We start from the raw sequence: 288358 nt of genomic DNA, 5'->3' as shown, positions 1-288358 counted from the left end.
TTCTACCCCAACCTCAAGTTCAGCTGGGCCACCTCCAACATATCCCTCACCTTCCTGGACCTCTCTGTCTCCATCTCAGGCAAACAGCTAGAAACTGATGTCCATATCAAGCCTGTCAACTCCCACAGCTACCTAGAATACACCTCCTCCCGCCCACTCTCCAGCAAAAATTCCATCCCCTATTCCCAATTCCTCCGCCTCCGCCGCATCTGCTCCCAGGATGAGGCATTCCACTCCCGCACATCCCAGATGTTCTTCAAGGACCAGAACTCACCTGTCCCCTCCTCCCACCTCAAGCCGCATCTCCATTTCCTACCTACTAATGTCATCCCACCTCCTTGACCTGTCCGTCCTCCCCGGACTGACCTATCCCCTCCCTACCTCCCCACTTATAATCTCCTCTCCACCTATCTTCTCCTCCATCCATCTTCGCTCTGCATCCCCCTCTTTCCCTATTTATTTCAGAACCCTCTCCTCATCCCCCTCTCTGATGAAGGGTCTAGGCCCGAAACGTCAGCTTTTGTGCACCTAAGATGCGGCTTGGCCTATTACGTTCATCCAGCTTCACACTTTGTTATCTCGGATTCTCCAGCATCTGCAGTTCCCATTATCTCTGGGGACAAGCTGGGCTGGCTTTGGGATGCCTTAGGGGGAGGGAAGACTTTGAAGCTTGTGAAATCCAATTGATACCATTGGGCTACAGGGCTCCCAAGTGAAATATGAGGTGCTGCTCCTGCAACCTTTGGGTGGCATCGTTGTGGCACTGCAGGAGGCCCAGGATGGACATTATCTCTGATTCTAGCATCTGCAGTTCCTATTATCTCTGACGCCATATTCTGCATTCTGTTCAATTAACCGGATATACTTATGTAAGGTATGGTTTGTCTGGTTAGCATGCAATACAATAATTTTCACAGTATCTCAGTATATGTGATGATAATAAACCAAATCAAATTAAAAAGACATTTGTTTTATTATTAAGCATCTTCCCAAAAGAACACTCATATGCCACTAACGTGAAATCCAAGCTCTAAAATTGCTGATTTAATAAATACATATAATTCCACATCTTTTGTCACTTCATATCCTCGGAAAGAATTTTAAGCAAAAGGTAAAGTGGTATAATTACAACCCAGTTGAGTGTAAGCCTAAAAAGGCTTTATGAACTCTATTAGTACTTGGAGCACAGAAAGTTGATAAATTCAAGGTCAGCTGGCAGTTACAACAAAGCTGTAAAAATTGGGAAAAATAATCTATCTATACTGTCACAGCCACAGGATAGTCATCAATTATTTTACTACCAGGGCATTCAGGTGCTGAAGGGTGATCTTGCGACCATCAACCCAGCAGCCTTGTGTACTTACATTGCATGATTGATGCATTGTTCCAAAGAACTGGCAGATGATTACTGGAACACTATTGGAACATGAATAGGCCAACCAGCTCAACAAGAATATCTGCCATTCAGTTTGAACATCATTGATTTGAAACTAATTTCTTTTAACCACCTTTGCACCATATCCCTCTCTACCTTTCTCTCAGTGAAAATAGAAACACGGATACAAAATTAGCTGGAGTTTGGGAAACAATGTAATGGTTAATTGATATTATTCAGGACAGTTTTATGCATTAATGGGATCTGAACATCACTGGCTAGGTCAGCGTTCATTGTTTATCCCCAGTTGCAGAGAGAGAGTTAAGAGTCAATCATGTTGCTGTAGATCTGCAGGACAAACCAGATAAGGATGGCAGAAATTATTGAACCCAATGAGCTTTTCACGACAAAGAAACAATAGTACATGACTATCATTTGGTCAGTTTTTTTTTAAAGAGGGAACCAGTGTGGTAGATCAGATTAGATTAGATCAGATTCCCTCTAGCCTGGAAACAGGCCCTTCAGCCCAACAAGTCCACACTGCCCCTTGAAGCATCCCACCCAGACCCATCCCCCTATAACCCACACACCCCTGAACACTACGGGCAATTTAGCATGGCCGATCCACCTAGCCTGCACATCTTTGGACTGTGGGAGGAAACCGGAGCACCTGGAGGAAACCCACACAGACACAGGGAGAATGTGCAAACTCCACACAGACAGTCACCCGAGGCTGGAATCGAACCTGTGTCCCCGGCGCTGCGAGGCTGCAGTGCGAACCACTGAGCCACTGTGCCGCCGTAAATCACACTGGGACTTGAACCATGCTCTCAGACTATTAACCTGTGGCTCTGGAATACAAGTCCAATGACATAATCACTACCCCAAGTTCACCCCCGGAAGAAAGTTGGTTGTGGATTTCCTTCAGCGATTGCTATTGGGAATTTTGGTTTTTCTGATCTCTTTGAATGATCGAGATCTTGGTGTGCAGGGAGCAATTTCAACCTTTGCAGTCAAACTGGGTGAATGGCACATCAAGAGGAGAACAGTGCAGCACATCAGAAGGACTTTGACAAGTCAGTGGAGTGGGAAGATAAATGGCAAATGAAGAAATGTGTGGTGGTGCACTTTGGTACAAAGAACATGGAAAGAGGCTATTGTAAAGGGTGTGCAAGAGCACAGAATGGGGTGTTTATGTACATAAGCCATATGCTGTCATGTAGCATGCAGTACTGTAGGCATCATTAACTGGGGCAAAAACTATAAAAGCAGGAATGCTATGATGAATATAAATAGCACACTAATTATACCTCAGCTAGACCATTCTGTACTGAGTGCTACACTATAGGAATGATGTGAAAGCATCATATAGGGTCTAGAATCATAGAATCCCTAGTGTGCAAAGAGGTTACTCAGCCCATTGAGTCTGCACCAACCCTCCAAAGAGCATCCCACTTGGACATGCAGCCCTGTACTATCCCTGCAACCCTGCATTTCCCATGACTAATCCTCCTAACCCACATATCCCTAAACACTACAGACCAATTTCCTATGACCAGTCCACGTAACCTGCACATCTGTGGAACTTAACAAGAATGTTTCCAAATGTGCAACTCTTGAGTTAAGAGAGGCAATTGGAGAATTTGGATTATTCCTTTGTATAGGTTAAGGCTAAGAGAGGTATGAATGGGGAGAAACTGTGCCCATTCATAAAAGGATTGAAAGGGCACAGATTTAAAATGTTTTGCCAAAGAAGATTCAGGTTGAGAAAAATGTCATCATACAGTGTGTAGACAGGGTATGGAATGCAGTCCCTGGAAATATGTCAGAGGCAGATTGAACTGAGGCATTCATTAGGGCAGTGGATAATCATTTGAACTAAAAAAAGTGTGCAGAGTTACAGGGAAAAGGCAGAAGATTGGCACTAAGTCAATATGGTCAAAGGGCTGGTGCCACTAACAAGGGCTGAATGAGCTCCCACAGCTTTGTAACCATTCTGGCATTCTGTGAATGTATTTGTTCTACATCAGTGGCCATCCTAAACACCGTCTTTATTTCTACTGTATTTTTTCACTGGCATTCTTCACTTTCTCTTAATACGTAATTATGGCTGCCTGACATTTCTCGATTTAGGTACTGTATATTAAAAACAAAAGACTTTCATTGATTTAACACTTTACACAGCCACCAACATCTTAAAGTACCTTACAGCCAGTGGAGTACTCAGTAATCACTGTTGTAACATACAAAATATATGTTTCATATTCTGCCAAATATATGGAAAACATCATGCTCTCGAAAAACCTCCACAAACAATAATCCAGCAAAGACTAGATAATTTGTTTTCTCTTTGAGATTTTTGGTGATGGATAAATATTACACAGGACACTGGGAACAGCTCCCCTGCTTTTATTCTAGACAGTGCCATATCTGCATCTATGCAGACAGTCTTGGTCTCAGCCTAAAGTTTATACCAAAAGAAGGACCTCCAACAGTGCAGGACTCCCTCAGTGCTGCATTAGAGTGTCAGCTTGAGTTATTTCCTCAAGCAATGTGGATTGGAGATTGTGAATGTAATATCTTACAGTTTGGGGAATAGCTAATGTAATTCTAGTATTTACAAAGGGAGGTAGAGAGAAAACAGGGAATTATAGACCACTTGAGTCTGAGGTCAATAGTAGGGAAGATGTTACAGTCCATTATCAGGAATTTTATAGCAGGGCACTGAGAAAACAATGGCAGAATCAGTTAAAATCAGTGTGGATTTATGAAAAGGAAACAGTGCTTGACAAATCTACTGGAATTCTTAATGGATGTAGCCATGAGAGTTGATCATGGGAAGCAATGGATGTTGCATATTTGGAATTGCAGAAGGTTTTTGACAAAGTTTCACTTAAGAGGCTATAGAACATAGAACATAGAAAGGTACAGCACAGTACAGGCCCTTCGGCCCACGATGTTGTGCCGTGGAATAATCCTAATCCAAAAATAAAATAACCTAACCTACATTCCCCTCAATTCACTGCTGTCCATGTGCATGTCCAGCAATCGCTTAAATGTCACCAATGACTCTGCTTCCACGACTTCCACAGGCTACTGTGTAAAATTAAAACTTGTTGCTTTGGTGGTAGCATTGCATTGAGATGGATAGAAAATTGTTTGGCAGACAGAAAACAAAAAGTAAGAACAAATGGGCCTTTTTCTGAATGGCAATGTCTGGTGAGGTATTGCAGGAATTAATACTAGGATGTCATCTATTCATAATACATGTTAATGGTTTAGATAAGTGGACTAAATGTATTGATTAAAATTGATTTAAATCTAATTGATTTGTTAAATGGAGATCCTGTCTAATTCTTGAGGTAAGAGCCCATGGGACCCAAGGCAAGATGGCAAACTGGATCCAAAATAAGTTTGCAAAACGGAGGCGAATGTAGAGAGTGGAGAATTGTCTTTGTGATTGGATTCTGGATGCTTGTCTTCATTAGCAGGGTATCAAATATAGAAGCATTGAAGTTCTCTTAGAACTTTATAAAACATTGGTTAAGCCACAGCTACGCTCGGTTTGCAATAAACAACTGCAACTCCCAGTTGCAAACAATTTCAACTCCCCCTCCCATTCTTCAGATGACATGTCCATACTGGGCCTCTTGCAGTGCCAAAATGATGCCACTCAAAGGTTACGGGAACAGCAACTCATATCCTGCCTGGGAACACTGCAGCCCCAATGGTATCAATGTGGATTTCACAAGCTTCAAAACCTCCCCTCCCCCCACTGCATCCCAAAACCATCCAGCTCATCCCCGCCTCCCTAACCTGTTCTTCCTCTCACCTATCCCCTCCTCCCTACTCCGACCTCAGGCTGCACCCCCATCTCCTACCTACGAACCTCAACCCACCCCCTTGACCTCTCTGCCTTCCCTGGACTGACCTATCCCTTCCCTACCTCCCCACCTACACTCATCTTTACTGGCTCCATCCCTGCCTCTTTAACTTGTCTGTCTCTTCTCCACATATCTTCTCCTTTATCCATCTTAGACCTACCTCCCCCTCTCTCCCTATTTATTTCAGAACCCCCTTCCCCGCCCCCATTTCTGATGAAGTCTCTAAACCTGAAACGTCAGCTCTCCTGCTCCTAAGATGCTGCTTGGCCTGTTGTGTTCATCCAGCTTTACACCTTGTTATCTCGGATGCAATACTGTGCACAGTTCTGGTTGCCACACTATCAGAAGGACATGATTGTGCTGGAGAGAGTGCAGAGGAAAGTCACCAGGATGTTGCATGGCTTAGAAATTCACAGCTATGAGGAGAGGCTGAATAAGTGGGATTTGTTAGCCTTGAAGCAGCGACATGGGATCTGACTGAGGTAAACAAAGTTATGAGAGACGTAGATAGATTGTGAGAATCTCTCTCCCATGACAGATGTGTCAATGACCAGAGGGCATAAGCTTAAGGTGGGGATTAAGTGGTTTAGAGGGGATCTGAGAAAAGGATTTTTCACCCATTGGGAAGTAGGAATATGGAATGTGCTGCCTGAGAGTGTGGAGGAGGTAGGTGCTCTCGCAACACTTGAGAAGCATCCGGATGAGCCCTTAAAATGCCAGAGCATTGTGGGCAGATAAGTGGGATCAGTGTAGTTTGGTGTTTGTTAGTCTGCAATAATATGGTGGTCGAAGGGTCTATTTCCATGCTGTCTGTCTCAATGACAAATATCTCAAAGGTTGAAGATGGCACAAACTTGGGTGGAAGGGTGGCCTGTGATATTGTACCATGATTTGGATAGGCAGATGCAATTTATGGTAGATAAATGTGTGGTTATTCAGTTTGGTGCCAAAAATAGTCAGGCAGATGATTAACTGAATGGATGTAAATTGAGAGAGGGAAACATTCAATGAGACTTGGGTTTCTTCATGCACCAGTTGCTAAAAGTAAGCATGCAGGTACAACAGGCAGTAAAGTAAACCACTTTAACGCACCACCCTGCTCCCTGGCCAACATCTCTGTCTCCAGCTTGCTGTCATGTTCCAGTGAAGCCCAACTCAAGCTGGAGGAACAACACCTCATTTTTCACATGGGGACCCTATTGCCCTCCAGACTCAATATTGAGTTCAATAATTTTAGGGCCTAAACTCTCCCATGTCCCAGTCCCCCACTCCACACGCCAGGCCTTGTTACCACATAGCCTGCCATTACACACCCCCTGTTGTCAGTTACTAACAGTCCCCAATGACAACTATTCACCCTCCCAGCCTGATCATTAGCAATTCCTTTGTCTTTTCAACTGTCTTTCTCTCTCTTTGGGCTCTATCCTACTGTTTATTCCCTTCCCCACTTGCCTCCCTATTTTCTGCATATAAATTGACATTTTCCCAGCCACCATCAGTTCTGAGGAAGGGTCACCAGACCCAAAACAATAACTCTGTTTTCTCCTCCACAGATGCTGCCAGGCCTGCTGAGCTTTTCCAGCAACTTTGTTTTTGGAAGCAAACTGTATGTTGGCCTTCACAGTGAGAGGATTCGAGTCCAGGAGCAAGGATGTTTTCCTGCAATTATACAGGAAGTTGGTGATGCCACACCGGGAATATGATGTGTGGTTTTAGTCTCCATATCTGAGGAAAGATATTCTTGTTACAGAGGCAATGCAGTGAAGATCAACCAAATTGTTTCCTGGGATAGCAGGACTGACGAATGAGCAGAGATTAAGTCAATGAGAATTACATTCACTGCCTACTGAGCCTGCACATTTACTTTCAGTGACTGGTGCACAAGGACACCCAGGTCTCATTGAACATTCTCGTCTCTCAATTTAAAGCCATTCAATTAATAATCTGCCTTGCTGTTTTTGGTCCCATATTATCATAAATATGATAGCCTCATATTTATCCACAATAAATTAAACCATGCATTTGCCCACTTCGAACTCCCGGCCCCAGCGCGGACTCGGACTCTCCGTTTGAGCTTGGACCTAGTGAGGCATCCCGAGTGGCCTTTCGGCTTGGCGTTGTGGTCCCCTGACACAGTTCAGCTTGGCCTCGGCAACACATGGCTGTCTCTTGGCCCAGCATGGTGACCTTTTGGCAGCCTGTGGCTATGTTTCAGCCTGGTGTGGCCTCAGTGTGGATATCTGGACCCAAGGTGGTCCCAGATCAGTCTCCAGGCCTTGACAGCCTCGTGTTGAAGCCTGGATTGGTCTGGAGTGAAGGCCCAGTGTGGACTGGAGGTTTGGTGCCAGTGTAGACTCGGTTCGAAGGACTGTGGTTCTGAACTTTTCTTTTCTATTTTTTAACTAATTCCTATAACCGGTAATTCTGGACTTCTAATTTCTTTATTTTCTATTTTTTTGTCCTAAGAACTCATACAGAAGAGCTTATACCCAGTTACTTTGAACCTAAGATGGTGCCTTTAGTGGCAACTTGTTAATTTTTTACTGGACCCATTTGAGTACATGTGACAATAAAGCTAATTCAGCTCAATAATTCAATTCACTCTGCCCCTCTAAATCATGCTACAACATCTCTGTACCCTCTTTACAGATCTTGCTCCCACCCAGCATTGTGGCATCTTCAAGAATTAGAGGAGTGAAGAGAATCTCATAGAAACCTACAAATTTCTGACAGAATCAGACAAGTTAGATGCAAGTAGAATGTTCCTGATGGTGGAGGGGTGCAGAACCAGGGGTCATATTTAAGGATAAGGGGTAAATCTTTGGGCTGAGATGCAGAAATTATTTTCACCCAGAGAGTGGTGAGCCTACAGAAAGCAGTAGAGGAACAAGTGTGATATATTTTCAAGGAGAAGATAGATGTAGAAAATGGGGAGGGGGCAGGATTACTGTGTTGAATTTGATGATCAGCCTTAATCATATTCACTGACAGAACAGATTTGAGGGGTTAGAAGGCCTACTCCTGCTCACGTCTTCTATGTTTCTATGACTCTGTTTGCGAAAATGTGTGAGGAAGCCACTCTGCTCAAGGGTAATTATGATGGTCAATAAACATTGGCCTTGGCTGTGGCACTCACTCCCATGAAATAATGAATTAAGCCCTCAGATAGAATAAGACTCTATAAGCTAATTTAGAAGTGAGTGTCCTGCCATCGGAGTCACAGCACAGGGAGAATGATCTCCCTCACTAGTCTTAATCATGCTGTCGGAGTTGCAGGCAAACTATTCAATTTTCCTCCATTCGATCTGGACTTTTGACGTGGCTTTTCACCTCAGCAATGATGTTAGGTAGTTTTCAGGTGAGGGGTTTGGGTACAGATTGAGACAAGTGGCCTCACAACTGAGTGTCCCAGCAACTCTCACAGCCCAAGACTGAAAAATAAAGTAACACTCTAGAAGTGTCTCCACCTAACAGACTCAAGAACCTGCCTTTTCATCACCTGTTCAAAGGCAATTTGAGATGGGCAAAGAACACCAGTGACATCCCATAAAAGAATACAAAAAAAATACTCCCAACAGTAGGCCAAAAGCTAATTTAACTCAACAATAGCTTTACAAGAAACAGACAGAATGGATTCAAAAGAGTGGATTTTGGATGGAAAATTTCCTCAACTTCTTTGGAAATATTGCAAACATAGCAGACAGGAGAATTGCGTAGTATCAGAGAGGTCTACAGCACAGCAAAAGGCCCTTCAGCCCATCAAGTCTACACCAGTCAAAAACAACTAGTTCACAATTTTAGTCTCTTTTGGTACACTTCATTGGAATCTTAAAGAGGTATTTTCCATGCAGGATGTTTAATAACAGTGCAAACATCAGAGTTGAGGACACTGAATGAAATGTGAAAATAAAATGCTTGAATAAAAATAAGAGTTTAAGGATTTAAATTCAACAACAATGTGGTTCCAGCTGAGGATCCATTTCACTAAGAGCCCAGGTCAGAGGATCGACCAGACAATTTTGCAGTCTCTAACCATCTTAAACTCCTTTTAATTTCCCTGCTGGAAGAATGAATTTATTCTGATATTGTGCAACACTACAAGGAGATTAAAGTTCTGACAGAGGTTTGACATCTGAAATGTAACTTCTATGTTCTTTTGACAGATGATTGATAGTCTTTTAACGCATTTGCAACATTTTTTGATTATCTGATTGGAACTTAATATTTACAGTGGTCTTTCTGAGATATTCTTACATCTGCCAACTGAGAGTCAATTTCAAAATTTTCATTCACATTATATTGATCTAAATTTCCATTCATCAGAATAAGTCACATCTTTAGCCTGTCATACACTAACTTCTGGATGTGAGCTTGCTCGCTGAGCTGGAAGGTTAGTTTTCAGATGTTTCATCACCATTCTAGGTAACATCATCAGTGAGCCTCCGACAAAGCGCTGGTGTTATGTCCCGCTTTCTATTTATCTGGTTAGGTTTCTTTGGGTTGGGATATCATTTCCTGCGTTGGTGATGTCGTTGATGACATCACCAACTCAGGGAATAACATCACCAACCCAAGGAAACCTAACCAGATAAATAGAAAGCGGGACATAACACCAGCGCTTCGTTGGAAGCTCACAGTTGATGTTACCTAGAATGGTGACGAAACATCTGGGAACAAACCTTCCAGCTCAGTGAACCAGCTTACATCTGGAACAAAAGAAAGACCTACTCTTCTGTGGACCGGGAGGAGGAGAGCACTGTTGGAGGTGGAAGGAAGACACCGGGTTGGCTGTGCACCCTTGCAACTGGTGGATCTTAATGCTGGCTTCGGCCTAACGCTGGTTCAGGGGAGCGGCCAACCTGCAACGATGGCTGTGGCTAGTGCTCATGCCCCAGGTCAGGGGGTCCAGAACACCATCCGTGTCTCTGTGAAGAAGGTGGGTGAAGGTGCACCTGTGGACCGCACCTTCTTCGTGAAGAGGGTCCTGTTGGACTGTTGTGGGTTCGCTGCTGCGGACATTTACTGCCTGCAGGATTTCCCCGGAGGAGGTTTTTACGATGTAACCTTCAGGAGTGCCAAGCTTTGCGAGCGCTTCCTGGAGGTTTTCAAGGAGAAAGGAGGTGAGGGCCCCCTCTCTGTATTGAGCGCTGTCCCGCTGTTCGTGATGCCAGCGCAGAGGAGCCGTATGGTGACTGTACACATGTACAACCCGCATGTGCCAGCAGTTGATGTCCTGACCTTCCTTGGAAGGTACGTGAAGGTGGAAGGGGACCTAACTGACATCATGGACCCCTCCGGGATCTGGACCAGTAAGAGGCAGGTCAAGGTGACGCAGAGGATGGGCACAGACGGGAACATTGTACACCCACCATCCAGCTTCGCGATCGGCGGGAGCAAGGGCTACCTGACCTATGCAGGGCAACCTAAAGTCTGCCATGCCTGTGGTAGGTCAGGTCATATGGCGGCCGACTGCAAAGCCACCATCTGCAGGAACTGCAGGGAGGAGGGACACCTTGCAAAGGAATGCCCACAAGAAAAAAGCTGTAAACTTTGCGGGGAAGCGGGCCACTTCTATAGGGCATGCCTGCGGCAGGGGACCACCTACACCCAGGTCGCCGGCAGGGGCAATGCGGGGCCAGCGCCCCCGGAGGAGAGGAAGGCACCAAGGCCCTACAAGGACCCCACTAATGTGCAGGAGGGCCAGGTCGTGCAGGAGGGCCCAGCCCCGCAGGATGGGCCCAAGGCCAGCAAAGCGCCCCTCCAGGCTCTGCTCCCCTCCCCCGGCGCCGACAACCCAGAGTTGATGGAGGAGGTGACAGGGGAGTGGACGACGGTACGGAAAGCGAGGAGGAAGGTGCGTCGGCGGGCCCAGGAACCGCAACCATCAGGCGGAAAGAGGCAGCTACAGAGCGGCTATAAGAGCTCCTCTGACAAGGGAGATTCGGAGGGGTCCCGCCCAAAGCAGAAGCTAAAGATCTCAAGGGAGAAGGAAAGCAGCACCCCGCTTCCAGGTGACGGGGGGCATCCTGAGGCTCCCTCCGGCACCCAGCCATGGGCCGCTGGGGCCCAGAGGGCCCCCCACAACTTCCAGGTGGGAAGGAGGAAGCAGAGCGTCCCCAGCCTGACCCAGAGCTGGACTCTCCTGCCTCCGTACTCCCAACGGGGGGATGCCGCCCGGAAGGCAGCATGGATGGTTTCCTGAGCCTGGAGAGCGTCCAGCAGTTAGCCCGGGCAATGGACATGAAGGGACAGATGGAGGGGCTGGACCTTGGACTTGGGGAGGGTACTGCAGTCACTGCCCACAATGGGGGTACGAGTTGCGAGCATTAATGTGCGCAGTGTCAAGTCCACCGCAAGATATATGTCCACGTTGGCCTACCTGACCAGCGTCAAGGCGGACCTCCTGTTTCTGCAGGAGTGCAGGATACCGCACCTCAGCAGGTACGGGAAATGGTCCGGCGCCTGGACCTGTGGGCCTTCGCTCTGGTCGGGGGGTAACAACTGTCCCTCCTCGGGCCTGATAATCTTCCGGTCCAGGGTCCGCTCCGTGGAGCAGGACGAGACGTGCTCGCGTTTCTTCTTTCAGAAGGTGCACAAAGAGAGTTCTGTGCTTAGCCGGCTGAAGGAGGAAGACGGCTCGGTGACGTCGTCTCGGCCCGACATTTTGAGGATCAGCAGATCCTTCTATGCCGGACTGTACGACACGAAGCCCACGGACAGCACGGCCTCCGAGTCATTCCTGTCGTCTATCACAGAGGTCTTGGACGACGGCACGAGGGAGTGGCTGGACCGGCCGATATCCCTGGACGAGCTGACCAGAGCCCTCAAGTCCTTAGAAAGGAATAGGACTCCCAGGAGCGACGGCTTACCGGCCGAGCTGTATTCCGCTCTGTGGGACCTGGTCAGCCAGGACCTGCTGGAGGTGTACGATAGTGCGCTTCGGGCAGGGGAAATGTGCAAGTCCATGAGGAAGGGCATCATCGCCCTCATTTACAGAAGGAAGGGGGAGAGGGAAGAAATTAAGAATTGGCGTCCCATTTCACTATTGAACGTGGACTACAAAATCCTGGCCAAGGTCATAGCCAACCGGGTCAGGTCTGTCCTGGAGTCGGTGATTCACCCTGACCAAACCTGTGCTGTGCCGGGCAGGAAGATCGCTGAGAGCCTCGCGCTCATCAGGGATACGCTCACCTACGTGCAGGACAGGCAGGTGGACACCTGCCTCGTCAGTCTGGACCAGGAGAAGGCCTTCGACAGGGTCTCTCGTGCTTACATGAGGGACGTCCTCTCCAAATTGGGGTTCGGGGAGGGCATCCGCAATTGGATCCAGCTGCTCTACACCAACATCGTTAGCGCAGTCTCGATCAACGGGTGGGAATCGGACAGTTTTCCCGTCAGATCTGGAGTCAGGCAGGGCTGCCCGCTCTCTCCTGCCTTGTTCATGTGCTGTGTGGAGCCCTTCACCGCATCCATCAGGAAGGACGTGAGCCTGAAGGGCGTGACTATCCCAGGCAGCAGAGGCCTTCAGGTCAAGACCTCCCTGTACATGGCCGACGTCACTGTCTTCTGCGCCGATCGTCGGTCGGTGAGTAGGCTGTTGGACATCTGCGGCCAGTTTGAACTGGCCTCGGGTGCCAAAGTCAATAGGGGTAAGAGCGAGGTCATGTTCTTCGGGAACTGGGATGACCGCTCCTTCATCCCCTTCACCGTCAGGACAGACTACCTGAAGGTGCTGGGTGTTTGGTTCGGTGGAGCTGGGGCGTGCACTAAGACTTGGGAGGAGCGTATCGCCAAACTGAAGCAGAAGCTGGGCAGGTGGACGCTCCGGTCCCTCTCCATCGCGGGTAAGAACCTGGTTGTCAGGTGCGAGGGGCTTTCGGTACTGTTGCATGTGGCGCAGGCCTGGCCTATTCCCTGGACCTGCGCCGCTGCGGTCACCTGGGCCATTTTCCACTTCATTTGGGGGTCGAGGGTGGACCGGGTCCACAGGGATACCATGTACAAAGACCTGGAAAACGGGGGAAAGGGCGTACCGAACGCCACCCTCGCCCTGACGGCTACCTTTGTGTGCGGCTGCATCAAGCTGTGTGTAGATCCTCACTACGCAAACACCACGTGTCACTACTTACTGAGGTTCTACCTGTCCCCAGTTTTGCGAAGGATGGGCCTGGCCTCGTTGCCACAGAACGCTCCGAGTAGTTGGACCGTTCCGTACCAACTGTCCTTCGTTGAGAAATTTTTGAAGGGAAACACCTTTGACCACAAGGCCATCAGGCAGTGGTCACCACTTCGGGAAAAGGAGAGGGTGGATCCCGTCGTGTGGTTCCCCACGCAGACTGCCAAAGTTGTTTGGCAGAATGCCTCACCGCCAGAACTTTCAAACAAGCACAAGGGCATTGCTTGGCTGGCAGTGTGAGGGGCTCTGCCAGTGAGATCCTTTATGCATGCCCGGAATCTCTGCGCCACCGCACGCTGCCCTCGAGGTGGCTGCAGGGGGGATGAGACTGTCGATCACCTCCTTCTGGAGTTTGCCTATGCGCAGGAGGTCTGGAGGGGGATGCAGTGGTATTTGTCGAGGTTCGTCCTGAGCAGCTCTGTGACACGGGACTCCGTGCTCTACGGGCTGTTTCCCGGGACACACACCAAGACCAACATCAACTGCACCTGGAGGACCATCAATGTGGTGAAAGACGCTCTTTGGTCTGCCAGCAACTTGCTGGTCTGCCAGCTGAAAGAACTGACCCCGACCGTGTGTTGCAGACTGGCGCATTCCAAGGTCCAGGACTACGTGCTGAGGGACGCGCTAAAGCTTGGGGCAGCTGCCGCCGAAGCACGGTGGGGAAAGACCACGGTATGAAACCCCTCATCCAGAATGGGAAAAAGGGCCCTATCTGGTAACTGGGCCCAGCTGGCGCCTTCCCCAACTGGTCAGGGGGCCAACTGGGACCGTGCCGGGTGACGACTGCCGGGGTATTTGCTTTGTTTTTTTCTTCTTTCTTTGTTTTTTTTCCTTTAGTTGGTGTACGTACCCCCTGGGTGACCCGGAGCGGCTTGCATGACTGGGTAGGTGTATAAATATATTTTATTTTTTGTACATCTTATGAATACAGTATATTTTTTTCAAATAAAAAAAAGTGACGAAACGTCTGAAAACTAACCTTCTAGCTCAGCGAGCAAACTCACATCCAGAATCTCAACCTCAGCTACAAATCTTCTCAAAACTCGCTATCCACTAACTTATTTGTTGTCCTTTAAGCACACCCCACTGCTGCAGGAATGAGAAGCTGAAAATGCCTTTTTATCATTTTATATCCCTGACTCAGACCATCTCAACTGTCCTCATGTCTAAGGATTAAAATTCAAAATTACTAACGCGCTAGTCATAGTTTTTGTTTATTCGTTCATCTGAGTGTCCCTGGGTGATGCACCCTCTTCTAGGATCACTATTGTCCATCTGTGCAGGTACACCACGGTGCTTTGTAGGGAGGGAGTTTCAGAACTTTGGCCCAGTGATAGTGAGAGAACAAGAGATATAGTTTCACATCAAGATATTTGGAGGAAAACTTGCAGATGGCAGTGTATATATGTATATGCTACCCCTGTTCTTTGAGGAGGGCCCAGATGAAGGGGTATGTTAAGCCTCAATAACAGCTCTGGGAGCTCTGTTGGGTCAGGGGCAGAGCAGATATCCATGGGCCAGGGATATTCCAGGGATCCATACAATTTCTATCCCTACCCCTAGTTTCAATAGTTGTGGTAACAAAGTCAGGTAGCTTGACCTCACAGAACATGGATTCCCTGACTGGGGCTGTTAATCTGGTCCAATCAGGGACCCCTAGTTGACAGTTAAAAAGGAGGAGTGCTAGACATTTTGCCATTCTAAGAGCTGTCCCTGAGGGAGCTGGAGCAGTGTCAATGGCCCTCCATGTGTAAACAACAGGAAACTTGGTGATAGGATACTGGCCTCTGTGAAGTTATTTCAGTTTCTAGGTGGTGATTTACAAGCCAGTGGTTCAGAAAAGGTTAATGATAAATTTCATCAGATCCACACACATACTGATAATGTCACAGATAGTCACAGCCATAGTGGCAACAGGTTTTCTAGTGATTTCATAAGGAGCAAATATATTCTGCACAGCTCCTAATAGTCCTCAGTTACCATGCCGGACCAGTTTTAAAAGTTGTATTTACTGTTCTAATGCAATAAGCTGTCTTGTGAACTAAGGCATGAGCCTTTTATGTTTAAACTCACCAGTGATCCATCTCCTACCACTGAAAATTGGGCAGATCCTCAACACAGCAGAGACCAATGAGAATCGGCCGCAGCAAGTACCTTATACAACCCTTACCCTCTGTCAGAGATAGCAAAAACTGCCAATGCTGGAGTCAGAGATAACATGGTGTGGAGCTGAAGGAACACAGCAGGCCAGGCAGCATCAGAAGAGCAGGAAAGTTGATGTTTTGAGTTGGGACACTTCTTCAGAAAATTCTTCAGGTGATCTCGGTAATACCACATGGTAGTGCATTTTCTGAAGCGATGTCCTGATCCAAAACATCAACTTTCTTGATCCTCTGATACTGCCTGGCCTGCTGTGTTCCTCTAGCTCCACACTGTGTTATCTCTTATCCTCTGTCACATTCTTGAAGAGATGGCAAATGCTATCAGGTGCTAGCAGTGGCCATCAGGGTAACACCAGGTGGTGGTGCAGATTCAAATTTTATGAAGTGAACCCCCCACCACCTCTCACTATGAGGAAAAATTTACAGAGAAGGCCAGAAGCAAGAATTTTTTTGAAGAAAAGCAATTTTACAACAATAAATGCACTGCTGCATTTAAGATGATGTGACAGTTAACAGCTGAAATATGGCTATTCACAGAGATAACTGCAGTGTGGGAGCATCAATAGGGCTAGCTCAGCACTCCAGAGATAAAATATCAGCAAGAAGTGGGAAAAGGTGCAAGGATAGGAGCATGGGCTCAGGGAAAAGAGTGGAGGAACATCTCACTTGGGAAAAGGCAGAGGACTTCGCAAAGGACACCCTGAAGGGAACATGTAAAGACTCTAATCAAAGGGGTGAGAGAAAGGTCTCAGAGTTAGTTAGATTGACTGTTTTAAATTAGGGATAACTTTATGAAAATGACTCAAAGACCAGAAGGAGAAAGCAAAAGAGTGTAAAAGTGTCTCCTCTACACCAAGCTTCACCATCCTTGAGAACCGCATTCACAAGGCAAAGCTGCAGGGAGCAGTGAAAGGACAAGTTACAAAGCAGATAACACTGAACCTATTTTGGGCCAATGTACATCCTATGAATTTTAAACTTGATGCAAGCTTGGAAATTATCATCCTATTCCTATTACCATGTCTGAAGAAGCAGACATTATTGCCTACAGGAATGAGATTACATGTTGTAGGTGATTTGACTATCAAGAGCATTAAAATGTTGCAAGGTGCAATGCAATACATCACTTAGAAGAGAGTTCAACCTGTAAGTTATTTCCAAGCAAAATTTTCACTTTTGATCTTGCATGCATGTTTTGACCTCAACTTCATCAGAAAAGCTGAAGGAGACCAATGATCACCAAGAGAACAACTGGCCCAGGAGCAAACTGTGTTGAACTAACCATCCAAGGGATAACCAGGAGAAGAATTCAAACAAATTCAATTCAAACAGAAAAAAAATTCCAATGAGATTAGATAGAGGTCTCATTTTGTCAATGTAGAGCAATTCACAGGCTTCACAGAATTAGTGGAAATGTTCAGTCTCTTGTCTTCTACAATTGAGCGGTCAATGCCAGTGATAGAGACAAAGCTGAATGAGCAGCAATCGATAACACAACAACAGAGTCTGAAAATCAGGTCAGAGGGCAACTGAAGACATTCAATCTGATCAACAAATTGAGAGCAATGAGTTGCATATGGTTCCAAATCCACCAGATCAGTGCCTAAAGTTACAAGACAGGTTCAAGACAAAGAAATTGTCTTCCAGGATGCTACAAAAAAATAGAAAACTTCTTCCACTCAGAAAACTCCAGAATCCAGGAAACTGCATGAAATAAAATTGTGATCAGAGATAACAGGAACTGCAGATGCTGGAGAATCCAAGATAACAAAGTATGGGGCTGGATGAACACAACAGGCCAAGCAGCATCTTAGGAGCATTGGCGTGCCGTCTTCATCCAGCCCCACACTTTGTTATCTTACATGAAATAAAGTAACTATTTCAACAGAGCAGCTGCCATCCATGATGGGCATTCATGAGTTTAAATCTTCATTGAGATGACTTTATGGGGCACCAGCTGAGTTGGCACTAAAGAGTTTGACTTCAAAGGAAACTGAGTAATTGAAGGTCCTCAGGATATTGAAAAGGATCAACAGCAAGGTTTATAAAGAACTATATCCTCTGGAAAGAATATTTGAGACTTTGATGATCTCCAGTAGAGAGATGATGTACGGACCTCATCCAAGATCACTGGTTCTCAAGCAAATGGTGTACTGTTTTTACAATTCTGAAAAGAGTGAGGTCTGGGAAAATTGTGAAATGCACAGAAATGATATAAAGACTTTGGAGGTGGAATGATGGGGAACAAATGAAGGCAATACAGTTACATGCATGATTGTATAATGGGTTAGCAATAAGAAGAATTCTTGGGAAAAGAAGTTGTATTAGGTTATCATTTTATTAATTAGTATTAATGTTGCATTAACTCCATCCAATCTGATGATTTTACACAAAGTCTTTGGATGGAGACAAGAATTCTATAATAGAGCTCAAATTGAGCAGATGTATTCTGTACAGCTCCCACATGTCCTTAGTAGTAGCACCTTACTGATAATGCAAGTTGTACTTACTGCTATCATGCAATTAAAAAATCTTAGTAACTACGATAAGTGCACCTTCTGTTGGATCATCGGTGGTCTACTTCTACAAATGATAATTAGACAAGTAGAGGGTAGGTGATGACCCAGTGGTACTACTGCGAGACTATTTATCCAGAAACCCAGAAACCCAGTCGATGTTCTGAGGACCCGGACTTGAATCCCACCATGGCAGATGATCGAATTTGAATTTTAAAAAAAAGTCTGGAATTAAGAATCTACTAATCACCATGGAATCATTGTCATTTGTCAGAAAAACCCAGTCCGTTACACTAATGCCCTTCAAGGAAGGCAATCTGCCACCCTCACCTGGCCTGGACTACAAGTGATTGTGGTTGACACTCAACTGCCCTCTGAAATGGCCTACCAAGCCATTCAGTTGTACCAATCACGACAAAGTCTCAAAGAAATGAAACAAGATGGATCACCTGGCATCGACCTAGGCACCGGAAAAGACAACGGCAGAAACAGCCCTGTCGACCCTGCAAAGCCCTCCTCACTAACATGTGGGGGTTTGTGCCAAAATTGGGAGAGCTGTCTCACAGACTAGTCAAGCAACAGTCTGACATAGTCATACTCACAGAATCATACCTTACAGACAATGTCCCAGACACCACCATCACCGTAGATAACAGCATCTGCTCCTAAGATGCTGCTTGGCCTACTGTGCTCATCCAGCTCCACAGCTTGTTATCTTGAATTCTCCAGCATCTGCAGTTCCTATTATCTCTCACCACCCTCACCATCCCTGGATATGCCTTGTCTCACTGGCAGCAAAGGGGGGTGGCACAGTGGTATACAGTCGGGACGGTATTTCTCTGGGAGTCCTTAACATTGAATCCATACCTCATGAAGCTCATGGCTTCAGGTTAAACATGGGCAAGGAAACCTCCTGCTGATTACCACATACTGTCCTCCCTGAGCTGATGAATCAATACTCCTCCATGTTGAACAACACTTGGAGGAAGCATTGAAGATGGCAAGGGCACAAAATGTACTCTGGATGGGGGATTTCATTGTCTACCACCAAGAGTGGCTCAAGAGTCATTGAGCTGGTCTAGCCCTGAAGGACACGACTGCTAGACTGCGTCAGCAGCAGGTGGTGAGGGAACCAACAAGAGGGAGAAACAGGAACAAAAAAAAGTTGCTGGGAAAGCTCAGCAGGTCTGGCAGCATCTGTGAAGAAAAGATCGAAGCGAACATTTTCAATTCAGTGACCCTTCCTCACAACTGATGGTTGCTGGGAAAACATCAATTTATGTGCAGAAAATAGGGAGGGGTAGGGTTGGAATTAAATGATAGGATAGAGCCGAAAGAGAGAGAAAAGCCGTTGGACAGATAAAGGAGTTGATAATGATCAGGCTGGGAGGGTGAAATGTTGTTAATTGGGACTGAGTGAAAACAACAGGCGGTGTTTAATGGCAGGCTAAGTGATAACAACTTTGTTCCAGCAAGTTTGTTCTTGTTCCTGATTGGCAGCATGTGCAGTTCTTATGGTTTTTATTAGAGGGAAAAACATATTTGACCTCATCTTCACCAATCTGCCAGCTGCAGTTGCAGCTGTCCGTGACAGTATTGGTAAGAGTGACCACCATACTGTCCTTGTGGAGACGAAGTCTGGCCTTCACATTGAGAATAATCTCCATCGTGTGTGTGGCACTATCACCGTGCTAAATGGGACAGACTTTGCACAGATCTAGTAACCCAAGACTGGGCATTCCTGAGGTGCTGTGGGCCATCAACAGCAGATAAATCATATTCCAGCACAATCTGCAACCTCATGGCCTGGCATATCTCCCACTCAAACCAATATCATCAGGCCAGGGGATCAACCCTGGTTCAATGGAGAGTGCAGGAGGCCATGTCAGGAGCAACACCAGGTAAGATGAGGTGTCAACTGGTGAAGTCACCAAACAGGACTACTTGGATTCCATGCAGCGAAAGGAGCAAGTGATAGACAGAGTAAGTGATCTCACAACAAAGCGGATCAGATTTAAGGTCTGCAGACCTATCACATCCAGTCATGAATGGTGGTGCTCAATGAAATAGCTCATTGGAGGAAGAGGATCCACAAATATCCCCATCCTCAGTGATAGAAGAGCCCAGCACATCAGTGCAAAAGATAAGGCCGAAGCACTCGCAGCAATCTTCAGCCAGAAGTGCTGAGTGGATGATCCATCTCGGCCTCCTCCAGTGGTCCCCAGCATTATAGATACCAGCCTTCAGTCAATTCGATCCACTCCAAACAATTGGAGACACTGGATACTGCAAAGGCTACAGGCCCTGACAACATTCGGCTTGTGCTCCAGAGCTTGCTACTCGCCTAGTCAAGCTGTTGCAGTACAGCTATAATACTGGTATCTACCCAACAATGTGGAAAATTGCCGAGGTATGTCCTGTACAGAAAAGCAAGGAAAATCCAACCCAGCTGATTACCTCCCCAGCAGTCTACTCTCAATCATCAGTAAAGTGATAGAAGGTGTCAGTAACAGTGCTATCAAGCAGCACCTGCTCAGTGACGCCCAGTTTGGGTTCCACCAGGGCCACGCAGGAACTCAGGAACAAACCTCATTATGGCCTTGGTTTAAACATGGACAAAAGAGCTGAATTCCAGAGGTGAGGTGAGAGTGACAGCCCTTGATATCAAGATTGTATTCGACTGAGTGTAGCATCAAGGAGCCCTAGCAAAATTGGAATCAATGGGCATCAGGGGGCAAACTCTCTGATGGTTGGAGTCATACCTGACACAGAAGAAGATGGTCATGGTTGTTGAAAGTCACTCATCTTATCTCCAGGACATCTCTTCGAGTTTCTCAGGGTAGTTCCTAGGCCCAACCATCTTCAGCTGCTTCATCAATGACCTTCCCTCCATCATAAGGTCAGAAGTGGGGATGTTTGCCGACGATTGCACAATTTTCAGCACCATCTGTGACTCCTTAGATACTGAAGCAGTCTATGTTCATAAGCAACAAGATCTGGGCAATATCTAGGCTTGGACTGGCAAGTGCCAAGTGACATTTATGCCACACAAATGCCAGGCTGTGACCATCACCAGTAAGAAAGCATCTAAGCACCACCCCTTGACACTCAATGGTGTTACCATCACTGAATCCCCACTATCAACATCCTGGGGGTTATCATTGACCAGAAACTCAACTGGACTCATTACAAAATCACGGTGGCTACAAGAGCAGGCCAGAAGCTTGGAATACTGTGGTGAGTAACTCACCTCCTGGCTCCTCAAAGCCTGTCTACCATCTACAAGGCACAAGTCAGGAGTGTGATGGAGTACACCCCACTTGGCTGGATGAGTGCAGTCCCAACAACGCTCAAGAAACTTCATAGATCCCAATCATGTGGATACAGACCCTTCAGCCCAGCAAGTCCACACCAACCCTTAGAACATCCAACTCAGACCCATCACCTTAACCTAAACATTCCTGAACACTACAGGCAATTTAACATGGCCAATCCACTCAGCCTACGCATCTTTGGATTGTGGGAGGAAACCAGAGCACCCAGAGGAAAGGAGGCCAGTCAAAGTCAACACAGACAGTCACCCGAGGGTGGGATCAAACCCAGGTCCCTGGCGCTGTGAGACAGTAATGCTAACCACTGAGCCACCATGCCGCCCCAAACTTGACACCATCCAGGACAAAGCAACCAATTGATTGGCACTACATCCACAAGAATTCACTCCCTCCACCACCGACACTCAGTAACGGCAATACGGACTGTCTACAAGATGCACTACAGAAATTCAACAAAGTTCCTCAGGCAGCACCTTCCAAACTCACCACCACCACCTTCAAGTTCTCCTTCAAGCCACTCATCATTCTGACTTGGAAATATACTGCCGCTCCTTCACCATCGCTGGGACAAAATCCTGGATTTCCCTCCATAACAGAATTGAGAATCAACCAACAGCAGGAGAGCTGCAGTGGTTCAAGAAGGCAGCTCACCACCACCTTCTCAAGGGCATCTAGGGCTGGCAAGAAATGCTGGCCAGCCATCAATGTCCACATCCCATAAATGTATAGAAAAAAAAGTCCTAGACATTGCATCAGCAAAGAAGGATAGAAGGCACACAGTGAAGTATCTCAGACAGCCCTGACTTAGGGAAGTGGCAGATACCATGACATGCCAGCAATTGCAACTGTGAAAATACCACAGAGGACAGAAGTCAAAAGTTCAGATGTTACTGTTAAAGAAGCCTTGCTGAGTTGACATGATGCAGCATGTAGATAGTGAATGCTGCAGATATGGTGAACTGATGATGAAAATGGAAATGTTTAAGCTGGTGGCTGGGGTACTTGACATTACAAGCCTAAAAGGTCCATATATTCCTGTGGGCCATTGTCAATAATGTTTCTCACAACAGCATTGACTACAAAGGTTGAGAAATCAGTTTGTGCTGCATACTATTTTCACAATGTTTGCACTCCTCCAAAAATCAACCCACAGGATACAATTAAGTGCAATGCTCACGCAAGCATTGTATTTTTACTTGAAGCATAGGCCCAGATCACCTAGTCTCCCTATAATTAGAGACCAGATGTCAAGCTGAGTTGCTTTGTCTTCAATGGTTTTGAGCCTCTTGAGTGCTGTTGGAGCTGCCATCATTCAGGCAAGTGGTATCGATTCCATCCATGTCCTGACTTAGTTGGAGGAAAGGCTTTGGTGAGTCAGAAGTTGAGTAACTCACCAACAAGTTCCCAGTCTCTATCCTGTGTAACATCTAAAGTATTTAAGTGTCTAGTCCTATTATACTTCTGTAAAGGAGGGAGAGTCAAGAGGTGTTGGCGAATCAAGGGAAGGGGTCAATGTGAGAGATTGGTGAGGTTAGTTGTGTAATAACCTCACAGTTAGACTGGGGTTTTTCTATCTAATCTTTACTGGGTGACTATTCAGGTAAACTGACACTGTCTGACATCTCCAGCTGTAGGGCACAGCAGACCACTAACCCATAGGGCTCCAGGCGCAGTGCAATTCCATGTCAAAAGCTCAAATTTGTCTGATAATTCCTGAGGGGTCATTGCATCAGGAATCCCAAAGGGTTTTGTCACACATCTTCAGCTTGACATCTGGTCTCTAGTTATAGGGAGACTAGGTGATCTGGGCCTATGCTTCAAGTAAAAATACAATGCTTGCGTGAGCATTGCACTTATTTGTATCCTGTGGGATGATTTTTGGAGGAGTGCAAACATTGTGAAAATAGTATGCAGCACAAATTGATTTCTCAACCTTTGTAGTCAATGCTGTTGTGAGAAACATTATTGACAATGGCCCACAGGAATATATGGACCTTTTAGGCTTGTAATGTCAACATTATGGTGAAATTGACCTTAAATCTGTCTGTGCAGAGTCAGAGGTTGCAGCTCCTGTTTGATCATTCAGCCCAGGAATAGTGCTAACCGTGCTCACCGTTCTGAGGGAGGACTGAATGTCAGCAGTTGCTTAGTGACGTGTATGAGCAGAATGACCACCACAACTGACTAGTTGGAAATAAAACAAGACAAGCGAGGCCTGGATGTGAGGCTGGCAACATTGTTTGGTTTATGAGGACAAGGTTTGGTTATAAGGATGTTAGGCATGAGTGCAAAAGCTGTTACAGAAAGATTGACGGGAATCAGGGGTGCATTGAGATGTATGGCTTGTCAGTAAGGTAGTGGGCATATGTTACATAAACATGTATTCACTGACCTTATCCACCCATGTCAGGTCACTAGATATCTTGTAGCCCGGCTGCCAGATTCTCAGGTCTAGAGTCTGGGGAATTTGTATCGCTTTCCAGTTGCTTCAAGTCACTTAGGAGCTTTTTGGAGCCATGATTTCTCTCCTTGACAACTGAACATCTGTCACAGGGGAAACGTCAGAAGTAATTATCGAATCTGTTACAGCTCGGCGCTGAATAAATGTTAAGGGTAATCAAGAAATCAAACAAAGTCGCCACAGTTTTGTGAAGGGTAAATCACCTTTAATCAATTTATTGAAGCTCCTTTGGGAAGTACACAGCAGAATTTCACCAAGGCTGCTTAGACAACATGTTCCAAACCCATAGGCATTTCTTTTAAGGACAAAGGCCTCAGATACAGGGGGAATCTACCAACTGCAAGTTGCCCTCCATGCCACTCACCGTCTTGACTTGGAAATATATCCTTGTGGCTGGGTCAAAATCCTGGAACTCTCTCCCTAAGGCCAACGTGGATCTACCTACAGCACATAGCCTGCAGCAGTTCAAGAAGGCAGCTCACCGTCACTTTCACAAGGGCATCGAGGGGCAGGCAACAGATGTTGGCCCAGCCATTGGCATCCACACCGAACAAGTGTACTATAATTCAATCTTCTGAAAGCATTTGGAAACATGCCATAAGACAGGTTGTTGTGAAAATAAAAGCTCATGGTAAAGGGGCTAACATTTTGGCATAGATAAGCATCAGCTAAAAATCTGGAAGCAGGCATGAATGAATGCTGTTCTTGCTGGCAAGATATAACAAGTGATATGCTGTAGGATCTATACTCGTGCCTGAACATTTTACAATTTATATATATGTCTTGGAAGAAAGGACGGAAGATGTGGTTGCTCAACTTTCTAGTGATGTAAAAGTAGATACGAGGTTAGTTGGGAACAGGAATAAGGAGGCTAGACAGGGATATATATTTGTCAGTTAAGTGAACGGGCAAAGATCTACCAAATAGAGTATAAAGAGGGAAATTGTGAAATTGTCCATTTTGGAAGGATGATCAAATACATAAATGGTGAGGTGTTTCTGCTCTCTGACAGATGGCAGTCAGTAGTGGAGGTTCTCAAAAAAGACAAGAGTCTTATATGCAGGAACAATATGTAATTAGGAAAATTAATAGAACGTTATGCTTTATTGAAAGAGGTATTGAACACAAATGTAAGGAAGTTATGTTTCAGCTGTCCAGGGCATTGGTGAGACCACAACTGAAGTATTTAGTACAACATTAATCATCTTATTTAAAGAAGGATTTGAATGCATTGGAAGTAGTGCACAGAAGATTTACCGGACTATTATTTAGAAGGGCTTGCTGTCTTCTGAAGAAGGGTTGAACAGGAGTCAAATGACCAGCTCCTTTGTTTTGGTGACATTGAGGGAGAGATTGTTGACTTTACACCGGGCCGCTAAGCACTTAATCTCCTTTCAGTGCTTGGTATCATCGTTGTTTCAGATTCAACGTACAATGCTGATGACATCAGCAAACTTGTCAATGGAGTTGGGGTGGAATTTGGCCATACAGTTGTGAGTAAATAAGGAGTTTAGTAGACCTCCCAGTCGTGAACCATTTCAATTCACCCTCCCATTCCTTAGACGCCAAGTCCATCCTGGGCATCCTGCAATGCCATAATGGTGCCACCCAAAGGTTGCAGGAACGGCAACTCATATTCCGCTTGGGAACCTTGCAGCCCAATGGTATCAATGTGGATTTCACCAGCTTCAAAGTCTCCCCTCCCACCACTGCATCCCAAAACCAGTCCAGCTCGTCCCCGCCTGCCTAACCTGTTCTTCTTCTCACCTATCCCTTCCTCCCACCTCAAGCCGCACCTCCATTTCCTACCTACTAACCTCATCCCGCCCCGTTGACCTGTCTGTCCTCCCCGGGCTGACCTATCCCCTCCCTACCACCCCACCCATACTCTCCTCTCCACCTATCTTCTCCTCTATCCATCTTCAGCCCACCTCCCCCTCTCTCCAAAATGCAAAGGACCAAGCCAATCTGGGAAGCTGGCATTGATGAGAGCTATGAGCTTGAAGCACTTCACAACTATGGAGGTCACAGCCACCGGGTGGAAGTCATCAAGACCCACTGCCTGACTTTCCTTTGCCACAGGGATGATGGTGGACATTTTTGAAGCAGGTGGGAACTTCAGATCATAGTAAAGAGAGGTTAAACATATCTGTGAATGCTCCTTCCTGCTTGTCTGCACAGGATCTGAGTGCAGAGATGGTGTCTCCATCTGGGCCAGTCATTTTCCATGGGTTCACTTTGAAGAAGGCTGATTTGATGTCTGCAGTGGTAACCATACATATGGGTGCATCTGTGGCTATTGGGATAGGTGACGCTGTTTCATGGACCTTCTGTTCAAAGTGAGCATGGAATGCATTGAGCACATCAGGTTCTGATGTCCTGTTGCCCATAGTTCTATTCGACTTCATTTGGTAGCCATAGGGCTAGGTCTCAAGCTTAGAAAGATGCCTTTTAGCATCTTTGATGGCCTTACGAAAGTCATACCTGGATTTTCTGTTTAGGGCAACGTTGCCAAACTTGTACGCCTCAGACTGGACTTCAGTAGGGATTGAATCTCTCCAGGTCATGCATCGTTTCCAGTTGGGAAACATTTCGATTAATTACTTCGGCACACAGTCTTCTACACACTAACTAACGAAGTCTGTAATGGTAGTCGCAAACGCATTTAGGTTAGCTGCTGTGTTCTTAAATTTTGACCAGTTCACCGACTCCAAGCAGTCCCTTAGAAGCCCTTCCTTTGCATCAGACCAACACTGCACTGCTTTCTGCCCGGGTCCTCACACTTCAGTTTCTGTTTGTAATCGTGGAGGAGAAGCACAGCGTTGCGATCTGATTTAACAAAATGTGGATGGGAAATGGAGCAGTAGGCATCTTTTGATGGCTGTATGGCAATGGTCAAGGAGGTTTGGACCTGTGGTGGGACAGGAGAAGTGTTGATGATATTTGGATAGTGCATTCTTGAGGCTGGCCTGGTTGATGTCACAGGCTATGATGAAAAAGGCCACGGGGTATTCCATCCAAAGGCTGTGTGTAGAGCTGTACACTACAACAAATGCACTCTTCCCTTCTGCATGGAGTGGTATGTGGACTGCTGTCAGGATAGTGGAGGTGAACTTGCATGGCAGTTAGTAGGGACAGCGCTTTATTGTGGGATATTCCAGGGCTAGGGAGAAGTAACCTGCTAGGGTCTCCATGTCTGAGCACTAAAAGATGTTGATTGGGAGGTAGACTCCACCATCTCTTGCCTTGCCCAAGGACACCAAGTGGACTATTTGGTGAACTGAGAAACACACGGGTTATAAGACACAGGTAGATGTAGCAGGTGTGAGCCATGTCAGAGCACACAGCAGTCTCTCAGTTCCCTTTAGAAGGTGAATCTAGCTTTAAGTTCATTCATTTTGATTCTCAATGGCTTTGACATTTGACAGGGTATGCTGGGGATGGGGAGTTGGGGGCGTGGTGCTTGAACCCTTGAAGTTTCAGTCTCACCTGGAGTCCAGCTGGTCTCACCTGTTTTCTAAATAGGTAGCTGCTCCAAGCCAATCTGCTGCTATGAGAGGTAAGTGTGTGCTCCCAATGGGACTCTGGGAACTGAGCACCCTGGGGGGGGGGGGTGGTTTGGTTGGGCCTCCTTGAGGTCAGGTCATGGTCAGGACAGTCTTGCTCCCTCGTTGGTCAGACCTCAGTTCCTAGTTTTCATGAGATAAGGGAGGTCAGGTCTGCTGGAGGCTCGGAAGTCTCTGGATGTGCGATTCCAGCATCGGCAAGGGAAGTAGGTGTGTCTGATTGGGTTCTGGGCACTAGTCTTGTTGGCAAGCACTCTTGTTGGGGGGTGGGGGGGGGGGGCGTGGTCTTGCAGTCAGTCTGGTCAGGCCCTCTCAATGTTGGGTCACTGTGAGATCAGGTCTTGTTCCTGTGCTGGGTTCTGGGTTTCCATGAGGAGGTTGGGCTTGCAGGAAGATCGTAAGTCTTTAATTCCCCTAGGCTTGCGCGTCCAAAGTCAGTAGTCGAACCTTGTCAGTCCTCAAATCTTTAAAGTTGAAAGAGGGTTTAAAAGAACATTGATCGTAATTCTGGTAGATTAAAAAATTGCAGTTTCGAAGAGCAGAATGAATGTAAGATTTGAAAGAATAAGATCAGCTGTAGACAGCTCATAAAATGCCACAGCAACAGATTGAAAACTTCAATTCTTTGATAGGCAAAGAGTTGAGAGGTTATCATAGCTAGGCAGATATTTGGAGTGAAAAACAAAGTTGCTGGAAAAGCTCAGCAGGTCTGGCAGCACCTGTGAAGGAAAAAATAGTTACTATTTCAGTTCCGATGACCCTCCCTCAGAAATGATTTCTCTTTTTGGGTCTGCTTCCGAGAGTAGGGTCACCGGACCCAAAACATTAATTTTTTTTCATTCACAGATGCTGCCAGACCTGCTGAGCTTTTCCAGCAACTTTATTTTTTGTTCCTGATTTACAGCATCTGCAGTTCTTTCGGTTTTTATTCGATATTTGAAGTAATTAGGTCAGCCCTGCTCTAATTACATGGCAGAGCAGACTCAAACAGCCGAGAACCGTCCTCCTGCTCCTGAACCATATGTATATTTGCCACATCCTTAATGCTGAAGCCCTCTCTCGCTGCTTTCGCGCCTCATGGCCCCTGTTAAAAATCGCAGCTATAGTACTGCACAGCAACCTAGCAACTTCTCTTTGTGAGGAGCAGACCATCTTCTAGAACAGAAGGCTGGCTGTACCGTATGTTATTAATCACATTACTCAGCACAGTGGCAAACAATAGCACAGAGGGACCAAAGGCCCTGTGCTATAATGGTACTGATAGGGGTAATAGTATCAAATTTGCATGTTGGCCTCTTCCACCCAACTGGTGTAAGTTGGTCACTGGTTGAAGGCCTCACTCAGAAAAGGGTACACCACTTTTTGCTCCATCAGTTTTTGGATGAGAGGCCCCCTCTCACTGGGAAGACAAGATCTCACAGTGCCCTTACGTGTCTCCCAGAAATATTGTAAGACTTCTGAGGGTGGAGACAGTGGAGCTGGTGCTGGTGGTAATCGCATGCAACAGGTTATTTTCCTGCCATTCAGCGTACAGCATTTATAAAAACATAAATGACATAACTAGAAGAATCAACACAGCCACTTGAAGGTACGGCTATTAAAGGCCCTGTGTGGAAAATATCGCTTTAAAGTCTGAATAAATTATATCACAAATGATTAAAATTTTTAGACAATTGTTTTGATCAGCACAGGCTTGATTGGCATTGACAGCATGTGCTTCCTGCTATAGGGGAATATGTTTAAAGGGCCATGATTAGGTCAGTGTGTGACAAATAAAGGATGCAATTTATTCTGATCAATATAATGTAAAAAAAAAGTACAATCTGTTGACAGGATATTGACACTCAAATTGAAAATGCAGTAATATTGCAGAAAGACCACTGTAAATATTAAGTCCAATCAGATGAATTCAAAAACATTGAAAATCTACAGAAAGGCTACCAGCATCTGTCGAAAGAACATATATGTTACATTTCAGATGCCAAACCTCTATCAGAGCTTTAATCTCCTTGTAGCATTGTACAATATCAGAGTAAATGTATTCTTCCAGCAGGGAAATTAAAAAGAGTTTAAGATGGTCAGGGGCTGGTGAGATTGTCCGGTCAGTCCTCTGGCTTGGGGTCTTGTTGAATTGGGTCCTCAGCCGGAACCAGATAGTCACTGAATTTATCCTTAAATTGCTACTTTTATTTAACCATTTAATTTTGTCATTTTTATTCAGTATACTGAACTGTGATGGCTTGTCCTTTGCCATTCAATTGAATTTAGCATAATTTATGGTATCAGTATACTGTTGTGGGCTATATATAAATAGTAAAGTGTTCTCTAAGGTAGAAAGGTAAGCAATTAGGTATAATCTGCTCTTCTTAATTATACGTGCTTACATGCTAATTTTATTTTTCTTTCCAAAGAGAACCTGTGCAAGGATATTATTTCACACTTCTAGAGCAGGCCATGAGATCACTAGGTGTGGAGCTGGTTGAACACAGCAGACCAAGCAGCATCAGAGGAGCACGAAAGTTGACATTTTGGGTCTGGACTCTTCTTCAGGTCATATTTGAAGCCAGGTCTCCAGGCTCAGAGGCAGAGACACTGCCACAGCGCCACAATAACCCCTTACTGCCAGGCTAATAGCTTAGGGATTAATGGTGCTCCTGTAATTGAATAAGGAATGTTAGTGAGTGACGACATCTGCAGCTGAGAATATGTTGTTAAATCAGGGAAGGTTCAATGGCATTGTAACAAACAATAAAACCGTTTCAACCTCAGTAGTCATCGAGGCTTATAGATGTAGGTACAATTACCACAGTTAAAAGACATTTGGATAGGTACATGAATAGGAATGGTTTAGAGAGATATGAGCCAAACACAGGCAAGTGAAGCCGGTTTGGGAAATTTAATCGACATGGAAGAGTTGAACCAAAGGGTCAGTTTTTGTGCTGTGTGACTCAACAGCTCTGTGATTCTATGATTTCTTTCTCACAGATGAAATATGTTAATGTGGAATTCCAATGTGAACAAAAGATAAACATTGGGCTGATTATTGCATTTTTGTGGAAGCATTGGTTTTGTTAGGTTTCAAGGAGGTTTCTTCCATCGCGTGTTCCAGTGAGTTTTCTTGTCACATCTTATCAAACCCACCCCATTAATGATCTAACCTGCCAATATGATGCCCATTTCATCTGATTCTACCCCAATTCTCCCACTTGCCGTACGCAGAACAACTCAGCACTCTCAGGATATCCCAGAACTGACCGGCATCCCTGGCATCAGTGCCATCTTCTTTTGTTGTTGTACACTCAGACAAGCGCTGTCAGTCTGGAGCTGCCCTGCATGTTTTTTTGACATTTTCCCTGAACATGGCAGAGAAGGGAAAACTGGTACCTTGCTTTGTGGGCAGATTCTGGTGGATGGGATGATGACATTAAAGGATGTCCTCTCCCCCAGATGAGCAGTGGAGGTCACAACACAAGGCGGTGCCAGCCTGGTCTGTGTTTGCCAGCTGGCTCACTGCAGCCTCAGCCATCTGGAGGAATTCAAACTAAGTCCCACATAGTCCCGCTCTCAAAAATCACACAATAACAAATGGGGGTGAAACATAGGTATAATCTGATAGCCTTCTAACTTCCACGTAAATCAGTAACCTACAGATTAGATTAGTAACTTGGCAAATTTTTCATGGAGGTGTTTCATGTGCATGCACATGCAGGAACACACAAACACACACACACATTCACATACACATATTCACACATATGCAAATGAAACTATTTTGAGATTCCAATGCAAGTGTGCAATTTGTAGTAGAACATAAAAACCAAAAGAACTGTGGATGCTGTAAATCAGGAACAAAAACAAATTGCTGGAAAAGCTCAGCACGTCTGGCAGCATCTACGAAGGAAAAAACAGAGTTAACAGTTCAAGTCCTTCCTCAGAAGAGTGTAATTTATAAATGTAATTTGCTGGATTGTGCAAAGATACCTTGTTACTTTATAGTATTTTTCTCTCATTAACAATGCAATGATTTCTTATGAAGCCAATTTCAGTATAAAAAGCCAGCACAGCCATAAGAGATAATGGGAACTGCAGATGCTGGAGAATCCGAGATGACAAAGTGTGGAGCTGGATGAACACAGCTCCTAAGTTGCTGCCTGGCCTGCTGTGTTCATCCAGCTCCACACTTTGTTAGCACAGTCATAAGGTTTGGTTCTTGGCAATTGTGTGTAATGGTAATCTAATGAGAATTCTTACGAAGAATGTGACCCTTATCTCTCTCAGAGAACAATGACCCTGTAAAATATAAGGCCGCCCTTCCAGTGTGATACCATCTTAGGAAGCAAGTCTGACATTAACAAGAAGTGATCTCAGTAAGATGAATGTTGCCAGAAACTGGTCCCACGCCATTCCATCAGAAGCTGCTCCCACACCAATTAGACTCTCCAAATAAAAGTGCTTTCTTTTGCTTTCATGGGATGTGAAGTTAGGCCATCATGTAGTGGCCATTTCTAATTGCCCTGGTAATGTGCTGGTGAACTGGCTTTCCTGAATTGCATTTAGAGCATGGAGCGCCCATCATATTGTTAGGGACGGAGCTCTAGAATTTTAACACAGTAGTACTAAATGAATGGCAGTATCATTCCCATCAGGAAAGTGATTAACTTGGAGATGGTCCACATTAAATTGTACAACTAGTTGGAGGATAAAATCCTCTCCCACTGAAACATCTTTATTTCTGTTTTTAAAAAGGTGGATAATCTCCTCCGTTTGTTATTATTTAAAATGTATTAAGATTGTAGTGTACAACTTCATTACAAATGGAAAGAGAAGGAACTATTTCCTTGCATTCTGAGGGAATTTTTCTGTCTTCTCCACCTCCTTCACTTGCCCTTTTTGAGGAGCTTAAACTGCCCGCGGTCATTTCACCGACGGCCACTAGGTGGTGCAGACAAACTGAGATCCGTGCATGCATGTTACTTTCCTCGTCCATGCAAAGAGCTGAACAGCTTCTACGCAAATATGAATCGTGTCAAATCATGCAATATGTGCTGTCAGATAACATTTGAATGAAAATCATTCCAGTGAGGAGAGCTTGACATTGGAAAAGATCTTCAAGTCGCCGGGTTATAGAACATAGAACACAACAGCTCAGTCCAGGCCCCTTCGGCCCTCGATGTTGCGCCGACCTGAGAAACCAAACTGAAGCCCATCTAACCTACACTACCCCATTATTACCAATTGGAGGATAAACATCCATCAAAACCCCACTGAAATTTTCTGAAGAAGGGTCTAGTCCCGGAACGTCAGCCTTCCTGCTCCTCTGATGCCTGCTGTGTTCATCCAGCTCTACATCTTGCTATCTCAGATTCTCCAGCATCTGCAGTTCCTACTATCCCTCTCCACTGCTACTGAAATCCTGATGTGTCCTCATTGTTGGAATTGCCTTGGTAGTTTGAACTTCTCATGGGCAATTCCCCTACTCCACATGGCCGTCCGACAATCCTTAAAGCTCAAGGTAGAATCAGACAGTTCTGAGTAACCTGACAATAACCTATAAAATGTTAAACAGAAAACTCCTCAGCTACCCATCCTGGCTATATCACAATCAAGCACCGCCACTCACCTCGAATACTCACAGACCCCTCCCATACACCTCCCTCAACCCCTTAATGATTTCCCCAGAGCCCCTCAGTTTTTTCACTCTCCCAACCTCCCCAGTCACCCAGCATACCATGTCACCAACCTCAATTATCCAATTCACCTGAAACCCTACCCACTTGGCTCTCTACCCACCTGCCACCTTGTCCATCTGGCACTTTGCCTATCTACTACCTTACCCATTTGCTATCCTACTCACCTGATACCCTACACATTCCCCACTCTACCTGTTTGCCATTCTACTCAGCTGCCAACCTATCCACTTGCCACCATACCTACTTACCCACTGACACATTCACACGCTCACCAACACACTCACCCACTCAGTGATACATTCACTCACATACCCGCTCACTGACTCTCTGAGAAACTTTGAGATGTTTCAACATTGACCAGAACAGGGTTACTGGTACTGTAGGAAAGGGGGGGTTATCTTCTTCGTTGAGCCTCCTTCCTACTCTTTCCATCAACTCCTCCACTGAGACTGTTTTTCTGGCATTTTTCATATTTGTGGGTGTGTGAGGAGTTTTCTGTCTCTGCAGTATTGGGGTTCCAACACTCAAGAGAAGATTTGGACAAATACTATCAGGATTACTTAGTTGCCTCATTCTAATTGAAAATACCAGATACACCTACCGAACCTTGACTTTCCATCCCTTCGAAACCAAAGTTCCATTTTTATCTGCTGCTTTGTCCAGTTTGATTTTTACTGACTTTGAGTCACTCGTTATCTTCAATCTACTGTTTGGATTGTGCATTCAGACATGTAGAGTTTCACCTCTTAAATCTCCTTTCTATAAGCTTTTTTACCACCCCCTAAAGACTTTCCTATTGACCTCTTTAAGCAAGATCTTAGTGCTCAGTCCTAAGAACTCTATTTTGGCTCAGTGTTAACTTTTGTACCATGACAGGCAAAGAACCTTAACATATTTACCTATATTTAGAGCACTATGTAGATGTAAATTGTTGCCAACATTTGGAAAGGTCTGCTTTTAGTACTGCCACCTAATTGGTAGGTTAATTCTAAAACTGAACAGCGTCAAGACTAGTTTATGTCAACCTGGGCTGGTTGTGAACAAATTCTCTTTAACCAATGACTGTTAAGAGATCTGATTTGCTTACTTACAATGGTGTGGCTTAAATCCTCTCTTTCACTCCAGCTTTGCTCTCATATTGCTTTGTTCCAGGAGAATGCAAGATCATACACAACTCTCGATGCATTCCAGCAAACACGATTTTTAAAACTCAAATCATCCCTTTGGACAGTCTCCTTGATTTAGATTAGATTCCCTACAGTGTGGAAACAGGCCCTTCAACCCAACAAGTCCACACCACCCCTTGAAGCATCCCACCCAGGCCCATCCCCCTATAACCCACACACCCCTGAACACTACTGGCAATTTAGCATGGCCGATCCACCTAGCCTGCACATCTTTGGACTGCTGGAGGAAACCCATGCAGACAGGGAGAGAATGTGCAAACTCCACACAGACAGTCACCTGAGGGTGGAATCGAACCCGGGTCCCTAATGCTGTGAGGCTGCAGTGCTAACCACTGAGCTACCGTGCCACCCTGAACCAGTATGTCTTCATATTTAGTCCTTTCCATTTTGGATTATAAAAGAAGCAAAAAGGTATGTACTGTACAGAAGCCAATAAATTTAAAACCATTTTTCAACCAATATATGTGTACAGCAAGCAGAGTAAAATGTTGCCTTGCATGGATAATTAATCAGTGCACACTCAGCATCAACTCTCATCACATATGGAGGCTGACTCCTTCTCTTGAAATAATTCTCTAATTCTTTTCTATAATTCTAGTCACGTTACTAGAAAAATTAGCAGATTTAACAATTCATGTATCAGCTGCATTATATGATGAGATTCAAACTGAAGTATTTCTAAGGTCGAGATTTCTCTTAAGAACAGCCAAACACAGCAACTTCAATAATTTAATCATAAAAAAGTGAAAAGCTTTATTTCAAACCATGATTCAATGGATAATGAATTTATTACCAAGATCGATGGAATGCTTATCAGGTAACATTGTTTTTATTCCAGACTTTCCGCCTAAATTCTCCTCTTGGCTTAATCTCAGCTAGGTTTCTCTTCAGAGATGGGAAGAATTGCAGATGCTGCAGTCAAAGTTAATACTGTGTGGAGCTGGAGGAACTCAGCAGGTCAGGCAGCATCAGAGGAGCAGAAAGGTTGATTTTTCAAGTCGGGACTCTTCATCAGTGTATTGACCTTGGCTTGTCTTCATTCCTACAGCATCTTAGCTGACATCATAAACTTGCATGCTCTCATGTTGGAGTGAGGGATAGAAAGGACTTCACACTTCAAGATTTCATTAAAACTCTTTACAATCCATGGGTTACTTTTTATAACTCTCATGAATATAGGAGCAAAAACAATAATCAATTTCCACATAATGACAACTCATACATTAACCAGAAAACAAAGAGTTAGAATTAATTGGTCTTTTTTTCCAAATGACAACCAGCAACTAGTGGGAAACTACAGAGATCATTGCTAGGACCACAGCTCGTCACTATATGTGATAATGATGTGGGTGAGGGAAGTAAATGTAATATCTACAAGTTTGCAGATGGCACAAAGGTGTGAGGAGGATACAGTTTTGCTGAGTGACAATTTGGACAAGCTGAGTGAGAAGGCAACTACATGGCAAGTGATATGTAACATACTAAATGTAAGGTTGTCCACTTTTGGAACAAACCAAGAAGGCAGAAAGTTATCTGAATGACTATAAATTGAGAGAGGGGAATGTGCAATGAGATGTGGGAATCACTGAAGGAAGGCATGCAGGCACTTAAGAATGCAAATGGTATGGTGGCCTTCATTTGCGAGAGGATTTGAGTGTGGGGACAGTTTAGTCTCCCTCTCTGACATCCAGACTGACATAAGAGGAGAGGTTGAACTAGTTAGGATGGTAATCAATAGGATTCAGAAGAAAGTGGTGGAGGATCTCATTGAAACCTATAAAATTCAGACAGAACTACACAGGTGAGATGCAGGAAGGATTTTTCTGATGGTGGGGCAGTCCAGTACTAGGAGGCATATTTTAATGATAAGAGGTAAACATTTTAGGACTGAGATGAGGAGATGATGAGAGAGCGGTATGTTTATGGCATTTGCTATCACAAAAAGTAGATGAGACCAAAATATTGTATGACTTCAATAAAGAGTTGTATATCGCACTTGAGATTAAAGGGATAAAAGGAGAGGGGGAAAAGAAGGAATAGGCTGACCATAATGAATGGAGGTGCTGTCTTGAAGGGCCAAATGGCCTACTGATACCCCTATGTTTAACCTACAAAGGGATTTGTAACCACATTGGTTTGATGGCAATGGTTTAGTTAAGAAAGTTAGCAAGGTGATCATTAAAAATCTGTATTTTTCTTCCAAAAAAATTCAGCACATTCTATCACAGCCAAAAAGAAAGTGTTTAAAGTATATTCACTTTTCAAATGTAGGAAATCTGGCAGCCAACAAATGCCCAGTAAGATCCCACAAATAGCAATGTGACAATGACCAAAAAAATTGTTTCTGTAAGATGGATGAAATCATAAATCTTGGACAGGATGTTGTGCTTCTCACCTGCCTTTCTTTAAATACTGCCATTGAGTCAATTTTTACATCCAATCTATGGGATACCAATCATGGCCCAGTGTCTCACCTGCACGAAAGCACATCCTAATGTTTTGCGTTCCCTCAATATTATATCAAAGATTTAGCCTGGTTTAAGTTCTCAGATCTCTAGAATAGGACATGCATTGACAAATTTCTGATTCTAATGCGAGAGGTCTATCTGCCCAGCCATGTAGCCACATCTCCACATTGACACAATAGGGATAAAATATGAAGTATAAATTTTCACCTTGCACGATCTGATTTCAGTACCCGAGACTTTCATAAATTGAATTGGTTTCAAAAAGGAAAAACGCTGACTAAAAATTGGCCTCAGTAATCAAGTTGCCACAGATTAAGCCAAATACCTTAAAACCATTAATAAGCATTCTGAATTGAAACTAACTTGTTTCTGTCAAAGGAGATTGAAACTTGTAGACCCAACCTATATTTCTTGTTTGATTTACACTTTTCTGAGAAGTTCACATGCTGGAGATGAAAAAAACATGGGCAATTATCCAGCCTGAAAACAAGGAATGCAGACATTAGAGTACCCAACCAAGTGATTTTTTTTCACAGAGAACAGTTTTTGGAAAAGGCAAAGGAGATGGATTTGTAATGGAATGAACTGAGTACCTTGTTGTATGTGTATCTTGTACAAAGAGAATTCACCTTGAAGGACTCCACGTGCTGTGTGTATACAATGTTGCAATTCTTCCTGGCCTTCGTCTGTTCTGGCTGTGTATGCTATATTAACACACAAATCAGTTAGTTTACTGTAACTGTGATAATGGGAACTGCAGATGCTGGAGAATCCAAGATAATAAAGTGTGAAGCTGGATGAACACAGCAGGCCAAGCAGCATCTCAGGAGCACAAAAGCTGACGTTTCGGGCGTAGACCTCTCTGATGAAGGGTCTAGGCCCGAAACGTCAGCTTTTGTGCTCCTGAGATGTTGCTTGGCCTGCTGTGTTCATCCAGCCTCACACACTTTCTTATCTTAGTTTACTGTAACGTCTGTTTCATAGCTTATGAAGTGTTTTACTGTGTTTAGTAAGAGAAATACAGTATTAAACAAGTTCTGATAAGCAGTTGATTATTAGGTCAATATCATTAACATTTTACGTAGAGGGTACTGTGTGTATGGAACCAGCTCCCAGAGGGGATGGTGGAGGCAGATACAATTGCTCCCTCAATTTCTCAAAAAACAAAAGCACACGGTGATAACGTAATCAGGAGAAGGACATTCTAACACTGAGAACTCAAAATGTGTTTCCAGTAACTATGACTATATTTTGATCCGGAACATATGTAACCAACTGTGGTGTCAGGTTAGAACCTGGCACCTTGAGAACACACTGAGGAATTTAAACCACGGATTTGTTCATCTTTCTTTCTGCACTGGGTACTATCCCCTTTTTCACTTTTTAAGAACATAAGAACTGGGAGCAAGAGGAGGGAATTCAGCCCCTCAAGCCTGCTCTGCCATTTAATGTGATCATGGCCGATCTCAAGTCAGCCTCAACTCCACTTTCACAGAACAAAGAACAAAGAAACCTACAGCACAGGAACAGGCCCTTTGGCCCTCCAAGCCTGCGCCGATCAAGATCCTCCGTCTAACCTGTCATCTATTTTCTAACGGTCCGTGCCCATTTGCTCCCTGCCCATCCATGTACCTGTCCAAATATATCTTAAAAGACGCTAACGTGTCTGTGTCTACCACCTCCGCTGGCAACGTGTTCCAGGCACCCACCACCCTCTGTGTAAAGAACTTTCCACGCATATCTCCCTTAAACTTTCCTCCTCTTACTTTGAACTCATGACCCCTAGTAATTGAGTCCCCCACTCTGGGAAAAAGCATTTTGCTATCCACCCCATCTATACCCCTCATGATTTTGTAGACCTCAATCAGGTCCCCCCTCAATCTCCATCTTTCTAATGAAAATAATGCTAATCTACTCAACCTCTCTTCATAGCTAGCACCCTCCATACCAGGCAACATTCTGGTGAACCTTCTCTGCACCATCTCCAAATCATCCACATCCTTTTGGTCATGTGGTGACCAGAACTGCACACAGTACTCCAAATGTGGCCGAACCAAAGTCCTATACAACTGCAACATGACCTGCCAACTCTTGTACTCAATACCCCGCCCAATGAAGGAAAGCATGCCATATGCCTTTTTGATCACCCTATTGACCTGCGTTGCCACCTTTCTTATCCACTCTCTATCACCCTTCAACCCATCGTACGTTAAACATCAATTTCCTTCTTAAACTTACTGAGTGCCCCGCCATCCACTGAACTCTGGGGCAGTGAATTCCACAGATTCACGACCCTTTGGGAGAAATAATTTCTCCTCATCTCAGTTTTAAATCTATCACGACTTGTTGTAAAACTATGCTTACATTCTAGATTGCTCCATGTGCGGAAACATCCTCTCTATGCCGACTTTGTCAATTCCCTTCAGCAACGTATAGACTTCAATTAGATTTCCTCCTATTCTTCAGAGAGTATAGGCCTAAATTGCTCAATATCTCTTCTCAAGAAATATTTCCAGAATCAATCTGCTGAACCTCTTGTGAACTGCCTCCAATGCAACTATATGCCCCTCTATAGTTGCAGCAACGCTTCCCTACTTTTATACTCTATTCATAGAGTTATACAGCACAGAAACAGACCCTTCAGTCCAACTCATCCATGTCAACCAGATATCCTTCACTGATCTCGTCCCATTTTCCAGCATTTGGGCCATATCCCTCTAAACACTTCCGAATCATGAACCCATCCGGATACCTTACAAATGCTGTGATTGTACCCGTCTCCACCATCCCCTCTGGCAGCACGTTCTGTACACGCACCACCTTCTGCATGAAAACATTACCCACCCAGGTCCCTTTTAAACCTCTCCCCTCTCACCTTAAACCTATGCCTTCTAGTTTTGGACTCCTCCAACCTGAGAAAAGGACCATGTCTGTTCAAATTCCTTTCCACTAAATGTCAAAATTATATTTACCATCCTTATTACTTTATATTTGTGTTTGGGTGTGTGTTTGACAGCACACCTTGAAAAATAATAACATTCCTTCGTGTTTTGTTGAAGAAAAATTGCAATTATTTTCTTATTTCTTTCTGCCAAACTGGATTCTAAATAAAGTGGGGTGTAGCTACATGCTAAAAAAAAGTCAGTCTTTATTTTAAACATCTAAAAATTTTGAAAAGAGGGAAATGATTCACAACTCAGCACGTAGTCACAGCAACATAGCTGAGCAAAAGCACAAGTATCCCACCCACTTGCCTCTTCAAACATCACCTGCTCTTCCTGTGGCAGGAATCTGCCCTTTCAGAAATGACTACTGAGTCATCACAGAGTCCATGACATCAAGGTGAACAACATTATCCTCGATCCCAATTGAATACCTAAGAGAAAGCATAACATACAGTCATAATGCATTGTAGACATCACGGTTTATACTTTATACAATTTTTCCATCTCAACTTTTATTAGGTATATCAAAATAATCCCTTAATTCATATTGCAAAAAGCCTAATACCTGAAACAGGCACAGAAATCTATGATAAGCATGTTAAAAGGAAGGTTTACAAAGTGTATGTCATTTAAATTTTTTTTGTTGTTCTTGACAATTCTGTTATCTAAGTTAACTTTACACACCACTTCATCATGATGAAACAGACAGATGGAAGGCAAAATACCAATTGGGCTTTGATTGTAATTCCATGATTCCAAGTCTCTGTAGCATGACTCACTGAAACTTATCTCTTCACAAGTACACATTCAAGCATTCCAGTCTGCTCTTTTCAAAAGAAACTGATTTCATTTCCATGAATCAAAATCAGAAGATCATGTACTCTGCTACGAATTTATGGAAAGGCACTTGCTCCCTTGTTTGGTACACTGAGTATTTACTGCAACGAGCCCTTGAAATCCTTCAACCACCTGTAATCACAAATATGCAGGTTACAGACTGTAGAAGAAACATGCATTTATTAGTACTCTGTCACAGCACTTGCCTCTGAAATATACAACAAGTGCTTACTGCTGTCACTGTACTCACCTCCTCTGGATGTATCTCACTTGTACTGCCACATCATTCCTCCTGGTTACTCCTTTCTGTCAACAGGCTCTCACAATATGTGGCAACAATGAAACTTTTTTCTTATTTTCTTGTTTTCTGTAAAACTTAGAAGGTTAAGAAGTGTTGAAGTCTTCAAGATATTGACAGGAAAAGACAGGGAAGATAAGGATAAAATTATATCCACTGGTTGAGCATTCTAGAATTGGGGGACATTGTATGATAATTAGAGCCAAACCATTCAGGAGAGATGTTAGGAAGCACTTCTATATACATAGGGGATGGATGCCTGGGTCTCTCTTCCACAAGTGCCAGTGGAATGCTTGGTCAGTTGTTAATTATAAATCTAAGATAGATACATTTTTTAAGCAAAAATATTAAGGGGTGTGGGCCAAAGGCAGTCATACGAAGCTGGACTGCAGGTCAGCCATGATCTCATTGAATGGCCTATCCCTGTTTCTACGTTCCTATTAGTTGGGTTTTTGTCAGTCCAAGTAAAGGTCGCAATTATAGCCTTTCTTATTTGCCTTAAGACAGCACTTGTAGTACTAACAATTGAAGTACTTGCTAAATTATTTCAGATGGTGTTAAGAGTTAATCACATAATGTACAATTGGAATAGTACATGGGATGTACTGGGACCTAGTTGTTCTGATGTTCAACCATAACACATAGTATTGGTAAAGTTTAAGTATAAGTGATAGATTCAGTCCCTGACAGACATTAATGAGTCTTTTGAGATTTTAGAACAATCCAATAGCTTTAATAAATTGAAAATGATGTGTTTCCATTGTTCTTGAATTGCCAGTCTGTTGTATTATGTCTCACAGTCAGTACATCAGTCTACCTTTAAAATACACGCTCACAATATCATCGTGCTATTATAGCGTGTGACCTGAGTGTATGAAGATCTCAGATTGTATCTTATTTCAGTCACTTGGAGTTTGATATGCTAATAGAAGCATACTAGTTTGCAAATCAATAGTTTAATATGAGCCCAGACACTAAGGGCCCACGAATGGAATGTTAGTCGGAATTTGTGATCTGTAATAAACCTTTGGTGGATGAACCATGTTCCTTACATTACGAGAAATGATATAAGCATTGCTACATCAGGTAAAATATCGTGTTGGAGGCAAAACCCATACTACAGTCCCAAACTGTAATCATTGCAAGGCAAGAGCCAAATTTAACCCTTCATACCTGAAACTTATCCACTGACTGTGGCTCTGGAACTACCTCCCAATGCCTCTCCATCCCTCTACTTCTTTCTCTTCCTTTAAGGCATTCCTTCAACCTATCTCTTCCTGTCTTAAAATAAAAGCAAAGTTCTTTGGAGGCTGGACATCTGAAATTATAATACAGAAAATGCTGGAGAAACTCAACCGGCCTGGCAGCCTATGTGGAGAGAGAAACAGAGTTAATGCTTTGAGTCCATTATGACTCTTTTGCAAAGAAAAACTCAAAACATTCACTCTGTTTCTCTCTCATTAAATGCTGTCAGACCTAATCAGCTTCTCTGGCACTTTCTGTTAGTATTTCTTCCTTATCTTAAAGTATCCTCATATTTTATTAGTGTGCCTGGTGAACATTAGCACTTTTAAGGCATATTATTATTGTCACTTTTTTTTGCATTTTACTATGTCAAAGGAGCAGCATTAGAGCCAGTTGTTATTGTTAGACTCATAGCAGGCGAAAGACACTTTAATGTGCATGACAATGAGACATCTATATCAATATTGGATTTTGAATGTTGTATCAGCTTTAAATGTTGCTCTGGAGCCAAATCAACACTCCTCAGCAACCAAAAGAATATTTAATGTGGGTTTTGTGCCAGCATTGCTATTACATTTGAGGTAAAACTGACAATTTTATTCAGTAATGGTATGTACTCAACATTGAAATTAGAATGAGGCCAAAAGAGTAAAGTATAATAGGACATTCCATTAACCTGTGGATTTCCCAACAATGTGCCGTACCTTAACTAAAAACAATTATTCACCAGAGCGCTGCACAAAATGTTACTGATTAATTAAGGTCACTGGATTAATATAAATTGAATATAACTTGTAAATGCATTAAAGTTAATGAAAGATAGGAAGAAAATTGCATTTTAAAACAGGACCTCTTATGGGTACTGAGGCAGCTATTCACCTCTCTTGTCCATACTAGATAAGGGGCTTTTTAATATTAAGTGAATGTGGATGGCCACACAAAGTCTCAGGAGAAAAAGCTCATTATTGTGTAACAAGAAAAGTTTAGTATGTAATAGCAAGCTAGCGTAGTCTATCTCTTACCAAGCTAACCTCGCTCACCAGTTTGTTAAAAGTAGAGATCAGACTACAGTCTAAAACCCACCAGAACTGATTGGAGTTGAACTACTTTCTCCTGGAGATATTCACTTATATACAAGTTGGTGGATTTATACGAAGGCTTTAGTGTCATATAGGTTTACAGCATGGTAAAAGGTATTCAGCCCATCACATCCAGACTGGTCATCAAGCTTTAATCTATTCTAATCCTACTTTTGGCACCTGTCCTGTCACCTGGGATAACATATAAATGCACAAATATGAGTGGTCTGTCAACGGTAAGGTGAATAATGGAGAGGTATTAAAGGGATGTGGGGACCAGACTGATACAAGCAGAGGGATGGTACAGGTAGTGAGGATACACGTACAATACAAGAATGGTACAGACACATGGATAGTACAGGTAGCAAGACAGGCACATGATAAAGTAGTCGATGATGAAACAGATACAAAGATGTTGCATATATGGAGATAATACACGTAGTGAGGATACAGATAGGTTGGTGATTGAGGCACAGTAATTATACGGAAAAGGGGGTGACGCTGATACGAGGCTGATCCATATAGTGAGATGGTATAGGAAACGTTGCGGGGGGGGGGGTACAGATATAAAAAGTACGGCTCTGCGCAATAAACACCAACACATTCTGGTTAGGTCAGCGAAACCCTTTCCGTGGGACGGTTCGTATCGAAAGAACTTCGTAATTGCAACGATTAGACCAAGACTGGGGATAGCTTCGTGAGATCAATATAATTTAACAAGAAAATCACAACAGATCGCAACGCGATCCAATGAGTAATAAAATATATCCTTTATCCTTTTGAGGGGAAAAAAGTTTTTGAACACCGAGAGAATTATTCCATACCCGCAAGCTGCAACATTTGTTTGACGTACAAAGAGCAAGACGTTTTTGAAACAGTGTCGGAATTTCTTCCGAATCAAGCAACAGCCTTTATAAATTGGAGATAGAGATTAGTCAGTCGGTCATAGATAGACGCCGCATCGCTTTATTTGCCAACGGGCAGTTAGGAATTGAGACAAATTCACGGGTTCTTTCACTTCCGAACAGACCTCCAGCTCTTAAGCCTCAAACTTCTGTTCATCTGTCCGATTGTGGCTCGGTGTCAGGACGCTGGCTTATACCCCTCTCCTTTCCCACCGCTACACAGCAGCTCAGGATGTGTTACTGCCATTGAGATGTGTGGGGATACAGGTGTGGAAGTAGAAGTGGTCGTATCTTTTTTTCCCAAAGGCACGTCTACAATCAGGTCAAAGCGCTGCACTGAACTGAGATCGGAGTAGCTGCTCCTCGCTCTAGTGTGGGTCTGAGCCGCGTCTTTTATACTCCAAATGTCGGCTTTCTACTGGAGAAAGATTGTTCTCAGAAACAATACCGCTATCTTTTGTTTTGGGGGTGGGGTGACGTCAATGGCATCGCCCGATGATTTAATGTCCAAAATGATCCTAACTTATGTTCTGAAGAAGTCGTATTAGGCTTGAAATCTTAAATATGTTCTTCTCTGATTAGATGCTAAGGTTCTCCAGCGCCTTATATAGGTAGATAGATAGATAGATAGATAGATAGATAGATAGATAGATAGATAGATAGATAGATAGATAGATAGATAGAATTATTGTGGGTATCTCCTGGTTATTTTGCCACAGATTCAAATTTCCTTTCTGATCGTTGCTAACAAGCGGCGCTTCAAACTATTAGCTCCGTTTTGAGAAGGGCTGCTGATAAGCCTTGCCTTATATTTTGTTTCTGATCGCCTACAAAATTTCAAACATCCCCAGACTAAAACAAATTTCACCCAAACATGAAAACAAAACAAAGCGCTGCGGTGGCTGGAAATCTGAAGCAAACAGAAGCAGAAAATGATGGAGAAGTGTAGCTGCTCTGGGGAGAGAGAAAGGTTTGGAGTTTGGAAGCGGGGTGTGTGTTTATGTTTAGATCTGATTGTCAAATTGATTTAATTGGAATCCTTTGCCAGGGGGTGGAATCCAGACCAGGTTTTGCGCTGTATCAGAGCCTAACACCCCCGTACCAATGGGATGTCTGGGGCATGTTTATTTAAAGTAGTGAGCGTACAAATGACTGCCCGTTTCCAACAAGTCGTTAATACATTCGCTGGAGTTGATGATGCCCCAGAGTTGCTGTGTCGTGTGTGTCGGAGCCACCCAAGCACCATGAAGACCCCGAGGGAGAGCTTGCCGCCCCACTGCCCCAAGAAATCGCCGCCATTCCCCCGGATCTCTTCCTATCTGATCGACAGCATCTTGGGACGGAGCAGTCCACCCATCAAACGTGAGGGCGTCCCTTCCTGTGCTGCACGGACGGGCAAGGATCCCGAAGGAGAGGCTGCCTCTCTTCAACTGAAGATGGGGAGTAAATCTTCTGAAGGGGTGGAAATTGAAGGTAAGGTGGCAGCTCCTTATCGTTTGATTTAGAACAAAGTTTGATGCTGTCCATTGTAAAATAAAACATTTTGTTCTGTTTAAGCTTTTAATGGCTCAGTAGCAACTCTACCTAAAATCACAGTTAACGGTGTGACTTCCTCAGAACTGAAAAATTCTTCATTTTAAGTGTGTATCTCTGTCCACAGATGCTACCTGACCGGCTGATTTTCTCCAGCATTCTCTGTTCGTTTTAGATTTCCAACACCTTCAACTATGACAATAAAGGATCTTCTATTCTAATCTAAAATCACATTTTTAAAATCATTTCTGGATTTCTTTTTAATTAGGAACCAAAACACGTCACTCAATTGGTAAACGACGGGGAAACTGGCAAATAAAATAAACAGCGGTTAGACAGAATCAGCAACAGAAATTGTTGGAGAAGCTCAGCAGGTCTGACAGCACCTGTGGGGAGAAAGGGTCGGAGGAAGACTCACTGGACTCGAAACATTAACTCCGCTTTCTCTCTCTACAGTTTCTCCGGCAATTTCTGGTTTTTTCACAGCATCAGCAGTTCTTTATTTTTAAAAAAAAATTCAGACAGAAGTCTGTTTCTAATCGGGTCAGGTTATGTTTGAGTTATAGATGTTTAACTTGTCCCTTAGTGTTTTACGCGTGTGCGTTTTTGTACAGGACAATCCGAAGTGGGGAGGGTTTGCGGATTGGAATGGTATCAGCTGTGTCGTTCCAAACGGGAGGAAGCCAGCAGCGGCGAGCCTGAGAAATGGTTCAATGAACTCGCTTCAAGCGAAAGCGATGCGACCTCCGGTTTGATGAGTGGACCAGACCAAGCGAAACCTCCGCGGACAGACGGAGAGGACAACGCGGGGAGTTCTGGAGACAGAGAGGCATCGGCGGACAACCAAATCCGGGAACAGAGAGGACGGGAAGATCAACCGAGTGACGACACGGGGCAGAAAGACAGTACCAGAGAGAACCGGGCCCTTCAGTATTATTCTTGTACCGGGGACCAGGAGCACGGCTCGTTCAAGCGCAAACAGCGCCGCTACAGAACCACTTTCACCAACTTTCAGCTGGAGGAACTGGAGAGGGCTTTTAGGAAAACACACTACCCCGATGTCTTCACAAGGTAAGGCTGTCACTGCAAACTGTAGCCCTCTATCACCAGGACTGTGAGCGTCTCTTCTGGAGCTCCTGAAGTGAGTAACGTTCAGGCTTTGTAAGGATCTCAACTCCATCTCAATAGACCCTTTTTAAAAAAAATAAAAGAGGGAAGAGTGGTCATTTAGAAAGAACAGTTGTCAGTGTGAAAGGTTCCACAATAAACCGTGCCTTTAGCAATCCGAAATGCACAGCAAAGAAACTAGGGCAGTGATGCCACTGCGGCGAGAAATGATATTTCTGATTCTTTCAGGAATTTAGGGATAAAAACAAAACAAACAGCACCATTCTAAAACGCCTCGTTGAAACGCTTTAAAAATGTTAAAGCAGATAATCCCGCTTCCTCTGGAGTCGCATTGCCCGAAATCGCATTCTCGTTTTGCAGAGATACTCCCAAAGTTCGAGTTACCTTACAGCTGGAATTCGTTCTGTAAATTATGACGAATGCTATTACTGACATTCTTCGTTCTTTCAAATGTATTTAACAAAATCTATTTCCGGTAACGAAATGTTGTAGAAATGGCAGACCTATTTTTTTTTCTGTGTCGTTATATTGAGACAACGGCAGCAGAAAAACATGTCCAGTTCAACTCAGCTTTTTGTTTTTGGTCAATAATGGTTTGTGTTTGTTCACAAGGGAGGACTTGGCCATGCGACTGGATTTAACCGAAGCCAGGGTGCAGGTATGTGTGTGTTTCTCGGCAGGGGTCTCCATCGGCAGCCCCAGAGAGTGGAAGAGGGCAGAAGGCGAGGTTTAATAAGGTCTAATAACGACCAGATTGCACTCTGCGCTCTGAACTTCTAAATCAAAGCGACCCACATGAAAGCGTTTGAGGGAGAGAATCTCTTTTAGATTAAACGAACAGAATTTCGATTTAGTCATTGGTTTATGCATTGCCAAAGTGATGGATTAAACGTTCTCCTTATCATTGGTTGTTGCAGATCAAAGTTGAGTCGCCCAGATTCCGCATATTCGGCACTGAAAAGTTTCTGTTCTCTAGGGGCCGGTGAAATTACAAAGAGCCTTGGGAGTGTCAATGAATAGAAACCATATGGCGGACACCAGCGGGACTGGGTGGCCCTGTGTGCGTTAATCTAAAAAATAACAAAAAACCACTCTATCCCTAACAATGTGCCATTTTCAAGCGCGGTACTCATAATTCAATCTGAAACGGTTAAGCGGGATGTCCGCTCCAAATCAACAACTCGGAGTCTGCGAGTTTTGTATAGTAAAGGAAATGTATGTATATCCCAATGTCAAATTCCCGAGCTTGAACACCATTTTCTGTCCAAATCATTGATTCTAGCAGAATCTGAAATAGGAAGCGAGCGTCTCCTCGCCCCGATTGTACAAGGATAAAGCGCTCATTTGCATTTTGTTTAATTCGTGTCTGATCCAAGTGTTGTGTCTGGGGTATTAATTGGGGCGTTCCGTTTAGACACTTTCTGATTGCTGTCGAAAAGGAGACCGGATCCACTCAGAGAATTTTGTCCTCAGTGCCTGGGATACGACTCCACCAAACTACAGGGGTTTCTGAATATACTTTACCTGATGGGCTGTAGTTCTTAACTACAATCACGTCATGATTCCCCAGACTTCGTTAGGACTTCTCTGTCGCTATTTTATACATAGAAGCGGCGCCAAAGGTAGAGCAGCTTAAATATCTGACCTTGAGGTGCTGTGTGTGTTACACCGTTAAAATAGGACGAATTCAAAAAGTGTGAGCGACGAGTGAAACTTAAAAGGCCATGGCCGTTTAACACATTTATTTCTGTCCACCCTGGGGTTGGAAATCCGAAATTGGAAGTTGCAAATGTACCCGATTCTTTAACTACATTGGGATACATGATTTTATATATTTGTATGTGATTTTAAGTTTCACATGCACAGAACTCTCTTTAGATACATGCGATGATACTAAGAGCCTTTAAGGCAGTTTCAAAGCAACACGTTTAATCTACAGAACGACACATCTCAGTCTGGACTATTCGGTTTAGTTATCGTGAGATACAACTTTTGGCCAACGTCACCTTAATTTATTTTTTTCTTCATTCATTCGTGGGACGTGTGCGTCGTTGGCTGGGCCAGCATTTATTGCAAAAACAGAAATTGCAGGAGAAACTGAGCAGGTGGAGAGAAAGCAGAGTTAACGCTTCGACTCCACCGACCCTTCTTTACAACTACCAGCATGTATTGTCCGCCCCTAGCTGCCCATAAGAAGGTGGTTATAAACTCACTTCTTGAACTGCTGCCGTTCGTATCATAATATCTAAAATCGAATTTGTTTTAAATTGAAGCAAGGCGTATACAACTACTCCCGCTGTGATTTTTTTTATAAAAAATAAATCTACCTTCCCCATTGTTTAGCAACATGCATTATCCCAATATCTATGAACATTTATTCTACCAGCGAGTATTCCAGCGCTGTTTATAATCGTTGCTGCTCAGTTTAGGTAGGCTAGTCAGTTTTTGTATCCAATCGTGGCATGTGGGTGTATCTGGGCTGGGCAAGCAGTTATTGCCCGCCCCTAGGTACCCTTGAAAAAGTGGAGGTGAGCTGCCTTCTTGAACCGCTGTAGTCCCTGTGCTGTAGGTGCCCTTAGGGAGGGAATTCCAGGATTTTGACCCAGTGAAGGCATGGTGATATATTTCCAAATTAGGATAGTGAATGGCATGGAGGGGAACTTGCGGGGGTGCGGAGGAGGGGGTGGTGTTCCCATGTATCTACTGCCCTTGCCCTTCTAGATGCAAGTGGAAGCGTGTTTGAAAGGTGTTGTCCAAGGATTTTGGGCGAATTTCAGCCGCGCAACTTACATACCGCCCGAGTCAGTTGTGGGCGGATTACAAAGCTCTCAAACTGGTCTATTGTCTCTTTTCCTCCGCAGGTTTGGTTTCAAAACCGTCGGGCCAAGTGGAGGAAGCGGGAGAAGGCCGGAAACCTGAGCCACCCTCACGCTCTGTCCTTGGCCAGTCCCCTGGGGCTGTACTTGGATGTACCAGTGGGCCATTCCTCTGGCGTGGAGCCCAGCTGGAGGTCAGCGGCCATCCCCGCGTTCAGTGCTCCAGCAACTGCCAACTCCTATAACCCTGCAGCCCAGCTCGGTATCAGCACTTTCATCGGGACCACTTTCTTCAGACACCCGTTGCTCAGCCCACACTTCGGGAGGTAAGCCTTCACAGATCCTTTCACGCATTGAAGAGAAATCTGAACATGAACCCCCCCTAATAAAAGCTAAGTACTGCGGATGCTGGAAATCTGAGACCAACACAGAGAATGCTGGAGAAACCCAGCTGGTCCGTGGAGGGAGAGACTGTTAATCTCTTCGTCCCACATGACTCTGCTTTGGAACGTCTTCCCTATCGGATATAGAAGCGAATGCTTTTGATAAGGAAAATTAATAACCGTAGAAAGTACTCAACAGGTTTGGGCGGCATCGGTGGGGAGAGAAACAGCGTTTAACGGTTCAATTCGATAACTATTCCCCACAGATGTTGCCAGAGCCGCTGAGAATTTAAAATCCAAGCATTTTTTCCTTCTGCATTAATGCAACATAATTTTGTTTTCAATCCCAACCTACCTGCTCAGCAATTGTCCTGTTTTATAGGTGCCTTAATTCTACACATCACTTGCTTATTTTTAGTTAAGTCGGGAAGGAAATCTGAGTTCCACGTGACTCCAAGCCCAAAGCAGCGTGGGGGTGATTTGAACTGCCGTCTGAACAGAACTAGCAAGCCGGGCAGTTCAAGGACAGTTAGGAATGGGCTACAAATTCTAATATTGCCACACCCCACGAAAGACTAACGATTGTCAGTTCCTGGGCGGAATAGATTTTATACAATTGGGTGTGAGAATATTTCCATTTCTTTTCTTGGCCAAGCTTATCCTGATATCCAAGTTGAAGTTTTGCTGATGTTGGTGGCGGGGTCACGATATAATGTCTCAAAACTGTAGAAATATCGGGCATTCATATTGGTGCTGTTAAGCAATTCAATTTCAGATCGAATCACAAGGTAATGCAACTATTGAAACACATTCATAGGAAAATGACCAAAAATAACTTGTCATTTCGAGTCAGTCATGATCGGCATCTTTCTGTTCGAGAGGCGCAAATACTTAGAAAGTTGAAGGGGCATCACTCCATATTAGGCATGGGCCTAGGTGAGAATGTACAGTCCCCGTAAACTATCACTGTCGGAATTAAACCCGTGTAATTGGTGTCATACTGTACCGCGTGCTAGCTAGCTTGTCATAGTCAAACCCATATAATGTACAGTATTGATTGAAAAATTCTCAATTTTATCAATAGCTTCATTCCCCTTATTCCTACCGGAAGATAATTTAGGGAAACTAGAAAAGGCTGAAAGTTGCTGGAGATTCGTTGAAATTACTCTTTTCAGCAACAAAAAGGGTCGAAGTTGAGCGTGGAGCCTGAGAACAGAAAGACTTCGCGTTTAGAGTCCTATATGACTTCTTCAGAATTGAATAGACTTGAAATGTTAATGCTGTTCCTCTCTCGACAGATGCTGCCAGACCTGCTGAGATTTTCCAGAAAACCTTTTGTTCTTATTTCAGATTTCCAGCCTCCGCAATATTTCGCTTCTATAAAAACGGAAAATGGAGAAACTCAGCAGATCTGGCAGCATCTGTAGAGAGAGAAAGCAGAGTGCATGTTGCAAGCCACTTCTTCTCCAGTATCCGCAGTGCATTCCCTTTATCTAAGAATAGCACATGGTCGGCGTCTGGAAGATCAACTCTTCGTTGTTTACGACCGCTCAACAGCGCTCACTAACACCCACCCAACGCCACAACACAAACGCATTCCCAGAAGGTAATCCTTTTTTGAAATGATCCTAATGTTTTGCATCCTGCGCTGCTGTCTGAGCCATCTTTGCAAATATTCTGTCTCTCCTCTGGCAAACAAGACAGATTCTGCCCATGTGCATTTCATTTTCACATACTTCATATAAATCTTCCAGTGCTACCTTCTGGACATTTCTGAGTGATTCGGCTTTTAATGAGATCTATCATGCAATATTCAATTCTTTTTAAAGCCTGTCCTGCTATTAATTTTTTTTATATAAATGCTGTCTGGCTAGCGACGTCTTCATCCCGTTAATGAGTAAAAAATAATCGTCCATCGATTGTGTGTGTCTCTCCAACTTTGATGCGGACGTGCCGGTGCTGGACTCGGGTGGACAAAATCAGAAGTCACATGACACTAGCTAATAGTGCGACAGGTTCACTCCACCTGATGAAGGAGCTGTGCTTGAAAGCTTGTGATTTCAAATAAATCTCTCCGACTATTACCTGGTGTGGTGTGATTTCTGACTACGTTTTGTAATGTGCATACGAGCTGTAAGGTGATACACTTGGCTGTATTCAGACCAGCGATGACCTTTTTTCCGGCCCCGATAACTTTTATGAAGCCCACTTGAAGTGGAAGGTGATCACAATCGGACACGTAAGGATACGGTTCTGCTGGTGGACGGTGGTATGAGGCGTTTTGAGTTCTAAAAGGGTGAGTGAGGAAGGAAAAAGCGCTGGTAGTATTCAGCAGGTCGGAGAATCTGTGGAGAAATGGGCAGAAATTGCTGGCAAAGCTCAGCAGATCTGGCAGCATCAGCGCAAAGAAATCAGAGTAAATGCTTCGCTGTTAACTCTGATTTCGCCCCACATATGCTGCCAGACCTGCTGAGCTTTGCCAGCAATTTCTGTTTGTGTTTCTGATTTCGTGCATTCGGTTTTTATGTGTGGATAAAGTTAATGTTTCGGATTCCCCACACAGACACCTAGGCCTGAACTGTTCGTCATTCAGTTGCTCGCACTGATGTTGCCTGACTCGTTCTGTTTCCTCCAGTGTTTACATTTCACTTTCAGCACTAATTTGCAGTCTTATTTTTTCTAAATCGTTAACGAAATTGGATCTCTGGGAAAGGTTTGAATTAAAACCAGGAATAAAAACAGAAACTGTTGGAAAAGCTCAGCACGTCTGGCAGCATCTGTGGAGAGGAATCAGAGTTTAACGTTTCGAGTCAGAACTAAAGAAAGGTCAAGTCGACGGGAAACGTTAAATACTAATGTCTGACCACAGAGCTGCCAGACCTGCTGCGCTTTTCCAGCAATTTCTGATTTGCAGCATCCTCAGTTCTTTCGTTTTTTAAAAAAATAGAATTAAAGCCTCTTCGTTACTCCCTGGGGTATTCAACACGCTGCTTGGTCTTGTGTGTACGTGCGGTTTTTTTTGCCATTGATTTTGCAGGTTTTTTACGATGAACCCGCTGATGGCAGCCTCGCTGGTTGTAAAGCCTTCGATTCCCAACCTGGACTCCGGTGTGTTTCCAGCCCAGCCGCAGTCGGCTGCCTTAGACAGGAAATCCTCCAGCATCGCCAGTCTGAGACTCAGAGCGAAAGAACACGCTGCGCCGAGTCCCCCAGTCGCCCTGCTCCCGAACCTAGCAAGTGTGGGGAAAGAGGTGTGTTGAGAGACATTGCAGCCAACTCCTCACCATCTCCCACCTCCCCTCCAAATCCCCATCCAGTCAGCCACCATGAAAGGGCCTGGCGGTCACCGAGCACATACTGTAGCCCGCTCAGCAGCAGATCAGAGGCAGCTGAAGAGAAAACTACGTTTGGAACCCAAGTGAAGCGTGATTTTGGGGGCGAAATTCTGGTTCCCGGAGAGCTGGCGCCCATGAAATGGATGAAATTTTCGTCGGCGGGGCAAACGATTAAACAAAAGAAAGTCACTCCCCCTTTTGTGACGAACCTGCCTTGTGCTGTCAACATTTTATTGTAACCAAACAAAACCAAAGCCAAACAAGTGTTTTGTGCTACGCCACCGCTTTCTTCCTAAAAAAAATGCTACAATTCTGATTAGTAGCGCCCATACGCTGAAAGACTTCTGCATTTAATGACCCGTAACAGTGTAGATAGATGTACTTAGACCGTGATTCATAAATGACCTATGTAATTTATAAAATGGCTTTCAGATGTAACAGAATATATAGTATTTTAACGTTAAGTAATGCGTCTCGTGGTATCTCCCGTCTTATTCTATGAGATTTATACAATTGCAAAGTGTATTTAATGATACTGTCAGGTGATTATCTGCTGTTCTCCGCACTGGAACCACCTCATCTGCTCCGCATTCAGGGAAATGTTGGAGTTCCGTAACAGAAGAACGCACTGATTTGCAAGATTTTCCTCACAGACTGCTGCGCTTAGATGTCAAGAAGTTAGAAGTACGCCGTTCGGCCCCTCGAATCCTGTTCCGCTTCTGACAGGGTTGGACTGCGTCTTAACAATGAACAAAACAAAAAAAGTAACACTTCATTAAATAACACAATTGATACCCCAATGACTAGCGCACTGTTCTTGGGAACGAGTTAACCCTCGTCATTAACCTTCAGACCAATTTGTAAAGCCCTAACAAATCTAAAGGTAGATCAAGGGGACAATTCGTGGAGCCATTGAGATATACAGCCCTTCGAGCCATCGAGTCTGCGCCAGTCAAAAATAACTATTCAAATCCAATTTTCCAGCCCTTGGGCCAATCGACCTTATGCCTTGGCATCGCAAGTACATATCTATAATTCACTTGAAAAAACCTTTTAAAGTCCCTCCTCCTGGCCTGCTTATTATTTTGGAAATGGCTGCGGATTTTCTTTTTCAGAAGTGCCGAATTGGACAGATTGTTAAAGATGGAAATGTTATTAATAGTGCCCGCATCTTCTTAAAGACAAGGGGTGATGAATCGTTAATTAGACCCATTGGAATGTGCGGAGAGCCTGACTCCGAGTTTGAGTCCTGTCTTTCATCTAAAAAGAGTACTATTGGCAGCTCAAACAATTATTTATAAAAAGACCCAAAGGAAAATGCTAATGAATGTATTTATCGAAATGATTGAGCGATAAATTGCTCTTTAATGTCGATCCCGCAAGTTTATTTCATGCTAAATTTTAACAGAGCTGGGACTTTTTATGTTTCCTTTCTTCCCAATTGTGCGGGTTCCTTCAGACAGCACGTTACAACTAATCGAGTGCTGTCTCTGAAGAGAAAGCTTAGAAAGTGAGCTGGACGTTCGAGGAGGATTTAATCAGCAGCTGATAAAACACTGAGTTTTCTCCATCACAAATTGAGTGAAAGCAGGGCTCTGCCTCACGTATACACACTCACAGGCTGCCAGACACACACACTCACTCACAGACTATCAGACAGACACACATACACATATGCCACTATTTGTCAAAAAAAAAGCATCCCGAACCATTTCTGTTCCTTTAAGAGTGGAGAGTCAATGGTTGGACATGAGAAAGGCAGCGATGTATAATTGGTGGGATTTTACTAAGTGTTGTTATCGTCCTGTAAACCTTCACTGTTCGATGCTGATGTAATGGAACTAGGGGAAATAGTTTGAGAATTAAGGTGAGATTCATTCAGGAGAGATATTAGTAAGAATTTTTACACAAAGAAATTGTTAGATTCTTGGAACTCTCACAAATGGCAGTGGATGTTGGCTCAGTAGCTCATTTTAAATTTGAGATAGATCTTTTTATTAAGCAAAGGTGGAAAGGAATATGGGCTAGAGGCAGATATTTGAGTTCAGCACAGATCTGCCATGATCTCATTGAATGGTGGAACAGGTTTCAGGAACTGAATTGCCTCCTCCTGTTCAGATGATCCTAATCCTGTTCAGTTCAGCCTCAGTACTTTATACTCATGAAGGTTTTAGGATCAAGCCCCATTCTGGAACCTTGAGTATAGCACACAGGCTGACACTCCCATGCTTCACTATCTAGGGAAGAGTTTTCTTGCTCAGATATTAAACAATACTTTCACTGTTCCAAAATATCCCCAGGCACTAGTTCAAAGAACTGTTGTGCTGGGTGTTCTGTCCAATATCAACCACTATCACTCAGATTTGTTACTTATGATCATATTGCTATGTTTGGAAGCTTACTCAACATAGATTGTCCTCAATATTTCCTACAGTAATTACACTTCAAAAGTTAAGGTCTCAAAACATCCTAAGGTGCTGATGGTTGCTATATAAATGCAACTTCTATGCATAATTTTCTTGCAAATGAGCTGAACTACTGTTATCTCTGACTTGGAAGCTAAAAGATACCCAGCAATGACATCTTTCGAGGAGGTTGTAAAGGGTAATGATTCCTGTTGAATATTTCACAGGAATGGTATTGTTAATCAAATTTTCTTCACATATTGCAAGCTCCAGAATGATAACATGACAGCTGTTGTATAATTACATGCTTACATCATAATAGTAATTAAAAAAAACTTGAAAACTTTTTTTTCTGTTCTTACTTTGATTTTTAGTACATTTCAAAAATTACAAGCTCACCCAATGTCTCTTAGAGATAGTGATTGGCCGGTTTGAGTATATTGTAGCATGTGTCATTATTACAAAACAGTATATAATTAATCAAAATGAAAAAAAATACAATTTAATGATAAATGGTGGCAGAGATTGCAGCACAGAGGATTCATAAATTGTGTTCTTGTGTATTAGTAGTTCATCCCACCTGTTTGTTCCAAAGACATCTCCTTTCTTTCCCCCACACTTTAATCATTTCTAATTTCCATGTTTTAATGCTACAGCATTTAAGAGATGCAATACAGAAACTTGTCAAGGCTTCCCGAACAACATTTCCCCAAATCTGTGACCACTACTACTGAGAAAGACATGGGAAAACAATAACTTTCAAGTTCCCCTACAAAGCACACACTATCCTGATTCAGGACTATATTGACGATTACCTCATTGTCACTGTGTCAAAATCCTGGATTTTCCTCTCGATAACAGTATTTGGAGACCAGCTTCATCACATGGATTTCTTCAGCAAAAGTAGACCACTCTCCACCACCTTCTTCAATTTAGTTTGGGATAGGTAGCAAGTGTCACTATCCCAAGAATGAATAAAAATTGAAATTTCATGTCGATTGCTGTCTCTGCCTGCATGCCCCGATAGTCACTTGCAGTAATACATTTGTTATTCCAATAATACTTCAACAAAAACTTCTCTTACTTGGCTCTTCTACGTTGCTAATAACAAAGAATGTGCCATTTCAAATTGCAACATGTCTTAGTCCAACATAGGAACTGGCTTGCAGTTTTTACATTTGATTTACATTTTTATCTTAGCCGTGCGATCTGAGTCTCATCTAAAATTTAATTGTTCTCTATTTTGCGAACTGGAAGCATATGATTACAGGTCACTGATAAAGCCAATGAAAACAATCGTAAACAGTAATGATAGCATGATTCACTGCATTTTAAAAAGCCTTTTGTGAGATTTAAATTTAACTCTCATGTTGGCCACATCTGTGTAACTTAATTCTAACATATGTTATGTGGATTATATTCATTTTATGTGCACTCTGCAGATTATAACAGCAAGAGAGTTGCTAAACAAAATTGAGAATATTTTAAATGACCTAAATAAGATTGAACCTGATATCAACAAGAAATCATCAACATATTAAATCATTGTTTCTTACATTTATTCATTTGAGGTGACACTGATAGTGTACAATTGATTGTCAGCGATTCTAGAGTGAAGCTTAAGCTTGGCCAACTTTCTACAATTTGCATAACGAACAACACAGGTTGAAGTGGCTGAAAACAAAAAAAGGCTGAGGAATCAATAGTACAAATCCAAGGATTCCAAAAAGGTATAGAGAAACATCCTGCATACAATCATGAGGGAGGTAATACATACAGGAGAGTTCCTATTATGTGAGATCAGAGCAATTGTGGTCCATGTTTTGGAGAAATTATGGTCTAATGGTCTTAAATGAAACTAGGTAACTGTAAACCCAATCATCACATCAGTAACTGGGAGAATAATGGAGCTGATGAGCAAGAACACAGCTGAGAAAAGTTGGAAGGAAAACAACCTCATTAGTAGCAATTAGCTCGGTTTTAGAAGCAGTTCCTACCTGACCAATCTCTCTAATTTTCTAGAGAAATAGATTGGGAGGTGTATTTCTGATAATTCTTCATTATTTCACTCCAGAATTTTGTTTAAGACTCCTTTATCACTTATCTGTCATGGGAGTTTATTTTTTTGATTGTTAGGCAAGAAGATAAAAGCTTTGGGGAGGAAATGGGAATGTAGAATTCAGGACCCAAACAGGTCAGCCATGACCTTTTTAAATGATGGAGCTGGTATGAAGGTCCCAACTTTCACTTCTAATTTGTACATTATGTCCCACACAAAAGTAGAGTTAATGGGAATCAATGAGCAAATTTTCCACACATTGGAGTCATACCCAGCTCAAAGGAAAATGGTTGTGGTTGCTGGAGGTCAATAAACTCATTGGGAAGTCATGTTGAAGTTGTACAAGACATTGGAGAGGCCTGTTTTGGAGCACAGTGACCAGTTCTGGTCACCCTGTTGTAGGAAGAATGCTATCAAGCTGGAGAAGGCTCAGAAAAAATTTACCAAGATGTTGCTCAGAATGGAAGTTTTGAGTTATCGGGAGCAGCTGGAGAGACTGGGACCTTTTTCACAAGTTTGGAGGAGGTTGAGGCATCATCTTATCGAAGTTCATAAAATCATGAGGGGTATAGGTAAGGTGAATGGCAGGAGTTTTTCTCCTATGATGGAAGGTTTCAAGAGTAGGGGGTATTTTTTTCTTGAGCTGAGGGGAGAGGGATTTAACTAGGACCTGAGCTACAACATATTTACACAGAGAGTGGTTCGTGTGTGGAATGAACTTCCAAAGGAATTGCTGGATGCAAGTACAGTTACAATGTTTGAAAGATATTTGGATGAGTACATGAATAAGAAATGTTTAGAGGGGTGTGAATCAAGACCAAGCAGCTAGGGTCAGTTTAGTTTGGGATTATGGTTGGTTTGGATTGGTTGGACCGAAGGGTTTGTTTGTCTGTTGTATGAGTCTGTAACTCGCTCCTAATGCAGAAACTGTGGCAGGACTTCCTCAGGGTGATGCCATAGGTCCAATCATCTACAGCAGTGGCACCACACAGGTACCAGGCAATGACCATCATGAAAAAGAGAGAATCTAACTACCTTTCTTGATGCTCAGCGACAGTGCCATTACTGAGTCTCCCATTAACCAGAATATAACCTGATGAGGCCTATAGTGGTGCTGATGAAAGGCTATGACCTAAAATATTAGCCCTTTTCTCTATTAACAAATGTTTCAAGGCCTGATGAGTTTTTTGAGCTGTTTTGCCCTTATTTAACCCAAATTAGTTATATTTCAAATAAATTACCCTCACTAATTTGAGATTGGTCACATTGGGATATGAATTTGATACTTTTTTGAAATAGGGATGATATTAGGAAAATTTACTTTATAACAAAACCATGCACCACTCACAGTTTTCTGACCTCCATTACAACAACTTCTTGGTGTCTCATCAGAATGGGTTCAATCAAAATGGTTATCCTTGTCACCGCCTAAGTTTTGAGACTGAAAGAGTTGAAGTGACGAAACAAATTTTGTTTTCATATTTGGAATCAATTCAGTAAAACACATTTCTGTTTTCAATGTGTTGTTATCACTTTCCTCTTTGTGCTGTTATGTAGTCCTCCCTTTACATTAAACAATCAGAGGTTGGTGGAATACAGTTCTACCTGTATGCTTGCCTTCACAACAAACTCAAAATCTCATATACAGAATCTGGGGGGGGTCTCCCTGCAAAAGAAACATAACACACTGGACAATGTTAGTCAGCTCAGGGTTTCATTCCCAGTGGGCATTTTTTTGTGATATTAGGCGTTTTGTTATCTACTGGAATTTTAGTAAATGCCAAAATTAGATTCACAGACAAAAGGACGATCTATAAAGTAGAGAAGGGGTGGAGTGAGTGGGAGCATAGGTGCAAGCAGAAGTGAAGTGATTCGGGAAAGGTTAAAATTGCAAATAAAGAACAGGACAAAGGCAGATTTGATGTAGAAGGCAAATACTGAAATATGTCATTATTTTTTCATTAACTGTTAAATAGATATCTTGAGATGTGCCAGTTACCAAAGGTACATTTTAAAAGAAAGAAAAATGATACAGACAGGAAGTCTACCCTGTAGCTGCCAGACAATGCAACACATGGGAACATATCAGTAGTTGGGTTTTAAAATGCAGTGATTGCTTTGCTCAATCAGGCAAACTCAGTTTATAATTTACCTTTCAATTTCAAGGAAGCGAAACTGAAATACAAATTACAAAATGTTTATTGTATCACATCTATCAGAAACAGAAGACATGAGGCAGTGTGTATATCATCTTGATGAAATAAGCAATGCTTTATTACCGTTTTCACAAAACCAGTCCATCAGACTCTCAGTTAAATAATAAAGGCAAAATACTGCAGATGCCAGAAATCTGAAACAAACACAGAGAGAGCTGGAGAAACTCAGATGGTTTGGCAGCATTTGCAGAGAGAAATAAAGTTAATGTTTTGTGTCCAATATGGTTTATTTGGAAAAAAGATAATGGGAATGCCAAGATACAACTATCAACAACAACAATGTGCATTGATACAGTGCCTTTAATGTGGAAAAAATTTCCAAAACCCTTCACCAATGCAGTGATTAAGGAAATTAGGATAACTGAGAAAGGAACTTGGATGCAAACATAATTTTTTTCAGAGACTGCAACAATGACAAAAGCATTGATTTTCTCAGCTTTTACAACCTTTTCTTAAAACTCCCTCTTTCAAAGGTGTCCTCATTTCTACATCTTCAAACATAACTTTAGCCACCTTCCCTAACCTCCTTACCACTGATTCTTGTTTGCTTTGAGCTCTGTAAAGCACCAACTGATGCCTTACCTCAATAAAAGCGTTGTTTAGCCATGTGTTGTCTCCCTTCCCTGCTGATGACTTTTCACTGACAAGATTGGTATTGTTTCATAGTTTGCTTGTGGTGTTTTTTAATAATGCCTCTGAAGGAAATGAGTGAATCATCATTAACCATGCAAAGTGTGATTTCTTTCTTCCAGAAGAAAGCTTTTATTTGTAAACTGGAAATATGTGGATTAAATATTGCCTTTGTCCAGTTGGGAGCAAGCTTGTTAAATGCTGCCTTGTTGGAGGGTTCTCCAGAATCACTCCTGGGATGGTGGGATGTTCCTCTGAGGAGAGATATCCATTTAGCGCCTTGTGGAATCACTTCTTATTTACACATTGGCCAGGATTATTGAGATGTGGAGGTGCCTGGGGTGGACAATATCAGCAGTCACAAGACACCAGGTTATATTCCTACACACACAACAACAACAATAAGAACCTCGGTTCTGAGGACAGGTCATGGGACCTGAAACGTTAACTCTGATTTTTTCCTCACAGATGCTACCAGGCTTTTCCAGCAACTTGTTTTTGTTCCTGATTTACAGCATCAGCAGTTCTTTTAGTTTTTATTAGGTTATAGACCAACATGGTTTATGTGAAATCACAAGCTTTTGGAGTGCTGTTCCTTCAGCAGGTGAAGGATTATTATCTCCAGACCTGCAGTCCTGAAAAGAGCAAGAAATTTGACATCAGTGCCTGCATGAAGACAGTGACACTGAATTTCTTCAGATAAGGATCGAACCAGGTTGAAGCAAGACGCATGCTGTGTGATTTTTAAAAAATTATTCAGGGGACGCAGCAGTTGTTGGCTAGGCCAACAATCATTACCGGTCCCTAGTTGCCCATGAAAAGATAATGGTGATATGACTTCTTGAACCGCTGCCATCTGTTTGATGCGCCTACACTCACAATGCCATTAGGGAGGGGGTAACAAGATTTTGACCCAGTGGTAATGCAGGAATGGTGCTATATACTTCCAGCTCAGAATGGTGAGTAGTTTGGCAGGGTGGAGGCCTGCATCTCCCATGCTAAATTTAGCATGGACAACACATCTAACCTGCACATCTTTGGACGACGAGAGGTAACCCAAACTGGAATGAAGAGAATATGTAAACTCCAAATAGTCACCCGAGGCTGGAATCGAACCCAGGTCCCTGACACTGTGAGGCAGTATTGCTAGCTACTGAGGTACCGGGACACAGCACATATGCCCATAACTTCCCAACTCTCTGTCACTGAACATCACTGCATCCTTTTGACCTAAATGCTGAAATAACACAACCACAAAATAAACACACTGAACCAACTCAGTCCAACAAACCATTCAATTAAGCACCCTTGTGAATTGGTTCAGTACTGGATGCTTTTACTGTTGCTGTGAGCACCTACATACACTTAATCCAGTAGGTAATATCCTTCTTCTACATCTCAGCAGACTCTCAATGGCAAGGATGGCTTTCAACTTCGGCTTGTGGGTTCTGAAGTGATAAAACAGTCCCGTGCTGGATCCACATACCCCAGCACCAATGGGGGGAGCTAGGTGTTTGAAAATGGATACGCAGCAGATATTTGCCATTACCAAGAAATTAGTTGTTTATTATAAACAGATTTTCATAATGAATAGGAGAACAAAAGTTAATTGCTAATTTATGTCTACACAATTTAAATTTTACCTTTATGATTTTCTAAAACCTGATACGGGATAGGGCCATCGCTGGCATTTGTTACCCAATCTCTAGTTGTCCTTAAATAGATTAGCTCCCGAGGCAACTTCAGAGGGCAGTTCAGAGTTAAGGACATTGTTGTGGGTCTGGAGTGACATGTAGACCAGCCCAGGCAAGGATGGCAAATTTCCTTCCCTAAAAGATATTCATGAACTGGATGGGCCTCACATCAAATGACAATGGTCACATCGTCACCATTAGACTAGTTTTCAATTCTAGAATGTATTGAATTCAGATTCCACCAGCTGTAAAGATTGGATTTGAACCCACATCCACAAAACCTAAGCCTGCATTTCTAGATGACTCGTTCAATGATATGCCATGTAGAAACAGGCCCAAGCTGCAGAAATTCACCAAAGCTCCTTCGACAACACCTTCCAAACCCACAACCACCTGGATGACAAGAGCAGTAGCTACAGTTGAGCACCAGCGCCTGCAAGTTCCTCTCCCGGCCACTCAATATCGTGACTTGGAAATATATCACTGTTATTTCAGTGATATTGAATTAAAACTGTAAAAGCAGAGTGGATGTCCCTGCAGCATATCGACAGCAGTAGTCCAAGAAGGCATCTAAGGACAAGCAATAAAGTACTGCCCCAGAATATGATGCTCACATCCAACGGGTGAATTTAAAAAAGTCACACAAGGAGAAGCAGACAAGTCCAAAATATGAGGGGAGGAGAAAATATAGCCAGAGATATAGCCTGCACCACAAGTCTCAATCACAAACTGGAGAATTGCATTTCATGATCCCATTAGTTCTTCAAAGATTTCACAATATTATCCATATGTCAATGATCAGTCTTTAATCAACATTGACTGTTTGGCCTGGGTCTTTCTTTTTATTTGGTTTTAGAATTACTTCTTTCAGCATCTCTTTTGATGGAGAATTAGAGCGAGTAATGCTACGACGAAAGGAGGCAGTGAGAGATGCCAATTCAGCTGGCTCCTGGACATTTTCCAGCTCCTGTGTTAGGGTTTCCTACACTAGATCTGTGTGGAGCTGCTTTGGACCAACGAGAGTGTTGTTACTATGCTGAATTCTACTGATCCTACATTGCATGGTGCCATTTGTCTTGATTCAATTTTCCAAAAAAGCAACAATGACTCATATGCATCAATTAGCTTCACTTGATTTTCAACTTGCAAAGAACTCCTTGCATATTCTCTATTTTAAAAGGTGCATTGAATTTTCTTATTTCAGTTCATAGTCCAAAATCAAAAAGATATGGTTTCGTACACCTTATCCTCAATGGCTGCCAAGAATGTGATGGAATGATCTCACTTGGCTGAATGAGGACATCTCCAACAATTTTTAGAAGAATTCTACACCATCCAAGACAAAGCAACCTCCTTTACTTGCACTTCATGCATTATCTTCAACATTCTCCCCCTCCACCAACAACACACAGTTGCAACAGTGTGCGCTATCGAATATACCATAGTAGCCCATCAAAGCTCCTTCAACAGCAATTTTTAAACATTAACTGAAACCGTTTAGAATGACAAGGGCAGAAGATGCATAGGAACACCATCATGTGCAAATTCACCTCACAGCCATCCACCTTAACTGATATGAGAAGAACATATAAATATAAGAAATAGGAGCAGGAGGATGTCATTTGGGTCCTCAGGTTTGCACTGCTTTTGAAAAACATCAAACTAGTCTGCCCCAGGCATCAACTCATCTTTTATGCTGACTCAGCACAGATATCAATAGCTTGATGATTAAAAATCTACCTACCTCTTTTTTTTTAAATACTTTCCACGATTTATCATCTGCAGCTCTCTGGGTTAGCAAATCCCAGAGATTCACAATCCTGGGAGACGAAATTCCTTTTGCATCTCAGCTTTAATGATTATCCCCTTATTTCGTAGTTTTGTCCCCAGTTCAAGATTCATCACGAGTGGAAACATCCTCCCAGCAGAGATAATGGGAACTGCAGATGCTGGAGCTTTGGTGCTCCTGAGATGCTGCTTGGCCTGCTGTCTTCATCCAGCTACACACTTTGTTATTTTACGTCCTCCCGGCAACCACCCTGGGGTCAACCTTCTCAGAATTGCATATGTTACAATAAGATGACCCCTCATTCATGCAAGATGGTGCCGACAGCGCTCTACTCCTGTGAGCTCCTACAGCAGGCCTAATTCCAGCATTTCTTATGAACATTCTACAGTCTTAATCATAAACTCTAAATCTGTCAATGCAGCCTGTATGCCTCTAAGTCTTTTTGATCTGTACATCCTTTGGTTGCTGTGATCTGTCTGTATCGCTTGTAAACAAAGCTATTCACCTTATTTCAGTACACATACAATAATTCAATCAATCAAACAATCAATCATTCTTCTAAACTTTAATGAATAAAGGCCTAATCCATTTAATCACTTTTGACAATTCACCCATTCATCCACAGAGCAGCCTAGCGAATCTCCATTGAACAGCCTCCAGTGCCAGCATATCCCTATTTTTAAAACTGAAATGAGCGAAACTGCACAAGATGTAATAAAGACTTCATTGTTGTTAAATTCCAATCTCCTAGAAATAAAGGCCGAAATTCCATTGGCCTTCTTAATTACTTGCTGCGCCAGCATGCTAATTTTTTGCACTTCATGCACAAGAATGCCCAGATCCCTCTGCACTGCACCTTTTTAGTGTATCTGTCCATTTCATAGTCTGCCTTTTGATTCTTCCTGCCAAACTGCATGACTCATACTTCAATAATTTAAACACCATCTGCCAATTTTTGCCCATTCATTCAAGCCATTTATAAACAATTCCAGATTCCTTATGTCCTCATCACAACATGCCCTCCCAACTATTTTTGTATCTTCAGTAAATTTTAGATACAATACATTTCTCCCCACGACCATCAACCCCTCCCCATGCACCCCCCTCACCCCCCTCCACCCCCCGGTGTCATTGATCTAAGTTGTAAATAATTAAAGCTGTAGGACTGATCCTTGTGATACTCCAATAGTATTCTTTTTCTATCCTGAAGAGACACATTCATCCTGATTCCCTGTTTTCTGTATCTTAAACAATCCTCAATCCATGATATTGCATTATCCTAATATTATGACCTCTCTCATGCAATAACATTTTATGTGGAATCTTATCAAATGTCTTCTGAAAATTCCTTAATTTATTTTTACCTCCATATTCAGCCCCTTACTCAATTTTCTCCCCGTCCATTAGCTTATCAGTCATCTGTTGCTGGTTCCTAAAATAAACCTCAATACATTGGAATTAAATTAGTTTTTGCTATTTTTATCTGCTTCAGTTTTTCACTGGATACTCTCCTTGGTCACCTTTGTTAATCACAGGTAGCTCATCCTTTTCAATGAGTCTTTTTGTTCAGAATAAACTTTTGCTGAGCATTGTAAAATATCTAATTAAATGTCTGCCATTGCTCATCCACTAACTTTTTATTTAGTTTATTTTCCTAGATTGCTTTAGATAACTCTATCTTCAGACGTCTGTATTTACCATTATTTAAGTTGATGATGTTTGTTTGAGACCAGAGTTACTCACCCTCAAACTGAATTTGAAATTCTATCATGCGTGATTGCTACTCACTGGAGGATCCTCAAAGCATTAGATCTGTTATCAATCTGACCACATCACACTTCAGCAGATGTAAAACAGCCTGTTCCTGGGTAGGTTCCGCAATGTTTTGCTCTAAATAGCGAACCCCAATGCATCTAGAAATTCTGTTTTCAAGTCACCCTTGCTATCTCATTTGTCTAGTCAATATAGAAATTAAAATTGAAGTTCCACACTTGCATTAATTCCTGAATTATACTTTGTCCTACAGTGATGTAACTTGTCATCCTGATGTTTTTCCCCTTGCTATTCCTTAATTCGCCCTCAACTGTTTCGAGGTCTTGATCTATTACGCCTACATCATTACTCACCACTGCACTGATCCCTTCATTTTTAAACATAGCTATCTTAATTCCTTTCCTTTTTGCCTAGTCTTCCAGAATGTTGAATACATTGAATGTTGAGATCCAGTCTTTCTCACCCTGCAACCACATTCCCATAATAACTATCAAGTCATATTCATTTATTTCAATTTGTATCGTCAACTTATCTATCTTGTTATAAATACAATATGCATTCAGCTAAATAACCTTAAGTTTTGACTTTTTATCATAATTATTCTGTTCTTTGTAAGTTCTGCTGCACACCTCTACATATATTTTCTACCACATCCTGTCACATGTTTATTATCATTCACCTCTCACTTTCCCTGGGCAATGACTCTCTGACTCTCTCGTTTCTTTCTATTTTTTAAAAACTTACCTTCAATTGAATCACCACTATTAATTTATAATCCTCTCTGCAAATGTGGCTAAGCAATTTGCCAGGACAGTGGCATGACTCAAGTGAAGCCAATCCAAACAGAACAGCTCTCTCTTTCTTGAATACTGGTGTGACTAGCCCATGAATGAGACCTCATTTCTTCCACACTCATCTTTGAGCCCATGCATTTACCACTATAATCATATTTACATTTCGCCAATTTGCATGCAGCTCAGATATTAATTCAAAGGCTATTACCTTTGTGGTTCTGCTTTATAATTTAGCTCTGAGTTCATAATTTAGCTCATAATCCATCAGCAAAACCTTTTCCTTAATCCTAATTACATTGTTGCACCTATGTGGACCATGAAAACCAGATTTTTTTTTTACTCATCCCATGTTTCTCACCACTGTTGAAGAGACGTCCTGCCTTCAGCAATCTGTCTTGTCTGCACAGTACAGTAACTATCCTACACCTATACTATCCCCTAATAGAACAATATTCCTCTTTTCACAACCCACTTGAATAGCACTTTGGACCACAGTGCTATGGTCAGTTCATTCATTTTACCTGCAGTTTGTGCCTTCACCCACACTGTGAACAAGGACCTCATTATCTATTGGATAAGGGCAGCAGCTGAGGCTCCTTCAAAGTAAATTTTGGATCCTCAAACTATCTCACTCATAGTCATACCCTCCTGTCCCTGGCCACAGACTAAATTTAATACAATTAATCTAGGGGGTGTGATTGCCTCTTGAAACACAACGCCCAGGTTCCTGACCCTCTCCCTGGTATATCGCAATGCCCACAGCTCAGATTCCAACTCATCAACTCTGAGCCAAATTTCCTCAGATGTTGTTAATTATGGATCCCACTGGATTCCATGAGCACCACATACTACAGACGCAGTACATCACCTGCTCATCAATTTCTAATATATTCAATAAATTAATTTGGATGTTGAAAATGTTAAAGCTAATTTTCTTGACTACACTCTTTAACTGTAAATAAAGTCTCCTGATTTAAATAATTGGCCAATCAAAAGGCACGGAAAAAATATCCATTACATACCTGTTTTCTTGTGTTGTCACACTTAGGGACTCACAGGAAGAAGAAATGTGAAGGGGATCTCTACCATCAGTTTTTGTCTCACACTGTCACTACCATTTACATAAGGTCACCCCTCTACTTCTCTCTTCGTGATATTGCTGCCCCATTCTTTTAAGTTGATTGAGAAACTGCTGATTCTACTTTTTCTCTCCTCTTTATGAAGACACTATCTCCACTCTCACACTGATTCAGAAGTACAAGATGCTTCTTTCTCTTAGTTAATCCTTTTCACAGCAAAGGTGACTCATTGCATAGTCCTCCTAGTCTGCTTCACAGCAATGTTGTTTCACTGCACACGCCTCACAGTTCACTTCATAGCAAAGCTGACTTACAGTTGTAGAGTCATGGAGTCATATGGCATGTAAACAGACCCTTCAGTCCAACTTATCCACACAGACCAGACATCCCAATCTGACATAGTTCCACTTTCCAGCAATCGGCCAATATCCCTTTAAATCCTTCTTATTCATGTTCTCATCCAGAAGCCTCTTACATGTTGTAATTGTACCAGCCTCCACCACTTCCTCTGACCATTCATTCCGCACACACATCACCCTCTGCATCAAAAAGTTATCCCTCAGGCCCTTTATAAAGCTTTCACTCTCTCATCTTAAACCCATGCCCTCTAGTTTTGTACTCCTCCATCCTAAGAAAAAGACCTTAACTATTCACCCTATCCATGCCCCTCATGATTTTATAAACCTCCACAAGGTCATCCCTCAGCATGTGATGCCTCATGGAAACAAATCCTCTGCCTAGTCAGCCTCTCCCTATAACTCAGGGCAAAAATGTTGTGAAGCTTGAAAGGGTTCAAAAAAGATTTACAAGGATCTTGCCATGGTTGAAGGGTTTGAGCTATGGGGAGAGACTGAATAAGCTGCAGCTATTTTCCCTGGAGTGTTGGAGGCTGAGGGGTGACCTTAGAGCAGTTTATAAATTATGAGGGGCGTGGGTAGGGTAAACATTCAAGGTCTTTTCCCCAAGATAGCAGAGTCCGAAACTAGAAAGCATAGGTTTAAAGTGAGAGGGGGAAGCTTTAAAAGGGACCCGAGGAACAACGTTTTCATGTAGTGGCTGGTGCGTGTATGCAATGAGCTGCCAGAGGAAGTTTTGGGGGCTAGTACAATTGCAACATTTAAACATCATCTGGATGGGTATATGAATAGGAAGGGTTTAGAAGGGATTGCGTCAAATGATGCCAAATGAGACTAGATTAATTTAGAATATAAGGCCAGCATGGGCGAGCTGGGCCAAAGGATCTGTTTCCATGCTGTACATCTCTATGACTCAACATACTGCAAGCTCTTCCCACACTTTGAATACTATTGCCTTTCCTTCACTGTACCTGCGTCAAAATCCTGGAACTCCCTTCAGGAAAGCTATGTGGATGGAACTATATCCTACGGGCTGCTACTGTTTGAGAAAGCAGTTCTCCAAGAATTATCTTCAGGCCGATTACAGATGGTCAATAAAAATTATGCTGTGGCTAGCAATGGCTACATCCCATGGAAGAATAAATAAAAAGCTGCCCTCTTTACTTGGCCTGGTCTACAACTGAGCCCAGAACCATAGCAATGTGGTTGTCCCTTAACTCCCGTATAGTCTGGCAAGCCATTCAGTTCAAGGACAGTTAGGCTGGACAAGGAATGCTGACTTCGCCAGTGATGCACACTTCCCATGAAAGGATGACAAGAAAGTAAGGACTCAGAAGTATGAAACACAATGGAAACATTTATTAACAGGCACACAAAAATGGGAACGAGGAAATCCAAATGAAAACAGTAAACTTTGAAGGTCCCTGCTACATACTGAACAATCCTTCGACCAGAAGGGCTTCAGTCTACCAAAAGAAGTTTAAATTGAATGGGGCTAATTATCAGCTCTAAAGAGAGGTGCGGGTAGCGATAGAAGAAATGTTGATGATGAATAGGTGCTCGATGATCAGGTAATATGAGTTCATAAGGCGACAGAAAGTAAAATGCAAGTGAGTGATTTGAATATTGGTGTTGTTCAGTTCTGTGAAAGCTTAATTTTAATGCTATTATTTTCACACATTTTTGCCTGGCACCTTATGTGCGTGGGTCCATATTATTCCAATGCTTCATTTACCCAATTCAAATCGTAACTGCTAGCTCTGCAGGTGGAGCATTTAAAATAATTATCCTCCCTATAAATGCTTTATCCCATGATAACAGCGCTGATTTCTTTGGGGTCCACCTAATCCAGCTGCAGGGCACACTAACATGTTGTAAATACATAAATAGAGATGGAATCGGGAGAAGGCAATGATCATAGTGGCAATTTAGACTGTGTTCATGAATATTGCATAAGAGATTATTTTACAGCAAAAAGCATTTTTAATCAATTCATTGTGCAACACATCAAGGTTTTATTTATGGAGATTTAAATTACAATTGTTATTTCTCTTTTTTCAATTGATTACACAATTAAGTTAATGGCTCTGATTTTCCTCTTCTCGGTGCTAGCTTCAATTCTGGCGGCTGGGTCCAGCGCTTGACTTCCGACAGAGAACAAATAAAGCGCGTTTTTGTCCCCCAATCCCAATCTCATTCCAGGCAGATAAAAATCCCTTCATCTTGCTCCTGTCCATATCATAACCATTTCAAATTTGCATGCAAAATACAAAAGGGTAAAGCAATAATGTATTTGTAAGAATTATATCTTATTTGATTTTCTGGAAAAGTACTTTTGTTGAAATCTTGCGACTTCTTATTTTATTTTTAGTCAAATGATCGTGAACCTTTGAAATTCTCCATATTATACGGCTATGGGAACTTAGTCTTTTTCCGGTTTAGTTTTACTCAGATGGTTGTGAACCTTTGGAGTTCAGTGCTATGGAAGTTTGATGTTTAAGTACATTGAAGATAGAGATTGATAGATTTCTGATTACCAAAGATTTTCAGGTTTACGGTGATAGGGTAGGTAACCGGCATTGCAATCAGCAATGGTCCAGTTGAATGTCAGGGCAAGCTTGATGGGCTGAATGGTCTTCTGCTGTTCCTATGTTCCTATCCAGTTCACAGGTCGCATTCTCACTCAAATCCTGAAATTTGAACAAAACATTCAAGGCCCGTCTCTAGAGAATGAATGAGCATTGTGCTGTTGGATGTATATGGACAGACAAGATTAAGATCAGTCTCTTCCTGTAAAAGGTCCCTAAGTAGCGATGAAAGACCTTAGGCGTCTTACTAATTTCCATCGTTCGACAAACGGCTGATTGTTGGAGCTTGCTACATGCAAATTGTCTGCAGTATTTCGAACATCACAATGACAGCTACACTTCAGACCAGTATCAAAGTTTTTTTTCCCCTATCTGATTACTCTATATCTTAGCCTAGGTATTTTTGTTATAGTTAATAGCAAGGTTCTATTGATGAACAGACCAGGGAGAGAATCCAAGCGTCCTGATGTTTCTCCCAATTTGAGGTCCTTTATCCACATCCTGCTCTTCATCTGTAGCACCCCCCGCCCCCCGTCAAATCCTTCAGATGCCTGGAATTAGAAACTAGTGATGTTGAATCATTTTGTACCAGTTTAACAAAGCATATTGGTTTTTTTATTTGTAATCTAAAGTGCAGATTTCAGTATGATACACTTTACATTTACGGCTGTGTCAGATGGTTATACACAACTTCGTTGTTCATTCTGTGCATTCAGCTCTGCTTTTTTTGAAGCTGGTGTATTTGGCATTGAAAAGGCAATATCCAAAAGATGGCCGAGTGGTATTATCATTAAACTTTTTATCTAGAGATGATTGTAATGTAGAGGGTCACCATCTGAAGAAAACACATTGGACCTGAAACATTAGCTCTGGTTTCTGTCCACAGATGCTGCCAGACCTACTGTGTTTTTCCAACAATTTTTATTTTCATTTCTTATGTCCTGGGTTCAACTCCCACCTGGAATTAAGAGTCACATCATAGAATCCTGAGTATGGAAGTGTGGAAGTTGGAGTCCATACCAACCTCTGAACAACAGCCCACCCAAGCCCATTCCCCTACTTTACCCCCACAACCTTGCATTTCCCATGACTAATCCACCTACCCTGCACATCCCAGGGCACTATGAGCAATCTAGTATGCCCAATCCACCTCACCTGCACATCTTTGGACTGTTGGAGGAAACTGGAACACCTAGAGAAAACCAACGGGGAGAATATACAAACTCCACATAGACTAATGATGACCATCAAACCATTGTCAACTGCTGGAAAAACTTACCTGCTTCACTAATGCCCTTAATGGTATTGACTCCAGACCTACAGCACAATGCGGGATCAATTTTTGCCTTTTTACTAAAGAAGTGGAATTGGAAAGAGATGAGTAGACTCCAAAGCGGGAAACGGATGGTGTTTGGACCTAAACTCAGGAGTTACATTTAACAAATGACAACCTCCATTTATCTCTGATAGTGTACACTCCAGCTGGCCTCAGTGACAATCAGTGTTGAAAACAGATTGACTTTCAGCTCTAGATTTTCCTCCTAGAATCATCATAGAATCCCTACAGTGTGGAAGCAGGGTAGTCAGCCCATCAAGTCCATCCCAAATCTCCAAAGGCCATCCCACCCCAACCTTATCCTAACCTTATCCCTGTAACTTTGCATTTCCTATATCTATTCCACGTAACCTGCACATCCCTAGACAATACAGGCAATTTCTCATGGCCAATCTACACAACCTGCACATCTTGGGACTGTGGGGGGAAACCAGAACAGCCAGAGGGAACCCACACAGACACAAGGAGAATGTGCAAATTCCACACAGACAGTTACCTGTGGGTGGAAATTGAACCTGGGTTCCACCTAAGCACTGAGCCACCATTCCACTCCAAAGTCGTCTCCTCGGCTAGTGTGTGGAAAGGGAGGGCAGTGGAAGGGAGGGTGTGTCTTTGTCCACAATAAGCAGCGTGTGTCTATGCGGCTAGTTCACTTCTAAAAAGTTCACTCCTAGTCTCAAGATTTAACACTCTCTCACACTTTTCTCACTCACACTCTTATTCACACATTTACAAACACACAGAAACGGTCTCTACAAAACAAACAACTGTGGATGCTGGATGTCTGAGACAAAAACTGTTTCATCAGTAGTCACCAGACTTGAAAAAAAACTTTGCTTTCTCTCTCCCCACAGACGCTGCTAGATCTGCTGAATTCAATCATTTCTGTTTTGCCCCGTTGTCTCTTGTCACACCATCAAAAGGGAGTAGATCAGTTCAGGGATGGCCTGGCACAGGCCAGGGTCAGGGCAACACACTGCCAAGGCTGGAGGTTGAGAAGGGCCTTATAGTCTAGAGTTGAGGCAATAAGTGCTTTACTTTACCTTATACTTCAGTAGCTTCTACCCAGGTCTACAGGAAGGAAGCACTAGCACAGCCGGCTTCTGATGAGTTTCAATATGAACGAAGCAAGAAAGATAAAAGGGACTGAGAAATTTGGCATAACATAATTAGCCAATGATTTTGCACACTGAACATCCAGAAAATGATGAGCCAAACACTTTAGCTTTATGCCATCATCATTTCAACTGACAGACAGATTTCAGCATTAATGTTAAGGCAGAAGGATATAGATGCTTTGGACAAGGTACACAAAAAGGTTTACCAATATGTTGCCTAGTATGGGGGATTTTAGCTATGAGTAAGGGTTGGATAGACTGGGTTTGTTTTCACTGGAATACAGGAGGTTGAAGAGTGACCTGATAGCAGTTTGTAATATTGTGAATGGCTTGGATAGAGTGGAAAGTCTGAGGCATTTTCCCAGGGTGGAGGAGCCAATTACTAGAAGACACAAGTTGAAGGTGTGGTGGTGGGGGGAGGAAGAATTTAAAAGAGATGTGCAAGGCAAGTTTTTCACACAAAGGGTGGTGATTGCCTGGAACACACTGCCAGAGGAGGAGGTGGAAGCAGATACAATAGCAGCTTTCAAGAAGCATTTGGATGAATACATGAATAAGAAAGGAATAGAGAGATACAGATCCTGTAAGTAGGGACAGTTTTAGTATGGAAGGGCAAAATGTATCAGTGCAGCCTTGGCATGCTGAATGGCCTGTTCCTGTACTGTATTGTTCTTTGTTACATGTTCTTTTGTGATATACCAGTCAATGGTTACATCAGCATTTCACGAGAGTTTAGAAGAATGAGGGGTGGGAGGGGGTCTCTTAGAAGCCTATCAGGTTTTAACAGGATTAGACAGAGTCAATGTAGGAAGGATGCTCTTGATGGTCAGAGCATTGAGTATAGGAGGTGGGTCCTGTGGATGTTGTACAGGACATTAGTGAGGCAACTTGCGTACAGTTCAGGTCACCTATAGAGGATTATAAAATCATGAAGGGTATAGATAAGGTGAATAGTATATGTCTTTTCCCTAGGGTAGGGGAGTTCAGAAGTGGAGGGCATAGAACTAAGGTAAGAGAGCCAAGGTTTAAAAGGACCTGACGGGTAACACAAAGGGTGATTCATATATAGAATAAACTGCCAGAGGAAATGACAGATGCAGATACAATTACAGTAGTTAAAAGATGTTTGGACCCAGACATGAATAGGAAAATGTTTGAGGGATATGGGCCAAATACAGGCAAATGGGACTAGTTTTAGCTTGGGAAACCTGGTCAGTATGGACAAGTTGGACCGAAGCATATGTTTCTGTACTCTATGACTTGATACTTGGGGAATCCACTATCCGGGGTCATAGTCTAAGGACAAGGGGTCAGCCTTTTAGACAGAGAAAAGGAGGAATTTCTTTACCCAGAGTGTGGTGAGCCTGCAGCTTTCTCTGCTGCAGGAAAACCATTGAGGCCAAAGCATTGAAGACTTTCAAGAAATATGTAGTTATTGTTCTTAGGCTAAAGGATCAATGGATATGGAGAGAAAGTGGGAACATGGTACTAAGTTGGGTCATCAACCATGATTATATTGAATGGCAGAGCAGTCTCAAAGTGTTGAATGGACTACTCCTGCTCCTATCTTCTAAATTTCGTCCACAAAAGATTGAAATAAAGGACTTTTCACTACTACTCACGGAATCGTAATACTGCAGAAGTTTTAAAGTTCTCAAATACTAAGCGTGGGCTGGGGTTAAATATCCACTGTTCACAGATATTAACAGAAAAATACTGAATTTTTTCACACATTCAACTAATATTTCACAAATTGTTTGAAATAATTTAGATCACCAGAGCAGCACTACACACAATTACTTAATTAGCATTTTCTCTGTTGATGTTATAGTTCTTTTAATTCATGTCCTTTTTTTCAAGATAATTGGTGAATAATTAAGGGCTGTAGGGCAAAAGCAAAAGAGATGAAGAAGATAGAAAATTTGCTCCATTTCTCAAAGGTCCAAGCACCAATTTTTAGGGCTGAGTGAGATGCCTCTGATCAATTCACACATTGTTGAATAGAATTCAACAACTAAAAGAAAATGGAACACTTCTTTGGCAAGGAAGGATCTGATTGTAGTTTCATTCCATTTGTATCTCCATTAACAAATATAGTTCCCCTTGAGAGACTGATAGTTCTGTTGGAGAAACTCAACAGGTCTGACAACATCTGTGGAGACAGAAACAGTTCAGTTTTGAGCCTGGTATGACTCTTCTTCACAACTGTTCTACGTTTCTGGATTTCCCTCTTTTTGGAGATAGTGCTTAATGAATGCCTGGATGCACCTTTAAGATAAACTGTCATATGACTGCAACTTTAGTAGTCACATGTAAATATTCTGCTGGACGATTGGAGCCTGTATAACGCATGCTGTTCTGGAGCTTTAACATCAAGAATAGTAATAAACAATGCTTAAGACTAAGGCAGCATGTCGGTTCAGTGGTTAATACTGATGCCTCACAGCGATATGGACTCAGGTTCAATATCGCCCCTTGGGCAACTGCCTGTGTGGATTTTGCAAATTCTCCCCATGTCTGTGTGGGTTTCCTCCCACAGTCCAAAAGTGTGCAGGTTAGGTTGCTTGGCCATGGGAAATGCAGGGCCGCTGAGATCGGGTGGGATGCTCTTTAGGGGTTTGGCTTTCACAATGTAGGGATTCTGTGACTCCCACCGAGAAGCCTGGGCTGAGCTGATAGGAAGACTCAAATAATCTACTTGAGAACAGTATTGAAGGGAATCAGACAGTTTGAAAAGTTCGGAAGAAAAAGTCTCATTTTAAGCTAATTCTTTGAAAATCTGCGCTTGTTTGGAATTTTGTAAATCTTTTAAATAATTTCCAAATATATTTATTTAGATTCTTTGTATTAAATATTTAACGATAAGATATTGAATTGTGTTCATTTGTAGGGGAATAAGTTATGTAATGTTAAATGAATTCAAACCTTTCTTTCTCCACCAGTAAGATTGCACAGTAAATAGCTCATTTCTAGGTACTGAGTACTTACACTACGATAGTCAACCACTTAAACAATAAGCTTATGCCGATGTTTAAACTAAACATGAACATCTTCTCACCTGATTTCATTCCAACATATCTCCCTCATGCTTTTATCAAACTTCTCCTGAAATGCACTGATGTAGCTGAAATTACATTGTTAACACTGAATATGTAGAGAGAATTTCATTGTCCTGATACTAAATTATGATCATATAGATAAGTTAATGTCCTGGTCCCTTATATTGAGTTTATCATTGCTTGAGAACTAAAATAACAGCATTTGTAATTATTTAGATCATTTATGTAAAGACAACCTATTTTTAGTTTTAGTACCCGGTGCGGCTTCCTCTACATTGGGGAAACCAAGCGGAGGCTTGGGGACCGCTTTGCAGAACACCTCCGCTCAGTTCGCAAAAAACAACTGCACCTCCCAGTCGCAAACCATTTCCACTCCCCCTCCCATTCTCTTGATGACATGTCCATCATGGGCCTCCTGCACTGCCACAATGATGCCACCCGAAGGTTGCAGGAACAGCAACTCATATTCCGCCTGGGAACCCTGCAGCCATATGGTATCAATGTGGATTTCACCAGTTTCAAAATCTCCCCTTCCCCTACTGCATCCCTCAACCAGCCCAGTTCGTCCCCTCCCCCCACTGCACCACACAACCAGCCCAGCTCTTCCCCTCCACCCACTGCATCCCAAAACCAGTCCAACCTGTCTCTGCCTCCCTAACCGGTTCTTCCTCTCACCCATCCCTTCCTCCCACCCCAAGCCGCACCCCCCGCTACCTACTAACCTCATCCCACCTCCTTGACCTGTCCGTCTTCCCTGGACTGACCTATCCCCTCCCTACCTCCCCACCTACACTCTCTCCACCTATCTTCTTTACTCTCCATCTTCGGTCCGCCTCCCCCTCTCTCCCTATTTATTCCAGTTCCCTCCCCCCATCCCCCTCTCTGATGAAGGGTCTAGGCCCGAAACGTCAGCTTTTGTGCTCCTGAGATGCTGCTTGGCCTGCTGTGTTCATCCAGCCTCACATTTTATTATCTTGGAATCTCCAGCATCTGCAGTCTCCATTATCTCTGATACTATTTTTAGTTTTCTTTATTTTAGATTGTTGACCCAAATTGGAAAAGACCTGTTTTAAATAAAGGACTGTAGAAGGAGTTGATGATCTTTTAAAAGCAAATTACGAGAATGCATTGTGACACTTCACTGAATCTTGTGGATAGATGCTAATGAATTGTTTCCCCAATACATTTCCTTTTACCAACAACATCTAAGTTTATTTATTTGTTTGCGTCTGTCTACCTGTGCATATGGACTTATAGTAAGGTGATGGAGTTTTATCTAAGTTACACGTTATTAAGTAAAGTAAAGTTGTGTTATTAAATTAGACTATGTTTTCCTGTGGTTAGAACTGATTTCTTTGTAATAAATAGTAACTTCACATTAAGTATGAAACCTCTTGTCATCAAAGCTCCATCTTCTATTAACCTGCTCAGTATGGAAATGTGACTTTGGAACTCACTGGTCCGTGTTTTCTGTTAGCCTGAGTCCATTTGACATGGGGTAAACCGGGGACTTTTTTTATTCACTTGTGGGATGTGGGCATTGGTAGCTGGGTCAGCATTTATTGCATGCCTTTGGGAGATGGTGGTGAGCTGCCTTCTTAAACCTCTGCAATCCATGTTCTGAAGTTATTTGATGAAATCTTTAACTTTCATGATGATCCTAGGAGTAGTGGGGATCAAATATCAGTGCACATTTTCAAGTAGCTTATGACGATCATTATATAAAAGTTGTGTCAGTGTCCACCAGTTTAGAGTAATCGATTCCAGTTCCCCAAACTTGCATTAACTGCTTCCTTCCCATAATGACAAGGCCACAGCCTTAAAATCCCATTTTATGTCTCTTGCACCATGGCACTGACTGAACAGAATTCGCAAAACACATGAGACTGGAATTTCTGAACAATCAGGCTTGCCAGAATTATGCCAGGAGCAGCATAGCTTTGAAATCAGCAAATTGGGGGATCAGACAGAAATGGAGTTGGGGTTGATGTGGAGGTGATAATGAGACGCATAAAGTGGTGGCCAGCCATTTGGCTAAGCTGAGGTATAGCCCATCTTTTTGAAAAGTGCAACAACACTTCGACACTGGTGACTCCAAATGCAGCTATGAATTCTTCTATTCTTAAAAGAAATTTTGAATGATAGGTTGACTGTATTCTAAGCAGACTGCAGTCAGTCTGAAGCCAGCAGAGAAAAGTGGCAGTTGTAGACATACCCATAGTAGCTGACAGTTACATAGGTAAACAACTGTATCTCAGGGGCCAGTTTCATGTTGTGCGTTAGATACAGTCAACCATGATCTAATTAAATAGTGGTATGGCTTAGGGAACTGAGTGACCCATTCCTATCTCTGTGTTAATAGGTGAAATGTTGTTGGTATTTTCACATGGCATGGAGAAAAGTACCATTTGTAATTACTTTGTACTGAGCACACACCTGCTAAGTACTGATAAAAACAAATTGTTGTGAATGCTGCAAGTCTGAAATTAAAACAGAAAGAACTGTAGCAACTCAGCATCTTTGGAAGAGAATTAGAGTTAATAGTTTGAGTCCAGTGATGCTTCAGAATGGAGTACCAAGTATTGTTCATTTACCTGTTTACTGTTAAATTAATCAGTCAAATGGTTCACAGGCAAAATTGCATTGAACATACAAATGAGAAACAAGAATAGACCATTTGGCCAATTGATGATATCAAAGTGTGGAGCTGGATGAACAGGCCAAGCAGCATCTCAGGAGCACAAAAGTTGATGTTTCGGGCCTAGACCCTTCATCAGAGAGGCCAGTTGAACCTGTTTTGCTATTCAGTGAGCTCTGAATCTTAATATATTTAATAAGAACATAAGACCTTAAAATTAGGAACGGTAGTCAGCTGTTAAGCCCCTCTACCATTCACTAGTATCTTGACTGGTCTGACATTCCTCACATTAACTTTCCTACCCTTTCTCTGTAATCCTAGATTCCCCTATTGACAATGAGTCTATGTAACTCAGCCTTAAATATGCACAAGGACTCTGTCCCCAAAGCTCTCCATGGTAAGGAGTTCCAAAGACTTTCTTCCATGTGGTGGAGGCTCATAGATGGTGGAGTTTTGGCAACAGGAGCTTTCCTGTGGGAACAAGTGGTGACGTTCAAAGAGACATTTGGCACAGAAAGACAAAAACAGAAGTATTTTTTATCATAGAAAACAATCTATTCTAACAAATATGTGATGCACATTTTCCTGGAGGTTGATAATAATTTAACCTTTTCCGTTCCCTGCCTGTATTCGCTCCAAACCTCCAACGGATGCACCCCTAAATGGATATACATGTCCATTCCCACCAACACCAACTGATTAGTTCTCAAAAAAGTGAGTAATAATTTTTATCTTGGGCCATTTCTTTCAGAGTGCTGCTGCCAATTCTCTGAGATAATTTACAGATGAATAGCCCTTTCTCCTGGAGGGGGAGGGGTTTGGTAAAGAATGGACAACCTGCTCCATCATTGCAAAGAGTTGTCAAACAGAGATAAGTTGTTCTTCTCTTCCCATCATTTTCACTTTTAAAAAGTAATCACGTACCGGAGAGATAATAACTATTGATACTGCCAAGAGTATGGTTGTTAAGGTCTTATCGCACTTTCAACAAAGGGATTCGACACGATATACCTTTGAAGTAAAGCACTTCAGTTTTGAAACTCACTAACAGCATAACACTAGATAACACAGCTATTGACTTTTTAGTTTATGTGGCATTGATTCCATGCAACAATTCCCTTGCATCTCTTGAAAACATATGAGGGATGATTGCTTTCTGCCCCTGCAGCTATGGCAATTGCTCATCATGCAGAATAAACTTGACTTGAATTGGGGAATTCAAGACTTTATTGCTGAGCCTTAGTTTGTCAACCAAGGTCATTAGCATATCCTGGAACCCATCTCCTCTTACCCAATCAGGCACAGAGCTGGTGCTGGGCATGAAATGAGGGGAGGAAAGTTGGTGTGCAGCTGAAGGTTGTCGAGACATTCTGGTGACTGGGCTTGATGGGATAGCAACCACAAATTTTCCACACCTTTGCAATGAAATCCTGGACTCTGTCTCTCCTCAAGGCTGTGAATGTTGGACGAAATTGAAACTTTCCAAGCTGAGATTTTTAAAAAGTAAAAGACTGCAGCAAGTTGAAGAAAAGGCACCTGGAGAGTGTTGAGGAGCATGTCAAACCTAACTTAACTGAAAGCTAAGCCAGGTTTGAGGGCATGAATGGACTGCTTTTATTCCTGTCCTGTTAAGCAAAGACAAAACTGATATTCCAGCTGTGCTGTTCCTCATTGAGTTACTCCCTGACCCTTCTCAGGGTCTAATCAAAACAAAGTCTCAGTTCTGGCTGTGTCCAGTGCCCAGCCAGTTCCCATTATATTTCCCATTAACTAAAGCCATTTCCAGCAATCTTCCAGAAAAAAAATCGGCAATGACAATGTTGATTGACCAGTTTACTTCCCTTTATCAGCAGATCAAGGCTATAAGTAACATTAATAGTCAAAGACTCATACAGGTATACGCAGCATGGAAACAGTCCTTTCAGTTCAACTGGTCCACGCTGACCAGATATCTGAAATAAAATGAGTCCAAATGCCAGCATTTGGCCCATATCCCTCTAAACCCTTCTTATTCATGTACCCATTCAGATGCCTGTTAAATGTTGTAAGTGCACCAGCCTCCACCAAATCCCCTAGCTGCTCAATCCATACTCGCACCATCCTCAGAATGAAAAAGTTGCCCGTTAAGCCCCTTTTATATCTTTCCCCTCTTACCTCAAATCTATGCCCTCTAGTTTTCGACTCCACCATGCCAGGTAAAGGCCTTGCCTATTCACCCTATTCATACCCCTCATGATTTTATAAACCACGATAAGGTCACCCCTTAGCCTCCGATTTTGCAGGGAAAAAAGCCCCAACCTCTTCAGCCTCCCCCTATAGCTCAAACCCTCCAACGCTGAAAACATTCTTGTAATTTTTTTCTGAACTCTTCTAGTTTCACAAAACCGTTCCTGTAGGAGGGAGACCAGAACTGCATGCAGTATTCCAAAAGTGGCCGAACCAATGTCCTGTACAGCCACAACATGACATCCCAACTCCTAAACTCAATGCACTAACCAATAAAGGGAAGCATACCAAATGCCTTGATAATAAAATGTGAGGCTGGATGAACACAGCAGGCCAAGCAGCATCTCAGGAGCACAAAAGCTGACGTTTCGGGCCTGGACCCTTCATCAGAGAGGGGGATGGGGAGAGGGAACTGGAATAAATAGGGAGAGAGGGGGAGGCAGACCGAAGATGGAGAGTAAAGAAGATAGGCGGACAGAGTATAGGTGGGGAGGTAGGGAGGGGATAGGTCAGTCCAGGGAAGACGGACAGGCCATGGAGGTGGGATGAGGTTAGTAGGTAGATGGGGGTGCGGCTTGGGGTGGGAGGAAGGGATGGGTGAGAGGAAGAACCGGTTAGGGAGGCAGAGACAGGTTGGACTGGTATTGGGATGCAGTGGGTGGGGGGGAAGAGCTGGGCTGGTTTTGTGGTGCAGTGGGGGGAGGGGACGAACTGGGCTGGTTTAGGGATGCAGTAGGGGAAGGGGAGATTTTGAAACTGGTGAAGTCCACATTGATACCATTAGGCTGCAGGGTTCCCAGGCGGAATATGAGTTGCTGTTCCTGCAACCTTCGGGTGGCATCATTGTGGCAGTGCAGGAGGCCCATGATGGACATGTCATCTAGAGAATGGGAGGGGGAGTGGAAATGGTTTGCGACTGGGAGGTGCAGTTGTTTGTTGCGAACTGAGCGGAGGTGTTCTGCAAAGCGGTCTCCAAGACTCCGCTTGGTTTCCCCAATGTAGAGGAAGCCACACCGGGTACAGTGGATGCAGTATACCACATTGGCAGATGTGCAGGTGAACCTCTGCTTAATGTGGAATGTCATCTTGTGGCCTGGGATAGGGGTGAGGGAGGAGGTGAGGGGGCAAGTGTAGCATTTCCTGCGGTTGCAGGGGAAGGTGCCGGGTGTGGTGGGGTTGGAGGGCAGTGTGGAGCGAACAAGGGAGTCACGGAGAGAGTGGTCTCTCCGGAAAGCAGACAGGGGTGGGGATGGAAAAATGTCTTGGGTGGTGGGGTCGGATTGTAAATGGCGAAAGTGTCGGAGGACGATGCGTTGTATCCGGAGGTTGGTAGGGTGGTGTGTGAGAACGAGGGGGATCCTCTTAGGGCAGTTGTGGCGGGGGCGGGGTGTGAGGGATGTGTTGTGGGAAATACGGGAGACGCGGTCAAGGGCGTTTTCGATCACTCTGGGGGGAAAGTTGCAGTCCTTGAAGAACTTGGACATCTGGGATGTGCGGGGGTGGAATGTCTTATCGTGGGAGCAGAAGCGGCGGAGGCGGAGGAATTGGGAATAGGGGATGGAATTTTTGCAGGAGGGTGGTTGGGAGGAGATGTATTCTAGGTAGCTGTGTGAGTCGGTGGGCTTGAAATGGACATCAGTTACAAGCTGGTTGCCTGAGATGGAGACTGAGAGGTGACTGATGTCCATTTCAAGCCCACTGACTCCCACAGCTACCTAGAATATACCTTCTCCCACCCACCCTCCTGCAAAAATTCCATTCCCTATTCCCAATTCCTCCGCCTCCGCCGCATCTGCTCCCACGATAAGACATTCCACTCCCGCACATCCCAGATGTCCAAGTTCTTCAAGGACCGCAAATTTCCCCCCACAGTGATCGAGAACGCCCTTGACCGCGTCTCCCGTATTTCCCGCAACACATCCCTCACACCCCGCCCCCGCCACAACTGCCCTAAGAGGAACCCCCTCGTTCTCACACACCACCCTACCAACCTCCGGATACAACGCATCATCCTCCGACACTTTCGCCATTTACAATCCGACCCCACCACCCAAGACATTTTTCCATCCCCACCCCTGTCTGCTTTCCGGAGAGACCACTCTCTCCGTGACTCCCTTGTTCGCTCCACACTGCCCTCCAACCCCACCACACCCGGCACCTTCCCCTGCAACCGCAGGAAATGCTACACTTGCCCCCACACCTCCTCCCTCACCCCTATCCCAGGCCCCAAGATGACATTCCACATTAAGCAGAGGTTCACCTGCACATCTGCCAATGTGGTATACTGCATCCACTGTACCCGGTGTGGCTTCCTCTACATTGGGGAAACCAAGCGGAGTCTTGGAGACCGCTTTGCAGAACACCTCCGCTCAGTTCGCAACAAACAACTGCACCTCCCAGTCGCAAACCATTTCCACTCCCCCTCCCATTCTCTAGATGACATGTCCATCATGGGCCTCCTGCACTGCCACAATGATGCCACCCGAAGGTTGCAGGAACAGCAACTCATATTCCGCCTGGGAACCCTGCAGCCTAATGGTATCAATGTGGACTTCACCAGTTTCAAAATCTCCCCTTCCCCTACTGCATCCCTAAACCAGCCCAGTTCGTCCCCTCCCCCAACTGCACCACACAACCAGCCCAGCTCTTCCCCCCCACCCACTGCATCCCAATACCAGTCCAACCTGTCTCTGCCTCCCTAACCGGTTCTTCCTCTCACCCATCCCTTCCTCCCACCCCAAGCCGCACCCCCATCTACCTACTAACCTCATCCCACCTCCTTGGCCTGTCCATCTTCCCTGGACTGACCTATCCCCTCCCTACCTCCCCACCTATACTCTGTCCGCCTATCTTCTTTACTCTCCATCTTCGGTCCGCCTCCCCCTCTCTCCCTATTTATTCCAGTTCCCTCTCCCCATCCCCCTCTCTGATGAAGGGTCCAGGCCTGAAACGTCAGCTTTTGTGCTCCTGAGATGCTGCTTGGCCTGCTGTGTTCATCCAGCCCCACATTTTATTATCTTGGAATTCTCCAGCATCTGCAGTTCCCATTATCTCTCATACCAAATGCCTTCTTCACTATCCTATCTATCTGCGACTCCACTTTCAAGGAACTATGAATGGGCACTCCAAGGTCTCTTTCTTTAGCAACACTCCCCAAGTCTTTTACCATTAGGTGTCTAAGTCCTCCACGATTTGTCTTTCCAAAGTTACATTGTTAGTACGACATTGTCATTCCTTCACTATCACTGGATCAAAATTTTGCAATACCATTGTGTGTGTATTTACACCACATGGACTGCAGCGGTTCAACAAGACAACTCACCATCACTTTCTCCGAGCACTGAGGGGGTGGATGATGAATCCTGGTCCAGCTAGCGATGTTCACATCCTGTGAAAGAATGAATGAATAAGCAGGCCTGTGAAATCAATACATGGGAAGGCATCAAAAGTTTGCTACTCTCAGGAAAGGAAAAGCTTTACACTTCTACACTGCCGTTCATGTGCACCAGAAAGCTCTCAGTGTTTTTAAGCCAATAAAGTATGCCTTGAAGTGTAGTCGCTTGTCATTATCTGGAAAGCACAGTAGTCAGTTTACCCAAAATCTAGCATCATAAACAACATTGGGATAATGACAGGTCAGTTGTTTCAGTGATTTTGGTTGAAGGTTTGATAATGGTTAGGTCAAGGAGCAGTACTCTACTCTTTACAATAATATAAGAAATAAAAGCAAGAGAAGGCTATTTGGTCTCTCCAGTCCAAATGCTCCATGGTTGATCTGCTTGTGGCCTTAGGTCTATTTTCTTTCCCACTCTCCTTGTGCTCCTGACATCCTTGTAGATCAAAATTTGTCCAACTCAGCCTTGAATATATTTAATTATCTTGTTGTTGCATAATGTGTATGGTTCTGAATGAATTAGCATAGAGGACCGCATGAAGCTCCACCCAGTATTCTGATTTCATAAGGACATGCATGGGGAATACAGCTCTGCATCTTGAAGGAGACAGACTTAGCACTTGAGTCTCCCAACAGTCTTAGAAAAAGTACCAATCAAACAAATGTCATTTATATCTGATTTAGCATGCAATAAACTATATCTTGATTGAGATCAGTGCTTTTTCTCATTAGACAACCTACTGCTTTCCTCTACCTGTATCAATGATGACCAATCATCACATCAGAATGACATTTTACCGAGATCCCTTGGTACGACAGCATTCTGCAGCATCTCTCCATTCACATTACGTTCTGTTCGCTTGTTCTTCACACATGAATAGACAATGTCACATTTTCACAACGTAAAATGCATCTGCCAAATTTTTGCTCAATACTTAACTTATCTTTGTTCCTTTGCAAAACCTGCATTGTAAGGACATTAGAAACAGGAGCAGGAGTAGGCCTAGTGGGCAATGCTTTCTTTCAGTGTCTTCTGTCAACCTCGTTCTAAAAGGCAAGTAAATCAGGAGAACGTTGAATATTTTAAGAGAACAATTTCAAATTATGCCCTCATTCTTGGAGTACCAAGGTTTGTGCATCAGCATATTACACCAGTGAGGTGTAACATTAGTAGACTGAAATCTTCTCATTTCGCCTTTTGTTTTAGTCATCCCTTGCTCATTTCTGCAATGTTTCCAATCTGCTGGCTTTTAACTAATCTTCGCAGCATGTTACACCTTAGTTTAAAATTTCATACTAACTTTAATTTTGTTTGCTAGCCATGGAAGCCATTTTTCTCTCTCAGAGCACTTCTCTTCCATGGAATATATCTTGACAGTTATGTAAAACCTGCCTTCTCTACCAACTTCGCTTTGAAGCTTTTTTCCAATCAATTGTACCCAACTCCAGCTTTATACCTGATCAATTACCTTTAAGTTTAAGACATTAATTCTTGACCCAAATTCCTCACCCTTAAACTCAACATTAGATTCTGTTATATCATGATTATTCCTGCTTAGGAGATGAAGTCATTAATTAATCCTGTTTCTCTATGCAGTATAAGTCTGAAATAGTCTTTTTGCTGCTTGGTTTTAGATTTTGTATACTGAGAAATTGCACTGAATTCACTCCATGAGCCCACTTTCAAAGTTATCTTCATCAATTTCCCTTATACAATCTATGTGAAGATTAAAATCACCCATAATTATTACACAATTTTCGGAATCAGCCCATATTATTTCTTGATATAAGCTCTGTCCCACAGGGTAGCCAATTTTAGTGGCCCAGAAGCCAATCCCACCAATGACTTCTTTCCTTTGCCACTTCTTGTCCACGCTGAAACATTTTGTACATTTTAATTAGTTCTCATTGCTTTACAGATCTTATCTTTTATTAACAGAGCTACCCATCTTCCGTGCCTTTCCTAAGTGTCAAATATCCCTGAATATTCATTCTACGTTCTTGGTCATGTTGCAAGCATGGCTATCCTGTTATACCTGTTTATTTCTATTTGAACAATCAACATATCCACCTTATTACTACTGCACATTTAATTGGATAAAGAGCCTTTCATTGTGCGTTTTCAACATTTTCTCAACTCTCAGTCTTCTTGGTCTTCCGTTTGTATATTCTTTTGTTATTTGTCACAATCTGATTAACATTCTCTTATTTGTTACCCTGCTCCATTGCCTTGTCTTTTTTAAGCGCATTTCTAAATTCCTCCTCCCCTTCCCACTATCAGAAATCTCCCACCCTCCCACTATGTTATTTTTAGCCTTGCCTCCTGCCATAGTTATATGATTCCACAGGCCACTGGTCTCAGTGCAGATCAAATGGAAGTTGTCCCAGTGGCTTCCTCTTTTCTCAGTGCTGGTGGCACAGTGGCTCAATGGTTAGCGCTGAGGCCTACAGCACAAGGGACCTGGGTTTGATTCCAGCCTCGGGCAACTGCAAGTGTGGAGTATGGATATTCTGTGTGGATTTCCTCTGGTTGCCCCAGTTTCCTCCCACAGTCCAAAGATGAGTAGGTTCGGTGGATTGGCCATGCTAAATTGCACAATATGTCCAGGGATATGCAGGCTAGGTGGATTAGTCATGGGAAATGCAGGGTTGTGGGCATAGGTCTGGTTGGGATGCTGTTTGGCGAGTTGGTGCAATCTTGATGGGATGAATAGCCTGCTTCTGCACTGTAGGGATTCTCTTGTGCCGGAACACCAGGAATTGAAACCCCATCTCTCCCACTCCAACCTTTCTGTCCCACATTAAGCCTCATGACTTTATTTATCCTAGGCCATTTTGTTCATGATTTTTCTTGGGATGTGGGTATCACAAGTGCATCATCTGTTGCCTATTCCAAACTGCCTTTGAACTGAATGGCCTCCTCCACAAGTACAGAGGGAAGTTAAAAGTTAACCACATTGTCCTGAATTAGGAGTCACATGGAGGCCAAATCAGGTAAGGATAGCAGGTTTCATTCCCTCAAGGATATTAGTCATCTATTGGTTTTTTACAGCAGTTGATGTCAGTTTCATTGCCAGCAATCCTGAGACTAACTTTCAATTCCAGATTTTTAAAACTGATTTCAAGTTCCACCAGCTGCTATGGGGGGTTTGAACTAGTATCCCCAAATCACTAGGGTGACTTTCGGGATTAATAGCACTGTGATATTACCATTACACTACTGTTCAATCTACCCAATTCTGAGAATAATACTTTTGTGAGTTTTTTTTAATCAAAAAAAGAAATGAAACTCTAACTGTTCAAACACCTTTACCAAAACTTCCTTCCTAATCCTGCTTACATTGTTGGACAATAACAACTAGATATGAGAGATAATGGGAACTGCAGATGCTGGGGAATCCAAGATAACAAAGTGTGAAGCTGGGTGAACACAGCAGGCCAAACAGCATCTCAGGAGCACAAAAGCTGATGTTTCGGGTCTACCCCTTCCCAGCAACAAAACCAGAGGTTCCTGGAAAAGCTCAGCAGATCTGGCAGCATCTGTGAAGAAAAAAAATCAGTTAACATTTCGGGTCTTGTGACCCTTCCTTAGACCTTTCCTGAGGAAGGGTCACCAGACCTGAAATCTTAACTCTTACATTTTCTTCATGGATGGTGCCAGACCTGCCGAGCTTTCCCAGCAACTTCTGGTTTTGTTCCTGATTTACAGCATCCGCAGCTCTTTAGGTTTTAACATCCCTTACCAGTCCAAGTTCCTCTTCATCCTCGAGGAGATGTGCTTAATCTTGGAACTAGGTAAGCAATACACAAACAGTATTTGTCCCTGTAAGTATGCAGTCCCTTTTACAACTGCATACTTTTAACTTCCTTGTTGAATGGGCCTTTGCTCCATTGAGCCATGATCAGATAGATCAACTTCCCAGTAGCCCATGTATTTTCCATTGGGTAAGAATCTGAAATATATTGGTCAACTGCAAGGACTGAGAATCCTGTAATGCTACTACATGGATCCCGTAACTGCCTCACTCACTGTCACATTCTCAAATCTGAGGTACCTAACTTTCCGGTTGTGACTGCTTTGTGGTACAAAGTATCATGTGACCTCCCAGTTCCCAGATGTTTGCAGTGTCTGATGCTGAGCCTCCACTTCATGAAACCTGGCCAGGGTTTCTTGAGTTGCAAACACTTACTGTTAATGTAGTTACCATGGATCACACAGGTGTCCAGCAGTGCCTGCTTACTACAGCTGGAACACATCAATGTTGTTTTCATTGGACTTTTCATCAACTGGGATTAAAATTGAGAAACATTACACAATTAATATCTGTAGTTATATTGAGCAGGTTAATTGGCTAAAATATAAGCTTTATACAGTACTTTCATCTCCCCAATGCTACACCAGTTTACAGAAAACTGGAAATGGTAAAACTCAATAACAATCAATTACCTGCGAACCTAATTAATGTCTCTGCACTTCAGCTCTGAGGTTTCTGTGTGTGCCAGTCCCTTTTTTGTTCAAGTTCCCAACTTCAGCACTTCCTGACACTATACGCTTTTACAGTGGCCTCCGTGCTTCCTTGAAATAGTGGCAGTGGATCTTTTGCATCCACATCAGCTGAGAAACAATGTCTCCACCAGTGCAGGACTCACTCAGGGCACTACAATGATGTGTCAGCCTTGATTTGGTGTTCAGTTTTGTACCGGGGGAGCTGAATTCCATGACGTCCTGTTTCAACAGAGAAGACTGATGTCTAAAAAACAACGACATGGTTTAGATTGCAAATGTATTAAACATGACTAAGTATTAATACCTGTTCCTACACTACATATGAACATTTGTATACCCAACAACATCTGCTTAAAATTACAAGCCTACAAATTGGGAACGGAAGTAGGCCAATCCGTCCCTTGGGCCTGCTCCACCATTCAATAAGTTTACTCCCCATTTCCGTGTGCCTCTGATAAAATTTCATCCCCTTGATCATCAAGAATCCATCCACCTCTGCTCTAAAAATATTCAAAGGCTGTTTCCACTGACTTTTAAGACAGTTTAAAGGACCAATGAGCCGTTTTGAGAAAAAAATTCCTTATATCTGTCTTAAAGGGGCTATGCCTTATTTTTGTCCCATTACCCCCAATTCTTGAATCACCTACAGATTAAGACTATTTATTCATAAACTACCATAAGGTAATGTTGCTACAGTATTAAATTATTGAAGGCCAAACGAGTCCAATTAAAGAGTTTAATCAGAATTTCATGAAACACTGCTTCGGACATTTCATGTATTTGAACTAAATTAGTTTTCAAAGTGTATAGCCTTGAAGCACTCTAAAAAAAATCGCTTCATTGATCGAATAAATAAAAAAAAGATAGAAAATGTAATCAGAAGAGAATGAAGCCAGGTGTCTGTGAGGGTTTTAGACACAGCAAGACAACCTAAAACGAGAAAATTTGCAGGCGCCGAGATGTTTTAAAGCAGAATTTACTTTTTATTCGAAGTAAGCAGTTTGAACCTGGCTCTTTTCAGAGCAGATTAGAGATCAACCCTCTTTTCTTTGGGAAACTTGTTAAACAAAAGGAACAGTTATTGGAAATAGACAGATCGCCATAAAAGGAACCCTATTGCGCTTTTATTTTGTACACTGGACCAAAGCCAAATTCATCTGCACCTGCTAGGTCAGTACAAGACATTTTTAATTCAAGGAACGAATATAAAGCAACAGCATCCAAATACATTGAGATACATGAATGGAAACAAATTGCCGACGGAATGATAACGTGAAGAAACTCAATTAAATCACTGCAAATCAGATTGCAAGTTTGAGTTGATTACAGCTTCGAACTTCCACATTAATATAAATTATACTTGTCTCACAATTGGATTTTATTTTCTCTTGAATTTAATTCTCTGTGTAATTCTATTGGTGTCATGGAGATGTGCGAATTAATTTGAATGCTGATGTTAGCTGGGGATCTTTATGCAGGGCTACGTGACCCAATCAGAAATAAACAAGGGAGTAAAATGGCCATATTAAACACTAAAAGGTTTGGCAGAGAGGGTGCTGTTCTGTTGGATATTTCATTTCTTGACTGAGCAGCTATTACCTCCAACTAAATTTTGGAGATTTTGGCAATTGATCCTGTGGCAGATTTTGTTCCCAATCCATCGCTAAAAGGTGCCAAGAAGTAACTGAGCATGCCACAGGAAAGGTGGAAGAAAGCAATCATCATCGTGAGATGTTTATCCCCTACTAGATCATTAAAAGAGAAGAAGGGGAGACAATGGCCTCCTTACCTGGTCTGGCCTATGTGTGACTCCAGACCCCCAACAATGTGGTTGACTCTCAACTGTCGTCTGGGCAATTAGGAACTGTCAATAAATTCTGGCCTGGCTAGCAACACCCACATTCTGTGAATTAATATATTTTTAAAATCTGGTATCAATTCCAGGGAGAAGTTATCCACCTTCTTGCCTGAGCCATGGACAATATTCCAAGAAAGTGCACAAAGAAATTAAAATAGACATGTAGAAGGGAGTAAGTAATTTTTCAGTAAGAGGATGAATAATATGTATATGTAAGCATAAAAAAGCTCTGTCCTCAGTGCCTGATTGGAATTTGCATTTCTTTATAAACAGGTTACAAATCCAACAGTTCAAGATTATGCCTGAATTTCTGGGCCTCCTCATCATGGTGGGTCAGCCTAATTTGGCCCCTTCCCTCACTCCAGCAATCTTGGCTAACCTTTGATAAATCTGTTGCATGCTGAAATCATTCCATTTTAATAAACAGTCTCAAAAAGAATGAAAACTGGAACTTGGCCTATGCAGATGAATGTGAATTTAAAACTATGCTATGAAGGGCAGGAACCGGTACCCAATAATGAAAGGATAAAAATGTCTGTATTTCATTTACGTATTTTCGTTGAATTGTCCATCGGTAGCAGAATCACTACATTCATCAGTTAGGCAATCAAGGGCTATTGGGAAAAGGCAAGATTTCCTTACTGATGAAATCAGTGGAAGTGTGGATTATTAGATCAGCCATGATCTATTGAATGACTGAATGGGCTGAATGGCCTATTTCTGCTCCTACATTTTATGGCCTTATGAGCCTCCAAAACAATTTTCTGACCACAGAGTATCCTCTCTCAATAAAGTTGCAAGAAGCCCTGGTAATGATTATTGCACATGGGAAAGACAACAGATTATATAATGCTCCGCCATCACTACTGTAACAGCGGTATGCATCCATGTAAAATACATGGATCATTGACTTTTTAAAATAACAGATAAATGAGTGTATACTCAGGCTTTCAGGCACTAAAACCTAATTTTTAAAAAAAATTCTTGTATTCGGTGATGGGAGCACTAGTCTAACTGTTAACCACGATGTTACTGCTTAACAGAATTCATGTAGGATGTTCTCTGCACCTGGTATTAATCCAAGAGGTGGAGACAATTGCAATCCTAGGTTATTTCACATCAACTACTGCTCAGATTGATTAACAACAAAGTAAGTCAGAAAAGTAGAGACGTTGGAAAAATGAGTATGGCGCAATTTATGCATTATAATGCATAAAACTAGAATAACTATTCAAAGTAATTCATTGTTCACACACTATCTGGTAAAGTCCTGGAACAATTAAGTACCCAGTGCTAAATTTATAACTTTCCCTGCATTAATTCCATGTGCTACCAATTCTATTCTGCTCCAGCAAACCAAGCAGGAAAATTGATGCTGAATATGGGAGCATGTTAGCAAAATGGTAATGTTACTAGATGAGTAATCCAAAAGTATGCCAGAGCTCCCTTCTCACTCCAAATGTTTGGAAATTTAACTCAGCTAATTTAATCAACCTGGAATTAGAACGTGAGTAGCAATTATTGCCTTGAGGGAAAGGGATCTGTTAACCTTACCGAGCCATACCTATGCCATGACTCTAAACTCATGTCATTGTGCTGATTTTGAATTTCCCTCTGAAGTAAGCAACAGTAGCAGGAGCTGACCCTAAACCCCATCAAGCCTACATCATCATACAATACAATCTGGCCAATATTCGGCTACAACTCGCCTTTCCAATCTGTTTCCTTAATCCCTGATTCCATGTGAGACCAAAAACCCAGTATCAAACTTAGACAGAGGACTCACACCCCTCCAGGATATTGCGTCCAAAGATTCATAACACTTTGAATGAAGAACCTTCTCTTCACCTCTGTCCTAAATGACCAGCCTCTTACCTTATCACTGTGTCTTCATGTTTTAGATTCATGTCAGAACAAATATCCATGCAATGCCTACCCAGTCAAGCCCCATCAGAATTCTATCTTTTTCAATTATATTGCCACTCATTCTTCTTCACTTGATATTATAAGCCCAATTCACTCAGCTGCTCATTATTGCGCAGCTTTATCATCCTCTTGAGCAATCCAGGTAGCTTTCATTTCCAAAGCAAGTATATCCTTCCTCAAATATGGAGACCAAAATTGTGCACAGTATTCCAGGTATTGTCTCACAATTACCCTGTACAACTGTAGAAAGACTTCTTTAGTCTTGTGCTCCATTCCCCTTGTAATAAAAGTCAACATGCCATTTAGGTTCCTAGTCATTTGTTGCTCTTGCATGCTAATTTTCTGTGTCCCTTGTGCAAGTACGATTAAGACCCTCCAACCATCAACATTTACAAATTCCATACCCCTTCTACTTCTACCTCACACTTCCGTTCACTCTACACATTCTCCCACCTCAATGCCAATTTGTCTGACTACATCCCTTTTTGCAGCTTCTTTATGTCCTCCTCAGAACATCCATTCCCATCTGGCTTTTACAATGATTTTAGACACATTATTCTCTTTGCCTAAGTCATGAATATAGACTGTAAATTGTAAGGTCCAGCACCAATCTTCATGGCAAATCACTAGTTGCAATCTGTCAATTTGAAAGTATTCAGTTTATCCCTACTCTTTGCATCCTGCCCACTATCTAATTCTTTATCCATACTAAGACATTAACCCCTACTCCACGTGTCCTTACTTTGGATATTAACTCCTTTATATGGTGCATTATCATTTGGACTTTCGGAATCCAAGTATTACTGCAATTACTGTTCTATCCAACTAATTATGATTTTCCTTTCACAAAATTATGTTCACCTTGATCATGTTATGATTTTTAAGTGATTCTTTTTTACTACTTCCTTAACAATAGATTCTGCCACATTCCACATGATAAGTGAATTGGCCTGCAGTTTCCTATTTTCTCTTGACTTACTTTCTTGAATAGTGGTGCAAAGTTGCTTAAAAGTTAAGGATAATTGAAATGCACAGTAAATATTGATCTTACCAGTAATTCCCTCATCCACTGAAGACAATACAATATTTATGTACTTGCTTAATGTAGATGAATTTGCCAAATTATCAAAACTTATAACGTTCATGAGAGACATGAAGGCATTATAAAAAACTATTGAAAAAACTTGTTCCAATGGTTCCTAGGATGAGAAACTTCAAGTATGAAGATTATTTGGAAAAGCTGGGGGCATTCTCCTTAAAGCAGAAATGGTTAAGAAGAGATTTGGTGAAGGTATTCCATGAGGAGTCTGCACAGAATTGAATGAAAATAAACAGTTCTCTTTGGTGGAAAGATCAAGAACCAGAGAATACCAACATAATTGGTGATTTGCAAAAGAAATAAAGGTGACATGAAGCAATGTTTTCTCATGGAACGAATGGCTAGGATTTGACCAAAGAATGTGGTACATGCAGAATCAATTTTGGCTTTCTGAAGAGAATTTGATCATTATCTGAAGAGAAAATTCTGTGCCACTGTGGGGCAACAGGAGGAGAGTTCTATTTGAATTGTTCGTGGAGAGAACCAATGCAGACACAGTTGACCAAATGAAATCCTTCCCTAATGTAGATTACTATCTCAATGGAGTCAAGTTAGGTAAAGGGGAAGCACAACGAGGTCTAGTTGTTCTTGTACATCAGTCAATGAAAGCAAGCATGCAGGTACAGCAGGTAGTGAACAAAGCTAATAGCATGCTGGCCTTCATCACAAGAGGAATTGAGTATAGGAGCAAAGAGGTCCTTCTGCAGATGTACAGGGCCCTGGTGAGACCGCACCTGGAGTAGTGTGTGCAGTTTTGGTCTCCAAATTTGAGGAAGGACATTCTTGCTTTTGAGGGAGTGCAGCATATGCTCACAAGGTCAATTCCTGGAATGGCGGGACTATCATATGTTGAAAGATTGGAGCGACTGGGCTTGTATACACTGGAGTTTAGAAGGATGAGAGGAGATCTGATTGAGACGGATAAGATTATTAAGGGATTGGACACTGTGGAGGCAGGAAGCATGTTTCCGCTGATGGGTGAGTCCAGGACCAGAGGACACAGTTTAAAAATAAGGAGTAGGCCATTTAGAGCAGAGTTGAGGAAAAATTTCTTCACCCAGAGAGTGGTGGATATATGGAATGCTCTGCCCCAGAAGACAGTGGAGGCCAATTCTCTGGATGCTTTCAAGAAGAGATAGACAGAGCTCTTAAAGATAGTGGAATCAAGGGTTATGGGGATAAGGCAGGAACAGGATACTGATTGTGGATGATCAGCCATGATCGTAATGAATGGTGGTGCTGGGTCAAAGGGCCGAATGGCCTACTCTAGCAGCTATTGTCTATTGTCTATTGTCTATCATTCCATAATTCAAATCTGAATTGTGATGTTGTAGCTCAAGCATCTGATGGAATTGGCCTCTGTGCCCTAGACTAGGACCAGGAGGCCAGGAGCCAAGATGCAATAAGATAAAGCTGTCAATTCTGTCTTGATAACGTGATTAAATCAGGAGATGAACAGAATAATTAATTCCAAACTGGATGTTCTTCATTTCTATAATTCAAGGAAGTTAACAATTTTAAGTATCCTTGTCAAGTCAATAATTTGTATAGAAAAGACTTTGCTTCAGAAGTATCAGCTGGGTCTCTTTTCCTGTTGGTTTTACAGCTAACAATGTCAATGGTGATGGAGAATAGCTTGACTGGGATGGCCCCCACAAACAGACAGCCCAAAGGCACGCACTCCCTACCTCAGTTCAGCCACTCAGGTAAGAAATTGGAAAGTCACCACAGCACTGTTTGACAACGAGAGAGAAATGGAGGGCGGGAGATAAAAGGAAGAAACCACTCTGCTTGGATTTTAAGGTGGACGTCAATTTGAAAGCAAGGGCAATGAATTCTCAGCAGCTATAAACAAGATCAGTTGGAAAATCCAAGCCAGCAGAAAATACTGAAACACGTGTGGTGCCAATCATACCCCAGGTGATACTTTAAGTTACAAAGATAATAGAACATATATCAAGTGATTACACAGATTTGACTTCAAGATAAATCAGGGCAATTTTTCACAGATAAAGTGAGAAACAATATAGGGATTTTAGCATCCCTTTGTGAGAAAAACAGCCATCAAATGTTTTAGGACCGAAATTGCTGGAAAAGCTCAGCAAGTCTGGCAGCATCTGTGAAGGGAAAAACAGAGTTAAAGCTTTGGGTCTAGTGACCCTTCCTCAGAACGCTTTTCCTTCGCAGACGCTGCTGGGCCTGCTTAGCTTTTCCAGCAATTGCTGTTTTGTTTCCTGATTTACAACATCCGCGTTTCTTTCATTTTTTAACAAATGATATAGCTTTTGTTTAGTCAGGTGGTGACCATGTAGCCTCGATAAACTGAACACATAAACTAGTCATGATTCTCTTGATTATGGGTCACAGTTAATCTGGGAGACAGACAGCATAATTTTTTGAGCATGAATTCTCTTCATTTCCATAATTCAAGGAAATTAATAGTTTCAAGCATCTTTGCTAAAGTCAATATTTTTACTGAGGGCAACAATATCTCAAAAAACATTGCCTGAACACGATTATTCAGAGACCACTCGCTTGGAGTATGGATTTTATGGGGCAAAACAGCTAATGGCATTTTTGCAAAAAGGTGCCATTCATATATCAAGAGTAGGAACACTTTGTTTGAATGACACAAAATTACTCTTTTAGTTTGACCTCTTCTCAGTTTGTATTCGCAATGATGTAGAGCAACAACTGATATTGAGATTAATATAGCCCTATTCTTTCAATACATAAGTTACCATTTCACTTTCAAATGTCATTAAAAAGGCTCCAGCTGTTTTCCCTGCAAATATTTTGAACTTCATTAACCTAACAAAAATCAGTTAAACAAGACAGTGATTGTGTGGTGAAGAAAATTAGATATGATTAAGTTGCACAAGCCTTAAAAATAACTGTAAATTCAAATATTTAGCATCCCAGTTGTCATATTTTTGTAACAAATGCCCTATTTAGGTCCACTTTGCTTGGCTCTTCCACCCTACTCTATTATCATGCTTCATTTCTGTCCTGATAGTTCTATTTGTCCGCACTGCGGGATATGACTTTGAGACAGGTGATTCTGAGGCCAGAAAGGAATTAGCTATCAGCAAATTGCCCCTTACACCACTTACTGAATACTAACAACATCCTCGGCATTTACAATATGGGCAATCAACAAAGATAAAATTGTAATTTATTTATTTGTTTAGTCCTGTATTCAGAACTTGGACACATTCCTGACTGCACATAGGTGACAAATTGACAGGGCCATCAGAAAATGTCTCATTCATTGGTGTTCTCTAGCTAATGCGTTGTGTGTTAAGATGTAGTTGATGTCAATTTGCTCAGTCATAACATCTTTAATGGCTCGTCTTTTCCCAGTTCGTTGAACACTAATTTTGATAATAGGTGTATTATCATCAGAGATGTTCTGGCTAAAAGATAGGAGGAAAATCTATCCTACTTGCACTTCACTGCCCTCTGCACACCCCCCTCCCCATCTACTGTCAAAATTTTATTAATGTGTAAATAAATATTAAAGTTATTACAATCTGTTTTGAAAAAAATGAAAAGAATCTATTGCTACAGAGGGAATAAAAGCAAAATAAACACGTAATTAGGAGCATGGAAAAATAAAAGGAGAAGTAGGGTATTTTAGACTTATTTTCAATTAGACGGAAACAAAGAAACAGGATAGACCATTCAGCCCATTGAACCTGCTCCGCCATTCAATACAATTATAGCTGATCACCCACTTAAAAGGCATTTTCCCCACATTTTTCCTGTATCCCTTCATGACATGGGTGTTTAGAAATCTGCCAATCTCTGCTCGAAACATAATCAATTAGTGAGCTTCCTGGGATGGAGAATTCCAAAAACTCACAAGTCACTGAATAAAAACAAATCTCCTTGTCACAGTTCATATGTGACTTTGCCCTTATTTTGATGTTTTGACTCATAGTTCTGGACTCCCCACTCAGAGGATACATTTTACTGGCAGTTATTGGGTTGTGTGTGGGTTCTGTTCTGGAGTCCAATTGCAAGATGATTTGTTCACAAGTCAAAACACAATTCAGGGCAATGTAAAGCAGCCGATCATAAGTACAGGAAATGATCATATGTCAGGTCTTTAAAATTACACTGTAAATGGGTCACATCTATAAGTTGGGCATTGTATCTCAGGGACCCGCATGCTTTCACCCATCCCATCCATCCCTTTTAGTATTTTGTAAGTTTCAACAAGATCACCTCTCATTCTATGAAACTCTAGAGAATATCGGCCCCATTCCAGAGAATTGCCCAATCTCTCTCTATGGCACAACCGCGCCATTTTGGACTCTTTGCACTCTCTCGACGGCAATACTATCTTTCCCAAGGTAAAGGGGAAGGTACCCCAGGTGTGGTCTTTCTAAGGTTCTATACAATTGAAGCAAGGTGTCACTTCCCCTGTACTCATACTGTCTTGCAATAAAACCTACCATGAGTTTCCTTACTAGCCTACTGTACTTACAGGTTAGCCGTCACTGATGCATTGACAAAAGACTGAATTAGTTCAGTTGGCTGAATGACTGATTTGGAATGCCAACAGTATGGGTTCAATTCCTGACTGGCTGAGGTTGCCACAAAGGTTTTTACTGCCACAAAGGCTTTACACTCAGGTTAAAGTCACCACCAGCTGCCTCTCTCTTTCTCTAAATGAGAGAGTCGGACTATGGTGACTTTATCTATTGACAAGAGGGTGATGGCAGTTCTGTACTTTAGCACTCTCTTCTACGTTATAGCTCTTGATGCCCTTACCTAAAGCTAAACTATCTTTCTATCACAGTCTTGAATGTTTCAACCATTCCTCAGTTTCTTCAGTCTTCAGACCCACTGTGGTTCTGTAGTAGTGTGAGAGTTCCAGGATTTTGACGCCTAAAAAAATGAAATGATGGTGACAAATTTCCAAGTTAGGATCACATATAAAATGAAGAGAGACATGGACCTGATGGCTCCCCCTTGTGTCTTGCCCTCCTCAAGTGATGGGTATCGTGGTTTTGCAAGCTATTGTCGAAGAAGCCCTTTCAAAATACTGCAGTGGATCTTATCATTCTGACTGACAAATACTGATCTCATGGATGCCTGTCCAACCAGTGCTCCATATACTGAATGAAAGCTCTCTGGTGATTTTGTGGTTCACTTGCATGATATTTCAATTAAAGAGTTAGTCTTGGACTTAAGGATCCATAATGGAGAGGAAGCAAGGAGATAATTGTGGGGAAAAAAACATTTCTAACATGAAATGATCCCTTTCAAGCACATAGGTTTGTGCAATACACTCTCAGAATATCAATAACCTTGCTGCATATTTACAATCTCCCTTTACTTTTGATCAATCAATATGGTTTTTTCAGTTGGGTAGCTGGTTGTAGATAGATACTAGAACCAAAGTAAGTATAATGCAAACATACCCAACACCATCTTGAGGTCATAAATTTCATGGTATGTGAACAATATTCACTGGTGCGTAAACATCCAGTATAAGGATGCATTGCGGAAAGACGATTTGGATGAAGTAAAATGGACAAATAGTTCAAAATGCATAGAATTTGCAGCCTAGGAAACAGGTCTAATTGGCCTTTGCCAACTTTAAGCGTCACACCAACCTCCTCCCTAACTGATGTCAATCTAGTTTATAAGGATCACCTGCTGTTCCTTACCCTGTCTCATGATTAGCTTGTTTTTCTCTAAATGCCTTTTGCTGGTCACTTCAGTTGTTTCTTGTGGTCTTGTCCCACATTTTCACCAATCTCAGATTAATGAGATAACACAGTGTGGAACTGGAGAAACACAGCAGGCCAGGCAGCATCAGAGGAGCTCTGATGTTGCCTAGTCTGCTGTGTCCTTCCAGCTCCACAATGTATCATCTGAGACTCCAGCATCAGCAGTTCTTACTATCTCAGTGTTGTTCTGAATTTCCCATTGGATTTATCAGCCTGAGTATTGGATTCCTTCACAACTAGAAACAGGTCTGGGTCTAAATAGGTCTTCATTCATACATCTCGTGTCCTAACCAGGTCTACTATTCTTTAATGAAGAATAGGAAAGGAAGACTTGCACTCAGTTGCACCTTTCACAACTACATAACATTGCAAGATACTTTATAGCAAATGAAGTAATGCTTTGGGATATTTGCCACCTACATGAAAGGAAAAAAAGGAATCTTTGGCTTGACACCTCATCTGAAATATAGTTATCAGTTCAGCACTCCTCAGAACTGCAAATAAATAATTTCATAGACCACATGCATTCTGAGGTCCCACATATCCTGGAATTTGTTTTGTCGATAACATAGCATGATTAAATATTATATAAAATAAGGAAGACTTATAAATAAAGGCTGAATTGTATCTGCACATTTTGCTCCAGTTATTCCCCACCCTACCCCCAGGTACATCTAAAGGGTTCTAAATGAGTGAGCATGAGAAAGACAGGTAGGGTTGGTGTGAGGAATGTGAAATTATCAACTTTGGAAGAAACTATGAAAAAGGAAAATATTTTTTCAGAGATAAGAGACAAGTATTGTTAGTGGGCAGAGGGGTTAGTGTGTCCTTGAAGGAAATCACAGAACATTAACATGCATGTACAGCATGCAATTTTGGAAGGGAAAAGTTGCACCAGCCTTTAGTGAATTGGGTTTGGAGTTGAAGAGTATGGATATCTTGCTGCAATTATATGGGAATTTCGTGAAACCTTGGATTATTGTGTACTGTGGGCCTGAACTGAAATTACAGGAGGTTGAATTAGATGTCCAACAAGGGTTCACTGAATTATTTTGTGGGAAGAGAGGGTTGTTGTATAAGCACAAATTGAGTGAAGGGGTCTATACTTTCAGGAGATTAGATGAATGAAAGTGATCTCACTGAGGCATTTAAAATAAACTGGCCTTAAACCTGTTCCGTTATTTAATACTGTCATGTCTGACCTCATCTTGGCTTTAACTCCAATTGTTGGCCCACTCTTCATAACCCTTCAACACATTATTAATTAAAAATGTGCCAATCTTCTCCTATCACTATTCATTCAGTGTTTCTCGATCCATCATACTCTGGGGTAATGAACTCCACAGATTCACAACCCTTTGAAAGAGGCAACTCTTCCTCATCTCTATTGTAGAACTGCTGCATCTTAGCCTGAAATTGTTACGTCTTGCTCTAGATTGCCAAACAAAGATGAACATCCGCTCTGTGTCCACTTTGTCAATCCCCTTCAGCATCTCAATTGCATCTCCTCTCATCCTCCCAAATTCCAGAGAATATAGGCCTAAACTGTTCAATCTCTCCTCATAAGGACATGATTTTCATCACTGGAATTAATCTAATGAGCCTTCTCTGAATTACCTCTAATGCAGTTACATCCTTCCTCATGTAAAGGAACCAAAACTATACACAGTACTCCAGAAGAAGTCTCACCAATGTCTTGCACAGTTACAACACCTTTATACTTTTAATAAGGCATGAAACATTTAAAACTGTGGAGAAATCTCTTCACTCAGAAAGAAGTCCATTTTCAGAATTCTCTACCCCAGAGAATTGGAGATGCTCGGTCATTATGGTAATCAAAAGAGGACATTAATAGATAGGTGCAAATATTAAGTTTATAAGATTGTTTGTTTTAGAAAGGTTTCTTTTATTTAGGGTAAAATGAAGGAATATGACCTAACGTGAGTTATGAACCATAATAAGGTTTCCAACCTCTTACCAGACTCAAAACATTAACCTGTTTGTCAGTACGGATGTTGTCAGGTTTGCTGGTTTTCTCCAGCACGCTCTGTTCATATTTAATAAGCTTGGGTGGCTTAGTTGTTAAAGCTAGGGTGGGGCATGCAGTTGTTTACCTGGATCATGACTCTTTCAATTCCACCCACTTCCTACAGACAAAGAGGGTGGCTGTGGGTACCCGCATGGGCCCAAGCTACGCCTGCCTCTTTGTAGGTTATGTGGAACAATCCCTCTTCTGTACCTACACTGACCCTAAACCCCACCTCTTCCTCCGTTACATTGATGATTGCATTGGCGCTGCCTTGTGTGTCACGAGGAGCTCAAACAGTTCATCCACTTCACCAACACCTTCCACCCCAACCTTAAGTTCACCTGTACCGTCTCTACTACCTCTCTCACCTTTCTGGACCTCTCTGTCTCCATCTCATTCAACCACCTAGGAACCAATATCCATTTCAAGCCCACTGACTCCCACAGCTACCTAGAATACACCTCCTCCCACCCACCTTCCTGCTAAAATGCCATCCCCTATTCCCAACTCCTCCGCCTCCGCCGCATCTGCTCACAGGATGAGGCATTGCACTCCCGTACATCTCAGATGTCCTCGGTTTACAAGGACTGCAACTTCCCCCCGACAGTGGTCGAGAACTCCCTTGACCATATCTCCCGCAACTCATCCCTCACATCTCGTCCCGGCAATAACTACCAAAACAGAATCCCCCTCATCCTCACATACAACCCCACCAACCTTCGGATCCAACGCATCATCCTCCGACACTTCCGCCGTTTGCAATCCGACTCCACCACTAAAGACATTTTTCCATCCCCACCCTTGCCTGCTTTCCGGAGGGACAATTCTCTCCGTGACTCCCTTGTCTGCTCCACACTCCACTCCAGCCCCACCACACCTGGCACTTACCCCTGCAACCGCAGGAAGTGCTACACCTGCCCCCACACCTCCTCCCTCACCCCCATCCCAGGCCCCAAGAAGACTTTCCACATCAAGCAGATGTTCACCTGCACATCTGCTAATGTGTAATACTGCATCCGCTACATTGGGAAAACCAAGCGGAGGCTTGGGTACTGCTTTGCAGAACACCTATGTTCAGTTTGCTATAAACAACTGCACCTCCCAGTTGTGAATCATTTCAACTCCGCCTCCCATTCCTCAGGCAACATGTCCATCCTGGGTCTCCTGCAGTGTCAAAACAATGCCACCCAAAGGTTGCAGGAATAGTAACTCATATTCTGCTTGGGAACCCTGCAGCCCAATGGTATCAATGTGGATTTCACAGGCTTCAAAATCTCCCCTTCCCCCACTGCATCCCAAAACCAACCCAGCTCGTCCCAGCCTCCCTAACCTGTTCTTCCTCTTACCTATCCCCTCCTCCCACCTCAAGCTGCACCCCCATTTCTACCTACTAACCTCACCCCGCCCCCTTGACCTGTTGTTCCTCCCCGGACTGGCCTATCTCCTCCCTACCTCCCCACCTACACTCAACTTTACTGGTTCCATCCCCGTCTCATTGACTTGTCTGTCTCCTCTACAACGATCTTCCCCTCTATCCATATTCTATCCACTTCCCCCCGACTCCCTGTTTATTTCAGAATGCCCTTCCCACCCCATTTCTGATGAAGAGTGAAGGCCTGAAATGCCAGCTTTCCTGCTCCTCTGATTCAGCTCTACACCTTGTTATCTCAGGTTCTCCAGCATTTTCAGTTCCTATTATCTCTCATAAAAACATTTAATGGTGTTGGGGTCCAGAGGATAACAATTTCACATTTCTACCAGGGTACACAAGAAACAGGAGTAAGCCATTCAGCCCACAACCTGTACACCATTCAATGAGATTATTGCTGATCTATGGCCTCACTCCAGACATAATCCCATTTAATGCCATATCCCTTAATGTCTTTACTTAACAAAACTGCTGAACCTGACCCATGTGAATAATGTTGCTATGGAGATAAAGTTTGGAAAGGGGAACATCCATTGAAAGATATAAACCCCTGTAACTATTCAACTAATGTGATCAGAGATAATGGGAACTGCAGATGCTGGAGGATCCAAGATAACAAAGTGTGGAACTGGATGAACACAGCAGGCCAAGCAACATCTCAGGAGCACAAAAGCTGACATTTTGGGCCCAGACCCTTCATCAGAAAAGGGGACTTGGAAGAGGATTCAGAAATAAATAGGGAGAGATGGGGAGGTGGACCGAAGAGGGATAGTTGGAGAGGAGAGTATGGGTGGGGAGGTGGAGAGGTAGGGAGGGGATAGATCAGTCTGGGGAGGACGGACAGGTCAAGGGGTCGGGGTGAGGTTAGTAGGTAGGAAATGGAGATGCGGCTTGAGGTGGGAGGAGGGGATAGGTGAGAGGAAGAACAGGTTAGGGAGGCTGGGACGAGCTGGGTTGGTTTTGGGATACAGTGGGGGAAGGGGAGATTTTCAAGCTTGTGAAGTCCACATTGGTACCATTGGGCTGCAGGGTTCCCAAGCGGAATATGAGTTGCTGTTCCTGCAACCTACTGGTGGCATCATTGTGGCACTGCAGGAGGCCCATAATGGACATGTCGTCTAAAGAATGGGAGGGGGAGTTGAAATGGTTCATGACTGGGAGGTGCAGTTGTTTATTGCGAACCGAGCGGAGGTGTTCTGCAAAGTGATCCCCAAGCCTGCGCTTGGTTTCCCCGATGTAGAGGAAGCCACACCGTGTACAGCGGATGCAGCATACCACATTGGCAGATGTGCAGGTGAACATCTGCTTGATGTGGAAAGTCATCTTGGGGCCTGGGATAGGGGTGAGGGAGCAGATGTAGGGGCATGTGTCGCACTTTCTGTGGTTGCAGGGGAAAGTGCCGGGTGTGGGGGGGTTTGGAAGGTAGTGTGGAGAGGACAAGGGAGTCGCGGAGAGAGTGGTCTCTCCAGAAGGCAGACAAGGGTGAGGTTGGAAAGATGTCTTTAGTGGTGGGGTCGGTTCGTAGATGGTGGAAGTGTCAGAAGATGATGCGTTGTATCAGGAGGTTGGTAGGGTGTTATGCGAGGACGAGGAGGATTCTCTTTTGGCGGTTATTGCGGGGGTGGGGTGTGAGGGATGAGGTGCGGAAATGCGGGAGACTTGGCCGGGGGCATTCTCGACCACTGCCGGGGGAAGTTGTGGTCCTTGAAGAATGAGGACATCTGGGATGTACGGGAGTGGAATGCTTCATCCTGGGAGGAGATGCGGTGGAGGCGAAGGAATTGGGAATAGGGGATGGAATTTTTGCAGGATGGTGGGTGGGAGGAGGTGTATTCCAGGTAGCTGTGGGAGTCGGTAGGCTTGGAACGGAACTTGAAAGAAAAACTGCACCTCCCAGTCGTGAACCATTTCAACTCCCCCTCCCATTCCTTAGACGACATGCCCATTCTGGGCGTCCTGCAGTGCCATAATGATGCCACCCGAAGGTTGCAGGAACAGCAACTCATATTCCGCTTGGGAACCCTGCAGCCCGATGGTATCAATGTGGGTTTCAAAAGCTTCAAAACCTCCCTTCCCCACCACTGTATCCCAAAACCAGCCCAGCTCGTCCCAGCCTCCCTAACCTTCTTCCTCGCACCTATCCCCTCCTCCCACCTCAAGCTGCAACTCCACTTCCTACCTACTACCCTCATCCTGCCCCCTTGACCTGTCCGTCCTCTCTGGACTGATCTATCCCCTCCCTACCTCCCCACTTATACTCTCCTCTCCACCTATCTTCTCCTCTATCCATCTTCGGTCCGCCTTCCCCTCTTTCACTATTTATTTCCACATCCTCTCCCCATCCCCTTTTTCTGACGAAGGGTCTAGGTCCGAAACATCAGCTTTTGTGCTCCTAAGATGCTGCTTGGCCTGCTGTGTTCAACCAGCTCCACACTTTGTTAACAATTCAACTAAGTCTGGATTCATCTTCACTATTTTCCTATTTTATTGCCTTCTTCTCTGGGAATTGGTCTGACTCTGATCATTTTACCTCCTTCCAGATTTGCCTGGACTCTTTCTGAATCTTTTGACTTGATTTCATCCTATTTATATCTCATCATTCTTACTGGTTTGTCACACAGCTCAGGAGTTTTACTGCCTTCTGTAAAGTTTATGAGCCCCCCAGAGTTCCAGGCCTTTTTGCTTCTTCTTGCTCATTTAATTCAATCAAGCATTCCTTAGCCAGTCCAATTTTTATATGTTTTGCTACTGCCTGTAGAGTTTCTGAGTTTTTTTTACTATCTGCCTTTCCGACTGCTAGGTAATGGCTTTCTTGAGCCTCCCAAGCCTCTCTGGGCTGTTGGTTTTCTGTTTGAGGTGAACATTTGACTATCAGTGAAACCGTTATCCACTAAGCTATCCATCCATGGCATTGACAAGCTTGTGATTTTTTAAAATGTTTTCATTGATTTTATTGTCACGTGTACCAAAATAGTGAAAAGCTTTGTCTATGAGTCGTACAGGCAGATCACAACAAGCAAAGGATGTACAGGTCAGAAAGTCTTAGAGGCATTCAATTTACATTGCAGGGTACATTATTTGAGGTTAGAGTCCATTCAAAAGTTTGATAATGGCTGGAAAGAAGCTGTTCCCAAACCTGCTCAGGCGTGTGTTCAGGCTTCTGTATCTTCTGCCAGACGGAAGAGGTTGTAGGAGGTCATTACCAGAGTATGATGGGTCTTTTATGATGTTGGCCACCCTTCCGTGGCAGCGAGCCATGTAAATAGAGTCCATGGATGGAAGGTTGGTTTCCATGATGGTCTGGGCTGTGCATACCACCTTCTGAAGTTACTTACAGTCCTGGGCAGACCAGTTGCCATACCAGGCTATAATGCAGCTGGACAGACACTTTCAATGGTCCACCTAGATGGCCTCATTGTTGCCAGAGTTGTAACAGGTTCAGTGTTAAAGTAAATCTTCACCAGTGGTACCACTTTAATCTTTACCATGAACCTTTTGATCGACAAGCTGGAATTTACTTTGCTCCCAGATGAAAAATCTTTTATTTGCCCCACTAACAAGGTTTGCAAGAATGCAATATTGTAAGGAATGGTGATTTTTCACTCTGGCTGTTTAAAGCAGTTTGTGTCACTATTTCTACGAATACAAACAGCTATCCTGGTCGACCATCATGTCTGACTGGACACTCACTACTGTTAATGTTATTAACACTGGTCTTACAGTTTGACTTTTCTGGGAAATGCTGAAACCAACAATTTTCCCTGAATTGCCCAAACATCCCACTCTTAGGTTAGTTTCCTTCCTACCTTCTGTCCTGATTTCTTCTGTTAACAATCAGAGATAGTTCGGTCTTCTTTGTCTAGACCCCCAACTATTTTCTCTCCAGTTCTTTTCCATGTGATTTCCCTTGCTCCAGGCTGTAGCAGCTTCATGGAGTTTATGGATCTGTGCGATAACTCACTCATTTTGCCGCTCGCTTGGATCCTGATATCCTCAGCTCAACATGACTCCAAATCAGAAAGGGTATGGTTTTGAACTCACATGTTTATTATCTCACAAAGATTCTCATAGTTTTCCTCGGTCTTAAGAGTTTGTACCTACTTGTCAAAAACGACTGCTTACGGTGTATTTATCCTCTGCCTAGACAGGCTGATTCTTAAGCTTGTGGCATTATTGTGCCTATGTCTTTGGAGTTCTGAACAAAATTCACACTGGACTTGAAATGTTACCTCTACTTGTTTCTCCACAGCAGCTGCTACCAGACCTATTGAGTTTCTCCAGCATGTTCTGTTTTTATTTTGTCTGGTGCTAACTGGGACACACTTTAAACAGTTTTAAAGCTGTCTCATAGTCAGGAAATGGGAGTTGCAGTTTAAAGCTTTTAGCATTCTTGCGAGTATAATCCGAGTCACATCAGTTTAGCTATTGCTCTGTTTCCTCAGAAGAGATTAATTTGCCAAACAACTTTGATTTCTCAGTGGATGGAGTTGCTTTTTCACTGGCCTGGATTCTGAGATTAAGATAGCAGGAGAACAGAAGAGCTTTCAGTATCCTTGCTGTTTTCAATCTATGTTGCTTTCTCTCTTTTGATGCGAAAAGACTGCTTTGATATATAGTTCCTTTTCAGATTCTGGTGTCAGCATCATTGTTGCATTCCATCTTGGGGATAGTTGTAGGCAAACCTTCATCTCTCAATATGTGAGCTTACCATGAAAGTTTGTGAGTGAAACAGGAGAGCTGAAGAACTTGGCACCTTGCCAAGTTTCGATGTTTCTTGATTAACTCTAAGGCAGCTGGTATCACATATTCCATGTGGGTCCCCGGGATTGTCAGGTAATCACAGCAGCCATTTTATGTCTGTTGTGTCCTCCTTTGAGTCTTCCTGTAGGCCATGAAACATCTCAGGTACTAAAGTCAATGATGAAAGTTGAACATTGATCGAAAATTTTAACTATGATTGCAACATTTTATTGATTGACAAAGCAAGCTGAAGGGGCCAAATTCGCATGAAGACAATTTTCAAAATGCAATACATTATACATATAATGGACTAAACAGTAACACTTCTCTACTGATCTTGTTCAGACACAACTTGCTGTACATATTTATTTCAATCATCTTGTCTATTGCTGCACAGTGCATTGGAGAGTTCATTTGGTGCTTTAACAAATGGAATGTCGCTTACCACAATGACATTTAGCAGAAAAATTCTTGACAGTAAATTCATGGCTGCACAAAGTACTAACAAGCTCTGTTTTATGCTTGTACATATTCAAAACAAAGCAAGGATGCCACATATGAAAAGGATGGAGAAATTAGTGTGAATGACCAAGATATAAAGTAAGATTTTCATGAACTGACTCAACAGCGGAGTTTAGGAACCAACACGTCATAGTTTTGTAAATGAATCATCGCATGACAAGTGTCTGCACTTAGAACCTTGATGGAGAATTTAAATTTCTTTTAAACCAATTCACTCTAAAATGGTAGCACTTGTAAGAAAATGAAGACTGCTTCAAGAATCTTCCCGAATATATGTATTATTGTATGTTTGTACATTTCAACATCAAGTGTCATAAATGTCCATACAGAGCTTGAAATGAAAATACTAAGAACGACATACTGCCTATCATACAATTGAACAATATTATGTATGAATTTCAGTACTGGTAAGATGCAATGACCAAACATCTCAAAGATTGGCTGATTGAATCACACAAAGGTGTGTTGCTTTGGTTGTTCATAATAAGCAAAGCATTATAACCAGCCCAAAGTTACAAGTAAAATTTAACTATTAGGTGTGATATTGTGATTGACCAACACTTTTCTGAACAATCTTGAGTGTGCTAATAGTTACTGTAACAATTAACTGTGGAGAATCAGTTGAGGTCATAAAGTGACTCCTGTACACTTGCAAAATACATTCAAATTCAGGACCATGTTCACTGTAAGTAAATGGAATATGTTCAAGCCTTGCATCTTTTTTTGAATCACCCAGTTATTTTTGGAGTCTATAGTTGGCCATGGCTTTCTTAAAGACAGTGCCTTAAGCAAAAAGCCAACAAATAAAAGCCAAAAGAACTGCGGATGCTGTAAATCAGGAACAAAAACAAAGTTACTGAAAAAGCTTAGCAGGTCTGGTAGCATCAATGAAGGAAAAAACAGTTAATGTTTTGGTTCCTCAGCTTCTGAGCTGGGCCCGAAATGTTAACTCTGTTCTTTCCCTTCACAGATGCTGCTAGACCTGCTGTGCCGAACAAATAAATACCCTTTGCTCCTGTAGTTAACTTATTGTAATCATTTGAAGTTTGTCATTCTTGTGTTTGCCCTGATGAGTGCAAGGCCAAAAGCTACCCCATTTCCGAAGAAGGGTCTAGACACGAAACGTCAGCTTTCCAGCTCCTCTGATGCTGCTTGACCTGCTGTGTTCATCCAGCTCTACACCTTGTTATCTCAAATTCTCCAGCATCAGCAGTTCTTAATATCTTTGCAACACATCTCTCTTTTCAATGAAACTAATTATAATTCATAGAATCATAAGAGTATTTTGGGCTGATCATACCCACGCTGGCTAGCATGCCATTTTAAAATAGCCGTTTTCCCCATCACACTGAACATTGTTTGGATTTGAATTAATTATCTAATGCCCTCTTGAATGCCTCAGTTGAATCTGCCTCCACTATATTGCCAGGTAATACAAATCGTACCCTCAATATTCACTGTGAAAAAGTTTTTTTTTCTCACATTTGCTGCTTTTGCAAATCATTTTAAAACTATACTATTTATCAACATGATGTGTAAATTGTTGAGGGTATCCTATCCTTCAGCACGAATATCACATCATGCTGCTACTCAGTAAGCAGAAATGTACTGGATTCAGAGAGATAATTATGACTGATGCCATAAGTTTTATAGGTAGGATTGTATTGTGGCTGCTTCCCATACTTAGAACAAAGACATAGACCTGATGTCAGTGTGATAAGACTGAGCTACACAGTAGCAGCAGCAACGTTTTTAATTTTCACTTGAATAAAGAAAAGTACAAGAAAGGAGGTTGAAAAGCTTTGGGTTTTCATTACAGTGTCACAAAGCAAGACAGTTCGTGTGTGCTAGTATCCTTCTTATTGAAAGAAAACTGGAAAGTAAAAAGAAGTAAGATTTTGCAGGTGCTTTACTGAAGGCATTAAGCCCTCTGTCAAAGGTCAAAACATTCATTGAAATACCATGTTGGCAGGAACAGGAACAGTGATGCTTGTGAATTCAATACTAGGAACCCTGCTTCTCTATGTAATTGACCAGCAGTCACAACAACCCAATGATTATCATGGATGAACAGTGTTTAAGAAAGAGGAGAGTGAGGAGCAATTAAAATAAATGACTGACTCTACAGCACCCAGATTCTGACAAAAATTGTAATTAATGCTGGCATTCTCGCTTTTTTTTATGTAGTGGTGTTAAACAGACAATAACAGCAATTACTTCAACTTCTGATTATTCACAACAATTAATGCTTGCTCCTTAGCACAACGTTTTTATTAGATCCTTTAACAAAACAAAATGTCAGTACCAGGGGCTGAAGCATAATTTTAAAAATAACATTTCCTCTTCAGGATCTGAAGCTACTCACAGATGGAAGTTTCTCAAGTATATTTAACCTAATGGGGTAGATGTCCCATGCAATAGGGGTCCTTGCTTTCCTCAGCTGGGGCTGTAGCAGGATGCAGCAATTGTCAGTCAAGCCTCTGGGCTAGGAAATGGACAAAGACCAGGCTGAGAGCACCTCCATGGTTACAATTACAGGTTGTAAGATGGATTGTGGAGATTTCAAATACTGTGCAGAGTTTAATTGCTTTTAATGGGTTGTCATCATGCTTAGCATTTGCTGCTCATCCCTAAATGCCCTTATGAAGGTGATGATAAACTGCTGTGGGATTTTGACTCAAAATAGTGAATGAACAGCAATATTACCACAAGTCGAAATGTTGTGTGGCTTTTAGGAGAACTTGCAGGCAGCATTACCTCTTACTAACTGTGCAGAACTCTTAGGCTCAAGTGGGACAGTGACTTCCAGAATTGGAAGTCAATTAGGCCATCAACGTACTGATGCCAATCATCATGCTTGGAACATTGGCACGATAGCACACACATGCAACCACACAGCTTTGGGAAGCACTGCTTGTAGACAGTGGCCTTCCCATGCATCTACTGCCCTTGTCCTTTTAGTTGATAAAGCTTGTGCACATATCTGTTGAAGAAGGCTTCATCTTGATCATCACCAGTGATTCCAAGTGATTTTTCTGCTGCAGAAATGTATCGAATCGCAACAATTCTGAGTTACAAACAGAAGCAGACCTGTGATTTGGACTGCATTGTTGTTACGTTTTGGGCAGACAGAAACATTGCTAAGCCTCCCCTCAGCTGCTTAACGACATTGAGTAAACATGAAATTCACTCACAAAGTGTTGGAGAAATTCACAAAGTCCAGAAACATCTGTAGAGATATAAACTGTCAAGATTTCGAGTCAAAAGACTCTTCTTTAGAACTAAGATAACACAGTGTGGAACTGAAGGAACACGGCAGGCCAGGCAGCATCAGAGAAGCAGGGAAGCTGACATTTCAGGTCAGGACCCCAAAACATCAGTCTTCCTGTTCCTCTGATGCTGCCTGGCCCGCTGTGTTCCTCCAGCTCCACACTGTGTTGTCTCTGACTCCAGCATCGGCAGCTCTTACTATCTCTTTGGGACTAAAGTGTCTTTTGTCTCAAAGCATTAACTCTGTTTCTGTCTACACAGATGCTGCCAGACCAGTGTAGTGTCTCCAGCATTTTCTAGTTTTTTTCAACTTTTCAATATAATTTACAATTATTTATTGCCAGTATCTGTGTGCAAAAATGAATAAGGTGGAATCTTACAAAAGAATGCCAGTCAATTTATAAAGATTAATTGATCTGTAATTCTCCTATTTGGAACAGGTTCTGGGTTCCCATGCCATATTCACTTGCCTTAGACATAAATTAAGGGCAAGATCTGGTGTTTTTTTTTAAAAGCCAACTGTAATACATCCATTTCTGAAGAAGGGTCTCGACCCGAAACATCAACTTTCCTGCTCCTCTGATGCTGCTTGGCCTGCTGTGTTTATCCAGCTCCACACTGTTATCTGTATCACATCCTGGTTCTAGCAGGTTCATGTGTAAGAATAGAGAGGAAAATGAAGCAGCCAACATTGGCCTTTCACCTTGATGTAAAACTTATGCAGACTGGTGAAATGCAGTAAGCTCAGAAATTGCTGGTGAAACTCAGCAGGTCTGGTAGCATCTGTGGAAAGAGAAACAGAGTTAATGTTTCAAGTTCAGTGTGACCCTTCTTCAGAACTGCAGAACTTCTGGAATGCAATGTAAATTTCCTCCCTTTTTGTCTACCAGAATGCTGTATGAATTGGATTTGGGTGATATGAACCTGCTCACAGTGAAAGCTAATGGTACAATGCCATCCCTAACTGTATAGATAGAATAATAGCCATACAGCACCAAAACAGACCCTTCAGTCCAACTTGTCCATGACAACCAATTTCCCCAAACTAAACTAGTCCTACTTGCCTGTGTTTGGCAAATACCCTCTTAGCCTTTCCTATTCATCTACCTGGCCAAATGTTCTTTAAATGCCGTAACTCTACCTACATCCACAACTTCCTCTGGCAGTTCATTCCACAGATGAAACAACTCCTTATGGAAAAATTGCCCTTCAGGTCCCTTTTAAATTATTCTCCTCTCATCTTAAAAATATGCCCCCTATTTTTTAACTCACCCACCAAATGGGAAAGCCCGTTGTTATTCACCATATCTACGTACATATAAGGTCACCCCTCAACCTCCTAAGCTGCAGTCAAAAAAGCCCCAGCCTATCTGGCCGCCCCTCACAACTCAAACACTCCAGCCCCAGCAACATCCTGGTAAAATTTTTCTGAACCCTCTCCGAGTTACTAATATCCTACCTGTAACCAGAACCACACACAGTATTCCAAAATTTGTTATCACCAACATCCTGTACAACCTCAACATGATATGCAACTCCTATATTCTGAGAAACAAAGGCAAGTGTGCTAAACAAGTAGCCGAATTACGATGCAAAAAAAATCACCTTATGACACTAAATTCAAATTTACTCATCACTTGACGTAGAAAATATTTTGTTTCTCAAAATTGGCATCCTTACTTTGATCGTGGTGACTTCTTTTTTCAAACTGACTGCTCGTCTCTTCCATTAGTCTACTATCAACTTGCATGAGATAGCAAACTATAAGTTGTGACACAAGATGGAAAGGGTCAATGAATAGGATAGAATTCAATTCATTCAAACTAACATAACAGTTAGATTTTCAACATTACCAGTTGTTGATTACTGTTGACTTCAATTCATAATGGTGGGCCATCCTCAGGAGTAGCAACTATTTGTCTACATTTGCTTCACTGGAGAAACAGTTCTAAAGGAAATATTTAAATGGCTCATTTCATGATTTTCAATGTACCACTTCATCCAAATTATTAACTTTTCTCAAGTTCCCTGCGTATACAGCCCGGGCTTCATCCCAGGTTTCTGTATATCATTGAGTCATAGTGATGTGCAGCATGGAAGCAGGCCCTTTGATCCAACTCGTCCATGCTGACCCAAAATCATAAATTAATCTTGTCCTATCTGCCAGAATTTGAGTCAAATTCTTCTTTGCCCTTCCTATTCATATACCCATCCAGATGCCTTTTAAGTGTTGTAAATGTACTAGCTTCCACCATCTCCTCTTGCAGCCCATTCTATACATGCACCACCCTCTGCATGAAAAAGTTGCCCCTTTGGTCCCTTTCAAAATGTTTTCCCTCTCACCTTAAACCCATGCCCCCTAGTGTTGGACTTGCCAACCCTAGGGAAAAGACTTTGGCTACTCACTCTCTCCTCCTGCCCACATGGAGATAGCTTCTAAATCATTTCTCTCACACATAATTAACTCTCCAACCCCTTTCACTGCCATCTTATCAGGAACATGCCTTTCTTGATATTGTAACTGTTATCCTAGCTACCCTAGTTTTCATCTCACACTACATTTACTCTGTCACTCTGTTGTCTTTTGTTCACATTACATTTTGCTTCATTAGCACTACAGTCCTATATTGCCATCCCATCCCTATCACGAGATGTAAAAAATCATAAATTTGTTTTATTCCATGAATTAGTTGTTGCTTTATAATGTTCAAAATTACAGCCTCACAGAAAATGTTTAGAAGGGGAGTGCAGAACAAAATAACTTAAAAGGTCTTAAGGCAATGCTATGGTCAAATGTTTCAAAACATTTGTTGGGTAGCTAGCAGGATGTGATAGACTCTTCTCAGTACTATCTTTGTGAAATCATGTTCTCTGTAACAAATTCATATTTCATTGCACACAACAACTGCCAAAAGTAGTCCATCCCTGGCAATTCTGCATTGTTTGGGAAAACCTCACTATACAGATTGAGCCTTGTAGAGATTGAATAATTTCCAAACTATTTTTTACGTCTGAGTTTGTGTAGCTATGTAGCTGTGCAGCTGTCACATAGCCAACAGATCAATTAGATCCTCATTAAGATCTGAAGTAACAGAGGAACTGACAGATGAAAATTGGTTTGTAATAATTGTGGCCCAGCACTGATCCCTGCGACAACCACTTGTTTTTTTTGCCATAATTAAAATGCCACTTTATGTCAACTTTCTGTCTTCTATTTTTTAGCCAATCCTCCCTCTAAGCTCATGTATACTACACCAACAACTAGGCTCTTATTCTATTCAATAACCTTTTGTGCAGGACCTTACAGCCATTGACCCATAGAGACATATAGCATAGGAGCAGGCCCTTCAGCCCACCATGTTATTGCAGACAAACAAATACCAAACTACACTAATCCCATTTACCTGCCCTTAGTCCAGAGCCTACTTTGCCCTGGCATTTTAAGTGCTCATCCAGATGGTTCCTAAATGTTGTAAGAGTACCTGCCTCCACCACCCTCTCAGGCAGCTCCTTCCAAATTCCTACTACCCTCTGGCCATTTTTTTTCCCTCAGATCTCCTGTAAACCATTTACTCCTTACCTTAAATTTGCACCCTCTGGTCTTAGACACTTCTGTCCCGGAGAAAAGATTCCTACTATTTATCCTATTTATGCCTCATTATTTTATACACCTCGGTCAGACCCACTTCAGCCTCCTCTGCTCCAAGAAAAACAAACCCAGCCTATCCAGTCTCTCCACATAACTGAGACTTTCCACCCCAGGCAAAGTCTTAGTCATTCTCCTCTGCACCCTCTCTAGGGCAGCCACATCCTTCCAATATAGTGACGATCAAAACTGCACACAATATGCCTGCTTAGGCAAAACCAATGGTTTATGAAATTGTAAAAGACTTCTTTGATCCTATATGCTATGACTGGCAAATAAATGCAAGCACTCTACATGCCTTCTTCAAATTTCTGTCTGCCTGTCCTGACATCTTCAGCTATGTATAGACTTATACAGCAAGGTGCCTTTGTTCCTCAGTACTGTCTAGGGGCCTGCCATTAATTGTGTATATCCTTCCCTTATTAAACTTCCCAAAATGCATCACCTCACATTTATCAGGATTAAATTCCATCTGCTATTGCTCTGTCCAATTTACCAACGGATCAAACTGTAGCCTGAGACCATCCTCCTCACTATCAACAACTTCACCAATTTTCATGTCATCTCCAAACTTACTGATTATACCCCCATATTCACATCCAAGTAGTTAATGCACATAACTAACAGCAAAGATCCCAGAACTGATCCCGGTGGTACACCGCTGGTCACAGGTCTCCAAAAACAAAAACAACCCTCCACCATCTACATTTACCTCCTTTATGCAAGCCAATTTTGGATCCTGTTTGCCAACTTGTCTTAGATTCCATCGGATCCTACCTCATCGACCAACCTTCCATGTGGGACCCTGTCCAAGGCCTTACTGAAATCTATTAAACCTAATCAACTCTATAACAACTGCACCACCCCTATCAATATACTTAGTCACTATTTCAAAAATTCAATTAAATTAGTCAGAGAGGGTCTCTGTCTAAAAAACACATGCTAACTATCCCTAATCAATCCCTGCCTTTCCAAGTGTTGATTAATCTAGCCCGGCAAAATTGTTTTCCAATAATTTCCCTCCTATTGACATCAGACTAATTGGTCTGTAATTACCAGGCCTTTCCCTGCTGTCCTTCTTGAACAAAGGTAACACATTAGCTATCCACCAGTCATCTGGCACTTCACTTGTGGTCACCAAAGTATTAATTATCTCTGCCAGAGCCCCAGTAATCTTCTCCCTTGCCTCCCATAGCAGCCTGGGATACATCTCATCGGGCACTGGGGATTTATGCACCGTTATGCACGCTAAAAGTCTAATACATCCACCTTACTGATCTTAACAGGTTCCAGGCATCACCATCCCTGGTTACAATGTCTTTCTCCTCTGTGAATACAGATGAGAAATATTCATTTAAGATTTCACCCACCTCCACTGCCTCCATGCATAGATTACCCTTTTGGTCTCTAATTACTCTCACCCTTTCTCTGGTAATATTCTTCCTTGTAATATACTGACAAAGAGCATTAGGGGTATTCTTGATCCTACCTGCCAAAGATATTTCATAGCCCTCTTAATTTCTTTATTAAACAGCATCCTAGACTCTATACTTTTGAAGGGATCCTCCTGTTTTTAATACACTGTGCCTGACCTATGCTTCCTTATTTTCTTTCATCAAACTTCAATATTTTTTGACATCTAGTGCTCTCTGACCTTGCTGCCCTTACACTTCACGCTTACAGCCCCTGAACTCTGCATTACTTTTGAAAGACGGCCACTTTCCAAATGTAGACTTACCTGAAAGCAACTGTTCCCACCTATATTTGCCAGATCCTATCCTAATGATATTAAAATTAACTTTCCCCCAATTTAGACACTTAATTTCTGCACCATCCTTATCCCTATCCATAATGACTGTGAAACCTAAGAGTTATGGTCACTATCCCCAAATTGACCCAGTGACACTTAAACCACTTGGACCTTCATTCCCTACAATTGGTGCTAGCATTGCTCCATCTTTGGAGAACTATCTGCATATTGGCACAAGAAGCTCTCCTGGACACAGCTTAAAATTTCCTCCCTGTCTGATCTTTTCCCACTAAGGCAATCCCAGTTAATGTTAGCAAAGTTAGAATCCCTCCCAACTATAATCCTGATTCTATCACACTTTTCTGTGATTTTCTTAGATAGTTACTCTTGCATTTCCCTCTGACTGTTGAGAGGCTTATTGTATAATCCCAGAAAGGTAACTACCCATTGGTCATCCTGCTATAGGAAGGATATTTTTAAATTGGAAAGGCTGCAGAAAAAATTTACAAGGATGTTACTGAGGCTGGAGGGTTTGAGCTAGAAGGAGAGGTTGGATGGGGTTTTTTTTCCCCTGGAACTTAGGAGGTTAAGGGGTGACCTTATAGAGTGTTATAAAATCATGATGGGCATAGATAAGGTGAATAGGGTAGGGGAGTTCAAAACTAGAGAGCATAATTTTAAGGTGACAGGAGAAAGGCTAAAAAGGGATCTGAGGGGCAATGTTTTCACACAGAGAGTGGTTTGTATGTGGACTGAACTGCCAGAGGAAGTGGTTGATGCATTTGGAGTTCAAATATTTAAAAGACATTTAGACAAGTTGATGGAAAGGAAAGGTTCAGATGGATATGGGCCAAATGTAGGCAAGTGGGATTAGTTTAGTTTGGGAAAACTGGTTAACATGGATGCATTGGAGTGAAGCATCTGTTTTCATGCTATATGTCTCAATGACCAGTTGGCCTCATTTGTGGATTCTTCTAGGGCATCCTGCCTCATTACTCTCCTACATATCCCCTTATTGTATGTGAAACTTCTACACCCAGGATTATTGAGCTTCCATCAAACCATAAGATATCGAAGCAAAATTAGACCAATCAACCCACCACACCTTTGCCACCATTCAATCATGGTTGATATGCTTCTCAGCCTCATTCTCCTGCCTCTTCCCTGCAACCCTTGATCCCCTTCCTCATCAAGAACCTACCTATCTCTGTCTTAAAGACACTCAATGAGTTGATCTGAACTGCTTTCTGCAGTAGTACATTCTCAGGCACACGACTTTCTGGGTAAATTGATTTCTCCTCATCTCTGTCCTAAAAGATTTACCCCTTATCATAGAACATAGAAAATTACAGCACAGTACAGGCCCTTCAGTCCATGATGTTTTACTATCCCGTGGTTCTCGCCCACCATTGGGAACATCCTTCCTACATGTAACCAGTTTAGTCCTGTTAGATGTTTATAGGTTTTTATGAGATACTATCTCATTCTTTTAGACTCCAGTGAATACAATCCGAATTGACCCTATCTCTCCTCATTTGCAGCCCGGAATCAATTTAATTAACATTTACTGCACTCCCTCTATAACAAAATGGGTTGTTTTCTTTACTGCCTACTGCACCCATGCACATAATTTCAGTGAATGGTGTACAAGTACACTTGGGTCTAGCTGAGCATTCCCCTCTCTCAATTTACAGCCGTACAAATAATAATCGACCTTCCTTTTTGTTTTGCTACCAAAGTGGACAACCTCATATTTATCCACAATAAACTGCACCTGCCATGCATTTTCCCACTTACTCAGCCCATCCACTCACAACATCTCTGCATCCACACAGCTCACCAAGCCACCCAGCTTTGTGTCATCTGCAAATTTTATTTCATTTAGAGATATTACATTTAGTGCCGTTAGCTGAATCATTAACATACATTGTGAATAGCTGGGATCTTTGTACTGACCCCTGTTGTATCCCACTAATCACTGCCTGCCACTCTGAAGATTATCTATTTATTCCTATTCTTTGCTTCCTGTCTGCTAACCAATTTTCTATCCAATATAATACAATACCCCTATCCCATGATGAATATTAAGCACTTGTTCAGCTTAAACTAGACTATGGCATCCAAATCAGGACACCACCCTTCAGGAAGGATGTGAACTCTTTAGAGAGATTACAGAAGAGATTTTTGAGAAATGTTCCAGAGGTGAGTTTAATTTAGATAAATATGAGGTGCTGCATTTTGGAAAGGCAAATCAGGGCAAGACTTCGGCATTTGATGGTAAGGTCCTGAGGAGTGTTACTGATCAAAGAGATCTTGGAGTGCAGTTCATTGTTCCTTGAAAGTGGAGTTGCAGGTAGGTAGGATAGTGTAGAAGATGTTTGGTATGCTTGCATCAGTGCATTGAGTAAAGGAGTTGGGAGGTTGTGCTGCGGCTGTATAGGACATTGGTCAGGCCACTATTAGAATACTGTGTGTAATTCTGGTCTACCTGTTATAGGAAGGATGTTGTGAAACTAGAAAGGGTTCTGAAAATATTTGCAAGGATGTTTCCAGGGCTTGAGCTATCGGGAGAGGCTGAATAGGCTGGGGCTATTTTCCATCAAGCATTGGAGGCTGAAGAGTGATCTTATGGAGATTTATAAAATCATGAGGGGCATGGATAGGGTAAATAGACAACGTCTTTTCCCTGGGATGACGGGGCCCAAAGCCAGAGGGCATAGGTTGAAGGTGAGAGGAGATAGATTGCAGAGGGACCCAAGGGGCAACTTTTTCATGCAGTGGATGGTGCTTGTATGGAATAAGCTGCCAGAGGAGATAGCGTAGTCAGGTACAATTATAACGTTTAAAGGGCATCTGGATGGATATACGAATAGGAATAGTTTAGAGGTTTATGGCCCAAATGCTGGTAAATGGGACTAGATTTGTATAGGGTATCTGGTTGGAATGGACGAGTAGGACCAAAGAGTCTGTTTCCATGCTGTATATCTCTATGACTCAGTGACAAGGATACATCAGGGAAGCAGATGTTGTTCTCCATGGGAAGGGAGCACGTCGAGACGAGATTTGATATAGGTGTTCAAAATTGTGAGAGGTCTTGAGAAAATTAATAAAGAGAAATTGTTCCCATTGGCAAAAGGGTTGAGAGCTGGGTGACATCAATGTAAGGTGATTGGTAAAAGAGAGGAAATGAGGAATAATGATCTTACACAGCACGAGATTAGGGTCTGAATCCTGGTGAAGGCAGATTCATTTGGGGTTCTTCTCAGACAGAAAAGAATAAGAGAAAAGGAGAAGATGCTAAGCTTTTGGAAATGGCTGGGGTATGGGACTAGCCCAGTTGCTCTTGCAAAATACCAACACTCAAATGTGGGCTGAATTACCTCATTCTGTGCTGAAACCATCTGTCCATCAGTGAACAATGCTTGACAAAAAAGGGAGGGTTGCTGTTATTGGTGAATAGTGTTTATAGTTCAGAATGCAACAGTAAATTTCTAGGTCCAGTCTAAGAATGAACGCACAACACAAAAAAATCTCTTCTTACATATATTTAAATTGTCGGAGCAATTTACATAAATCACTCTCAAGTGTCATGAGCCATTAAGCAGTGTATGTTACACAGTGACATTATCATTAAGAAATAGCAAAATATCCATTGACTAGAAATTATTGCCCATACAGTTTGACAATTGCTTTCTAGCATCCTCAGCTCCAAAGGTCACTGACTCAGCTGTAAAAGAGAATAACATCCCACATCATTTCATATTGAAAGGGAAACTTCAATTTAAATATTTGAGTGATTTTCTACCAAACATTCTGCCCAAGAAATTCCAATGGTAACCGTGGCTCTTTCAAAGAGCCAGCACAGGGAAGATAGGTTGAATGGTTTTTGTCTATCACATACATATATACAGATGTCTCCCCAAACAAGCTCTTTATGTAATTGTTCTGGAGGTCTGCTTTATGGTTATATCTCCAACATTCAATCTAATCAAGAAATAAATTTCATTTTTATGATGCATGAGTAGATTTTGTTAGTGTTTAATATTTCTATAGTTATGAAGATGCTTAATATTAAATATTGCTTGAAGGAATGAAAGGTTTATAGTAGTGGATTTGTTTGTGGAAATAGCTGGCGTGGTTTCTTTAAAAGATGGGGCAGTACAATGTATAAGTGGTTAGCACTGCTCCCTTACGGTCTAAGGGACCTGGGTTCGGTTCTGTTCAAAAGTCCTGCGGATATTAGAGAGTTTTCTTTCACTAGGCTTCTTACAGATCACATGACTAATGGCTTGGTTTGCTGTAAACCCTACTCGGGCTATTTAAATAGAGATGGCTTGGAAGAACAAAGAACATTGAACAGTACAACACAGTACAGGCCCTTCGGTTCACGATGTTGTGCTGACCTATTGTCCTACCAAGATCAAACTACCCTGCATACCCTACATTTTACTATCCTCCATGTGCCTATCAAAGAGTTGCTTAAAAATCTGTAAAGTATCTGACTCCCACTATCACTACCGGCGGTGCATTCCACACGCCCACCACGTTCTGTGTAAAGAACCTACCTCTGACATCTCCCCTACACCTTCCTCATTCCCACCATCTTAGTCATGCGACAGACTGAGTGGTTGTTTTATCTTGTTCAGTTAGTGGGAAGCCTGCTGAGAGCAAGCTGAATTGGAGGAAATCCTACTTATAGCAAGCCGGGTTATAAGAAAGCTTGCAAAGAATGACGTGCCCAGCTGATCTCTTATGTTGAACAGAAATCCCTTATGTTGAACAGAGTATACCTTCCTCTAATCACCTTAAAATTATGCCTCCTCATAATAGTCATTTCCACTCTGGAAAATTGTCTCTGGCTATCGACTCAACTTCTCACCATCTTGTACAACTCTATCAATGCACCTCTCATTCTTCTTCACTCCAATGAAAAGACCATTAGCTCCCTCAACCTTTCCTCCTAAGACCTGCCCTCCAGTTCAGGCAGCTTCTTGGTAATTCTCCTCAGCACCCTCTCTAAAGCTTCCACATCTTTCCTAGAATGAGGAGACCAGAACTGAACACAATATTCCAAGTGTGGTCTAACCAGGGTTTTGTAGAGCTGCAGCATAACCTCACTGCTCTTAAACTCAACTCCCCTGTCAGAGAAGCCAAAAATTTGATTTGATTTATTATTGTCATATATACTGAAATACAGTGAAAAGTATTGCTTTGTGTGCCAACCAGGCAAATCATACATTACATAAGTACATCAGGGTAATAAAATAGAATGCAGAATATAGTGTTCCAGCAACAGACAAGGTGCAGTGAAAGATCAATTCTAATACATGAGAGGTCCATTCAAAAGTCTGATAACAGCAGGGGAGAAGCTGTCCTTGAATTTGATGGTATGTATTTTCAAACTTTAGTACCTTCTGCCTGATGAAAGAGTATGGAAGAGAGTATAGTTGGGGTGGGAGGGGGTCTTTGATTATGTTGGCTGTTTTCCTGAGGCATCAGGAAGTAGAGATGGAACTAATGGATTAATGGAACTAATGGATAGAAGGCTGGTTTGCGCATTGGACTGGGCTGTGTTCACAACTTTGTTTTTTCAGCAGTCTTGGTCAGAGTGGTCATTATACCAAGTTGTGACACATCCAGATAGGATACTTTCTATGGCACACCCATAAAAATTGGTAAGAGTCATTGAGGATATGTCAATTTCCTTAGTCTTCTGAGGAAATAGAGATGTTGGTGTGCTCTTTCTGACAGTAGCATTGACATGGATGAACCAGGACAGATTGTTGATGACATTTACTCCTGGGAATTTGAAGCTCTTAGCCACATCCACATCAGCACCATTGATATAGACAGGGCATGTCCTCTGCTCCGCTTCCTGAAATCAATGTCCAGCTCCTTCATTTTGCTGATATTGAGGTGTTGCTGTCTTTACTACATGGCACTAAGCTCACTATCTCTTTCCTGTACTCTACCATGTCATTGTTTGGCATCTGACCAACTACAGTGGCATCATCTGCATGTTACGAGATTGAGTTGGATCTGAATTGGTCATGCAGGCGTGTTTGTTTAAGAAGTATCGTAAGGGGTTGAGTATGCAGCCTTGCGGGGCACTGGTGTTGAGTATTATCATGGAGGAGGTATTGACTTGACCATGTGATTGGGAGATAGAAATCATACAATCATAGTTTACAGAAGACACCCTTTGGCCCATCAATTCTATACCGCCAAAAATATACTAAATCTACACTAGTCACAATTTCCAACACTGGGCCATAGCCTTCAAATGCTCATCGAAATACCTTCAAAAGACTGTGAGGTTACCTACCTCAGCTCCCCTCTTGGGCAGTGCAGTCCAGACATACACTACCCTCTGCGTGAAAATCTTTTCCCTCAAGTCCCCTCCAGTCCCCTCCAAACCCTTGTCTTTCATTTCAAAATTATATCCCTTGTCACTGATCTTTGAGCTAAGGGGAACACCTGCTTTCTATCCACTCTGTACATGCCCCTCATAAATTTTTTCTTTATTTTTATTCATTCATGGGATGTGGACATCACTGGCTTGGCTAGCATTTATTGCTCGTCCTTAATTGCCCAGGGAACAGTTCAGAGTCAACCACATTTCTGGTGTCACAGACCAGGCAAGGTTGATAGATTTCTTCCCTAAAGAACGTAAGTGAACCAGATGGGTCTCTCCAACAATTGACAATTAATTCATTGCCATCATTAGATTCTTAATTTCACATTTTTATTGAGTTCACATTCCACTATCTGCTGCGGTGGGATGTGGTCGGGGGAGGGGAGATTTTGAAGCTTGTGAAGTCCACATTAATACCCTTGGGCTGCAAGAACCCTGCAGCCCAAGGGCATCAACATGGACTTCACAAGCTTCAAAATCTTCCCTCCCCTGAATGCATCCCAAAACCAGCCCAGCTAGTCCCTGCCTCCCTTACCATTTCTCCCCCCTCAAGCCCCAACCCCATCTCCTTCCCACTAACCTCATCCCGCCTCCTTGGCCTGCCCGTTCTCCCTGGACCGACCTATCCCCTCTATAACTCCCCACCTACATTCACCTCCACTGGCTCTAACCACGCCTTTGACCTGTCTGTCTCCTTTCACCCTATCTTCTCCTTTATCCATCTTCTATCTGCCTCCCCCTGTCTCCCTATTTATTTCAGAATCCCCTTCCCCTCCCCCATTTCTGAAAAAGGGTCTCGACCTGAAACGTCAACCTTCCTGCTCCCCTGATGCTGCTTGGCTTGCTCTGTTCATCGAGCTTCACACCATGTTGTCTCAGATTCTCCAGCATCACCAATTCCCTCTATCACCCTAGAACATTACCTGGGTTTCTGGATAAAAAGCTTAGTGACAATAATACCAAGCCATTGCCTCCCCAATCTTAGACACCTCTATCAGGTTCCCACCAAATTTTTGTGCTTCAAAGAAAACAACCTGGGCTTATCCAGCCTCCCTTCATAGCTAAGATGATCCATTCCAGGCAACGTTCTGGTGAATCTCCTCTGCACCGTCTCCAGTGCAATCATATCTTTCCTTTAGTGTGATGACTAGAACGGCACACAGTACTCCAGCTATGGCCTCACCAAAATCCTACAGCTCCAGCATAATGTCCCTGCTCTTGTAATCTACCTCTCAAATGATAAAGGCAAGTGTCCCATACGTCTTCTTTTATACTCTATTTATTGACCTGTTGCTTTCAGGAATCTTTGAACTAGAAAGCCAAGTTCCTTCTGATTCTCTGAGCTTCCTAGTGCCCTGCCATTCAGTAAGTATATTGGTAGGGTAATGGTAATGGTACTGCACTTCTAATCCAGAAACCCAGGTGAATGACACAGGTCTGAGCATCACTAGGGCAGATTGTGAGACTGGAATTTCATTAAAAAATCTGGAATTTATAAAAAAAATCTAGTCCAGTGGCAACCATGTGACAATTGTTGTAAAAACCCACCTGGTTCAGCAATGGCCTTTAAGGAAGGAAATCTGCTATCCTTACCTGGCCTGGCCGACATGTGACTCCAGACCCACAGCTATGTGGCTGACTCTTAACTGCCCTCTGGGCAATAAAGGATGGGGAATAATTTGTTGGCCTAGCCAGTGATGCCCACATCTCCTGAATGAAAAAAAAATCAATAAAATCTAGAAAGTTGTATATTTTACATTTTTCTCTTCAACAATGTCCCTTTGACCAAAGTATTTTTTGTGTCAGAAAGCCAACTTCTACAGAGAAATCTGACTTCTTTTTTCCCTGAAGAGTCATTTTAATCCCACTGTTGTGTGTGTGTGTTTTTGGTATATTTAAAAGAATAAACATTTATAATTCAATGCTAGTGAGTGATTTTTTTTTAAAAATCGCATCTTTATTGAATTGGTTTTGTTTGATAATGAACCAATATATGTTTTACTTAAGAAACCCAGTTGATACACTGTTGTTTAACATCTGATATAGATATTTAAATGGTCATTTTAGTAAATGGAGAACATTTTGTTCATAGAATCCCTACAGTGTGGAAGCAGACCATTTGGCGCATACTGACCCATCCAAAGAGTATCTCACTCAGTCCCACCCCATCCCCACATTTTCCCATGGCTAATCCACCAAACATGCATGACTTTTGGCTGTGGGAGGGAACTTACACAGAAACAGGAAGAGCATGCAAACTTCACACAGACCGTCACCCAAGGGTGGAATTAAACCTGTGTCCCTGGCGTATGTGAGGCAGAAGTGCTAACCACTGAGCCACAGTGCTGTCCATATGATGCTGTGACCCATGGAATAGTGAGGTGAAAGTGACAGTGCATTCCTCTAGCCTCAGTCCGAACACCATTCAGAAGCAGCCAAGTAATAAAGCATTACCATCGACTCCAACAATAGGTATTCCTTGTTTGTATTTCAAAATGGCTTTAAAACAGTTGCAATTTGTTCTGATCATGGAAAAAGGTTAGAGGTGCCTTTTTTTGACTCCACCATTGCAGTAAGCTAAACACCTGTTCCTGTTAGTTTGGGGAGGTAGAGGTGGTTATATTCCTGTGATTAAACTGTTTGTGACAGTAGGGTAAAGGCAGAATACTCAAAATCTTCATCAGCAAATGGCTTTAATGGTCACAGTTTAAGCAGTGAGTTGATGTCACAATTGTACTTTTTATTGTGCAAGTCCTGTCTGGCCAGTGAAAATTACAAGTGCCTGCTGCATGATGACATTTATCCACACTATTACATTAATTTCAATTATATGCACTACAATGTCACTTCTCTTTGAAAAGGGCTTGATTTTAATTATCTTTGAGCAGAGAGCTGTGATTTTGTGAAATGCACTTGAGCAAGATTATGAAAAGAGTTTTATTCCAAAAGTGAACAGTTTAAAGACCAATTAGTGAATAAGTGGGCTGGCTTAATGCTAACATGAATGTACTAGTTTCCATTTGAAAGGTTCTTAATTACCCCCAGATTCCCTTGTTGCAAAGTAAAATTGCTTGTTATCTTTGCAACAAATTAATATGCAGTCTCCCACTTTTCGTAAATGGAAGTTTTTTCTTCTATAAAAAAGCTTTTCACACTGCACTGTTGCATAAAAACTGAAGTGCAGCTGTCCAAGCTTATAGCAATCTGTAAAAAACAAATCAACATTGGAATTGATCTGGATATATCCATATTCTACATCCATAGTTTTCAATTACTTGTGGAAATGATTGTGGTAAATATCGGCAACCACAGCAAAATGAAGCCATCACACCTATCATAAACAAGCTATCCCTTTGTGAGTGATTCTGTGAACTTAAGTAGCCTCAATCCACTGCTCTTTCCTCATACTCTGGTAAATATGCAATACAAATGCATCATCCAAAGAGAAGCATATACATGCTGTCCTTTTTTGCCTTTCAGTTTGATAGCTATGAATGCTGCAGAGATAAACTGTAACTGAAGATAATTAGCAGCCTGGTCATTCTTTTAAAATTTTGGCTCCACTGTGGAAGAAATCAGTTCAAATCTTTCTTTTTACTAAATATTTTTGCACCTTGAAGCATAGCGGATATTTGCCAGTCAGAAAGCAATATTTTTGAATTCTATGTCATAAACCTATTCTTTTGATTGTTATGAAGGTTACAAGCCAACAATAGTACTTGTGCTCCAGAACTTGCCTCTCTCCTTGCCAAGCTGTTCCCGTACAGTTACAACACTGGCATCTACCCAACAATGTGCAAAATTGCCCAAGTTTGTACTGTCCACAAAAAGCAGGACAAATCCAACCTTGGCAATTATTGCCCCATCAGTGAAGTGATGAAAGGTATCATCAATACTGCTATCAAGCAGCTCCTGCCCAGTGATAACCTGCTCAGTGACACCCAGTTTGGGTTCCATCGGGTTCACTCAGCTCCTGACCTCATCACAGCCTTGGTTCAACAGGCACAAAAGAGCTGAATCCCAGAGGTTGACTGAAAATGACAGCCCTTGACATCAAGGCAGCATTTGACCGAGTGTGGCATCAAAGAGAACGAGCAAATCTGGAATAAATGGGTATCAGGGGACAAATTCTGATGGTTGGACTCATACCTGACACATAGGAAGATGGTTGCGGTTGTTGGAAATCGGGCATCTCAGCTCCAGCACATCTCTGCAGAAGCTCCTCAAGCGTTGTGTCCTTAGCCTAACCAGTAGATCATAGAATCTCTACAGTGTGGAAACAAGTCCTTTGGCCCATCAAGTCCACACCGACACTCAGAGCAAGCCACCCAGACCCATGCCCCTGCCCTTTCCCTGTAACCCACTAATTGACACATCCCTGAGCACTACAGGCAACTTAGCATGGCCAACCCACCTAGCCTGCATGTCTTTGGGCTGTGGGAGGAAACCGGAGCACCCAGCAGAAGCCCACGCAGACACGGGGAGAATGTGCAAATTCCACACAGACAGTCACCCGAGGCTGGGATCAAACCCGGGTCCCTGGCACTTCGAGGCAGAAGAGCTAACCACTGAGCCACCATGCCACCCATCGTCAACTGCTTCACCAATTTTTTTTTCACTATATCTCTCTCTCGATGCTGTAAATCTCAAGTCAGCAAGCACCTTAACAAAGGGCTCACCAAATATGTTCCCACTGTGAAGTCAGTCCGAAGCTTTGTTATTGAGTCATAGAATCCCTTCAGTGTCAAAGCAGTCTACACCAACACTTCCAAGAGCATCCCTTCTAGACTCACACCACCACCCTATTCCCATAACCCTGCTTTTCCAATGGCTATTTTACCTAGCCTGCATATCCCTGGACACTATGTGCAATTTAACATGGCCAAACCTGCACATCTTTAGTCTGTGGAAGGAACACCCGGAGGAAACCTGCACAGACACAGAGAGAATGTGCAAACTCCACACTGGCAGTCGCCTGAGGGTGGAATCAAACCCAGGTCCCTGTCACTATGAGGCAGCCGTGCTAACCACTGAGCCACCGTGCTGCCCTCCAGTGGGAACAGCAAGGTGGGTGAAACTCTACATTTCTGATGGGGGATTCCAATCACAGGTCCACTAGACATGCAGGGCAGTCTTTAAAGTGCACAGGTCTCTTGTAGTGCTGGGTGCTCAGGGGAATTCAAACCAAGAGCCCATTTTTATGGTAATAGTTGCCCTATTTTGGTGATTCAAACGTCCAGCATCAGACAGAGCCTTTTTGACTGCTCCTGTGAAAGGTTAAGTATGTAATTTCAGAGTGGGGATTAGAAGCCAGGTACAGAGGGTGCCAAGGTATAAAGTAGGAAGGGAGCCAGGAATGTTACAGATTGTTGAGAGTATTTTGGAGTGGATGGGGGATATCAGATCCAGGAAGATATGGCAGTAGCAGGTTCCATGAGGACATGCAGGATTATGTCAGATCCCAGTGGCTGTCAGGTCCCAGGGAGGCATGGTGTGTTGGGTCTGGTAACAGCAGGGGTACTCTTGGGGCCCGTGGTGGGTTTTTTTTTCCTATTCATTTTGTGCGATGTGGGCATCGCTGGCTGGCCAGCATTTCTTGCCCCAGCCCTCATTGCCCTTGAGAAGGTGGTGGCAAGCTGCCTTCTCGAACCGTTACATTCCTCCTGCTGTGGGTTGACCCACAATGCTAGGGGAGGGGATTCCAGGATTTTGACCCAGCGACAGTGAAGGAACGGTGATATATTTCCAAGTCAGGATTGTGAGTGATTTGTGGGGAACTTGGAAGTGGTGGTGTTCCCATATATCAGCTGCACCTGTCCTTCTAGATGGAAGTGATTGTGGGTTTGGAAGGTGCTGCCTGAGGATCTTTGGTGAATGTCTGCAGTGCAAGTCGTAGATAGTGCATACTTCTGCTACTGAGCGTCAGTGGTGAAGAGAGTGAATGCTTGTAGATGCAGTGCCAATCAAGCGGCTGCTTTGTCCTGGATGGTGTCAAACTTCTTGAGCATTGTTGGGGATGCACTCATCCAGACAAGTGGGGAGTATTCCATCACATAGAGATAACAGGAATGGCAGATGCAGGAGAATCTGAGATAACAAGGTATGGAGCTGGATGAACACAGCAGGCCAAGCAGCATCTTAGGAACGGGAAAGCTGACGTTTCGGGCCTAGACCCTGATGAAGGATATTAATGACTGAGAAGAATAAAAAACAGTTCTGTAGCCAAATTCACAGACCAAACAGAAACAGGAGCAAAGATGCATTGTGACAGGCATACAAACAGCTTGCAGAGGGACACTGATAGGTTAAGTAAGTAAGCATAAAGTTGGCAAATGGAGTATAATGTGGGAAAATGTGAAGTTATTCAATTTGGAAGCGAGAACAAAAGAACAGAGTATTGTTTAAATGGAGGGAAACTGCAGAGAGCTGCAAACCAAAGGGACTTGGGGGTACTTGTGCATAAAACACAGAAAGTGAGCACACAAGATGCAGCAAGTAATCAGGAAAGCTAATGGGATGTTGGCCCTTATTTCAAAAGCGGTTGGAGTATAAGAGTAGGGAAGTTGTGTTGCAACTGTACAAGGAGCTGGTGAGACCACATGCGGAGTAGTGAGCAGTTTAGGTCCACTTATTTGAAGAAAGATATTGTTTCGTTGGAGGCAGTTCAGAGAAGGCTCACTAGGATGATTCCAGGTATGGAGCAATTGTCTTATGAACACAGGCTAAACAGGTTTAAACTCTACTCACTGGAGTTTAGAAGAATGAGACATTCTTGATGAGACACTAGGATAATCGTGGAATTCTCCAGCATCTGCAGTTCCCATTATCTCTAGTATGGAGAGGCTGTCTTATAAGCAATGGCTCGACAGGTTGGGACTGTACTCACTGAAGTTTAGAAGAATGACAGGTGATCTCGTTGAAACATGTATGATTCTTAAGCGGCTTGACAGGGTAAATGCTGAGAGGATGTTTCCCCTTGGAGTCTACAGCCAGAGGGCAGTCTCAGAATAAAGGAGCACCAATTTAAGACTGAGATAAGAAGGAATTACTTCTCTCAGAGGGTTGAGAATCTTTGAAGCTCCTTACCACAGAGAGCTGCGCGGTAGAGTCTTTGTGAATATTTAAGTCTGAGACAGATTCTTCAACAGTAGGGGAATCAAGCGTGTGGGGAAATGCAGGAAAATGGAGATGAGGAATGTGAGATCAGCCATGATCCTACTGAGAGGCTCGAGGAGCTACACAGCATACTCCTGTTCCTATTTTTTATGGTTTTATGCTTAATCAAATGATCTGTTGTGCAAACTCCCAACAGCAAATAAGTGAAAGCAAATGACAACTTTGACATTACAATTTTGCACCATTTCAAAATAATGCCATGGAAATTTTCCAGTCTTGGGACATAATTTTTTTTTAAAACATAAGTAGAAATTCCCTTTATTGATGTACTTTGGCTTGTTTTGCTCCATCTCTAATTTATTCCCAAAAGATTAGCATTGTTTTTGAGCTAATTCTAGGCTCTCTGGAGCTTTGAAAAACTTAACAGTTTCCTTTATTATTTTTTCCCGTTTCTGCATTATTTGCGCAACAGTTCTATTATTTGGATTTGTTTCTGCCCAAATGGCTTTCCAGCCTAATCAATGCTCATTCTCAATCACATTGGCTCACAATGGAATTATAAAGTCCTAACAAATTATTACAGAACTGTGGATATAGAACAGAAAGGGGCCATTTGGCCTGTCCTGCTATTGATCCCAGTTCCATGCCGCTTCCCCATTGTTTTGTGATTTTATTTATGTATGTTTCAGCACTTCAGGAACTTATCAGACTCTCTCCTGAATATACTTCTACTCAGCACATAACAGTGACAAATTGCTCATATTCCTTTGAAAACTTGTCCCAGATAAAATTGAACCTCAGTTTTATTGTGCACCTGATAGAGACAGGTGAGCAAAGCACAGCACATATACTGTACAGTACTGCAGTATTAGTCTGAGTCATTTTTTCACGAGGACTGAAATGAGACTTGAACGCCGAGCCTTGTAACTAAAAGTTGGGACACTCTAAATTTATTAACCTTTTTTTTTAAAAAGGACAGCATATTTGTAACCCTACGATTGTCCTTCATAAGGAAATTTCCAATACAGCACATATCTCAGCAGTGATGACAAATAGCAGCTTTCTCTTACATTAGATACGTCTAAATTAATTCGGGGGACACTATGTGCAGCTGCCAGCTATTAAACTGTTACTTATCATCTGTGAAATAATTCTTTTGGATTTTATCACTCTTTGTCCAGTAAAAGTAGCACTCTTTGCTGGCAGCTAAATCAAGTTGTTATTAAATTTAGATTAGGGCTATTCTGAAGTTGAACAGTTCTTGTACGCGGTTCACAGGGACTTGGATTTCAAAGGTCAATTCTTGCAGAAAGAACTTTAATAAGTGAAGAAAGTGTTGAAAAGCTTGGCAAATAAGAAATTATTTGCTTTTGTTGCTAGGTGCTGGAGAATGCATAAAGCCTAAAGTTGCCCAAGTTTGTTCAAGTCTCTTGTAGTCTCTTCAGACCTCTCTCTGCAAGCAATGTTCAGACAATCATTAGCAGACAGGCAACGCAATATTCCCCTAATAACTTTTCCCAAGAACGCGGTGTGACTGAAACCCATCGTTTTTGACTTTATTGGGCTTTTTGTTCACCCTGGCACATTGACCCTGTCTGGGCTGCATTACCCTGTCAAAATCTATTTTTAATCATAACATTTAGACCAATTAAAGGTGCTTCTGAAGTGTCTTTCCTTTTTGGAGAGATGATGTTCCAACAGCAAGAAACCTGTTCAATAAAAAAACTGGTTGGATAATACACAGGTTGGATATTGTAATTAATGAGTGTCTGCTGATAGTCATCTGATAAATTGTAAGAGCAAATGCTCACCTCCAATTCTTTTTAAATAGTATGCAGAACATAAAGCTGATTTTCAAAAATCAAAATAAATTCTAGCTTAATTATTTGAACAGGGATTTTTTTCTGCTTTCCCAATTTTGTTTTCATTTTTTGAGAGTTTGTCAGTTTTTTAACACTGTTTATTCTGAAGATTTGGCTGCGATAGCTCATGTTCCTGTTTGTCAACAATAGCAGCCGTAATTCATATTCCAGAAGTTACAATTGCGGAGTGCAAGAAAGACTAGAGTGCAAATACTTGGCCGGAGTTTGCACTCAAATTGCCCCATGGTCAAAAGGGGCACAGCTTCCTTGCTGGTCTTGGAGAGAATGGCGGAACAGAATGGCTTTCTTCTGACATACTTAAACATGTCAGCTGCTGAGATAGCACTGAGGACATCACTGCATGTATGTGCACAGGAGATGGACCGTTACTGCTAGTTAAGCAGGTCATAAAAAGATTGAGGCTGATGTGGTGATAGAATTGGAAAACAAACCCAATTAAAAAAAAAGACATATTTATTCTTCTGAATAACAAACCTTCGCCAAATTTGGATCTTAAAAGGTAGGTCAGAAATCTAATTTGAAGGTTGTACTGGATCAGTCAATTTGTTTGTTTGTCAGTTCAGCTGCAAAGTAACTGATCCATCCAGGAAGGCTTGTAAGCATAAAATGTAATGTTTCAGATATACAAAGAAATTAAAAGAAATACTTGCATTTTTATAGTACCTGTCACATCACAGGGTATCCCAAAATGCTTTAAAACCAACAGTAGTACAGCCACTGTTGTGGGAAACATAACAGTTGAATCACAGAGTTATACAAACATAATGGGACAGCAGCAGGCTATCTGGCCCATTGTGCTCGCATCAGCCCATTAAATGAGCATCATGACTAGTCCTGATCTCTTGCTTTATCCCCAGAGCCTCACACATTACAGTTATTCAAATGATCATCCAAAAATCCCTTGAATGCCTCATTTGGACATGGCTCCACCACTCTTCACATTTCATACCCTAACTTTTAGAATAAACTATGATAAACTCTGGTCTCCCTGTTATAGGAAAGACGTTGTTAAACTTGAAAGGATTCAGAGAAAATTTACAAGGATGTTGCTGGAGTTGGAGGGTTTGATCTATAGCAAGAAACTGAAGAGGCTGAAACTATCCATCTGGATAGATACATGAATAGCATGGCGGACAGTGAAATTTAGATTCAGTAAAAATCTAGAATTAAGAATCTACTATTTATTTTTATTTATCAATGGGATGAGGGCATCATACCAGGCAGTATTTTTTGCCCAGAGTGCAGTTTAGAGTCAACCACATTGCTGTGGGTCTGGAGTCACATGTTAGTCCAGACCAGGTAAGGATGGCAGTTTCCTTGCCTACAGGGCATTAATGAAACCGATGCGTTTTCCCAACAATCAACAATAGATTCACAGTCATCATTTGACTCTTAATTCCAGATATTTATTGAATTCAAATTTCACCATCTGCCATGGCAAGATTTGAACCCAGGACCCAGGAATGTAATCAGCATGTCTGACTTAACAGTCCAGCGATAATACCACTAGGACATTGCCTTCCCTGCAATGATGACACAGTGACTAATGGCTTTTTTTTTCAACTGTTGAGGAAAACCCATCCATTCATTAATCCCCTTTAGGGAAGAAAACTGACATCTTTACCTAGTCTGGCCCACACGTGACACCAGATCCAATGTGATTAACTGTTAACTGCCCTCTGGGCAATTAGGGTTGGGCAATAAATGCTGGCCTGGCCAGTGATGCCCCCATCCTATGAATGGATTACTATGACACAGCTACACCAGAAAAATACCTGAAAAATATATGAAAAGAATAAACAAACATAATTTAAGAAGCTGAAATGCATAGTGTTACATCACCATTCTTATTCAAGCCATGTGTCTATATATTATATGGGACATTACAACATTACAACTATGTATAGTATAAACAATTTCTTGATACTAGGAACTAAGCTTCATATATATATAAATATAAATTCAGGCTTTTTCGCCAAATACGAGCAAAACGTTTCCATTCTGCACATCTTTTGGTTAATAGAGACTATCGCTATTCAATGTGCTGACCTTCGGTTCAAAGCAATATTATTAGTTGTCGCTGTTGCTAACGGCAACTTATGTGGTGAACATAATTGCAGCAATTTGTAAAACACCATGGTGACCTGGATTACAGCTAGATAAATACTTATTTCTTTCACCGTATCATCAATTTCAGAAATAGCTGAAGTCAAAGGCTGCTGGACAAATGAACAAACAATCTATATTTGTTTCGTCTGAACAGAATGTAAAATTGATACTGACAATCAGAAAAAGCAACCTCTTCTGCAATGTTTAAGTTGATCTATTGCAATTAGAAGCATCTGCAACAAATCCTCATATTTCATCTCAGAGATCAAACATCCAGACTTCAAGTCTTAGTCAGTCAGCAGTTTCTTTAACCCTATGAATACTCAGGAATTTTGCTGCTTCTGGGGGCTGCACTTGAAGAAATAGAATCTGACAGCACAGAAGGGAAACCATTCACCCCACTGAACACGTGAGCAAAAGAGTTTTTGTCTTGGTCCCCTCATCCCTTTATTAATTTTTATTGTCAATCACAGAATGAGGGCATTGCTGAGTAGGGCAGCATTTATTGCCCATTCACAATTGTCCAGAGGGCAGTTAAGAGTCAACCACATTGTTGTGGGTCTGGAGTCATATGTAGGCCAGCCCAGGTCAGGATGGTAAATTTTCTTCCTCAAGAATGATCGGTGAACGAGATTTTGTTTTAAATTCGAAATTGACATGGTTTCCAGCTTTTAAATCCAGATTTTTACTGAGTTTAAGTTCCACCCAATGCCACAATGAGATTTGAACTCCTACCCACAGAACATTAGATTGAGTTTCCTGGATTACTCGACCAATGACAATGTCACTGTGCCATCGCCTTCCTCATTTTGTATATTTAAAGTTGACTTTGTCTCTTTTGTGGACATTTTATAGATTGTCAAATTCCAGATCAAAATATTAGTCTAGTTTATCTTGTGTAAAATCATACAATCAAATTCTTTTTTAGAAAAATTGAAGACCAATTTATGAGTCAGCCCAGAACTGAAAGCAGCAAGAGTAAAAGACTGTGCATTGAGAACTCTTCTTTAGTCCTTTATTTTTATGTAGTCAATCTCGAATGGACATCAGGAAATGGGAAGTACAGTGCAATCATTATACTGATGACCTGAAGATTGTAACATGAGAATCTGAAATGAGGGAGTCAGTATTCAGACCCCATTTCACACTCTCCAACTTCCAACATTTGCTAGTCTCAAATAATTTTCCTTTGGAAAATAGGGTGGAGCAAACTAACTGATCACGAATCCATCACTAAATTCACTTTTGGCAAACTGAGCCGCATTGAAAGTTGGCTTTGCTAGAAGCTGGAGTCAGGGATGAACAGTAAGCACTAGTCTTTCACCATTTAAATCTTCATTGGTGGACAAAACACACTATTTCACAGCAATTTCATTTTCAACACAACAGCGACAACAACCCACCTTTTGCTATGGTTCATCGGTATGCAGAGATTAGGTCAGTTTATTTAAAAAATAAATAGAAGTAGTCTGAAAAGAAACCATTCATTTTTAAGTCAATTGTTTTGTCTTACATTGCTAGAGCATATATATATTATACTCTGCTTTAAGTAAATGGATTCTTGCCTTGTCAACACTAGTATTTGAAGCCTGATGTTTGTCATCATCCTTCTTGTGAAGAACATTCTGAGTGTCTGAATGTTAATCACAGTCATACTGTGAGCTCTTTTTTCAGTCAGCACCTCATTAACTGCTTTACATCATATGTTCTCCCCAAAGAATACTCAGCTCTTAACCCATTAAAATAATAGCCTGCCGTACGGAAAGTAGCACTGTCAAGTAATAACTTACAGCTGTTTGTGTAATTCCAAAAAAAGTGACATTCTTCCTCTTCTAGATAGTACATGCTGCCATTTGTTAAAACGTTTTAATTTCGACATTGTGAAATGTAAGATTGCATGTTTACACATAAGGTGTCAGTAATGAAGTCTTTACATTACTGGGCTTGTAAATAATAGCACATCAACTAACACCCCATTTTGAGAATTTGAGTTAAGTTTTAAAATTTAACAAAATATAAAAATTAGCAACAATAATCAAGCAACAGGGGTGGTGTGGTGGCTAGCACTGCAGCCTCACAGCGCCAGGGATCTGGGTTCGATTCCACCCTCAGGCGACTGTCTGTGTGGAGTTTGCACATTCTCCCCGTGTCTGCGTGGGCTCCCTCCAGGTGCTCTGGTTTCCTCCCACTGTCCAAAGATGTGTAGGCTAGGTGGACTGGCCATGCTAAATTGCCCATAATGTCCAGGGATATTTGCATTTGACATGAAAAATGTAAGGGAAGGGGAATGGGTCTGGGTGGGATGTTCTTCACAGGAGTGGTGTGGACTTGTTGGGCTGAACAGCCTGTGTCCACACTGCAGGGATTCTATGATTCTAAACTAAAAGCGACCATCAATTATTATAAAAACTTAACTTCTTGATCATGTACTTTAGGCAAAGAAATATGCTATTCCAGCTGGACCTTTATGTGTCAACAGTCTCCAACAATGTGATAATATTTGTAATGGCTCACCAAGCCACTCCCTTTATAATTTTTGTTGACACACTAAACTCTGAGTTGCTTTTAATGGATGATGACACAGAGAGAGAATGGACTGAATGGTTTCCTTCTGTGTTACAACCATTTAACAATTCAAATTTTCAGCTGAAACAATTGAACCAAAGGACATTGATTAAAAATTGGGAGTTGACCTTTTAGAATGGGGAGGATTGTGCAAATTTATGACTTTCTGTAAAATAAAATAAAACTATCTATAAATTTACCCAAAGCGTCCAGGGATGAGCAGGCCAAGTTGGTTAGCCATGGGAATTAAAAGGTTACAGGGATCAGGTGGTTCTGGGCGAGGTGCTGTTCAGAGGGTCAACGTGGACTTGTTGGGTCGAATAGCCTGTTTCCACACTGTAATGATTCTATGAAATGAAAACGAAGAGTGCAGATGCTGGAGATCTGAAACAAAGAAAAACAGAAATTGCTGGAGAAACTCAGCAGGTCCGGCAGGATCTGTGAAGAAAAAAAAATCAGAGTTAACATTTTAGTTCCGAAACATTAATTAATATTTCCTTCACAGATGCTGCCAGGCCTGCTGAGCTTTTCCAGCAACTTTGTTTTTGTTAGCATTTTGAGTCCAGTGGCCCTTCTTCAGAATACAGAAGAAATAATGGAAATTATAGGATCCCTACGGTATGGAAACAGGCCATTCAGCCCAATAAGTCCACACCAATCACAGACCATCCCACCCAGACCCGTTCCCCTACACTGCATTTTTTCCATGTCTAACCCACCTAACCTAAACATCCCTGGACACTATGCAGCAATTTAGCATGGCCAATCCACCTACCCTGCACATCTTTGGGCTGTGGTAGGAAACCGGAGCACCTGGGGTAAACCCACGCAGCACGAAACATGCAAACTCCACACAGACAGTTGTCTGAGGGTGGAATTTAACCCGGGTCCCTGGCATTGTGAGGCAGCAATGCTAATCACTGAACCACTGTTCCGCCATTGAACTCATGTGAAACATTAACTGCTTTCCAGAACATAGATCATAGAATTGCACAGCAAAAGAACGGGCCTTCAGCCAATGAACACAACACCAAATGAAACTAGTCCCTTCTACCTACCCTTGGTCCTTATCCCTCCATTCCTTGCATATTCATGTACTTATCTAAAAGTCTTTTAAATGCCCCTATCACATCTGCCTTCACCATCACCCCAGGTAATGTGTTCCAGACTCCTACCACTCTCGGTGTAAAAAATGTGCCCCTCACGTCTCCTTTGAACTTTCCCCCTCTACCCTTAAATGCATGCCCCCTAGTCTTGGATATTTAAATCTGGGAAAAAGATTCTGACCATCAACCCTATCTACGCATTTCCCTCTGCTTCTGCTGCTCCAGAGAAAATAACCTGAGCTTTTCTCTCCACAGATGCTGCCAGACCTATTGATTTTCAGCAATTTCTATTTGTGTTTGTGATTTTGATTGCCTGGATGATTGATTTTCTTGTCACATGTACTGAAATACAGTGAAAAGCTTTGTTAATGAGTGGTACAGGCAGATCACAGCAAGCAAAGGATGTACAGATCAAAAAGACTGAGAGTCATATAGATTACATTGCAGGTTACATTATTTGAGGTTAGAACCCATACAACAGTCGGATAACAGCTGGGAAGAAGCTGTTCCTGAACCTGCTGGTGCGTGTGTTCAGGCTTCTGTATCTTCTGCCTGATGGAAGAGATTGTAGGAGATCATTACCAGGGTGTGTTGGGTCTTTGATGATGTTGGCTGCCTTTCTGCAGCAGTGAGCCGTGTAAATGGAATCCATGGATGGAAGGTTGGCTTCCGTGATTACCTGGGCTATGCATTCTACCTTGAAGCAGTGGAAATGAAGTCACTAAATATTTTTAAAGCAAGCATAGATTGAGTCCCTTATCTAACAAGAATTGAAGGTTATCAGGAGTAGGTGAGATTATGGAATTTGAAACACAGAGCAACAGGCTCAAGGGGACGAATGGCCTCCTCCTGATTTGCACATTTGTCGGTTTCTTCTTCCACTAGATCATTAACACTTGTCGAGTAATAGGAAAATATTTTCACCATACATTTCTTGCCCAAAATCTTAAATCTGTGTCCCCTTGTCCTTGTATCATCAGCTAAGGCAAATAGCTTTTCTGTATATACTCCATCTTAGCATATGTCTATCAAATTTCCTTTCAACCCCTTTTATTCAAAGTAGAACAACATATAGCTTTCCAACTTAACTTTGTAATTAAAAAAAAAACACAGCCTAGAGCAGTTTAATTCAGATAATGTGAGGTGTTGCATTTTGGCAAGGCAAATCAGGGCACGTCTGGGGAGTGTTGATAAACAAGGAGACCTTGGGGGACAGGTTCATAATTTCTCGTAAGAGAATTCATGGATAGATAGGGTAACGAAGGAGGTTTTTGGTATGCTTGCCTTTATTGCTAAGTGCACTGAGTAATGGAGTTGGGATATCATATTGTGGCTGCACAGGGCATTGGTTAGGCTACCTTTAGAATACTGCGTTCAAGTCTGCTTTCCCATAGCAGGGAAACATGTTAAACTTGAAAAAGCGCGGAAAAGATTGACAAGGATGTTGTTGAGGTTGGAGGGTTGAGCTATATGAAGAGGCTAAACAGGCTGGGGCCAGTGTTAGAGGTCGAGGCATGACATTATAGAGTTTTATAAAATCATAAGGGCCATGGATAGGGTGAATAGACCAGGTCTTCTTCCCAGTGGAAGGAAGACCACACTAGACGGTATAGGTTCAAGGTGAAAGGGAGAAGATATTAAAGGGACCTGAGGGAGACATCTTCACACAGAGGGTGGTGTGTGTACGGAATGGGCTGCCAGAGGAAGTGGTGGAGGCTGGTACAATTACAACATTTAAAAGGCATCTGGATGGGGACATGAGTAAGAAGAGTTTAGAATAGAAGATCCTTTATTGTCATATGTACTCCATTGTAGAAGTAAAGTGAAAAAAATTATAATGTCTGCCTCTTATGTTACAAGTACCTAGGTACAAATCTTGCATACAAAACCGGAATTAAAAAGTAGTTGCTCTATTTTACAAAGTTTAAAAAATAAATTGGAAATAAAACAGCATTGCCTGCACATTTCTCCAGGACTTATTCACTTCATGCTGCTGCGGGGTTTACTGCCCACCCAATGCTCTGGGGGATGCGCAGCCCACGCAGTTCTCCGCTGGACTCGCAGCCCACGCGGTGCTCCGGGGGACGCGCGGACCACGCGGTGCTCCGGGGGACGCGCGGGCCACGCGGTGCTCCGGGGGACGCGCGGGCCACGCGGTGCTCCGGGGGACTTGTAGCCCATGCAGTGCTCCGGGGTCGCGCAGCCCATGCAGTGCTCCACAGAACTCGCGGCCCACCCGGTGCTCCGGGGGACGCGCAGCCCACGCAGTGCTCCGCGGGACTCGCAGCCCACGCAGTGCTCCAGGGTCGCGCAGCCTACGCAATGCTCCGCGGGACTCACAGCCCACGCAGTGCTCCGCGGGACACGCAGGCCACGCAGTGCTCCGTGGTTGCGCAGCCCACGCAGTGCTCCGCGCGACTCACAACCCACGCAGTGCTCCGCGGGACTCTCAGCCAATGCAGTGCTCTGTGGGACTCTCAGCCAATGCAGTGCTCTGTGGGACTCTCAGCCCACAAAGTGCTCCACAGGACTCGCAGACCATGCTGCTCCCAGGGATTCACAGCCCACACAATGTTCTGGGACCCACTGCCCGCTGCTCCGGAGGACTTGCTGCCCAAACAGTGCCCCAGGGCTCACTGCGACTGCTCCAGGATTGGCCTTTGGGGCTAAAGGGGAGTGAGAAAGAAAAAGGAAAAAACAAGAGAGAAAAGGAAAAACAAGACAAAGAACTGGCAGAGCAGAGGAGTTCTGACAGGACGATCTGACTCTGCCGCCATCCTGCCATATACATTTAGAGGGATATGGGCCAAATGCTGGCAAATGGCACCACATTAATTTAGGACAACCGGTCAGCATGGACATGTTAGACTGAAGGGTCTGTTCCGGTACTCTACATCTCAATGACCCCATGATACCATTATGTAAGCTCTGTTTTGAAGACTGTCAAGGATTTTGGCATCTTTCTTAACTATTGACTGTTCAGACAATGCTGACAACTCAAGAATAATAATTAAAGAGAAACACCATGACCAGATGAATGAGTTCAAATTATTCATACAATCATGACCAATCTTTGTGTACAATAAAAGTCATTACTTTCCTGATCCCAATAACAGACCATGTTGGTTTCAATTCAAATATGATTAGCTTAGCAGTAAGAAATGTCAAAAAACTGAGTACAGTAAACCTGTGTGAATAAAGCTGATATGGTTAATTAATCAAATAATTGTTTTGACAAGTAACTGGCACAGGCACAATATAAAATTACATACACATCTAATCAGCTTGTTCTTCTAAAACCAATGTTAGGTCTTAATAACAGGATACCTAAAGTGTACATGTAATTGTTGCTTATGAGTCTGACAACTGACGCATATAAAACTGCCCAGGGAATTGTGAATACTAACAAGCTGTATGTCATTCTGTATGACCTGAATACATTACTCTGAACACTGTTAATATCTTCATCAGTCAATTCTAGTTAGAAAGGTATCCACAAACTTGAAGCGTGTTTAGTTCTGTTTGCCGTAGGATTAACTCAGTATTTTTAGTTTGGTTTGCTGAAGGTTTGTATCCTGGATTTTGTGATGATTCTTATCCTATCATAGAGTTATAGAGTCATACAGCATTGAAACAGACCCTTCAGTCCAACCAGTCCATGCTGAACATAATCCCAAATTAAACTAGTGCCATCTGCCTGCTGCTGGCCCATATCCCTCCAAACCTTTCCGATTCACATATCCATCCAAATGTATTTTAAACATTGTGATTGCACCCATATCCACCAACTCATCAGGAAATTCATTCCACATGCGACCCACCCTCTGTGTAAAATTGTTTTATTTTTTATCAGGTCGCCTCTCAACCTCCTACACCCAAATTGTCCCAGCCTATCCTTTAATTAGTATTACTGCACGGCTGTACAAAAAACAACTTTGCTGCTAATATAAATTCAACCCACTCACAAATTTAGCAAGAAAGAAAGCAGCTGAGCATTTATATAGTTAATTAATACTGTATCGCAATTTGCAGTTACAACAAACAAAATGACAAGCCCGTCTGTTAATCACGATTGAGCTCCTGGGTAAACATAGAAAGGACATATATTTGCATAGTGCCTTTCACAGCCTCAAAATCCTAAAATGCTGAACAGTCAATGAAGCACTTGTGAAGTGTTATTATTGTCATGTATGAATAGCAATAGCCAATTGCCGAACAGCAAGTACCCACAAACAGCATCTGTGGTCATTTGTGCCTTTTAATAATGCCAACTGAGGATTAAACATTGGCCAGGACATCGGACGCACAGGTGAGGAGTGATTGAGACAGGAGAAGATTCCAAGATTGAAATCCCTCTCTTTTCTGATAGTTCTTTAAAGGCGAGGCTTGCAAGTTGCAGCACAATATAGGTCAGTCATAATCTTTTCAGCTCACACATACCTCCTTGTGGTCAGAGCAAGGATTAACACCAACATCGGTATCATTGAATCTCTACAATGTGGAAACAGGGCAATTGGCCCAACAAGTCTACAATGTCCCTCTGAAGAGCATCCCACCCAGACCCACCCCTCTATCTTTCTGCTGTAACCCTGCAGTTCCTATGGCTCATCTATGCACCCCCAGACACTACAGACAATTTAGCATGGTCAATCCATCTAACCTGGACATCTTTGAACTGTGGGAGGAAACTGGAGCACCTGGAAGAAACCCACACTGACACGGGGAGAATGTGCAAACTCCACACAGACAACCACAGACAGGTGGAGTCGAACCTGGGTCCCTGGCAATGTGAGGCAGCGGTGCTAACCACTGAGTCACTGTGCCAATAATCTTTAATGTCCTGTGCTGCATTCTCCCTGAGCAGAAAGAGTGATGGGGAATATTTGGAAACAAAATAATACTCAGGAAAATCCAGGCCCAGCTACTTGTATAAAATGTCCTCTTGCAAAAGAGAAAAACCAATAGCATTGTTCATAATTGACTGCATTATTTATGAATGGACCAAACACAATTCATAAATAAACTCAAACACAAAGGTCATAAACTTCAGCAGAGGCATGCAGCTCTTTACAGAGTTACATTAACTGGGGAAGTGAGATGGTTTCCAATATTGTAGGCGGACTGTGATGTCAAACATGCCATCCAACCTGCACCACTCAATCTCCGATAGTGGGTACAAATCCAGGAATGCACATTCAAAACAGACTTAAATCTCCTTGCCATGTTTATGCTCTAGTTAGCCTCCTCCCATCTTGCTTCAAACTCTCTCTGTAATTCATTCTTTCATTAGCTTGTCTTCTTTACAGCACTTACAGAGAATCATAGAATCCCTGCAGTATGGAAGTTCCCCATTCAGTCCATTGGGTCCACAACAACCCTCTGAAAAATATCTCGCCCAGATGTACCCCCTATCCTAACCCTGTAACCTTGTTTATCCCATGGCTCATCCACCTAGCCTGCATATTCCTGGACACTATGGGTCATTTAGCATGGCCAATCCACTTAGCCTATAAGACTCGGTTGGTACATCACCCCCCCACCCCCGACATGATTCATAGTGAGTTGGGAAGAGATGATGGTACAGTGGCAATGTTATAGGAATCTGGAAACATGAAATCAAATCTTTACGTCTTCCGTCAGAGGGTGCCTAATCTGTGGACGTCATTGCCGCAGAGAGCTGTACAGGACACTTTGTTGAGTGTATTTAAGACATAGATAGGTTCTTGCTTAGGAAGGGGATCAAGGCCTGCAGGGAGAGGGCAGGAGAATGGGGTTGAGAAACTTATCAGCCATGATTGAATAGCAAAGCAGACTCAATGGGCTTAATTCTGTTTCTATGCCCTGCGGTCCTACCAATAATGTACAGGTATATGGGGATGGTGTCGGTAAAAGGCATTGAACTGTTTGATCAGCATTACCGTGTTGATGAACTCAATAGCCTACTTCTGTTGCTCCATAAACTCTTCTTGATCAACTGAATTCTCCCCTCCCTCAAATCAACATCTATTTGTCTTGTATTGGAATCAAGAGGAGGGATGGTGGGGTTCTTTATATGACCTTTTTAAGAAAGTGCTGGACATGGGAACATAGCAATTATACAATTTATCAACTCACAGGATAAAAAAATCGAACAGACTGAGGATTTCTAAAGTATAAATTACCTCAGTGTGTCTTTTACAAAAATTCTGAAACACAATTAAAATAGAATTAACAGAGATAAATATTGTCTACACTCTGTGATACTGCAACTTAAAAGTCCTTATCAATTTGTGATGATGCTTCGAGCATCTACAAAAGAAAGGAAATGTAGCAAAGATTTACTGTTTTAGAAAAAAGCTAAGTTAAAAAGTCTATTAATATTGATAATTATGTCCGAGGGGTTTTACTTTTTTCTACATAGTGGAAATAATGCAGTCCTTAAGCACATAGGATACACTGGATCAATGAAGTTAAACAAAGATGGGAGATATGTCATTTCATAATAGTACTAATGGTGAATGAGTCATGGCTTTGAATTTCATAAGGACTGATCAAAAATCAATGTTACCAAGTGACACCTAAAGGCTGTGTTTCCATTACAAAAAAAAGTTGGGTTAACCAGGCTCAAAGGAATAATGGATTTATTCAAGCTAATGTCATCTCTAGACTACAAATCTAAACATAAACCATCAAAGTACACAGGAAATTTGCGTGCAATAAAGCAAAAAAAACACGATCCATATCCGAGCACTTTGAGCGTCCATCATGCTACTGTGCAAATATACATATGAATTCATGTGTTCAAGACAAATTACAGCAATTTGAAGGACAAGTTTGCTGTATATTGAGCCTATCAGCAGATTACGGTTAAAAAAAGATATGATTACCTTTCCCACAATGACGAAAGTACAATTTGACAATCTCATCTGAAATGATTCCTACGTTATCAGCTGGTATTTCAGATTAAAAATGGGAAAGATAATGCTTAATGTGCTGTCATAACTGAGATAAAGCTAAGAAATAATTAACAAATGGCATTGAATGCTGAATGTCTTCTCTAATCAATGAATGTGTCAACAAAACTAATGTTTTCCCTTAAGTAATTATAATATAGACACAGAACTCCAACTTAAAAAATAACACTAACTTGGTCAAAAAGTAGAAGGCTGGCATAATTACTTACCACTTGGCTTCAGTTTACTGCAGCTGAGAGAGCAAAAAAAGTGTTTTTTACATATCTACTATTTCTTAAAATTAACTTCAACAGCTGCTCTGCTCCCACATCTTTGAATTTTCTGTAATTGAGGGAAATTAGGATTCACAGTAAAGCAGAGCTGGGAAAGGTTTTCAGAGTTTAAAACAAAAACACATTCGTTTCACTTTTTTTTCTCTGAAGTATTTCATTGCAGGTAAAAGTGAAGTCAAACCAGGTCATTATAAACTTGATGCTTTGTAACATCACATTATTCTTTTCTCCTGAACACTTTCCAAACAGAATAAAAATCAACAGAGATCCTAATGCTAAATAATCGCGGCAGGTCCTGTTACCTGCTCTATCACTGTCTATGTTGCAACTCCAACAAAAATTGTGTTTTTAGACTTTGTTAAACATTAGGATTACTTTGGTGTGCAGGCCTGCATTCATATTCAAATAAGGACTAATTTTGTTTTGACTTTGAGTAAAGATTGTTTAGGTAAATATGGTTATCCTTCTTTTCAAATCCTTCTATGGTCTTGTCCTTTCTTACCTCTTAAAGTCTTTTCTAGTCATATAGCCTTCCAAAATCTTTGCATTCCTTTGATTTTGATCACTTATGCACCCAATGTTTTAATTTTTGCACCACAGGTGTCCCTGCCTTCTCTTATCTAGGCCCTAGTTGTGGAATTCACTCCTATCACTTCCTGCATCTCCAATATAATTGCCTTAAAATTCTCCTTTAAACCAATTACATTTAACAAAGTTTTGTTAACTGTCCAAATGGCCCAAGATCACATTTTGAGATTTCACTCACGTGAATCAACTTGAGACACCATGCTGCCGAAATGAAAGTTGTTGTAGTCAATGCTAAATAAACAGACAATTGTTCTCACTCAGGGTCAAATAGCAGTACATTGCGATAGGTTGGAACTTTTCGTGTGCTGCAACATTGCCGTTGTCACATTAAACTGTCTTAGGAATCTGTACCTGAGGCTGTTTGAGACATATACCTTGGTGATGAAATATAAAATCGATGGTCATTGAAAGGAAACTTTAAGATGGGGTTGCAGCATTAGTTCACCAGCAAAGAGAAGGGAGACATACATTTCCTGAAGCGCAGAAGATTAACATGCGGTCTATTTGAAGTGTTTCCAGATGATTAAAGGTTTTAGTAGTTTCTCTCTACAACAGATTAGGGTGTAAAGGGGTGACGTGAAGAGGTAATTCTTTCAACAAAAGATAGCAAGTATTTGGAATGTCCTTTCCCCAAAAAACTGTTCAGGTTGATTGGTGTGTGTGCACATGTAAAAGAAGCAGAGAGTGAGTGCACGTGTGAGAAAAAGCAAGAGGTTGAGATTAAGAGGGAGGGGGGCATGGCATTAGTAGAGATTTTCAAGGTTGGCGCTGCTGATCAATATAAGTAAGATTGAGGGTTATTGAACCAAAGTAGGTAAATGGGATTAGGCTATAGATAAGCCATGATTATTATTGTCCTTCATTACCTCTGAAGCCTTAAAATCCATCTTATTTAACTTATCTCATCTGGGTCAGTGGTATATTTTAGTTTATAAAAGTCCTCAGAGTTTTATTATGTTTAAAACTCATTATAAATATGTTGTTGCCATTTGATGGTCTCAGCAGTGAAGTCTACTCAAGAACAATTGAATTATTCACATAGAGCAGTTTTCCATGTGGATTGCCATGGGATAGTTGCATTTCAAGTTTTAAAATGAACCTCTTAACAAAGCTGGGCGGTTACAGCAATTGACTGGAAACTGATTATGATTTGTCCATGCAAATTATAAAACAAAACTTTTCACTGTCCATAGGTACAGGTGACAATAGTAAATCAAAATCAATAAAAATCTTATTGACTGCGTGTTTTTCAATCCATGGTAATGGTCGTGCCCATAACTCTGGGCCAGAAGTCCTATGTTGACATTCTACCTAACTACTGATGTGATACAACATGCCCGAAAAGCCTAACTAAACATAATTTTTGAGTTCTATATTTGCATTTGGAAAGTCATTTATATTTACCTTCTACACATTCCACACTGTTGGAACGCACACCCCAGCAGTCTTAGCTGACTTTGAACCTAGGATCCAATATCTATAGGTCCTAGAATCATTGTATTGCCTGAGCTACCCAGCTAGTCACATTCCCCAGCCATTTGCCCATAACCGTCTTATTTCATCACCTTCATATATATTTCCAGCCCATCAAGTCTGCACTGATCCAAAGAGCACCTCTCCCCCGACCCACTCCCAGACCTTAATTGAAAGGCAAGTGAGTGGCAGTGTTCCAGATGTGATTCTATTAGTCATTAGGCTTTAAGCAAGATGTACTTTATTCCTACAACACAATTAAAATACAAAAGAACTGTTATAACTTTAACTCTATTGAAACATTAAATAAAATATTATTTAACTTTTAATCATCGCTGTTCCAACATTGCAGCATCTCATAAATACACCCCTGGCAAACGCACATTCAGCAAAACAGGTTTTTCTCACATGCCATTCCAATTCAGGAGAAAGGAACACCAAAACAAACAAACAAACAAACAATCTAGCAGCAGAGAGAGAACTCAAGCTTTTTTTACTGCAGCTGAGACAGCAAGCTGTATCTGTCAGCTTCAACAGCTCATTCCAAACCCCAAAAAAGAGCAAAGTTAAAATCCTGGATCTGTGTGCGTTTGACTCCACCAGCTCATGCTTCTTTTGTCCAGCAAAATAAACATCGAGGGAGCTCAAAGCTGTTGCCAACTGCTTCCAAAGCAGACATTCTATCACATTCAAATTTACACCCAAAACCCTTTTAAGTCCTTTGCTGAACAAAAATTGATTTATCTCCTCCTTAAAAATATTCAATAACCTCACCTCCACCCCACTTTGAGTCAGAGTTGCAATGTCCAATAAGGGTCAGAGAAACATTCCCCTTATCTCTGTCCTAACAAGGCAATCCCTAATTTTACAATTGTCCTCCCCCAGTTCTGGACTCACTGAGAACAGTAAACATCTTTGCCACATCCACCTTGTCAATAAAGCTCAGGATCTTATACACTTCATAAAGTCACCCCTCCTTCTTCAGTAAAAGCAAATAAAAGCCAAAAACACTGTGGGTGTTGGAAATCTGAAAGGAAAACAATAAGCTCCTGGAGAAACCCAGCAGTTCTGGTAGTACCGGTGCGATAACAAACTCATGCCTAATGGGACTCTTCTCCAGTGAAAACAAGCCTAGTCAGTCCATTCTTCCCTTGTACGACACCCCGTTCATTTCATGCAAATTTGTAAACCTGATAATCATAGAATTATTCCAGTGCAGGAGTTGTCCATTCTGCCCATCAAGCCTGTACTGGATCAAGTGCCAATATCCTGGCCTTTTCCCCATCTGCTGGTACACCATTACTATCCAAATAATCAACCAACGCTCTCTTGGATGTCTAAATCGAATCTGCCTCCACTCTATTTCCCTGCATTGCATTCTATCTCCTAACTACTTGCTGTGTGAAGAAGGTTTTGTCTTCACATCACTCCTGCTTTGTCGTTCTCCATCACATTCACATGCTTCCGAGTGCACCAAAACAACACACTGTGAATATTGTGGTCTCACTAATGCTCTGTATAACTGAAACATAACATCCTTAACGTTATGGGCAATTTGCGTCATTATAAAGACTAGGATTCCATCAACCGCTTTAACCACTTGCTTTATCTTGCATATTATGCACTTGATCTTGAAGTTGTTCTCCATTAATCTGCTTTTTAAATCCTTCCTTCAAAAGAACTCCAATGAACCGATTACACATCACTTCCCCTTCACAAAACTAACTCTTCTTGATAACCTTGATTTTTCATCCACCCCCCCGCAAGGGACAAGTCCTCTTAATGATCGATTCTAACACTTTCGTTACAACTGATTGCAAGCTAAATAACCTTAACAGTCACAGTCATGATTTCCAATAGTAACAGCTTGAAGTACTCAGGCTCGTCATAATTTAAGGTTGAAAACACTCTCAATTCTGAAATGAAAACAAAGTGGTAGAAAAATTCAGGAGGTCTGGAAACATCTGTGGAGAGAGAAACAGTTAACATTTAGAGTCTGAAAGGACTCTGCACTAAAGAGATCAAAACACCATAAGATATAGGGGCAAAATTAGACCATTTGGCCCAGAGTCAGCTCCACCATTCAATCATGGCTGAGATATGTTTCTCAATCCCATCCTCCTGCCTTCTCCTTATAACTCTTGATCCCTTCAGTAATCCAGAACCTGTTTATCTTAGTCTTTAATACACTCAATGACTTAGCCTCCATCGCCTTCTGTGGCAATGAGTTCCACAGATTCACCACCCTCTAGCTGAAGAAATTCCTCCTCACCTCTGTTCTCAAGGGTTGTCCCTTCACTCTGAGGCTGTGCCCTCCGGTCTCAGTCTCTCGTACTATCGGAAACATATTTTCTACATCCACACACTATCCAGGCCTCTCAATATTCTGTAACATTCAATGAGATCCCACCACCTCCCCCCCCACCACCCCGCCCCTCATCCTTCTAAACTCCATCACAGACAGACTCAGAGTCCTCAACCATTCATCAAATGACAAGACTTTCATCTCCAGGATCACTGTTGTGAACCTCCTTTGCAACGCCATCACCCCCGCCTCCCCCGCCCAATCTCCAAAGGACAGCATAACCTTCCTTAGATGTGGAACCAAAAACTACTCACAATATTCCAAATGCAATTTGGCCAGAGCCTTAGACCGGCCTTTGCATATCAGTGTTCTTGTATCCTAGCCCTCTCAAAATAAATCTGTTTCTCTCTCCACGGATGCTGCCTGGATATTAAGTTTCTGCAGCACTTTGTTTTTATTTGAGGCCTCCTTTCTTATCCTGGATGCCTGCATAACAGCCTGGCAACACTTACATCTTAGACTGAAGCTTCAAGACACACAAAATTTTTCAACATTTATCCAGATTGACTACAGCAGTACAGTACTATAAGAATGCTGCATAACTGAAGGTGCAATCTTTGGGAAAATATGTTAAGCTGAGGCCAACTCCATCCTCTCCAGTGGGCTTAGAAGGTGGCATGATGCAAAGGCAAGGTGAGGTCTCCTGGTATTGTAGATGCATGGGATCCATCAGTCAAATCAGCAGACAGAGCATTTGGCAACCTAGCTCAACTTTATAGGATATCCATGCACAACTTGGCTCCCCACAATACCAAATGATAATGCTGATGGTTCAAAAACAGGCCAGAGAGGTCTATGAATGGAGGTATAGAGAGATTTCTTTAAAAATAAGCACTTAAATTGTTCAACATCAACTGTTAATTTCAATTACCACAATCAGTAAAAGTAAACATCAGAGATATATAGTACAGAAACAGACCCTTCAGTGCAACTCGACCATGTTGACCAAATATCTGTAATAAATCTAGACCCATTTGCCAGCATTTGGCCCATCTCCCTCTAAACCCCTCCTATTCATCCAGGTGTTTTTTAGATGTTGTAATTGTACCAGCCTCCACCACTTCCTCTGGCTGCTCATTCCATACACACACCACCATCCGCATGAAAAAATTGCCCCTTAGGCCCCTTTTAAATCTTCCCCCTCTCACCTCAGACCTATGCCCTCTAACTTTGGACACACCTACCCCAGGGAAAAGACCTTGTCTATTTATCCTATCCATGCCCCTCATGATGTTATTAACCTCTAAGGTCACCCCTCAGCCTGTGACTCTCCAGCAAAATTAGCTGCAGTCTATTCAGCCTCTCCCTGTAGCATAAACTCTCCAACCCTGGCAACATCCTTGAAAATCTTTTCTGAACCTTTCAAATTTCACAACATCCTTCCAAAAGCAGGGAGATCAGAATTGCATGCACTATTTCAATTGTGGCCTAATCAATGTCCTGTACGGCTGCAACATGACCACACAAATCCTACACCCAATGCACTGACCAATAAAGGTCAGCATATCAAACACCTTCTTCACTGGATGTGAGTTTGCTCTCTGAGCTGGAAGGTTAAGTTTTCAGACGTTTCGTCACCGTTCTAGGTAACATCAACAGTGAGCCTCCGACGAAGCGCTGGTGTTATGTCCCGCTTTCTATTTATCTGGTTACTTTGTTTTCGTTTCAGAACTGAGAGTGTTTTCAACCTAAACAGATAAATAGGCTCACTGATGATGTTACCTAGAATGGTGACGAAACGTCTGAAGACTAACCTTCCAGCTCAGCGAGCAAACTCACATCCAGAACCTCAACCTGAGCTACAAATCTTCTCAAAACTCGCTACCTTCTTCACTACCCTGTATACTCAGGACTCCACTTTCAAGGAACTATGTACCTGAGGTCTCTTAGTTCAGCTACACTGCCCAGGACCTTACCATTAAGCATATAAGTCTTGTCTTGATTTGCCTTTCCAAAATGCAGCATGTAAATTTAACTCCAATCGCCACTCTTTGGTCCATTGGTCTTTCTGACCAAGATCCTGTTGCACTCTTGAAGTAACCTTCACTGTTCACAATACCTCCAATTTTGGTGTCATCTGCAAACTTACTGACCATATCTCCTGAGTTCACATCTAAATCATTTACATAAAATGACGAAAAGCAGTGGACCCAGCACCCATTCTTGTAGCACACCACTAGTCACAGGCCTCCAGTCTGAAAAGCAACTCCCTACCTCCCCTCTCTGTCTTCTACCTTTGGCCCAGTTCTGTGCCTTCATATTTTCTTTATGCATTAATAGGATGAGGGCATCGATGGCTAAGTAGTATTTATTGCCCATCCCTAATTGCCCAGAGGGTGCTTAAGAGTCAACCACATTCCTGTAGGTCTGGAGTCACAGGTAAGGATGGCAGTTTCCTTCCCTCAGGGACATTAGTGAACCACAATAGACAATGGATTCATGGTCATCATTAGACTCTTCATTCCATTTATTTTTATCAAATTCAAATTCCACCATCTGCAATTGTAGGATTCAAACCCAGTTCCCCAAAACATTAGAGACGACAAGGTGTAAAGCTGGATGAACACAGCAGGCCAAGCAGCATCTGAGGAGCAGGAAAGCTGACGTTTCGGGCCTAGAGGTTCTAGGCCCGAAACGTCAGCTTTCCCGGTCGTCTGATGCTGCTTGGTCTGCTGTGTTCATCCAGCTTTACACCTTGTTGTCTCAGATTCGCCAACATCTGCAGTTCCTACTAGATCCCCAAAACGTCTCTGGAGCAATAGTCCAGGGATAATACCACTAGGCTATTGCCTCCCTCCAAATAGTTAGCTCTCCCTCTATTCTGTGTGATCTAATGTTGCTAGTCTACTGAGAAGCCTTGTCGACCGCTTTACTGAGGTCCACATAGTTTACATCCACTGCTCTGTCCTTATCAATCCTCTTTGATACTTCTTCAAAAAACTCAATCAACTTTGTGACAATCTCCATGCACAAAGCCATGCTGACTATCCATAACCAGTTCTTGCCTTTCCAAATACATGTAAATCTTGTCCCTCAAGATTCCCTCCAACAATTTGCCCATCACCAATGTCAGGCTCACCTGTCTATAGTTCCCTGGCTTGGTCTTATCACGTTTCTTAAATAGTGGCACCATATTAACCGACCTCCAATCTTCTGGCACCTCACCCGTGACTGACGGTGATACAAATGTCTCAGCAATCACTTCCCTACCTTCCACAGAGTTCTAGGGACTTTTGTTATCTCATTTCTGAAGGTTTCCTATTTTTAGCCATCCCCTACAAACATTTGCCCCAATTAACTTTTGAAAGTTCTTGCTTAATACCATCACAATTGGCCTTCCTCCAATTTAGAATTTTAACTTTTAGATCCAGTCTATCCTTTTCCATCATTATTTTCAAACAAATTGAATTATGGTCACTGGCCCCAAAGTGCTCTCCCACTGACCCTGTCTTATTTCTCGGGTAGGTCAAGTTTTGCACCTTCTCTAGTAGGTAATCCACATTCTGAATCAGAAAATTTTCTTGTACATGCTTAAATTCCTCTGCATCAAAGCCCTTAATGCTATTGCAGGCCCAGTCTATGCCTGGGAAGTTAAAATACCCTACCATAAGCATCCTATTATTCTTACAGATAACCAAAATCTCCTCACAAATTGGTTTCTCAATTTCCCACTGGCCATTTAGGGGTCCAGAGTACAATCCCAATACCATGGTCATACATACCTTTCTTACTTCTCAGTTCGACGCAAATAACTTGCCTGGACGTATCCTAAATACAGCTGTAATGTTATCCCTAATCAAAAAAGCCACACGCTCACCCTCTTTCAATCCATCCTACAGCATCTATATCCTGAAACATTAAGCTGCCAGTCTTGTCCATGACTTAGTCAGGTCTCTGTAATTGCTGTTATCCCAGCCCCATATTCCTAACCATGCCCTGAGTTTATCTACCTTACCAGGAGACTCCTACACAACCTGCCTCCCTCTCCTGCCTTTCCCACAGGTCACCCGTCTACCTGACTTATCTTCAGTTTACCTCTCACTCTTCAGCTGCGATCCATCACACTCCCTAGATAGTGTAAATTTTTCATTTCCTGTAACTACTGTTGACACCAATACTGTAATTTATGTCTACCATGTTTTATAAAATGTAAATTAGCTTACAAAATTTCAAGGAAGAATTCTTGTTTCAGTTTATCAATCTCTAATTCCTCACAAATTACTCAGCAAAATTTGAAAGTTTTTTTTTGGAAAGCAGGGACCATTCACTTTAAACTTTTTCATTGCCTGTTTGTAAATAAACAATTCAGGTCACTAAAATCTGTTTCAGTATTTTGCTAGAAAATGTTTTTCAAATAAATGCCAGCATATGCACTACTTATGTAGAATACTAACTTATTTTAACATAGAGAACTGTGTATCAGGGGCGACCTGATAGAAGTTTACAAGATTGTAAAGTGAACAGAGTGGAAAGTATGAGATTTTTTCCCCCCTCTGTGTGGAGGGGTCAATTGCTACAGGACACAAGTTCGACGTGGAGGAGTGGTAGAGTTTAAAGATGATGTGCAAAGCAAGTTTTACACACAAAGGGTGTTGAGTGCCTAGAACGCGCTGCCAGTGGAGTTGGTGAAAGCAGACACAGCAGCAGCTTTGAAGAAACACCTGGATGAATCCATCAATAGGAAGGGTAGAGAGGGATACGGATCCTGCAATTGAAGACAGTTTTAGCGTGGAAGAGCAAAATGTGTCAGCACAGTCTTGGAGGGCTAAATGTCCCTTTGCTGTACTGTTCTTTGCTGTTCTGGGAAACAATAATTTGCACATTTAACATAGCAAAACATTTCAAGACACTTCGCAAGTGTGTTACCAGTGAAAAGGTGACACTAAGCCACTGAAAGACACAAAGGAGATGGCCCAACACTTATTGAAAAGCAGTAGGATTGAAGGTGCAACTTAAAAGGAGGGAAGAGAGAAACAAACAGAAGGACCTAGTTTGACAGCTCAGAGTTAAGGCTGATTAATACTTAAGACTGCACTGATGGAGCAGTTAAAACTGGGGAATGAAGTTGCTAAACACTAGGGCTCACAAATATCTAAACTCTTAGGCTTATATTAGTTCCAGTTATGGTTCAGGATGCATCACAGTTACCACTTGCAAATTATTGTTTTACAAATAAAATCAATTTTTATCATTCAAACTAATCTCAGATCTCAAGCATCACACCATCCAAGTGTGACAGCATCTGTAGAGAGACAGGGAGACAGTGCTCTGCACAGATGCTGCCTGAGCCAAGTTTCTCCAGTACTTTCAAATCTCCAACATTCACAGCGTTTTGTCATTACATACCATCACCCAGACATAACACTTTATCAGAACATTTTTCATCAATTTCAAATCAGATTCGATAAACTGCTTAAGGTCATCTTTATCATTACACGTGCATTTTCTTGGCTTTAATTCAAACACTAATATACCTTAAATTTCTTTGAAATAATGAATAACAAACAACGGCCTTTAATGACGTAAATAATTTTAATATACTCCAATAGAAAACAGCAACCTGCAGAATTTAAAAGATTCTGCTATGCAAAAAATAATTCCAAAACCTGCATTTTTTAAAGACTATGATCACTGTACAATTCTGAACAGACATAGCAGCAGATATAGTAAAATGGAATGACCTACTGTTATACAGCACTACAGAAATCAGTCATTGCCACTATTTTCACATCTTCGTATATTCAACAGGGTGACAAAAATTACACTGAAATATCAAGTGGCAAACTTATGTACAGCCCTGCAAGATGGAACTTTCATGCCAATATAATTTATACCACAAGACATGACTTTTACAACAACAATTATGCAGTATTCAAGTAGTTAATTGGTGGTGCTGAGCCTAAGTACTGCCTAAAGAAACATGCTGAAGATTTTCAACTTGCACTCAAGACAGAAGATTACCAAATTTCAAAAAGGAACATTTCAGACTGAACAATGTGATTAGTTAACAAAGTGGATTCCTTATCAACCGCTTGAGCATTACAGATTGTAGTTCCCACTGAGAATTGGAATTCTTGCTTCTGACCTGATGAGTGCAAGATACAAAGCTTTGCTAAAATGTTTCTCATTTCCAGCAGTATTCAAGTAGTACTGGTTTGGCTTTTAAAACGCAATCCCAAACGTCAGAACACCCATTATTCCTGCTACTGGACAAAGTAACTTTGATATGCACTATTGTGCTTGAGGCTGGGAGCAGGACTTTCATATCTAATGCTCCCTGAAGACACCAGCCTCATGAATATATCTCATGGGTTAACATCAGCCATAGTATGGCAACTACCGACATAACTGTCAGATCTTCTGATACAGCCGAGCGCGGAAATAATTCTACTCTGATATGCGAACTATTATTTTCAAATTGTTAGATTACTCTCTCACACAGAGATTTTACACACAATTCATGTCCCAAGATTCGCCTTCAGAACTGTTCAAAGAAAACATTAAATTAGCCAACTCTTCAAAACAAGCAAAAAATAAATCCATCATAAGGAATAATTAATTTCCAATACATCTAGATGAGAAATTACAGCACAGAACAAATCCAAGTGCAAAACAAAGGGGTTTTGTTTTATCTTTCTCATCTAAAACATTTCAACACATTGCCAAGTCATTTTTTTTTACATACAAAAGGCATCCATTACAACTGAACCAGAAGTAACAAGGCCACAAGGTTTCAACAGAGTAACTAGGAAAAAGGCCACCAACGTCTGCTCTTTAGAGCACAGTAATTATCTTTTTCTTTAAAATTGAAATCTGATGTGATCTATTAATGCTTCTCCATCATTTTTCCTTCACACATGAAGGTGTGCAAAAATAATTGATTTCCTTGTGCTTAATATTAGATGCAAAACACTAGTTTTGACACTTTTCCTTCACGTTGTTAAGAACGCAATAACCTACAGAAACAGAAAGCACTGGAGAAACTCTGGTCATTAGACTCAAAATGTATTTCCTCTCCACAATGGTGCAAGACATGTTGAGTTTCTCCAGCACCTTTTGTTTCAGACCTCCAGGTTGCACAGGTCTTCATTTTATATTAACCTACTTTACAATTCCTTCCTATATATTACTGCATGAAATCTACTGACCTACCACATTTACAGTAAATATTGCACACAGCATATTATTAATCTAGTTCCCCTTTTACCGTACAGCATACATAGCATTGTTGCGGCAAAGAAAAGGAAATCTGGGGTCCAGGGAGACATGAGAGTTTGGGTTGGATCTGGGGAAAGGGGTTAGACTAGGTCATTGGACTCAAAAGGTTAACTGTTTTCCCTCCATAGATGCTGCCAGATAGCAATGTTAGAGGAAAGGGAGTGATCTTCATGGTAAATTAAAGACTTTCTCATTTTAAAAAAATGTTGACATTGTCTTGGAAAGTGGGACCCATCTCACTTTGGTCTCCATTCTCAGCATGTATGGTTACATTCCACACAGGTCGTGGTGGCTCACTGGAGGTATAACTTCCAACTGATCTGCTCTCACTGCAGAGCTCAAGTAATACTGGGAAGCAGGCTATGAGGAACTTTCAGCCCAAATCCCGTCAACGATGAAGAGTGAATACCACTGCTGTGAAACAGACATCAGGCTGATAGGAAGGCCTGAATCTTCAACAGAGCCTCTTCAGATTATCCCCAGTGACAATATCACAAGTGGTCTGTTTGATGGGCAACTTGGCTTTGAAAGTCTTGTGTAAAAAGGAAATTAGACTTTGTAAAACAAAATTTTGTTCCAACTATTATATTTTTCCCCTCTATAAGCATGAGGTGAGAGGGGTATTTTCAATAATTTAAATATTCCTGTTAGACTTTTCTTTTCCCTTAAGTCTACTCTGAAAAAATATCATTGCACTTGTAAGGAATTCCTATGCCATAGCCTTGGCAAACACCAAGACCCATTTGTGGATAAATGCATCATTCAACAAAAATGTTAAAAGCTGACTGAGCTAATCATGCATAAGAGATAACGAGGGTTACAGCTGGACGAACACAGCAGGCCAAGCAGCATCAGAGGAGCAGGAAGGCTGACGTTTCGGGCCTCGACCCTTCTCCTACTATCTCTGAGCTAATCATGCAATTTGGTAATGGCAGGTAATTACTTCACTGGTGGCAACAATTATTGAACATTGCCAAACTATACAAAAATTTCACATAATAATTATTTTGCAAGTAAAGAATCAAAACATGAATTATCTTAATACACATGTATATTTCACAGGCAATATTTCAAATACCACAGTGATGCACAAATAATCAAATATATATCCGCTAAAATAGTGCTATGGGAGTATATATAGTTTCAAAAGCACATTATTGTTGCCAGGTCATTCAGATATGTTACCGGCTACATTAGTTTTCTGTACATATCAGTGTTCAGCAGCTTCAATAAAATTACTGAGATGTCTTAAAAACACAAAATAAGGTTTCAGATGTTAAGTTGTAAACGGAAATCATCCCTCGTTATCTCAAGCTTTCAGTTCCAGTCTTGCGGCTGGCTAGTGTTATAATGCATTATTTTTTAAATTTAACAAAACAATGCTATTTTACATTTGGTCACATTAAAATGTCCACATCTGCTTCATGGTCTTCTTCTGCCACTTTCACAGAGAGCACTTCCTCATTTAGAAATAAACCACTCAGTCTTTCTTTCCTTGCTTGTCGCTGCTCTTTCAACTGACGCTTCCGCATGGCTTTCTGTTGCAGTTTACGCTGCTTGGATCGCTTCTGTTGAACAATTGGGAAGGATTGGATTGAGAAAAGGTAGGAATATACGAGTTGTCTGACCACATTCATCCTTTTTTTTAATAAAACAGGTAGTCAGCTATTTAAGCCACAGAGTTAAGGTACTAAAAAGCAGAGTATCTCATTGATCAACTTGCTCCTGTGCGCGGCAGGTAAAACTCGATAGTCCAAAGTGATGGACAAAGCTCAGAAAACATGCTGTTCTTAACCACTTCTTCCATGTCGCACCACACAACTCTCACTTTCGGAGAATACAAGCCCCATGTATTCTTCTTCTAAAATAAACGGATAAACAAATCTGATTTCTCCATCTGAAGGAGATCATGATATGCTCCTGCTACTCAGAAGTGCAGTGCTTTGATTTTCGTGATATTGGCCCAAGTTTGAGTTTGATGCCAAAGGAAGAAGGGTGTTGATTCAGATTTTTCTGATGAAACAAATTTTGCAGCAGCTTTCCTGATGAATCTTCACTGCATTACTTGTGCAATCAGGGAGAAAGAACCTGTGGGAACATTTGCATGTTTTTCCCAACTTGCTCACGGTCACCATTTTAACCCAGTGACAAAAGTCCAGTTTTTAAACAATTATCTATTTAGCAATATTGCAAAACAAATATTTTTTTAAACAAAGACTTGTAACTGCTTACAATTTTTCCCAACGTATGGATATGCAAGAAAGGCAGTGAAATGTTAAATTTATTCAGCCAGAATTTAGTGTCAGAAACTGCACAGTTCTGGACAACGCACTCATCTTTACACCGACACAAAAAGACAAACTGGATTACGTACAGCACCGATGAAAATCAAAAGCACAGGTGACCCACGAGCAACATTTAAGCGTGTAAAAATGACAGTCTGGAATTAATGAACACCATACCTTTGAGTCTCTTATTCTCTCAGCTGCACTTGTGGACAGGTTACTGTCGCTGTGCGCCCGGCTCATGTTGGCACTTGAAGCAGATGCAGAGTTAGAACCACTGGATCCAGTGCTGCTGGCTGAGCTCACCATGCTGCCAGTGCTACTACTGGCTCCACTCAAACCGCTGACCCCACAGCCAGTATAACTACCTCTTCTCCAGCTTTCACGTACAGAGCGCTGGCGGGCACCATGTTCTTTGATGTAATTTCTTACCTGAACAGGATACGATCCATTAATTGAAGCAGGTCATTTACTATCGTGGTCACAAACAGAATTTACACTTATTTTAACCATCTACTGCAGCTTCTAAAACAAAACAATAGCTTCTATTTTGAACATCGCCAAACTACCCACATTTCAAAGGTTTCACATAATAACTGTTGTGCGAGCAAAGAATCGAGACACAAATTCTTTTGATGTAAATGTATATTTTACAGACAGCACTTTAAAGACCACAGTATAAACAAAGAAATACATTTCCACTAAAATGGTACATTTCATCTTAGTATTATAGGAATGGAACATAGAAAAGTACAGCACAGGAGCGGACTTTTTGGCCCATGATTACATGCCAAACATGACGCCAAATTAAACTAATCCTTTCTGCCTTGCCCTCCACTCCTCGTATAATCATGTGCTTATCTAAAAGTCCCTTAAACACACCTAAAGTATCTGCCTCCACCACCTCTCTAGCAGCCCATTCCAGACTCCTACCATACTCTGTGTTAAACAAAACTTTCCCCCTCTCATCTTAAACACAAAGCACATTGTTATTGCCAGGTCAGTCAGATACATTTTGACTACACAAAAGTCAGTGTTTACATTTAAGGTGTCTAAGCTTTCAACTTAACTTTTCTAGCTGATTTGCAGCTTCACTTTCCAAGCAGGGTTTTCCGTCACTGTTAGCTCAGCAAAACATCAATTGAATGGATAATAAAATGTGAGGCTGGATGAACACAGCAGGCCAAGCAGCATCTCAGGAGCACAAAAGCTGACGTTTCGGGCCTAGACCCTTCATCAGAGAGGGGGATGGAGGGAGGGAACTGGAATAAATAGGGAGAGAGGGGGAGGCGGACCGAAGATGGAGAGTAAAGAAGATAGGTGGAGAGGGTGTAGGTGGGGAGGTAGGGAGGGGATAGGTCAGTCCAGGGAAGACGGACAGGTCAAGGAGGTGGGATGAGGTTAGTAGGTAGCTGGGGGTGCGGCTTGGGGTGGGAGGAAGGGATGGGTGAGAGGAAGAACCGGTTAGGGAGGCAGAGACAGGTTGGACTGGTTTTGGGATGCAGTGGGTGGGGGGGAAGAGCTGGGCTGGTTGTGTGGTGCAGTGGGGGGAGGGGATGAACTGGGCTGGTTTAGGGATGCAGTGGGGGAAGGGGAGATTTTGAAACTGGTGAAGTCCACATTGATACCATATGGCTGCAGGGTTCCCAGGCGGAATATGAGTTGTTGTTCCTGCAACCTTCGGGTGGCATCATTGTGGCAGTGCAGGAGGCCCATGATGGACATGTCATCAAGAGAATGGGAGGGGGAGTGGAAATGGTTTGCGACTGGGAGGTGCAGTTGTTTGTTGCGAACTGAGCGGAGGTGTTCTGCAAAGCGGTCCCCAAGCCTCCGCTTGGTTTCCCCAATGTAGAGGAAGCCACACCGGGTACAGTGGATGCAGTATACCACATTGGCAGATGTGCAGGTGAACCTCTGCTTAATATGGAAAGTCATCTTGGGGCCTGGGATGGGGGTGAGGGAGGAGGTGTGGGGACAAGTGTAGCATTTCCTGCGGTTGCAGGGGAAGGTGCCGGGTGTGGTGGGGTTGGAGGGCAGTGTGGAGCGAACAAGGGAGTCACGGAGAGAGTGGTCTCTCCGGAAAGCAGACAGGGGAGGGGATGGAAAAATGTCTTGGGTGGTGGGGTCGGATTGTAAATGGCGGAAGTGTCGGAGGATAATGCGTTGTATCCGGAGGTTGGTGGGGTGGTGTGTGAGAACGAGGGGGATCCTCTTGCACATCTCACCTGCACATCTGCCAATGTGGTATACTGCATCCACTGTACCCGGTGCGGCTTCCTCTACATTGGGGAAACCAAGCGGAGGCTTGGGGACCGCTTTGCAGAACACCTCCGCTCAGTTCGCAACAAACAACTGCACCTCCCAGTCGCAAACCATTTCCACTCCCCCTCCCATTCTCTTGATGACATGTCCATCATGGGCCTCCTGCACTGCCACAATGATGCCACCCGAAGGTTGCAGGAACAGCAACTCATGTTCCGCCTGGGAACCCTGCAGCCATATGGTATCAATGTGGACTTCACCAGTTTCAAAATCTCCCCTTCCCCCACTGCATCCCTAAACCAGCCCAGTTCATCCCCTCCCCCCACTGCACCACACAACCAGCCCAGCTCTTCCCCCCCACCCACTGCATCCCAAAACCAGTCCAACCTGTCTCTGCCTCCCTAACCGGTTCTTCCTCTCACCCATCCCTTCCTCCCACCCCAAGCCGCACCCCCAGCTACCTACTAACCTCATCCCACCTCCTTGACCTGTCCGTCTTCCCTGGACTGACCTATCCCCTCCCTACCTCCCCACCTACACCCTCTCCACCTATCTTCTTTACTCTCCATCTTCGGTCCGCCTCCCCCTCTCTCCCTATTTATTCCAGTTCCCTCCCCCCATCCCCCTCTCTGATGAAGGGTCTAGGCCCGAAACGTCAGCTTTTGTGCTCCTGAGATGCTGCTTGGCCTGCTGTGTTCATCCAGCCTCACATTTTATTATCTTGGAATCTCCAGCATCTGCAGTTCCCATTATCTCTGATACTATCAATTGAATGGAAGTGCTTTTTGTCTGCATCACATGTTAAACCAAAACAGATGCATGGGAACACCACCACCTGCAAATTCCCCTCCATGCTGCGCACCACCCCAACTTGGAGCTACATAACCATTCCTTCATTTTCACGAGGTTAAAATGTTGAAACTCCCTTCCTAACAACGTTGTATTTACCTGCACTCCAAAGCCTGCAGTGGTTCAAGTGACTCACTATCACCTTATTCAGGGCAGTTAGGGATGGGCAATAAATGCGAGCCCAGACAGAGATAGCAATGCCAAAAATTTCTAAATTAATTTCTTTTCAAATCACGGTAGAAATCCTATAGCTTTCAGCTTAAAAATACCTACAAAACAAAATATTTTCAATAAATTACAGTGAAATACTATAACATATATCAACTTGACTGGTTGAGATTCAGCACCAGAACAAATAACATTGAGTGCCTTCCTGCAGGTCCACACAAGTTACAAACTGCTCTACAAACTCCCAATAGACACCCCAAAACACAGGCCCTGTCCTTCCACGCCACTGCCACCTCCATTCCACCAACTTAAGGTGCTCCACCAATAAGGGAATACAAGTTTTGTTCTTGCAACTTTGATACAGATAGAGTTTTGAACCATCAGGTGGCACAGGCAGAGCGTAATCACCTACCCAAATGCTCTGGAGAAAGAGAACAAAAACTACTTAAATTCTCAAACAAGCATCAACCAGAGTGCACGTGCATTTGCAGCAACAAGTGAACATACCAGGGTATTCTTCTAAAAGCACTAGACAATTAGAAGGTGCAACGCCACCAGACTCTTGTCCAGCAGCCTGCAATTTTAGAACAGATAAGTTCATTCTAGGATAGTGTTTTGTAATGAGTGCTTTCTAATGTAATTCTGATCAACTGGTGTGTCCATATGTTGCTAAATTATAGTTAATATTTTCTAAAATGTTTATATTATACATAACATCTAATTCAGCAGAATGCATCCATAATCATTGTTATACAACCTTCAGGGTGGTATAACGTGGACAAGTTGGACCCTGGTCTTTTGTCATAGCAACTCCTAATGTGCCTAATGTAACAATGGATGTGGGAACAGTGTAAGGGTTGCTGAGCAATGGTATTGTTCCACTTTGTGCAGCACCCTGTTTAAGACAATCATAAATATTCTGTTTTTACTTCAGTTTCAGATGAAACTGGTCCAGTTAAATCAGTGCTATCGCAATGTTTAACTTGTGCAATGCTACTGTTAAATGTTTTTGAGGTATGCTAGAAAATACTACAATTGTCGGTAGAATGGCAGACTTTACATATTTGTAAGCAGAAAACTACAAGAATTTGAACTGGAGCTGCTGTAATTAGAAACTTAATTCTACGGACAAACACAGCACCTGCAAAACTTTACAAAAAGGGATAGTTCAAAAACAAATCTGGGGTGGCATGGTGGCTTCGTGGTTAGCACTGCTGCCTCACAGCACCAGGGACCTGGGTCTGATGTCATCCTCGGGTGACTGTGTATGGAGGTTGCACATTCTCCTCGTGTCTGCATGGATTTCCTCCAGATGCTCTGGCTTCCTCCCACAGTCCATAAATGCGCAGGTAAGGTGAATTTGCCATGCTAAACTGCCCGTGGTTTTTAGGGATGTGTAGATTAGACGGGTTATAGGGATGGGTTTGGGTGGGATGCTGAGTGTCGGTGTGGGCTTGTTGGGCCAAAGGGTCTGTTTCCACACTGTAGGGATTCTACTCTATATTCTGTAACAATTAAAATTATTTATAATACAAATTAATGATCTGGTTGAGGCAAGTGATCAAGTTTGCAGATGACGAAAATAGATGGAAAGTGGTGGGGCTGATACAGTATCTGCAAAGGAATACAGGTGGGGGAAAGCTTGACAGATGGATAATAATGTGGGAAAATGTAAGGTTATGTAATGTAACAGAAATAACAGAAAAGGTGAATACGATTTAAACAGGGAAAGGCTGCAGCACAGAGTGATTTAGGAGCCTTGTGCATGAATCATAAAAAATTAGTATACAAGTTCAGCAGGCAATAGAAAAGCAAATGGAAAGACCCCAAAATGCATCTTTATTTCAAAGGCAAAGAATCGTAAAAATAGGGAAGGTTTGTTAAAACAATATAAGGTACCAGGTGACATTTTCAAACACTCCTCCAAAGGTTTACATAAAACTTAGATTACTGCAACTGCTCCACCATTAATACAACTGTTTAACATGTCAACTGGGTAAAAAATTGGCTTTATGGCAGGAGACAGACGATGGCAGTGGAGGGTTATTTTTTGGATTGGAGCCTTGTGACCAGCGGGGATCATTACTGGGTCTATTTTGTTTGTCATTTATGTAAACGATTTGGATGAGAATTTAGAAAGTTGGGTTAGTACGTTTGCAGAGGACACCAAAATTTATAGTATCGTGGACAGTGAAGAAGGTTATCTAAGATATTGATCAATTGGGTCAATGTGCTGAGGAGCAGCAGGTGGAGTTTGATTCAGATAAGTGAGAAGCATTTTGGTGATAAAAGTAAAGACAGGAGTTATACAATTATTGGTAGGGCCTTGGGTGGTGTTGTAGAACAGAGAGACCTAAGGGGTCTGGTGTATAATTTATAGGAAGAATATTACTAAACCGGAGAGAGTTCAGAAAAGATTTACCAGAATATTGCCAGGAACGGAGGGTTTAAATTATAAGGACAACTTGTTGTAGGCTGGGACATTTTGCCTTCAGAGCACAGGAGGGTGAGGGGTGATGTTAATGACATTTATAAAATCATGAGGAGCATAGAAAAGGTGAAGGACAAGGGTCTTTACTCTAGGGTGGGTGAGTTTAAAACTAGGGGGCATATTTTGAAGAAGAGAGGAGAAAGATTTAAAAAAGGCATGGGGGCAACATTTTTTACAGACTGTGGATTGTGTGGCATGCCAGAGAAAGTGGTGGATACAGGTACAGTTATAATATTTAAAAGACATTTGGATAAGTTCATGAATCGGAAGTTTGGAGGGATACAGGCCAAGTGCAGGCAGGTGGGATTAGCCCAGTTTGGGAACATGATCAATGTGAACCGGTTAGACCAAAAGGTCTGTTTCCACACTGTATGACTCTATGATTCTAATTAAATCTAATTGCAAACTGTGATGTACAATTAACATTCACTTGCTGATAGAAAGTTTAATTGTAAATTGCAAGTACAAGGAGAATACTGACCACAACCCCATGAAACTTAAACTTGTATTACAGAATCGAATAAAAGAGCCAGACAAATAAATGAAATAAAAGTAGGCTGTTACCTTTACAGAGACAATAAAAAAAACAGCATTCACAAGTGCATTAGTCCTGACAGGGATATACACTTATGGCTTTCACTAAATACACTTAAATTTGATCTTCATAGTTACCTGTTTTAGCTTTTCATCTGTTAGACAGTTCAGCTCAATTATAAATTCACTGTCTGTAGGGGAAATCTGAGCATTTGGATCAATAATTTTGATAATGTCCAGCTGTTCTCGCAGTCCCATTTCTGTACTGACTTTACGACTCAGGTATTCAATGTATTCAACCTAAAATGAGCAGAAACGATAAGCAGGTAAACATTTACAATCACTCGCAATTAAGATAAATTGTTCAATACATGTTCTATTTGCATTCAGTCATGTAGTGACAAATTTCATTTTTATGATTTACTTTCTCTTCTTTGTAGTCATGTTTTTGAATTTAAAATCTGTTCTGGGATCTGTCTGATTTCTGAATACAACATTTATCATTGCTTGAGCAATGCCCCAGTTAATGAAAATAGGCAAGAAACTGAAGCTGATAAACAGCAAGTAACGTTCACAATCAATGTTTAGATCCAGAACAGGTGCAATGTTTCATTTGTGTAACATTCCTATTAAAGCGTTTTAAGGCATTCTATACAATATTGCACTGGTCAGTAGAATGGCAAAATGTGCATATTTGTAAGCAGCATATTGCAAAATTTGAACTTGAACTTGAACTGGAGCAGTAAGAAGCCAAATTCTACTCATAAACAAACAGCACACACAAATCCCTACAAAAAGTGCAAGTTAAAAAGCAGATTGAAAATAGCTACTATATATTAATGACTTAGATGAGCGAAGTGAATGCACTATCACAGAAAACGGCAATTGGTGAGGATGACGCAAGAGTGCAGGAGGATATAGACAGCTTAAGCAAATGGGTAAAACCTTGGCAAATGGAATATAGTGGGAAAATGTAAAGTATGCCCCTTGGCAGGAAGAATACAGGAGCTGGATATTATTTAAAAGGAGAAAGTCATTAGAAAGCTGAAGTGAGGAGGGATCTGGGGGTCCACGTTCATGCATTATGAAAAGCTAGCATACAAGCTCAGCAAGCAAGAAGCAAATGGAATGTTGCCTTTACGCTTCTTTCAAATAAATGGAGTATAAAAACTGAGAAAACGTGCTGAAAAAAATATAACTCACTAGTCGCACCACACCTGTGAACAATTTTGGTCCCTTTACCTAAGGACAGAAATACTGGCCTTGAAGGCAGTGCACAGTTCACTGGGTTGATCCAAGTATGGAGGGACTGTCTTATGAGGAAAGATGGAGTAAGTTAGGTCTATACCCATTGGAGTTTAGGAGAATGAAAGCTGACCTTATTGAAATATATAAGATGTTTGGTGGGCTTGACAAGATAGATGCAGAAAGCATTTCCACCTAGTGGGAGAGTGTGGGACCTTGGGCATAAGTTCAGAGTCAGGAATTATGAGACATGAGATGAATTTCTTCTTTCAGAGGGTAGTGAAGCTGTGGAATTCTTTAGCACAGAAGGTACGGAAATAGGGTTGCTAAGTGTATCCAAGGCTGGGATGGATGGAATTCTGAATATTAAGGAAACTAAGGGTGATGGGAATAAGATAGGAAAGTGCAGTTGAGGGTAATCAGATCAGCCATGAAATCATCAAACATGGAGCAAAGTCGATGAACTGGATGGCCTATTTCTGCTCCCACAATAAACTATCTGACAAGTACTTCATTAATATTAATATTTCAGGCCACAGTCTTTTCCAATTGTATTGTTGGGTCACATGGTGGTGGATAAAGGAACAAGAAAGGAAAAATCAAATAACTTAGGTGTGCAGACCCATTGGCCTGTCAATGATACCAGCTTCTTAGTCATTTGACTCATTTATACAACACGGAAGAACTGTTGATCTCTGCTAAGCTTTCATATACAACAAGATATATTATTTCTATAGTCTCTTTCATGACCCCAGGGTTTTGCATGAAGTACTTTAGAAGACTAGTGACTGTTATAATGTAGGAACACAGCAAACAATTTGTAAACAGGAATAAACTGATGATCAAATAATTTGAGATTTAAATTTGGGATGAAACGCTGGCCGCTGTACACTGGGGAAGTTTGCTTGCTCTTGAAAATCATGCAACTGACTTAATTAGTTCAGCTTTCTTTAGACACCAGGCCTTTTCTTAGGCCTCAGTAATAGTTTTGATTTGAAAAGTCACAATTCGCAACACTTTTGGAAACTGCACCACTAAGTGAACAAAAATTACAATATTTGCATGAGAAAGGTGTTTGAATTCTATTTGTATTAATTTTAAAAGTAGTGCTTCAAGAAAATCAGACTACATTACTGCACTTGTGATATTCAGACAGAAAACAAAATATTAAATAGAAATCTTCTGTTGTTATAAGTTTATATATTTCTGAGCCAGTATCTTTTATAAAGTGGAGTTGGCTGTCCTCATCCAATGAAGTATAGCCAGGTCAATTTAGCAGAGAACCATGTAATCTCCACATTAAACAGTAAACTTTGAAATTAAGATCAACCACCCCTCCCTCAGAAATACCTGCTCATCATTAGACATTGCACTCCAAGGAAGCTCATCTAAACTTCTGTGTTGTTTGCTTCTTCGCTTTAGAACAGGGCAAGAACTTGGAATGCTAGGAACCACATCAGACAAGACATCACTTCCACTTGCAAAATCACTGCCAGGCAGCTTTGAAAGGAACCAAAAAAACCTCAAGATCAAATTAATATGAAATAGTTATAGAAAAAGATACACCAAAACCTAGAGTCAAGATTTGTCACTTTTATGTTTATGATTCAGAATAGTGTTAGCATTTAAGCTGAATATACAATCTCAGAAGTGCAAACTCTACTTAAGACAAAACTATCGATTGTGCATACAGTGAAAAGAACTTTTGGAACCTTTCAATTTTCCAAGTCAGTGAGGCAAGGCTAAGGTGGAAAAGTTTCTGGCAATGTACAGGAACATGCTCAATAAATAATTTCATAGTCACAGGACACTGACAATTTGCTTCAACACACATTTACTTTTTAAAGAGACTACATAACAACAACCCCACGCTCCCCATCCATCTTCTGAAGGTACTGATTCCTCAATGGGCTATTGCTGCTTTGCTGACAACCTTTGACAGTAAAGTCAGCAAGCTATTCCACCAAGGGAGATTTGCAGCACTAAATGAGATGTGCACCTTCCAGCAGGAATTTTAAACAGAAGTCAGTAGCTGGAAATCTGAATGAAGTTCTCTTGCTAATCCTGGATGTCCAGGCAGCAAACATGATCTGAGATGGGCTTCCAAGCACTGTTCCAAATCAAAGACCACAGCAGGATCGCAGATTGCCAGCAGTTCATTTAATAGGTAATTTTAAGTGGAGAGAGAACGAAAGCAAAAATATCCACAAAAACACGTGTTTGCTTTTTGTACATGACTGACGTTGGCAGTAAGCATCTGCCAATCCACACAACATAATAACCTGAAATTCTTGTTCTAATAAGCAACTGTCTATTGTTGGAAAGTCAGAGATGAGCTGTTGAAGCTTTTCATCTTGCACTCACAAGGACAGATGCAAGAATAACAAATTTCAAGAGAAGCAACAATTTATATCACCAGATCTGGGATTATATCTTCGACCTTGTTGATCTAGGCTGCTCAGGCAATAAAACTCATTGTGAATGTGGACAGTTTAGTTAAGAATTCAATATTCTTATTTGTTTAATCTTTTATGGAAAAAAATACATTAATCACACATTCCTAAGCCCAAATTTGCTCGAGGAAAATTGGCAGTAATTGGCTTATTCTGGATATGGAACATGAAGACATGATCTTATAGAGGTTTATAAAATCATGAGGGGCATGGATGTGGTGAATTGCCAAGGTTTCTTTCTTAGGGTAGGGGAGCACAAAACTGCAGGGCATATGTTTCAGGTGAAGGTGAAAGATACGTAATGGTCAACTTTTTTCAAGCAGAGTATGCTGCATGTATGGAACAGGCTGCCAGAGGAAGTGGTGGAGGCTGGTACAATTGCAACATTTAGAAGGCATCTGGATGGGGATATGAATAAGAAAGGTTTAAGAGGGATATGGGCCAAATGCTGGCAAATGAGACTAGGTCAGATTGGGGTACCTGGTCGGCGAGGTGGAGTTGGACCGAAGGGTCTGTTTCCGTGCTGCTTGCTGCTCAACACACAACCAAATTTTTCCTTTTCACTGATATTCTTTATTTTCAAATTCTTATCCAAATCCATCTTAAAGGATAGAAAAAGTACCTACCATAATGAATGATCAGAACATGTCTCAAAGTGTTTCGCTGCAAAGAGCTGCAAACTTGAGCACAGCAAGATTTCACAAACAAGAAGTCAGCACCCAGATAATCTGCTTTTGTTGGCTACCGAGTGATAAACATTGGTCAAAATATTGGGAGAACTCCTGCTTTGCGGAGTTTTTGCATCCAACAGACAGAGTCAGTCATTTTAGAAACAGTGGACCAAATAACGCAGCACCGATTCATTACTGTGCTGAAAAATACCATGTGAGCATGAAACCAGTCTGCTGCTTTTTCACGGTGATGAGTTTATTACATATGGTTCGTTTATATCTTAACTGCTGAGTTACCAACAAATTCAAGAATGCTTTCACCATCTACTCCCTCTAAACTAAAAAGAAAGAAATCTAACAGCCCTCCATGCTCTGTAAAATTTTCTTTCTTCATAACTTCAAATTCTTGAGATCACTTTAGCAAATTTGTACTTAATCTCTTTTAAATTTGAGATATATTCGGATATCATGATGCTTTGCCTGAATCAGTGCTCAAAACAGAATTAATAGAACCTCTCAATATAACCTTGAAGAGGAAATAGTTCTGGCTAACTCCTTCAGAAAGCACTGATGCAAAGAGCCTAAAGGCTACTTTCTAAGCTGTATGAATTTTCTATCCTACAACTGCAGGAAAGAAAAATCGTTCTGGCTCACCTGCCATTCAAACTCACTGTCTGACCAATCCCAATAGGTACTGATTGAAGAAGATACGTCACTACAGACACTACCCTCTGGAAAGAGGTCAAAGGATGCATTCTGAGTGAATTCTTGATCATCCAGCAGGGAATAGCAGTCTTCCTGATCACCACATGAAACAGACGAGAAGAGTTCCTCACTGCATTCAGAGCTTGCTACGCTTGTCCCACAGGAAGTCAAATTCCACCTAAGTTTGAGCAGAAAAATGTTTCAACTTCTCGAACTACTGGTGAAAAGTAACAGTCGCATTACTCAATTCTAAGATAAAGGTACCTTAAATCTATATGTTAAATTATTTAGATCGGTGCTGGTTAAGTCAGGAGCTCAAACAAATAGCTCTGAACTCTGTTGGCAATTTATTTCTCCTTAGAGAGGAGTCATAGAAATGAATGCATAAGCTTGTTTTCCCACTGGAAGATGAAAAAAAATTAGAAATTCCTTGTCACTGTTACTCAACAAACTACTCTCCTCCCTCACTGATTCATGCCAATCCGGAAATTGCTGGTTGCTACATTCAAGGATACAGTAACTAAGACTGTCTGAAGCTAAAGCAAAGGTCAAAATGCAGAATTTCCACAGTTGTATGGTTGTGTATTTACCCATTGCACACATCTGATGAGAATTACAGATGCAAACAGCAGCACAGTTGCCAGGCAAAGGAGCATTCAGCAAAACAACATGGCATTCATTAACAACAAAAAAAAATTCCTGGAAAAACTCAGCAAGTCTGCCTGTACCTGCAAAGAGAAAGCAGAGATAAAGTTTCAGGTCGAGTGACCCTTTTTCAGAACTGACACTCACTATACTATAAAAAACACTTTCCATCACCTGATCATACTGTGGCCAAATAGGCCACATCATGATAGTTGGCACAGTAAGTAGTACAGATGACAATAAAGCTGCATAGGGAAAGCAATACATTAGGTGTGTGGGCAAAAACTGGCAGAAGATATGCAGGTGATAAATGACTAACAGAGCTTCCAAGAATTGTAACCTTCATGGAAAACAGATGGAATTAGAACTCAGGATTTCCTGTCAAACTGCATCCCACTCCCTTCTAAACCTTCACATAAAAAGGGTCCATTTGTTGGGAATGCTATCCGTTCCCCCGATCTTGTAACCCTGTTGCCTCCCGCTTCCCAAACCACTCCATAAACACAAAAGGGTGGGGTTAGTCTGTGGGACTGCTGGGTTCGGGAAATGCTGCCAATGTCTCAGGCTGTTTAAAGCTTGGGTCTGGGTTCGGACATCGCCTTCAGGTCTGTAGTTTTCTGCTGTGCCTCCTTTCTGCATGGACTCTCATCCCAGTGCCTGCTAGAAGCCATTATGGCAGTGCCTGCCAGCATAGGGCCCATGTGTAGAGTCCTAGGTGCTGATAGTGATGTGTAGAGGGGATGACTCTGGGAGTTGCTGGGGTCGTCCTGCCAGCCCCAGAGATGGGGTAATTCTTGCAGACGTTTTCTACCTCCTAATACAAATACTGCAATAGTCCACCTGCCATCCTAGAGGTGCAGAATGCAGTCCCCTGAATTCCTACAGTCCTGAAGAAGGGAAATACCCGAAGCATTGGCTAGTCCTTTCCTCCAGATGCTGCCTGGCCTGCTGTGTTCTTCCAGCCTCTTGTTTCTCTACCTGGATTCCAGCATCTGCAGTTTTTTTTTGTTTCTAAGCAGACCCTCGTGGATAACTGGTATGTGCAGCTGCTGCCCGTGACTTTGGTGTGGAAATGGAAGTCACCATTATGGAGAAGATTCACCTAACCCTGAAAGAAACAGCTCCAACCAGGTGCGTGGAGTGACTCAGAATCAAACCGGAGTTCATTCCAAGCACACAGCCCAGAGAGCAGTCGCTTCTTAATAGCTCTTAGTATAATTAACAATGACTATCAAACAGTCATTGGTCCAAGCAGTGATTTCCAATAGCTCTAGTCCTGACAGCAAGGCATACCAACTTCCCTAGTCCAAGCAGCAATTATCTTCAAACAGATCAAGCCAAGCAGCAACAGATTTCAGTAGCTCCAGACCAAGCAGCAGCAGCAAACGTCTACCTCCTTCCCCATCTCGGCAAGGTGCCACCTGAACTCCAAGGTCTCCCGGGTCAGAGATAGGGGCAATATTACAACACTATAAGATATAAGAGCCCTACTGAATTCATCTCCTAGACATTTAGCCTGTTCAGAGATGTCAATAAACACCCATAGAGGACGTGGGACTCCTGGTTCAGAGGAAAGGATACTACCACTACGCTACAAGAGACTCTGCTCAAATACAAGTTCTGATGTGCAATCAATCAACTCTGGAGCTTTTCTGGTTGATCTAAGGCCTCTTTTGTTGCAGTGGCAATATCCCTACCCCTAGACCGAGGGATCGGGGTTCAAGTGCCACCTGCTCCAGAGGTGTGTAATACTATCACTGAACAGGTTGTTTAGAAAAATAGCTTCTGGTTGATCTAAGAGCTCTTGTGGCCCAGGGTCAATGCCCCAACCATTGAGCCAGGAGGCCTGTGTTCAAGTCCTACTTACTTCAGAGATGCGTCCTAATAGTTTTGAATCAACCTGTTCAGAAACATGCGGCCTTTACCTCCAAACCGAGTCCTTTGTTCACACCACATCTGCTTCAGAAGTATATAACAACATCTGCAAACCGACTGATTAGAAAATTAATTACAATCGACCTTCGAGGGCTCTTGTGGTGAAGTGGTACCATCCCTATCTTGGGACCAGAAGGTCAGCAGTCAAAGTCTCACCTGCCTCAGATGTGTGTCATTCTATAATCCAACCTGTTCAGATACCTTCTGATTGATCTCCATTTAAAGGGACATTTTGAACACTGTATTTGTGTTTGTTATTTAGTTTGCATTCTAATCTATGAGCCTTGTGCAATACCCAACTTCAAAAAAAATTTTTTATTTGAAGAAGCGATGTGTTGAATTGCACAAATACATTTCAATACAGTCTTACCCACACACAGCTGCGAACAGACAAGGGAAGAACAAAGTGTAAACTGCTGATATTTTAAATTCTTTCCTGGGCAAAATCATCATCTGTTGCCCTTTCCTTAACTGCTCATGAGGAGGAGGTACAGATGACACAAAGATAGGTAGAGGTACAAATACTGTTGAGGAAATAGGAGGCTGCAGAAGGACCTGAACAGGCTACGAGAATGGGCAGAGAAGTGGTAGATGGAATACAATGGAGGCAAGTGTGAGGTTACGCACTTTGGTAGGAAGAATATCACTTTGGCAGCTGGTGAATTTGAACTTAATTAATACAATCTGGAACTGAAAGCTAGTTTGAGCCATCATAAAATCATCTGCCACCTTTACTTATTCTGGCCGACATGTGACTCTGGAGCCACAGTACTGTAATAAATTCCTAATTTCCTTTTTAAGCAGCCAAGCAAGCCATAAAGTCTAATGGTGATTAGGGATGGACCAAAGAATGCATTTTTTCTTAGTGTCATCTACACTCAGGAACGAATAAAAGAAGGGTGATAGTGAGAGCATTAGCACATATAAAAGCAGTTTGACTTAGTAGGAAAAGGCAAGGGAAAAACTCATCTAATTTAAAATATTGTCACAAACATGTACTGAAGGGCCAATAGTAAGAAAATAAACTTGGGGGCAACCAGAGAAATGTATTCCATGTAATTCGTCAAATTACAATGTCTGATAGAACATTCTTCGTCAAACTCAAGTTCTGCAAATCTGCTTCTCGTATAAATATTAAACAGAAAGCACTTGCCTGTTCTGTAGGATAGAAAATGCACATAAACAAGGTTACACGATCATCTAATCTTAAAACACACATTACGGACAAATGGTGCAATAAGACTTGTCGTGAGTGAAGGTAATACTGGACACTTGGCTTGATGTTACCTACCTGTTGGTATGGAGTCTACGCAATGGATCAGTTCTGTGGCATGATGAAAGCTGACAGCCAAAATCACTAATGTCAAGGCTGGCAACGTCACTTGTGTGCCCCCTTTGTGGTAACAAAGGGAATGGTTCATCTGGTGCTAGGAACTTGCCATACAAATCATCTGACATTTTTATTGAGGTAGAGACCTGTCAAGAACAGATAAAGATTTCATACTGTGTGGATGTGAATACATTAAACCTGCAGCCTTCAGGCAATGGCATCATCTCCACTAAAAAATCATACAGAAGGCTGCTCGTTCCATCACGTCAGTACTAACTTCCAAACGAGATACTCAGCCAACCTTACTCTCCAGCCCGCCCTCTGTAGCCACATATGAGATCCATCCCCCTGCACATTTCCCCCTTACTATGATTATATGCCACGTACTTATTTCATAGGAGCCTTGTGACCTGTAATTTCTTACCACCAAGAACTTGGTTACACTTGTAGGACAAGTTACTGAATTGATGAATATTGATTGTAAACCCAGAGATTTGAACCAAAACTCCAGGTACATAACACAGTAGAGTGCTGTTACCATCAAAGAAACCAGTTTTAAGTGAAAACATCACATGGACATTAAAAACCCCATGGTACTGTTTCAATATGAAGCAGCAGACCTCTACCCATCGTCTAGTGTACTCAATCAACATCCCCAAAACTGATTTCTTAGTCACCGACACAATACTCCTCCTGAGGACGTGCAGTCTCCAAATTGGTTGCCATCATTCCTACAACACAGTGAAGTGTCTGTGAAAATGAAGGATGACTGGGCTTGAAACAGTAGCTATGTTTCTCTGTACAGCTGCTGCCCAGACCTGCAGCATTTCTCCATCAACTTCTGTTTTTGTTCCCAATTCAGCCCAACAGTTGAAAATTCCACTAAAGATAAGTGGAGATATTATACAGTACAGGTGCTTCACCTCTCACTGTCGGTACATGAGCAAAGGAGATACAAAGCAGTACGTGAGGGAAGGAATTTATTTTATCAACATTTGATTTCTTTTTAAAAAGTACAAACATTAAAAACTATTTTCTGCACTCAGACTTTCCTGAAGCCAAAATGCTTTTCAAAGTAGTTAGACAGATTAGAAGATGTAACCAAATTTAAAACAACGTAGAGTTTAAAATGAAGTTATGCGCTTACAAACAAAGTGAAAAGCATAGCAGGGTGGATGCTGAATATCTGAAATTAAAACAGAAAATGCTGGAAATGCACATCAGGGTAGGCAGGAACAGAAATAAAGTTAATGTTTCATATCTGTGACATTTCATCAGATCAATGTTGCTCTGAAATTCTCTCTCATCAGAGATACTGCCTAACTTTCTGGGCTTTAACATTCCCCCCTAGCATTTTTGTTTCACTATTTGTTTACAAGTGTAAATTTGTAAATTGTAAGCATGCCAAATATATCAAGGCTGAAAGAACAAGTAAACAGGAATCTAGCTCCCACATGATACAGGAGCAGAATCAGGCCATTCAGCCCATCACATCTGTTCTCCCATTCAATCACTGCTGACATTTTTCTCAGCCTCATTTTCCTACCTTCTCCCCATAACCCTTGATCGACACACTAATCAAGAACCAATCTGTCTTAATGTCTTAAATGACTTGGCCTGGACAGCTTTCTGCAGCAATGAGTTCCAGATTCACCACATCCTGGCTTAAAAAAAATTCTCATCACAGTTGTTCCTACCTAGAAGGCTGTGCCCCAGGTCCTAGTCTCTCAAGTAGTGGAAACATCATCTCATCCACTCTATCCAGACATCTTAGTATCTGCAAGCTTCAATCTTCAGCCTTCTAACCTCCGAGCACAGACCTAGAGTCCTCAAATGCCAAGACCTTGGTTCCCTGAATCATGCTTGCAAACTTTCTCTACATCCCCTCCAAGACCAGCACATCCTTCCCTCAGTACAGCATCCAAAACTGCTAGTCTCACCAAAGCCTTCTATGTCCCTGCTGCTGTAATACAACCTTCATTCTCTGCCTAGTCTGTGCCAAAATCCTTCAGTAATCAGCAGTTGTCAGAAACGTGGTCTTCATCTAACACATTTCTGTGGCCCTTATTCTGTTGAATCATGTGGCCACATTGCACCTTTGACATGGAACAGCAAGTCATCAGCAGCCGATGCACACTGTCTCCAAGTCCTCGTATTACAATAAAATTATGCATGGCTGCATTAAACATTTTCTGCTGACAGTCCAGCTCAGAAAAGATGAGTGAATCAGAAGCTATACAAATGCTGCCTTAATATTTAAGCATTTTCTAGTCTTATTTGAGATTTCCAGTGAGCTCAGTATTCTGTTTTTCTCCAATGCAGTCATTTCTCTCTTTCTCTGGAGAATGTGATCCTTCCCTAAAAGTTACATTTACATCAAATTGTGAAACTCTTGGAATGAATTGCAATTGCTGTAGCATCATTTAGTTGTAAAATTGTACAAATGGCTACTTCGATAAAAAAAGACATCTCTGCCGACAGATACCGAAGAATGGGCTAGATTGGGTTCAACATAATGCAACAGAAGTAGTCAAGATATTATACTCTTCCACTCAGTCCTACGTTGATAGTGAGACTTCGATGTTGTGTCCACTTGTGCATTTTCCACAGGCCACTGTGTTGACATGAGGAAACAATTTTGTTAAACTCATGAGTTATTACAGATCACAAGTGTAAAGTCACCATACGGCTGCTCCCTCGTTAGAGGGAGACACAACTAGTGGTGATTTAACCTGAGTCCTCAGGAGAGTGGAGAGGTTCAGGAATTTAACTAACATTGTTGGCATTACTCTGCAGTGCAAACCAGCCTTCCGGCCAATTGAGCTTACCAACTCCCAATATAGCAGATCAAGATGAAGGGAAATAGAGAACGGGTTGCAAGTTGAAGATTAGCCAAGGTCTTGTAGAAAGGCTGAGCAGGTTCAAAGGGTCATTTGACCTAGTGCTTGTTATTTATTTTTCAAAGCGAAGGAGACAAGCAAACCATGTTAGTGACAATACATTCTCTAAAGCCAGCAGAAAATAGGATTTAGGTTTGAACAGAAAAAAAAAATTCTTTTTAAAGGCAACAGCTTTGAAAGACAGCTGGGGAGAGGAATGCACAGAGCTGGCAGAATCAAGGCTGGAATTTAGCAAGCACTATGACTGGAAGGACCAGTTATAAAGTGGTACAGGTTCAGGGCAGTGCCTGGCAGTCGAGAATGAAGGTTGTCTCAGTCTTTGAACTGCCAAAAGAAATGAGACTACCTTGATGAATCAGCTACAATAAGCTTAAGTATGGCCTAAGGGAATGGAGTACATGGTATATTAAAATGAAGGAGCCTATTCAGTCCACCCTACCTAGCTAGTGTGACAGTTTAGCTTGGAAAAGCATGGAGAATTTCACTGGAAGCCCATGGGGAATTTCACTGGAAGCCCCTTTTAAATCACTTGCAGCACTGCAGTTAAATTAAAGAAGTCAAAGACTTTCGTGAGGGAGACTTACAGGATGCTCAGTGACTAGCCGGCTCAGAGGCAACAATGAACTTTGATTTCACCTACACCACCAAACACAGTAAAGCAGTTCAATTGTGGGTCACTTTGTATAAAACAATACCACCCGCTAACACTTGGCCTTAACTAACATATTACCAGCAGCTGATCAATGGCTCTTCGGAACCCATTTCAGCTCTTGTCAATCTCCTTGTGCATACATTTCACGTCAGCCAGGGTTTTGACATTCACCCCTCTCTATTGAGCAAATCAATGACACAAAGAATCAAGCACAAAATAATGAGACTTGTACTTTTATAGCATCTTTTATGACCTCAAGCCATTATAGAGCTCCCTGCAACTAATGAGGTACTTCTAAAGTGTAATAGGGCAAAAACAATTGCACACAGAAAGATCCCACAGACAGTAGACTTGTTTTAGCTGCAGCTAGGGACTACATACTAGAGATTTAGGAAACTCAAACTCCTCTTTGTTTGAGTTTGTGCTCTGGGTTGTTTTACAGTCAGCTGACAGTAGAAATGCCCCACTCGCACCTTATTCCCCTCTTCCCTCCCTAACACCCAGCCACTCTCTTTCCCTGAACCCCATTCCCACTCCGTCTCTCCAGCATTCCCTCACCCATCCTGGACTCTGCACTTTGTGCCCAGTGCATCACCCCGTTCCCATCCCCATTTCTCTCACACACCCCTCCCCTTCCCTACCTGTGTCTCACTCAATCATAAGTGCCTCACCTTCTTTCTCTCTGCGCTTTCTCACCCCTACTTACCTCCAACCTCTCCCCCTTATCCCCTTTCTCCATTCCACCCTCTCTCTACATTCACCCACTCTCCCCTTCCACCCTTCTCTTCCTCAACTCCTTCTTTAAACCTTCTTTTCCGTCCTCTCGCCTCCCTCCTTCTCCATTGCACCCTCTCCCACACCCGTCTGCTGTCCACCCAACAACCCTCTCTTGCCCTCTCTCGCTCCCCGACTCCCAGTCCCCCTACCCACTTTCACTCCCCACTCCGTCTCCCCAAACTGTCCTCCAACCCCATCTCTCCCAAACGTGCTCACTCCTGCCCCTCCCCGCATCACCTACCCCGATATCCATCCAACCTCCTCACTCCTCCCCACCCAGATCATTCACACCCACGTCTCTCATTCACCACCTCCTTCGCCCCCTGACAGCCCACATTCCTTCATCTCACCTCTGTTCCCCTCTAACTTCCTCCCCTCGCCCTCCCTCTCAGCCCTTCCCCTCACTTTAAACCGCCTGCAAACCCCACCATCTCTAACCCGAGGCCTAAACTTCTTCCTTCCCCTCCCCTCCATCCTTCCACTTTGTCCCCTTGTGTGTTATGGGGGATGGGTCCAAGGGGTGGTGTGGACTTGTTGGGCCAAAGGGCTTGTTTCCACACTAATCTTTCCTCAGCCATGATCCACTCGCCCTTTCTCTTCCCATCCCCAATTCCTCCTCTTACTATTTGCACCTCCCCATTCCATCCCTCTAATCTCCCTCCCCTCCTCCTGCTCACCGATAGAGCAGTCACCTGAGGCTTCTCCCTCACCACCTCTCCACAACATCAAACCCTCCCTCCTCCCCTCCCTCACACCCTCTACCCCACCCATCCAGCCCCTCACTGACTCCCTTCCCTTTCACTCACTCAGCCCCTCCCTCTATCCCTCCTCCCTACCTATACCCCTTCTCCCCTCCCCCACCATCACTTGCCACCCTCCCCCCAACCCCCATCACTAAACCCCTTCCTCACTCCCTTCCCTCACCCCATCCCCCTTCCACACCCCCTTCCACCCTCACCCCCTCCCCCTTCCTCACCCACTTCCCTCATCCCCTCCGCCCTTTCTCACCACCTTCCTCAACCCCTTCCCTCAAACCCCTCACTCATTCATTGCCATCCGGCTCATTCCCTTCCCTCACCCCACATTCCATCACTCACTCACTCCCTGCCCCACATCCCCGCTTCCATCACGCATTCCATTCCCCACTCAGCCAACCCAGTCACACACCCCGGTCGCTCCAACCCCTCTCTGTCCCTCCCTACCCCACTCCCCTCTTTCATTGTCCCACCCACCCCTCCTTCACCACCCCCTCCACTCCCTTCAACTACCCTCACCCTCCTTCACAACCCCTCCCACCCCTTCAACCCCCTTCCCAAACTCCCCGCAAAACCCCTCCCTCACTTCCCACAAGCCCCCTCCCTCTCTCACCCCATCCCACCCTCATTCCCAGCAAGCCCTCCCTCTCTCCCACATCCCCCTCCCTCTCTCACCCCATCTCCCCCCATTCCCCACAACTCCTCCCTCTCTCACCCCATCCCCCTCATTCCCCGCAACCCCTCCCCGTCTCACCCCACCCCCCATCATTCCCCGCAACCCCTCCCTCTCTCCCACCCTCTCTCCCCCACAACACCTCCCTCTCTCACCCCATCCCCCCTCATTTCCCGCAACCCCTCCCTCTCTCCCCCACAACACCTCCCTCTCTCACCCCATCCCCCCTCACCCCACCCCGTCTCTCACCCCATCCCGCCCTCATTCCCCGCAAACCCTCCCTCTCTCACCCCATCCCCCCATCATTCCCCACAACCCCTCCCTCTCTCCAACACCCCTTCCCCATCTCGGCCACAACACCTCCCTCTCTCATTCCCCGCAACCCCTTCCTCTCTCCCACACCACCCTCCCTCTCTCATTCCCCGCAACCCCTTCCTCTCTCCCACACACCTCCCTCTCACCCCATCCCGCCCTCATTCCCCGCAACCCCTCCCTCTCTCCCACACCCGCCTCCCTCTCTCACCCCATCCCGCCCTCATTCCCCGCAACCCCTCCCTCTCTCCCACACCCCCCTCCCTCTCTCACCCCATCCCGCCCTCATTCCCCGCAACCCCTCCCTCTCTCCCACACCCCCCTCCCTCTCTCACCCCATCCCGCCGTCATTCCCCGCAAACCCTCCCTCTCTCCCACACCCCCCTCCCTCTCTCACCCCATCCCGCCGTCATTCCCCGCAAACCCTCCCTCTCTCCCACACCCCCCTCCCTCTCTCACCCCATCCCGCCCTCATTCCCCGCAACCCCTCCCTCTCTCCCACACCCCCCTCCCTCTCTCACCCCATCCCGCCCTCATTCCCCGCAACCCCTCCCTCTCTCCAAAACCCCTTCCCCCTCTCGGCCACAACACCTCCCTCTCTCATTCCCCACAACCCCTTCCTCTCTCCCACACCACCCTCCCTCTCTAATTCCCCGCAACCCCTTCCTCTCTCCTACACCACCCTCCCTCTCTCGCCCACAACACCTCCCTCTCTCGCAAGATCCCCCCCTCATTCCCCGCAACCCACTCCCTCTCTCGCAAGATCCCCCCCTCATTCCCCGCAACCCACTCCCTCTCTCGCCCCCACACTCCCCGCCCTCTCTCGCCCCCACACTCCCCCGCCCTCTCTTGCCCCCACACTCCCCCGCCCTCTCTCGCCCCCACACTCCCCCGCCCTCTCTCGCCCCCACACTCCCCCGCCCTCTCTCGCCCCCACACTCCCCCACCACCGATCCGTCTCTCCCCTCCAACACTCCCCCACAACAGCTACCCCCCCGACACTCCCCTCCATCTCTCCCCCCCGACGCTCCCCTCCATCTCTCCCCCCCCGACGCTCCCCTCCATCTCTCCCCGCCCCGACGCTCCCCTCCATCTCTCCCCCCCCCGACGCACCCCTCCATCTCTCCCCCCCCCGACGCTCCCCTCCATCTCTCCCCCCCCCGACGCTCCCCTCCATCTCTCCCCCCCCGACGCTCCCCTCCATCTCTCCCCCCCCCGACGCTCCCCTCCATCTCTCCCCCCCCCGACGCTCCCCTCCATCTCTCCCCCCCCCGACGCACCCCTCCATCTCTCCCCCCCGCGACGCTCCCCTCCATCTCTCCCCCCCCGACGCTCCCCTCCATCTCTCCCCCCCCCGACGCTCCCCTCCATCTCTCCCCCCCCCGACGCTCCCCTCCATCTCTCCCCCCCCGACGCTCCCCTCCATCTCTCCCCCCCCGACGCTCCCCTCCATCTCTCCCCCCCCCGACGCTCCCCTCCATCTCTCCCCCCCCCGACGCTCCCCTCCATCTCTCCCCCCCCCGACGCTCCCCTCCATCTCTCCCCCACCGACGCTCCCCTCCATCTCTCCCCCACCGACGCTCCCCTCCATCTCCCTCCTCTACCCCTCCTCCCCCACCCCACACTCCCCTCCCCTCTGCTCCCCCCGACACTCCCCTCCCTGTCGCCCCCGCACCCCCACATTCCCCACACCCCCACTCTCTCCCACACAAACCCCCCCTCATTCCCCGCAATTCCTTCATTCCCCCGCACACCCCCGACTCCCCACAACCCCCTCATTCCCAGCACCCCCCTCTCTCCCCGCATCCCCCCTCAGAACCCCACACACCCACCTCATTGCCCGCAACCCCTCTCATTCCGCGCAAACCCCCCTCTCTCCCCGCATCCCACCTCTCTCCCCACATCCCCCCTCATTCCCCGCACCAACCCGCTCTTCCCTGTATCCCCCCCCCTCAATCCCCGCCTCTGCCCCACACACCCCCCATCATTCCCCGCACGCCCCCGGTCTCTCCCCTCATTCCCCGCACGACCCTTCTCCCCCCCTCATTCCCCGCACGACCCCTCTCCCCCCCTCATTCCCCGCACGCCCCCGGTCTCTCCCCTCATTCCCCGCACGACCCCTCTCCCCCCCTCATTCCCCGCACGACCCCTCTCCCCCCCTCATTCCCCGCACGCCCCCTCTCCCCCGGCTCATTCCCCGCACGCCCCCTCTCCCCCCGCTCATACCCCGCAACCCCCATCTCCTCCCCGCAGTTCCCCTGTCCCCCCCACTCCCCGCACCGCCCCACAGTCCCCCTCTCCTCCCCGCAGTCCCCCTCTCCGCCCCCCTCCCCGCACAGCCCCGCAGTCCCCCTCTCCCCCCCGAAGTCCACCTCTCCCCCCGGCAGTCCCCCTCTCCCACCCCTCCTCCCCCTCTCCCACCCCTCCTCCCCGCAGTCCCCCTCTCCCCCCGCAGTCCCCCTCTCCCCCCGCAGTCCCCCTCTCCCCCCGCAGTCCCCCTCTCCCCCCACTCTCCCCCCGCAGTCCCCCTCTCCCCCTCCTCCCCGCAGTTCCGCTCTCCCCCCGCAGTCCCCCTCTCCCCCTCCTCCCCACAGTCCCCCTCTCCCCCACTCTCCCCCCCGCAGTCCCCCTCTCCCCCCCGCACCCCCCTCATTCCCCGCACCCCCCCTCATTCCCGCACCCCCCATCTCCCCCCCTCATTCCCCGCACCCACCTCATTCCCCGCACCCCCCCTCCCCCCATCATTCCCCGCACCCCCCCTCATTCCTCGCACCCCCCCCTCCCCCCCTCATTACCAGCACCCCCCCTCATTCCTCGCACCCCCCCTCTCCCCCCCTCATTCCCCGCACCCCCCCTCTCCCCCCTCATTGCCCGCACCCCCCATCATTGCCCGCACTCCCCCCTCATTCCCCACACCCCCCCTCCCCCCTCATTCCCCGCACCCCCCCTCTCCCCCCTCATTCCCCGCACCCCCCCTCATTCCCCGCACTCCCCCCTCATTCCCCGCACCCCCCCTCCCCCCTCATTCCCCGCACACCCCCTCTCCCCCCTCATTCCCCGCACACACCCCCTCATTCCCCGCACACCCCGCCTCATTCCCTGCACACCCCCCCTCATTCCCCGCACCCCCCCTCTCCCCCCTCATTCCCCGCACACCCCCCCCTCATTCCCCGCACACCCCCCCCTCATTCCCCGCACACCCCCCCTCTCCCCCCTCATTCCCCGCACACCCCCCTCTCCCCCCTCATTCCCCGCACACCCCCCCTCTCCCCCCTCATTCCCCGCACACCCCCCCTCTCCCCCCTCATTCCCCGCACATCCCCCCTCTCCCCCCTCATTCCCCGCACACCCCCCCTCTCCCCCCTCATTCCCCGCACACCCCCCCTCTCCCCCCTCATTCCCCGCACACCCCCCCTCTCCCACCTCATTCCCCGCACACCCCCCCTCTCCCACCTCATTCCCCGCACACCCCCCCTCATTCCCCGCACACCCCCCCTCTCCCACCTCATTCCCCGCACACCCCCCCTCATTCCCCGCACACCCCCCCTCTCCCCCCGCACACCCCCCCCTCATTCCCCGCACACCCCCCCTCTCCCCCCGCACACCCCCCCCTCATTCCCCGCACACCCCCCCCTCATTCCCCGCACACCCCCCCCCCATTCCCCGCACACCCCCCCCCATTCCCCGCACACCCCCCCCTCATTCCCCGCACACCCCCCCCCATTCCCCGCACACCCCCCCCCATTCCCCGCACACCACCCCCCCATTCCCCGCACACCCCCCCCATTCCCCGCACACCCCCCCTCTCCCCCTCATTCCCTGCACACCCCCCCTCATTCCCCGCACACCCCCCTCTCCCCCCTCATTCCCTGCACACCCCCCCTCATTCCCCGCACACCCCCCTCATTCCCCGCACACCCCCCCATTCCCCGCACACCCGCCCTCTCCCCCCCTCCCCCCTCATTCCCCACAAACCCCCGCCATTCCCCGCACCCCCCCTCTCCCCCCTCATTCCCCGCACACCCCCCCTCTCCCCACTCATTCCCCGCACACCCCCCCTCATTCCCCGCACACCCCCCCTCATTCCCCGCACACCCCCCCTCTCCCCCCTCATTCCCCGCACACCCCCCCTCTCCCCCCTCATTCCCCGCACACCCCCCCTCATTCCCCGCACACCCCCCCTCTCCCCCCTCATTCCCCGCACACCCCCCCTCTCCCCCCTCATTCCCCGCACACCCCCCCTCTCTCCCCCCTCATTCCCCGCACACCCCCTCTCTCCCCCCTCATTCCCCGCACCCCCCCTCTCTCCCCCCTCATTCCCCGCACCCCCCCTCTCTCCCCCCTCATTCCCCGCACCCCCCCTCTCTCCCCCCTCATTCCCCGCACCCCCCCTCTCTCCCCCCTCATTCCCCGCACACCCCCCCTCATTCCCCGCACACCCCCCCTCATTCCCCGCACACCCCCCCTCATTCCCCGCACACCCCCCCTCTCCCCCCTCATTCCCCGCACACCCCCCCTCATTCCCCGCACACCCCCCCTCATTCCCCGCACACCCCCCCTCATTCCCCGCACACCCCCCCTCTCCCCCCGCACACCCCCCCTCTCCCCCCTCATTCCCCGCACACCCCCCCTCACCCCCCGCACACCCCCCCTCACCCCCCGCACACCCCCCCTCTCCCCCCGCACACCCCCCCTCTCCCCCCGCACACCCCCCCTCTCCCCCCTCACACCCCCCGCACACCCCCCCTCTCCCCCCTCACACCCCCCCTCTCCCCCCTCATTCCCCGCAAACCCCCCCTCTCCCCCGAACCCCCCTCTCCCCCCTCATTCCCCGCAACCCCCCTCCTCCCGCAATCCCTCTCTCTCCCCCCGTACACACCCCCTTCATTCCTCATTACCTCCATTCGCCCTCCCCCCCCTCATTATCATTATCTCTCTCTCTCCCTCGCTCCCTCTCTCTCTCTCCGGTTTGTTTCTGTTCATTTTATTTTATTTCTGGTTTTTTCACCTGAAGCTCCTTCGGCTGCGGGCCTCGCTCCGCGACGTCACTTCCGCCGCCGAATCTATTTCCGGTGCCACCCCGCGGTTAAGGGCGGTACTGCAGCTTCAGAGCCTGTTATTGTGGAAGTTACTCAGCCTTCAGTATTATTACCAGCTGCCCAAATATTACTGCAACAAGATAATTAAGAGACTGCCCTTTCTTCAGTGTTGCCATTGCAATCCAAATATTACTACAAGATAACGTTTTTTTTAAACTGTTGCAGAGTTTGTTGTTAATTCAGTGTTACCATCTGTCGTCAAAATATTACAAGTTAATAGCCTTTTTGTCTGTTCCACAGACTGCCCTTCATCCACCTGCAATCCAAATAATATTGCAACATGTATTTCACGATTACAGAAATTCCCCACTCTTCAGTGTGACTAGCTGTAATCCAATTATTATGCAACATGACGAAGGATTTTAAAATTGCACAAATCTTCCTTCAGCATTACCAACTGCAATACAAATATTACTGCAGCAATATAAAATATTGCGCTATTGCAGAAACAGTCATTACTTGAGTGTTCCGACTTGCAATCCAAACTGCAGGCTCAGATAGTAATAGCAATAGTAATAGAGATATACAGCATGGAAACGGACCCTTCAGTCCAATTCATCCATGGTGACCAGGTATCACATATAAATCGATTCCCATTTGCCACCATTTGGCTTAAATCCCTCTAAACCTTTCCTAGTTATATACCCATGCAGTTGCTTTTAAATGTAGTAATTCTACCAGCCTCCACCACTTCCTCAGGGAGTTCAGTCCATGACCATACCACCCTCTGCATGAAAATGTCCCTTAGGTCCTTTTTCTACTTCTCCTCTCTCATCTTAAACCTATGCCCTCTGGTTTTGGATTCCACCACCCTGGAGAAAAGACCTTGCCTGTTCATCATATCCATGCCAACCATGATTTTATAAACATCTATAAGGTCACCCTGTAGCCTCCGACAGTCCAAGAAAAGTAGCCCCAGCCATTCAGCGTCTCCCTGTAGCTCAAATCTCCAACATTGGCAACATCCTTGTAAATCTTTCTAGTTTCACAACATCCTTCCCACATACCTATCTTCTTATGCTCAAATAGCATCGTGTATTTCACTATTCCGGAGGTTGTCCATTGTTTAGTTTTATGACCTGACGTCCAAAAATTAAAGCAAAAAAATTAAATATTTTTCTAATGCAGAGATGCCCATCTTTCTCAGCTTTACCACCTGTAAACTAAGCTCATGACAACCCTTTAATGCAAATATTACTGCAAGACAATGAAGTACTTTATGGTTGTAGAGCCTGCTATTGAGAATCTTTCTCAGTGTTAACACCGCTAATGTAATTCTGCAAATTACAATATCTTGAGCAAACATTAAAGCCAGAAGACAAAGCATTTTGGTCATGCAGTGATGATAATGAAGGCAACTGCAGCCAAGAACATTTGTCATATAAGCAGCATAAATAAAAACAGAAATTGTTCCAAAGAAGAGGCACATAGGAAAAGGAATATTAACTCTCTTTTTCTCCACACACTGCTGCCAATCCTGCTGAGATTCTGCAGCATTTTCTATTTTTATTGAATAATATTTCATAATTTTTTTTATAGAATGTGGACATAACTTGCAAGTCTAGCATTTATTTGTCATGCTTAATTGCCCTCATGGTCAGAGGTAATGGGAACTTCTAGCATCTGCAGTTCCCATTAACTCTGATCACAATTTTAACCTCACTGCGAAGCCTCTTCCAGGGATGCCTAACCTGAAGAAGTTACTCTCCTCCCTCCGGACCAACCTCAGGGGATCTCTCTCCCACTGCAACTCTCTTGTGGTCTCTTCGGCCTTGAAACTGCTCGACCAAGTCCTGAAGCAAACCAGGTACCACAGCCACATCACCTTCCTCAGCACTTGCCTATGGAACCGGCTTTTTCTGATGAAGGGTCTAGGCTCGAAACGTCAGCTTTTGTGCTCCTGAGATGCTGCTTGGCCTGCTGTGTTCATCCAGCTCTGCACTTTGTTATCTTGCCCTAGTGGTCAGCTGCTTTTTGAATGCACTTCAGTAGCAGAGGCAATGGTTTAGTCATATTCTTGCTGGGCTCATAATTGAGAGACCCAGGTAAGGCTCTGGTCAGAATCCCACCACACCAGGTTGTGAAATTTGAACTTTTTGAAAACATATGGGATTAAATGTCCAATGGAATAATTGTCTTAACCACCTATCTCATGCACTATTGTCTTTTAGGGAAGGAAATCTATTCACAGCTATTCAAACTGACATGTGATTCAAGACCCAGCACTAAGGTTGACTCATAGCTCGCCCCCTGACATGGCCCAGTAAGTCACTCTGCATCAATCTGCTGAAAGTTTTAATGTGATAAAGATGATGCAATAATTAGTGTGCAGATTTCCTAACATGGAAGAGTTTTTTTAAACATCAATGTAATAATGAATAGGAACATAGAAAATATGAGTAAATCCATTGAGCCTGTCCTGCTGTTCAACGTGGTCATAGGTGATCCTTATTTTTGACACCTAGGTCTCCCTTGACATGTTTAATCTCTTAAACTCTATCTGTATCTCCACCCCCAACACTCACATCCAGTTTGTTGGTATTTTAAATATTATAATTATATCGTCTCTCATTCTTCTAAACATCAGTGAATAAAGGTTTAGTTGACCCAATGTATCTTCATACTAGGAATCAGCCTGGTGGACTTTCCCTGGATTTCCTTAATAACAAGTATGCTTTTCTTCACTAAGGAGACCAAAATGACATACAATCCAGGTGTGGTCTCACCAAGGCCGGGAAAGATGCTCTGCACCTTTACTCAAATCCTCTTGCAACGAAGGCTCAACTACCTTTTAGCTTCTTAACTGCTTGCTGCAAAGGCACACTTGCCTTCAATCACCAGTGCACGAGGCCAACCAGGCTTTTTTGTGTGTCAAAATTTCCCTGAACATAATTTAAATTATACTCTGCTGTTCTGTTTTTCACAAGAACAGCTTGACAAGTTACATTGTATCTGCATGCTTTTACCTAGACTCTGATGAAGGGTCTAGGCCCGAAACGTCAGCTTTTGTGCTCCTGAGATGCTGCTTGGCCTGCTGTGTTCATCCAGCCTCACATTTTATTATCACTCAACTTGCCTCAGTTTTGTTGAAAGCTCTTTACGTTCTCCTCACCACTCACAATGCCATTGCTTACAGTGTACTCAGCAAACTGTAACCTAATCATCACACCTCAAAGGATGCCAACAACTGAATTTTTCACTCACAGCATCCTGCATCATAACAGGTCGATACAGAGTCATAGAGTCTTACATCATACAACATGGAAACAGAGCCTTCAGTCCAACCAATTCATGCCAAACATAATCCCAAACTAAACTAGTCCCACCTGCCTACCCCGGTCCACATGTCTCCAAACCTTTCCTATTCTTTTGTGCTCCTGAGATGCTGCTTTGATTTACTTATCTCTTTTAAATATTGTAACTGTTACCATCTCCATCACTTCCTCAGGAATTTCACTCCACACACAAATCCTCTGCGCAAAAAAATTGCCACTCATGTCTTTTGTAAAATCTCTTTCCTCTCACCTTAAAAACGTGCTCCCTAGTCTTGAACTTCCCCTGTTCTATGTAAAAGACACCTACCATTACGCCGATCCATACCCCTCATTATTTTATAAACTTCTACAAGGTCAACTCTCAACCACCTACACGCCAATGAAAAAAGTGATATCATTGACTAGAAATTTAATAAACCATAAAGTACTGTGTCACAAGTGCAAGTCAGAAGTTGGGAATTCAATGGTAATGGAAGAAAAACCACAAATGTTATATTTTTTATGTAGTCATCAACGAAGCAATGATAAAAATATTTATTAATATAAGAATAGTCTTCAGTGCAAACTCCTATACACATTTTGAGATACTATCTCATTGGACCAGAACATTTTTTGGTGCTATGTGTTTGACATACACCTTAACACCTTTTGAGTCTACTTTCTGATACGAAGGAAACAGGCAGCCAGGTCATCCTCAAGATCCAACAATTAAGCAATGAATAAACTGAAAAAGTTTTGTGTGTGTGCAAGAATCTGTACAATCTGAGTTATTCTATTTCCATTTCACTATAATAGATAACACAACAGTTCAAGCTCAAGTGGAATGTTTGGTACAGTTCTGGGCACCACACTCTGATACAAATTTTTAGAGAGAATACAGGAAAGATTGATTAGAATGCTTCATGGGTTGAATTACACTGAGACATCAGAGAAGTTGGCACTGTTCTATCTGGAGAAAGTTGAGAGGAAGTTTGATAAAGGTAATCAAAACTCAAAGAGGTCCACTCAGGGTGAGCAACCATCCCAGCTTTTCCAGTCTGCCCCCTAAATTAGTCATTCTAGCCTGGACCAGGCATTCCCAGGATGGGTTTTGTCCCGGATTTAATCTGGGTCAGTGGTCTGAATGACTATGTATGACTATAAACTGCTGCTCTTCGATGGTTTGGGTGCCAAGTTGTCTAGGCTGGGCTGGACACACCAATCAAACTAATCAATGTGAGACCACCGTCTTCCAGCCCCAATCCCCAACCCCTACTCTCACTGATCTGGCGGCATCTCTCCCATGCCCAGCTCCTGGTCAGTGAGACATCTGGGGCTGGACGGATTAGACCAGCAAAAACCATTCCCATTGCTGGAACAATGAAGGATGAAGTTGGAGGGTGATAATTCCAAGAAGCAATAGAGACATGGAACAGAAACATTTCACCCAATGCCGGTACGAGGAGCAGGCTCCCCAGGATGGGCTGTATGATGTCAGATTCATCGGGGATTTAAAAAAAAAATTGGATTATTGAGGTTGTAGACATGCTCACTGAGCTGGTGGATTTGTTTGCAAACATTTCATCACCCTGCTTGGTAACATAATCAGTGCGCCTCCAATGAAGCATCAGTGTTCTGTCCTACTTGTTATTTATATTCCCTCGGTTTGCTGGGGTGGTTGGTATTACTTCCAGTTCTGTTTCACAGTGGTTTGTACGCAGAGTCTAATTAATGTGTTTGTTGATGGAGTTCCGGTTAGAATGCCACATCTCCACGACTTCCCTGGCATGACTCTGTTTGGCTCGAGTGATGATGGATGCGTTGTTCCAGTTGAAATTGTGTCCCTTATTATCCATGTGTAGTGACATAAGTGAGAATTGGTTGTGTCCCTCGGTGCTGGTTGGTGGTATGTATCTGTATTGTCAGTTTTCTTCCAGTTAGGCCTATGTAGTGTTAATAATCACGAAGATTTAATAACCTACATATCGGACCCAAAGTTTGGGTTTTATAGTGGGGAGCACTGTCTGTTCTAACCTTTGCATTACTGCTTCTGCAATGAGACCTGATATTGTCATACAAAAAATTAGAAGAAACCCATCGACACATTAACAACATCCTTACCAGAATAAAATTCACAAAACAAGAAGAGAATAACAACAGACTACCCTTCCTGGACAGAACAGTAGAACGCAAAAACAACGGGGAACTCCAGACTAGCATATATAGAAAGACCACACATACAGACCAGGCAGTCAACTACTCCAGCAACCACCCCAACGCCCACGAACGGAGCTGCATCAGGACACTAGTTAAATGAGCCATAACACATTGCAGCAACTCGGAACTGTGCAAAGCAGAACAGGAGCACGTAGATGGAGTCTTCAAAAGGAATCAAAAAGCACAATCTGCTGTTACGTCCGAGACAGACCACAACAGGAAGACACAACACAGCCAGACTCGCTAATCACCCTAATGTACATCAGAGATATCTCAGATGACTAGAAGACTACTCAAACCCCTAGGTATCAGGGTAGCCCACAAACCAACAACCACCCTACAACAGCGACTGATGAATGTAAAGGATGCCTTACCCAAAACCAGAAAAATCAGTGTAATAAACAAAATACCATGCAAGGACTCTGAGAATCACTACATAGACTAAACCATAAGAAAACTGACAATAAGGATACATGAACACCAACTAGCTACCAAGACTCACAACTAATTCTAGATAATAAAATGCGAGGCTGGATGAACACAGCAGGCCAAGCAGCATCGCAGGAGCACAAAAGCTGACGTTTCAGGCCTAGACCCTTCATCAGAGAGGGGGATGGGGTGAGGGTTCTGGAATAAATATGGATAGAGGGGGAGGCAGACCGAAGATGGAGAGAAAAGAAGATAGGTGGAGAGAGTACAGGTGGGGAGGTAGGGAGGGGATAGGTCAGTCCAGGGAAGACGGACAGGTCAAGGAGGTGGGATGAGGTCAGTAGGTAGATGGGGGTGCGGCTTGGGGTGGGAGGAAGGGATGGGTGAGAGGAAGAACAGGTTAGGGAGGCAGAGACAGGTTGGACTGGTTTTGGGATGCAGTGGGTGGAGGGGAAGAGCTGGGCTGGTTGTGTGGTGCAGTGGGGGGAGGGGACGAACAGGGCTGGTTTAGGGATGCAGTTGGGGAAGGGGAGATTCGCAACAAACAACTGCACCTCCCAGTCGCAAACCATTTCTACTCCCCCTCCCATTCTTTAGATGACATGTCCATCATGGGCCTCCTGCAGTGCCACAATGATGCCACCCAAAGGTAGCAGGAACAGCAACTCATATTCAGCTTGGGAACCCTGCAGACCAATGGCATCAATGTGGACTTCACCAGCTTCAAAATCTCCCCTTCCCCCACCGCATCCCAAAACCAGCCAAGCTCATCCCCTCCCCCCACTGCACCACACAACCAGCATCTGCAGTTCCCATTATCTCTCACAACTAATTCTTACTTGTCTCACTACACATGGACAATGAGAGACAAGAATTCAACTGGGACAACACATCCATAACAGCACAAGCTAAACTGAGTCACGCCAGAGAATTCCTGGATGCCTGGTATTCCAAGCGGAACTCCATCAACAAACACATTGTACCGGACCTGATATACAAACCAGAGAAACAGAACCAGAAGTGATACCAGCCACCCCAGCAAACGGAGGCACTGAAATAAAATGCAGGACATGCATTGACAATATTACCGAGCAGGGTGACAAAATGTTTGCAATCAAACAAACCAGCTCAGTGAGGAACTCTACAACCTCGTCCACAACCTGAGCTACAAACCTTCTCAAGAACTTTGAGTTGGGGCATTATCTGGAAAGAAAGAATGAGAGTGGCTCTCAAAAAGAGTCACCACAGACGCAACAGGCCTTGTAACTAATCTGTGAATTAGTTACTAACTTAAATGCCTGACATCACCCACCCCCACAAAAACCCCTCACTCTGGGGAAGGGTCACTGAATCTAAAAAGGGACCTTTAAATGACCCTGAACAACAGCGGATGTGAGGTCATGTGCGGGGCGGAAATATGGCTACGTTGTGCCTGTGTGCGAGGCGGACGCTTCGTCACCGAGCGTCTCAGCTCAGCTTCCCGACATGAAACGTCAGCTTTCCCACTCCTCTGATGCTACCTGGCCTGCTGTGATCCTCCATCTCCGCACCTGGTTATCTCAGCCAGACGGGCGTGAGATTTGAGCGGGGTGGAAATGGGATCGCTCCGTCGTTGCCGACAAGGCAGCTGCGAACACGTGCGGGGCGGATGCACTTGCGGCCGGTCGGGGGGGGTTGAGGGAGCGGATGTGAGGTCATGCGCGGGGCGGAAGCAGTATCGCCAGTTCTGGGGCGCGGGTAAAGCGCGGTGGACGTGAGGTCATGAGTGGGGCGGAAGTGTAGTTACTGCCTGAGGAATTGATTGAGAAGAGGTTCCAGGATTGGAGAGTCACAGAAAGTGAGTGGGGCTGATTCTGAGGGAGTTTAGACTTGACTACCCTGAGGAAACAGGGCTTGCAGGGTCTCCGGCAAGGGAGAGACCTTGGCATTAGAGTGACTTGGGCTGTGGTATCACTTTTTTGCTACATGCAGCGGGGTGGGGGAGAACAAGCTGCTTATGGATGGGGCTGTGCTCCATGAGCAACAATAACTGTGGGTCAAGTGATAGCATCATGTCCTCTGGTAAAGGAGCACCATGCAACCTAAATGGTGAGGGCTTGCAGAGCTACAAGATGCAGAAGGGTCTGAGTGTGCCAGTGCATGAATTGCATTAAGTTAGTTTGCAGCTGCAACAATTAATTAGGAAGCTATTAGAATGTTATCACTTATCAAAGGTAATTGAATCCAAAAATAGGGGAGGTTATGCTTCAATTAAGCAAGATATTGGTGAAACTATAACTGGAATACTCTGCACAGGGTTGCACACTTTATTTAAGGAAGGGTGGAAATGTGTTGGATGTTGTTTAGAGGAGGCTTATTAGACTAATACTTTGAATGGACAAGACGTGACAAGGTGTGGAGTTGGATGAACGCAGTGGGCCGAGCAGCACCTTAGGAGCAGAAGAGCTGACGTTTCGGGCCTAGACCCTTCATCAGGAATGGGGGAGGAGAAGAGGGTTCTGAAATAAATAGGGAGAGAGGGGGAAGTGGTCTATTTTTGAATGGACAAGTGGTTTTGTGAGAAAAAGCTGGATAGGCTAGGCCGATATCAGCAGGAGTTTAGAAGACTAAGATGTGAATGTTTTGAAATATTTTATTAACTGGCACCGATAGGATGAGGAGTGTGTCTGGTTGATGGAATATTCCAGTTGATCAAGAGGTCCATATAATCAAAGTAAAACCACACAAAATAATAGAAACATAATAAAGGGGGTATGTGCAGCACTAGTACTTCTTACAGCATAAATCACTTTAATAATGCACACTTGCCATAAATAGAACTTACTGGCTGAGAGCCTTCTTGCTTGCACTCTCAGGTGATTATTTGGACCTTGCAAAGATCGCAACAATATGGTATATAATGTTTGCCAGTTTATTGAGCGTGCTGGTTCAAAAGACACCGGTTAAAACAATGTTTGCTGTAATTAGCAGTCTTGGCTGGATAGTTAGGGGATCTGTGTTTCAAATTAGTTGTTGATATAAATCAAAGTTCAGAAACTCTTTCAGAGGTTCATGAATCTTTCGATTGCGCTTCCTCAAAAGAGTAGAAGCAAAGTCCCTGAATATTTTTGAGGCAGAAGAGGTGTTCAGATTCTTTTTAAGCAAAGGGGTCAAAGATAATCTTGTACCAGTTGCTGAAAGTAAGCAAGTGGATGGAGCAGGCAGGAAAGAGGTGATCTCTGAGGAAGGATCACCGGACTGGAAATGTTAACTTTGTTTTCTTCCTCCACAGAAACTGCTAGACCTGCTGAGCTTTTCCAGCAACTTTGTTTTTGTTCCTGATTTATAGCATCCACAGTTCTTCCAGCTTTTATTAAGTCAGTCTGCATGTTGGCCTTTATACGAGAGGATTCGAGTACAGGAATAGGATGTCTTGCTGTAAAATATAGGATGTTGGAGAGGCCATAATTAAATTATAGTGTGTAATTTTCATCTCCTCCTCTGAGGAAAAACTTTCTTACCATGGAAGGAGTGGAACAACAGTTTACCAAATTGATTCCTGCAGTGGCAAGACTGACTATTGAGGAGAGATTGAGTTGGTTAGGATTGTATTCACTGGAGTTTAGAAGAATGAGTGGCAGCTCATACAAACCTGCAAAATGATAACAGGACAAACAGGAAGATGCAGGAAGAATGCTCCCAATGGTGGTAAGTCCAGAACCAGGGATCATACTTGACTAATTACGGATAATCCTTTTAGGACTGAGATGAGAAATTTTTCACCCAGAAAGTGGTGAGTTTGTAGAATTCACTACCACAGAAGGTGGCTGAGGCTAAGACATATTTATGTTTTCAAGAAAATAGTTGATCTTCCAAAGAGATAAATGTGCTGAAGGGATCAAGGAATATGGGCTAGGGTAAGAGTAAGGTATCGAGTTTGATGAGTTGTGATCATATTGAATGGCAGAGGAGTTGATTGGCCTACTCCTGCTCCAACTTTATTTCATTTGTGAGATAATGAGGGATCCAGTTTGATAACACCATTGACTGTCAAGGGACAATGGTTAGATTGTCTCTTATTGGTGATGGTCATAGCCGGGCATTTGTTTGGCATGAATGTTACTTGTCACTTGTCAGGCCAAGCCTGGATATTGTCTAGATCAAATTGCATTTGAACATGCAGTGCTTCAGTGTCTGAGGAAGGGTGTGGGAACCGGAACTGCAGGCCAATAAGTATAGAGACTGGGGAAGATGTTGAGACTAGTGGAAATATGGCTAGAAGAATAGCAGTCAGGGAGAGGCTGCTGATCTCAGCAGAACCAGAGACTTGGGATTCATTTGCTTCAATACAAGAAGTATAAACAAGTATGATGTGAGCCTGGATTAAGCATGCAACTGTGATTTTGCATTCACAGGCATTGTTGAAAGAGGGACAGATTGGGGAGTTGTATTACTAGTTAGCGATATATCACAGCTTTGTTAGGGAAGGACACCCTGGAGGGAGCTTGCAGCGAGGCATTATGAGTGGAGCTGAGGAATAGGAAGGGTACAATCACAATGCTTGGATTGTCCTACAGACCTCCCAGCTGCCAGTGGGAGATGGAAGAAGAGATATTTAACCAGATTCTGGACAGATGTGAAAATAACAGGGTTGTTCTGGTGGGTGAATTTAACTTCCCCCATATTGACTGGGACTCCTAATTTGTGTGTGTTTTTTTTATTATTCACTCATGGAATGCAGGCATCATTGGCTGCCCCTGCGTTTATTACCTGTCGCTAGTTGACTTTGAGAAGGTGGTGTTGAGCTGCCTTCTTGAACTGCTGCAGTCCCTGTGCGGGTTGGGAGGGAGCTCATAGACTTTGCCATTCCTTTGGTGTTGTTGGGTCAATGTTATTTCCTCGTCAGGATGGTGAATGGCTTGGAAGGGAACATGCAGGCAGTGGTGTTCCGAGGCTGTGCTGCCTTTGTTGTTCAAGTTTAGTTTCAAATGGTCATGAGTTTGGAAGGTGCTGTCTTAGCAGCTCTGCTGAATTTCTGCAGCGGATCTTGTAGATAGTACACATTCTTGCTGCTGAGTGTCAGTGGTGCAAGGAGTGGGTGTGGTATCAAACAAACGGGCTACTTTGGCCTGGATGATATCAAGCGTCTTGACCATTGTTGGAGCTGCACTCGAAGTTAAACAGGGAGTATTCAATCATTCTCCTCTCTTGTGCCTTGTAGGTGGTGAACAGTCTTTGGGGAGTCCAAAGGTGAATTACGCATTGTAGGATTCCTAGCCTCTGACCTGCTCAGGTTACCACATTATTTATATGGAGAGTGTGGCTCAGTTCCTGTTTCTTGGGAACCCTTTAGGACGTTGATTGTGATTCAGTGATGGTAATATCATTGAATACCACAAGCCTGTGGTTAGATTCTCTCTTCTTGGAGCTTACTATTGCCTGGAATTTGTGTGGCATAAATGTTACTTGCCACTTTTCATCTCAAACCTGGCTGTTGTCTTGCTGCATTTGGACAGCTTCAGCATCTGAAGAGTTGCAAGTGGTGCTGAATATGGTGTAATCATCAGCAAACATCCCCACTTCTGACCTTACGATTGATATAGGATACTATCCTGTGGAACCCTTGCAGAGATGTCCTACATTTAAGATGACTGAATTCCTGCAAATGCAGCCATCTTCCTTTGTGCTAGGTATGACTCTAGCTAGTGGAGCGTTTTCCCCTGATTTCCATTGACTCCAGTTTTGCGAGGACTTTTCGATGTTACAGATCCTCAAATTTGGCCTTGATACTAAAGTTTGGCACCCTCACCTCACCTCTGGAGTTTGAACCAAGGTTATAATGAGATCAGGAGCTGAATAGCCCTGGTAGAACCCAAACTGGGCTTTGCTTCCATCGCTTTACCGATAATTGAGAGGACACCGATGGGGTAGTAATTTGCTGGGTTGGATTTATCCTGCTTTTTTGGTGCAGGACATACTTGGGCAATTTTTCACACTGTAAGGTAGATGCCAGTGTTGTAACTGTACTGGAACAGCTTGGAGCGGCAAGTTCTGGAACAGGTCTTCGGCACTATTGCTGGAATGTTGTCAGGGATTACTCCCTTTGCAGAATCCAGTTGCGCCAACCCTTTCTTGATATCACATGGATGGAGTTGAATTCGTTGAAGACTGGCATCTGTGATGCTGGGGACCACTGGAAGAGGCCAAATGGATCATCCACTCAGCACTTCTGGCTGAAGATTGTTGCAAATGCTTCAACCTTGTCTTTTGCACTGGTGTGCTGACCTCTTCCATCATTAAGAATAGGGGCTATTTGTGCAGCCTCTTCCTCTGATAAGTTGTTTAATTGTTCATCACCATTCATAACTATGTGTGGTAGTTGTTTGGAGCTTAGACTTGATGGTTTCGTTGTGGGATCGTGTGGCTGTGATTGTCATTTGGCACTCAGCTTTTGGGCAAGAAAGTAGTCATGTTTTTATTTATCTTCACCTGGTTGACACTTCATTCTTAGGTCTTCCTGTACTCTTCACTAAACCAGGGTGGATCCCCTGGTTTGATGGTGTTGGTGAAATGGGGGGTGATACCAGGCCGTGAAGTTAGGTTGTTTTGTGATTGCTGCACTTTTGTTTAGGTAGAGGTAAGGTAATGATCAGCCTTTTATCTGATCAAATGCTGAAACCAGCTGGATGGGCTGAAAGCAGACTGCGGTTCCTGCTATGCTGTCCTTAGAAAGTGTTCTCACTCAGCGTGACTTTATTTGCTTTAGCATGTCCCATGGAAGTTGTTTCCTCGGACCCAGAACACCAATGGAAGTTGACTTGATGGTAAAGCAGTTGAAGGATTTAGACAAAGAAATCTTCAGAAAAATACTTAAAGGTGAGTGTTAATGTTTATGACTTTGGATTATAATTTTTCTAAGAAAATGGCATCAAATTCTAATTTTCATGGGTCTTAAAAATGTTCAAGATTGAAAACATCTGTAATCTATGCAGTGAAATAGAGTCATAAAGTCATATAGCATGGAAACAGACCCCTCATTCCAACTCATCCTTTCCAACCAATTCCATTTGCCAGCATTTGGCCCATACCCTTTAAGCCCTTCTAATTTGCACACTCAATCCAGATGTCTTTAAATGTTATTATTGTACTTGCATCCACCACTTTCTCTGGCAGCTCGTTCCATACATGTGTCACCCTTTGCGTGAAAAATAATTACCTTCAGGTCCAGTTTACATCTTTCCCCATCCACCGTAAAAAAAAAAATTCAACACTTTCAGAGTGCCAGAGAGCTTCGGTGTTAGTATAATAAAAAAAGACAGCCAGAATCCATGACACTTTCAAATTATGAACTAAGAACAGCTTTCAATGGACTGAACCCTTTTACAACTTAGAACATGGGAAACAGTTTGTTACAAAGCTGCTGGATCTGGAACTTTTCTCCATCCCCACCCTTGTTTGCCTTCCGGAGAGATCACTCTCTCCGTGACTCGCTTGTCCGCTCCACACTCCCCTCCAACCAATCCACACCCGGCACCTTCCCCTGCAACCGCAGGAAGTGCTACACTTGCCCCCACACCTCCTCCCTCACCCCCATCCCAGGCCCAAAGATGACTTTCCATATTACGCAGATGTTCACCTGCACATCTGCCAATGTGGTATACTGTATCCATTGTACCCAGTGTGGCATCCTCTACATTGGGGAAACCAAGCGGAGGCTTGGGGACCGCTTTGCAGAACACCTCCGCTCTGTTCGCAATAAACAACTGCACCTCCCAGTCGCGAACCATTTTAACTCCCCCCTCCCATTCCTCAGACGACATGTCCATCATGGGCCTCCTGCAGTGCCACAATGATGCCACCCGAAGGTTGCAGGAACAGCAACTCATATTCCACTTGGGAACCCTGCAGCCCAATGGTATCAATGTGGACTTCACCAGCTTCAAAATCTCCCCTTCCCCCGCTGTATTCCAAAACCAGCCCAGTTCTTCCCCTCCCTGCCACTGCATCACAAAACCAGCCCAGCTCTTCCCCTCCACCCACTGCATCCCAAAACCAGTCCAACCTGTCTCTGCCTCCCTAACCTGTTCTTCCTCTCACCCATCCCTTCCTCCCACCTCAAGTCGCACCTCCATTTCCTACCTCATCCTTGACCTGTCCGTCTTCCCTGGACTGACCTATCCCCTCCCTACCTCCCCACCTATACTCTCCTGTCCACCTATCTTCTTTTCTCTCCATCTTCGGTCCACCTCCCCCTTTCTCCCTATTTATTCCAGAACCCTCTCCCCATCCCCTTCTCTGATGAAGGGTCTCGGCCTGAAACATCAGCTTTTGTGCTCCTGAGACGCTGCTTGGGCTGCTGTGTTCATCCAGCTCCACATTTTGTTATCTTGGATTCTGCAGCATCTGCGGTTCCCATTATCACGGATCTGGAACTTTCATAGATTTAGAATCGCTGACGTTTTAAACTTATAGTTCACTTTGCTCCTCCCTTATTCTGATCTGGTCGGTGCATTCTGTCAGTCAACATGAAGTAGCAGCAGGTCTTCTCTTTCAGAGAGTAGGGTGTCTACTCTGTCTCTCGATTGAATATTTGCTCCGACACTGGGTGATTTTCCTACTGCCATAGATGCTGATGGCAGTCACAGAATCACAGCGTTGTTCAGAGCAGAAGGAGGCCATTCAGACCATCATGTCTGCATAGGCTCTCCAAATGAGCTGAGTGCCATTTGTTTGCCTTCTCAACATGAAGCTGCACATTGTTCCCTTTCAAATAAAAGTGTGGCTCCTTTTCGAATGCCTCAATTGAACCTGTAACCTCTCGAGCTGCACATTCCAACATGAAACTGCTCGCCATATGTCCTCTGAATTGTATAACATACAGGTTTAACTGCATCGCTTAGATGTCACAATCAACATATTCTAATCAACAGTATTTTAACGTCGCATGTTTATGCCAAATATCCCTTTTGCCTCTCAAAGTCTTTGAAGCTCCATTGGAGCTTCTGCCCTGTGAATTTGATGACTAAACGACGCCTCATCTCCCTCCAAATCGGACATAAAAGGTCTCCCAGCACTATTTCATTATGAGGAAGCAGTTTACTTCACAATATTTGTCTCTCAAACAGCACTTTTAAAAGAGATACACAGAAGTCGAATACTCCGGATGCTGGAGATCGGAAATTCAAAACAAAATATGGTGGACAACATAGAATCAAACAGGCAGCCTTTGAATCTTTAACATTCTCCAGTTCTGATAAAAAGACCATTGATCTGAAAAACACTTTGTTTCTTTCTCCTCTGGTGCTGCATGATGCTTTGAGTGTTAGACCCTAAGACATAGGAGTGGAAGTAAGGCCATTTGGCCCATTGAGTCCACTCTGCCATTTAAATCATGGCTGATGGGCATTTGAACTCCACTTCCCTGCACTCTCCGCGTAGCCCTTAATTCCTTGCAAGATCAAGAATTTATCAATCTCTGCCTTGAAGACATTTAACGTCCCGGCCCCCACTGCACTCTGTGGCAATGAATTCCACAGACCCACCACTCTCTGGCTGAAGAAATGTCTCCTCATCTCCGTTCTAAATTGACCCCCTCTAATTCTAAGGCTGTGCTCACGGGTCCTAGTCTCCCCACTTAACGGAAACAACTTCCCAGCGTCCATCCTTTCGAAGCCATGCATTATCTTGTAAGTTTCTATTAGATCTCCCCTCAACCTTCTAAACTCTAATGAATACAATCCCAGGATCCTCAGCTGTTCATCGTATGTTAGGCCTACCATTCCAGGGATCATCCGTGTGAATCTCCGCTGGACACGCTTCAGTGTCAGTATGTTCTTCCTGAGGTGTGGGGCCCCAAATTGGACACAGTATTCTAAAGGGGGCCTAACTAGAGCCTTATAAAGTCTCAGAAGCACATCGCTGCTTTTATATTCTAATCCTCTTGAGATAAATGACAACATTACATTCACTTTCTTAATCAACCTGCAAGTTAACCTTTAGAGAATCCTGGACTAACTCTCCAAAATCCCTTTGTACTTCGGCTTTATGAATTTTCTCACCGTTTAGAAAATGGTCCACGCCTGTATTCTTTTTTCCAAAGTGCAAGACCTTGCATTTTGTTACATGAACAGATTATTTATTTCCCTGTTGTGTATATATAACCTTGCTGTGTAAATTGATGATAATGCATTTTGGGGCCCGCATTGGTATGGTTGAAAAGCTCTGCAGGAGTAGTAATTTTCCATTTTTATAATACCCGTGTTCATTCACAACTCTAATGCCTTGACTTATGTTAAGTGTGTAAGAGAAAAGTTTGTCCTCGGACAATTAATCCTTAATCCCACCCCCTCCACCCCCCGCCATCGTGAGTGTATGTACATACATCAGACAAGGAGCAGTTTGTGAGAATTGGAGAGGTTTTTAAAATGTTTACCAAACTAATATTTGCACTAGCCAAAATCTAGCAATCGTCAGTTTTCTGAACTTGAGCAACAATAACGTACAATTTTTTGTGCTCTTTCTAATGCTTTTTTAAAAATTTAAACCCTAGTGAGTACAAGATGAAAAGTTTTTTTGACTTTTTTTTTCAAGCAATATTTAAGTTCTGTACCGCGGGCCTGTTATTAAATAAAATATCACAGTAAGCACAATTGTCTTCCATAGCTGTTGTCAATGCACTCGAAGGAAAAGATTCCAGAGAGTCTGTGAGGAGTATTGTCGAGACAGAGTGTCTACCTGAGGAGCAGCTAAGTTATATGCTAGCAGGAATGTACACACTGCTCAGAGAAGCTCTGAGGTTACCACAAACTTCCCTCAAGCAAGAGGTGAGTGTAAGTTGTGAATTAAATAAGGAAGGAGAAAGTCCAGCCCTGCTCACTGCTTTTAATTACTTCATTGCATAAGTCACTTCAGGTGACATGAGCTAATGGGAACTGCAGATGCCCGAAGGTTGCAGGAACAGTAACTCATATTCCGCTTGGGAACCCTGCAGCCCGATGGTATCAATGTGGATTTCACAAGCTTCAAAATCCACCCCCCACTGTATCCCAAACCCAGCCCAGCTCGTCCCAGCCTCCCTAACCTGTTCTTCATCTGACCTATCCCCTCCTCCCACCTCAAGCCGCACCTCCATTTCCTACCTACTAACCTCATCCCGCCCCGTTGACCTGTCTGTGCTCCTCAGACTGACCTATCCCCTCCCTACCTCCCCACCTATTCTCATCTCTACAGGATCCATCCCTGCCCCTTTAACTTCTCTGTCTCCTCTCCACCTATCTTCTCCTCTATCCATCTTCGATCCGCCTCCCCCTCTCTCCCTATTTATTTCAGAATCCTCTCCCCATCCCCCTTTTCTGATGAAGGGTCTATGCCCGAAACGTCAGCTTTTGTGCTCCTAAGATGCTGCTTGGCCTGCTGTGTTCATCCAGCTCCACACTTTGTTATCTCAGTTGACATGAGCTGTGCATTTTTGAAAATGCTCATAATTACCAGTACAGATTGGATTTCCAAACTCTAGGTTTTTGAGTACCAGATGTTTTTGAAAATTTTCAACTTGATAATACTCCTTTTTCTACCAGAACAAGTTAAATGAATAATTATTGTCTAAATATTGGGATAATTTGGCTAGTTGCTAGATTTCTGTGGAAGGCCAAACTAGAGATTGGCTTTTCTGCTTTATCTGTAGTGACACGCTGTTTTAGTCATATCACTGAGTTGATTCAAATCACCCTTGACCAACCTGCCGCAGGTGTCAGGTTTCTGGGAAAATCCAATACGACCTGAGGGTGCCCAATTTTGGCATTCAACCTGCAATAGAGTTGACTAGTTGCATGTGTATTTGCAGCATTCACATCTAAGTGTTGTTTAATCTGAGAAAATGGAACAATGTGCTTTCTGATTAAAGTTTTGTTTGAATTTTGTGTGCAGGTTTTTAAGGGAGATCTAAGAGACCTCAGGTAAATGATGCAGACAAGTGCTGAACAAGTGAATGAAATCTTTTCACATTAATGAATTCATTTGTTCCTATTGATGTGGATTTTTATTGCTTTTGCTGGCATTTGGAAATTTTCAGTGCTTTTGTTGCTTTGAGTCAAGTGTTTGGTGAGTTCTATTCTTATGCTAATACACTACAGCAAATCTGAGAAACCATAAAATCAGTTGCTTGAGTTTTAACAATTAAATATTATTGATGTAAATTGTTCCATTTTTGCTTTTAACTGCTGAAGCCTAATTTTTGGAATTCTGTTGAAAAATCCTCTGTTCTTTTTAAGGCACTCCTTTAAACTTTCCCACTTTGACTATAGTTCTGATCTAATAGCTTGTCCCATTCTCATATCTTTGTGCTGTTCAGTATCACATTCTGTCTGGTCACTGCTTTCATGAGTTGTATTGGCATATTTTACCACTTCAAATGCACTTTATAGATACAGGTTGGTTACCGTTCTGAAAGGAAATCACCCCTGGCACTCAAAAAGAGAACAAATAGGAGCAGGAGTAGATCATGGCCCTCACCAACCAAATTTTTTGAAAAACCTAACCCTAACCCCAAGCCCCCTCCTTTTATAAAACCATATTGATTTTGTTTGATCATACTGTAGCAGTTGAAGTGCGCCACAGCAAATTCTGAGCCAATGAACTTTGGTTTCCTAACCCATAAGATAGGAGCAGAGTAGACCTGTCTTTTGTGCTCCAGGCCAACACACCCTCCCCCAATTCTATTAGGAAAATAGCCTACACTCCTTTCTTATTTCTTATTTTGAAAGGCAAGTGTAAGCATTGTGTTCTGGATGCAATTTTGATTAGTCAAACTACCAGGCTTGAAGCAAGACGCACCTTATTCCTGCACTCCAGTTAAAGTACAGACAAAACAAGATATTGTTTTCCAAAAATAGCTTAACTGGACCTCTATCAAAATACTTAACACTGATTTGCTGTTCCAAGATGGTAGCATCCCATAAATGCACCCTTGGCAAAGGCAAATTCAGTCAGATAGATTGTCTCACATGCAATGTTTTTCCAGTCCAGGAGGGGGAAAACATCTTGAGAAAGCTCTGCGAGAGAGAGAAGACTCAAACATTGCTGTAGCTAGGAAAGATGCATAGCAACTTACCAACTCAACAGCTCCTGTAAGTTAAACTAAAATCCTGAGTGTGGAAACTTGACCCCACACATTCATGCTACTTCTATTGTTCCAAATTGAATAAACCCTAGTCCTCTCAAACTGTTTACTTTATTGGCTTGGGACAGACGATTCCATACATCTGTCTCAGCCTCTCTTCATTTAAAAAAAACAGGACAAAATACACCTCTTAAAGCCGTCAAATCATCATAATTCAGCCCATTAAGTCTGTTCTGCCAGTCAATGAGATCGTGGTTGATCTGATAATCTTTATTTTCACTTGCCTGCTAGTTCCCCATAACCCATGATTCCCTTCTGACTTAGAAATCTCTCTATCGCAGTCTCTACAACGCTCTGTGATTTTGTTTTTTGTTTTAAACCACAATCTTGAAGAGAAGAAATTCCTCTTCACCATGAAATTATGCTGTCTGCTGTAAGACTGTACCACAAGAGGAAACAAACTTTCTGCATCTACCCTGTCCAGTTTGGTACGTTTCACTTACGTCACCCCTCATTCTTCTATATTCCAATGACTGCAGAGAGGGGACCCACAGTTTTTTGCAATATTCCTTCAGTGGTCTGACTAAAATCTTGTATACATTTAACAAAATCTCTGCACTCTTGTATTTCCATTCTTTTTAATACAATGGCCAACATTCTGTTTGCCTTCCCTGTTACCTGCTCAACTCAGATACCAGCTTTTTGGGATTTATGGGTGAAGACCCCCCCCCCCCCCCCCCGCCCCAGATCCCTGTGTTCTGCAGCTCTCTGCACTCCTCAGCTTTTAAAAACATATTTAACTCCTCTACTTTTCCTGCCAAATTTCGTTACCTCATGTTTTCCCACATAAACGGCACAGTTTTATTACTAAGTAAGAGATCTTCATGGCTCTTTTGGGTCCTATTTTTAAATTTATTGATTTGAAAATTTGTAAAGAATTCACCAAGCTAGTTATGAATTCTTGCTTTTAAAGTCAGCATCTAAAAATTGTACCAGTTATTTCCTGTGATCATTGGCTGCTCAGGTACAGGCACAGGACAATTCCATTTCATTCATTGCTGTCCAGTATTTTCTGTTTGACAACATTTAGTGGCTCATGTAAAGAGGGGAGTCCAATTTATTGAGATAACAAGGTGTAGAGCTAAACAAACACAGCAGGCCGAGCAGGAAAGCTGACGCTTTGGAAATTTCTGGAAAAGGGTCCAGACCCGAAACATCAGTTTTCCTGCTCCTCTGATGCTGCTTGGCCGGGTGTGTTCATCCAGCTCCACACCTTGTTATCTCAGATTCTCCAGCATCAGCAGTTCCTACTATCTCTGAGTCCAATGTAATGTCTTGGACGGTAGATCTTTTATCAGAACTACCAAATGAATTGACAAAAAGGTTTCAGCTTCTGAAGAGAGAGAGGGAGAGAGAGAAAAAGTTGAAGGAAGTTTGGATTGAACGATCAGCAAGAATTCAAGTCAAATCAGAGACGTAAAGCAACCTGAGGCACAATTACAGGGAAAAAAGCATCAGAGCATTATGATGCATTATCTCAGATTCTCCAGCATCTGCAGTTCTCATTATCTGTTCTCGGAGCATTCTGTCGGTTTCCTACTCTAGTTCCTTACTTGTACTACCCAGGAATGACAGCAGATGGCAGAAGAACTGGAATTGTATGTGTCTTCTGACCTGAAGGTTAACCAAGAAGATTGTGTTTCATTTAATATAAACTAAATGATGATGGCTTGCAAATATGTGGTCTGTTGCAAGAGCAAGTTAAGATTTTATAATCTGAGAATATGCATTTACGACTTTCCTTCATTTCTAAAATATGAAGGAAAATGATTTTTCAAGGACTTCAAAGCATTGCAGTTGCACGTTCATCATAGAGTAGAATATCACTGAAAGCCATTTGTTTCGTATTTCAGGTGCTTGCTGAAGGATCTATCTAATGAGTCCTGTTTGTTCATCACCTCCCTGCAAATTTCTCCCCATGAACAGCATCAACTGATATTTATTTAGTAGTTTGAACATTGTACACTGTCCCAAGGCATTTCGCAGGAGTGTTGTCGTACAAAATTTGATGCTGAGCCACTGAAACAAATCGTGGCCAAACATTTGGTCAAAGCAACATGTTTTAAGGAACATCTTAAAGGAGGGTAGAGAAATTTAGGGAACAAATTCCAAAGTTTAGGCAGCCAGATAAGGATAAGTTTTCTCTTTCTAAATTTAATTTGAAACTCAACAATAATTTGTGAATTAGACATTTTTGTTTCAGTTTAGATCCAGTGTATAATGAAAAAAAATGTAGTGAAAGCTACTGGTAGGCTCCCTGTCTGGCCACCTTCATCTCCTCTGTCCTTTTGAGGGAGCTAAATTTCCCCACATGACAGACTGAGGCTTTGAAATTGGATGATGTGTGAAATCTTGGAATAACAAGTGCAAAAAGGGAAAACTCCAGCAACATTTTTTTTTTGAAAGGTTAATATGTTACAAAAAAGCCAGCTTTAAATTTGAAGAAAAGAGTTTGAAAAAATTCCACGTGGCCAATATCTATCCCTTAACCAACATTATTAAAGCATTGTAATGGTTATTACAAAGCAAATGTGATCCCATTTTTCCAGCATTGACCAAATTTCAATAGTACTTAGTTGTAAAGCACTTTGGGATCTCAGAACGTTATTGCAATAAAGCCCAAGTCATTAAGTGGGATAATATTGATTTTAAAAAATGGAATACTAAAGTTAGTGAATCATAGTTTAAGCTTAATCTGTCTGTTAGCGGTAGTTTGATAGCCGAGACCCTTAATTACGGAGCGTTTGTTTAAAAAAAATGGATAAACCACAAGTTTATAAAATGTGATTTGAACTCTAACCTCTTAAATTTGTACCCAAAATGAAAAGGCACGTTAATTTTATATACTGTGATTAAATCCTGTTCATGTAGCTTGTTTGCTGCCCCTGCGCCCTTTGTGTCCCTCTGGTGCAATTTGTGCTCACATTTTTAAGTGTCATGCCACTTAGAATCATGACCGTTTCAAAATAAAAGTTTGTGTAAATTTCCATCACCAGCCACTGAAATGTTTCCATAGTTGCAGCTGTTTATTTGCACCAATCTGTCGAGTATCCCACCAACGTAAAGACCTTTCAACTATTGTGTGTCTAATCTAATGAATGCTGAGTTTCTTGGACTGTCTGTCAGAGAAGATTATTCCTTATTTAGTAAGCAGTTCTCGATTAAGCAGCCCTCTCAGTTCCATGTTGCTTAGAATGAGATCACTTGCTTTCTTTTGAGAACTTGGTTAAGCGTTGCATAATGATCTTAACAGATTAACTGGAAGACCGTAAGATAAAGGAGCATAATTAGGCCTATCGAGTCTTCTCCGCCATTCGCTTATGGTTGTTATGTTGCTCAACCCTATTCTCCTGCCTTCTCCCCGTAACCATTGATCCCCATTCCAATCAAAAGTCCATCTATCTCTGTCTTAATTACTCTTAATGACTCAATATCCACAGCAATGAGTTTGTCATATTAACCACTGGCTGAAGAAATTCCTCCTCATTTCAGTTCTAAAGGGTTGTTGCTTCATTCTGAGGCAGTGGCCTGAGGTCCAAGTTTCTTCTTCTAGTGGAAACATCTTCTGCACACCCACTGTATCTAGGCCCGTTTGTCTTCTAAAAGTATCACAATTTCACAGTAAATTTTCGCAAAGGTGCTCCCACTAACAGGCAATATCTAGATAATATCTCAGTTCTGATATTGATAAAGAGGAAGATATTATCCAGAAATTTTTGTTTTCCTTACTTGGTTAACAGGATGAGGGTGTTGCTGGCAGTGCAGCATTTATTGCCCATCCCTAATTGCCCAGAGGGCAGTTCAAAGGCGACCACATTGCTGTGGGTCTGGAGTCACACGTAGGCCAGACCGGGTAAGGATAGCAGTTTCCTTCTCTAAAGGGCATCAGTGAGCCAGGTGGGTTTTTCCGATAATCGACAATGGAATCATGGACATCATTAGATTCTTAATCGCAGGCATTTTTGTTGAACTCAAATTCTACCATCGTCTGTGTCAGGATTCAGCCCCTGGTCCCCAGAATGTTATCTGGGTCTCTGGATTAACAGTCCAACAATAATACCACTAGGCCAACGCCTTCCCTGCTGAAAGACATTGGATAAACACAATTGATTTTTTTAAAATGTGGAATTGAATTAAGCAAAACCAACTAAATTTCCTCAGGTGGATTGAGGATGTCTTGATCAGAGGATCATTCATGGGATGAAGGAGCTGGTGGCACAGCTGAGATTTATTGGTCATTTCTAATTCTGAGAATGTTCCCTCCAAGAGCCAGTTTTTATTTGTAATGATTTGATAGAAGGCCACTTTGGAGAGTAATCAAGAATGAGTTTACAAGTAAGAGCAGGACTAGGCTGTTCAGCCCCTTAGCCTACTCCGCTGTTCAGCCCCTTAGCCTACTCCATTGTTCAGTAAAGTTGTGGGTAATCTGATTGTAACCCCAAATTTACATTTCTACCAACCTTTGATAATCCTTCACCCCATTGTTTAACAGGAATCTGTCCACCTGTGTCTTTAAAGTATTCAAAAACTGTGCTTCCACTACATTTTCAGGAAGAACGTTCCAAAGGCTCTTAACTTTCTGAGAGAAGTAAAACTTTTCTATTTTAAATGGTTGACCCTGATTGAAAACAGTGACCCTTAAGTTCTTGACTCTCTAATGACAGGAAACATCCTCTCCATTATCTCTTCTATCATGACCTGTCTTAGTTTTCTAAACGCCGGCAAATACAAAGTCTAACCCATCCAATCGTTCCTTAGAAGACCACCCACTTACTCCATGCATCACGCTAGTAAACCTCTGAACTGCTTCCAGAGCATTTGCATCCTTGCTTTCATAAGTTGACAAGTATTGTCCACAAGAATCCAGATGTAGTCTCACTCTATAACCGAAGCATAACTTCTGTAATTTAGTGATAGATCATTACTTATGGTGTGGGCAATCTATTAGCTTTCATAATTGTTAATATCTTTGCATTCCGATCTTTGTGATTCACCCAGATCTCTCTGCATTTCAGTGCTGTGCAGCCTCTTACCATTTTGATAATATGCTTGTTGATTCTTGTTGCCAAAATGGATAATTTGACATTTTCCACATGATACTTCATTTGCCGGATCTTTTCCTACAAAAGGTTGAGGAACAGCACCTCATATTCCGCCTGGGAACCCTGCAGCCCAATGGTCTCAACGTCCGCTTTACAAGCTTCAAAATTTCCCCACCTCAAGACCAGCCTCTCTCGTCCCCGGCTCCCTGACCTGCCCTCTTTCCCTCCCCATATCCGCTTCCCATACGTCACTCACCAATCCCCACCCCCACTGCCTACCTACTGGCCTCATCACTACCTCCTTGACCTGTCCATCTTCCCTCCCACCTACCAGCCCCTTCCTCCTAACTGATCAACTCCCTACTACACTCACCTTTACTGGCTTCATCCCTGCCTCCTTGACCTGTCCATCTTCTCTCCACCTATCTGCTCCTTTATCCACCTTCTATCATCACCTCCCACTCTATTTATTGCGAAGTCCCCTTCCCCTTCCCCATCTCTGAAGAAGGGTCCAGACCCGAAACATCAGCCTTCCTGCTCCTGATGCTGCTTGGCCTGCAGTGTTCATCCAGCTTGACACCTTGTTATCTCAGACTCCAGCATCAGCAGTTCCTGCTGTCACAATATCCCTTTGTAGCCTTATTATGTTTTCTTCACAGCTTATGTTTCTATTTACCTTTGTGTCATCAGTGACCAGACCTTCCATGCCTTCATGTTAGATATTTAATACATTGTGAACAATTCAGGTCCAAACTCCAATCCCTGTGGTACAGCACTTGTTACATCATGTCAGGCTGAAAAAGACCCATTTCCACTTGCTGTCAGTTTCTTGTTAGTCAACCAATCTCTATCCATGCCCTTGTACTTTCCTTTAGACATTGAGCTTTAATTTAATGCAATGACCTTTGATAAAATGCTTTCTGAATATCCTAAGTACACTACTATCAGCCATTATGCACAATATGTGTCACTTCCTCAAAAAAGTCCAATAGGTTGATTGAACGTTACTTCCCTTTCACAAAACCATTTTGATTCTGTCAGATTGCCATGAATTCACACCAGAATCCTCCTGTAACTTCTCTGTTGAAGTTTTCAGTAAAACAATTTAATTTCCCCTGTGTCAAATGTTAAACTGGCTGGTATGTAGATTGGGTCAGAGATAAAGGGAACTGCAGATGGTGGAGAATCTGAGATAACAAAGTGTGGGGATGGACGAACACAGCAGGCCAAGCAACTTCATGGGAGCACAAAAGCTGATGTTTTGGGCCTAGACCCTGCATCAGTAAAGGGGGATGGGGTGACAGCTCTGAAATAAACAGGGAGAGACAGGGAGGTGGATCGAAGATGGATAGTGGCGAAGATAGGTGGAGAGAAGACAGACAAGTTAAAGGGACGGGGATGGAGCCTGTAGAGGTGAGTGTAGGTAGGGAGGGGATAGGTCAGACCAGGGAGGACGGACAGGTCAAGGGGGGGGGGCGGTATGAGGTTAGTAGGTAGGAAATGGAGGTGCGGCTTGAGGTGGGAGGAGGGGATAGGTGAGACGAAGTACAGGTTAGGGAGGCGGGGATGAGCTGGGTTGGTTTTGGGATGCAGTGGGGAGAGGGGAGATTTTGAAGCTTGTGAAGTCCACATTGACACCATTGGGCTGCAGGGTTCCCAAGCGGAACATGGAGTTGTTGTTCCTGCAACCTTCGGGTGGCATCATTATGGCACTGCAGAAGACCCAGGGTGGGCAATTTCTGTTCTGTGTCTCCCTCCCTTTTTGACTAAGTAGTTACATTTGCTGTCTTCCAATCCAGTGACATCTTCCCCGAATCTCGGAAGTATTTGAAAATTATAACAAATGCGTCAACTAACGAAGGGGAGGCGATGGCCTAGTGGTATTTTCACTGGACCGTTAATCCAGATTGAGACCCAGATAATGTTCTGGGACCCGGATTCAAATCCTGCCACGCCGCTGTAAGGTTTTGGAGTAGTTCTGTAGCTCGGGTTGTGGGTGTTGAGGTTTTTTGGCTTGCCAAGCTGGTTTGTTGTTTCGCGGACGTCTCGGTCTTGTGCTGGGTAACATCCTCAGTGCAGCCTCCAATGAAGCGTGTGTATTTTGCTGCCGGCTGCACTGAGGATGTTACCAAGCATGGTAACGAAATGTCTGCGAAACAACAAACCAGCTTGGCGAGCCAACCAACCACATTCTGCCATGGCAGCTGGTGGAACTTGAGTTCAATAAAATATCTGGAATTGAGAATCTAATGATGATCATGAATCTATTGTCAGTTGTCAATTGTCGGAAGACCCTATCTGATATACCATTGTCCTTTAGGGAGGGAAACTGCCATCTTTACCTGGTCTGGCCCACGTGTGAACTCCAGACCCACACCAATACAGTTGACTCTGAACTGCGCTCTGGGCAATTAGGAATGGTCAATAAATGCTGCCTAGCCAGTGATGCCCTCCTCCCATTGATGAATGAAAAAAAAAATCTATCTCAGAAGCCTCTTCTTTTAAGATGCTGAGATGAGGTCTGCCAGGACCCTGGACATTTGTCAGCCCAAGCTTCAACAATATACTCAGTTCTATTTCTCCCATCATTGACATTTTCCCCAAGATCCTTCCTTCCATTTCTTGATTTACAGCTGGAATGTTAATTTGTGTTATGATCCCATCTGATGTTATTACAGGAATAGTCAGATCGTAGACTGAAACGTGGCCTGATAGATCATACTTTGTTTTGATTCTGATAAGATGTTCTGTAACTGAAGCATGAACCCACAATGTTGCACGTTCTGTTTTAATAATAAAACAGAGGTTTACGAACTAGAAGAAATGAAGATAAAATAGAATATATCCTCAAACTCTAGTAACACCAATTCAAAGAGTTTTAAACACAGTGAAAGGATAATCCTATTAATCCCAAAACACATCATTACAAGTTCCAAAACAAAATAGCAATTTTTATTCAGAATCCAAGTCACCCTTTCATGCACTTAAGCCAGAAAAAAAACACCTAACTCCTTGATTAATTTAAGATTTAAATGTGACTTATCTTACTTTTCCTAGATTGGAAACACAGGTGGTTTCTCCCTGGTGCTCTCATACACCTGAGTTTAAACATGCTCAGAATCAAGTTACCTCTAGGGTTTTATTCCAATGCTTCCAGTTTGGGGCTATCACTGACTTATTCCAAGGTAATCTAGTTGTACCATATTCTGCCCATCTCGGTAGTACTGTTCTTATATAAACATTTACATCCAAGGCCTTAACTGACCAAAACAAAGTTTAAAACAAAAAGTCTTAGTGTTTCACAAAGCTTAAAAACCCATAAGCCCAGACCATAAAGCACAATGGTTAACTTTGCTAAGTCATAAACCATTCTGAGGCAAACAAAAACTCATTATTGTTGCTAACGTAACTGTGACTGACCAACTTTGTTTCAAAACAAATCACCATGACTACAGGAATACTTGAGTTAGTTATTAAATTCAGACACACACACAACTCATCCATCACTAACCCAAAATCCAAACTTCAAATATGGTATTAAAAATACACACACATCAGACACTTCATGTCACTCTTATATCCTCTACACTCAAGATTAATGCAAAATACCCGATCAACTAATCTGGTCATCTCCTTACTTTCCATTATTGATTCTCCATACTCCCTTTTTATAAATTCAACATTATTCAGCCATTGAAGTTGCATTTAGGGCACTGCTCTGTATCTAAAACCCCTCAGTGTCCTTCTATTTAAGTATTTATTAAATTCTATTTTGAAAGTTGCTGTTGAAATTGCCAGACCACAACAAAGTGCTTAAGAGTCTATATTCCATTTTGTTTCCCTTTTCTCTTGACATGCCTTTCCCTTCATTTCAGGTTGTATCCTGTAATATCTCTACAACATCTGCCTGTTAGCAATAAGACAGACGCTTATTAGCCAGAAGAAATGAAGCGAGGATATACCAAAGTCTCTACTTGTAACACCAAGTCAAAGAGCTTTAAACGCACAATAAAAGTATAATTCCATTCATCGCAAAACACTTCAAGTTCCAAAACAAAATAGCCCCTCTTATGCCATATCAAGTTATCCCTTTCACAATACTCGTGCCAGAGAAACAGATCTTTCCTAACGCCTCAATAGGTTTAAGATTTAAGTGTTAACTATCTTTCTTTTCCTAGACTGGAAACACTGGTGGCTTCTCCCTTGTGCTGTCATACACTTTCAGAAGTTACATAACACCAGATTATAGACTAACAGGTTTGTTTGAAATCACAAGCTTTTGGAGTGCTTCTCCGTTGTCAAGTGAAGTTGTTTCACCTGCCGAAGGACCAACACTCTGAAAGCCTATGATTTCAAATGAACCTATTGGACTTAACCTGATGTCATGTGATTTCCAACTTTGCCCACCCCACTCCCACACCGGCACTGGTACATCATGTCATACACCTTAATTGCCTGTTCTGATGTAAAAGTCACTTGTCTAAAATGTTAACTCTTTTTCCTGCTTTGCTGAATGTTTTGCTGCACTTTCTCTTTTCGATTTTGGATTTTGTGTTAATTCATTAATGGGATGTGGGCGTTGCTTAGGTGACCATTTATTGCCCTTGACATGATTGTGGTGAGCTGCCACCTTGAGCCCCTGCAGTCCACGTGGAGAAGCAGTGATGCAGGAACACCCATGGCACGGTTAAGACAGGGTGTTCCAGGAATTTGGCACAGCGACTATGAAGGAACAATAATATAGTTCCAAGCCAAGACAATCTCTGGCTTGCAGGGAAACTTGCAGCATTCGTGGTTTTTTTTATTTTCATAAAGAAGTATTTCCTTGTATGCAAGTTTATATGGTCTGGGGAGTGAAGTAAGTGCATGTACAAAGCAACTGAATCCCTTTCCCACAAGCTGTAGACTTGATTTTACAATCAATACTTTGAACCTGTCCTTTATGATTGATTCCTGACTGTTTTCTAATATTTCCTTATTTCAGGATTCCAGAGGAATTTATTTCAGACTTTGCGAGTGTTGTGTTTGGTAACAGGTTGGTTATTAGTTTTAATTACTCATGCGGGTATCACTGACAGAGACAACAGTAATTGTTAGTACCCTGGGAACTTCCATTCTAAGTTACCTCTGCTGTTTCAAGCCTACATTTGTTTTCCTTTTGAGGTACTGCCTTGTGAGGAATCAAGTTAGAACAGGGAATCCGGTCCTTCGTTGTGAGTCAGGCATTAAATAGAGTATTGTTAATCAGGTGACAGAAAAAGCACCTTATGCTGGAGCATCTGCTTTGAACTATTAAAAACCAAGCGAATTGCAGATGCTATAAATCAGAAACAAAAACACAAATTGCTGGAAAAGCTCAGCAAGTCTGGCAGCATCTGTGTAGAGATGTCTCGAGGAAGGTTCACTTGACCCAAAAAGTTAACTCTAATTTCTCTGTGGATGCTGCCAGACCTGCTGGGCTTTGCCAGCAATTTGTTTTTGCTTTGAACTGTTATTTGTTGGAAGCCATAGCAAGCATAGAATGATATCCTGATACTCTCTAATGTAAAGAGTTGGTAGTTTAGTGTCCATTAATTTGGTCGTGCACAATTGAGTGATCGTTTCTAATGAGTACCAGATCTAGAATTGAGTAAAATCACCGATAACATTTTTTGAGAGTGTTAAAGTGGAAAATAAAAGTTATTAAAAGTGATCAAAAGCGTGATCTTAGACCCTTTTCAAATCAATCTAGACTGCTGGAATGAAAATCACTTCCATCTTCTCCTAGACCTTGAGCTGAATTTACAAGCTAACGCAAGGCCTGTATGTTATGACGCAGTCACTTGTCTTCGCTAATCTGTTACTGAAACCTACTCCTTTTGCTTTTGTTTCTCACTGGCTTCAGCAGTCCATTGCCCTGCAGACCTACCTTTCTTCTTCCCACCATAAATCTAAGTTCAGCCAAAACTCTCCCTCAAGGAGGCAGTACATGGGATTCAGAACTACGTGGAGTGGGAATGCTGGATATTGTTTGCTGCCTGTTGTCCTTGGCTAGGAAATATATGATAAAGTGTCTGAAGAGGTTGATTTATTATTCAGGTATCAGATATTTACCGACAGTTGTGATGGTTGACCAGTCCCCAAAGTAGTCAGGATGCTGACGATCTCAAGAGGGTCGACTGAAGTTCATTTGGATGTTGTGATATAAATGAACACGTAGTAAAATATATATATAATAGATAGCGGTTGGGGGGAGGTGGTAGCTGGCAACAATACTAAGTATTTTCACACACAGCTTTTTCAAAATGGTCTGGGTAGCTAACTGTTTAGAAAGAATTAGTAGAATAGGCCGTGCTTCACACTCTATTCATAGCAACAGAGAAACCACTCTATCTCTGTGTAACAGGCGTTGCAAGTGTTTAACTCCAGAGATAATGTACTTCTTGGCTGTTATAGATACCGGGCATAGAGTTTGCCATTCCTTGAAAGATAGTGCTGACTCATACTAAAACTGTAAAAGGGTTTGATGATTTGAAGGCCATTGTGAGTAACTTGAATTGTCTATGGTTTCAGAATGCTTGTAGTTTAGTTGATTATCATGGATGTTATTTATGCAAGAGTCATACAGCATGGAAACAGAGTATTCATTCCAACCAGTCCACGCTGACCATGTTTCCAAACTAAACTAGTCCCACCTGCTTGTGCTTGGCCCATTTCCCTGCAAAGATTTCCTGTTCATGAACTTATCCAAATGTCTTTCAAGTGTTGTAACTGTACCAACATCACCAGTTCTTCTAGCAGTTCATTCCATGCATGAACCATTCACTTTGTTCAAAAAAGTAAGACACCCCCCCCACCCCACCATGCCCTTTTTAAATCTTACTCCTCTTCCTTTAAAAATATGACCCCTAATTTTAAACTCTCCCACCCTATGGAAACGACCCTTTTCATTCATCTTATCTATGCCCCTTACGCTGTTTAAAAACCACAATAAGGTCACCCCTTAACCTCCTACACTCCAGGGAAAAGGTCCCAGCCTTCCCAGTGCATTATGTCTTAAACCCTCCATTCACATCAACATGCTGGTAAATCTTTGAGCCCTCTCCAGTTTAATAATATCCTTCCTATAACAGGAACTGCACAGTACTCCAGAAGAGGCCTCACCAGCATCCTGTATAACTTCAACAACCCTTCCAGGGTCACCGGACCCAAAACGTTAGCTCTGTTTTCTCCTTCACAGATGCTGCCAGGCCTGCTGAGCTTTTCCAGCAACTTTGTTTTGTTTCTGATTTACAACAACTGCAGTGTTTTTTTTGGTTTTCCTTCATTCAAAGGTCTGAGCGATGAAGGCAACGATGCTAAACGCCTCTTTAACTTTTAACTAAATGCCCTGTCTACCTGTGATGCAAATTTCACAGGATAATGTACGTGACCTCCTAGGTCTCTCTGTTCTACAACATTACTCAGAGCCCTAAAATTAATTGTATAAGCCCTGTCATTGTTAGTTTTACCAAAATGCAATACCTTGCATTTATCCAAATTAAACTCCATTTGCCAGTCTTCAGCCCATTGATGCAATTGATCAAAATGTCTTTGTAATATTAGATAATGTTCGACAATAACCCCAATTTTGGTGTCATCTGTAGATTTATGAAACATGCCTCCTTTATTCTCATTCAAATCATTTATATAATTAACAGACAAAAGTGGACTTAGTACTGATCCCCATGGGACACCATTGGCCACAGGCCTCCAGTCTGAAAAACAACCTGTCATCACAACATCTTCTGTCACCTAGCATAAGGCTGATTTTTGTATCCAATTGGCAAGCTTGATCCCACTAACTGGCCTACCATGCAGAACCTTGTCAAAGGCTTGAGTAAAATCCAAGTAAACCACATCTACTGCTCTACCGTCATCAATCTTTTTGGTGAATTCATTGCTCAAGTTAGTGAGACACGATATTCCTGGCACAAAACTGTCCTGACTATCTCATGCTAACTCAGCTGAATTACTTATGGAGGGGAAATCTAGGTGTCTCTGGGTTGTGACCGCATTCCATTCTTGAATCCCGTTCATAAGTTGAATTCAAGTTGAAACACAATGCAGGACAATATAAAATAGCCTTTTGCGAATATGTGGAAATGTTTGTATGTCGGAGCTTTAAAATTACACCTCTGTATTGGAACAAGTTTCTAAGTATGAGCATTTGTAAATTGGACATTCACAATCCTTTCATTTGCAATCAAAGCTATTTAGAGAAGGTAAACTAGGCTGATGAGATGAAAGGATTTGGACAAGTTAGGAGAGTGGGCAAAGAAGTGGCAGAGGGAGTACAGTGTGGGAAAGAGTGAGGTCATGCACTTTGATAAGAATAGAAGCATGGACTGTTTTCTAAATGGGGAGAAAATTCAGAAGCCTGAAGTGCAAAGTGATTTAAGAGTTCTAGTCCAGGATTCTCTTGAGATAAACTTGCAAGTTGAGTCAGTAGTCACAAAGGGAAATGCAACTTTGGCATTTATTTTGAGAGGACTTGAATATAAAAGCAGGGATGTACTCCTGAGGCTCTACAAGGCTTTGGTCAGGCCACATTTGGAGAATCATGTGCAGTTTTGGGCCCCATATCCCAGGAAAGATGTACTGGCCCTGGAGCAGGTTCAGGGGAGGGTCACGAGAATTGTCCCAGGAATGAAAAGCTGAACAGATGAGGAATGTTTGAGGACTCTGGGTCTATACTTGATTGAGTTTAGAAGGATTGGGGTGTATCTAATTGAAACTTAGAGAATTCTGAATGGCCTGGACAAAATGGATGTTGGGAAGATATTTCCATTGGTAGGAGTGACTAGGCACAGCCTTAGAGTAAAGGGAAAACCTTTTAGAATGGAGATAAGGGTAAATTACTTCTGCCATAGGGCAGTGAATCTATGGAATTCACTGCCACAAGGCTGTGGCGGTCACGTCATGGAGTATATTTGAAGATGGAGATAGATAAGTTCTTGATTGTCAAGGGTATCAATGAAGAAAGCAGGAGAATGGGGTTGAGAAAACTTGTAAGCCATGATTGAACTGGGAAGTAGACTGGATGGGTTGAACGGCCTAACTTCTGCTCCAATGTCTTATGGTCTTATCTCTGGAGAAAAGCTTGAATAGGTTGGGCTGATGCTCATTGGAGTTGACAAAAATAAAGGGGATCCATTGAAACATAGATGCTGAGAGGATGTTTCTCTTCATGGATGAATCTAGAACAAGGTGACATTTTAAAAATCAGCTGTCTCCAATTTAGGACTGAGATGAGGAGAAAGTTTCTTTGTGTGTGGGTGTCTCAGCTTTTGGAATTGCCTTGCCCAGTGAACAGTGGAGGCTTCATTGAATATATTCAATGCTTCACTAAGACGGTTTTTTTTATTAACAAGTGAGTTTGAGGGTCATTAGGGATCAGCAGAAACATACAGATAAGGACACAGTCAGATTAGCTGTGATTCCACAGAATAGTGGAACACGCCCAAGAAACCACTGCTCCTATTTCTTAATGTACTACTTATTTCTTATGAAATGCAACACTGTTTTTGATTTTAGGCGGTCAGTATTGGAGACTGCAGCCTTGCAAAACCGGACACGATTGCCAACTCTTCAAGATTTCAGATGGAGAGTTGATGTGGCTATTTCTTCCAGGTAAAATAGCATTTTTATTTTCTTCTCCCTCTTCATTTCACCTTTCAGTCAATGAACAGCATTTTCCAGCCCAAGCTTCTATTGATACTCCAATCTTCCTGTCTAATCCTGTGAACACTGGCAGGTGAAAAAGGATAGCACAACATTCTTAGCAGCAACAATTTGAATGTATACACCAGATTTATCACAGCAAATGGGCACAAGGTGCTTGACTGAGTGCAATGAAACAAAATTAGACACAATGCCTTGAACAGAGTTACTGGGATGGGTGACCAAGAAGAGGTAGATGTTAAGGGTTGCATCGTGCGGCATGGGATAGAAAGACTTGGATTTCTGTAGCGCCTTTCTTGACCTTAATGCATTCGAAGCTCTTTGCATCTGTTGAATTTTTGAAGGGCAGTCACATAACAATTGCAATTATCATGGGATCATAGAATCCCTACAGTGTGGAAACAGGCCGCTCGGCCCAACAAGTCCACACCAAACCTCGGAACATCCCACCCAGGCCCATCCCCCTGTTACCCACCTAACCTACACCTGCCTGAACACTACGGGCAATTTTGCAAGGCCAATCCACCTGGCCCACACATCTTTGGACTGTGGGAGGAAACTGGAGCACCCAGAGGAAACCCACGGGGAGAATGTGCAAACTCCGCACAGACAGTCACCCGAGGCTGGAATCAAACCCAGGTCCCTCGTGCTGTGAGGCAGTTTTTTTTTCAACACTACTAAGTTTGCACTCTTTGAACAGGGGAGGCTGAGTGTTGACTTAATTGCAGAGTTTAAAAAAAAATTGAGATGCTTGGACCGAGAGGATAGCAAAAATTTGTTTGCTGTAGTGAACAGTTCAGTTACCAGGGGACGCGGATTTAACATGGCTAATTGAGGATTATAGGGAACTTGAGAAAAAACTATTTCACCCAGAAAGCAGTGGGTGTCTTAAATTTGCTGTCCTGTTTGGTGGTAGAGGTGGATGCTATTATCTCATTTAAATGATATCTGGATGTGCTCCTGAAGTCACTAAGGCTCTTTGCCATGTGATGGAGGGTGGGGTCAAAATGGGGTACTCTTTCTTTCTCATTGACACACAAAATGGGCTGAATGGCCTCTTTCTGCGCCATAACCTTTCTGTGCAGATTTAGTTTTCGGATAATTTTCAACCTAGAGCAAATGATTAGTTTCTATTTATTCCGACACTCATGCTGAAATTCTGTTCTATAGCTCTTTGACCCGTGCCTTGCAGCCTGCTATACTGATGCAGTTAAAACTGTCGAATGGTAACATCCATCGTTTTGAAGTGAGTAGATTGCAGAAAATTATATTTGTATCTTTTGGTTTTTTCTGTCAACTTACTTGAGACAATGGTATGAGCCCTCTTGCTAAATGAATTTGAGCACAATTATTCCTGGTTTTTTGCTGACTTGAATGAAGCATTTGACAAAATATCTCACTCTCCAATGAGTCATGCTAACTTAAGTAGCACTTTCTCTACCGCATGTCCATGACAGAATGCCTGGATGAAATGTTGGAGCTGTTTATAATAAAATATAATAAATGTAGATGCTGTAGTTTGATCCTGGCCTGATCCATAAGAACTAGGGTTGCTGGGTGTTTTAGGTGTCAGCTGGGGCTCAGTTGGCAGTACTGTCAACTCTGTGTCACGATGTTGTTGGTTCATGTCCTGCTCTGGGATTTCAGCACAAAACAATTAGGCTGACCATCCAGTGCAGTACTGAGGGCATGCTGCATTACTTGCGATGGCATCTTCTAGGTGGTCTGTTAAACAGACCCCATCTTTTTGCTTGAGTGGATGTAAGAGATGACACAACATTCTTTCAAAGACAAGCAGTGGAATTGTCCCCAGTGTCCTGACCAATATTTATCGCTCGATCAAGATCCCTAAAATAGATGAGCTTGTTATCGTATTGTATTTTGTGAGTGCTTGCTACGCACAAATTATCTGCTGCTTTGCCTGCATTACAACACTGACTACATTTCTAAAGTACTTGGTTCACCGTAAAGCATTTTGGAACATCATGAGATTGTGAAAAGCACTGAATAAATGAAGATCAGACATAATGGGAACTGCAGACGCTGGAGGATCCGAGATCACAAAGTGTAGGGCTGGATGAACACAGCAGGCCAAGCAGCATCTTAGGAGCACAAAATCTGACATTTCGGGCCTAGACCCTTTATCAGCTTTTCTGATGAAGGTTCTAGGCCCGAAACGTCAACTTTTATGCTCCTAAGATGCTGCTTGGCCTGCTGTGTTCATCCAGCCCTACACTTTGTGATCTCGAATAAATGAAGATCTTTGTTTTCGCCAAGTTTTGATTGGCTCTTCAACATAAGTCAGGTCCCAGCCTTCTTTGTTCTTCATTAAAATTAAAAATATATTCTCTCCCTCTGTGTGGGAATGCTTAGATATTTCTTTAAAATCCTCTTCCATCTTCCATTGATGTGTTCCACCCTTATAATTCGTTACTGTTTCAAACTAATGAGAGGCAGTATCTTGTTGTTGTACAGTTCCTGAAATACAGCACAAGTTCTGATACTGGGTTCATAATGATGATTCCAAGAAATTAAATCTTGCCATTGTAGTTGGTGTAACTGAATCCAGTAAATTTGGTCATTCTTGAGCTAGTGCCAGAAGATTGTCATTAAATTTGCTAGTTCGTTGTAAATTCCCCACAGATTTACTGATATCTATTCTGTTCTGGTCATTCAAAATTTTAAAAAAAATGAGAGAACTGCGGATGCTGTAAGTCAGAAACAAAAACAGAAGTTGCTGGAAAAGCTCAGCAAATCTGGCAGCATCTTGGGAGAGAAATCGGGGTTAACATTTCAGGTCCAGTGACGCTTCCTTAGAACTGATGGCGGCTAGGAATATGTTTTTTTTAACATCAGAAGATAGGATGGGGGGAAGGAGGTAAGGAGTAAATGATAGGTGGGGATAGAGCCCAAAGAGAGAGGAGAACAGATGAGCAGACAAAGGAGTGAATAACAATCTGGTTAGGAGGGCGTATAGCTGTTAATGAGACCCATTAGTGACTAACAAAGGGTTGTGTGTAATAGCAGACTGTAATAACAAGTCCTGATGTTGGGGTGAGGACATGGGAGAGCTCAAACTCTTACGTTGTCGAACCTGATATTGAGTCCCAAAGGCTGTTGAGTACTCAAGCAGAAATGAGGTGGTGTTCTTCGAGCTTGTGTTGAATTTTACTGGAGCACTGCAGCAAGTCTGAGAGCAGGTTTGGTCAGGGAACAGGGTGGTGTGTTGAAGTGGCAGGTAACTGGAAGCCCAGGCTTTTTGTTTTTGTTTTGCAATTGGTTTTTTGTTTCTGGCTATTCACATGCTGTAGTCGGCAATGCCATTAAGACCATAATACTGCTGTCTCAATGTAACCTTGATCTCAAGAACAAATGCATTTCCAAAAAAAAGTTTGGAAAAATGTAATTAAGTTCTTTATGCCTACGTGTTTTTTTTTTAATAATTAATTTGTGGGATGTGAGGAAAGACAGGACCAGCAGTTTGTTGTTTATCCCAAATTGCCATTTGAGGAGGTGGTGGTCAGCCATTTATCTGGATCATTGCAGTTTGTGCAATCTGTAAAGAGTTGTTCTCCATTCTGGCATACGATCGATAGCTTTAGAACCGTTTCCGGTGAGATCAGTGTTGAAAACAGACTTTTCCAAACTGACTGTCCTGCCAAATTCAAGAAGGCGAGTCTTGCCTAAAAGTACGACCAGATATAGAAATATCACACATTGCAGCAAAGAGAAGGCATGAGGTCTATACAGGCTGAGCAACTGAAGCCGGTGGGGTTTAGTTTCTCCAGGGCTTTAAAAGAAACTGTAGAATTTAACTCCATGAACAAATTATTAGGTTTTTGGATCGAAACGGGGAATCAGATTGTAACTTTAATTAATCAAGGAACATGGGAGGGGCCAGTGCTGAAAATGAATTGTAATTAGAATCTGAGATGCATCAAACTTATATAAGTATGAATTGCTGCCAATTTGTAAATGTTATATAACTCATTGGTCGGCTGCCCATTCCTGCACCGACTTCTATTAAAGGCTACAAACTGCAAGCAAAACTATTTGGTCTGAGCAGTTGTGACATTTACTTCGCATTAAATCTAGATTGTGACTTTCTCCTATAAATTTGCGGAGCGTTAAGAATGAGACCTGTGAAGATGGGGTGGCACGGTGCCTCAGTGGTTAGCACTGCTGCCTTAGAGTGCCAGAGACCTGGGTTCGATTCCAGCCTCTTGCAACTGTCGATATGGAGTTTGCACATTCTTCCAGTGCCTGTGGGTTTCCTCTGGGTGCTCTGGTTTCTTCCCACAATCCAAAGATGTACAGGTTCGGTGGATTGGCCATGCTAGGAAGCATAGGAGTTAGGAAGCATGGACTGGGAGCAGTTGTTCCATGGTAAGGGAACTATAGACATGTGGAGATGGTTTAAGGAACAGTTGTTGGGAGTGATGAGTAAATATGTCCCTCTGAGACAGGCAAGACGGGGTAAGATAAAGGAACCTTGGATGACGAGAGCGGTGGAGCTTCTAGTGAAAAGGAAGAAGGTAGCTTACATAAGGTGGAGGAAGCTAGGGTCAAGTTCAGCTAGAGAGGATTACATGCAGGCAAGGAAGGAGCTCAAAAATGGTCTGAGGAGAGCCAGGAGGGGGCACGAGAAAGGCTTGGCAGAAGGAATCCGGGAAAACACAAAGGCATTTTACACTTACGTGAGGAATAAGAGAATGGTCAAAGAAAGAGTAGGGCCGATCAGGGATAGCATAGGGAACTTGTGTGTGGAGCCTGAGGAGGTAGGGGAAGCCCTAAATGAGTTTTTTGCTTCTGTCTTTACGAAAGAAACGACCTGTGTAGTGAATGAAACCTTTGAAGAGCAGGTGTGCATGCTGGAATGGATAGAGATAGAGGAAGCTGATGTACTGAAAATTTTGTCAAACATTAAGATTGACAAGTCGCCAGGCCCGGATCAGATTTGTCCTCGGCTGCTTTGGGAAGCGAGAAATGCGATTGCTTCGCCACTTGCGAAGATCTTTGCATCCTCGCTCTCCACTGGAGTCGTACCTGAGGACTGGAGAGAGGCAAATGTAATTCCTCTCTTCAAGAAAGGAAATAGGGAAATCCCCGGCAATTATAGACCGGTAAGTCTCACGTCTGTCGTCTGCAAGGTGTTAGAAAGGATTCTGAGGGATAAGATTTATGACCATCTGGAAGAGCATGGCTTGATCAAATACAGTCAACACGGCTTTGTGAGGGGTAGGTCATGCCTTACAAACCTTATCGAGTTTTTTGAGGATGTGACTAGTAAGGTTGATGAGGGTCAAGCTGTGGATGTGGTGTATATGGACTTCAGTAGGGCATTTGATAAGGTTCCCCATGGAAGGCTCATTCAGAAGGTCAGGAGGAATGGGATACAGGGGAACTTAGCTGCTTGGATACAGAATTGGCTGGCCAACAGAAGACAGCGAGTGGTAGTAGAAGGAAAATATTCTGCCTGGAAGTCAGTGGTGAGTGGGGTTCCACAGGGCTCTGTCCTTGGGCCTCTACTGTTTGTAATTTTTATTAATGACTTGGACGAGGGAATTGAAGGATGGGTCAGCAAGTTTGCAGACGACACAAAGGTCGGAGGTGTCGTTGACAGTGTAGAGGGCTGTTGTAGGCTGCAGCGGGACATTGACAGGATGCAGAGATGGGCTGAGAGGTGGCAGATGGAGTTCAACCTGGATAAATGCGAGGTGATGCATTTTGGAAGGTCGAATTTGAAAGCTGAGTACAGGATTAAGGATAGGATTCTTGGCAGCGTGGAGGAACAGAGGGATCTTGGTGTGCAGATACATAGATCCCTTAAAATGGCCACCCAAGTGGACAGGGTTGTTAAGAAAGCATATGGTGTTTTGGCTTTCATTAACAGGGGGATTGAGTTTAAGAGTCGTGAGATCTTGTTGCAGCTCTATAAAACTTTGGTTAGACCGCACTTGGAATACTGCGTCCAGTTCTGGGCGCCCTATTATAGGAAAGATGTGGATGCTTTGGAGAGGGTTCAGAGGAGGTTTACCAGGATGCTGCCTGGACTGGAGGGCTTATCTTATGAAGAGAGGTTGACTGAGCTCGGTCTCTTTTCATTGGAGAAAAGGAGGAGGAGAGGGGACCTAATTGAGGTATACAAGATAATGAGAGGCATAGATAGAGTCGATAGCCAGAGACTATTTCCCAGGGCAGAAATGGCTAGCACGAGGGGTCATAGTTTTAAGCTGGTTGGTGGAAAGTATAGAGGGGATGTCAGAGGCAGGTTCTTTACGCAGAGAGTTGTGAGAGCATGGAATGCGTTGCCAGCAGCAGTTGTGGAAGCAAGGTCATTGGGGTCATTTAAGAGACTGCTGGACATGCATATGGTCACAGAAATTTGAGGGTGCATCCATGAGGATCAATGGTCGGCACAACATTGTGGGCTGAAGGGCCTGTTCTGTGCTGTACTGTTCTATGTTCTATGTTCTATGTTCTAAACTTACCCATAGTGTTCAGGGATGTGTAGGTTATGTGCATAAGCAATGGCAAATGCAGGTTTAGGGGGATGGGTCTGGGTGGGATGCTGTTCGGAGGGTCAGTGTAGACTTGTTGGGCCGAATGGCCTGTTTCCACACTGGGGGTGGTTCTATACCAACACATTTGTTTATTCCAATACTTCCTGGGAGGACAGTCACCCTGTATCCTCTGAATTTCAGTTCATCAAACACTGCTGTTGGTGTCCCGTCTCACTCCTGCTTGCAGTCACTCATCGTGCCTTCTCTGACCTAAACTGGTTCCCAGTTCCCCACTATATCAAGGTTAAAATTATTTTCTTGATGTTTAAATATGTCCATTGTCTTGTTTCTCCATAGTCTCTGTAGAATCCCCAAGTACTCCTTGGCTCTTGGTTCTTGTGCATTCCACCATTGCCTTTACCGATTAAATGGCATGTCTTCACCCATCTGGAGTGTAGACTTTGGAATTTTCCCTCCTTGAGCTTACCTATTTCCCTAACTCTTGTTTCAGGGCCCTTTGTTAAACTTCATCAGATGTTCACCCTATTTAAAGTGTTCTCCATTGGCTTAGCTCCATTATTCATTATAGGACTCTGCAAAATAGTTTTGCGTGTTGCATTCAGTTTGAAAGGGAAAGGAATGAGTTTAAGATATTTATTATTTCAAAAATATACTTTTTAAGATAAAATGTTCTTTTTTCTGAATAATTAATTAAGAGTAACTCCCTGGCATGAAAACCAAGTGAGCTGGAATGAACTCAAAGACTCGACTGGGGGATAGATCAATTAAGAAACAGTAGATGGCTATTTAAGAGTATGTTTTAGAGTATTTGGATAAGTATATTGTTACTGCTGAGAAAAATGTAAGGAGAAGACTCATCATCTGTGGTTAATTAAAGAAATTAATGGAAGCAGCATAAACGGAAAAAGCATGTAATTATTGCAGAGATGAGTTGCAGATCAGATGATTGGACAGATTGGCAGAACATGACAAATTGAGAGAAAGAAATAAGAAATAAGAGTATGAGGGGAAACTAGTTCGAAATTGAAAAGAAATAGTTTTGATAGATATTTAAAAAGAATATTGGTCCTGGAGAGAATGGGTAGCTAGTAAGAGATAATAAGGAAATGACAGATGAAATGAGCAAATATTGTGTTTTTGTTATTCTCTGTGGGAATTAAGAAGCATTGCAATAATAGCTGTAAATCAGGTAAAAGAAAAGAGATATAAATTTGAAGTTAACAATCAACAAGGAAGGGGCGCTAAGCAAACAGAGCTGCAGACTGATAAGACCCCAGGTGAACAATGCAGTAGTAGATGAGTTGGTTTCATTTCCTTCAATTCGCTAGATCCAGGAGAGGTTCCATGAGACTGGAAATGAGCATTTATTCAAGAAGGCAGGGAGACACAATAGGAAAGGTGGTTGTCATGTGGCTCTTCGAGGAAGAAAAACCCAAGGTAAATCAGGAAGAGCCAGAGGGATTGTTTAATCCATTTGAGTTTTTTGAGGAAGGCGTGTCTGCAGACATATACTGGATGTTCAGAAGTTCTTTAGCACAGGTGATTACACAAAACAGAGCTTGTAGTCCAGGGGGTACATAAGGGTTCTTGTGGCGCAGTGCTAATGTCCCTATTTCAAGTCCCACCCTCTCCAGAGGTGTGCCATAACATGTATGAAAAAGTAGATTAAAAATGTCTACTGGGGTTACTTGTAAGCATTGATAGAAGATGGGCTGGCTTGCAAAAACCGGAGTCTGCATAAATGGATCTTTTTCTAATTTTCTGCATGTGACAAGTGGAGCATTGCAGGGATCTGTGCAGGGGACTCAGATTTTTACAATTATATCGATGACCTTGATGAGAGTGAAAGCATGGTAGCTAAATTTAAGGATGATACATTGAGAGGAAACTGTTGTGAAAAGGACGTGAGATTGTCGATCAATGAGTGGGCAAAATCTGGTATGTAGTGTATAAAATGGCAAGATGTGAAATTATTTACAGACAGTTCTGAGGAAGGGTCACCGGATCCAAAACATTAACTCAGATTTTTTTCTTTAGATGCTGCCAGACTTGCTGAGCTTTTCCAAAAACTTCTGTTTTTGTTCTTGATTTACAGCATCCACAATTCTTGTGGTTTTTATTTTGTGAAAGTTATTTACTCTGCCAGGAAGAGTAGAAAAAACAGAATGTTATTCAAACGGAGAACAGCTGCAGAATTCCCAGTTGGAGAGAGATCGGAGATAGCTTTACTGCAAGTTACTAAAACTTAATATGCAAGTACAAGTAATTAAGAAGGCAGATGGGATGCTATGCTTTATTCAAGAAGAATTGAATGCCCTTCTAAAAAAAAAGTAAGTAGGTTCCACTTCCAGTAAACACTGGCATTGGTGAGACCACATCTGGAGTAGCTGTACAGATTTGGTCATGGTTTACTGAAGGTTTACTACATTGATGCCTGGATGGAATGGGTTGCCTGATAAGGAGAAGTTAAACAGACTGGGCTTGAATCCATTGACATTCAGAAGAGTGATGCATAACTTGATCGAAGTACAGGTTCTGAACATGCTTGAGAAGGCAGATGTGGAAACAATGTTCCTTCTGGTTGGTGGACCCATTACTCTGGGACACTGTTTGAAAATTAGGGCTCGCCTTTTCAGGACAGAGATGATGATTTTTTCCTCAGGATTGAGAGGTTTTGGACTGTGCTGACTCCCCAGATGGGGTGGGGTGGGGTGGGGGGGGGGGTGCAGGACTATTGAACATACTTAAGGCAGAGAGTGATTCTTGTTGGGCAGTGAAGACGTGGTCATTGTGGGTATATGGGAACATGGAATTCAAGACAGAAACAGTTCAGCTGAGATCTTAGTGCAAAGGGATGAGGTTTGAAGGGCTGAATGGACTACATCTGACCCCAGTTCATATGTTTTGATATTGCATGAAAGGTTGCATTGTTAATGCAAAAGTTGTTTATTCTACAGTATGCTAGTATAATTTTGTAATGTTCAAGTTTGTAAGTACTCTGTAACCGTAAAAGCAATCATCAAACCAAAATCTTCCAGTGTGCATTATAAATGAAGTTAAACCAGGCGTTATCAGGGATATGTTGTTGCATTTTATAGCAAGTCATTAAGTTTCTTGAGTATGAGACCACTTTTATTAAAAAAAGGCCAGAAAATGCTACTGAGCAAAAATCTTGATTCATTAAGCATTAACAGGAGTTAGAACAGAAGTTTCTTGTTAACCAAATGAGAATAGACTATGTTGCTTTCAATCCTTAAGATATAACAAAGCAGCCCATTTTATGGGAGCATTAAGCATCAAGTCCAAACACACCTTTATGATACACTACAGCTACTCACCAAGGCTCCTTCAGCAGGACCTTGCAAACCTCCAAACATGCAGAAGGACAGACACATGGGAAAATCATCTGCAAGTTCCCTCAAAGTCACATGGTCTTGGAGAAACATAATCATTATTCCTTCACTGTTGTCTGAACAAAATCTTAAAACTCCCTTCCTGACAACAGTTAGTGGACCTATACCATACCGTGACAGCAGTTCAAGAAGGCAGTTTACCACCACCTTTTCAAGGACATTTAGTGATTGGCAATATATCAATCAGATCCCACGAATTAACAAATAAAGACACACAATTGACAGCTTATAAAGCATTGCATACCAAGATTATTTGACCTGTGACTCTTCTACTGGCTATTTATTTGAACGGTGGTAGGATTGAAAGTAACCTGAACTCCGGTTAGTATATCAAAGTGGACATTGACTGATTGCTAGCCTGCTTCCATCCAGTTCTTTTGTTCTCCAATCTGCTTAATATTAAAATGAGACTTCTTTAACTTTAAAGAAGATTTCTGTGAAATTTGATTGTTGAAAGGTACCATATCAACCTCGCTACTCTACATTCAGCATTCAATTTCAATGCAATGGTCCAATTCCTAAAGTCGTAAAGTTGTACAGCATGGAAACAGCCCCTTCAGTCTGACATGTCCACGCCAGCCAGATATCCTAAATTTAATCTAGTCTGATTTGTTAGCATTTGGCCCATATCCCTCTTAAACCCTTGCTATTCATACATCCATCCGGATGCCCTTTAAATGTTGTAATTGTACCAGCCTCCACCACTCTGCCTGTTAGGAATCCTTGAACAAATTTACAAAGCTGTGCAGATATTTTTAATTGACCCGTTCATACATGGAGCAGGTGAAACTTGAACTCGGCCTTCTGGTCGTGAGGTTGGGGCACCACCACTGAGCCACAGCGCTGTGAAAGAGAATGCACTTAGGTCCCCAGAGCATCACCTCTCACCTAGCTCTTTGAATTTTGACTGTAGTGACAATACCGATAAACCATTGTCAGATCCAGTAGTTGAATGTTTTCTCAGAACAGTGTGACTTTAAAACCAGAAGGTAAAGTCTTTGCTTTAGGTACAGCACCGAGCAAGGATTTCTCACCATTTATTGTACCATCCAGTTACGGCCTTTTGTGTATCTGATTTTTCTCTAGTTACCATTGATTAGGCTTAGGTGCCAAACCCTTTAGTTCCTTTAAGGTTCTTGTGAAGATTTTGTTGCTCTGTTTGTGGATGACGTTGTTAGCTTGCTCACCGAGCTGGCTGGTTATCGTACAGACATTTCATCACCATGCTGGCAGCATCATCAGTGCGGCCTCTGAAGCAATGTTGTTCCACTCTGCTTGGTGTTTATATAATCCAGTCTGTAAAGTAGGGTTGTCTTATTTCTGATTCTGTTCTGCTTGGGTTTGTATATGGGATGTAATTCCACATGCTTGTTGATTGCACTGTGGGTTGATAACCAGGCTTCTAGGAATTCCGGTGCATGTCTCTGGTTGGCTTGAGCCAGGATGATCACGTTGTCCCAGTTAAATTGATGGCCTCATCAGCCAAGTTACATTACATCCTAGCCATCAGGATACATGAACACCAGCTAGCAGCAAAACGACACAACAAACTTTTCTCTCATCTCAGAACACTCGAACCATGAAGGCCATCACAAAGTGACAAAGTGATCATCCTAGCTCAAGCCAACTACAGATATGCACAGGCATTCTTATAAATACCAAGCTGAGTGGAGCAACATCACTTCATTGGACGTTGAACTTATGATGTTACTGAGTATGGTAATGAAACGTCTGTACAATAATCAACAAGCTCTTTAATTTCTCTCTAAACCCCTCAGCCTCTCCACCCTTTCTTTCCTTCCTTTTTAGATGCTCCTTGTAAAAACTATCTCACTACATGACCTGTGATAATGGGAAATGCAGATGCTGGAGAATCCAAGATAATAAAATGTGAGGCTGGATGATCACAGCAGGCCCAGCAGCATCTCAGGAGCACAAAAGCTGACGTTTCGGGCCCAGACCCTTCATCAGAGAGGGGGATGGGGTGAGGGTTCTGGAATAAATAGGGAGAGAGGGGGAGGCGGACCGAAGATGGAGAGAAAAGAAGATAGGTGGAGAGGAGAGTATAGGTGGGGAGGTAGGGAGGGGAGAGGCCAGTCCAGGGAAGACGGACAGGTCAAGGAGGTGGGATGAGGTTAGTAGGTAGGAGATGGATGTGCGGCTTGGGGTGGGAGGAAGGGATGGGTGAGAGGAAGAACAGGTTAGGGAGGCAGAGACAGGCTGGACTGGTTTTGGGATGCAGTGGGTGGAGGGGAAGAGCTGGGCTGGTTGTGTGGTGCAGTGGGGGGAGGGGGGGGCGAACTGGGCTGGTTTTGGGATGCGGATCTGGACTCCTTTTTCTCCTCTTTGGTCCAGGAACTCCCCACCTATGTCCGTGACACCACCCACGCCCTCCACCTCCTCCAGGACTTCCAATTCCCTGGCCCCCAAAACCTCATTTTCACCATGGACGTCCAGTCCCTATACACCTGTATTCCGCATGCAGATGGCCTCAAGGCCCTCCGCTTCTTCCTGTCCCGCAGGCTCGACCAGTCCCCTCCACCGGCACCCTCATCCGCCTAGCCAAACTCGTCCTCACCCTCAACAACTTCTCTTTCAATTCCTCCCACTTCCTACAGACAAAGCGGGTGGCCATGGGCACCCGCATGGGCCCCAGCTATGCCTGCCTCTTTGTAAGTTACATGGAACAGTCCCTCTTCCGCACCTACACAGGCCCCAAACCCCACCTTTTCTTCCGTTACATTGATGACTGTATCGGCGCCGCCTCTTGCTCCCCAGAGGAGCTCGAACAGGTCATCCACTTCACCAACACCTTCCACCCCAACCTTCAGTTCACCTGGGCCATCTCCAGCACATCCCTCACCTTCCTGGACCTCTCAGTCTCCATCTGAGGCAACCAGCTAGAAACTGATGTCCATTTCAAGCCCACAGCTACCTAGAATACACCCCCTCCCACCCACCCTCCTGCAAAAATTCCATCCCCTATTCCCAATTCCTCCGCCTCCGCCGCATCTGCTCCCACGATGAGGCATTCCACTCCCGCACATCCCAGATGTCCCAAGTTCTTCAAGGAGCGCAACATCCCCCCACAGTGGTCGAGAATGCCCTTGACCACGTCTCCCACATTTCCCACAACACATCCCTCACACCCCGCCCCTGCCACAACCGCCCAAAGAGGATCCCCCTCGTTCTCACACACCACCCCACCAACTTCCGGATACAATGCATCATCCTCCGACACTTCCGCCATCTACAATCTGACCCCACCACCCAAGACATTTTTCCATCCCCAGCCTTGTCTGCTTTCCGGAGAGACCACTCACTCCGTGACTCCATAGTTCGCTCCACACTGCCCTCCGACCCCACCAAACCCGCCACCTTCCCCTGCAACCGCAGGAAATGCTACACTTGCCCCCACACCACCTCCCTCACCCCTATCCCAGGCCCCAAGATGACTTTCCATATTAAGCAGAGGTTCACCTGCACATCTGCCAATGTGGTATACTGCATCCACTGTACCCAGTGTGGCTTCCTCTACATTGGGGAAACCAAGCGGAGGCTTGGGGACCGCTTTGCAGAACACCTCCGCTCGGTTTGCAATAAACAACTGCGCCTCCCAGTCGCAAACCATTTCCACTCCCCCTCCTATTCTTTAGATGACATGTCCATCATGGGCCTCCTGCAGTGCCACAAAGATGCCACCCGAAGGTTGCAGGAACAGCAACTCATATTCCGCTTGGGAACCCTGCAGCCCAATGGTATCAATGTGGACTTCACCAGCTTCAAAATCTCCCCTCCCCCCACTGCATCCCAAAACCAGTCCAGCCTGTTTCTGCCTCCCTAACCTGTTCTTCCTCTCACCCATCCCTTCCTCCCACCCCAAGCCGCACATCCATCTCCTACCTACTAACCTCATCCCACCTCCTTGACCTGTCCGTCTTCCCTGGACTGACCTATCCCCTCCCTACCTCCCCACCTATACTCTCCTCTCCACCTATCTTCTTTTCTCTCCATCTTCGGCCCGCCTCCCCCTCGCTCCCTATTTATTCCAGAACCCTCACCCCATCCCCCTCTCTGATGAAGGGTCTAGGCCCGAAACGTCAGCTTTTGTGCTCCTGAGATGCTGCTGGGCCTGCTGTGTTCATCCAGCCTCACATTTTATCACTGCATGACCTAACATCTTATTTGGCTCAGCATCTAAATTGAAATGCCTTGGAACATTTAATTACAATAAACATGCTATGTGAAGCAAATTGTGGTACCCAGAAAGCACTGCAAAGATGTACCTGGGTTTGTGCATTAGTTTTCCTCCAGTTCCAAAAGTGATCAAACATCAATCAATTGATTAATTTGAGCAAGGACACACAAGGACGAATCCATCAAGAAGCATATTCAGCGTATTCAGTGAGATCTGCCATGTGGCTTGGCAGATTCTGATTGCAAATTGTTTGATGTCAGTCATTTTGTGCCAGCGTTTTCAGTTGCTACTTTGGTAAATGCCAGCCCAATGCTGGCAATATGGCAAGTATCCATTGAAAATCCTCTGTCACTAATAGCAGTGCAACTGAAATAGATTATCCTCACATCCATTAATTTCTGTTATAGATAACACAGTGTGGAGCTGGAGGATCACATCAGGCCAGGCGGCATCAGAGGAGCAGGAAAGTTGACGTTTCGGGGCGGGACCCTTCTTTAGAAACGGGGCCCCGACCCGAAATGTCAATTTCCCCCTCTGATACTGCCTAGCCAGCTGCGATCCTCCAGCTCCACACTGTGTTATCTCTGACTCTAGCATCGGCAGATTTTACTGTCTCTCATTGGTTTCTGTCTGCTCTGCTCCCACGTTCTGTGATATTGAACCAGTTTTACCGTTGCAGTCGTTCCAGTCTGGTTGCGAAATTGACAATTGATGCGGGAAAATTTTATGGAAAGCTGAAGCATCAGTCTTCAATTCACCTAACCAAGACAGTCTTCCTGAAGGTTTTGGTGCTGATTGTTCCCAGTGTTTAAAATTGCAAGGGCCAAATTTCAGATAGTTGCAAGTGCAAACAATCTCTTTTTCCCTTAGCTACAGCAGTGTTGTACTGAAAGCTAAGCAAGCTTTTTTTCAAACTGTAATTCCAATGCCTGTGGATGACTCGGCATTCGTGACATAAATGGGCTGAAGCGCTATGAAATGCTGCGCAGAAATTGATGTCTCAATCTGTCCAGTCCATTCCGCTGTTGATGTTTCATAAGCCTCGTCCACTCTGTTCAATGTAATCCTAATGGTGCAACGTTTTCTTCCTTCCTTCTCTACTAAGCCTTTACCTAGCTTACTTTAAATCCAGCGGTGCTATTTGTTCCGCGTTCTGACCATTCCCCGAATAAATATATATCTCCTGAATTCATCTAGAACAATGTTTTCGATCTGGTGACGGTGACGGCTAATGAGGCAGGTTTTATAAATTACGTCAGTGTGAAAGGTACCCTAGGAAAGAATGACCATAGCATGGTAGCATTTAGCATTTAATATGAGTGTGAGGAACGTGAATCCAAAGCAACTAAGTTCTAAATCGAGGTAATTGCAAAAGAATGAGGACAGAGCTGGCTGGAGTGGACTGGGAAAAGATTTTAGCAGCAAAGACCATTGAGTAACAATGGAGGGACTATTTAAGAAAATAGTTCATGGCTCACAGTGAGGAAAAAGAATCTAGGAAGGGGTTAGCATTAAATAGAAAGAACAAATATAAATATGGTGAAGATTATGGTCAGCCAAAGGATTCGGAAAGCTTTAAAAACCAGCAAAGCACAACTAAAAACATGATTATGGAGGGAGAAAATAAACTCTGAGGATAAACTTGGAGGTAATATCAAGCCAAACAGCAGGAGCTTCTTTAGATACATAAAAAGTGAAAGAGAAGTCAAAGTGAACAAAGATTTGGAGACCTTTTCCACAAGTCACAAAAACTTTAGTATCCAAATTCCGTGGGTAATGGGGAAGGGAAATGGAATGTTGGCCTTTATTTCAAACGAAATGGGCTGTAAAGGAAGGAAGCTTTTCTATGACCATATAAGGTACCAGATAGACCACAGACGGAATTCTGTGAATAGGTTCGAGGCCATAATCTGAGGAAAGATATAATTGAATTGGTGGCAACCCAGAGAAGGTTCACTAAGTTAATCCCAAGTATGAAGGGATTGGTTTATGATGAGACGTTTAGTTTGGGCCTGTATTCATTGGAATTTAGAAGAATGAGAGACAACGTCAGTGAATCACACAAGTTTCTTAAGGCACTTGACAAGGCATATGCGGAAAGATTGTTTCCTCTTGTGGGAGAGAATATAATCTCAGGATAAGGGCTAGCACAATTAAGATAGAGCTGAGGAGGAATTTCTTGCCTGAGAGTAGTGAATCTTTGGAATTCTTTACTGCAGAGGGTTACCAAGGTCAGAATCATTAAGTATTTTCAAGGCTGGGATTAACAGACTTTTAAGCACTAAGGGAATCAGGGTTATGGGAAAATGACAGGAAGGTATACTTAAGAATTATCAAATCAGCCATGATCTCATTAATTGGTGGAGCAGACTTAATGGGCTCATTTCTCCGATTATATAGATGATGTCATCGGTGCTACTTCCCTGTCTCATCTGGAATTGGAAAAGTTCATCGATTTCGCTTCTAATCTCCATCGTATCCTCACTTTCACCTTGACTATCTCTGACTCCTCCCTTCCCTTCCTCGAAATTTCTGGGGATACACTGGCCACCAATATCCACGATAAACCCTCTGACTCTCACGGCTACCTGGACTATACATCCTTGCACCCTGCTTCCTGTAAAGACGCCATTCCATTCAGTTTCTCCATCTCCGTCGCGTACATTCGGATGAGGCCAACTTCAACAAGGGAGCATCCGAAATGTCCACCACCTTCCTCAACCGAAGATTCCCCATTGTTGACAGGACCCACCAACCAGACCCAACCCATCTCCCACACTTCTGCCCTCACTCCATCTCTTCCCTCCCACAACAACGATAGGGTTCCCCTTGTCCTTACCTACCATCCCACCAGCATCCACATCCAGAAGATCATCAGATACCATTTCTGTAACCTCCAACAAGAGGCCACCACCAGACGTATTCCCCTCTGCTCCCTTGCCTGTCTTCTGCAGGGACTGCTTCCTCCAGAACACCCTGGTACGCTCTTACTTCATCCCTAACACCACGCCCCCCCACAGCCCCACAATACCTTCCCCTGCAACTGGCGAAGATATACCACCTGCCCATTTACCTCCTCCCTCCTCAGTATCTAAGGGCCCAAACATATCTTCCAGTTGAAGCAACTCTTCACCTGTACTTCCCACAATCTAGTCTACAGCATTAGCTATTCACAATGTGATTTCCTCTACATTGGGGAAACGAAGCATTGACTGGGTGATTACTTTGCAGAACATCAATGTTCTGCTTGCAAGAAAGACCCTGAGATTCTAGTTGACTGCCATTATAACACACCACCCTGTTCCCTGGCCAACATCTCAGTCTCAGGCTTGCTGCAATGCTCCAGTAAGTGCAAGCTGGAAGAACAACACCTCATTTTCCACTTGGGGACCCAGCAGCCCTCTGGACTCCATGTTGAGTCCAATTATTTTAGGTCCTTAGCCGTCCCATGTCTAGCCCCCTACCCACACACCAGGCCTTGTTATCACATAGCCTGCCATTACACACTACCTATTTTTAATCACTAACAGTACCATTAACCGCTATTCACCCTCCTAGCCAGATCGTTCTAAGTTCCTTTGTCTATCCAACTGTTCTCTCTCTTTGGGCTTTATCTTATCACTTACTCCATGCCTCATTCCCCTCCTTATTTACTGCATATAAACGAACATTTTCCTAGTTAACATCAGCTCTGAGAAAGGTTAAATGGACCCAAAACATTAACTCTGATTTTTCTTTTCCTCTTCACAGATGCTGCCAGACACGCCGAGCTTTTCCAGCAACTTGTGTTTTTGAGACTTGATGGGCTGAATGGCCTGCTTCTGTTCCTCTGTCTTATGGTGGTCTTGGGTTTATTATCTATGTCAATGCCCCTGGGTCATGCAGTAATGATCTTCAGTTTATCTTTGTCAAATGCCATTATAATCTTTAAAGACCTCTGTCTGGTCATCCCTCAGCTTTTTTCTTGAAACAGAGAGGAACAAGATATCTATAATTTCTTAGTTCTGCTTTATTCATTGCTGTAAACACAAGACATATTGATTTTTATTTGTTTTCAGTATGTAACTAACTGGAAAGAATATTCATTTCATTACTTCCTGTGATTTTCTTGTTTGTAGGTCCCAGTTTCGAAGTTCCAGGAATTGCGATACAGTGTTGCCCTAATCCTGAAGGAAATGAATGACTTGGAAAAGAGAAGCATTCTCAAAATTCAAGATTAGCATATTTGTCATCAAAACAAAACTGTAAACCAGAGTTATATGCCAGGACCTTTGCCTTTGGCATAAAGGCTCTATAGGTAATCTGGCTTTATTAAAGCTGCCTTACCTAGAGAACTTTTCATTATTTTTGTCGCGTTCACAGTCATCCAAATCATTTCTTGTGAACTGTGATGGCTGGTGTGTCATGGCTTCTTGAATTAATTTTGGTCTTCAATAGCCTTAAAATGCCTGTCTGTCTTTGACTCAAGCTGTATATCAGTTAAAGGCTGAGCAACTGGCTTGATAGGTCAGCCCAAGTCACCTAACTGCACAGGAGTTTATATAATTAGGAAAATTACATTGGCGGTAATTTGTGTATTGAGTGGTAAAGAGAGGGAAAACTTTAAACTGTGGAGTAAAATTTTAAAAAATGTTATGCAAGAACTTTAATAAACGAGAGTAATAGTATAAGTTACAACTGGAAAATGATTAAAGAATGAAAATTGCATGTTTGAACATGACTAACCCTTTTATGTAAAGTTTTAAGTTGAGTGACCTTTAGCTTGTACAATAACAGATCTAGTTTCAAATGTGATAAAACTTCAAAACTGGTAGAACATGTTATATATGGCGCCATACTTTGTCATTTGTGTTTTTAGTATGGTAAAGTTTCTGACCAGTGCAGAACTCAAACATTGTGTTTGTGGCTCCAAGTCCATCCATAGATAGGAAGTGTGTTTGTCTAGTATATGTGTGAATCTACACTATTTATCTTGCTTCAAGGATCTTGCATTCAGTTAGAAACTATTGATGTCAAATCTTCAGACTTACACTGTAACAGCCCAGTTGTTTGTCAGTTGAAACCACATGTTTTTGGTATAAGTATCTCTCCTAAAACTGATAGGAACTGGGAAACAATTGAAGTAATAAAGTGTTTGAACATCTCTCTCTCGCGCTCTCTCTCTCTCGCGCTCGCTCGCTCTCGCGCTCGCTCGCTCTCTCTCTCTCTTCTTTCCCCCCCCCACACCCCTCCTACTAAAATTTCATGATAGCATGGACTTCTGCATAAGAAATAATTTCATGCGCCTTTACCAAATGGCACTTTTTAATGTGAGATTATTTATGGTGTATCACAGCCGACCTTAACACATCCATGTACCCGTATGGTAGTAGGTGTCCTGTCCCTGGTCGGGAGACCTGGGTTCAAGTCCAACCTACTCCAGAGGTATGTAGTAAGAAAAATTTAGGACCCTGTTGTGGTTCAGTGGTAGTGTCCTTACCCCTGGACCAACAGTCCTGGGTTCAAATCCCAGCTGCGCCAGAGGTGTATAATATTATCTCCAAACAGGTTGATTAGAAAAATAGGTTTAATTTTTTTGAAAAAGCGCAAAATTCCCAACAGCAACTAGAAAATAAACTGGGACCTCTGTCAGCATTGGTGCTGAGATTAATTCTCGCCTGCTATGATGTTGGAATGTTCTTAGTTTTGTTTTGACAGTCTTAGGTTTAAAAGGTAAACTAAGAATTTCTTGATAAGTTATGCAATTCCCATACTTACTTTATATCCCATGTGCATTCTTTGAAATGTTGCATGCATAATTATGGTATTATGCAATTACTGAAGCATTGGCTTGACTCATTTCATAACCTCCCCACCACTGAGTCATAAGTTTCACTGTTCATATCTCAGTCAGGTTTTCACATAGTCTAGGCTGCGGCATGAGTGCTGAGCTAGGGAAAGCTGTGTTGTTGACACTAAGGAGAGCTAAATTCTTTCCAGTACCCTAACCTCACATTTTTCTCTCTCTAAACATCAATAAAAACAATTTAAATTGTCATTCATCCAATTTACTCAATGTGCGCTAATTCTATTTATCCTCTTAAATGTCTCCAATTAATTAAATTTGAAATTGTATGTAACAACATGTTTTGAACATTGAGTGACATTGTAAAGTACAGAAATGTTTTTGTTTACACTATTCATTCTTCACAAACCTCTAAGCTTGCGTAATAACAGATCCAATTTCAAATGTAATGAGGCTTTGAATGTTGTATAACGTGTTATGTAAAAATGTCGTAGTTTTTTGGTGTTTTTGTATTTTTCAGAGACCTGAGGGCACGATTTTCAAAATAAGATGGAGCTGAAGATTAATTTATTTTCTCAAAGTCATTACAGTTTGGAATTCTTTACTCCAATAAGTAGTGATAATTGGATAGTTGAACATATTCAAGGCTTGAGTTACACTTTTGATAAAGCAAGTCAAAGGTTCTGAGCGAAGAGTTTGGAACAGACAGTAAAGTGGAATTCAGACCACAAAACAATTAGCCATGATCTTATTTGAATGGAGGATTATGCTCAATGGATTAGATAGTTTTCAGGGTGAATAGAAAACAGCTATTCCCCTTCACAGGACAGATAACAAAGCGCCATGGTGTTGTTGTGGTGGAGAGATAGTGTCTTGCTCTTTAAACCAGGAGGCCAAGGTTCAAGTCCCACTTGCACCAGGGCTGTGTCATAACTTCCCTGAAATGGTTGATTAGAAAATAATGAACATGGCCACAATTTTAAGTTGAAAGGCAAGAGGTTTAGAGGAGATTTGAGGGCATGTCTTTTTCACCCAGAGGCAATGCATTTCCTGAGTGGGTAATTGAGGTGGGTAACCATACAACCTTTAAGAAGTACTTACATGAGCAGTTGAAAAATTATAAAACTCAATGTTGTGGTGCTGGAAAGTGGGACTAGTGTGGAATTTACTGTAACTTTGGAAATACAGATCTGATGGGCTGAAGGACCTGTTCTATGCTACAGATTCTAGGCACTGTTTTTCATTATTTTCATTGTGTCTGTAAGTTTTGGAACGATATAAAATATGAGAATTATTTCACAAGAAACTAAAAATAAATTGGCAAATGCCTACATTTCTGTGCCTGACCTTAACTGAGAAATTTCTTGTGAAAAATATTTGTAATTTTATTATTATTTTTCAAACTCTTTTTACAATTGTCTGTGTACAAGTGATACTAATCTGAATAGTTGCATGGTTGTTAAGAGTAGCCATTAACATTTTTAAGTGTTTGTTGACGGAAGGGATCTGGGGATCAAAGTTTTTAAAATGGCCAGTGTGACGAAAGAATGGAAAACTGATGCACCATTATGCTTGGCAGAATCTTACTAATTACGATATCCTTTCTTGTTCTTTCAAAATGTATTATTTTGAGTTTCTGTATGGTGAACTACAACCTACCCATTCTGTTCACCTATTGATCTGCTCCTGTGCTTTTTACGGTCCCTATCGCAAATTCAGATCACCTGTGATTTTCAGTGTTTTTCCAAATAACAAAAAAATATGATCAGAGATAATGGGAACTGCTGGAGAATCCAAGATAACAGAGTGTGGAGCTGGACGAACACAGCAGGCCAAGCAGCATCTTGGGAGCACAAAAGCTGACATTTCGGGCCTAGACCCTTCTTCAGACAGGGAGATAGGGAGAGGGTTCTGAATTAAATAGGGAGAGAGGGGGAGGCGGACCGAAGATGGAGAGAAAAGAGGTGGAGAGGAGAGTATAGGTAGGGAGGAGATGGGTCAGTCCGGGCAGGACGGACGGGTCAAGGAGGTGGGATGAGGTTGGTAGGTGGGAAATGGAGGTGCGGCTTGAGGTGGGAGGAGGGGATAGGTGAGAGGAAGAACAGGTTAGGGAGGCGGGGACGAGCTGGGCTGGTTTTGTGATGCAGTGGGGGGAGGGGATGAACTGGGCTGGTTTTGGGGTGCAGTGGGGGAGGGGGAGATTTTGAAGCTGGTGAAGTCCACATTGATACCATTGGGCTGCAGGGTTCCCAAGCTCGTCCCCACCTCCCTAACCTGTTCTTCCTGTCACCTATCCCCCCCTCCCACTTCAAGCCGCACCTCCAATTCGCACCTACCAACCTCATCCCACCTCCTTGACCTGTCCGTCCTCCTGGACTGACCCATCCCCTCCCCACCTACACTCTCTTCTCTACCTATCTTCTCCTCTCTCCATCTTCGGTCCACCTCCCCCTCTCTCCCTATTTATTTCAGAACCCTCTCTGATGAAGGGTCTAGGCCCGAAACGCCAGCTTTTGTGCTCCTGAGATGCTGCTTGGCCTGCTGTGTTTGTCCAGCTCCGCACTTTGTTAACAAATAAATATAAACTTTTCTGACTCTGGTAATATAATAGAAAGCAAGGGGCTAAAATTTGCTGTTAAAACAACAGTGAGGCTAATAGTATTTTTTTAAGCCAAGGTGGTGTAGCAACTTTAGTGCACAGAAGTATTTTACAGTTAATTTGAATATCCAAAACCTGTTGTCTGAGTTACACCCCAGAATTTACTGTAAAAAAAATCATCTCGCTAGCTGCCATTGCCATTAAAATACATTGTTGTGCCACTGATGACTTTGCATGCTTGAAAGAAGTCACACACCAGATAATGGGTTGTCATTTGGTGTTAAGTACCCTTTAACACTGACCAATGTTAATTACTGCCAATCAACGTCTTTGGCAATGAAGTGAACTATTACAGAATCACAGAAATGTTCAGTTGCAGAAGGAAGCCGTTCATCCCATTGTGTCTGCACCAGCTCTTCAGATGAGCTTTGTTACCTAGTACCAATCTCTTGCTTCTCCTCCTCACCCACCCTACCCCAGATATTGCACATTATTTCTATTCAAATAATCATTCAATGCTCTCTTGAATGTTTCAGTTTTACCTGCCTCCACCTCACTCCAGGTAGTGCATTCCAGACCCAAACTACTCAATATGTGAAAAAGCTCCCCGCTCCCTCACCCATTTCCGCACCCCACACCCCCCAGCAACAACATCACATTTGTTCTTTTATAATTTATTTTACATCTATGGCCTCTTGTTCTGTTTCCGAGTACAAACAATTTCTCCCTATTCACTTTCATCAGTCCTGTAATAATTTGAAAACCTTTATCACATTTCTGCATCATTAATAAAGCAAAATACTGTGGATACTACTACTGTAAATTTGAAACAACCACAAAAAATGCTGGAGAAAGTCAGTAGGTTTGACAATATCTGTGGAGAGAGAAACAGTTAACACTTGAGCCTGGTTAGATTCATTGTTGGACTAGACTCCATATTATCTGTTTTGTTTTCCATAGATGCTACTAGACTGTAGTTTTTCCAGTGCCGTCTGTGTTTCTCCTCTTAGCTTTCTTGTCTCCCAGGTAAACAGTCCCACATTCTCCAATCTACCTCCATAACTAAAGCTCATCGTCCCTGGAACCATTCTTGCAAATCACATCTGAACACACTCTCCAGTGCATTCTCATCCAGCCTGTGATGTGGCACTCGAACTATACTCCAGCTGAGGCCTAACAAGGATCTTGTACAAATTAAACATTGCTTCTTTGCTCTTGTCGTCTGTGCACCTATTTATAAAGCTCAGGATACTGTATGCTTTATTAACTGCTCTCTTATCTGTCCTGCAATAATCAATGATCTGTGCACACGTACACCCAGATCTTCTGCACTTGCACTCCTTGGACTGATGCCCCTATTTTGTTTTGACTTTCAATATTTTTCTCTGCTGTAATGCATAACCTGACACCTCTCTGTACTGGAGATAATAACTGCACATGCTGGAGAATCTGAGATAACAAGGTGTAGAGTTGGATGAACACAGCAAGCCAAGCAGCATCTTAGGAGCAGGAAAACTGACGTTTTGGGCCGCGACCCTTTCTGATGAAGGGTCCAGGCCCGAAACGTCAGCTTTCCTGTTCCTAAGGTGGTTCTTGGCCTGCTGTGTTCATGTGGCTCTACACCTTGTTACCTCTCTGTATTGAACCTCTGCCCAATCCTCGTCTTGCTATGTTGTTTTGGAGTACCACAGTATTATTGTCACAGTTTACAATTCAATGTTTGTGTTATCTTCAAATTTTGAAATTGTCCTCTGCACACTAAGATAAATCGGAAAAATAAGGGTCACAGTCTCAACTCCTGGGAGGCCTGGTACAAAACTCCCTCTGTTCTGAAAAACATACATTTCCTATCACTCAGCCACTTTTTTGTATCTGTGTTGCTATTGTTTCTTTTATACCATGGTCACTAACTTTTCTCTCAAGTTTGTGTGGCACTGAATCATACGCTTTCTGGAAGTACAAGTACGTCACAATAATGTTCTCCTCATGGAATCTTTTTGTTACCTTTTCAGAAAACTCCAGTATGTTAGTCAAGCACAATTGCCTCTTCATAAACCCTTCATGATGACTTCCTAAGCAACCCACCTTTTTCCAAATCTCTCTTAATTCTATCCCGAATAATTGTTTCTGGATACTTCCCCATCACTGTGGTTAAACTCACTGGTTTCTAATTGTTGGGTTCTTCCTTACAACCTTTCTTGAATTATGTTTGCAATTTTCCAGTCTTCTGGCACCTCCCTCAAGTCCAGGGAAGTCTGGAAGATTGCACAGTTTCATTTCTTCAAGTATTTTATAAGATTCGAATGTGTCATTTTTTGTTTTACTTTTCAATTGTGCATTTATTTCCCTAAATCCAATCTTTCCATCCCTCTAATAGAGTCATAGAAATGTACAACACTGAAACCGAGCTTTCGGACCAACTCAACCATGCCTACCAGTATCCTAAATTTAATCTAATCCTAGTTACCAACATTTGACTCATTATTCCTTTTTCTACCTGAAACTAGCAAAATAATCGACTCTAAGTTTTATACATCACCTTATGCTGTTTATTTCTCCATTTGGTTTAGATTAAAGTGATACATGGCATTTGTTTCCAACACACTGCTATTAATAGATCACACAGGCATAATGAAAAATACCTAAACGTTGGTGGTCTTGTCCCAGTTTGGAGGTCTTCTTCAGCAATGGCTTCCAGGAATTCCAGTATTCATCATCTTAATCAACTTTTCCCAAACTGAAATTGACCTGACATGAACTCTATCTTAATTTTTACTATTTTTTTCTTATCTTCTGTCATTAATATAGGTGCTGTGATATGGTGAGTTTATAAAACTTTACACTATAATTTTGCTGGAAGAATAATCATGATAGTAAATTGCAAATAGAAGCAAATCTGATCTATTGAAAATCACATTTACAAGTTTGTACATTTGTCTTCTCCATCTCTCCAACAGAATTATGGAGAGTCATTAGATTAACAAGCTGATTTGAGTTATTTTAGTAACACTTCAGTTTTGCTTAATCATTTCCACTGCTATTCAATAATAATCCAAATGATGACTAGCTATAAACTTAAATCATTTGCTGATACAAGACATTCAATGAGATGTATTTTGGAATGAACCACTGATGTTGTAATGGAAGAATCTAGTAGTCCCTCCTTGAAGGAAAACAAAATGGGTCATTAGGTACTTAAAATATTTGTTCCACAATAAGCCTCTCTGCCATGTATCTGGGTCAAATGTAAACAGACCCTTTAGTTCTTTTTACCCCATTATTGTCAAACTGTCTAAATGTTTATCTATAAACAATGGAATTTATTTCAATGATTTGATCACACTTTTCTGCACAGTCATAGAGAGATGCTGGTATTATAGCATGTATGTCACCAAAGATTTGGTTCTGGTTGTTTTTAACTTGATACCATTTATCTAGGGCAGTATTTACAGGGTCATCCATTCAATATCTTAGCAGACTTCATTGTAATTGCCTGCAGTTGTTTCAACTCATCGTTCACCTGTCAACTTGGAAATGTCGGTTACCTTTTCAGGATACATGTATTCAATAGTTGATAGTGCAGCTGGAGTCAAGGCTGCATCATTTGAAAGAGCAAAGTTCTTTGGTAAATTGGGGCTTTTTTTTCCCCCTATCTCTAGTCCAGTTATCGAGAAGAAAGAAACAGATAACACCAGAACGGATGAGTCGATGGAAAGACTTGCATTCTTTGAACATTTCAACCCATGTGGTTGGCATCACTCTAAACAGCAAACCAACTGTGCAGCCAACTGAGGTAAATGACTCCCCACCCAGGGTTATGAATGTACTAATGATGACGCAAGCTGTTTCTCCGATGTTAATCTATAAAGTGTTTACTCAAATGCTGGAGATAACTCGACTCGACTCCACTCCACTCACACTGCCTGCCCCACCCAATTCACACCCCCAACCACCAGCAACCCTCTGCCTTTTGAAATAATGCCATAGGATCTTTTATGTCTAACAAAGGAAATGAAATGGAGCCTCAATTTTACAGCATCTGACAGTGCAGCATTCCCTCAGTGCTGAATTGGCAGTGGCAGCTTAATTTCTGGACTTGTCAAAAGCTAGCTAATCAGTTTATAAGTGTTGGATCAGTATTGATCAGGACACAGGGGTAAGCCCTTCTGTACTTCTCCAAATAATAGCCTGGGACATTTTACCCATTTGAAAAGATATTGGGCTTATTTATTCAGATTTCATCTGAAAGCCAGCATTTCTGTAAATGTGGCACTTTTTCACTATTTGGTTGCAGTCTGGATTAACATAGAACAATACAGTGCAGAACAGGCCCTTTGGCCCTCGATGTTGTGCTGACCTGTGAACTGATCTAAGCCCCTCCCCCTACATAATACCATCATTATCCATATGCTTACCCAAGGGCTGTTTAAATGCCCCTAATGTGGCTGAGTTAACTAAATTGGCAGGCGGGGTGTTCCACGCCCTTCCCACACTCTGAGTAAAGAACCTGCCTCTGACATCAGTCTTAAATCTATCACTCCTCAATTTGTAGCTTTGCCCCCTTGTACAAGCTGAAGTCATCATCCTCGGAAAAAGACTCACTATCCACCCTGTCTAATCCTGTGATCATCTTGTATGTCTCTATTAAATTCCCTCTTCGCCTCCTTGTCTCCAATGAGAACAGACCCAAGTCCCTCAGCCTTTCTTCAAAGGGCCTGTGCTCCAGACCAGGCAACATCCTGGTAAATCTCCTCTGCACCTTTTCCAATGCTTCCACATCCTTCCTGTAATGGGGTGACCAGAACTGCACGCAATATTCCAAATGAGGCCGTACTAGTGTTTTGTACAGTTGCAGCATGATTGTGTAAAAACTGGTTTAATTTTTAAAAAAAGATGAGTTCAAACTGGCCCACAGTTTGTTCTCAAACATTAGCAAAGTGCTTGACTAAAACAGCACTTAGTCACTAATAAGCTGTTAACCATTGCTGCCAGGATCTTGATGCAGGATCTCAGTACAATGTTACTCTGAAGATCCAGAGTTGAGGTGGGAGTGAGTTTTCTTGGCATCAAGGTGGCATTGCATTGAGTGCAGTGTTGAGGCACCTGGGAAAATTGAATTCACTGGGAATCATGACTCTCCATTTATGGTAGAGTCATCCCTACCATAAGGAAAGATGGTTGTGGTTATTGGATGACAATAATTTTATCCCCAAGCCATGGCTGTGTGAGACCTATTGGGAAACACCAAATGGTATAGATCCGCACACCTTCAGCTGTTTCAACAATGGCCTTGCCCCATTATAAAGTCAGAAGTGCAGATTTTTTTTCAATTTATAACTCAGATATTTTTACCTGTGGCAAAAGACCCAAACAACAATGGATTGACAAGTGGCAAATAATATTTACCCATCCAAGTGCAAACCAATGACCATCTCCAACAAGAGGCTGTCTAATCATTAACATTCATCAGGGTTAGTAATGTTGAAATCCTCACCATCAGCATCCCATGGGTTACTATAGTGCAGAAGTGTAAGTAGACCACAAGAGAAAATCACAGACTGGATATTCTGCAACGAATAATTCACTCAAACCTTAGTTTTTCATCATCTAAGAGCGTAAGTCAGGAGTGTGACAGAATACTCTTTGACAACACTCAAAAAGCTCAGCAGCATTTTGGACAAAACAGTTTGCTGGTCGGCACCTGAATAAGTAAACATAAGCAAAAATACGACACTCGTACATCCTGCTGCCATTGTGTGCAGATGGCAAAGTTGCACTAGAACAACTCCTTCCCAACAATGTCTACTACCTAGAAAGGCAAGAACACCCTACTGGGTATCCATAAGTTGCATCAGTCACCATAACCCAAAATCAGGGTTGGGCTGGCTTTGCCGGTGGGAACAACTATGCATGATGATGCATTTTCTTGAAAAATTCTCTGAAATGAACTTGAATCAATGGTCCTCAAGCCAAACTGTTGTAACATGAAGGTCACCTGATATTGTCAGCTTACTCTGCTGCTGGAGTTTCTACCTAACCGGTAAAATTTGTCATTGATCATTTGCCTCCTTCCAGTTGATTGATCTGAAGCCTTATTTGAGTTGTTAAGTACAATTATTTTGCTGCTGTCTACAGCCTAACAAAGTTTTGTCAAGAGATTTCCTCAAGATGCCCTTCCTTAAATTAATGCTTTGTTGCAACCTCTGCAATGCACTTTTTAAAAAAATATTTCGATTGTGTAATTTGCTGTTGATATTTGTCAGTGCTGTATTTGAAATGAACAATCATGGCCTAAATGTAAAGCTCTCCATAGTCTGATGAACTGGACACATTTGGAGAATCATCTTTGTCATTTCTCAGCCAGCCAGAGAAACTCCATCTCTGGCCTATCCACTAGTGAGTAACAAGGTGCCCATTTCAGATCCCCTGTAGTGAAGAATTCCACTGCGAAGCCATCCTGATGGAATTTGACCACACAGCACCTGTAAACACAGCCCCTTTCATAAGCAAAATTCTCATTTTCAGACGAGGCTGGCTAATACATGACAGTTGTGCAACACTTGTTATAGTTAACTCCCTGCCTGTTTTGCTTGCATAGATTGAACCGGGGGCAGTTATATAAGGAGTCAACATTCTAGTCATGGTGACATAGGGGGAATGGTTTCTGTGTGATTGAGAAATAGCAAGTTCTCAAATCAAAATAGAAGCAGTTACGTAACTAACTCTCAAAAGTCAAGCTTTTTGACTGGATCATTTCAGGTTTTTTAATTGGAAAATTAATCTGCATTTCCTTGTTTTGATTACAATAATGTATGTGAATTGAAGAAAGTGCATGATTTCATTTCTTTTCCCCTGTGAACAAGTGTTGACAACTATCAGGATTTAACCTGCTTACTTTCGAATATTTACACATATCTGCAGCCATTCTAGCCATGGTGGCATTGTTAATTTGCCAAGAATTGTTCATACCGTTGGTTTTATTGATAACACTGTTAGCTAGCCCTGTAATTCTTTCAAAGGTGGGAAAAAATGCCTGCTGTTCCCGCATGTCTAGCTATTTTTGTTCTGTTTTCCTATCTCCGCCTCAGGGGGGAAGAAAACTTCCAGCACTATCAGAGGTTTTATGTAAACGGACACTGTCTTACATAAGGGTGATGTAATCTACACAACAGTCGACAAGAGAACATTCTGTGTATCAAAGTTATCTGAATCCAAATAGTGGGTGACAATTAACAACAAGCAGGTTAACAAATTTATTTTTGTTTTGCTAACCAGCTGAGCCAGATGGAGAATCTCATCTTTCTTATCAATATGCTATAACATTTTGGGTCCGTCAATATCTTATTTTTAATGCAGAAACAGTTGGGAGTAATTACAGGTTTGATATAAAACGTGTTAAAAGCCAGCGTTCAGGAGCATGGTTATCGATATAATATTTGGGTGATGGACTGGTATATCGTGGGGCTGGTGCACTGCCTTTTTGTACCGCGCAGATTAAATATTTCGCTCTTGCAAGTGGGTGTGTGTGTGTGTGAGAGAGCGATATATATATTGTACACAGCCCTGTGCATGGTGACTTGTCACAGTTTGTGTCAATACCTGTGGGGAGCAAAATAAAAACAGCTTCAGAGGTAGCGAGGAGGGCGGAGAGAGATGTCAATCTAGCAATCCCTCCATCCCACAACCAAAAATAAAATAATTCAAAATAAACAGAATGTTACAGAACTTGCTGGTTTTGTAACAGTCTGACTCAGGCCAATAGGAGGCAGAGGATGGCTGTCATGTGATTTTGGGCTTTATGTAACATTTTTTTTGCTTTGTGGTTGGCGTTCCCTGCTCTATAGGAATTGGAATGGAGAGGGGGGCGGGGGGTGACTGAAGGATTAGGAGCCAGGCATAATGAGAGGTGGGTGTCGGAGTGAGTGAAGAGCTGGCTTGATTTGAGTGGGGGCAGTCGGTCTGGGAGCTGATTTAATCCTCCTCTTTCTGCCCTCCCCACCCACCCAACCTCCTGGCACTGTCCCCTGGTCTCCTCCAGCCATGGGTTCAGAAGGAAGGGGTCTGGACGTGGTGCTGGAGCTGGCAACGGAGGCGAGGAATTTCCAACTGGCTGCCGAGATTTACCAGCGGCAGCTGCGGGCCAGGCAACAGCAGCAAGCGGGGGGCGATCCAGAGGAGGTCCGCTTGAGACGTGCTCGCTGCCTGGTGCTGGCGGAGAGGCTGAGCGAAGCGCTTCAGGAGTACCAGCACCTCTCGGCTCAGGGCAGCCTGCGAGCCGAGCACCTGGGGGAGCTAGTGGATTTCTTAGCCCGGAGCCTGCGGGTCAGCCAGGGCTGGGGAGAAGGTGAACCCCTGGGCGTGGATTTGCTGAGCTGCCGCTGGTGTACGGGCACCTTGTTCGAGCCGGTCACTCTACGCTGCGGACACACTTACTGCAAAAACTGCCTGGAGAAGGAGCGAGAGAGCCAGAGGGCTTGCTGCAAAGTTTGTAAAGAGAGAGTCCCTACTGCAGGAACCTGCAGAATCAACGTGGTCCTGAACAGTTTCTTAGGCAAATACTTCCCGGCCGAGACCAGAGCCCTCTCTCTCAGGCACGAAGGGAATAGCTTATATAAGAAAAACAAACCCCTGGCCGCCTTAGAGAAATATCACCAAGCTATTGCATTAGGTAACGTCTTGCTGTTATTTTCTGTGTGTAACCTGCCGGCCTCAATTCTCCGGATGAGTGTGAATTTAGGGCAACGCTTTTGTGTTCTTAAAACTTTTTGCAAGTCATCAAGTTATCCAGCATTCATTTCAAAGGCGGGGGGGGGGGGGGAAGAGTGCATTTATTGCACACTTAAGGGGAAAATGAAAAAGGTAGTGAGGAAGCTCAGCCCCCACACCAGAAGTTGTCGCTGGCAAAATAAATCTGATGGGTTTTTAAGTGACAAGTCGAAATTTGATGGAGGGGGATTTGGACAGTGTTTCCCAGAGATTAATGGGAATTGTAAATAAACTCAAAGTTCTCCAGATGCTTTAAGTCTGAAATAAACACATTTGTTCGAGAAACTCAGCAGGTCTGATGGTGAAACAAAGTTAATATTTTGACTCTTCCTCAAAGTTCACATTGGACTCGAAACATAAACTCTCTTCCAAGCTCCGCAGAGGCCAGCAGACCTGTCGAGTTTCTCCAGCAATTTACTGGGATTATCAGGGGGTGTTACGTAAGATCCTACCTATTGGCTGTTTGTCACAGAATCCTAGGTTTGGAGTACTGTTGTGTAACCTGAGTGGGGAAAAATGGGTCAAACAGTCAAATCAATATTCTGAGGCTTTTAATTTGCGAATCAGTTCCAATGTTGCATTTTTACTTTGTATGTCTGTGTGTTGAATGAATATAAGTAGGAAATGTTAAATAAAAGGTATGGCTTTCGGAACATTCTATCAATAATAACTTCATAGTTACACGCCTCTTTCAAACGGGCTTTCAAAACACGGATAATTGCAGTCATTTACAGCTATAAAACGTGATTTTGGACCACACTTTATCCCTTTTTAATGCGCCCAGCAATTTGGAGGAATCAGGCCTCGAAAGCTTAAAAAGTTACGGGTTGATCTTCCTAAAGCCGTTTACATCACTCCCAAACAAAGCGGCCTTTAAGAAAAAACTTATCGGCATAACAATGGATTTATTTTCAAAGTCACAACACTTATTGCAAAGTAAAATATTGATAATAGTTTTGCGAACTATCACAGAGCTACTGCTGTGTAATACTTGATAGGATAATTTTATGCTGGTAACCTGAAGTCGCAGACAATTGATTTTTTTTGTTCGCCAGATCTAAATCCAAACAAAATTACCAATCCCGTAATTTTCAAACAGTCAAATGCATTACTCACGTTTGACCATCGTGGGCTTTCTATTCAGCTTCGATACTGGTTTCCTTAGGAATCAAAAAAGCCCAGATCTTAACCTGGAAATTTACTCTAAATTAACATTGAATATGGCTTAAAACAGAGATTTGTTGCTGAAATTGTTGTATTCCACTGACATTTGACTTTATAGCATTTGCCCTGATGAGTCCTTCAGCAACACATCTCTTTTCAGCAGTGCTGAAGTTTTGTAGAAACTAGTTGTTTCACAGAATCTCTTTTGAGAAATAACTGGGAACAGACTTACTTGGCATAAGAGTGCAATAGCCTTATGTCAGTCATAAATAAGAATTATTTATACTTTACTTTCATTCCTTAATCACATGTAATCATTCCTCATTGTTATTTAGAAACATTTATAAACAAACAAATAGATGTACACATTGGATTTTCAGATCTGCTAGATTCAATCCAACCAATTAAGGTACAACTATAAGAAAGGCAATGACAATTCTTCCCTTAACTAGGTCAGAGTCATCTTGTTTTCAATTACGATGTTTGGATTTAAGAATTGGATTCTCGACTGGAAATTAAATAGTATTTTCTCTCTTTTCCTAAAGCAGTTGATGCTCTGTGTAACAGTCACCAGCCTGTAAATTGGATGCTTGGTTCTTTAACATAGTTTTAAAGTTGTATTGCCTCCCCTGATCTTTTGTGTCACTAGCTCATGAATTCCGTACGCTGATAATGGGAACCGCAGATGCTGGAGAATCCAAGATAATAAAACGTGAGGCTGGATGAACACAGCAGGCCCAGCAGCATCTTAGGAGCACAAAAGCTGACGTTTCGGGCCTAGACCCTTCATCAGAGAGGGGGACGGGTAGAGGGTTCTGGAATAAATAGGGAGAAAGGGGGAGGCGGACCGAAGATGGAGAGTAAAGAAGATAGGTGGAGAGGAGAGTATAAGTGGGGAGGTAGGGAGGGGATAGGACAGTCCAGGGAAGACGGACAGGTCAAGGAGGTGGGATGAGGTTAGTAGGTAGGAGATGGAGATGCGGCTTGGGGTGGGAGGAAGGGATGGTTGAGAGGAAGAACAGGTTAGGGAGGCAGAGACAGGTTGGACTGGTTTTGGGATGCAGTAGGTGGAGGGGAAGAGCTGGGCTGGTTGTGTGGTGCAGTGGGGGGAGGGGACAAACTGGGCTGGTTTTGGGATGCGGTGGGGGAAGGGGAGATTTTGAAGCTGGTGAAGTCCACATTGATACCATTGGGCTGCAGGGTTCCCAAGTGGAATATGAGTTGCTGTTCCTGCAACCTTCGGGTGGCATCATTGTGGCAGTGCAGGAGGCCCATGATGGACATGTCATCTAAAGAATGGGAGGGGGAGTGGAAATGGTTTGTATGGTTTGTCTGTACACTGTTTGCTGGAGAGGTATGTCACTGAGGAGAGATTCCTAGACTTCTATGATACCTGGGCTACTATAATATGGTTGAAACCTGTTGAAAAGATTAAGAATCCTAGCGATGTACAGCGTTGAAACAGACCCTTCTGTTCAACTCATCCATGCCGATCAAATATCATAGAACACAGAACAGTACAGCACAGTGCTGAACTTTTACCTTAAAGCTAAGGCCTATCTAACCTCCACCACTACTTTATATTATCATCCATATGCCTATCTAACAGCCACTTTAGTGCCCCTAATGAGGCCGACTCCACTACCTTCTCCGGCAATGCATTCCACACCCCTACCACTCTCTGAATAAAGAATCTACCTCTGATGTCTCTCAGATATCTACCTCCTTTCACGTTAAAACAATGTCCCCTCGTGAAAGCAACGCCCACCCGAGGAAAAAGTCTCTGGCTGTCCACTCTATCTATATCTCTGATCATTTGGCACACTGCTATCAAGTCACCTCTCATCCTTCGTTGTTCCAAAGAGAAAAACCGTAGCGCTCTCAACTTTTCCTTGTAAGACCATCCGTCCATTCCAGGCAACATCCAAGTAAGTCTTCTCTGTGCTTTTTCTAACGCTTCCTCATCTTTCCTGTAATGAGGTGACCAGAACTGGACACAGTACTCCAGATGTGGCCGAACTAGGCTATATCCTAAATTAGTCTATTTCTATTTGCCAGCGGGTCTCCCTGCTGTAAGAAAGATCTTAAAATTGAACGTGTATAGAGAAGATCTACAAGGATGTTGCCAGGGTTGGAGGGTTTGAACTATAGGGAGAGGCTGATTAGGCTGAGGCCTTTTTCCCTGGGGCGTTGGAGGCTGAGGGGTGACCTGATAGAGGTTTATAAAATCGTGAGAGGTTTGGATAGGATGAATGTATTTTCCTCTAGGTAGGGGAATCCAAAACCAGAGGGCGTAGGTTTAAAGTGAGAGGGGAAGAATGTCAAATTGACTGAAGGGGCAACTTTCTCACACAGAGGGTGGTGTCTCTGGAGTATGGTGGAAGTCTCATGTGGGGATTTGATGTTCTCTGCCTCAGTTTGAAAATTCATGTCCGATTCAGGATGGTTCCAAAGAGGAGCAAGGATTATAACCCAAAAATCTACGTTGTCTTTGGAAGGCATCATTCAGAAGAGGACAAGTCAATGATTACAGAAAAGAATAAATGAACTTGTCAAGCCTACACCAAAACTTTGGTGGCTAGAGCTTCATAACTAGACACTTTCTTTGTGCTCTCTTGCAACCAACTCTCCAGTATGTAGCCTCCAGACAGTATAAAAACCCAGGGCCGTTAGAAAGAGCAGCACTGTGGAATATTCCTCGGTGAACCCTACACTTCAGTTTGCTGAATCCACTTGCCTGATCCAGTGCTCCACCCCAGGCTGAGAATTGGCAAGAGAAAGCCAATGATTTTAACCTTGTCACCTGCATAATGCATTTCGATGACTTTATCATTTCAGGCCTGGATGATAGCCACCTCCATCTATTCCTTTGCTGATGAAAGTACTGGATCTTCATATAGTCAGTTGAGAAAAATAAGCTGCAATCAAGAAAGCCATCTTTAAATTAAGTTATGCATTCACAAATAAATGTCAGTGGGTGGAGAGGAAAGTTCAAATTTACATCTGGTTTTCTTCTTCCAATAAAAAATATTCTTAGAATGAAGAAAGTTAAGTGTAACTGGGATGACATTTAAGCAACACACATTTTCAATCTGCTTGCATCACTGTCTGTTTCTAGTTTTAAGGCATGAATCATTTAAGAGCCAATATCCCTTATCAATATGGCAGTTAATATCCCTGCCTGTTGTGTGGGTGTGGGGGTTCGATTCCCAGATGGGGGAGGACAACATTGTGTTTGAATGGTGAAACAGACTCGATGCGCTGAATGGTCTACTTCAGCTCCTATAATCTTATGATTAAATAGTTTTGATATTCTCACCTGTTTTCTTTTGTTTCGGATTTTGAATTTTTGATGGGCAGAAATCCTGGACTGAAGGTTTACAACATGATTACCCAAGCTATAGATTCCTGAAGTCAGTCTGTTGCAGTAGAGTCTATGCTATGGTTTGACTTTTACAAATATGCAAACGAGGGAATAAGAGTAAGCCATTTGGACCTTTCAAGACTGTTCCACCATTCAATAAGATGTTGGTGGAACCAGTTTTCACTTTGACTCGACATTCTTGCACCCCTACCCCAGCTTCCCAATAATCTTTCATCCTCTTGCTAATCAAAAGTCCATCTATCTCTGCCTTAGAAAGTATTTAAAGATTCTGTATTTGCTTGAAAGAATGTTTTTGTTGTAGCCGTTTTGTGCTCTCTTACTTATGCAAGACAAAGGTCTAGGCCCGAAATGTCAGCTTTTGTGTTCTTAAGGTGCTACTTGGCCTGCTGTGTTCATCCAACTCCACAATTTGTTATCCTGGAAGGTATTGTATCTTTATTCAAGTTAATGATGGGCAATCTGCTTTGGTAAAGTCATGTTTTAATAAACATCACAGATTTCTTGTTAACCTTTAGAATAAAGTTGAAGCAGAGGATTCATTCTGAAAGATGTAAATTCTGGTATGTTCAATTGAGGAAGTCAAGAAGCTATTGGACAATTATTTGAATAAAATGATGAGAAGCGTTATGGGGAGAAGACAAGTGATTAGCACTAAGTAATGAGGCTCGTGTGATGAGCCGGTAGTGACACAATGTGCTGAATGGCCTCCCAGTTTTCTTTTCACTCACTCAACGATCATGAGCGTTGTTCGCCAGTCTGGCATTTATTGCGTGTTTCTAGTTGCCCCCTGAGAAGGTGGTGAGCTGCCTTCTTGAACCACAGCTGTCCATATGCTGTAGGTAGACCCACAAAGCTGCTAGGGAAGGAATTCCGGGATTTTGACCCTGCCACAGTGTAGGAAGGCATCCAAATCTAATTACTTTGAAAGTGGAATTTGCCGTTTGAAAATGAGCGTGCAGAGCAAGAAAAACGTGATGTTACATCCAAACGAAACACTATTGACATTCTTATGTAAATAGCAAGGAATGCTGGAAAGAACAAAGTTTAAGTTACTTTGACCTTAAACACTACCAAGAAGGAGGAATACTGACACATGGAGCTTAATGTTTATGATAGTTAAAAGCATAGACAGAGTCAGTCTCTCAACAGGCCTCATTGAAAGTGTAGACATTTTTAAATGAGTGAAGTGACAATTATTTGGCATCTTTATGTGCTTTATTTTCAGCCCCCAAAGACCACTTGCTGTTGAGCAACCGTGCCCAGATTAATACGAGTCTGAAATGCTTTGAAGATGCACTGCATGATGGAAATGCTGCTTGCAACATTCAGCCTTTCTGGTCTAAAGTGAGACTTTAAACAACTCAAATACCCGACATTTGTTCTGTTTGTTTCGTCATAATAACAGTTTTAGTTATATTGCAGGGTGATCGCTATGTGCTTCCTAAACATCCAGTGTGCTTTGTTACTAGGGTCACTTAAGAAAAGCACAAGCGCTAGCTGGCCTACAGAAAATGGATAAAGCTTTGAAGGAGTATCTAATTTGTATTGCTTTAGATTCAGAAAATAAAACAGCAAAAATGGAAGCCCAAAAGGTAATTAAGCACTTGTACTGTAAAACTGGAACACATGGATTATATATGCAAAACAAAGGCTGCCTAATTTAGTGTAAATTCATAAGCTCTAATTGAAATATTTCAAGTTTAAGTTAGTAATGATAGACTACTTAGGAACAAAAGGCAGCTTTGAGCCTGTTCTGCCATTCAATTAGATTATGGCTGATCTTTATCGTAAATTAGATTACTCATTTGATTCTGTATTCCTTAATTTAATGTATCAAAAATCTAACAACCTCGATTCTAAAACTTTCAATAAAGCAAAAGTTTACTATGGGCAAAAATTTGAGATTTCCACTGTCCTTTGTGTGGAAAAAGCTTTCTAATATCCCTTATTGATATTTGAGAGTAATTTTAAGATTATGCTGTCTTAATCGGCTCTTAATTGAATTAGGGAGTCAAAGGTTACGAGGGGTAGGCATGAGTGTGGCATTGAGGTCACAAGTAGATCAGCTATGATCTTAGTGAAAGATGGAACAGGATTGAAGAGCCAAACTCCTGCACCTAATTCATGTGTTCACGTTATATGAATGTTCACCCCTTTTTTCAGGTAGGATTGTTTTTCTAAACTCAATTTTGATTGTTTCCTGGTGCAGACATTACATTAGAAATTCGTTCTGTTCTTGGCTGCAAATATCAATTTTTCTAGTGCCATGTTGTGAGCATTTCTGTCTGTCATTGGATCACATCTAATGCTTATAAATATGAAATTTGATCTTGAATCAAATCTCTTACTCCTCAAAGTTTATGAAACAAATGATAAATTGTAATGTTATACTTTTTCAACTGTTATATTTGAGCAGCTTAATCTTGGAACAACTTGAAAGCAGCATTCAAATTCAAGTGAAGTTGAAACCAGTTCTTGTTTTTAAAAACAAATTAAAACCATGTTAAAGAGATAATGGGAACTGCAGATGCTGGAGAATTCCAAGATAATAAAATGTGAGGCTGGATGAACACAGCAGGCCAAGCAGCATCTCAGGAGCACAAAAGCTGACGTTTCGGGCCTAGACCCTTGTGCTCCTGAGATGCTGCTTGGCCTGCTGTGTTCATCCAGCCTCACATTTTATTATCTTAAAATCATGTTAAATCCTGTTTTTGTTTCTCTTTTCCAGATCCTGTGTGATTTGCTCTCGCCCATTGCTGAAAATATACATCAAAGGTTACCTGACATAATGCAAGTTATGTCTCCACGATCTCGAATTAAAGGAATTGTCCTGAACTCCCTGAATTCTAGAAATTCCAGCAATGTATTTGAAAATTCATGCAAGGTGTGTGCACTAAGACATCTTCCTTTTTCATGCTGATTGCAGGTACTTTACTGAAAGATGAAAAGCGAGACAGTTCTCTTAAGTTTCCTTACACCTCAAAGCATCCTTAATCTGAATCACTTCGCATTTATAAAGTTAACAAGTTGCATTCAGATAGTTTCTATGACATAGTGAAATGTACCAGACTGCTTAACAAGAGCATATTCAATGAATTGACTGAAAGAAAGGGGGAAATGCTGAGGAGAGGTGGTGGTTACTGCACTTGTAATTCAGAGGAAATACTAAACAAAAACCGAAAGAATGAGGATTCTATAAATCAGAAGGAAAAACAGAAATTGCTGACAAAATTCAGCAGGTTTGGTAGCATCTGTTGAGAGAAATCAGAGTTAACATTTCAGGTCCATTGACCCATCTGGGGAAGGGTCACTCGAGGCAAAATGTTAATGCTGGGTTTTTACAGAAATTTCTGTTTTTGTTTGTGGTTGTCATTAAGAGACCCAGCCTCAAGCTGTAGGGAGAGATAATAGGAACTGCAGATGCTGGAGAATCCAAGATAATAAAATGTGAGGCTGGATGAACACAGCAGGCCAAGCAGCATCTCAGGAGCACAAAAGCTGACGTTTCGGGCCTAGACCCTTCATCAGAGAGGGGGATGGGGTGAGGGTTCTGGAATTAATAGGGAGAGAGGGGGAGGCGGACCGAAGATGGAGAGAAAAGAAGATAGGTGGAGAGAGTATTGGTGGGGAGGTAGGGAGGGGATAGGTCAGTCCAGGGAAGACGGACAGGTCAAGGAGGTGGGATGAGGTTAGTAGGTAGATGGGGGTGCGGCTTGGGGTGGGAGGAAGGGATGGGTGAGAGGAAGAACAGGTTAGGGAGGCAGAGACAGGTTGGACTGGTTTTGGGGTGCAGTGGGTGGAGGGGAAGAGCTGGGCTGGTTGTGTGGTACAGTGGGGGGAGGGGACGAACTGGGCTGGTTTAGGGATGCAGTAGGGGAAGGGGAGATTTTGAAACTGGTGAAGTCCACATTGATACCATTAGGCTGCAGGGTTCCCAGGCGGAATATGAGTTGCTGTTCCTGCAACCTTTGGGTGGCATCATTGTGGCACTGCAGGAGGCCCATGACGGACATGTCATCTAAAGAATGGGAGGGGGAGTGGAAATGGTTTGCGACTGGGAGGTGCAGTTGTTTGTTGCGAACTGAGCGGAGGTGTTCTGCAAAGCGGTCCCCAAGCCACTCCCCCTCCCATTCTTTAGATGACATGTCCATCATGGGCCTCCTGCAGTGCCACAATGATGCCACCCGAAGGTTGCAGAAACAGCAACTCATATTCCGCCTGGGAACCCTGCAGCCTAATGGTATCAATGTGGACTTCACCAGTTTCAAAATCTCCCCTTCCCCCACTGCATCCCTAAACCAGCCCAGTTCGTCCCCTCCCCCCACTGCACCACACAACCAGCCTAGCTCTTCCCCCCCCCCCCCCCCACCCACTGCATCCCAAAACCAGTCCAACCTGTCTCTCCTTCCCTAACCTGTTCTTCCTCTCACCCAAGCCGCACCCCCATCTACCTACTAACCTCATCCCACCTCCTTGACCTGTCCGTCTTCCCTGGACTGACCTATCCCCTCCCTACCTCCCCACCTATACTCTCTCCACCTATCTTCTTTTCTCTCCATCTTCGGTCCGCCTCCCCCTCTCTCCCTATTTATTCCAGAACCCTCACCCCATCCCCTTCTCTGATGAAGGGTCTAGGCCCGAAACGTCAGCTTTTGTGCTCCTGAGATGCTGCTTGGCCTGCTGTGTTCATCCAGCCTCACATTTTATTATCAAGCTGTAGGGACGTGGGTTTTGAATCCCACCATGGGACATGGTGGAATTTGAATTCAATTCATCAATTTGGAATGTAAAGTTAGTCTTAGGTATCAAATGACCGCAATCACTGGGGGAAACACACATCTGATTCACTCATGCCCTTTTAGCTAGGGAAATCTGTCATCCTCAGGAAAATAGAAATTAGTCGATTCGGCCCATGAAGCTTGCTCAGCTATCTGACATGATCATGGCTAATCCTCACTTTCATTGCCATACTCTCTCACTCTCCCTGTGCTGTTTGACACATTGAGCTTGTAGAAATCTGTTTCTTTCCGAAATGTGTTCAGTGACTTCGCCTCCACAGCCTTGTGTGGGAGAGAATTCCACAGGTTCATTTCAGTCTGGAATGACCTGCTGCGTATTCCTGAGACTGTAACCCCTCGTTGTGAACTCTTCAGCCACTGGGAACATCTCCACTACATCAAATCTGTCCAGCCCTGTCAGAATTTTATTCATTCCGTTGAGATTTCCTCGCAATCTTCTGAACTTCAATGAATACAGCCCCAGTTGACACAAGCCATCATTATGTGAAAAGCCTGCCTTCCCAGAATTCAGTCTTGTTTGCCTTCAGTTCACTTCCTCAATGGCAGTTCTGCCTTCCCTTAAGTAAGGAGACCAAAAGTGGACACGATACTCCATGTGCAGTCCAACCAAGGCCCTGTACAGTGGCAGTTAAATTTCCCTGATTCCATTCTCAAGCCCTCAGGCACTGGAGGTCAACATGCCATTTGCTTTCTTAACTGTTTGCTACGCTGCATGCTAATTTTCAGTGACCAGTGTGCAAGAACATACAGGTTCCTTTGTATGTTTACCTTTACCCATCTATCAAAAATTAAATAATACTCTGCCATTCTGTATTCCCTCCCACATGCCCAAGTTACGCTTCATCTGCCATTACGTAGAATCCCTACAGTGTGGAAACAGGCTCTTCAGAGCATTCCACCCAAACCCATCCCTTCACAACCCACCTAAGCTATACACCCCCGGACACTTTGGGTAATTTAGCATGGCCAAATCAACTAGCCTGCACATCTTTGGATTGTGGGAGGAAACCACAGCACCTGGAGGAACCCATGCAAATACAAGGAGAATGTCTGTGCGGAGTTTGCACAGTCACTCGAGGGTGGCATCAAACCCAGGACCCTGGCACTGTGAGGCAGCAGTGCTAATTACTGAGCCACTGTGCAGCCCTACATCTAGGTACCCATTCTCTCACCTGGTCTAAATTTCTATGAGGCCTCTTCATGCCCTCCTCACCAGTTAATTTTGAGTCATAAGCAAGCTTATGAGTATTACACTCAATTCCCTCATCCAAATCATTGAATAGTTAGGTCCCCAGCACTGATTCCTATTGTATCCCACTTGTCACTGTCTTCCTTTCTGAAAATGATCCATTTATTTTCTTTTTAAATTTTGTCTACTAGGCAATTTTCAATCCATGTGGTTTGATTTTCTGCAATGAAATTTACTTTTATCAAAAGCTTTCTGAAAATCCAAATACACCACATCTACTTGTCCTCCTTCATCTTTTGTACTCATTACATCTTTAAAAAAAAACTACAGTAGATGTGTCAAACATGATTTCTCTTTCATAAATGCATGCTGACTTTGTATAATAACATTGATATTTTTAAGTGTGACCAGAAACTAACCACATAAACATAGTGGCTACAAGAGCAGGGTAGAAGCTAGGAATACTGTGGTGAGTAACTCACCTCCTGACTCCTCAAAGTCTGTCCACTATCTACAAGGCACAAGTCAGGAGTGTGATGGAACACTTCCAACATGCCTGGATGAGTGCAGCGCAACAACACAAGAAGCTTGACACTGTCCAGGACAAAGCAGCCCACTTGATTGACACCACATCTACAAGCATCCACTCCCTCCACCACTGACACTCAATAGCAGCAGTGCGTACTGTCTACAAGATGTACTACAGAAATTCACCAAAGATCCTCAGACAGCACCTTACAAACCCACGAACACTTCCATATAGAAGGACAAAGGCACCCAACGTACAGGAATCTCCAAATGCCCGTCCAACCACTCACCATCCTTACTTGGAAAAATATCTCCGTTCCTTCTCTGATGCTGGTGAAAATCCTGGAATTCCCTCCCTAATTGCATTGTGGGTCAACCTACAGCAGGTGGACTGCAGTGGTTCAAGAAGACAGCTCATTACCACCTTCTTAAGGGCAACTAGGGATGGGCAAGAAATGCTAGCCAGCCAGCAACACCCACATCCCGCAAATGATTAGAAAAGAAAGTGTCCTGTTCTCACATTTTTTACAATAGATTCCAATATTTTCCTTCTATTGATGATAGGTTAACCAGTCTGTAATTCCCAGTTTTCTCCCCCACTCCTTTTCTAAACAGCGGGGTTACATTTCCCATCCTGCAAAATACCAGGACTGTTCTAGAATCCACTAAATTTTGAAGATGATGACAAACACGTTCACTACTTCTTAGGCCACCTCCTTTAGCAGCATCGGGATTCATCACCTTTCAATTATATAATTTTCAGCATTCATTTCTTCCTAATACTGACTTTCATTGATTTCCCTGTTCTGGAAGACCCTTGCTTCCCCAGCAATTCTGGGAAATTATTTGTACCTTCAGTGAAGTCAGAATCAAAGTACTGGTTCAATTGCTCTGCCATTTCCTGGTTCTCCATTCTCCATTCTCTGGTTTCGGTCTGTAAGGGACCTGAATTTATTTACTGATAATACTTTTAAGTATTTATGGAAGCTCTTCTAATCTGCTTTTATGTGCCTTGCTCATTTACTCTCATACCTTCTTAATCAACTTCTTTGTTCTGCTTCACTGAATTATAAACTGCTTCCAGTTCTCGGGCTTGCCAATTTTCCGAGCAACTTTACACAAAGTCTCTTTGAATCCAATGCTACCGTTAATTCTTTGGTTAACCATGGTTGGGTCATGATCTGTTTTGTTGCCAAAAAGAATGTATAGCTGTTGCAAAGTATGCATTGTTCCTTGCTTGTTAACCATTGTCCATCTACTGTCATGGCTTTTAATAAAGTTGCCCAGTCTATCACAGCCAACTCACCCCTCATATCTTTGAAATTTCCTTGGTTTAAATTTAAGACCCTAGTTTTGGATTGGACAACTTCATTTTCCATCCCTTTGTAGAATTCTTCAATGCTACTGTCGTCTTTTTCCAAAAAGACTTCTCACAACAGCAACAATAATTAACTCCTTCACATCATACAAAACCAAATCAAAGATGGTCTTCCCCCAACTTGATTTATCAAAATACTGGTCCAGTAATCATTCTGTGTGCTCTCCAGGAACTCATATGCCATTGTATTATTTCTAAAGTGTGCCCAGTCTATAGGTAGATTAAAATCATTCATGATTACTGGAGGATCCTTGATGTATGTACCTCCGAGTTCCTGTTTAATGCTAACCATGATTGTATGGAGGTCCACAGATAATTCTCATTAATGTTTCCTGCTTATGTTTTTCCTTACCTCCATCCAGACTGATTCCACATCTAGATTTCTTGAGTTATATCTGTTTTCACTATTGCACTGATGTCAGCTTTCACGAACAATACCACCACATCACCTAATCCATTTTCTATCTTTTCCACCTTCCTAAGGATTGCATGCCCTTTGGACATTCAGTTCCCAACCCAGAGCTGTTTCTCCCTAATTGCAATCATGCTGTACCTGTCTACGATTATTTGTGCTGTTAACTCATCGGTCTTGTTGTGAATGTGCTGTGCATTCAGATATCACTTTTAGACATACCTTTTTGATATTTTTACATTTGTTCTTATTACTCCAGCCCTATACGGTGCTAGCCCTTATTTCCTCTGCCTTTTAATGTTGCTTTCCACTTATTTATCTTTAATTTCCAACTCTGTTTCCTCCCTCTTGTCTCTGTGCTAAAGTCCATGAATGAATTCCGAGCTCCCTATATTCTGATTACAGGATCTCTTTTTAACTATGTTGTTCGTACAATAAATTTATAAATAAATGAATGGATTATGATGTCTGGCTGTTCTCCCTCCCCCTTGAGAATATCATGCAGATTCTCAGAGACATCCTTGACCCTGGCACCGGGGAGACAAAGGACCTTCCTGGTGTCATGTCAGTAGATGTAGAAATGTAGAATGTCCTCTCACTGTTGCTTTCAGATTTTTTTTTACATCTCTTGTTCCCATCAAACATTCACCTGGGCTACTCCTGGTACCTGGGACTTGGCTTTGATTGCATTCTCCTGAGAAGCCATCTGCCCTAGCAGTATTCAAAGACAAAAACCTATTAGAGGGAGAGAGAACCCCAATTAACTGTTTCATTTCCTGTCTGCTGCTCCTAATAGAGTCATAGAGATGTACAGCATAGAAACAGACCCTTTAGTCCAACGCAACCATGCTGACCAAATTTCCTACACTAGTCTAGTCCCATTTGCCAGTGTTTTGGCACATATCCCTCTAAACCCTTCCTATGAATCAAACAAAAAAAATTCTTATACCACTGGATTATTATAACTGTGAGAAATCTAGCCTGCAATCTTAGGAGCTGCTGCAAGATCCACCCTACATGCAGTGTGCCGCTTTGAATACAAACAATAATAATCTGCACTCACCTTGTCTGGCTGACATGTGACTCCAAATCCACAGCAATATGGATGATGTTTAACATTTCAATTCAAGGGCAATTTGTGATGGGCACTGTAGTGCATGGAACCAGGCGATTCTCTTTGACTATGAGATCCTTGATTGGGGTTGTTAACCCAGGCCAGTGAGGAAGCCCTGGCTGACCAGTATAAACAGAGAATTAACAGTTGCTTCAGTTCAGGGGACTGACTCTGAGTTGGCTGGCCACAGCCAGTGTACAGTGCACAAGTAAATAAAGGGTGATTTGTTAATGGGATACTGACCTCTCTGCAGTTTGTAGAATCCCTACAGTGTGAAAACAGGCCCTTCGGCTCAACAAGCTCACACCAACCCTCGGAGCATCCCACCCAGACCCATCCCCCTATAACCCACCTACTCTACACATCCCTGAGCACTATTTTCGCAGTTTAGCATGGCCAGTCCACCTAGCATGCACATCTTTAGACTGTGGGAGGATTACTTCAGGTGTTGAATAGCGGTATTGCCAGTGATGCCCACATCCAATGAAAAAATATATAAAATGAGAGACAGGTAATAAATGCTTGGACAAAGAAGTAGGATTTAAGAAGCGACTTAAAGGAGATAAGACGGTTGACTTAAGAGAGTTTTGGGAACTTTGGCTCAGGCAGACGACACTGTTGACTTTCTGTGAAGGGTGATGGAACTGGAGGGCACGCAGGAGGCTAGAATTGGATGAACTTAGCTCTGAGGGTGGTTTAACTGGAGGACCTTAAAAGACGTGGGGAGGGTTGAGGCCATAAAGGGATTTGAATATAAAAAATGAGAATTTTGAAATCAAGACATTGGTGGACCAGTAGGACATTAGATCTAAAATGGGATGAGAATAATTTAGGATATCTGGTCAGCATAGATGAGTTGGACCAAAGGGTCTGTGAAACTCTGACTGTATGTAATTCATGTTTTCCAATTTTTATTTTGAAAAATGGTCAAAACATCCTGAAACAAATGCAGTTGGATTAATCTTGAAGTTTGTCTGAGTGAAATATGTCATCTAAAGAATGGGAGGGGAAGTTGAAATGGTTCGCAACTGGGAGGTGCAGTTATTTATTGCGAACCGAGCGTAAGTGTTCTGCAAAGCGGTCCTCAAGCCTGTGCTTGGTTTCCCCAATGTAGAGGAAGCCACACCGTGTACAGCGGATGCAGTATACCACATTGGCAGACGTGCAGCTGAACATCTGCTTGATATGGAAAGTCATCTTGGGGCCTGGGATGGGGGTGAGGAAGGAGGTGTGGGCGCAAGTGTAGCATTTCCTGCGGTTGCAGGGGAAGGTGCCGGGTGTGGTGGGGTTGGAGGGCAGTGTGGAGCGAACAAGGGAGTCACGGAGAAAGTGGTCTCTCCGAAGGCAAACAAGGGTGGGGTTGGAAAAATGTCTTTGGTGGTGGGGTCAGATTGTAGATGCCGGAAGTGCTGGAGGATGATGCGTTGTATCCGGATGTTGGTGGGGTGTTATGTGAGGACGAGGAGGATTCTTCGGTCCTTCAGCTTGAAATGTTATTCGGTTTCTCTCTTTCCAAGCTCAGTGTGTCTCACGTACTTCCAGTATTCTATTTTAGGTTTTCAGTATCTGCAGTGTTTAACTTTTGAGCAGTAATTCAGTGATGGATTATCAAATTTCATATGGATTAATGACGCACACAATCATGCGCAAAAATACGGCTGTTTCTCCCCCCAGGGGTATTGCTTGAATAATAAAGAATTCTATTCATTCAGTGTCAGGTTCTGCTTCTTTCATAATGGTGTCCTCCTGACTCTTCAAGGTAAATGTTGATTCAACTGGCTTTGACAGCAAACAAGAATGGAAGACCCACTCCTTCTCAACGAAACCAGCTCAAGTAATGAGCGAAAACCAAGACACCTTGAAGAATTTGTCCACAGAACCAGCCTCGATGATTTCTGAAAGGAAGAATACTTTGAAAACACAGCACAGTTCTAATAAAGATGAAGAACCTGGAACAACTGAAGGCTACACCAAATGCAATAAGCGAGGTATACTCTGGGTTTAGCACATGTTAGGGAGCACACAGGATTTGGTTTCTTTTAGTTCTTTGAACCCTGGGTTTTCATCATTGTTTTAGTAATGGCATTCAGCAATCCTCTTGCTATGCTTTGTTTTTTTTTACATTTTCTTTGGGGAGAAGTACTGTGAAAATTTTTCACATAGAGGGTGGTGGGTGCTGCGAACACACTGGCAGAGGAGGAGGGGGAAGCAGGCATGTTAGCTTTGTTTAAGGCATAAATTGATACACATGAACGTGAGGCAAACAGAGGGATAGAAACTGCGTCTAGGCAATGAGCAGTGGGCTTAAATATGGATCAGGAATCAGCACAGGTTTGGTGGGCTGAAGGGCCTGTTCCTGTGTTGCATTGTTTCATAAAGACTAAAGTACAATGATTACACAATCTTTCACAACTTTTTGTTACTTTTAAGAGCCATATTACAGCATTCCAACCATTTTAAACCATGAACCTCACTTATGGTGGCCAATTTTCACTGATCATTCTCAATTCTTATCCATTCTATTACCAAAAAATCCCATTTCCTTCACTGTAATTTAAATAAAAAGGTTATAAAAACACAACATGTCAGGAACAAAGACTTTTGTAAATGTTGTTGATATTTACTATTTGATAAATATTGTTATATATCATAATATTTCAGTGTTTAAAAAAAAAATTTGTATTCTGCTTGATGTCACACTGTTTGATTATATAACTTAAAATGTTTTATTCAATCTTATAGCTAGGTCACAGAGTCCTGGGAGAGAAAATGATATCTTACCAAAGCTCGTTGATGCATTTGACCTGGAGTGTTCCCTATGTATGAGGTACCTGCTAGTTCCTGCTATTGTTTTCATGCAAACATTACCAGATTATGACTGATCTCTTGCAAATCAATTACATGCATTTACATAGCACCTTGTAAGATCTCAATTTCTCAAAACCCATCCGGTAATATGAAATACTTTTAATGTGCAGTTACTTCTATACTATAGGAATTGTAGTAACCAATTTGCAACCAGAAGGCTTCTAGAAGCTGAAATGTGATAATGACCATGTAGCGACTTTGTAGCTTTGCTGGTCATCATCACAATTGTGTGCATACTTGCTGTGCAGATTGACTGCTATATTTCAAAAGAGACCTTTATTCTTTCTTGGGGTGTCAGGGTCACTGGTGAGGCCAGCATTTGTTGCCTATCCCTAATTGCCCTCAGACTGGTTTATTGGGGGCACTTCAGAGGGAGGCCAAGAATCAACAGTACTGCTGAGGGCGATGTAGACAAGGCGAGGTTTCCTTCTTCAGAGGGCCTTAGTGAAGTGGATGATATTTTGTAGTCATTGATGATGGCACTATTCTGAGACTAACTTTCAGTTCCAGACTTATTAAATGACAGAGGCCATGTTCCCAGATGTAAATCTGAATCTCAGAATTAGGTTTTCTGTGATATTACTACAATGCCACTGCCTTCCCCTGTGTTTTTTAAAAACATACAATTTTGCTACAAAGTGCCTTGGGAGAGCCAGAAGTTATGAAAGGAAGCCCAAGGGTGAGGAGAGTGATGGAGAATGGGGGATGTTGCTTAGTCATCTGTTGCCTGGAAATACAGATAGTTTGGCTGAAACCTACAGGAGTCGAACTCCTAATAATTATAGAAGGCACTTTTAAAATTCAGATTTTCACATATGTACGAGGTATTACGTGTTGACCTATAATACACAAACATTAATGATAATATACAAACATGAGAGATAACATACAAGTTTTAATGCCTTATTTTCGCTTTAGTTTTGCTGGTAGCTGGGGTCTGGTTTGAAAATAATATGGGAAGAACTTGTCAAAAGCTTTCCACAAATGTGGATTTTCCTTTATAAGCATTATCGTCCTAAACAGTATGCAATATTTACACAACAAAATGTGAGGCTGGATGAACACAGCAGGCCAAGCAGCGTCTCAGGAGCACAAAAGCTGACGTTTCGAAACGTCAGCTTTTGTGCTCCTGAGATGCTGCTTGGCCTGCTGTGTTCATGCAGCCTCACATTTTGTTGTCTTGGATTCTCCAGCATCTGCAGTTCCCATTATCTCTGCAATATTTACACTTCTTGTACTCCAAATCATATCAGAACTGTTTACTTACATGGGATGATTTTAAACAATATCTGATTTGCTGATGGCATTGAAGTTGACTCTATAGCAATAACTCAAACAGGCTTTTGGAGAATAATTAATAAGGTACACAGAAAGAGCAGATCATCTTCGTTCTATGACAACATGCGCACTGTAAGGAGACCACATCTTAGCGCAGTCAGATCTCCAAAAGAGACCTCTATCCTGCTCCCTTGCTCTCTCTCATTGCCCTGAATGTTGTTCTTTCCACATACTTATCTAATTCACTTTGGAAGTTACAGTTCTGTCTATTCCACTATCCTTTCATGTGGTGTGCTCCAGATTATAACATATATCAACATATTTTTTTCATTTCATTTCCTGCCTGTATTTTATTAGCCTATTATCTGTGTCCTTTGGTTACTGATCCTCCATCCAGTGAAGAGTTTCTCACTACTTACCCTATCAATCCCATTTATAATCTTTATTAAATATCTTCTCACCTTCACTGCTCAAATAGAAACTTCAAACTAGCTTCTCTATTCTCTACAAATCACAGGGTAAGGATTTCTAGTGTACCTCATTTACAAAACTAAAACCAGAGTCAGCCAGTCAGTCAAGAAATATCAAGTGATCATTGTTGGGATGCAGTTGAACAGTCGGACTAATTGTATACCTCCCAGAGATACATGCTAGAGAGTTGGAGTTGCAAGTGAGACTAACTGCTGCTGTTTTTGGAAAGTTAAGCAGGATATGAAAGACCAGAGATCTTTTTGTCAGAAAACAAAGGAAGGATTTTATCATGCCATGTTTATTTCTGAATTATGATGTGTTGGAACATGAGAAAGTTTAACAAAAGATACTAACAGCAGAAATGATATGTTTGTGAGAGAAATACTGCAAGCCTCTAGAATAGAAAGAGCCAAGAGTGAAATAACACAAACGTGGCTTGGACCTGAAACAACACTTTTTTTCAAACTGAGATCAATGCCTGCAACGTGCTGTGAGCAGTTGAAAAATGGAAGCTGCTAGTGTGTGTATTTAACATGGCCCTGGATACAAGAGGGAGGAAGAACAAGAAGTCGAGGAGACCAAGGAAACACTGTTAGTAACACCTGAGAGTGACTCGACACAGAATAAATTGCAAATAATCATAACAGCCCAGTTAGTTCAAAATCGAGAAGAAGGGTTCTGACCCGAAACATCAGCTTTCCTGTTTCTTTGATACTGGCTGGCCTGCTTTGTTCCTGCAGCTGCACACTTTGTTATCTGTGACTCCAGCATCTGCAGTTCTTGCTATCTTAGTTCAAAATTGCTTGGCTTTTTGTCAGCAGCTCAATCCTTTCATTGGTGCAGAACTGATGGGTGCAGATTTAGTTGCTGTTGTACACAGTGAAGTACGATGCAGAAAGACATAAAGTAAGGCGTATTGTTGGCTGACAGGTATGCACCTCCCCCCACACACGGTGACATCAAATATATCAGTTAACGCAGGAATAATCATGTATAGTCTTACCTTGATCCCATTGTGGTGTTGGTGAGTTACATTTTGCTCAAGATGTTTGAGTTGCTGTGGCAACATTTGCATCGTGGCCAGGAACTATGGGTAAGGGTGTTAGAATCTCCGATGTTCTGTCCATCCCTTGGCTGACCAGGAATCTGTCCTGCTTTTATCTCCTGCCATTGGCTTGATTTGGAAGGATTTGCAAGTTTACACTTGTCTCATTGTGCTGTGTTATGAATGCACCTTTCTTGGCCTTTAAGGCCTGGAGTGTGGTGCTTTTTTAGTCCTCCATGACTCTATTCAGTAATTTATGTCAGAAACACAGGCTTAATTATATTTAGATTTGCAATTAGAAGCCAAAATACGGTTCTGTGTCTGCAGGACCATATACAGTAATTTAAAACTCCTGCATATGACACATACATCAGAGTCTAGCCTACATGTGACTCCAGACCCACAGCAATGTGGTTGACTCTCAACTGCCATCTGGGCAAATTAGAGATGGACAATAAATACTGGCCCAGCCAACAACATTCACGTTCCATGAATGAATAAAAAAAAACTCAGCCACCTGAACATTTTCTTCATTAACTGAAAGTTAAACAGGAACAAAATTGAATTAAAGGTGGTGTATGAATCACAATCAATGACAGAGCACTTTTTTTCCCCAATTGTTGTGTGACAATATCTAACTAATTCTTTTAAAATAACATTCAAATGTTTGTCCAAGCAAACCATTTGACGCTGTAGGTTAGACAGTGGGTTCTCAGTTCTAACACTGAGGCTCAGATCCAGCCTGAGGCGATAGCGATGAAATTCTCTGGTGGCTGCAAGGCTTCAACGTACAGTGGATTTGAGCAGATCCACCAGACACGGGTAAAAAGCTGTCTTTCGTTTTGCATTCATGGGCAAGCATGCAACCTCTGTGGTCCAGAATTTACTGTGGTACAGTAGTGAATTTTCACCTAAGGGTGCAGCAGTGTGAAGGGGACCAAAAAACAGGAATTGCAACTCTGCCCGGTTCCTTCAGCAGTTTCTTTTTTTGTTTCAGATCCCCAAGATTCTGCAGTTCCTTGTTTTATTGTAGAGTGAAAAGGAGCTTTGTTCCAAACCTGCCTGCCTTTCACCTCTCCTGGGAGCGCAGGACGCTGCCAGTGGGTGGCTGAAATAAGAACTTTCCATCCTCTGAGCACTGACATCCTTGACCTTGATCAGCGTTTAAAAAAAGAACATTTACATTTGTGCCCTGACAACTTTTTATCTCTTCTCTCGCTTGCAAGATGTTGTGGTCTGCTTTTGTTTATTTTGTATTCTTTTAGGTTGTACTACGAGCCCATCACCACACCCTGCGGGCACACATTTTGTCTTAAATGTGTTGAGCGATGCATAGATCACAGTCCGAAATGCCCTCTTTGTAAAGAGATTTTGCCTGAGGTAATTTCAATCCATGTATGAAACCAAGCATTGCGATCGATGCATCATGTATCATGCATTTATGGCATGTATTGTGGCCACACAGCTTATAGCCCTAACTGCACAACCATATAAAAAAATTTATAACAGTGATACCTGGCCGGGGAGTTTATAATGATCAGGAAAACTTTAACTGCCAGGGCATTCTTTCCACTTGAACAGAGGTGGGGACGCGTCCTGATTGGAGTTCTGTAAAACTATAAAAGAGTTTGATCGGAGAGATGTAGATAAGATATTTTTGCTTGTCCACAAAACCAGAACTAGGAGCCACAAGACTGTCAGTAATGCCTCTATTTGAGAATTTGACAGAAGTAATTGAATGGAGTAGTTGTGCTAAATTGTGCAGATGCCTTCAAAGGCAGTTAGATTAAAAACAATGGATAAATTAAAGAGTGGAAGATTGTATTGGGAGGGTTAGGTAAAGAAGGGCGTGCGGAGGCTTGTGTGGAATATCAAAACCCAGTTTGGATTTGTTGGGCCAAATGGCCTGTATAAATATTAGTATTTATGCTAATGCTTTCTAAAACTACCACTCCTGAGCAGTTACATTCTGAATGGAGTGCTTTATGTAAGTAAATCTAAATGCTGCCATAGTTCTGCTCGTATTTTAGGATCAAGTGTATAGACTGTGATGGCTTCTCATCCTGAACAGAAATGTTGACACACTCTCTTTCTTTATTTTTGCAGTACCAGGCACTGAGAAAATATAACCGAACTGTTCTAATAGAAGAGCTAATTGTGCATTACCTGCCCGAAGAACTTGCAGAACGAAAAAGAGTTAATGATGAAGAGATGGCGGAATTGTCAAAGTAGGTCAATTATGTAGTTGTTGAGTTTTGGAATTCCAATATAAATGTGAGAGAATTAATGTCAATTATATTTAAAGAACATGCTCCATGAGTATTTCTTAGAAATCAAGATATTAAAGAATTATTCTTAGTGTTGATATGCACTTGTTGTCACCAGTCTCTTTCTGTATATCATTTTGGATATGTACATCCACTGCCTGCCAATAATATAACCTGGGTTATTGGTTGCAACTGATGATAAGCTAACTTTTTTCTAAAAAGATGAACTAATGTATGTAGTTCAAATGGTAAGTTGGCTAAGGCAGTTAATTATTGGGCCCTGGGAAGTGTTACCAACTAAGGGACTTAAGGTGCTGGTGCATAGTTCCTTGAAAGTAGAGTTGTTGGTAGACAGTCTGCTGAAAAAGGTGTGTGGCACACTTGTATTGAGCACAGGTAGTTCTGCTGTAAGGCATGTTTTGTTAATGTGAATTGGCTGTAATGAGGTTTATGAATAGTGGACGCTGTTTGAATAACACAAACTTTCTGCTGTAGAGGTATAGCGATTTCCATGTAACGTAATTTTCTATGGCAATTTCCTATAGCGCGAGGTCACACAAGAACGCAGTTATCATGTTATGGGAGAACTACCCGTATAGGAGTTGGGATGTCATGTGCAGGATATTGGTTAAGCCACCTTTGAAATACTGTGTTCAATTTGGTTTCCCTGCTATAGGAAAGATGTTGTTAAACTTGAAAGTGTTCAAAAAAGATTTACAAAGATGTTGCTGGGATTGGAGGGTTTAAGCTATGGGGAGAGGCTGAATAGGCTGGAGAGTTTTTTTCCTGGAGCATCGGAGGCTGAGGAATAACCTAATAGAGGTTTATAAAATCATGAGAACAGCCAAGATCTTTTTCACAGGTCAGGGGAGTCCAAAGCTAAGTTTACCATGAGAGGGAAAGATAGAAAAGGGACCTAAGGGGCATTTTTTTCACACAGGAGGATGGTGTGTGTATGGAATGAGCTGCCAAAGGAAGTGGTGGAGTAATACAATTACAACATTTAAAAGGCGTCTGGATGTGTGTATGAATAAAAAATGTTCAGAGCGATAAGGACCAAATGCGGGCAAGTGGAATTGGATTAATTTGGGATGTCTGGTTGGCATGGGTGAGTTGGACTGAAGGGTCTGTTTCCATGCTGTACATCATTATACCTCCATGACTTTATTTAACAACACATTAACACAGCATGCTTACCTTTTGAAAGCTATATGTACATTGATGTAGCGGATGTCATCCCCTCAGGATGTTCCAAATCACTTTGTAAACAATTAAGAATCTCTGACTAATAATCCATGTTGTAACATGGGAAATGCAGACAGCAGTTTACATGGAGCAAGCACTCACACACGACAATATGATTACATAGTTTGTTTGCTGCGATGTTGATTTGATAAACATTGGCCTGGATACTAGGAACATTCTTCTTTGAAATAAAACCATGGAATCCTTTACATCCAACTGAGAGGGCAACCGAGGTCTCTGTTTAGCATCCTGTCTGGAAGCCAACGCCCCTTGGACTGTAGTACTCCCTCAGTCCTCTGCAAGAGAGTCTGCCTCATTTTTTTGCACTTGGGCCTGTTGGGGGGGCTTGGGCTGTCCGGAACCCACAGCTTTCTGACTCTGAAGTTGGCAGTAAACATGTGATGGATGAAGTTGGAAGACTGTCATATTATAGAATCCCTACATTCTGGAAGCAGGCCATGCGGCCCATCAAGTCCACACTGACCCTCAAAAGAACCCCCCGCCCAGACCCATACCTGTCTCTGTAACCCTGTAAGCATAATGCACCCACAGGGGAGGCATTGGCCTAGTGGCATTATTGCTGGACTGTTAATCCAGAGTCGCAGATAATGTTCTGGGGACCTGGATTCAAATCCTGCCAAGGTAGATGATGGAATTTGAATTCAATAAAAATACCTGGAATTAAGAATCTAATGATGACCATGAATCTATTGTCAGTTGTGAGGGGGAAAAACCCATCTGGTTCACTAATGTCCTGGTCTAGCCTACATGTGACTCCAGACCAACAGCAATGTGGTTGACTCTTAATCGCCCTCTGGGCAATAAATACTGCCTGGCCAGTGATGCCCGCATCCCGTGAATGAATAAAGAAAAATAAAATTTATCATAGATTTGAATGGGCCACAGACAAGTTGCAGGAATGGATCAGCTTTATCTCGGTTTGAAAATGCTTTGATATTAATCTTATTAATGTGTGTTTGGGTAGTTCAACACAAACAACATGAATACTTTCATCTTGATCTGAACCTTCTTTGTATTTGGTTGTATTAAAATGTTACCAAAGTATGTAAAATGGTTTATGTGCTTGACAGTTGAGGGATGTTTTTTTCCTCCAGCCTCAACAAAGCTGTGCCAATATTTATCTGCACTATGGCATACCCCACTGTCCCATGTCCACTGCACATCTTCGAACCCCGTTATCGCTTAATGATCAGAAGATGCATGGAGACTGGCAACAAACAATTTGGAATGTGCTTAAGTGATCCAGTTAAAGGGTAAGTAGTGTTACAGAGAGGGGAAAGAGATCAATTGGATTTTTTTTTAATTCCGTATTTTGAGCATATTCAGATCTGTGGAACTCATTCCTCCTTTTTCCTGGGCAAAAAGTTTCCACTCGTGGGAGAAACCAGGACACAGCCTCAGAGTGACAAGATGCTATTTCAGAACTGAGTTGAGGAGGAGTTTCTTCACCCAGATGGTGTTGAATCTGTGGATCTCCTGGTTGCCTGAGGTTGTGGAGGAAATGTCACTGAGTGCATTTAAGACACAGATAGATTTTCGATTGGTAGAGGGATCAAGGGTTACAGGGAGAAGGCGGCTAAATGGAGTTGAGAAACACAGCTGTGATTGAATGGCAGAGCAGACTCACTGGACCAAATGGCTTAATTCTACTCTTTTTTATGTCTTATGTTTTCAAATTCAAGGGATGATTGTTGTAACACACAGACGCACTCGCACAAACACATGCAAGATACAAAAAGAGGAAAAAGTCTACAACTCAGAATAACTTCTTAAAAAGGACATTAACTTGCATGATCTGTCAGAATCCAGAAGTGTAGTATCCAGTGAAGATACCCCAGATTCCTGCAGGAATCAGTTGGCTATGTGCAGATATGAAGAATACCTTTTAAAGTTGATGAAGCCAATATGAAACTTGATCCACTTTTTGGACGATACCAAGAATTTTCCAGAAAGCTGGTTTGCGAAGAAGACTTAGACTTGAAGCAAGCTAAGCTCTACCTGAAGTTTGGCTGTGATGTTAAAAGCAGACTTAGTTATTACCAGACTAAGGCAAGGGGTCCAGAAGATGATAGCTAAACACTTTTCAGAGATCAGAGGAGTTTTGGTCAATTACAGGGATTACACACGCGTTTTAACTGAACGAGGTAGTGACACTGAGCTGCATGAGGTATTCAGCCATTGAGCCATTAACCAGAAGCTTGACCAAAGAGCTAGGGTATAAAGGACATCATAAATGGAAACATAAGAAGTAGAGAGGAATCCGGATGAATTTTCAGGGTGAAGGGAGCTGAAGCCCTTTCTTCCAATGCCGAGTCTATTAAAATGGGGGTGTGCAAACCATTGGAATAGAGAAGCAGGGAGATCTCGGAGGTTTTTAGGGTTGGAGGAGATCACAGGGACAGCAAAGGTTGAGGCCGTGAAAAGACTTGCAAACTTAGCTATATACTTATGGTCTGTAACACAGAAGGAAATCATTTGGGTCATCGTGCTTGTGCCATTTGCTTAAAGATTGATCTACTTAGACACATTACATTTCCATTTCTCCATATCTGTACAATTTCTGTTCTCCATCAAGTATTTCAGCAATTCTCTTGAAATTTCCTTCCGAGTCCATTTTTGCTGCCCTTTCAGATATTGTATTCCAAATCAACATACCATGCTGAGTTTAATAAATAGGAATAAAAAACTCTCCATCACTATCTTGTGCTTAATTTCCTCAAATAAGTTCAAAACTAGAGGGCATATTTTTAAGGCGAGAGGACAAAGATTTAAAATGGACCTAAGGGGCAACTTTATCACACAGGTGGCGGCTCATATGCAGAATGAATCGCCAGAGGAAGTCGTTGATGCAGACTCAGTTACAACATTTAAAAGATATTTGGATAGGTACATGGATACAAAGGCTTAGAGGGATATGAGCCAAGTGCGGGCAAGTGGGACTAGTTTAATTTTGGAAAACTTGGTTGGTATGGATCGGTTTCTGTGCTGTATGACACTATGATAAATCTACGATAAGTGATAACTCATTACTAGTCCATTTGCCAATAAAACCGTGTTCTCCAATCACTTGTTAAAATTGTGCTGATGATGAAGTTTGTAATATTTTTTATTATTAATATGCCATTGAAAAGCCTAGAATCAAAAGAGCATCAGAAAGCAGCCTGATTAGCACATTAAGAAATATGAAGTTGTTTCACATTTTCTTCTCAGTCGATTTATTTATGCCTCCTCAGCTTAGAGGGCGAGAATGCTGGTTTCTGATGGCAATATTGTGGGTTTAATTCCTGCATGAGCTGATGTCACAATGAAATACTGTGCTTCTAAACCTCTCTCCTCACCTGAAGCATGGTGACTCTCTGGTTAAACTGCCATCAATTGCCTGTGTGTTGCATCAGAGAGCAGCCCTGTGGTCTGGTATGGCTAAGGTGACTTTACCTTTGCATACCTCTCTTCTTTAGGAACTTGCTATTTTACTTCCAGTAACTTTTGTTTCGTTATTTCTTGTCACTGTGGTCCTGAGATAATTCATCTGAAGCACTAGATATTTGGGGAAAATGAATAATACGTTGTGGGAAGTGTTTAATGGAGCTAATGTAAGAGATGATAACGGACAGAATAATAAAACCGAAAAATTTATTTATCTTCAGATTGTGATGGTTTGCAACCCAGAGTGTTTAGAAACAATAGATAGGGGAATCATATGCGTTCCTACTGTAATCTTTGAAATATATCTTGATTTTATCTTTTGCCTGTGTATACTTGAAAGCTCATTATTTAAGAAGGGGCTTTGGGGGAGTGGTTTAGCTGAGTTGGTTGAACAGCTGGTTTGCTAATACTATACAGAGGCAATGCCAACAACATAGATTCAATTCTTACACTAGTTGCAGCTACCATGAAGAATTATCCTACTGAACTTAACTCCTTGCCTCCTGAGGGGCGGTAACACTCAAGTTAATCCACTAATTGTGTCTCTCACTTTCTGATGAGAGAACAATCCTGTGGTCCATTAGGACTGTGCACCTTTCGTCTTTTATTTGAGGGAAAGAGAAGCTGTACAATCTTGGAATATGTGCAAAAAGAGTCCATTTGGCCCATCAAGTCTGTATCAGCCCTCTGAAGAGCATCCAACCCAGTCCCACCCCATTACCCCTTGTGGTTTTGTTTTGATAATAGTTAACTCAGCTAATCCACACCTTGCACGACCATCTACCCTATCTGCACCTCTTTGGACTGTGGGAGGAAACCCGAGCACCCAGAGGAAGCTATGCAAACAAGGGGAGACTGTCCAAACTCTACATAGTTACCAAGGCTGGAATTGAATCCAGGTCCCTGGCACTGTGAGGCAGCAGTGTGGCACTCTGCTGCATTATGAAACTTATAGATCGGTTAGTCTGATATACGTTGTGGGGAAGCTATTGAGTTCTAACATTAGGGAGAAATTGACATAGCATTTGAAAAAATATGAGCTGAGTGGAGAGAAAGAGCTCCATTGGATTGCTGCTTAATAATACGTTTTTCAGAGAATAAAGCTACAAACCCCAACATTACTTGCAAAGATTTACACCCCAAGTTCACATTGTTCTTTTGCCCCATGTTGGCTCTTATTTTTCAAGGGGTATATAGCGCCCTCATTGTTACTTCTGCTAAATTAAAATTCATTCACTAATTTCAATCCCACACGACTAATTAATATCTTTCTTTGCAGTCTTCCTCAGTATTAACTGCAATCCCAAGTAAGAATACTTTCTTCACTCAAACAATCTGTGGGAGAAATCACACTTCATTCCCCAAAAGTTGCTCAGGCGTGTCTTCAAGAAAATAAGAAACTAATTATAGAAAATAGTGTTTCAAAGAGAACTACCTCTGCAACGTAAGAAAATTGGAACAGGTATAAGTCATTCAGAACCTTGAGCTGATCCTCCCCATATATTTTTCCAAACACCGTCAATCTGTCCCTAATATTAGACTCTCGTCATAAAGGGACATTTGACGAGTATGGAAGGAGCTGCCAGAGGAACTGGTGGAGGCTGGTACAATTACAACATTTAAAAGGCATCTGGATGTGTACGTGCACAGAAAGGGTTCAGAAGGATGTGGGCCAAATGCTGGCAAATGGAGCTAGATTAATTTAGGATATCTGGTCTGTATGGACGAGCTGCACCGAAGAGTCTGTTTCCATGCTGTACAACTCTATACACAAAACGTTAGGTGGATAAGATTTCATGAAGAGGGATTAAAAGAAGCTGTTGTGGAGCAAAAGCACTGGCATGAACAGGTTGGGCTGAAGGGACAGTTTCTGTGCTATTTTCCATGCAAGTCAGTTCGTGTAGGAAGTTCTACTCTATTTTCATGTTGTTAATTACTTTGGCAGTAAACACAGAAGGCATTTAAGCTCCTTGCTTGTTGACTGTATTTATGATCTGGATACAATTAACTACATAGATAATGTTTCCAGATCGGGCATGTTGACTCTGCAGCTTGTTTTGTGCTCTTCGCTCTTCTATTGGGTATGCGTCACTCTGAAGTGGAATTTCACAGTTGACTGTTCTTGGCTGGATGATGTAAAATCTTTCCGACTCTGCTCCAAATTCCTGTTAAGGTAGTGTTACGCAATTGGTGCGTGAGCCAAGTCTTTCCATTGCTTATTGAATAACCTGAAGATCATGAGTTCACTTCCTACCAGGCCAGGTTTCAGAAGAGAAATTCAGTAACGATTTCTGGAATAGTACCCGAGACTAAAAGTGAATCCAACTGGTTAACTAGTGTGTCTCAGGAACAAAGATAGTGGGAATTGCAGATGCTGGAGAATCCAAGATAACAAAGTGTGGAGCTGGATGAACACAGCAGGCCAAGCAGCATCTTAGGAGCACAAAAGCTGACGTTTTGGGCCTAGACCCTTCATCGGATGAAGAAAGATCTCGGCCTGAAACGTCAACTTTTGTGCTCCTAAGAATGTGCTTGGCCTGCTGTGTTCATCCAGCTCCAATCTTTGTTCTCTCAGGAACAACAATATTTGACACCAGCCTGATTAGTATTCACTTGAGGCCAATGGGTGATAAATACCATCCAGCCGAGTACAGATCCCAAGTTCAAATGCATAAAAATGAACTCTGTGTGGTGAAAAATTATAATCACTTTATGCAGGTTCAAACCATAGATTATTGAAATAAACATCTTACATTTACATAGCACCATTAATTGCTTCAAGGCATCTGGAATACAGATGTTGCAATACTTGTAAAGTGTTGTGTATATATTGTAAAGCAGGAAACATGATTACCAGCTGACGCACAACAAGATCCCATAAACAGTAATTAAACCATTCCATGAAATAGCCTCCACCCGTGAGGGCAAACGGAGCCTCAGTTTAACATCTCTTCTATTTTTGAAGGCAGCTCCTCCAGAGCTGCAGCATTCCCTCAGCACTGCATTGGGATTGTAAGCTCAAGTTCCCGGAGTGGGAGTTGAGAGAACAATGTCCCACCATCAGAAATATAACCTGTTGAGCCCCTTCAGTCTCTGCATGGCTGGTTATGGTTTTGAGATTGCATTTTTCTCACTTTATCCTACACAGTTTTGCTGATTATGGCTGTATGCTGGAGGTCAGAAGCGTTGAGTTGTTTTCGGACGGTCGTTCAGTTGTGGACACTATTGGCAGAAGAAGGTTTAAAGTGTTACGACACAGTGAAAAGGACGGATACAGCACGGCAGATATTGAATACCTTGAAGATAAAAAGGTATGCTTTATCACGAATACTCTGTATGCATCATTCTACTTTGACAAATGCAGACTGCTGTTGATGGAGTCAATACCAAAGACTGTTTTTAGAATTAAATCTTATTTTTTCACAGAATTTTTCCACCGTTCATTAAGTTCATACTAAACTCATTAGAAAGCAAACTACTGCAGATGCTGCAAATCTGAAACAACCACAGAAATTGCTGGAGAAACTCAACAAGTCTGGCAGCCACTATGGAGAGGAGTAGAGTTAACCCTTTGAATCTCTTATGACTCTTGTTCAGACCCATTGAGCTTCTCCAGCATTCTATGTTTCTTTCTGACTGAGCTTGTAGAATTATACAGAGCAATTGGAAGTCATTTAGGCCGTGTGTTGGTCCTGCTTTTTAACCGCTGGCCCATGAAATTATGATGTTCAAGTATTTATCCAATTTTCTTAACAGTCACTAATGAGTCTACTTCCAACACCCTTTCATCAATGCATTCCAGATTGTTATATCTCACTGCTTCACAGAGTTTCTCCTCTGGTTTCCTCACTGATTATCTTAACATATGACGAACACATTAATTGGTGGGAGGCAAAGCGAGTAAAAGTACATCTATAGTCAGTGCCATTCATCTGATCTTTTGTCAAGGGATTTCTCCAACGTGTGCACTGAATCTTCTGTAATCTCGTGAATCTTTGCACCGAACAGGTAGAGGGAGAAGCTTACGCTGAACTTGTTCGTCTGCATGACCTTGTCTATGATCAGGCATACCTGTGGTTCAGCTCACTCAAGCAAGTACTGAAGACTCGAATTCTCAGCCACTTTGGACCAATGCCAAGGAAGGATACAGATATACAGGTGCATTAGCTCAGAGCTGCATATGTGCCAGAATTACTTTTGGAAATTGTTTTAATAAGTAGACATGCAGCCCAAGCTTTACCAATAGCTTTTACATTGCAGAAGTTGGTTATTTGGCAGAGTGACTGCATAAGCCTTCTCCCATCTTTTTTTTAGCTAATCCCATCATCAACTGCTTCTATGCCTTTCTCATTTGTTTGTAATTTCATCTGAGATGCTTCTAGGCTGTTCACTGGTCCTCACAATTTCTTGTGGGAGTGAACTCCTCAATCTAATCAGTCTCTGGTTAAAGAATTTTCATCTGAATTCGCTGTTAGGTTTACTTGTGTTAAACTCCTACTTGTGGTGAATGGTTTTGGATTGTGACACAAGTGAAAATGCCTTCAGTTTATGCGGCCTAACAAACTGTCATAGAATTATAGAATCCCTGCAGTGTGGAAACAGGCTGTTCGGCCCAACAAATCCACACTGATCCGCAGAGCATCCCACCCAGACCCATCCCCCTATTACCCACCTAATCTACACATCCGTGAACACTGTGGGCAATTTAACATGGCCAATCCACCTAGCCTGCACACCTTTGGACTGTGGCAAGAAACTCGGGGAAATATGCAAACTCCGCATAGACAGTCGCCTGAGGCTGGAATTGACCCCGGGTCCCTGGCGCCGTGAGGTAGCAGTCCTAACCACAGTGCTGCCCCAAAATTGAAAATGTGAAATTTTCAGAGATCTCCATCCTCTTACCTTTTCTCAGCAAAAGAATCCAGCTCGTTCCAAGGCAAAATGCTACTTTTCGTTGATTTTTCTCCTTGGTTGCTTGAAGAAGTGTTCTGGAGATTAACTTTTAATTCCTGGAGTCTCCAAGAACTCAATTCAGGCAACTCGAGTGGAGGAGGCTGGTACAATGACAGCATTTTAAAAGACATCTGGATGGGCACATGAATAGGAAGGATTTAGAAGGATATTGGCTGGCAGCTTAATGTTGGATATTTGATCAGCGTGGACGAGGTAGACCGGAGGCTCTGTTTCCGTGCTGTATGTCTCTGTGGCTCTAAGTAAAATTGATTGTGAGCTGGCTGCGTGTGCTTGCAGCTGATCTATTGTTTTTTGTTTTTATTTGTTCTGCAGACCAGTCCCAATGGCCCAGGCTGGTGCTGGTGGTTGCTGGCCGTGCTGCCACTCGAGAGTCGGGCTCAGCTTCCTTTCCTCTCCATGACAACGCTTCAGGAGCGCTTGAATGGCATTAGACGTGTGTTATTGTTCATGTCGCGCAACTGTGCACGATGACTGAGTGACTGGTTTGATTGCTGTGGTAGGAACGGCTGTCAGTTCCACAATAGTGACTTTTTTTTCTACATTCATGTCTTATCTGAAGCAGCCTGATAAAAGGAGTATCATCTATTGAAGGATGTGCATAGTCAGGATGATTTGAAGAGTGTTACTGATAATATAATCAATTGACGGCATTTAGTGCTAACACCTCAGTACTTATTTTGTGACTATTTTTACAGCCTAAATCCCAATAATATCTTATTTTGAGAATGTATATTTTTGTTAACTCATATGTATATTTATGGAGCTACAGAAGTATGAAAAATATTTATGCATTCTTATCTACTCAGAATTTAGTCTGGGGCTAAGTATCTGTAAGGAATATACAAACTACAAAATAGATTCAAATGATAAAATGTTCTACTCGATATAAACAGAATGTACTATTTATTTCTGGAAAACAAATACACTGGGAAGTAGAGATCTTCATGCAGTCTTTCTTTTTGGGCTGAATCTTAAAACTAGTTCGTTAGACATATGCTACATTCAATATTTTCTCGTTACTCTTTGTAAGATGCACCTCAAACTTTCCTCCCCCTTCTGCTCTCCGTTACAAAGAATTATCTACAAACTGAAGCCAAAAAGGTAGATGGACAATTGATTCACAAGAAACCTAACAGTAGTTTGTCGGACAAAGCCAGAAGTTACACAAAACTGGGTTATAGTCCAACAGGTTTATTTGAAATCACAAGCTTTCTGAGCACTGCCCCGACTCCACCTGACATAGGGACTGCGCTCTGAAAGTATGTGATTTCAGATGAACCTGTTGGACTATCAGCTGGTGTCATGTGACTTCTGACTTTGTCCACGCCGCCGTCTCATCATAGTAGTTTGTAGCTGTGAGGAGGCGTGAGAGATGGCTGGAGTTGACAATAACTTTTACTGTTCCTGTTCTCTCTCATCTTACCCCCTCCACCTCATGAAGCTGCAATTGAGTTCCTCCTTGCAGTAACACAGCTGAGATCAGGGATTTAAAGCTGTTATCGCACTGTAGCATGGCGATTTAACCCATTGTGCCACTCTGCCATCCATAATTTCCTCTGGGTAAAATGTATTTAAAGCCTAATGTTAAGTAGCATTTATAGTCATAAGAAGCACTTGTCTTCCATGGACACCATTGCGTCCAGCACAAAATACAAGGATGGACCACTTAGCCTGGGGATTTTTTTTTTACTTGAAAGCATGTTTGCACCTTGTCGGATTTTGGATTCCTGTTATATTATCAGTAACATTCAGTTTAACCTGAAAATGTGCACATTCCTTCTTATGTGTTCTCATAAAGCCAAAGCTAAATATATTTATTATCTTATTTTTGCAACAATCCATGTCGTATGCACGCAACATTCAGAGGTGTGCAATAATTTAACCTGCCTATACCTATAAAATTTGTCACATTCTTTTGTGAAGTATAATGTCACAATCTCAAGTGAACCATCAGGCTGAGTATACTAATGTGGATTAGGATAGAGTAGCAGAATTCTGCTTTTTAATACATATTCTGATTATATGAAGTACTGTTTGGTTGAGAACATTATGTATGTTTTAAAAACACTATTCAAAACAAAGTAACTTTGTTTAGACGTAGTGAGTGTAATTGTGGAATTAATTTTTATCTAAACATAATATTGACTGGTCAATGCCCCTAGCCTTAATAACTCTGTTAATTGCTTTCTGACAGTTAAGCAAAACTGAACAATGTTAAGTGCATTTCAATTGACCCCACAATCTTTCGTGCTTGAATGTAACATATTGCTTCAGGATATGCTGTGAATTAAGTTTGATGGCCTACCTACTAACAAAAGGCTAGGGGTTTGGTACTGGCTGATTCTGAGTGATCTTATGATAACTTGTCCTATTTGCATTGAGTGGGCTTAGTTTAAAAAAAATCTAAAATCAAGCCCTGAATTATTTACACATGCTGTTTTAAGGTATCACCCAATCTGAAAACTAAAAAATTGAGAGGCACTGTTTACTGACATCAGAAAGAAAGAATATACGGATTAGTGGTAGTCTCTATTCCAGAGGTTTCATTGTAACTAATCGCTCCATTTGATGTGGTGTCTTAGCAGTGTTTGGCTAATAAGCACAATTTAGCATAGAACTTCAATAAAACAACAGTGCCTCTTTAAAATATTTTTCTACTTAAATTATTCATTCATGTTAGAATCCAACATACTCTTCCTCTCCCGCAGTCTTTCTTTTTTCACTAACTAATGGTGTTTGTTTTAACATGAAGTGAAAGTTCTGATCTGACTCCTTATCAGTATTTTCCTCTCCTTTTCAAATTGACCAGTTGTTGTCTTAAACTGGATAATGATGCAAATGGAGAATTGATGTCAATATCTAAATTTCCATCAATTGGTGGAAGAATGTTGTTTAACCACTTGTTCAGTGGAGTTAGGTGAAGACCAATTTTGGTGTAGTAGACTGTGTACATGTTAACATGTGAAGACCAAAAGCAATAGACGTCAAACACGAGTGACTCATCAGACTAAAGTGGGAGCGGAATTGCATTGTGTTACTTACTAACATACAGTAACTTCAATTTCCCATTGCAAATGTAGATTAAGGAATCCATTTGGGATGTCGTAAAACACCTATCCAAAATAAATAGTTTTGCATTGCTCCATTGTGTCTTAGGAGTACAGGGACAGAAATGGGGATTTGGCATGAGCCTGTTCTGCCATCATCCTTCACTTATATCTCAAGTCCACCTACCTGCCTTGGTTCTGCAATCCTTAATGCTTGTGCCTGACAAAGTCTTATCAATCTAGTACATCCACTGAATTCCCCTGAATGGCCCAATTCCAATTGTAAGGCAAATCCTGATTTTGGACACCACCAGCAAAGGAAGCAGTTTCTCTATCAACTCCTTTGATCATTTTAATCACCTCAATTAAATCACCCTTTAAACTTTATTCAAAGAAATGCAAAGGCTGTCTGTACAACCTGTCTGGCAGTGGAACTTGACTAAGTCAGAACTGACACTAGATAATGTCCCTTTCACAATCCTACCTGGAAGATCCATCCTCTGGTCTTTTCCTTATGCATAAAGAAATCCTTTTCAAATTTGAATGATCTTTTAACTAGTTTTGACCTATGGTCTCTTGTTCTAGTTTTTAGACTTAGCCAATTAAACAACCTGCATTTATATAATGCCTTTACTATAGCTAAACATCCCAAAGTGTTTCATGTGAATATCCCAAAGTATAATTGACAGGTACAAGGAGATATGAGAAAATCATTTATCCAGAGAGGTTGATCTTAATGAGTTTCTTAAAGGAGTAGAGATAGAAAAGAGGGGAAATGTGGACATAAATTATATTACTTGTATAAGTTTATAAGTTTATTTTCCAGCTACCCTGTCTTAAGTGTAAAGTTGCCCAGTTTCTCCAATCTGTCCCTCACACAGAATGTACAGCACAAAAACAGGCTTTTGGGTCAACTATTTGTGCTGGTGTTTATATTCTTTGATGCCAGGAATCACTTTCATTCATTTTTCTATATTTCCTCCATAGGTTAAGTTGTAGTCTGACTAGGGAATGTATTATTTTAGCCTAGTATCCTCTCACTTACATCAGACTGCTTGAGCATTGCGACTAAGCATTTGTTCAGGTTGTTGCTTCTGTTTGGTAATTGTAAGCACTGAATTTTTTAATAGTCCCAAATCCCTTTCCAATTCACCTTTTAATACATCCTTTGTGATGCCTGTTTCTCCTTCCAATACAGAGAACATCACATTTGTCTATATTGAATTTCATGAACCAAAGCTACATTAATAATGACTTGTACAGTTCAGTGCTGAATTGAAATGAACGTCATTGTGTTTTACTGTTTCATTTTGTGCCTTTACTTCCTCCCCCGTTTACTTCAAGCACCATCCAAATAGTTGATCCTGATGTTGGAGAGACTACTGTGAACGTGTTGTGATTTCTTACTTGCAACACTTCATTTTGTTTCTGGAACTCTGTCCTCCTTTAAGCTGTTGAAGCAGAGGGAACAAATGGAGCTTTCAAGAATGAAATCAGAAGACAAAAATAAGAGGGGATATGAAGTGAGGGCACTTAACAGGAGATAGAGGTGAACATTGGCCATGATTTAACTGAATTGCAGAGTAGTCTGTTGGGTCTGAATGACTTTCTAAATGTAAAAGAGTAATTATGATCTAGAGCACCCTTCCAGGGAATGTGTCTGAGACAGATTCGATCAATGCTTTCACGAAGGAATCGGAAAATTCTCTGAAGAGAAAACCAAGAATTGCAGGACTACAGGGACAAAGCAGGGGAAGTGGGTCTACCTGACTAGCTTTTACAGTGAGACGTAATGGACCAAATAGCTTCCTATGATGATGTCATTCTTTGATTGTAATGACCCTCTATTTTTCTGCAGTTAGAAGAAAGACTAAAAGGCCACGTGCCTCCTGGAATTTGAAATTTAATGTGTCTTCATTTTTGCAGTCTGTGTAATAATTGTACAACTATTCCAGTGAAATTAACTGAAGAGTTTGTTGAATGTCTTTGTGACCATTGATGTTATTTAGTAACTAGTCACTAGTTTCCAGCTATGTTTGTTGTCTATATAAATGGGACACTCGAGAAGCAAATGTTTAAATAAACTAAGAATTGGAAGTGCAATTAAAATACTGTGTTTGTGGCAAATAAGACAACCATGATGTTAAATAAAACCATGCTTACCCTGTATTTTGTGGTCTCAATCATAAGCATAATTCTAAACCCAATCCTTCAAGCTTAAGGAAGACATTTGTGATAAAGACACCTTTAACCACATTCATGATAATAATAATCAGGCACAAGTTGAATAGATGATGTTCCATTGTTCTCTGATGTGTATTCTATTTATGTAATACATGTTGTTTCACAGAACCTCACAAGCCAATGACCATCACCACCTAGTGGACAAAGGCCGCAGACACCATCCCTTGTGATGTCCTGTCTGAGCCATACAGCATCCTGGGTGGCATCTATATTGGCCATTCCTTTAACATCACTGGGTCAAAATCCTGGAACTCTCTTCCTAACAGTTCAATAATGCAATACACCACAAACTTCTTCAGGGAAATTAGAGATGGGCGTTAAATACTGGTGTTGCTAGTGATTCCCAAACCTCTTTTTTTTTAAAAGAATGAACATATAATCCATATTATGAAAAGTATTACGGCTCAAACAAATCCATTGTGTTCAGTGCAAAGCCTAGCAAGCTTACACAGGACAAAAAGATTGAGTCTGAAAAGCAATATGTAAATTGTGGTTAACCAGGGAACCAATAAATTTGCTCAAAAAGTGGAGACAACTTGATTTCATTGACATTCTTATTGTCTATTTAAATCCAGTACCTGCCCAAAAAATGTGGAATTACAATATTTAAAAAAAA

At 42.7% G+C, this 288358-nt stretch overlaps 4 protein-coding genes across 7 annotated transcripts; 3 read left to right on the top strand and 1 right to left on the bottom strand.

The window, feature by feature from the left end:
• The first annotated feature begins 45330 nt into the window (after positions 1 to 45330).
• LOC125458648 (aristaless-related homeobox protein-like) lies at positions 45331 to 56031 on the top strand. 2 transcript variants are annotated; one of them, XM_048544075.2, is made up of 5 exons: positions 45331 to 45602; positions 46277 to 46733; positions 47403 to 47448; positions 49652 to 49932; positions 53027 to 56031. In XM_048544075.2, exons 1-5 carry the CDS (start codon positions 45374 to 45376, stop codon positions 53247 to 53249), a joined length of 1236 nt encoding a protein of 411 aa, XP_048400032.1. In that variant the 5' UTR covers positions 45331 to 45373; the 3' UTR covers positions 53250 to 56031. The 2 variants fall into 2 exon arrangements, with proteins under 2 accessions (XP_048400032.1, XP_048400033.1); XM_048544076.2 differs by lacking the exon at positions 53027 to 56031 and adding an exon at positions 51340 to 53019.
• A 99325-nt stretch (positions 56032 to 155356) lies between these two features.
• Positions 155357 to 193334, bottom strand: fam199x (family with sequence similarity 199, X-linked). Of its 3 annotated transcripts, XM_048544183.2 has the most exons (8): positions 185712 to 185759; positions 178265 to 178363; positions 174596 to 174780; positions 170674 to 170902; positions 168246 to 168395; positions 165789 to 165950; positions 159524 to 159778; positions 155357 to 158629 (listed from the first exon to the last, which is right to left on the bottom strand). In XM_048544183.2, the coding sequence occupies exons 3-8, from the start codon at positions 174760 to 174762 to the stop codon at positions 158459 to 158461; spliced, it is 1134 nt and encodes a 377-aa protein (XP_048400140.1). In that variant the 5' UTR covers positions 174763 to 174780; positions 178265 to 178363; positions 185712 to 185759; the 3' UTR covers positions 155357 to 158458. The 3 variants fall into 3 exon arrangements, with proteins under 3 accessions (XP_048400140.1, XP_048400141.1, XP_048400139.1); XM_048544184.2 differs by lacking the exons at positions 178265 to 178363; positions 185712 to 185759 and adding an exon at positions 193223 to 193334; XM_048544182.2 differs by lacking the exon at positions 178265 to 178363 and having other exon boundaries at positions 185712 to 185774.
• On the top strand, positions 193144 to 240868 carry commd5 (COMM domain containing 5). Its single transcript, XM_048544185.2, has 8 exons — positions 193144 to 193539; positions 198448 to 198557; positions 202344 to 202504; positions 203607 to 203635; positions 214885 to 214935; positions 219456 to 219551; positions 220773 to 220848; positions 237856 to 240868. Exons 2-8 carry the CDS (start codon positions 198449 to 198451, stop codon positions 237955 to 237957), a joined length of 624 nt encoding a protein of 207 aa, XP_048400142.1. The 5' UTR covers positions 193144 to 193539; position 198448; the 3' UTR covers positions 237958 to 240868.
• Positions 240869 to 249928: 9060 nt separating this feature from the next.
• LOC125458705 (LON peptidase N-terminal domain and RING finger protein 3-like) lies at positions 249929 to 287667 on the top strand. Its single transcript, XM_048544186.2, has 12 exons — positions 249929 to 250789; positions 256662 to 256780; positions 256906 to 257028; positions 258165 to 258320; positions 266616 to 266844; positions 267599 to 267683; positions 271784 to 271898; positions 272625 to 272746; positions 275146 to 275304; positions 280626 to 280788; positions 281486 to 281635; positions 282764 to 287667. The coding sequence occupies exons 1-12, from the start codon at positions 250162 to 250164 to the stop codon at positions 282920 to 282922; spliced, it is 2208 nt and encodes a 735-aa protein (XP_048400143.2). The 5' UTR covers positions 249929 to 250161; the 3' UTR covers positions 282923 to 287667.
• Positions 287668 to 288358: the final 691 nt, after the last annotated feature.

This window comes from Stegostoma tigrinum, chromosome 15, assembly GCF_030684315.1.
Source record: "Stegostoma tigrinum isolate sSteTig4 chromosome 15, sSteTig4.hap1, whole genome shotgun sequence".
Taxonomy (NCBI): domain Eukaryota; kingdom Metazoa; phylum Chordata; class Chondrichthyes; order Orectolobiformes; family Stegostomatidae; genus Stegostoma; species Stegostoma tigrinum.
The sequence above is the reverse complement of the archived record's forward strand: the minus strand, read 5'-3'. Positions and strand labels throughout refer to the sequence as shown.

Bases quoted from the DNA above. Each gene is read 5' to 3' on its own strand.
- LOC125458648 (XM_048544075.2), top strand. From the start codon at position 45,374: ATGAAGACCCCGAGGGAGAGCTTGCCGCCCCACTGCCCCAAGAAATCG. The intron at 45,603-46,276 runs GTAAGGTGGCAG...GTTTTTGTACAG, and splicing joins TGAAGGGGTGGAAATTGAAG to GACAATCCGAAGTGGGGAGG. The intron at 47,449-49,651 runs GTATGTGTGTGT...TTTCCTCCGCAG, and splicing joins TAACCGAAGCCAGGGTGCAG to GTTTGGTTTCAAAACCGTCG.
- fam199x (XM_048544184.2), bottom strand. From the start codon at position 174,762: ATGTCAGATGATTTGTATGGCAAGTTCCTAGCACCAGATGAACCATTC. The intron at 170,903-174,595 runs GTAGGTAACATC...GCTCAAACTTAG, and splicing joins CGTAGACTCCATACCAACAG to GTGGAATTTGACTTCCTGTG. The intron at 165,951-168,245 runs GTATTTCTGAGG...TGCTCATTTTAG, and splicing joins CAATGTCTAATGATGAGCAG to GTTGAATACATTGAATACCT.
- commd5 (XM_048544185.2), top strand. From the start codon at position 198,449: ATGTCCCATGGAAGTTGTTTCCTCGGACCCAGAACACCAATGGAAGTT. The intron at 198,558-202,343 runs GTGAGTGTTAAT...TGTCTTCCATAG, and splicing joins CTTCAGAAAAATACTTAAAG to CTGTTGTCAATGCACTCGAA. The intron at 202,505-203,606 runs GTGAGTGTAAGT...TTTTGTGTGCAG, and splicing joins AAACTTCCCTCAAGCAAGAG to GTTTTTAAGGGAGATCTAAG.
- LOC125458705 (XM_048544186.2), top strand. From the start codon at position 250,162: ATGGGTTCAGAAGGAAGGGGTCTGGACGTGGTGCTGGAGCTGGCAACG. The intron at 256,781-256,905 runs GTGAGACTTTAA...CTTTGTTACTAG, and splicing joins TTCAGCCTTTCTGGTCTAAA to GGTCACTTAAGAAAAGCACA. The intron at 275,305-280,625 runs GTAAGTAGTGTT...TATCCTACACAG, and splicing joins TTAAGTGATCCAGTTAAAGG to TTTTGCTGATTATGGCTGTA.